Source organism: Pipistrellus kuhlii, unplaced genomic scaffold (genome assembly GCF_014108245.1).
Source record: "Pipistrellus kuhlii isolate mPipKuh1 unplaced genomic scaffold, mPipKuh1.p scaffold_m20_p_4, whole genome shotgun sequence".
NCBI classification, from domain to species: Eukaryota; Metazoa; Chordata; class Mammalia; order Chiroptera; family Vespertilionidae; genus Pipistrellus; species Pipistrellus kuhlii.
This window is the reverse complement of record NW_023425540.1, coordinates 43,420,996-43,709,353: the sequence shown is the minus strand read 5'-3', so window position 1 is coordinate 43,709,353 and position 288,358 is coordinate 43,420,996. Positions and strand designations below refer to the sequence as shown.

At 38.9% G+C, this 288,358-nt stretch overlaps 1 protein-coding gene and 2 pseudogenes across 26 annotated transcripts; 2 read left to right on the top strand and 1 right to left on the bottom strand.

Annotated features, from left to right (window-relative positions):
- The first annotated feature begins 54,813 nt into the window (after window positions 1-54,813).
- Window positions 54,814-214,646, top strand: MEF2C (myocyte enhancer factor 2C). Of its 25 annotated transcripts, XM_045571706.1 has the most exons (13): window positions 54,815-55,006; window positions 57,453-57,485; window positions 72,699-72,785; window positions 124,372-124,567; window positions 142,985-143,188; window positions 175,227-175,370; window positions 182,583-182,769; window positions 184,790-184,837; window positions 200,780-200,952; window positions 202,470-202,493; window positions 203,396-203,525; window positions 204,276-204,411; window positions 209,879-214,646. In XM_045571706.1, the coding sequence occupies exons 4-13, from the start codon at window positions 124,514-124,516 to the stop codon at window positions 210,198-210,200; spliced, it is 1,422 nt and encodes a 473-aa protein (XP_045427662.1). In that variant the 5' UTR covers window positions 54,815-55,006; window positions 57,453-57,485; window positions 72,699-72,785; window positions 124,372-124,513; the 3' UTR covers window positions 210,201-214,646. The 25 variants fall into 25 exon arrangements, with proteins under 25 accessions (XP_045427664.1, XP_045427662.1, XP_036265088.1 ...); XM_036409195.2 differs by lacking the exon at window positions 57,453-57,485 and having other exon boundaries at window positions 124,375-124,567; XM_036409193.2 differs by lacking the exon at window positions 57,453-57,485.
- A 35,625-nt stretch (window positions 214,647-250,271) lies between these two features.
- LOC123651222 lies at window positions 250,272-260,072 on the top strand (annotated as a pseudogene). Its single transcript, XR_006739777.1, has 4 exons — window positions 250,272-251,218; window positions 251,357-251,472; window positions 253,297-253,345; window positions 256,874-260,072. The product of XR_006739777.1 is annotated as an uncharacterized LOC123651222 (transcript).
- A 27,198-nt stretch (window positions 260,073-287,270) lies between these two features.
- LOC118703104 overlaps window positions 287,271-288,358 on the bottom strand; it is a 2,845-nt pseudogene continuing 1,757 nt past the window's right edge.

Here is a 288,358-nt window from a genome sequence, read left to right as displayed (position 1 = left end):
TTCAGACACTTTATAAATTCCAATTTCTAAATTAATTTTGAAAACTTTAAAATGTTTTAAATATAATTAACTCTAAAATTTGTGATTTCTTCCCACCCCCCAAAAGGGAATACTTCATTAAACTTTTATTTAACAGACAAATTTAAAGTAATATAATTTTATAAGTCTAAGATTCTACTCAGACTAATAAGAATTAAACTAATAAAACTATACTAACCACTAATTCATTAAAAGTGTTAATTTCTAAACATCTATTATGCATAAATTAAGGAATATTTGTTATTTCAATTGGTATACCAGGAAAATACTAAGTTAAGTATTGCTTTCTGTTCATAAAATTCTGAAATGTAAGTGCATTTTATATCTTCATAAAATCACCTTATATAAACGGCCTATAAGAAGTAACACAAGAAATCAGCACATTTTCTACCCCTTGATAGTAATGACTGGAAATAGAATTCTTGAAAAAAAAAATTAAATAACATAAAGCTGGCTTCTTATGTTAGCAAGTTTGGAGTTTTCTGGTCTGTTATGTGGTTGAACTATTGCTGGCTTGTCTGGGTTGGGTTGACCACCCATCTAGCACTCAGTCCACATGCTCAGTCTTGTGGGTATCTTTCTGTTCTCATGGTTTTAAATTCTTGTTTGATTTTTTACTGACCTCCTGTTATGGTGACCTTTGAAGGAAAAACATTACTACCCACCTCTTCTGCACACCACCCCTCCCCCCCCATCGGCTATGTATGATGTTGTAAACGCAAATTAGGTATTGCACAGACGAGGTGTTTTTTATTTTTAAGTGAAGCTAAAAATCCATGTAGGAGGCCAACCAAATTAGGGGAAAATGCAAAAATCTAAATTGCTAACTTCTGAGAATTTCCCAGGAGCTTCATAGCATTTCCACATTTTCAAAGGAATGTAATAAGAAATTTTACAAAACAGATGCTGATGCAAATAGTTGAAATATAATTCAACAGGGAAATATAATTCATTTGTTAGAAACCAAAAAAAGAATTAAAAATATGTAATGTTTTGAAAAGTACATTTTGTATACAGTTACAACAATGGCTAGATGTATTTCAGTGGTACTACATGGCTTCTAAGGCAACCTGGGTTTGGTCCCCACTCACAAAGGACACATGGAATGATAAAGCCAAAAAGAGGATGAGAGACAATCTCTTCCCATAATCTGATCTACCACTCCACATATCATTCAATTCAGGCAGTGCGTTCTCCACTACTTACAGGTACCATCCATTTGAACCAAGTGTTTCAGAGCTTTAAGAAAAATTTGAAAATTGCTAATTTAGTCTCAACTCAGAAAGATAAATTTCCTGAGGCGAGAAAGTAGAACCCTTTCTCCTAACTGCACATCCAGATTGTATTTATCTACCTCATGGTGGCTCAAATCAATTCAGTCAACAAATAAGAGAGAGATTGCCACAATACAGCACAGTTAGGCAATAAGCCTAAGTTTCCTCTGAGACACTCTATTCTTTTGCTCACTTAGACTTTTTGTATTTTGAAACTCTTAGCCAGGTTTCTTTTTACTTTATTTTATTTTATTTTGAGACTTGTAGCTGAGATAACTAGTTACCTAAACAATATTCATTTACTGTTTGATCCTTACTAAAAACGACGTAGTTGTGGGTTGCAACACATTCAGCTAAAAACTATATTTATCAACCTCCCTTGCAGGTGGGTGGCCCTATGACTCAGTTCCGCCAATAAAACATAAGCAGAAGCTGTTGGGTGTGGCAGGTTCAGCTGGTAACATGCCTTTCTTCTTTCCCTTTCCCTCTTCTTTCTGCCAAAAATGGTCACATTTTATACAGACCTTCCTCTGTCACAACGGTGGAGCAGAAAGTTAGAAGGATCCTAAGGCATGGGTGACAATAGATGGTCACACGCTGGCCCTAGAACCTAGCGCTTTCTTCCTTGTTGGTTCCTGTTCATCACAATTCTACACCTTTAAGTTAAAAACAAAACAAAACAAAACAAAAAAAACATAAGGTAATTTTTTAAAAATTTCTTCAACAGTTTAAAAGTAGCATAATAAAAATACCCCAAATGTGTGAAGCTTATTCAATAGAAATGTATCACTCATTGATAGTAGCATAGTTTGACTCTTCTCCCATTTTTAAAAGAATCTCAAATTCTGAATGCAGCAGTGGGACCTCAGCTTTTGCTTGAGATGTGGAAAAATTGCTCTCTTGGAAAAGTCCTGTGAAAATAAATCTCTGTGCAGTAAAATTTATTTTAATCAGATTCCATGAAGGGAAAGACCTGTACTAGTCCAATATTCTGATTTATAAGTTGTGTCTAAACGGAAACATAGTTTTGTTGTTTTCTGAACACAATATCCAAGTGTTAATAGCAAACACTATAAAGATTTTGTTCCGTTATCTTAATTAAATACATAAATCACATAATATCACAGTCCTAAAGAAATCTATGTTTATATTTAATTTTTTTCCAGTTTTATTAAGAAATAATGAACATTCATCACTATAGAAGTTTAAGTTTATATAGCGTGATTGTTTGACTTATATATGCTGTAAAATGATTAGCACAATAAGTTTAGTTAATATCCATCATCTCATATAAATACAATAAAAAGAGGAAAAAATGTTTTCTCCTTAGGATGAGAACTCTTAAGACCTACCCTCTTAACAACTTTTCTATATATCATATGGCAAGTATTGTCTATAGTCATCATGTTGTAAATTATATCCCTGGTACTTATTTATCGTATAACTGGAAGTTCATACCTTTTGATCACCTGCCTCTAATTCCCTGTCTCCCCCATTAACCACAAGTCTGTTCTTTTTATGAGTTTGGCAGAGGCAGAATGTTTTTGCTTGTTTGTTTATGTTTTAGATTAGACACATAAGTGAGATCATATCGTGTTTTTCTATTGCTGCCTGCCTGACTTATTTCACTTAGTTTTCTCACCTTTTTTGTACATTATATATATACATACATATGTGTGTGTTGTGTGTGTGTGTGTAATATATATATATATATATATATATATATATATATATATATATATATATTAGAGACCCAGTGCAAGAGTACGCCTTCCTTCCCCCAGCTTCAGGCACCCTTCCCCTGGCTGCTGGCACCAGCTTCCCTCTGGCACCCAGACCAGGGCTTCCCTCAAAGTCCTGGCTTCATCCTGGAGGTTGTCAGGAAGGATATCTTGTCTAATTACAGTAACTTCTTATGCTTTTATTATTATAGATAACAGAGGCCCAGTGCATGAAAATATATGCACTAGAGGGGGTCCCTCAGCTCAACCTGCCCCCTCTCACAGTGCAGGAGCCCTCAGGGGCAACCCAGTGATTAGAAGAAGGCAACACCCCATCACACCTCTGCTGCTGCCACTGCCAGCAGCGTAAGCCTCTGCCAGCCCTGATTACCTGAGCCTCAGGCAGCCCTGAGCAGGTGGTCAGCCACCATCTGAGACATGCCTGTGCCTCAGGCTGGCCTTAGGTGGCTGGGGGGCTGAGGGAACTGAGAGCCACCATCTTGTGGATGTGGGTGCCACCATCTTTGAGGGGGTGGCAGTCAATTAGCATACTCCCTCCTTATTGGCTGTGGACACGCCATCTTTGCGATGGCATGAAGGTCAAGTAGCATATTTCCTCTTTATTAGATAGGATATACTAGTAGCCCTGTGCACAAATCCATGTCCAGTAGCTAGCCAGTAGCTCACTGCCACCCTCCTGTAGCTCCCTCCACCCCTCCACCCCTCCTCATAGCTTGCTGCCCTGCCCCCTTCTGTAGCTCTCTGGCCAACTTGTAGCTTGCTGCCCCACCCTCCTGCTGATTCGTAATCTGGTTGTTATGTGGTCAGTTGTTATGCTTCATGGCATAATGACCATTTGCATATTATATCTTTATTATATAGGCTATGCATACCACAATCTGAAGAAATCTTGATGATACTCTAGGCCAGTGGTCGGCAAACTCTTTAGACAACAGAACCAAATATCAACAGTACCCAATTGAAATTTCTTTTGAGAGCCTATTTTTTAAAAAAATATATTTTATTGATTTTGTACAGAGAGGAAGGGAGAGAGATAGAGAGTTAGAAACATCGATGAGAGAGAGTCATCGATCAGCTGCCTCTTGCACACCCCCCACCGGGGATATGCCCCAACCAAGGTACATGCCCTTGACCGGAATCGAACCCGGGCCCTTCAGTCCCCAAGCCGACGCTCTATCCATTGAGCCAAACCGGTCTCGGCAAGAGAGCCAATTTTTTTAAACTTAAACTTCTAATGCCACTTCTTCAAAATATAATCGCCCAGGCTGTAGTATTTTGTGGAAGAGCTACACTCAAGGGCCAAAGAGCTGCATGTGGCTTGAGAGCCACAATTTGCCAACCATAGCACTAGGCCATCCTCTCATTTTTTCAATGGAAAAGAGAAAAGGACAACTATTCACTATGCATTGGGTTTTTTTCTCAACATCAACAAAAAATAACTTTATTCAGTAGTCAAAGAAGAAAGTAATTCTACTACTCCCTCTTTGCCTTTCCTCTTGCCCTCCTCCTTCACAGGATGCCCTTTCTTTCCCCACTTATAACCCCTCCCTCCTCTCAGCTAACTGCAATTCAGCCTTTAAGACCCAGGCTTGGTCTCATCCAGAAAGCTATCCCTGACTTTGCCCACCCATGCCCAGCCCCTGGCCTGGTGAGGTGCTTCCCCTCTTTGCTGGCAGAACATTGTGCACCTCACCATCACCACACTTCCTGCAGATCATAGTGATCTGGGGTTGTCTGCTCTTTCCCAGAAGCAAGTGAAGTCCCCAAGGGAAGGGGCCAAACTGTATGCACCCGCACACAGCACGGGGTCTTGCAGAAGACACTTTCTCTAATGTTTTTTCTCTTTAAAAAACATATGCTCATGAACCCTGAAGCACCGAGGACAAATGCTGAATCAGTGGATTCTTACTCAACTCTTTCATGTGTTTTGAAACCCTTTCTCCTATAGACTTCCATCCTACAGCCAAATAGATGTCCATAAGCTCAGGGGAAATGGCTCCAAAAGTCCACAGAGAAGTTTGGTGATACAGGAAAAGTTGTAAACAACCCATTTAAAAAAATACATTTTTAAAATATATTTTATTGATTTTTTACAGAGAGGAAGAGAGAGGAATAAAGAGTTAGAAACATTGATGAGAGAGAAACATCAAGCAGCCGCCTCTTGCACACTCCCTATTGGGGATGTGCCCGTAACCAAGGTACATGCCCTGGACCTGAATCGAACCTGGGACCTTTCAGTCCGCAAGCCAACGGTCTATCCACTGAGCCAAACCAGTTAGGGCAAAATACAGTTTTGCTTTTTAGGGGTAGAGACACATGAATTTTTTTTGAGGGGTTTGTGAACCTCTGTCTATTTTTTTTTATAAGGAGCATATAGAGGCAGTTAAATAAGCAAAACACATTCGATAAAATCGCTTATTGCACTGCAAGTCTCCGGTTGCACAGGCTTGGTTTCCTAGCACCTTGTGAAAGATATGGCTTTTTAAATTAATAGGTTAATCTAGGCTTAAGAAAGGAAGGCACAGCAATGGCAAAACCATTGATGCAAAATGTAGCAGGAAATAAACTCTTAGAGGAATTAAATTCCTAGAACAGAAATTAGGGAAACTAGAATGTTCCAAGTGATATTCTTTAGGTAACATAATAATTTGTTTTTAACCACATCAACTATAATTTGGTGATTTTAGTTGAAGAGATTTCTAAATGAGAGTTTTCTCAATTACCATCACCTCTTTTTTAATGAATGTTCTTTCCCATTCATCATATTTTTAAATGATTCTATAAATAGTTTTTTATGTTAAAAAATAGTTTTCTCTTTAAAATAGAGTATTAAATGAGGGGCCTCTATAAAATATCCTACAGAGTGAAATATTAGGAAATAACAACCAAATAATGGATACAGACATTTTAATCGCAATCTTATTATCTGTGACCTAGTTTGCTTAGTTGTTTTTATGGGGCCTGATTCTCTGATTTCTTTGATTTACTGGAGAATATTAGATCCAGAAAGGATGTGAGAATATTCAGATCTCTCTTGTAATTATATTGGATTGCCAGTATTTCTGTAAAAAACAAATGAGCCTAGTAAACAACATTTTTAGTATTTCTCCCCAAATAGCAAGTTTTTATTAAAATGGATTTAATAAAGAGGAAATGCAATTTTTATAATTATTATTACATATATAAATATAGCTGCCAAAGGAGAAAAGAATTTTATAAAGTCTCTTAGAACACTATTGCAAATAATCAAACAAAACCTGAAGACCACTTCTTTCTTTATAAACTAAAAGCAAGCCTGACCACTGTGAGAGCCAGCAGTCTCATCCCTTCGCTTTCTTCTCTCTGCAGCAACCTTTGGTCTGCGTCCTCTTCTTGGAAATGCTCATCTCTATGAGTTACCCCATCTAATCGAGATACCAAGTGACATTCTTTTGTGATCAATGAAAATGTTTCCAATGTGGGCACTTCATTCCCAGCATATGTGAAGGTCTAGATGAAAACTGTATAAAATTGTGAAATAATTGCAGGCTTGTGGATATGCTTTTTCATGAGTAACAGTGAAAATGATAATAATAAACAAATGGTGTCAGACAAAGTAAGAGAATGACATAGAACAGGGTGTAGTGAGATATACACATGAATAGGCACAATCTCACAGTTCATGGCATGACTGCAGTCAGTATAAGGATTCTCAACACAGTCTGTCAGATCAAGCCCTTAAGTCACAGGTAAGACAGCTTCTTACATTTCCCAAGATTTTGTTTCTTTGTGCCAAGGTGTGTGGGGGGATGGGGGGTTGTGGGGGAGAATGCCATGGATAAAACTATATATGAAGTTATAGGTGATAAAGTGAGAAATTAAGCCAGATCATCAGAGACTTATACCAAATCCAAAAACCAAAGGACATCATTAAAAACAAGTAATATAAACATAACTGTGATTTTGTTGGTTTGGGTGTTTCTGAATACAGAAAGTGCCCCATTCACCAAGTGCCAAAGAATTTCAAGGTGAGCAATTAAAAAACTCATTCTTCCTTCATCACAAATGCTGTTTTGCTTTTTGTTTAAAAAATGTTATCTCCAGAGGATATTGGAAGTCAAGCCTAGGAAACAAGCCATCCTGGTAAGGCAGAGTTTAGCTAATCTCTGTGTCAAATAGAAACCTAGTAGAAGCCCCTCCCCTCGCGTCCCCACCTGCCTGTCTGCTGCACCAGCCATCCCTCGGCACACAGCGCTCACCGCTGACCTACTGCAGACAGTTAATCAAGAGCAGGGAGAGCAGCTTTCACAGCACAAGGAGTTACTTGTTCTCAACTTTTTAAAGTTCATAATTCAGTCTTACTGTCATGCCTTTCCTCTCGGCGGTGCTTTTATGAAAGGTAGAGCTGAACAGAAAGAAAACCAGAGTCATTAACTGTTTGAAAGTTTAATGTGCTACCAAACCAGAATTAGATGTGATAATGAAATTTCCACTGCTGAAAGCAGACTTTGCTAACTGATGTATGTAGTGAGAAGGTGGTCACATAACCAATGAAAATTTTTACAAAAACATGCTCATTTTTTATATTTCTTATTCATTTTTTGTTTAAACTGGCCAAACACCAAATTAGACTTCAGTTAAGATACTTTAAAGAGAATTTAGTACTAGTAAAGTTCCACTTGTTTCTTTTAGAAAATATATATTCTACATTTATGGTATAGATGTTGATCAAGTAACCTTATACCTAGAGACATTCTGGAACAATGGGTCAAGATTTATGGCTTTCCATTTATTCAGCCATCTAATTGGTCAGAAACCCCATCAAGTCACCATAATCCAGAGGTATGGAATGGTTCACCATAGGCACACCCCTGCTCCGTCTAGCATTCAAGGCATGTCTAACTAGGTTTCTAATTCACCTTTTCTAACTACTTCAATCTCTGTCCTCTGTGCTCAATGCAATTCAAATGAATCATTAGTTGTTCCCCAAATACAGCACATTCTAGTCCATCCCTTGTCTTTGTAGGTTGTTCTGTCCTATGAGTTCAGCCCCTGCCTCTGCCCCTTCCCTTCCTCTAGGTATCCCCACCCCCTCCCTCACCACCCTTCTTCCCAATGCTTCCGTTCAGGCACTTCTTATAGACCACCATCTGTTGAAATGATACCCATTTAAAGTTTCATTAAACTGTCCTTTTTTCCAAGGAATTATTTCTTCCTGCCCATGCCAAACTAACCCAACCTCTTTCTCCTCTCCATCCAGAAATCACGTTGTTTGAACAGTTGTGCTTCTCTCTCCATAGTTTTTGGCACACAGGGGAAGCTCCTGTATTGTGTGCTCAGTGATTCAAACAACAGTAGATTGCATTGCACCTTTATCTACCTCCTAGCCTTCTCCTCCTCCTGAGGTTATAAGCTTCTTAATGGCAATGATGGAGCTGGTGGGAGGAGGCTGCTTATTAATCTCTATAACCTGTAAAATACCTAATAGGTTCACTGCCCATCGTGAAGGCTGGATAAATATTTCTTGAATCGCATGATGAAACTTGGTTGGCTGGTCTGGGCTGTGTTGGCAGTGCTGTGGGATCGCCCCCTGATTTATCAGGAGCGGGGTGAGTGATGCAAGAGGTGATTTTCTTTGCTGAATCATACCTGGGTGTATATCACACCAAGCTTTGGAACGTACCATTTTTCAAATTAGATATAAAAACTGCAACCTTCCTGTTTGTAACATTTTAAGTTCTCCTGGCTCCTGGCAGGCACGGGGGCACTTCTGTAAGGTGTTGACCTAAATTTCTTCTGACCTAATTTCCTTATTGCAAAAGGAATTCGGTACAGCCAGCCCCCACTGCAGAGAGGTTTTGTTCTATATCACTGCCACATTTCAACGACAAGGGGGATGAACTTTGTTGGTCCTTTTGAGATTTCAGAACAGCTCAGGATATTCCCTTCTCAAATCTAAGAGGAATTCCGAGGTTTGTCTTGCTGGCTACAGAGTGCGACGGGCTTTCCTTTGTCCCCTGCATCCCCCTCAGCAGTTGGGCTTCCCCTATGGGGGTACCAAGCACTGCTCACACACATTCTCACTGCGTGGCCACGGAAGAGAAGGTCGTGATAAAAAGGAGAAGCAGAGAAGTGGCAAAATGACCCAGTGGGCTCTTGAATTTAAAAAAATAAAAAAATGTTTCTCATCACTAATCAAGTACTTTGGTTCTAGTCCTAAGTATTGTGAAGGAAGCCCAAACTAACCTTTACTCCTTTGATAGGAAAAAAAAAAAATAGATTTTTTCTGAATGATACAAATAAACAGATAAACCTATTTTTCCACTATATTGTCAGCATGTGTACATATTTATGTGTATATGCTCGAGAAGGAGTTACTAGTGAAAGAATAGGATTTAGCTCAAATAATTCAGTCACTGTACAAGTCATAAAACCATAGACAGAAAGGAATTAATTCTTTGGAGTTAAAAGGCAACACAGTCTTCTACCAAGAATAGCTCCCTACAAGAAGAGTATACTGGGCTTCTTTCTGATGCTATTATAAACCAATGACTGTTGTCTAAGTCAGATATTCACATGCAGTTTCAATATGGGGTGGACTGATCTTAAGGTTCAGAATTTTGATCATCACTTCTGTAACCCAGGGAATGTGTTTTAAAATGCTTAAGATTACTAGGATTCTCTCGTGTCAGTCCCAAATTATAACTCAAAAATGTCACTCCATTATTTCCACTTGGAAGCAAACCTCCTGGAAGACCTTATGGCACCACACCCTGCCAGTTGGTGATGTGGTCAGCAAAGTCCACAGCGGGTCACAGAGAGCAGCTGTCCCAGCAATTTAGCCTCAACCTAAATGGCAACATGAAAGAGAGCAAAGGGAGGGGAAAAATCTGACAAAGGAGAACTAAAAGATTGTTCCAAAAGAGAAAAGATGTAAGGAAAGCAATAGAAAATATAGAAGCACATGAGGGGAAAAGAAAGTTATCACTAACAAAAGGCCACAAAGAACGAAAGTCTGAAGAAGAAAGGGAATTTTCATCACTTAGAAAAAGACTTACATCTATGGAGGAACTCCCCTCAAAGAGTCAAAAATCAGCCGTACCAGCGAGGTTAGAGTGTTGGCCCATGCACTGAATTCCCAGTCAAAGGCAGTACCTGGGCTGCAGGTTCGATCCTTGGCCTGGTTGGTATGCATGCAGGAGGCAACTAATCGCTGTGTCTCTCTCCCCATTCCTCCCTCCCTTCCTCTGTCTCTAAAAATAAAAGGAAAATTATCCTCGGGTTAGAATTAACAACAACAAAGAAAAAAAGAGTTAAAAATAACAGAGTGCAAGATTCACCCAAATAATAAGTGATGTAAAAAGAAAGCCAGCCAGCAAATGAAAACCTCAGCCAGCAAATAGTCACTAAGAACCTACTGGAAACGCTGACCTGGGTGCCAGGGAGGCAGGCCGTGAAAGCCGTAACAGGCAAGCCCATTCCCAATGTGCTGTCCCACCAGGAGTTCCCAATGGCCAGGAACAAAAAGAATCTTATTTAAATTATAAGATTATTGCGTTTCTTAAATTATAGCCTAATGCATAGTACTAAATCAAGAGCAAAGAGACGAGAGAGAGGGTACATACAGATAATGGGACTGTCTGGTGGGCTCTTGAGCAGAGAAGGCAATATAATATCAAGCTCAAACAGAATAGGTTCTCCCCTCACAGCACGACTCTGAATCCCTAGATAGATCATCTACTAAAGGGGGAAAAAATGTTTTATGAAATTATTATTCCAGGAAGTTGGTCTTGGCAGAGTTTCTTGGCATATTTCTGTGAATTATAAAGGATTTTCTAGTCTGAAGTAAAATTTGAAAAGTGAAGTTTCCCAGTAGGAAATGATCTCAGCAGATGCCTTACAAAGTTGTACAGTATCAGTTCTGTGTAAATTAGAGACCTTACCTAGATCTTCTGAATTTCTTTCATACCTTCTCTTTCTTGTTAAGGACTTGGCATGACCCCTCCACCTTGATCCGTGTGGGATGCAATAAAGCTTTTAATAACCAAGTAAATTGGTAGCCTGAAAATACATGGCAACCCATTGGTAAGCTCTGTGGTGAACTCTCAGGTCATGTCTTCCTGAGGACACTAACTTTCCATGCCTGTCTATGACAGGATCCATTCAAGGAGCAAAGGTCCTAAGGCTGTTGGGATTCATTCAGCTAGTATGGCACCGGGCCTCATTACCTATTGCTCCTGCTGCTACACTCACCTATTACTCCAGGACCTTTTTTCTACCAAACACATGGAAAGGCAAACAACTTATGACATCCAGGTCCACGTCACCAAGAACAGAGTGACAATTTGATGCAAAAGATGGGTGGAATTTAGCTCTTCGTAAAATTGGCCGGCCAGCCTCTGCGCAGGGAAAAGCCTGGCTGGATCTCCATTTTAGAGGCCACACTAGATTGAACAATCAAGACTATTTGAAAAGACCCCATTATCCCACAAGCATTTGTCAAGTGTTGAGCGTCTGGCACACGGGTGTTTTGGATAACAGGATTTTGCTGGGAGTTTTGAGATCGGGGATCCGTGATTAATTCTGACTGCCTGGATCAATAAAGAGTGTTTTCCTTTGAAACAGAGCACCTATAAAATTATGTAATTTGAGGTATAAGAAAATCATTGCCGAACAAGCAGAAAGTACTTTGCTGCCCACAGAATCCATTTGGTAATCATTTCAGCATGGAAAGTAAGACCATTATTTTGATAGGACAAATGCATTTGAAAGTCACAAAAGACTGTATCCGTTAAAAATTGTATTTGCATAAAATATGTTTTCAGCACGAACTCACTCAGGTGTAGCACTATTCACACCAGAAATGCAATTCAGTGTGAGCGATTTCCTAAAGGAAAAGTGCATGTGAGAATTCAGATTATTTTGTCTAGCACAGCTGCTGCTTGTACTACAAAAGCAGAGATGCAGCTGATGACAAGGTAGAATGGAACTTGGCACCTCCGCTGGCATCCAGCCAAGAACACAGAATATTTTAGCCAGTCTGTGGCATGTGATCCATTCCTTAATTGTTGATAACATATAATTAGGACAATCTAAGCCTAGTTTAATGAATGTAATAAGTTAAACTGTAGCGCTCGACTACACTTGGATAGACTTTGTTAGTCTTGGAGCTTGGAACTGCAAAGTAACATTTTATAAACAGTACAAAATGGAATCTTCCCTTTACAAACTATCAGCCTAGAATTATGGCCGACATCCTAACCCACAGTATAAATTCTGTGCACTGTATAAATGTCAACTGATATTCATGGCCAGTGTGCCCAAAATAAATTTTCCCCTTGAAGATTTTTAAAGGTAAGATTTATGGGAAGAAATTGGGCACGTATTTAAAAATGACAGACTACACGTTCTGCTAATCAGTTATCAACCTGATTTATTTTGACAGACTTCTTTCTAAGATGATCAGAGCTCAGTCTAGTGTACTACACCTTTTTTTTTAATGCAACGATTTTCTTGAAAATAATGAATTATTAACTTGTTAAAAAATAGATTCATTGCATTCATCTTTTCACACCCCATATTACTTACCTGTAGGTTTTAACAAAAATGTTGTGGTAAAGCATGAAAAAGAACTTTATCTCTGCCATAAATATTCAGCTAATTTTTTTCATATCTCTGGTAAAAGATTTATTTTTTTCCAAAGGAGGAAAAAGAATCCCAAATAAATAAAAAATAATACAATAAATAAATTTTTTTGAAAAAAATGCATTTTAGCTTATCAGCAAAAACTAAAATAAAATAAAATAAAAAATAAAAATAAGGGAAGCTGTTTATCCACAGCATGCATGCTTTCTCTGGCTGTTTTTCCTCTCCATCTTTAAATTTGTTCTAATGTTATCAGAATTGATTTTTAGTCTCAGTCATCCCAGAGGAACTGTCTTGAGTGAAGCACTTCTCCGGGAACTGTAATGAAGAACCAACTTGCAAAGCTGTTACTATGGTGCTCACATATCTGAAGAAATTTTTAGTAGAAATAAAATTCCAAACACTAAATTTAGAGGTATTTAGTTTCCTAGTAAGAGGTATAAAAATAGTACTACTAGATACAATTTAAATTCCAAGGGGGGAGATGTTTATTTCTGTGTGACGCTCAACCTAGTACATTCTAGAAAGCCAGTGTCTTTCCACAGCCCTTGAGAAAAATTAAAAAGCATGTTAACCAATTCCCTCAAAAGTCACCAAAGAGACAGTAATTTTTAAGAAAAGATCTTCATTTTTACATTAGTGTTGCTTTGAAGATAAAACCTGATGAAGTGAAAGCATACATATTTGAAAATGTATTCTTGTTCATGTGTTTACAATGATACATAACCGTAGTGTTAGGTGCTAAATTGTATTATCTCCTTGAGGGCAGGGAGAGACAAAGAATGGCATCAATGCCCAGGCTTGGTTGCTAGAAAACTCAGGTTTAAGACACATCATCCATTGAAAGCAATAATAATGCTGTAGTGTGCAGTCAATACGATCCTTTTCCAAAAATATAAAAGAAAATTTTTCAGAAATCATGGCAAATTACAGACTTGAAATTAACTATAAGCATCGTTCGTAAATATGCTTCTTCCTCTACCCACTATTAAATTATGTATTGAATTCCTCAAACTGAATTTCATTCCAGAGGTGTTACCTAAGGTACCACATGCAGAGGAAGAACTTTTTAAAAATCATCTTTAACGTTTTATTTTTTATGGTGAAGTCACCAAAAACAACAGGGTGAGGGGAGCCTATAATAATGTCACATGAGTGAGGACATTACATTATATCCAAGTTCTTAAGAAAGAAACAGGCGTCTCTCAAGCAATGAGACTAACACAGCTGCAGGTCTACACTTCTCTGTGAGTGATAGATGAGCATGCAATTATTGAAGAGGAGGAAATAAAAAACACTGCCTTAATTCTTCCACCCAGTATGTAGAGTGTTTATATGTATATTGGGATGAAAAAAATTTAAACATTAAGATTTGACAAGTACAAGAAAGAAAAAGGTTCTAGACTTATGCCTTTCCATGCACCCAGGAGAGAGAAAAAAAGGTTCCCGTTATAATAGCCTTTAGTTTTGTCTGTTCTTGCAAACTGTCCTTACATGCAATTACTCAGAAAAGCAATCCACAGCGCCGTCACCTAAATTCAAATGCAAACCTCCTATTAACACGAATAAAGGTGTCTGTAATTTCAGAGATTATTTTAGAAAGTCTTTTGATGACGAATTTGGAATTTGGGGGAAATGTTGGCTCATAATCAGAACCGAATACCAAGACTAAGAGATAGAATGCATGCAATAGGGTAATTCGTGCTATTCTTTTACAAATATCCAATTCAATACTTTTAATTACTAGTTTGCACTGAAAAGAAATGTTTCTTTGAGTAAAGCAAATGGGCAGCCTTCGTTAAAGATTTCACCCAATTTTCTAGGTACACATTTCATGTTACCATTATTTACTTTTCACCTCTATGTGACAGGGCCTGCTACAAATGGTGAAATCTAATGGGGGGAAATTATTTAAAAACATGAGTTTATTTTGCTATCACATAAAACAGAACTCAAAACTGTAGCATTCATAAAATAAAATGTACTAAAGCTTTTTTTTTTTTTTTCCCTGACAGAACACTTAGAAAACAATTTCTTAAAATGCCAGTTTAAAAACGGCTCAGGAACAAAACATGGAAAAGTCACCTTTTTATTAATTCGTTATTTATTGATAAAAGGAGTGTTTGCCCATGTTTTTGTCATGATTGCTATAATTATTCCTTTTTTATAGGCTGCATTCTAAATATACTAGTCGTTTTTATCCACTTTTAGTGCACAGTAAAATCAGCTCTCCACCTTTCTTACTTGCTAGGCACAATGGATTAGAAAGTGATTCTCACGTTAATTTCACCAGAAGCTAGACAAAGAAAGCTGAGCATTTAGTTGCACAGATTTATAGAGTCCCTGACTGCTGTGTCTATGTAACTGTACCATAGCGCTGGTATTTTGCAAATATTAAACCAATGTATTTCACAACATTCTCTAAATTTCTCTCTCTCTCTCTCTCTCTCTCTCTCTCAGTCTGCCACCTTCAAGGCAGAACCAGAAAATATATTGTCCTAGGTCACAAAAAGATAAGAATTTAGCTTGAGAGCAAGGCTTTGTGGAGAGTAAATGGGTTTGCTAAATTCTTTTAGTTCTTAACATTTCAAGGTCTAAACCTGGAGGACTCAATCTAGAATTCTCATAATTGAGAGGATGCCGTCCACCTATGAAGCTTCCAGGCCATGTGGCCAGCCGCTTTATGACAGAAGAATTTAAGATGAAGAGGAAGGGGAACAAAACGCACCTCTTCCGCTTCTGGGGAATGAGAATGGTAGAGAGTGAAAGCAATTTGAGACTGCCTCCCAATTTCCCTCCTTGTTTTCACTCTTCTGAGTGGCGAGGGGCAGGAAGCCCAAGGGAAGAACAATGTCAAAGTCCCTCTCTGACTACATTGCAAACTCCCCCATACTCTGGGGCTGTCTGCATCAACTACTTGGGAGCTCACCTATTAGCTTTGAGGAATGGCTTTCCTAAACTCCACTTCATTTCAGTGTAACCTGGTCAGAAACCAGGTGTCCCCACAGCATCCCACCCGCGTCCTATGGGAATTGACAACTGAATTGGGAGCTAGCAAGGCGCTGCCACCTGAGGAATAAAGCAGAGAAAGTCAAAGTGAGGGCAGGTCTTCAAGCTAAGATGAAAGGTGTTTACATCTTGCCCTAACTCAGTGGTCGGCAAACTTCGGCTCATGAGCCACATGCGGCTCTTTGGCCCCTTGAGTGTGGCTCTTCCACAAAATACCACGTGCAGGCCTGCAGTTACAGTGTGATTGGAAGTTCATGGCCCATGCGCAGAAGTCGGTTTTCGGCTCTCAAAAGAAATTTCAATCCTACTGTTGATATTTGGCTCTGTTGACTAATGAGTTTGCTTACCACTGTCCTAACTAGTTTGACTCAGTGGACAGAGTGTCAGCCTGTGGACTATAAGGTCCCAGGTTCAATTTCAGTAAAGGCCATGTACCTTGGTTGTGGGCATATCCCCAGTAGGAGGAGTGCAGGAGGCAGCTGGTCCGATGTTTCTCTCTCATTGATGTTTCCAACTCTCTATCCCTCTCCCTTCTTCTCTATAAAAAAAAAAATCAATAAAATATATTTTTAAAATCAAAAGGTGCTTACATCAGACAAGGGACATCATCCTGAAAACAAGAGGATCAGGAGGGCTCCACACCCAAAGATGCCAGCTCTTCCCCACCATTCCTAGAATGGGAAAGCCTCACTCTCCACCACACACCCAGACACCAACTGGAGTGGGTGCTGAGGAGTAGGCGGAAGGTTGAGACATCTGTGAGAGTAAGCGTGTTTCTCTAAAAGAGCAGCAATACCTAAAGGGATGGTTGTAATTATTGAAATGGGCCAAATTTTAAATCACATAGGATTTTAAATTCATAAGAAAACCAGAGTAGTTATAGACAAAATAATGGAGTTACATTTTCCAGGCATATCCAAGTTGTGAGTGAAGTTAGTATTATATAGCCAACACAAAGAAGAAATTTTCTATAGTAAAAATAATTTCTCTCCAAACTCTCATTCTTACACACATGCAGGATCTCAACATGGCATTTGGTGAGGAATGTGGGAAGGCCTTTTTTGACCAGTACTGTCCACACTGAATGACCATGTTAATCAAACTGACCAAATAGCCACCTGGATTTCTTTTTGGATTTTCCTGTGTATACATTAGTCAGAATCACCAGTTTAAGAAATAAAACAAAACAAAAAGCCTTTTCTTTCTTAGTTTACTCATCTGTAAAAAGTAATACTAATACCCAGCATGGTTATATGGGGAATTAAATGTTTTATGTTAAGTTAAGGGCTTTCTGTATATTGGCTAGCACAGTTCCTTGGCACCATTATCTCTGTCACCACCCACACCACATATTCATAACTTTTCTAAGATCAGTCAGGTTCAAACCTTCAGCATTACTGATGTTTTACTTCCATCACCATCCTTTCAAAACCATCATCCCTGAATTGGCAAGTCTTCCATATTCTTCACCTGAAATCGTTCTTACACTTGCCACTCCTCTTCTCTCTATATGACCATCTATCTGGATCTCATTTCTTCTCTCTGATAATTGTACTTTCTAACCAACTACCAGTCTCCCATGACATTCCCTATTGTTTGCAAACTATTGCTCACCTCTGAGCTGATCATTCCTTTCCCCGTGTCCCTCTCTATTTTTTTTCCCCTTCTTGCTTTCTCCTGCCCTTCATATCTTCCTTTTTCTTTTTTTGTAAATTCCCTAGAGAATATTATAACATTTAAAATGTTGAAATATATAACATAAATCAATTAAAAATAAATTGGATAAAGATGACTCAAAAAGGAACAGAGATAGATATTAGAAGACCTGAAACAGGCCATTTCTCAGCTAAGGTCTAAATTTAACTGTGAGTTTTATGCCAGTTCACATGGAAAAGGAGGTTTTCTTTTTGGTGGTCATAAACTCCAAACTTTAACACAATGAACTTGCCGAAACAGGTTTGGCTCAGTAGATAGAGCTTCGGCCTGTGGACTGAAGGGTCCCGGGTTCGATTCCAGTCAAGGACATGTACCTTGGTTGCGCGCACATTCCCAGTAGCGGGTGGGCAAGAGGCGGCTGATCAATGATTCTCTCTCATCGATGTTTCTAACTCTCTATCCCTCTCTTTTCCTCTCTGTAAAAAAATCAACAAAATATATTTTTTTTTAAAAACAAAACAATTACCTTTATCTTTCAAAAATTTGAAATTACAGAATAAGAAATTTTTCTAAAGAAGTACTGAAAACTTAATTTTTTAAAAAATTTGATGTATTAGTAATATATATTGCAACATTATCTATAAATCAAAAAATACTGAACATACAAGTATCTTAACAATGCTTATGTATCAGAAACATTTATTGAAATCTAATTTACTTAAATTCTTAGCTAACTAAATTTCCTTTTCTTCACTCAAATGAGGAAAAATAAAATAAGGAGGAGGGGGAGTCAAACAAATATAAGTTGGTTACTCAAGGATTAAAAAGTGAATTTTCTAGGGATGCCCTGGAAGATTCAACTCAATTTTTTATATCATGTTATATTAATTTCCTCTATAGATATAACTAATATCCATATTTTTATACACACTAGGTTTCTTGTGCCCATTTCAAACTACCCATGAACTTTTAATTTTTAATAAGTTAGAACTGATATACTACAAAACCTTTCAATGTAGATCTCTCATAATGAAGACTAGTCTGCCTATTTTAAAAAGACAGTATAATAATAATAATAATAATAATAATAATAATAATTGGCATTTGGAGAATGTAGTCATTATCAGTGTTCTTTTACAAGCATCTTTTTTGAATCTCACAAGACACTGGGTTTCTGAGAGGTGGAACAAATTGACTGGGACAACCCACCTAGTTAGTAAAAGCAATGCCGGAGCTTGAGCACAGCTTCATAAAACTCTTTTCACAACCCCAACCAGTTTCAGTGGATTGACTAATTAAGTGAGAGTGATTAATTGCAAGCAGCTGGAGCTTGTGTCACTGAGAATGTGTTCCACATTGCAGTCTCATCCGGGCCCATTTTGATATGTTATGGTGTCCTCATTCCCTTTTATCTACTTTGACCAAATGGATGGTAGAGGTGATAAATGAAGGAGGAGGAGGAAAGTGACATGTTGCATGCATATGATGTGTATTTCAAAATTGTGCAGATGCGATGTAAGGATACATTTGTTGAGGATTTCTGGAAAAGGAAGTTCCTTGGTGGCTTCCACGGTATTGGAAGATGTGAGCAGGAAAACAGGTAGCACTAGTGTTATCAAGTGACCACGAGGAAGGCTCTGAAGGGCAGAGTAGGAAGGTAGAAATAGTCAAGTTTTCTTGACAAAATAAAGCCGCCTACGCCACACCACCTTTCAGTTAAGAGGCCCTTACATTCCAGTCAAACCAGCTTGAACTGGGTGTTTTGCTCCTTATAACCAAAAATACACACTGATGTAGGAAAGAAGTAGGAGTGGGGGGAGGGGCAGTTTACACCTCCTTGCATATTTCTGAATTGGGTTTAAAGTCACCAAAGTGACATTGGTACATAATGTATTAAACTTAAAAATGCTTGAGGACACTTCGGATGTCATAAATGTGATTTAGAAGACGTGGATACTGCCGAAGCCGGTTTGGCTCAGTGGTAGAGCGTCAGTCTGCGGACTGAAGGGTCCCAGGTTCGATTCCGGTCAAGGGCATGTACATGGGTTGCGGCCACATCCCCGATAGGGGTTGTGCAGGAGGCAGCTGGTCGATGTTTCTCTCTCATCGACGTTTCTAGCTCTCTATCTCTCTCCCTTCCTCTCTGTAAAAAATCAATAAAATATATTTTAAAAAAAAAAAGAAGAAGACGTGGATACTGAGGTCTACACAGAGCATGAGGGAAACAGCAGACGCCTTTGCAGGAGCTGAAGGGGAAACAGAAAGCCCTCATCCTCCGCAGCTCAGTGTGTCAATGGATGCCCCATCTGGTTTACAGGTGCCAGGAACGAAAGTTGTGTAAAACTTAGACTAGAAGGGAATGTGTAAGTGGGATGTCCTCTCAATGGATCTCCTCTGCTTCAGGGAGAGGGGACATTTCACATCCACACTGGGGCATGCTGTTTCCATTCTCCAGGCTCTGCCCTGCTTCAGGCCCCTCTCCCCACTGAAAGGCCATGCAGAAAACAGACCTTACCAAAGCATGAGCCAGAATGACCCACCGTGCAGTCCTGGAAGACAGCCAGTTCCCCGGCATTGATGTGGTCCCACTTAACTCCTCTGGGGTGGATGCACGTAGAGGCTCAGTGACAGGGAGCTATCTCAGCAGCTGGCGTTCAAGGAAATGAAGTAGAGTCACTGCAAGTGGGGTGGGCAGCAGAAACGCTCCAGAAAGCACTGAAGTGTAATTGCAGGCAAGGCTGCATTGTTTTGGAATTCGGGAAACCACGGGAGTAAACAAGCCAAGCTGGCATGCGGCGAGCAAAAATAAGGCCAGACTTTTTTCTTCTCTGACCCAACAGAGAAGCCAGATCAAAGATATGCCATACAACTCTTGCTCTACAATATTGATTCATTCTGTTACCTTCCGTTTATTGTGTGCCTACTATGTGTCTTACACTATCCTACACAGGAGTCTAACAATGAGGAAGGCATGGTTCTTTCTTTTGATGTATATACAAACCTAGAGCCACCAAACTCAGATGTGCAAAACCTGTTTCATTCCCCACCCCTATAACAATTTATGTTTTATTTGAAGCCTGCACTCACACAGTGACAGACATTTGGCATCCTCTTACTCCCTCTTTCCTGGGCTGTCTCTAAATTCCAAGGGATTAAAAAGTGCCAGAGAGTCTGGAGAGCCGGATTGGAAGAGGAATCCAATCCTCACGGCATCATCTCCTCTTCCCTATACTCTTTGGGAAAGCCCTCATCTCTGTGCTAATGTTGGGGACATCCTCCTCACGCCAGCACTCCGCTGCTAGTTCACCATTCCAGGCACTGTCTGTGCCACTTCTTAGGGGATCCCACCGCCCCACATCTAGCTCCCTTAGTCTCTTCTCAAGTCTCTTACTTTCCCAAGGACGCATGACATTTTACCTACCCTGGGCTGAGGGGAATGCAACAGAAGCTGGCCCCTTATTCTTTCAAATCTATTTTCTAAGTTGAGACCTTAATTTTGAGATACAAAAAAAAAAAAAAAAAAAAAAAAAAAAAGTCAGTTCCTTTATTGTCACTTGTTTTATTTTTTGGTCTCTTCCCTGATGTAATCTAGTTTCCTGAATGCAAATAACTTATTGGGAATTCTAGGAGGACAGAAGCATTGGTTAGTATCTCAAAATGCTATCTCACTCTAAGAGAGCTTTATTCTTCTTTGACAAGATGAGACATTTTTCACTGAAGAGACAATACATAATCCAGGTCTGAAAAAATTAATAGGTGTTCATCAAAAGAAGAAGGTAAAAGGATATCAAACATGCAAATAAGACTTTACTTATATTGTTATATAATGAAACTAGTGGTCTGGTGAACAAAATCCATGCAAGGGGGAGGGGGAGGTGTCCCTCAGCCCGGCCTACATTCTCTCCAATCTGGAACCCCTCTGGGGATGTCTGACTGCTGGTTGGGCCTAAACCAGCAGTCAGACATCCCTCTCAAAATCCCTGACAGCTGGCTTCTAACCGCTCTCCTGTCTACTACCCTGATTGCCCCCTAACTGCTCCCTAGCCAGCCTGATTAACACCTAACTGCTCCCCTGCCAGTCTGATAGCCCCCAATTGCCCTCCCTGCTGGCCCGGTCACCTCCAATTGCCTTCCCCAGCTGTGACCCACCTCCTCTGCCAGGCTCCACCTCCGCTGTGTGTGTGGCTATCTTGCAGCATCCATCTTGCAGTGGACATCTTATGAAGATGTCATGTGCGAGGGTCACCTAGACTTTTATTAGTATAGATAGTATAGGATTTTAGAACAACATGCCAACCTTCATTAAAAAAATAAAGGTTCAATATTATAAACAGTGTGAAATGTCCATTATAAGCTAAAAAATTGATTAGATGCTACTTTATGTTATGGGGTTGAAAGTCAATTTGAAATGTATTCCCCTTCCGTCAATTTAAAAGTTAAAAAAATAAATTTTAAAACTTTATTTAAGAGAAATATAACTTGGGTAAGGCCCCAAAACAAAGGTCACATACAAAATTTATTTTCTTTTCCTTTATGGTAAGTGCCTAGATGACCAGAGACTTCCATCAGAATAATTGTGCAATAGAATATTGCATTGTCTATAAAAAGAGATCCCTAATGACACTGCCTCTTCTGAATTAGGGATTTTAAGACGCATGTTACATGACTACACTTTCAAAGAAATATGGAGACAAAATAAGTGAAGGAGGTTATTTTTTTTTAATCACCCATCAACATAAAATTCCCTATCAGCAATTTGTGTCACCCATTTTTTCAACACGTGTGTGACCTCCCTTTACTTCTCTGAGAGTCGAGTGGGTGCCCATGCATGGAGAGACACATCCCACAAACACACAGCCCTCTTCCCGATTTATACTTTCAGGATCCTGAATTGAAGCATGCTCAATGAATCTGACAGGGAGTGCTACCGAAGTCCCAACTCTAAATAAATAGTTTAAAATAAAAAGTTGTATAAATAGCGGTCTGTGCCAACGATGCGGTTTGAGAGGGAGTGCTATAAACACAAAGTAAATTAAATGGGATCTACTTTTGCGGGGTAAAAGGCTACTTAGACTGGTTATTATAGAGAAAATTGTGTTGTGTGGTGCGACAGCACGTACCCATGTGGCTAACCTACCACTGGTAGCAGAAACAAACCCCACCCACACCTAGGGGCGGGGCCAGAGCCAGACCACAATTCCTCTGAGGGCCGGACTCAATGTGCTGAAATGAAGGCCAGGCTCCGCTGCAGCTCATTAGCTGGTTGCAGACACACTGCGAGAGAAGAAAGTGGAATTTAGTCGACGTTCCAACTTCTACATGTGCTGTGAATAAAACAGACTATTGTTTTTTTGATAAAGAAGTATTGTTTTGAATGTGCAGAGTGGCTAAGTAAAGCCAGCAGAATTTTTTGGCCAAATATAGTCTCTTGCTCACTCCTAAAAATCCTAGCTTTCAAATTAGGAGCTGAAGTCATTGAAAAAAAAAAAAAAGTTTACATTCCTTCAGCCTGCTGCAGCAAAGCCAAACAAATGTTTGGCTTAAAGCTCACTTACATCTCTTTCATGAGCCTTTTCTTTAACATGGAAGTCTGAAAAATAGCATTTCTTTTATCGAGTCATTTAATGCCAAGTGTTTGTGTGTGTGTGGGTGTGTGTGTGTGTGTGTGTGTGTGTGCTTCTGTGAGGACACGCACACTCAGCTACAGTACTGTAGGGTCAGTGTAGTGGTTTTAAAGCATGTGGGTCATATTTGAATTTAAAGAAACCATGGTTTTACAGCTTCTGGCATAATTTAGGTCACAGTCACAAACTGTGATTTTTTTTATTTTTTACTTTTTTTAAGCATCATTAACCACTGAATGGACAAGGAATGTGTTATTTTCAAGGAGTTTCTTTGGTGCCAGTTCAGGCAATAAAAACCTAAGGACAGGGGTCAATCTGGGAGGGTAGCCTAGTATGTAGTTGCCCTCCTGATGCACTTTTTACCATAAAAATCCAACATGCTTTTTCGCTGCAGTCTCTCAGCCCAAGCTGGGTAACAGAATGACAGCATGGGCTTGTCAGAGGCAGGCATCTTGATGGCACATTTCCACGGAGTCAGTCGCATTGGGGATTTGGCACGCTGAAGAGCCCATTAAGATTGCAAAAGTGTGGAGCTGAAGCAATGGTCTAGTAGTTTTCAGGATCATCAGTAGATTCTCCTTATACTGTTCTTCATGGATCAAAGTTTCATTATAATGATGACCTTCATAGAAAACAAATTTCCAAATTTCTGAAGAGCAGATAATAAAATTGTTTAAGTTGAGCCTCTTTATAAATAGTTGGCAACTAACAATCCAAGGCCAGACATGAGGAAAGGGAAATGGAGGAAGCTATGAGTGCATCACTCTTATCCCTGACCTCCTGGCTGTCTACTGGCTCTGCGTGTCGGTGGCATTGTTTTGTTTCCAGGAGTAACTTGGTGTTGAAGGTAAAATTCCCAAGAGCAAGTGATTGGTGCATCAGAGTGAGGACAGCAGAAATTAAGCAAGCCTTCGTGGTCAAACAACAGCATGGTGAGCAGCTGAGGGTCTCCTTAGACCAATCTGGTTCCCTTCTCAAATGTGAAACACGAAATAAGTACCCCCATTACTCAGGGCAGTTTGTTATGTGGGAGGAACGAAATGAAGCATTTACTAAAAAACATTAGTAACATACTGAATTCTTTTTCCAATATAGTATCAAAAATCTGGGGCTTTAGTCGCATCCACAGTATCCCCAAGATTGCTTTTCAGGCACCATGTTTTGTTGTAGCATTGCCTTTAGTAGAATTTTACCTGCACTGATTTACCTGCAGAGTTTACATTATCAGTAAAAAAGGGACTACATCAGCATCAAAGGAAAGTATACATTTTATCATATATTTTTCCAAATACCCTAATATCAACTCCTGTGCTTGTAATGAGTATTTTAAGATATTACAGTTTACCAAAGAATGTCTTTTTTTATTATTATTTATTTATTTATTTTTTATCCACAGTACTTTTATTTTCTCATTTAACAAGCAGTTGTGGATATATTGATATGGTGAGATTTGAGCTTATTTTCTCTGTCTTAACATAAAAAAAATTTTTTTAATATATTTTATTGATTTTTTTTTTGCCCCCCTCCCTCCCTCCCACACATCCCCTCCCTCCCCAGAGTTTTGTGTCCATTGGTTGTACTTATATGCATGTCTTTTTAAAAGAATCTTCTAGGTGTGTGTTTTTAATTTGATTTTAGAGAGGAAGTGAAAGAGACAGACAGAGACAAAGACAGTCAGAGATGGAGAGACAGAGATAAACACTGATGTGAGTGAGAAACACTCAATTGATTACCTCCCACATGGGAGGGGATTGAAACTTGTGTAGGTATCTTGACTGGGAATCAAACCTGCCACCTTTTGCTGTACGGAAAGACACTCCAACCAACTGAGCCACACCAGCTAGGACACCCAAAGAATGTTTTTTATTTCTGTCATAACCTCTGAGAATTAGGTCTGAAGGGGCTGTAAGAGAAACAAAAAAAGTCACATGTCTAACAAATGGGTGGGAATTGCCTTCAGTTCTAAACACAATACCCATCACATTTATGAGATGGCCGAGACATGCATTTGCCAAATAAATGTTTACTGTGTATATAAACTAATTAAAAACTTTCATTTTAACCATTTTATTTAAATGGCTTATGAAATATTTTATACATTCCCTTTCCCCAATAATAATAATAATAATAATAATAATAATAAAAACAGTTTGGGAATAAAATTTTAAAATTTGTATCTTATATCATCATTGTGGATCTCCACAGTTATGTATCTGTGTGTCCTGTTTGTTCCTAAAATCAACTTCTTCCTTCTTCAGTTCCAGGTTTTACAGTTAAGACATTTCTACTGCTGTGCCTGTGCCTAATATTATTTCACCTTCTCCCTTCCAATCTGTTCTGAAATAGAAAAAGAGGTCTAAATATGTTAACAATTTATACTAAATAATAACCAATAGGATTCTGGATAAAGACTTTGTATACAAATTTCCTAGAAGTTTTGCAACTATGTTTTCTGCCAAAAAAGCTTAAGTGGCCAAAAGATCAGTAGTCAAGTAAAAAGTTGTTGTCATATTAAGAGGCTTGGTGCATGAAATTTGGGCATGGGGGTTGTGTGTCCCTCAGCCTACCCCGAACCCTCTCCAATCTGTGACTCCTAGAGGGATGTCTGACTGCCTGTTTGGGGTTTAGGCCCAATCCCAGTAGGGTTGGGCCTAATTGAACAGTCAGACATCCTTTTCACAATCCAGGACAACTGGCTCCCAACTCCTCACCTGCCTGCCTTCCTGATTGCCCCTAACTGCTTCTGCCTGCCAGCCTGATCACCCCTAACCACTCCCCTGCCAGCCTGATTAATAACTAACTGCCCCCCTGCCAGTCTGTTTGTCCCTAACTTCTCTCCCCTACTGGCCTGGTCACCCCTAACTGCCCTCCCCTGCAGGCCTGGTCCCTCCCAATTGCCCTCCACTGCTGGCCATCTTGTGGCAGCCATCTTGTGTCCACATGGGGGCAGCCATTTTTGATCACATGGTGGCAACCATATTGTGGTTGGAGTGATGGTCAATTTGCATATTATTCTTTTATTAGATAGGATAGAGGCCTGGTGCCTGAGTGGGGGACAGCTAGTTTGTGCTGAAAGGTGTCATCTTGGGCTGGGGGGTAGGCCCTGGAATCTGAGATCTATTTATCTTCTATAATTTAAATTTTGTAGCTTTGAACAGAGCCAAGCCTCCTGCTCACTCTGTGGCCCCAGCTGTTTTTGTTGGAATTTATTTACCTTCTTTAATTAAAACTTTGTAGCCTTCAGCAGAGGCCTGAGCCAGCCAGGGTGTGCGGAAAGCTTGGCTTCTTCCATTACCAGGGAAACCCAAGCCTCCTGCTTGCTCTGTGGCTGCAGCCATCTTGGTTGGATTAATTTGCATACTCACTCTTGATTGGCTGGTAGGTGTGGCTTGTGGGTGTAGTGAAGTGATAGTTGATTAGCATATTACTCTTTTATTAGATAGGATATAAGTCCTAATTACCCCTCAATGCTTCACAAAGTCAAGGAATACATATACAACTATAATGCGAGTTGGCCACCAAATGAATTTTTCCTTAATAAGCATTAAAGTTTTTACATGAATTTATATCCTAAGCATCTCCAATCCCACCACATATTTTAACACTAGCTTAGAGTTAACACATAATTTACCAATAACTTCTATGTATTGTACTATTCCATTTTTGTGTTTGGCTTTGTCAGGTAAACAGGAATAGGAATATATTCAAGCTACCTTACATTAGTATAAGGTGTTACAGGAAAGTAATATTACTCAAGTGGAATATTACTCAAGGACAGGAAGATTCAGAGTTTGGTGAATCCACACAATCTGGTTATTACATTGTCACCTCAGCAGAGGAGCACATTTCTCTCTTTGCTGTGACTTCCCCAGTATTCTCACCTATTTCCTATTTTAGTAAATTCTTAGTAATAGTTGAGACAACTTAATAAAGAATTTAAAACATATTTCAGTGTTTAAAAATAGTTTTATTTAATAAATATATTGTATTAAATTTAAGTATTTAAAAACTATAAAGATACTATAATAAAATACTTTCAATGCTATATGAAGGATTAAGTGTTTCATAGTCTTACTAACCTAAAATAAAGATGGCATCTACTGCTCACACACATACATAGTGATTCACTAGTGAAATAAAAAATATTGAGCCTTTAGGTGTGAAACATTTCTAGTGAACCACAAATAGCTTTACCAATTCTACCTGAGTTTCTTCATATGGTTGGTGTTCAAAGATATAGACTTCAGATATTATCACTTTTATTTGGTCGAGGAAAATGAATTATTTAGTTATTGAACCTGAACTCTTGGAATGTCAGAGTTTCTAGTCTTTCTATCAAAGTATAGAAATGTGTCAGGGACATAAAGTCAGCCCAGAAGCATTAATGCAACAATCTCCTGGGGGTGTGGGTGGGGAAGAGAAGACAAAGGAATGCATAGCCATTTGCCATCTTTTCACCAGCTTCCCTGACCCAGTCTACAGTGTTGGTATCTTGAGAAAAGAAGCAACTCAAAAGGAAGTGTGGTGGAAATTTCCAAAATACAGAGTGTCTGTTTGGATAAAAACAGTGAAGACAGGCTTCTATATTTAATGATGGGGCCTGGGTTGCCGTCTTCTGTGATCACTGGCTCTGTGTGGTACGCTTTGGTGAGTTTATGATGGTGTAATCCTCCGATGAATGAAGCACTCCCTTCCCTTCGGTGCTGTTTATTCTTAGCTTATGCACACAAAGAGCAAAGAGACTTGTCAACAACACGTCCAGTTTATACAGTGGATACTGCTGAGAGCCAGCTGACTCAAGTGAACCAAGAAGCTCTGTGTCCTGAACGTCCTTCATTCATTCACACACACACAAATATTTGCTCTGCACCTACTATGTGCCAGGCACAACAACAGAAAAGGTTAATTGGGGAAAAGTGAAGAACAGGGACATGGCAGGGGTAGTGAGGGAGGAAAGGGGGGAAAACATACTTTGGGTTTGGATTAATGAAAAGGGAGCTTCTTTTCCTGACATCCTACAAAACTCTGTGTCTAATGTGTCAGTCATGTTAATGAAGTGCCCATTTCTGATCTGAACCATAGGATTCCAGTGAAAGGGTCCCAGGTTGATGCAGCCTTTATTTATTTTTTTACTCACATTCTCATAGTAGTTGATAAGTATTCCTACACTAGTTTTCTAAAATAATTCAAATCTAAAGAGCACACAACTGCACATATTTCAGGGTAGACAATAATGAAGATAAAATGATTTCTTGCCTTTCATGAAAAAACATAAAGTGGGTACTTATAAACACCACTGATGTGTCTAATATAGAAATAAACAGATTCAAGTGAATATTGTCACAGCACCTAAATTCTAATACTTTGGATATAACTATTTGAAAGAATAAGATTGTGTGTGTGTTTTTTTAAGCTGGAATTTGGAGGAGTTGTAGATCACTTTATTTTTTTTTAAAATAAAGCCCTTCCCCTAGGGGAAAAAATTAGTACTTTTGGCCAATGACAGGCTGTTTTGATGTCATTCTGTGAATTGGGACAACAAAAATATCGCTTGTTCAGAAAATATTTTGAAGTCATGATTTCTAGAAGTCATCCCACTTATGGCTATGTCAGAATATTTTTTCTTCAGTCCATTAGGAGCAGGTTTTGCCTTTATGCTGCTTTCAAGGATTCCAAAGGTTCACTCACAATGTCAGACTCCAGTAAAATTCAGCGTAATGTGAACCACTAGGTGATATTGCCTTTCCTCATTGCCTCTCAGTTACACTGATCTAAATACAGTAAAGGGGGAGTTGTTCTGAATGGGACAGAGAGAGAAATGAGTGTCATTCCCTGAGTTGAAAAGTCACAGACTATAATACGCCAAGAGCTAAGACTGATGACTGGTTATGCGGGTTTGAATATCAGAGTAACCTGGAAAGCCATATAAGATTGCCTGTCACACACCATGGTGCTTTTATTGCTATGCGTTCCACAGTGGGCAATAAAGCAGTGCCCCCGCCAGCTGCACATATATCGATGCATATTTTTCTGGAAAACAAACCCAAGCAGCGTTAGCATCCAAGGGAAGGAGAGCTTGCCACTTGCTCTGCAGCGCGGCTCCTGAGAAACTGAGGTGCTCCTTTTTACATAGAGATTTAACTCTTAGTAACAGGTCAGAGCCCAGGATATTCTGGAGGTTGTAAAACCAGGAATGCTTTGAGGGCTGCCAGGAGGGCCCCAAATGATCCTGAGCAGCATGCATACAACCCTGGCACAGGACAGCCCTGCTCTCTGCAGTCACTAGCCTGAGGTGAGCTTCTCAATGGGAAGGCAGGAGCACATGAGCAAGCTTCCTTTTCTATAACTTCTGGGGACATTGAAGCCAAGCAGAAACTTGGGGAGAGTAGCACTGAACCTTTTAGGTGATGTCAGGAGCCTCCCAAACAGGAACGCCATTTAGAACATTCACGGTATAGGATGGCTGTTTTGCATATGGTCATCTGTTTATTTGAAGATGAAATGAGGGACTTCCAGACAATCCTGGCCTATAAATACCAGTAGCCCCAGTCATTATTTTAAGTGTTTCCTTCACCCTCTAAGAAAAAAAGGGGGGGGGGGCAGTTTATAAAAACAAAAAAACAAAAAAAAAACACTCAGAAGTAACATTTCAAGGGTATTTATACTCATATTTTGAAGTAACGTATCTTAAGAATATGAATGATTCCTGTCCAGCTCACATCTTGGGCAGTTTTGTGCAGACCTCCCACTAACGATCCCTTTGCCCAGCACTTAAAATAAACCCATCTATTCTTTCTCCCAGAAAGAAAACAAAAATCTCGATGGTCGCAGGGAAATTATCCCCTGTGACAGAGTGAGTCATCCAGGCCACTGCAGGCCAATGCTCACTTCTCTGAGAGCTTGCTCCCTGTCTTCCTTCCAGGGAATGGGCACCCCTGGCCTGTGGCTGGAGGCCGGGAGGCCTGGCTTCGCTTATGCAGCAGGTACAGTCTGAGAAAGTTTTGTTTAAGGTTAGTGCTTTATATAAAGGTATACTTTCCTGTGGGCTTTCACTTTAGAGTTAAGAGGGGCGCACAGAAAGGAGTTTGTGCCACTACGCTTTTAATTTCAGTTCAGTTGCCACGTTTGCCTCAATGAAAATTTCTTGTGCCTTATTTTCATACATAACCTTTACTTCTGCAAAATAGCGACGCTGATTCTGTACACTTAGTCCACGCATACTTATTATAAAAAAATAAAATATCTAGGATTTCTCATTCCTTTAGTAGTTAAGAAGTCATGCTGATGGTACCAATTTACAGTTGTTTAGTAAATGCTCGTTTGTTGGGAAATTATTGTGAAGATTTTGATTAGAATCCACCCATCTGACCAGTAACTTTAAACATAATATATTCATTTACTAACCTCAAATCTGGTGGGTTTATTTCTTAGTCTATATCCTTTTCATTTGAATTAATAAAAATCATAACAGAATACCTACTATTTTATTTCATGTCAATAAAAACAATAACTTTAAAGTCAACTCGTTTTCTCCAGAATTTTTTCAAAAATTTTCCCCAAAAAATTTCATGTTCAATATTGAATTTTCATTGTCCTAAGTTATTGGAAGTTTACAGGGGCATTAGAAAAATTCTGAGTTACTCTAACACGAAAAGAAAAAGACATCAATATTCACAAAGTTCATTAAAATTAAGGTTCTGCACATTTTGGTTCTAGGGAATGTATTTTCTGACAGGTTTTAAGAAATATAAGAGGAGACATTAGTGAGCGTTTTATGAGCCTCTCTTAAAGATATCAGTGCTTCCCTTTATCTGCAAAAATTTAGAAACACAACAGAGGGAAAGGCAAAAAAAAAATCTATGTACAATACCATATGTTGCGCCAAATATAATTAAGAAACCTTAGATTCATGCCAAAGGGGAAAAAAATTACTGAATGGTTATCGTGGTGAGATCAGCTCTCTTCAAGACTGTGCCCACACTGATGACTTCAGCGAGATAAACCACTGCCTTGGCACGAAAATGCAAATGAGAACCAGAACCAAACATCCTGAGAAATCTCCTCAGGGGGAAAAAAACAAACCCATAGGAATTAAGGCTGAAAGGAACATTAGAGGTCATTAATGATGAAATCACCTATTTTCAGGAAATAAAACAAGAGTTGTTGAAACCATAACAAGTACTCTGAAAATATAGGTCTTTTAGAAATAAATTAGAAAGCTTCACCATGATTCAATAAATTAATTACATAACTAGGCTGTAAGGATTTTTTTTATAATGTATACAAAATAATAGGCAAATTCAGAGCTTCCAGCTCACATTTTGAACTCCTTTCTCCACCTTCTGTTGACTCTTCCAGTTGACACGTCTGTAACCTGCTTCCTCAGGCCTACCTTCACCACACTGCCCAACAATTCCAATTAATGTTTTAGCTGTGGCAGCTTAGCATGTTAGCCCTGCAATAGATATTTCCACTAAAGGCTACCAGCTCTCAGGACCCCAAGGAATGAACAGAAGAACTTAAAGCACTTGAGAAATAATGAGAAAAAATGGTTAGCTCCCAAAGAGCTTCAAATTTGTCCTCAGGGGTTGACAACAAGTCACACACCTATGATAGCCCTGATGGGGGAAGTGACTGAGTTATGGAAATAACATCTGCAACCAAGATAAAATGCACAGTTTTGTTATTGGTCAATTATTAATCAATAAACTGCTAAACAATACTAAGTGCCACTCATTTATTACTTCTCCAAATTTTCATGATGCCATTTGCCGGGAATGGAAGAAATCGGTGGGAAGTCTGTCTTCCTTTGTGAACATACACATCTTACTAATTAAGCCATGTGTTGTAATTTTATCTAACCAAGCAGGAATGCACATAAAAGCGCCTAAATTGTACCATAAGAACTTGATCTAAAACATAAGCGTAGAATAGAATAGTAAATTATCACTAAGTGGAAGGTGGTAACACTAGTAGCTCAAAATTCATAGTCAGCAAAGCTGTGCTACACAAATGAAAGCCCCAGGCATACTCTTCACGTGGGTGGCATAGCGGTACAGAACCACACACTCCACACTAAAGAATTCTGTCTGTGGAGATTTATGACAGCCAGTGAGACAAGCAAATGAACTCACAACTGGGCACTTTTTTAACAGAGAGTCATTCTTTAGAGAGAGGAGATTGTCTCCATTGTAGGCCACGCACTAAAGGACAATACTGCCGTGAAAATTCCACAGTTTCTGTGACAAGCTTTACTACTTCCCTGAACTTCTAAAGTCACCATCTTTACAGGGCCCTTGAACTTCTGCATATTTCACTGGAGTTTTCCAGTGCGTTGGCTACAAAATCCAGAGGTGCTTAAAAGTCATCATCTCAAATGTTCATATAGTGACCACATTTGGGTTTTGGGAAATTGGATAGTGTTTGTTTAAGAGAACAAAGGCAGAGCAAAATTGTAAGAAGAGAAATGGGTAGGCATATGAGAGGAGGCAAGGAATGCCTAAGAAAATCGGCTCTTAACTCAGAGTTGAGACTAGATTAGCTAGAACTATATCAAAGTACCCCGTGATTAAGTTTTTTTATCTTCCACTTTTTTAATATTGCTTTTTTCTGACATTCCAGAATCCAGTTATCAACTGGCATATGTTTCTTTCATTTGCCTGCATCTAAGTCTTACAATCCCAAACCTGAGTAATACACCCCTTCTAATCTTCTAAAAGTATGAAAACAAACAAAAGTTTGTTAAAACTATAAAATAAGAATGAGTAGGCTCTGTCTGAGTAGAAGAAGGACGTGCTCTTCTATTAATACTGACATTGTGGACTTCTTTCCTTTCCATTTCTATGCCCTTTTGATTGTTTTAAATTCCTAGCTATGGTCTGAATGTTTCAAATATTGACCAGTTGTTATGTGAGGTATTAGTAGCATACTATTTTGGGGTTTATAGTGAATTATCCCTACACACTTTAGCTCTGAACTGCAATGAATTCTTTTAAATACAAATAGTGGGCACATGGTTCTGCTACTTCCTTATAAGCAGCTAAAATGTATCCAAATTAGTTCATCCATATGAAGTGTGATGCTATGACGCTACCTCCACAAAATGAACTGCAAATGAATATAAACATTATTTAAGGTAAGAGAACCTGGAAGTGCTCTTGAATGCCAATGATATGCATGGAGACTGTTTCTTTTGTAGATCTATTTCCCAACGTGTCTAGAGATTCTTATGACAAGTGAATTCTCATTAATGATCAGAGACTGGGGCGCATATGTTGTACAAAGCTACATCTCCTTCAACAGATCTTTAGACAACACATATTTATACCTATCATAGCCCAGGTACTATGCAAAAGCCAAGGAATATAAAAATGGATATGAGAAAATTCCTCCACTCCACTCAAAAAGCTTACAATCTTTTAGTTTGGGAGATAAGTATATCTCTGAATACTATACAGAATGATACAGTGTGAATAAATGCAAAAAGACCTGCTGACTCCTCTGGATGGTCAGGGGTGTTTCACCAAGATGTAATTTTGAACTCTACCCGGAAAGAGTGACTGTATGTTCAGATAAAACTGCAGAAGACATTCCAGTCAGAACATGGTTGCTATTTGGCAATTCACAGGCTGGGGTAGCTATGGAGAAGTAATGTATCCCTGGCCAGGTGGCTCAGTTGGTTGGAGCATCGTCCTGTACACCAAATGTTTGCAGGTTTGATTTCTGGTCAGGGCACATACCTAGGTTCTGAGTTCAATCCCCAGTTACGTGTGTACAGGAGGCAACCAATCAATGTTTTTTGCTCACACTAATGTCACTCTCCCTCTGTCCTCACCCCTGTCTTTGCATACTACCACACCCCAGAAATACAGCCAGAATAGAGTGGCCCTGGGCCTTTCACAGAGAAAGTGGGCTCTAGAGGAAAAAAAAAAAAAAAAAAGATTCTTCAGTCCTTAGTAGGCTCTTTATTTTAAACATCCTTTCATTCCCAAATGCTAGCTATATTTTGCAGCTACATAAATGACATAGAACCCAACCCACCAGGAAAATATTTTCTAACACTAGAAATGTTCAATAGAAAGGGTTACATCTCATACACCCAGAAAAAAAAAAGCACACAATAAAACTTTCATGTGTTTATAAAATGACTGATAATATTAACTTTTGTCTCGAAATTCTCAGTATCATGAGAAAGTTCAAATGCAAATGAGAAGCTACCACAGCCTCCTTCACCCACTAGTAAAATTCCTTCACCTTGCAATCTGGAGTTTTATGGGAAGGTAATGGGAAGTGCAAATGTTTGATCCACTCACATGACATATTTCTAATATCTTGCAAAAGTCTGTGAAGAACGACTTATCCTCACTTCTCTCCAGACAGCTACTGTCCCAAAAGGTGAACTCAAATGTGTATCAAAGAATATGATAATGTGTTTATTTAGAGAAAGGAATTTCTTGTAAAATGTGTGTCTACACAAATAATGATTTAATTTCCTTGTATTCTTTGTTTTTGTCTGCCAATGACATATCTATAAATGAATTGAACCAAACAAAGCCTTGACAGTAAGAAGAGCTGAGGTCCTGACAGATTTTGTACTTCTGGAATTAAAAACAAAATAACAATTAAGGAAGAAGCTAAGGCTGGAACTTCATAAATCTCACAATGAGACCTTATCTTATTTCCATTTTATAAGATACAATTCAATATAAAAAGCCATCATCAATATCGTTCTAATGAAAGTTTACAAAATAAAAATTAGCAGGGGGAAAAAAGAGCATTTTCATGTTTCCTGCCTGCATGCTCTTCTCTATTGATACACATTCTGCTTTTCTGTATTTGCTCCAAATCCTTTTTTTTTTTTTTTGTAAACCACTCTTGCTTTTTTAAAAAATATTTTAATTGATTTTTTTACAGAGAAGAAGGGAGAGGGATAGAGAGTTAGAAACATCAATGAGAAAGAAACATCGATCAGCTGCCTCCTGCACACTTCCTACTGGGGATGTGCCCACAATCAAGGTACATGCCCTTGACCGGAATCGAATGAACTTTCAGTCCACAGGCTGATGCTCTATCCACTGAGCCAAACCAGTTAGGACCACTCATGCTTTTTTAATCAGTTGCTTAATCAGAGGATCTAAACACTCCATGAGAATTTACTTCTTTCTTTTCCCTTGACTATATGAAAATGAAGATGCTAGCTGTGGCAAATATTTCAAAGATTTCTGCTTCCTAAAATGTTTAATTGACAATGGAAATAGGACAGGCATTATAAGTCATCACAATTATATTGATGTTTATTTAATTTCCATTAGCTTTGTTACCTTGACCCATTATTTAAATGCCTCCATGGATCTGAAGGCAGTAATCTGAGGCTTAAAATTTGAATTTTCAATTGCCATATTTTTAGTACAACCTAAAAGTGCTCAGGAAAATGTGGATCTATTAGAAAATATAGAGTAGTTTTATGAAAGTCACTATCCTTTCTACTTCAAATGTCTTTTCATTCTTAGTTTCCCCTAAAATAATTTTACACTAATATCTTTAGCTAATTACTTACTTGTGGCCATTGGATTAATTTTATCTTACTAGTGAGTATTCAAATTGTGTCTCTCTGCTAGGTACAAGAAGGAAAATGTTTTTAAATGATGTGTGCTAATTCAGTATAAGTGTATACTCATTATAACTTATAGCACAAAGGTTTCAGACTCTGTACATGGTATTGTAATTCCTACAAGAAATTGTTGAGATTCAGGAATCATGAACCATGCCTAAGTTCTTGGAAACTATGTGTCTGCTATGGTGGCTGTTGGCTCCTATGAATGGAAAAAAGTGCCACAGAGAATTTCAACCAACATGAAGCAACTGTTCCAAAGAATGTGGCTTAAGATTTTCAAAGACAAGTCAGACAGTTAAAGCATGCAGCTGTACTAGAAGGTGACCAAGAATAAGAATAGATGAATCAAATAACAAATGCAATTACAAGACAGGTTTGAATTGCCAGGACTAATTTCAGTTTTGTATTCTTATCTGAAAAACACTCATATTTTAAAAGAAACAGAATTAAAATAATAATATAAACATGAGAGAGCAAATTTCAAAAATGAGCAGTAATAAATAAAAATGTTAATGATGTCTGAAATCAAAAGAATTCGAGGTTATCAAAGTTACCTAGACAACAGAAAGTACCTAAATCCTATATGTTCTTTTGAGGATAGCACATATGACAATTTTAAATCACACTAAAATTCAACTGCAAAATTCTAACAGAATAAATTAGCTTCCAAAAATCAAACATTTTCAGAGAGCCTATAAAAAAAAAAAAAAAAGATAAGTGTGAAGTGTAGCCCTTCTGTGGAATCACCAAAATCTCTTAGCTCTTTATTCTTCTTTCTAAAAAGTTTCTCTGCTGAAATATAATTTAGAGAACATGCAGAAAATAAATGTAAGATGGGCCAAAAAAAAAAAAAAAAAAAAAAAAAGTATGAGGCCTGCAGCTCCCATGACAATTTAGTGAATATAAATGTTATTAAACTTCAATCCATCTCTTCTTGGTAAACACAACTCATTATTGCCTAAGGAAATCAGGCTTGACCAATACCATTATAAATTACTTATATAAATTAAATATGCCACTTCTATAGAAAACTTTAGGTCAGCAGCAGATGTTGGTAAATTTCTACAGAAATGCATGCCCAGAGATTTTTTTTTTAAATGGCAGAAATCTGCTAGCTATTCCTGCCTTATCTGCAACAGCTGAGCAATCTTTCAGTGCCACGCGGAGACGGAAAACTTGGCTCAGATATAGCGTGGACAAGCTTGCCTTAATCACATTGCTCTTTTACATGTGCACAAGGACATCAACATTGACAGTACAGAGTAAAGCAGCCATTTGCTGAAAACAACTGTCAACGTTGTCAAGTTTTTGGAACCTCTTATAATGTGATTTGTATGACAAATCTTGTGGCATTTTGTTTGTCAGCAACAGTAGTGAATTTCCATGTATCTGGAAAGGCAGGAGAACTGTTCTAAAATGGATTGGGTTGTGGTTTTCATTTTATTTTTTATTTTTTTACACAGACTATGTTAAAGGGAAACAGTTATTATTTTTTTTAAATGACAGGTATCAAGTAGATCTAGAATTTTAAAAATAGAATTTCATTTAAAATGTCCTACAAGAATAATTCCCCCTTCCACTCAAACCTTGGAAAACTATAATAGTTGCTTGATTTTACTTTGTCAACACTCCAGATTTTGAAAACAGTTTCTGTAAAAATATTAATATTTTCTGAGACAGGAATCTGTAGCAGTAATTATTAGGGTGAGCTCTAAGTGACAATAGTAAGGTTAAGTCCTTTCCGCAAGAACTATAGAGTTCATGAAATCAGATGCAACAAGGTATAACGAACCTAGCAGCACACAAGTGTTATTCAACAATGTACCCGTAAAGAGACAATTACAGCGATCTTATGGTTCATCAGTTTTTCAACAATTACCTTAGTCCTTCTCTGAGCTGCGGTTTTCATACAGCTATGCCTTAATGTGCTTCACTCATTTGTCCTAAGCCGAGGTCCTCCACTGTGTGGGTGGAGTCCACCTGGACTCGATGTACGATAGACCACATATCCTCCACCCTGTGCACCTGCCAAAATGCCCTTGGGTATGTTAGGCCAGCATGCTCACGCAGGCAAGGAAGTCCCTGGTTCTTCACATCTACACTAGTTATGGTTCCTTTAGGACAGATATGACAGAGTCTAATGAAAGAATATTTTGTATTTCCCTGTCCTGTGGATCTGGTTAGAGAATTCCAGAAAAGATAGTCTCTCCCTTTTTCCCATCTCCTCAAAACGTACTGCACATAATACTTGGAACCACCCTTATAAACACTTGGTTCTCTTTTTATTTGTTGATTGAGTCGAGTTGAAATGGTAAATGCACTGAGACAGCACATCTCACACAGAACTGGGCACACTTCAAGTGCTCAGTAGCCCCCTGTAGCTAGTGGCTGCTATGCTGAACAGCAGAATTCTAAAGACCTCAGGTCTGGTACTTCTTTGTCTATCTGCTTATGTGTCTTCATGTAAGTCCCTTTTCTGTTGAATCTCATTGTCTCCAACTATTAAAAGGGTTTTAATAATCCCTGTACTATTTTATTTGCAGGTAGTTTGTGTTGACACATGAAAAAATATGTATTTAAAAGTAGTTTGAAAACTAAGAATTTTTCTCAGTTTTAACTTTTTTATTCTATTTCTGCTTTCATTTCCCAGAATTCCCTCACTTTCCTTTTTTATATTTATTTATTTGTTTGTTTGTTTGTTTGTTTGTTTTAGGTTACTGGCTGCTAGTTAAAATCATATATGGGAAAGCTCAATGTGTTTTATGGTTTAAAAAAACTACTGTCCAATGCTAAATGCCAGGCTTGCTTTTTCTTCTCAATAGCTGTTCTCCTTCATAAAATCCTAAACTAGGAATCATATCAATAGCTTGCCTTTTCTATGATAGGCACTATTTCTAAAAGACACCACATTCAATAGTTTTGGAACACTTCTGTCTTCTAGTTGGGCTTTCATACTTCTAAATAGAGCTTAATAATGTCAAAAATAATGTAGACACACAATGCAATATACCAATAGCGTGTTATAGAATTGTACACTTCAAACCTACATAATTTTATTAACCAATGTCACACAATAAACTTAATTTAAAATGTTTAAAAGACAATGTAGAGGAAAAAAAGACAGGACTTCTGTACCTATATTTATTGTATTGTAGATATCCAGCTTATTCTCTATTTACAAAAATACTTAAAATTGAAAATTATGATTGCACTTTCAATGGCTATAATTTTAGGACAACTTAAAGGTGCTCATAGGAAAATGTGGTTCTACATTAGAAAATGAAGAGTTTTATGAAAGCAACTGTCCTATTTCAAATCTCTTTTCATCCTTAAGTTTTCCTAAAAAGAACTTTTTTTTGCTAATACTTTTAGCTACTTTATCACAGGTAGGAAATGCCTAGCAAGGAAACCCTGCCTTCTGTTTTTATTGTTCCATCTCTTTAAATTCTGCAAACCTCCTATGTCGTATCATGATTCTTATTGACTCTGTACTGTACCCCTGTACATTTATTCCCATCCCCTCCCTCTTCCTTTCTTGCTTCCCTCCTTCCCTCATTCTCTGTTCTGTCTCTTGCTCTTCCCCTGCCCTCTCAGCCTCCCCACTTAATGTATTTTCAGACTAAAGCTAAACTGCAATCACACCTCTTCCTTTCTCTCCCCTTTCCCTAGAGCAGCTTGTATTTAGTAGCTGGCAGGCAGTAAGTTAGCTATGGAGAAGGAACTTTGAACTTTCTGTTTCTTTGTCTACCAACAACCACTGCCCTATATCCTAGAATTATGTATTTTTAAATAAATTATAAGACTTAACATATAAAATGCAATGTTATAAAACACCTTAAGCATTAATCTGGCAGAATCTAGAAGTATCACTGGCTGCCCAAACTCCTCTAGTATCACAGTAAAACAGCAATCTATCTGAACAGTGATCTAAATGTTGTGAGGCTTTTTTAATGCGTTTGAATGCGATCTTAATCACCATTTCCAGTGATGTGTCTACATACCAGCTGCAGCCCTGCTGATTAGAACATCAATACCAATTGATTTTCTAACACACATTTGCAATGTCTATTGTATCTCATTGTACACTGTACACTATTGGTATTTAGCCAAAGCCAACAGGAGGGGGAAAGATTTTTGTGTACAGAAACACATGGCCCTCAGAGAGTTCCATAATTCCCAGGAGAACAGAAAAAGCAGGTACTCAATGTCAGGCTACATAGTCTCTTACAGTTAATGTGTTTGGTGGCTACAGGCTCAAATCATTCGCTTGTCCAGAGCCAGGGTTACTCAGCTGTATAATAAGCTCTAAAGTCTCTCCTTCGTAAAGGGCCCAAGATTCATGGCTTTAATTTTGCCACCAATGATATGAAAAAGTGTGCTCCATACAGTACTGAGCAAGCATTCACTCTCAGCTTCCACTATAATGAAATTCTAATTGTTTCTAAAGTTTAGGGAGGATAAAATGCTTCATCTCCATGATGACAAAAGGAAGCCAGGAAAATAAAGTGACACACTTGAATGAACTGTGAGGAAATAAAGTGCACAACATGCGATAATGCCATGACTCCGTGTTATTGCGCATTTCTGGGCTGAAAAGATATGGCTTGATGGGTAATTTGTCATGCTGTGCAATAGAGAACAACAGTAAAGAGACTTCAGACAGAAGAAAATTACACAAATAGTAGGGTGGAAAGGTATAATTGAAGATGGCAAAAGATTGAAAGAAAGACATTTAAAATTACTGTACTGACCTACTAAATGCACTTGGGCGTGGAATCCTGGCCTCACAAGAAGAGGCATTAAACGACTGCGGGCTGTGACACTGCTGTGGAGTAATGCCAATCTCCGAGCTCCCAGAGAAGAAAGACACAATGCACAGCCTAACCGAACCGCCTCACCCTGCTTTCTTTCTGAGAGCAGTCTGGGCTTCTGTTGAACTTAGGAAAATCTTTTCTAAGTTTTGCTTTTTAAAATCATGAGTAGATTTCATTTGGTATTTGGGAGGCTTAACTCCTTAATTTTCCAAAGACAATAAATCTCCATTCTGTAAAACTACAAAACCAGCATTATATGCACTGAGTGGCCAGGTTATTATGATCTCTGAACGCATAATAATCTGGCCACGCACTGTATAACCTGTATAATAAAAGGCTAATGTGCAAATTGTCCCCTCAACCAGGAGTTCAATCAGCAGGCAGGCAGGCCAACTGCCCATGTGCCCTCCCCCTGGCCAGGCTGGATGGACCCCACCCATGCACAAATTCATGCACTGGGCCTCATATATATATATATATATATATATATATATATATATATTGAGTGGCCAGGTTATTATGTGTTCAGAGATCATAATAATCTGGCCACTCAGTATATAGTTCATGAATTCATACAAAAGTCTTTTGATTCTCACATCCAGTTAAGTTTCTTCAAGATCCAGTCCAAGAGAGCAGCATGACATTATTCAAAGCACAACCGTAAGTCTGAGAAGCATGAGACGTGAGCACAAGCCCCATCTCTTCTGCAGGATCATTAATCATGCACAGCTCTGGGGACCTCTCTTAACCTCGCTAAGCCCAAGCCTCCTTCTCTGTGGAAGGAGAATCATGAACCAGACGCTTTCCAAAGAATTCTTCCAGTCCCGCGATTCTACTCCAAAGATCAGAACCTCCAGAAAGCTTCTCAATAAAGGTTATTTCCTTCTCCTTCCCAGGCTCAGAAACAGGGGCTATCTCCACCACCCATACTTTATAATGGCTCATGACACTCGTCCTCTTTGTTCCCTTAAATTAGAGAAATATGCTTTCTACCTATCATGTGAGATAATTACATGAAAAAGATATCACTTGCAGTATTCATTAACTATAAAGATCTTTTTAGTTCTCACATACAAGTGCATGAATCACAGCCTATCTTTAAAAAGATGATTTGTATTGATAATACAGTAGGGCCCCCTTGGGAATACTCCAAGACCCCCCGCTTAGGGATGTCTGAAACAGCAGTAGTATCAACCCCTATATATATATACTAAGTTTTTTCCTATGCATACATACTTATGATAAAATTTATAATTTACACATATTAAGAGATGAACAACAATAATAATAAAATACTGAAAGTCCTCACTTGATGTTTTTGATAGGATTTCAGAAACTGCAACTTTAACCAATTTTACCACAGGTTAATTGATATAAACAAAAGTTACGTTCCCACAGCATGTTTCTGGTTACAAAATCATCACCAAATTTCTAAATAAAGAGCCAAAACACTTTTAATATTAAATAAACAAATATGAACTATTTATTAAATGTATTCACATACATTTAAGAGAGATGAATAAAAACAAATAGGTAATGATTTCCCAGCCCACTTATTCCAGCTTAGGGTTGCAGCCTGTGCGGGCAGCTCAGAGAGAAGGTCAGAACCCAACCCTGCACAGGCCTTGTTTCCATCAGCAGATCCACTCTCACACATTCCCAGGAGCTCACAGTGGGACAACTGAGTCACACCAATTCATATCACACACACACCTCTGGTATGTGGGAGAAAACCAGAGTATCTGTAGAGAACCCACACAGATAAGGGGGTGGAGAGTGTGCAAACTCCACATGGATAGTAGTCCTGGCTAGAAATTTCTTTTTCCCTCCCTCATCAACATTATAACAAAATGGCTTTAAACAAAAGCCATTGATGTCACTCTTTGAGCACCTGCTATAGTACAATATAACAATATACTATAATATAACAATATACTATAATAAAAGTTATGTAAATTTGATCTCTCTCTCAAAATATCTTATTGTTCTATACCCATCCTTCTTCTAGTGATGATGCATGCTAATACAATGCTTCTGTGATGTGTATGACATAGGCATTGTGACATAGCATTAGAAGGCTATACGGGCTACCTGACACAGCACTGTGACACCTAGTCAGTCTAGTAACCAAGATGGTAGCTAAGTGACTAACAGGAAGGACATATACAGGGTGGAGATGCTGGACAAAGGGGTGATTCATCCCACGTGGAATGAAATAGATGAGTGAGGGATTTCATCACACTACTCAGAATGATAAGCAGTTTAAAACTTATGAGTTATTTGTTTCTGAAATTTTCCATATAATAATTTCAGGCCATGGTTGATCATGGGTAACTAAAACCACAGAAAGTGAACCTGCAGGTAAGGGGTATTGCATACTATAAAAAACTTATTATAGGAAAATGACATTGCCTCACATATAAGAAAGGGTGGTCTTTGAGAATGATACTCAAGTCTAAATTTAAAATGAAGTCTTACTATTTCTGCAGTTCTTATTATTAGTCTCATGTCTACTTTATCCCATAATTTCTTCCAGGAAGCATAAATCTTAAGGTATAATTTGTGTAATGCTCCACGAACTCCTCAAAAACATCTTGCAGTTGGAAGTCCCAAATATATTATAGGGGTAGGGTAAAAAATGTGAAAAAAAATATTTATAATTAATGAAACAATTACTTTCATTTGTAAAATAATTTTTACAACTTGGAATAATCTAAGTAAACATAAAAATGAGACCTTAATAAAACAATCCTGTCTGGATTACATCATAAAAAATACATTATAATAAGAGATTTGAAACTTGTAAGGGTTAAATATATTTTTTAAGTATTTACCAACACCAAATAAAATACAGTTGTGACATACTTCAGAAAAACATCAAACTTGAGTTAAAGATCTTTAGAGAGCCACTAGACAATGGTACTGCTCCACAAAAGGTCCTTACCATCACAAATAGGCTTTTGGGAGAAGTCCACCATGAGATATCATTATATTTTTTCCATTTTTATATTCTTTTTCTTCAAGGTAAACATTTCAAACTTTCAATAGTTGATATGTTTTGTATATGCAAGTTATAATACTGGCGATAATGAACAGCAGTCATGATAGACAACTCATTCAAAATCAGCATTTCATTAATTCATTTTGATATATGAGGCTTAAAACTTCAAGTGGAGCCGAAACTGGTTTGGCTCCATGGATAGAGCTTCAGCCTGCGGACTGAAAGGTCCCAGGTTCGATTCCGGTCAAGGGCATGGACCTTGGTTTCCGGCACATCCCCAGTAGGGGGTGTGCAAGAGGCAGCTGATCGATATTCTCTCTCATCGATGTTTCTAACTCTCTATCCCTCTCTCTTCCTCTCTGTAAAAAAATCAATAAAATATATTAAAAAAAAAAAAAACTTCAAGTGGAAATGCATTGTTGTTGAATCTAGAAAAATGTTTCCCAAATTATTGCACATAACGGAAAACAGGAGGGTGATTGCTGATTATTGTTATACATTAATAGAATAATGTATTAATTATTTCATTGGAAATTTCAAAAATCAAAAAACTAGGAAAAAAGTTAAAAAGTCACCTAAGCTGGAGCTTTATACATATGGGGTGAGCAAAGATTCAGTCTTATAATAAAAAAATATTTTAAAAGACTCATTCATCCAACAAATAAGTATCTTGATGACTTTTAAAGTCTCATTCTGCTTTGAGATTATACAATATGTAAAAAGATATAACTATGCTCAAGAAAATTCTATTCAAAATAGTCACACGAAGGTCATAAAAACTTCTCAGATTCCATTTTATTGTCCACATTTTATAATTATTAATAAGAAGTCTAATCAGGGTCATGAAACTTACCAATATGGTAATGAACAGGTCTAAATGCTATCATTTAACAAAATAATAATAAATAATTCATTTATGTGTACATTTATGAATACGTGTTAACTGTCTACCATGATTCAGGCACCATGTTAGGCACCAGGAATACAGAGGGCAATAGGCATGGGCCCTGCCCTCACAGATCTAGTGGAGAAGGGCAGGAAGTTGAGTAAATAACAATGAAGTTTGGTGAGTGCTAAAATGGGAAAAGTATAGGAAATTGTGAAACTACACAAGGGTCTGTTAAACCTGCCAAAGAAGACGAGGTGAAGCTGAGACCTGAAGGGTGAATAAGGGTAGCTGTTTTGGTGCAATGGGTCCTCCCACTTCTATGTCTGTGTACATTCCCTACATGCCTTTTTCACCTCCTCATTCCTTCTCATCCTCTTGGATTTGGTTTGGGCAGCATCCCTTTAATATAGTCTTCTCTGCATCCCCCACCTCCACTGGTCTAGAGTGGATGCCCCCACCCAATAATTTCACTGAACCCATACGTATCTACAAGCACCAGTCCTATAATTGCCTGCATAATTTTGGTCTCTTGGCTAATAAAATCTAAAAAGAGGTTTCTTTGATGCTTTGGGGAAAGCTTTTCTAGCTCTTCTAGGAAGTCTCTGAAATAGCCTGTTTCACTTGATAGTCACCTTGCTACTAACCACTGGTGAAGTGATCCATAGAGACAGACAGGGTGAATGGAAGGAAAACTAAGACAAAACTCCTGAGTCGAAATGTCCCTGAATTACACCCTATCTCTGGACTCTCAATAGTGTGAGCCAAGAACTTTCTTTATTACTAAAGCCAATTTGGTTTTATGTAGCCAGCAGCCAAAAGCATGGCGACTGATAAAATAGTATGGATGGGAATCATGTTCTTTTTCCTTAGCATCCAACGTACGATTTAGCCCAGAGTAGTTGGTCAATAAATGCTTCTGGAATAAATAAACTGGGTAATTCAAAGAAAATACCTGATAGCAACAAAATGATGAAGTTTCCACTGACTGAAGTAAAATTAAAAACAAATTCAGTTTTAAGCCAGAATTTTTAAAAGCTGTTTTTAAAAAACAGCATTTAAAAGGCCTATCATTTTTAGAGTTTTCCCTATATTGCAAAGAAAGTGAATCTTGTCCTCTGATCACTCAGGGCCTTCAGCTCACTCCTACGCTCCCCTTCATGACTACAATGCATTTCTTCTTATTCCCTCATTTCCCAGCATCCTCATATTTTTCTACCTGCCTCACCTTCAAGTCCTGCTCTCCAAGAAGAGCTAGATAACTCATTCACACCAAATGCTACAGATCTGATTTAAACAAAGTGCTATTATTTCTAGGAATATTGACAAAAATACAAAGATTTTTCATCTCTACTAGTAATTATGCAACTTCAGGTAATAGAAAGTAGGCATTTGTGGGGCCCAATAGATAAATCTGCGGCCATGAAACAGAAGGAAGAATGTCTTATTTCCTTGCACCTAAGGGCGACTCCAGACATTGTCATCAATGGCCAGCCCTACAGCTCAACAGAAACCCACTCCTGCTCCATTTTCTTAAGAGCAAATAAATCCAGTAACCAGTGAACCATGTTCACCAAGTGATATTCCTGCCTCTAAGTTCTGGCTGTGGACTTCATTCATGAGATGGGATTTAACACCATCTGGTCTATATCCCATTTGGAACTTAATAATGTCACAATTTTAAAAAGGATCTATATTAGAAATTTCTCTACCCCCAAATCCTATAAGCAATTATAAATAATTCTTGATTTGCTCTAATGATCAGGGAACTTGGCATTCTTTGTTATACACCTCAAACTCAGATGAAAACTAAATTCTTACAAACAAGTAGATGTCCCTACATAAATGTTCTAATCTAGAGCAATTACAAACTGCTTTAGCCCCCTTTTATTTTGCAAATCAGGTATTCCAGAGCCACCTTTATTGCCAAACATAAAAGCATTCTACTGCACACCTCAACACAACTGCCTGTACATCCTTAATGTCTTTCCAAGCAATTTTATGCAGTCAGCACCCTATACATTAGGGAAGGATTGGATGTGTGCTCTATGGGTTTCTTATAATAGCAATGAACCTTCATAATCAGCCCATTTCTTAATTTTGCTTACTTTTTATGCAGCTGCATTAATACTACATTGCCAGACAAAGACAAGAATGAACATGTGAATTAAGTTTAAAAACAACAACAATACAGCCATCCAAGGAGCAAGTGCTGAGCTTGTAAAAAAATAAAAATAAAAAAAAAATCCAGCTATTTTATTAAATAATAGTGTTCATGCAGGAATGTCTGGAGTACTCTGCAAGGCTAATTAGAACAGATCAATGTACACTTACCTCTCTAGAAGGCTGAAAGGTGTGTAGTGACTATGTGTCATTAAAAATTTACTTGACCATGGGCATCGGATGTCCATGAGAGTATAACCCTGGTGAGCACTCTAAGTTTCCATTTTACTCATGTCATCCTCAATGCATCAAAAATGCCATAGACACCATTACTATCACCCAGCCCCATAGCAGCTGATGTGCTATATATGTTTAAGAGGGTGGTATCAATTAACTATATAGCCATATTTGTGATTATTACCACTTCACAATATCATTAACACATTTGGCAGGTTTTCTTTCCAAAGTAACATTTATTTAAAGGTTAATCAAAATTCTTAGAACAGCATTTATTATAATGTGATTTTTGATAATTGACTAAATCAGTGGCTCTTAAGAAAACACCCTTGTCTGAGTCCTGCTCAGTATACACCACAGTTCCATTTGGGGAAAAGCAATACATATTAGAACTGTTCATTTCAGACCCCGTCATGGAGGATCATATATTAATGTAATCAGGTGGTACATTTACATGCTCATTAGTAATCCATCATTAGTCCAAATGCTCACTATTAGGAATAAATGTACGAGTTATTCAGAACACCCAGAAATAGTATGTCTTATTTAAACATGCAGAATGAGCCGACTGAAATAAGTGCACACCTTGAATTTGAACTTTCAAGACACATCACTAAAGTCAATCAGTCATGTCAGGACACTAATCTCTAATAATCTCAATTACAAAACTCCTGCCCCTCCCTAACAAGAGGAGTGGGGAGAGTTCCAATATCTGAATCCTTCTAATTCACTGTAACTGCAAAAAATCCTGATGAAGTGTGTGTTTAAATTTTATGCTTTAATACATACCATGCCACTAAAACCACATTAGTTATGCTTTATGCTGTTTAATCATATGTCAAAATCTGTAAAATCTGTTCTAGCATGCTAAGGTAATTTAACTTCAATTAATCAATCAAGGAAATAAATAAAATGTAATAATGCCAAATAATGTAACTTCTTTAAAAACAAACCACTCTCTACACACTTATCCTAAAAATACTTACAACACTATTGAAGGAAAAATAATGAAAATTACACTTATTGAATCTTTTTCCCATTCATAGCTAGCTTCCAACACTAAACTTATCAATGTCTTAAGGAGATCTTTGGCACAATCTGACTTTACAAATAAAATGTGAGCAACTTGAGGATCAAAATTATAGGTTTTTATCCATTAGGCCCAACATAATATCCTAAATCATAACAAGTGTTCAGTAGGTGTTTACTGAATGAAAGAGTGAATGATTCCACAAACTAGATTATTTCATTATAATGTTGAGACCTTACAAAAATAGTCATTCATTCTTTTTCTTCTGGCCAAAAAACAAAAAACAACCCACAAACCACACCCATATTTATTATATATTATTATATGTTACTGATATTTAACTAAAAGTAGTAGAGCTCTCTTTATTCATTCTCTCCTTTTTTTTCATAAAGTCGTTAGGAACCAGTAAGGAAGGTTAGCAAATGTGTTTTTACTTATTTTCCAAATGAAAACAGTGATTTTCTTTCAAAGGATTTAATTTAACAACTGGCGGATATAGTTTTGTACCAAGATTAGGAAGGTCAATGATAAATCCTGGGTCTAGTTAGCAAAAATTCATTAAGCACCAACTGAATACCCTGCACTATGCTAATAAATACAAATATATCAAAAATCTTAATATTGTACTTGTGCTGTGTTGGATTGTTGTTACTATTAAATAAGATTATAAGCATTTGGAGAAGAGCAATGGAGATTAACAAGAAGCAGTGGATTTTCCATAGATTTGGAAAACTGTTTTATCCTGAGCAACCTAAGTATCCCTGAAACATTCATTTTTCAATGACTTGAGAGTTGCATAGTTCCCAATGTAATCACTTCAGCTTGTAGACAGGCACTACCACCATCTCCCTTCTTTGCTCCCTGTCTATTGAAGCAAAATTGAGATGAATGTGCCAATGCCCCCACCTGCAGCCAGGCCCATCAGTCTCTGGACCAAACCCAACAATAATAGGAAGTGTATTCAGAGTCTTTGAGTTTCTCTTCCTCACTGAGCTCCCATGTTATTGCTCATCCTCAACTTGAATCTGTGTAGTCCACTAGATCTGGGAGGCCAGGACTGTGTGCCTTGTCCCAAGGGCTTGTGTAGCTCCCTTTTTGTCTTTGTGAGACTCTGCTTCCATGTCTTTATTCCACACTGTGGTATGTCACAGATATCATTGGATGTGATACTGTGCACCTGATTTTTAGGTATTCCAGATAGTCATTCTTTCCACGTCCTGAGTTCAGACTGTGTTACCTATAGCTGCTGCACTCTGCCCTTTGAATATTGTTCCTATCTATCACCATGCCCCTTAGGTGACAGCCATGGATGGGTCAGTTCTGTATTTATGATCCCAAATGTGAGTACTGGCCTGATATTGCTTTATGCATCAAGCCTCACATGTGTGACAGTGAGAAAGGTCACAGATATGACTCTCCCCATGTTTTGGAGAGTGACATCTCACAGATTATAAGTTCACATGATGGTACAAAGAAATGTACTATACTATGTAACCTTTCCCCAGTGTTAACATCTTGCATAACTACAACATCAAAACCAGGTAATTGATATTAGTACAGTCTATTAAGCTCATTCATATTTTATCAGTTATACATGTACTAACTTGTGTTTATATGTGTATAGATGTGTACAATTTTATCATATGGGTAGCTTTGCAAAAACATTACCACAATCAAGACACTTAACTTTACCATGATTACAAGATGCCCTAGTGCCACCCTTTTATGTCCACATCTACTCCCTCTCCTCCCCTCTCACCTTGGCAACCACTGACCTGTCCCCCATCTATACTAATAAAAGAGTAAGATGTAAATTGACTGTATCTTTGTGACACCCACCAGCCAATCAGGAGTTAGTATGCAAATCAACCCAAGAAAGATTGGCGGGTTAATTTGCATATGCAGACACCAAGTGGCCAGGGGCATTCTTCACTGCCCAGTGGCTCCAGGCCTCTGGGCAGTGTGCAAAGGCAGAAAGGTGGCTCCAGCCTGAGCAAAGGTGGTGCTGGCAGCCAGGGGAAGGCCCATTCTTGCACAAATATTCATGCATTGAGCCTCTAGTCTCTGTAATAATGTTATTTTATGAATGTTGTCTAAATGGATATAAGCAACAAGGTATCCTGTTAAGGCGAACTTTTTCCACTCAGCATAATTTTTTGAGGTTCATCCAAGTTGTTTCCCTTATCAGTAGTTCAGTACTCTTCATTGCTGAGTAGTATTCCATACTACGGAAATGTTAGAGTTTGTTTAACCATTCATCCATTGACAGACATTTGGGTTTTTCCAATTTGAGATTATTACTGACAAACTGGTATGAACATTCCTGTCAAGTTTCAGTGTGAAAATAAGTTGTAAGATTTTTAAAGGCATAATAGTGTCTTATTCATCAATCTACTGCCAACACTTTAAACAGCACATGGTAGATCTCCAAAAATATTTGTTGAAGAAAAGAATTAATAAACCACAAAATAATCTCTAAATGGCGGAAAATAAAATAGGACTCATCTTGAAGGGGAAAAATAATTCATTGGGAGGAAAAATGTCAGCAAAAGTTCCTGAAAGTTGTACTGGCAATGTTAAAACTATAGCAGTTTTCAAAACACACACACACACACACCCACATACACACTTTAATTCGAACACTTTCCAGTTTGTGTTAAATACTGAGCTTCATATTAAGATATTGTTTGGATTAACAAGTTACAACTGAACTATTATTTTAGAAAACGTTGGGGAGACTTCCTATTCTAGCCAAGATGGACTAAAGGGGCTGGATATATCCTCATTCCTAAAACAACAATAATAATAACAATAACAAAACTCTTTAAAAATACACGAAACAATGACTTTTAAAACATGGAACATCAGGAAACAAAAAGCAATAATCCCTGAGAAACTAAAAGCTAAGGAGGTGAATTTTCTGAATGCCTTGCTTACTGTTTTGAGGGTGCTTCAGCAGTGGCACAGGGAAGGTAACTCAAGAGGCAGGTAGCAAACTGCCTGAGTTAAGGAAACAGAACCAAAAATATGAAAGAATAAAGTGGCTACAGTTCACAGGAAAAAGCACCTGGCAGAGTGGTGCTGCACAGAGAAACATCAACCTAGAAAGCAGGAGGTCACTCTTTGATTCCCCACCAGTGTACGTGCCCAGGTTGCACAAAGAGATCCTCATTGGAAGGCATGCAGGAAACAGCCCATCAGTGATTCTCTCATCATTGATGTTTCTCTCTCTCTCTCCCTCTCACTTCCTCTCTAAAATCAGTAAAAAATATTGTAAAGAAAGAACTCTCTTCTCCTTAATTTATATGAATTCTACCTATCCAAAAGGATATGCTTAAATCCAATAAGTGGAGTACCTAAGTGAGTGTTACATCTTCCTTTAAAAAGAAAAATCCCTCATTGTCCCTAATTCATTATCCTACAAATATCCAATAAACTTTCTGTATAGTTTAGGTAATTATTCTGTCTATAATATTGATGTACTAGTAAAATAATCATCCTGCATCACTAAATGCTTGGAAAAGGTCATAGGAACAGATTTAAAACCTGATGTGTGTTTTGAGAGCAGAGTTAGCTTTGGGAAATCAGAACTAGTGAAGATTTTTGTATGCCGGTTAAATCTGGGGAATTATTTGCAAGGACATATTGTAGAAGTTGTAAGTGAACTTTCCAAAATATATATCACCATTAGTTAGAACTTTCATTAGAGTGTTTTTCTTTTTAGACACAGCCTTGTTTATAATGGTCATTGAAAAGTTGCTACCCCAGGTTTATAAAACAATGTTATAATGTCTTCTCATCAACAGTATTAGAAACATTCATCTCTGGGAAAATGTTATAAAAAAATTCCATTGCAATGATAACTCAAATATTAAAGCAAATATAAAAATGTTACTGTATAATAAAATACCAACAGATTAGAAAGTCTATACATGAGAGTATTTTTGAATTCTGATGAAAGCAGAATACCAGTACAGTGCATACTAGCCAAGTATGGCCTACGTAAATTTAAATAAAATTCGTAATTTAGTTTCTCCATTGCACTACCCACATTTCAAGTGCTCAATAGCCACATGTGGCTAATGGTTATTATATTGGACAAAGTAGATATACAACGTGTTCATCCTCACAGAAAATTCTTTTAAATAATGATGGTCTTTGTTTAAGATACCACTACTGATAAATGGACATGCATATATTTATTTCTAGCAAGTCATTTTTCTTTTGTTGTAGGAGGTTAAATGAATGATATCAAATTTAAGTAATTTTTCTAAAATATCTATAATCTAATGTGAATAGTTTAAAATATGCCTCACTCATTACAGTATAGATTTTCTTTTTTCTCTCCCTACGGGAGAATGAAATTTCAAAGATTCCATTTCCTCAAGAGTGGGAATTATAACATTAGCCAATCCTCCCCTTCAATTTGCATTTTCTTTCTTTATAAAAACCTTGCTCTGCATCCAAGTTTACCCAGCCATGGCCCAACCTTTATTTTGTGGCAAGGAATTCCTATTTTAGAGAACAGTATTTCAGACCTTAAACTTGTGGAATTTGTAACCAGCATAAAAACTCACTTTCTACCCAGGTCCTCCTACCAGGTAAGGAGGTTTTTACATCCTTCAAAAGTCCCAGCAAATTCCTTGGTCTTACAACTTCTTACCTCTCAATCCAGAAAGATGCATCTGGTAATATATATAGCAACACAGAAATGCATAAACAATGCAATTTGACCTCCTTCTCTGAGAAAGTGAAATGCTCCTGTAGTTAGAATTTGAATATGAGGGCCTGTCTGACTCAATAGAGAAACTATGAGTGAGATTCTCTCTATCATTTATGCTTAGCAAGGAACCATGTTGCAGAGGAGAAACAGAAATACAAGAGTAACTAAAGTAAATGAAAATGAATAGGAAAAACTCCCAAACCACAGGGCTAACCAGGTTGCATTTATGGAATTTCTGAAAACCTTGATGAAAAGTAAAATGTCTGTATTTGAAAGACTAGATAAACCATATAGCTGATCCAGATTGTTAAAAAAGAGAGTTCTATAATTACATGAATATAGAGAGAATTTTAAGTGTTTCCATGAGAAAGTAAATAATAACGAATGATCATTTATTATTGGAAATTTTTATTTTAAAAGTAGATAGTGCAACTATAAAAAATAATAAAGTCTGGGTAAATAAATACTTAAAAGAATATTCCAAATATTTTAGAAATTTATCATTTTCCAGAATAGCATGGTATTTGGAAGCTAAACTTCCACAGCAGATTCCATAGTTCTTAAAATTAGGACCTTGAAATTAGCTACAAAAATGTACATTAGTTTGGGGACAGACAAAAAAGAAAACATAATATGCCAACTTCCCAATGTTTTCTGCTAACAGCTTATTGCATCTTGGAAATTACACTTGCTTTCAGGATTCTTTACATTGTATAAATTCATTAAGTTCATCTCTTTATTCACTTGTTCGCTCCCTAAGACAATTTAAACCCAATAAATTGCTATAAATGTTTACCAATAAAATAGTTTCCAGGCAATTTTTTTTCTTATTTTTAAAATTTAAGGAGTTTTATTATAATTAGGTAACTATACACTCCTGGCACATGGCCTCTGAAATGTTGTTTCTCAAACACTAATGGGTCTTGGGAAAGTTTGGAGCTCTCAATTCATCAGGACTTGAGTAGTTGTTTTGTACCTAAGAATGAGTATTGATAGAGATGTTGGGACCAAGCGCATACTTTCATGAAATATGATTAAAAAAAAAAAAAACACGTAAGGGTTTTGTTATGACGCATGTAGCGATCAAGAACCTGTTTCTTTTTAGCTGGCTCCTAAAAAGTACCTCCGTATAATTAGTAAACAAATGCACTCACTTATTCAGTACTCAGCTAGCTTTTAAACTCTGAATAAGAGAAGTACACAGTGAGAGAGGTACTTACATGGTTTCCTTGGATACTGGATGATGCCATTCAGGTCTATGTTTTTATCTGAAAGTGGTGCCCTGTGGAGAAATGAGGTTTGGTGAGTGGCTGTTTATACATAGTAAGTAAATAGGAACTTTGTTTATTTTACAAAGCTTTTTTTTTTTTTTTTTGACCCAGATTTCTTTTTCTCATCACACCCAACCCTTACAAACAGCAATAATATGATAGAACTGGTGCTTTGTACAACTCTTTTTAACACCACTTAAGAAATGGTAATTATTAAGAAGAAGCTCAGCATCCTTTGGCTCAGAACATTACTCCTTGTGCTGCTTAAATATCTTGACTACTATTATTGATGTCAGACGTATTAATCAACACTGCCTGCCCCTTCTACTTTCCTTTAAAAGGAATTGTCCTCAAACTATCAGGAAAGAAATTGGTCCTTTAAAAATTCACATAAGTGATAAACGTCCTTACCTTAATTAAAGAGTAAGAGAACACTAGCTTTAGCCATCTCCCAACCCACCCCCACCCCCAGACACTAGCTGCCATTTTAAATGTTGTAGTGGGACGCTAGGTTCCCAATAGCTTAAATGCTATGAGCATACGGTTTTGACATTCGGTCTCTCTGAACTGCACGCTTTCTAATTTTGGTAGCATGATTAATCCTCCTATGTGATAAGTTTTAACCTTCTAATATTTCTTTGGATCGAAACGAACAAATGGCAACTCACTTTAATGCTTAACACAATTTAATAACCTGAAATGAAGGAAGTGTGGGGTATGTTTCCATTAAAAAGTTTCCAGCCACAATTAATTGAACAAAAACGTGTCTTGTTCCAAGATTATTCTTGGAAATGTAATTTCGAAGTCTGTATGAAATAAGAAAACTTACTTTTTTTTTTTTTTTTTGACCATATGAAAGCAATCTCATTTCTTTTAGGGCTGATTTTTGGATAGACTTCCGATTTGATGTTTTCCATTTGAACTAGCAGCCCAGGGGCCTGGCGGGGGAGGGGAGGGGAGCGGTTCTGTGTTCTTCTGCCAGCACTGACAAAGGTCTGGTTGTCAGTGATACCTTTACAGCTAAATTTACTCCGGAGTGACAGGAGCAGGTGCACCGCGGCCTGCCAGACACTTGTGCACAGGGATCACGCATCTTACGGGTTGACGATCAAGGGGGGAAAGCCTGGGTCTTCATAGAAAAGGAGCGGAGGCAAACGCAGCCCAAACTGGGGGGTTTCTCTTCAAAGCCAGCTGGTCTGGCTTTATTCTACGGGAATTTTTTTACCTGTCAGAGTTTGGACAACAAAGCCCTCAGCAGGTGCTGACGGGTACAACTTCCTGGAGAAGCAGAAAGGCGCTGGTGAGTTTCAATTGCCAAAATATATATATATTTTTAATATCGAAAAGTTGGTTTTAGAAGAGGCACTGCTGTGGTACCTACATTCAGAAAGCTGATGAGACCATTGGAATCAGAGCCAACTAACTCAACAGTGGGTTTGCCCAGTGTAGAAAGTGGAGCTGTTACCATTTGACAATTTGTTAGATTTTTTTAAAAAAGTCTTTTAAAGGGAATACTTCATATTTTTAGTGTTGGTCTCTTTCATTACTATCTTCAACATCTGAAAGATGAAGAATTAATTACATATATATTATAATATTTAAATAAACACAAATGCCAGTACATCTTTTTTCCTAATTCTGTCATCATCTATTATGAATAAAGTACTATATTTTTAAATAAATCTCCAAATGAAAATGTGAATGGTGCATGCTCTTTTTAGACTCTTCATGTGCTAGTACTTTTTGTGTGTGCATGTGATAGAAATATGATTAGGGAGAACAATAAATTAATTTTATTTTTAATACACTGTTTAAAAACATATATTGCACAGAATATTTATTAATTAAAAGTGGCAACATTTTCTCATTACTTTACAAAGTTTCTTTAGAGAAAATTCTTTGAAATAACAACCAAGACAGTTCTAAAGCATGTTTTTGCGTCATTGATTTCCAAAATTAGTACGTTTATATATTTGGTATTTTTATTGTGTGAATTCAAAAGTTTAGGCAAAAATATTTTTATTTTCAGAATAGGATTTTAATTAATGCAAAAGATGGAAAAATGAGACCACATGTTAGACACATTTCTAAAAAGTGATTTTATTTCAAGTACTCATGCTTTTAACTATGCTTCAAGCATTTCTCTACAAATTGTTGCATTTTAGCAAATTGAAAAAACATTTATTTAAGCTAGTAAGGAGCTCAAAGCTAGGGACTATACATAGTAAACATATGAAACCATTTTAATAACCAAATTCCATATTCACAAGCAGCATGGGCTAATGAATGTAAAAGACACACAGCATACATTGATCAAGAATGCTATAAATTATTATGCATAAAATCAATTTTCTGGGCTGTAGGGGATAGAATTGGTGCTAAAGAAGAGAAATGCTCACCAACATAAATTACTAATACTATGAGGCAATTCTTTTATTCTTATAATCCCATAAATAACTTTCAATCTATGTGCTTAACATATAGATATGTACTGGGAAAGTAACAAGATCTGACTTTTTATAAAATAACCATATAACTATATCTAAAGCAATTTTCAATGATGACACAGATATTCCACAACTTTATAAGTAATATACTCTTTTAGAATGAAATTACTGTTTAAAATTATGAAATATGTGTAGTTAAAATATTACCAAAAACGCTCCACCTAACAAAAAAACTTAATATTTTAAAAGCATAATCTTATCTACACTTAATGAACCCATATTTTTAAAATTAAAACCCAAATATTATTTTAATTATAAATTATTTTAGGTAGAATATGGTTCAAAAGATTAAAGCATATTTTATTTTTAATAAAGAACATATTGTAGTTTTCAAGTGCTATTTTTTTGTGTATTTTTTTGTGTATTTTTCTTTATTATATTCATTCTGGCACCTGAGTAATCACGGTTGCTAAATATTTCATATAACTTCATTAGTCCTTTAAAGAGTGAGTATGTGCTGCATGCACTTGATGATTTCAATCATCTGGTCAGTTAAATACTATATTCCTAAAGGATCAGAGCACTCACTTTTAGATATAACTAAATACAACACAACTGAACTGAACATACACTCTTAAATCAACTTCTGAATTATATTTGTTACGTTTTATGTGCATAGTACTATTGGCTATAATTATTATACTATTTTTAATCTACCCCAAGTATAAGCAATAAAAAACTTCTTCCAAACTATTTTTATGACACTTGTGAATTATTAAAGCATGACTGAATCTATTAGGAATAATGGTAGGTTTAGCCCCAAAACTTCTAAATAATTAAAATTTATTATTTTAACTACACCTTGAGTTGTGGTCTTAATCTAAAATTCCATATTATTTTTCTTTTAATTTTGAGAAGAAGTTTTACTCCCTAATTTAACATGCAGCTACATGTTTGTCCTCTTCTGATAAACTTTCAACTTTCATGTCATGAAAATACCTATGCCAACTTCTTCAATATATTGGAATGCTTTATTTTAATAAGTCCTAGTCAGAAATTGTGGCTTAAAGTTTCAATGACTCATATGTGCCCTCAAAGGTTAATTTGAAAACATATGCATTTTAAACATTTGCAATACATCTTCATATCTTAAGCCCAGCATTTTAAGTGGATAAAAAGTAATTATTCCCATTTTTGAAAAGCATTTTGTTTACCTTATATATTCATAAAGATGATCTAGATTCTCCAGCAACTAACTTCAATAAATTATATTCTGAGTATCAATCTATTTAATTTCAGGACAATGAAGTTTCCAGCTAAAATGATTTGCTTGTAAGTATTTAAAGAAACAAAAATATCTTGGCAGCTTTATATGTATCTCCTCATTGACCAGCCACCTGACTGACAGCTGTCAACTGTCCTCGGGCCAAATGTAACCCAGTAAAGATAAAAATTACATATTACTCATCCCTGTTGATAATACCTGGTGCCAGTAGGCTTTCAAATAGGAATAACTAGACTGTGGATATAACGAAGTAAAAGAGGAATCATTTCAATCACCTAACATTCTTCCTTTGTAATTAACTTACTCCCCCTTCCTGTTCTTATTTATTCTACTTCTGTTGATATCTACATCTCCCTCCTACAAAGACTTAATTTCCTCACATAAAATTCACATGTATGTAACAACAGTGTGTCCATGAAAATACTGGACAGCCAGTAATATTGCCCATATATTTCTTTCAACCAAATCTTCTTTAGGGCTCATGAAATCTTAGAGTTGTGGGAAGGCATCTTTAAAGCTTTCAAATACTCATTTCAAAGAAAATGAAACAGAATGAAGCTCTGTTTGAAATCTGTCCTAGTCACCAACATGAGGATGTAGATGCAGACTTGGGTCTGTCTCCCAACTTCATATCCAGTGATTTTTTTTTTCTATTAGACTTTAAACGTATGAACTATCAAACTATAAATAAAAATATAACATGGAAAATTAAAGTGAGTTACATTCCTTTAGAGAACTGTTTTCAGACACTAAATTTAATAGCTTCTTGGAGAATTACACAATTTTATCAGAGCATCTTAAAATTATTTAAATGTAGTGGTTTTTTTTTTAAAAAAAAAGAGCATAAACACATTAAAATATGATATGTTCTTTTTTTAAATTCTCTTTACCATTTAAATTGATTTCTAAACTGAAAATATTGATGGTGAAGGTAAAAATAGCAGAAATAAAAAAATCAGTGGCAATATATGTTTAGAAGATGAATGTAGGGATCAAAAGTTGAGGTTGAATTTTTTTTTAAATATTAGTGCACAATTAAAAATACCAAATATACCAAAGCACAAGCTTATGTATAGTAGTCAAGTGCAGAATATATCAAATAGTGCATATAATTGACACAACTAACTTGTGTGTATGTGTGTGCATGTGTGTGTGTGTGTGTGTGTGTGTAACTACCAGCCTCTCTGCAAAGGCCTTGTCAGCAAGTGTTTCCTAACAGCTCAGAATTCTGACTCAATAATCCTGTATTCATATAAGTATCTTATATTTATTCAAATAACTATTAGTGATATTAATAAACACTTTATATTGCTATAATAGAATTTGTTGATAATGCTCTACAACATACTGATTCAGTCCAGGTCATGAAAATATATTCACAGTAAATATTTCATTCTTTTCTGACCCTCCAGGAAAGAAACTGTGTAGGAGACATCTACCTGGTTCTGAATTCAAAACTATTTACCTTAACCCTGGGCTTTGCAGCAATATTTGCTTTAAAACTCAGACATGCAAATGAGTTTAAAGGGGGGAAAGGTGGCTTAAAACATTGATATAGATTTGGAAGACAGTTTTGGATAGGTTTTCCCTGAAAGAGATTGGTTTAAAATAATTTCCAACAGGTTAGCAACTAAATTATATATCTAAATTTACAAATATGTTTGCTTATTCCACTACATTTCAAACAAATCATCATTAGTTATTAATCAGCAAATAATTTAACAATATGCAATAACAGTATGTAAATCAATTGCAAGCAAAATATTGAGTAAATAATATCCATTTCTAGCAACTGTGAAAGACAGGAGTGTCATAAAAAAAATTGGCAAAAATCACAAGACTTTCAAAAAATTCAGTTATCTCCCTACGTCTCCAAAGGGTGTCGATGAAAGTGGACAAGTTGTCCCTCGTTGGCCTTGGAAAGATCATAAACATTTTCTCTTGAGAGTTGAAGAATGCTGTCCAAAGAGCACCGGAGCAGAAGCAGGCAGCTTGGAGGCATAGAATCAGTTTCACTGCTTCATAGCTTTGTGATTGGAAACAAGTCATGTCACCTCTGTCTGTGAGGCTACCGAATGGACGAGACTCTGCTGGGCTCTGTGTAAGTCATAGGGAAGGAAGCTTTAGTTATCCAATAAAAGGTATTCCTCTGCTACATGTGAAGTCCCGGAAGAATCCTAGACTGTATCGGTGGCTTTCAGTCTGCCATGGCATGCCTCACCCTCTCCCTAGTGCTATAAGCAGCCCACCATGTCAGCCTTTCGAATCATTAAAACTAACAACAGTATTTAGCCTGTGAAATCAGTGGGCAAAACAAAATCACTCTGTAATACACTACCAACCAGCTGGCCATATTTTTCCCATTTGGGTACCCTGGTAACAAAACATGAGCGGTCTCACCTTCAGAATTATATTACCATGCATAGCTCTGTGGGGCTACACTGATACAAAGGATTTGATAGTCACTTAATTTTTTCATTTTATAAAATGAGAGAGAAAAAATTTAACAAATATATATATTTAACCACACTCACTGTAAGCCAGTAAGATAATGTGTTCTTGTAAGAAAAAAACAAATGTTGTACTAAGAAACAGAAGCATCAGAGAACTCCTAAACTGAAGTGTTGAAAATATCTGAATCTAAGAAAGGTTAATGACACCACCTGGGTATGGAGAGAGGTTCAAAGGCTGGGAGCAAGGATCTCCATTTTATCTGGGATGGCCATGTTGTGAAGACTCTACATATTTGCTGGCAGACAGAGGGAATTACTGAGATCACTATGAACATTTATATTGATAGAAAGTCTCTTTACTGCAAAGCCAATGATCAATGGACAGTGCTACTCCTGGATGCAAAGAATCTAGGCACACAAGTAGCTGGCAGTCACTGAAGCATGAACATGTCTGTTGGTCACTAATGGTAGAGATACCTGGATCTGAAACCCACTCTACGGGTTTTCCTGTGATAGTGTGATTCAAGGAACATATTTCATCCAAGAAAAGAGCTACTCCTCAGATAAGTAAAGATAAAGAATTGTTCAGAAATTGGAGAGAATTAGGTCATCATATTGGTTAATCAGTTTTCTAATAACAGTGGACAGCATTCCGGGTGTGGCAAATGTAAGTATATGGCTATGAGTATACAAACCACAGAGTGTATTCTTGTATTATAATTTATTGCATTATGTCCCATACAAACAACTGTAAATCTACTTTTGCCACACCCTGTATATGTGGCATGTCTATTTGCTTGTTTATTATATGCAACAATTCAGGCAGTGGAAAGAGTCATTCATTTTGAGCTCTCATCCTTTCTATTTTGAAAGGTGGTAACTAATATAAAGTTCTATGAAACGTGTTAAGAATAGTTGAGAGAACAGAAACAAATAATGGGGAAAGTCAAAGTTACTAAATTAGAAGGCCTTTGCAGATCTTAGGCTTATTCTTACCCTAAGGCAGGGGCTTGTAAGCAAAATGTATATAAGAAACACCTGAAGAGCTAGTTAATGCAGACTCCCAGCTTGTAGCCCCTGGAATGGGGCCCTGCATTCTGAATGGGTTTTAGGAACTCTGATAAACTCTTCTCTGCATTACATTGTTCTGCCCTCACAAGGGCCTTTTCTTCAAGAGGGTCGATTCTCCCCTACAATAACAAGAAAACTAGCACTCAAGTCTTTCGTTTATTAAATTATTTTATGTGGATTAGGAAATAATAAAGTTCACCCAATAGTAGTTGTAAGCCAAAAATAATTCTCAAGTTCTACCTGAGTTTGGGGCACTAAATAATGCAGCTTGAAACGTGAAAAGTGGCTTGAACTGTCTCTTCAAGAAAACAACTTAGACAGTACTTATGAGAAGTTGGTATGCCAAGCACATTCAAGCTTTAGAATGCTCAATCATCACTGACCTAGAGAGCTTAAGAGGTTATAGACTAGAAATAATGTAAAGGAGACCACAAGCTTTATTCTGTTGTACAGGAGTTATTTTGTGGCCAGAGGCTGTACAAACTAGAATCTTGTAGCTACACTGGAGGCCCAGGGCATGAATTCACGCACAGATGGGGTCCAGCCCACCCACACCGATGGGGGCTATTGGGGACAGGCCAGCCAGGTAGAGGGGGTCCGTACAGGAGGTCAGCCAGCCCCGCCCCCTACGGGGGACCGATGAGGGCAGGGTGGCAGGGAGGAGGAGCCACAGGTGGTTGGCTGGCTGGTCCCACCCCTTGGCTGAACTCCTAGTCAAGGGGACAATTTGTATATTAGCCTTTTATTATATAGGATAAGACTGAGGTGAGAATGTGTGGACAGGTGACCATAAATCCTTCACAAACACTAGGTGAACAACATAAAACATGTTGTTCTTGACCCTATGATATCATCATTATTGTAATTAAAGAGTGATTATAATGATTAATAACAAAAATAGTCACAGAAACTCTTCTATAACTATATTGTCTATAGCATATATCAATTGTTTAGAAATACAATAAGTTCCTTTGTTAGCAATATTTTATTTGGGAGTGATTTATATAATCAGAAAAAAATATTGATAATGTGGTATGGTCTGAAACAGAAACTGTAACTTCCAAAGCAGTGAAAAACAATTTGAGTAATTATTAGTAAAAACCAGTCGTGTGTGTATATATGTGACTTTACTGAGTTTATAATTAAAAATAGAAAATTTACAACTGAATATGAAGAGATGGAGCAGAAAAGATGAAAGAAGAAAAGACAGAAGAAGGAACTGGAAAATATGGGAGTAAATCTGTTAATAAGATATTTAGCTATTATTAAAAGAGGCCAAAAGAAACAAGAAAATTATAGACTGTGTCTTACCCTCCCCCTTTAAGTAATATTCGAAATGTTTTACTTAGAAGCATATTTTATTTTCGAATCTCCTCAAAGCAATAATTTTTAATATAAAGTACATTCCATTTGGTATAGAATGGAATGTACTTTATATTACATGTTTAATGCTCTACTAACTTGAGAAATGATTCATTTATGTGCCCAGTCTTTGCAAACAGGAACAGGCTTTATCAATGATATCATAGAGGAGATAAAGGGCAAAATGCATTTGGTCCTCCAACCTTGAACCTCTATCAAACTCTTCCAAATTTTTCTCTTCATCCAGGAAGCAACAGATAGTGTCTTTACAAGGTTTTACATCTCCTTCAAGAGTTTCTGGAGAAATATCACTAATTATGCCTATAGTGGCAGAAGGCAGTGCACACAGGGTGAGACCCAGTGTCAACATGGTAGCTATGGTACAAGGAACATGCAGCAACTATGTGCCTCCTATGCAAAGTGGAAATCTAGAGTAGAACAAAAGGTACTAAAGTATACAATATTTTTTAAATAATAAGTAGACACATTTTCAAGGAGCATCATGACATTTTGCTGATAGAGAGCTCATCTTCCAATCCCAACCTTTTCAAAAACATTAAGATTTCTCCTTCAAATAAGAACCAGACTTCCCATGGACTTAAACCCAGGGTTTAGCTATATGTTGGCTAACGAAGTGGGGTTGGGTACCTGAGACATACTGAGAGTCTCCTCCTGAAAGCATCACCTGACCAACACAGGCTGGAACTTGTGGAATTTGTGTAGCCTGGACACTCCTTTGAATTATGAACACCTTTAAGAAAACTTGAAGAAAAGTTCGTTGAAATGAGTAACATGTTGCTCTGTATCATAAAGCAAGCTATTGCAGTGGCTGGCTCCTCTGCTCAAACAGAGCCCAGGCCAATTCTGAAACATAAAGATGCTGCTGAGGAATGAAAGGACCTTGTGAGTGAGGAGATAGGGCCACTCAATAAAGAGCTATTATTGATTTTTAAAATTGCTGCTGGGTAAATAGAGCATGCCAGAGAAAAAGCAGACAAATTGAAGGTGAATTTAGGGAAGTTGGAGACACAAAGACAAGCACCAGCAACCTTTCAATTTTGCCTACACCCTACAGATAATATTGATTTAAAAGGAATTAAAAACTAGATCTAATAGGAAGCCACTAATTCTATATTTTTGCTAAGATTCCTTGAATTTAAGCATAAGATTATATAATCAATAATCAATTTAGAAGATGTCTGATGAAAGCAAAAAAATAAAACTTTCAGCCTTATTCTGGGAAAATGGATATATAATCATTTTTATCAGTCTGATAAAATCAAATATAAATTCAAAAATTTCTCTAAAAAGGATGTTATATGGACAAGGGCATAACACTGATAAGGATAATATAAATTGGCAACCTCACTGTGAAAGACTTTTTTAATAATATTGGTTTAATCAACATGTTATCATAAATGTTTTTATTATACTTACTAGAGGCCCAGTGCAAGAAATTCATGCATGGATAGCGTCCCTAGGCCTGACGGGCGATTAGGGCCTATCAGGGCCTTCCGGCTGCCAGTAGAGGCCTTCCTTCCTTCATTCCAGGCTGCCCACTTGCACATCATAGTGAGTGGTCAAACTCCTGGTTGGTCAAACTCCCCAGGGGACAATTTGCATATTAGCCTTTTATTATATAGGATTTCAAATATAAAATGCTTTTTTATGAAATAAAAGCTACTTTGAAGCATGTAAGTTGATAGAAAAGAAAATATTTAAAATATTGTTAGATAACTGAGACATTGAGATGTTTTTCAGAAATATAGTCCTTGAAGTAAAATAGTACAAAAATAGCTAACATTTATTGAATGTTTTCTACATGCCAGGCACTAAGTGATTATGAAAATACAATTTTTTGTCTTCCTCTCAACTAAAATAATTATCCTGGTATTGCCACTTGACCCATCCTATATAATAGATAATATGCAAATTGACTATCACACCCTCACAAAATGGTTGCCTACAACCAGGCTGGCAGGGGGCTTAGTGAGGGACAACCAAAGGACTGAACAGTAGGGGGGTTGTGAGGGGTGACCAGGTCAGCAGGGGGAACAGTTGGGGGGCAACCAGGATGGCAGGGGGGCCAGTAAGAGGCAACCAGGCCAGCTGGATGGATGGGGGGGCAGTGAGGGGCAACTCGGCTGGTGGGGGGGGGGGGATTGGGGTAGCAACCAGGCCAGTGGGGGGGCAGTCAGGGGCAACCAGGCTGACAGAGAGGGGAATTTGGGGGTGACCAAACCAGCAGGTGGGGCAGTAAGAGGTGACCAGGCTGGTGGGGATGAGGGGCAGTTAGAAGCGACCAGGCCAGCAGGGAGGGAGCAGTTGGGGGCAACCCAGCTGGCAGCAGAGGACAGTTAGGGGCGATCAGGCAGGCACACAGAGGCAGTGAGAGACAATCAGGTTAGCAGGGGGGGGGGGGGGGGGGGGCAGTTAGCAGTGACCAGGTAGGCAGGCAGGTAAGTGATTAGGAGCCAGTGGTCCAGGATTGTGAGAGGGATGTCCAACTGCTGGTTTAGGTCCAATCAGGGTTCAGGATTAGAGAGGATGCAGGCTGGGCTGAGGTGACCTTCCTCAGCGCCCCCCCCCACACACACACACACAGACACACACACACATACACACCTTACACAAATTTTGTGCACCAGGCTTCCAGTTTTACAATAAGAACATTTAGAAAATTAGGGTCAAATTGTTATTAAGTGTCTGAGTCTGGATTCTAAGACAGGATCTCTGATTTATCCCTGCCTGTTGTACATTCTTTGAAAAAGTATTTCCCACAATATTCATAAATGATGTATAACTTTAATTTTTTAAACAGCAGACCTTTTATGAGTGTTACTCACCAAGATATCTCCTTAAAAGTTACACGTTCATATAAGAGATACCGTTGAAATTCCCCTTTTGTATCTACAATTAGTGTCCATTTACAAACCAGATAGCAAATAATCACCTGCTTTGTAATGAAGCCATAGTTGCTATCAAGAACCTTCTTCACTACATTTGTCTTGGATTTAGTTTCTGCCACAAATTCATCCTTAATGATAAAGACTTACCAACAATAAGACTGGTCTTAAGACTGTATGGAAAATCTCAAGAAGATTTGACTTATGCAAAGGCAACATAACTGAAATAAGCAAATAATTTTCTAAGTGTCTACCTTGAAAAAGATAACATAGGTTTAGATGGGTATTTCTAAAATATTTTCTGATGGGAAAAAAATATCAATTGTATCTTGTCCTGTTCTCATCATCGCTGTGAGCAAAGGTTACCTATAAAGGAAGAAGTATAGCATCCAGCTCAGGGCATCTATTGGAAATGAGCCTAGTGTCATGTCCTTTGTCTCCCAGTTACTAGCTATGTGATCCAGGACAGGTAATACCACCTCTCTAAGCTTTAGTTTTTAAAATATGTAAAATGGGAAGAATACTATTACCTGTCTGAAAAATTGTTGTTTCAATAAGAAGAAATAAAGTTTATAAATCAGTTAGCACAATACTATTAAATTAATTAAACCAATTAACACAACACTGATAAATACTGAGTGACCATTAAATGTTAGGCAATTTAAATTATTTCTTTCAATTCACATTCTAATATGAAAGTATTCGTTTTGCACATATACTACAAGTATCATTGCATTATAAATGGGAATATTATTGATATAGAACATTTACTAACCACAAATTTTGTTTTTAAAAATTGTCTATAGGCTGTGAGACCTTTTGGGTTTAGGATTTTGACTCAGTGAACTGCATGCACTGGCAAAAAATAAAATTTTAATCACTGACTTGACTTTAAGAGTCTTATTATATGTTACTTTTAATCCTCACCATAGTCTAAAATAACTTAGAGAATTCATCCTAAATAATAAAAATTAATTCTCTCTATTCCTAATAAATTAGAATATGGATATAATTATGTATCTCTTTATTTTTAAATCTAACATGTATTGGAATTTTATAAATTTATGCATGATCTTGCCTCCTTAATTAAAAATTTATTAAAATTAATTAAAATTTTATATTATTTTGCTCAATTTAAAATTTTAAGTTATAAATAAAATATTTAAAAATAATTTTGTAAATTCCTAGCTAAGTTAAATACCATTATTTGAAAAATAACCTAGAGCTAGAGGAAACAGGTACATTTTGCAGCATGATGGCTTTATATCTCCTTGCTAGACTCCTTTGTTGTAACTCAGTATTCTTAATGAGGAGCGTTAGCATGAATACCAGATAGAGGAATCCTACACATTCCAAGTAGGGTTTTATTTACACCAAAAAAGCAAAATATTTATGCCCTCTGTTTTTCAAAAAGTGGCAAACAGTCCCTTGACATAGCTGTAATGTTCATCATGTGTCCCACAGATAACACTTCCAGGTCCCTCTCACACAGAATGCTCTCGTAGACACTCCGTGGACTCTCCCTTACCAGCAGGCCACTGTCGCCTGTTGCCATAGATGGCCATCAGACATTTGGAATGACATCAGGAGATAATCTGAGCAGGCTCTGCCCTAAAGAATTCAAGTTAGCAGGAGACAGAAGATATCAATGTCTTCTTGGATGACAACAGCATTCCAAAGGTCAACCAGGGTGAAAAAGGGATGGACTTGGAGTTTCCAGTGCTTTTTCAAAAACCAAGCAGCTAACAAGGAGAGAGAGACAGACAGACAGACAGAGAGAGTGCTTGAAAGCATCCTGAAGACACCATGCCTGTGAAAGGGAAATGAGACAACCTCTACCCACTAAATCAGAGAGACCTTTAGGATTGAAGAGATCTCCACCTCTTAAAGGTGAAACAAACAGTTCTTCTGAACCAGTTCCCATACCTCTAACAACCTACTTCTCCAACTTTTTCTGTTCAGTATGGGTGCATATTGGACTTAATGATATAGAACTAGAATTTCTTTGCATGAGAATAGAATGACTAACTTTTACTGCAGTTTACCACTTCGCCTACATTGAGCAGCTGGTTTAAGTCTCATAACAATGGTTTGTGGGTAGTACTTTATGCTCCATATTATAGATGAGGAAATTGAGTCAAAGGAAGGATCAGTAACTTGTGTGTAATCATACAGCTACCACATGATAGAGCCAACTGGATTTTGGCCACATAGCCTCTTTCCAGGCAAAACCAGCTTTTTCAATAGTCAGTTCAGGGGAGATTGAGGCCTTCTAGCAAGTCTGCAAGCACTTGAAAAACTAAATGATTTTCTCTTAGATTGTTAGGTTTCAGGAAGAATGGAAAGAACCCTATCTATCTTAAACCACATGAAATGTTAATAATAGGAATAAAGACAATAATTCAAATATGCTTCAGTTCAGAGGAACTCCAAGCTTTAAAAAAATGTTTTACTGTTATTATTTTTAAACTAGAGGCCTGGTGCACAAAATTCGTGCTCAGAGCTGGTGGGGGAGAGGGGAGGGGAAAATGTATCCCTCAGCCCAGCCTGCACCCTCTCCAATCTGGGACCCATCAAGGGATGCCCAACTGCCCACCGGGATCAGGCCTAAATGGGCAGTTGAACATCCCTCTCACAATCCAGGACTGCTGGCTCCCAACTGCTCGCTTGCCTGCCTTCCTGATTGCCCCTAACTGCTTCTGCCTGCCAGCCTGATCACCCCCTAACCACTCTATGCCAGCCTGATTGATGTCTAACTGCCCCCCTGCCAGCCTGTTTGCCCCCAACTTCTCTCCTATGACTTCCTGGTCACCCCTAACTGCCCTCCCCTGCAGGGTTGATTGCCTCCAACTGCCCTTCCTTGCAGGCCTCATCCCTCTCAACTGCCCTCCCTTGCAGGCTGGTGCCTCCCAGCTGCCCTTCCCTGCTGGCCATCTTGTGGTGGCCATCTTGTGTCCACATGGGGGCAGCCATCTTTGACAACATGGGGGCAGCCATATTATGTGTTGGAGTGATGGACAATCTGCATATTATTCTTTTATTAGATAGGATAGAGGCCTGGTGCACAGGTAGGGGCCAGCTGGTTTGCCCTGAAGGGTGTCCCAAGATCAGGGTAGGAGTTCCCTTGGGGGGTGGGGTGACCTGGGCCAGGGGCCTGTGGTGGTTTGCAGGCCAGTCATGCTCTCTGGCAACCCAAGTGGAGACCCTGGTATCTGGAATTTATTTACATTCTATAATTGAAACTTAGTAGCCTTGAGTGGAGGCTTAGGCCAGCAAGGGCAGGCAGAAAGCTTGGCTTCCTACATTGCTTAGGAAACCCAAACCCCCCTCCTGCTCTCTGTGGCTATAGCCATCTTGGTTGGGTTTATTTGCATACTTGCTCTGATTGGCTGGTGGGCGTGGTTTGTGAGTGTAGCAGAGTGAGGGTTAATTTGCATATTACTCTTTTATTAGGTAGGATTATTTATTATTTATGAGTCTACTTATCCAAACACTTTAAGGGTTAACTTCAAAGATAATTGCCATAGCCAAACCTGGTTTGGCTCAGTGGATAGAGCGTAGGCCTGTGGACTCAAGGGTCCCAGATTAGATTCCTTTCAAGGGCATGTACATTGGTTGCGGGCACATCATTATTAGGGGGTGTGCAGGAGGCAGCTGGTCGATGTCTCTCTCTCATCTGTTTCTAACTCTCTATCTCCCTTCCTCTCTGTAAAAAATCAATAAAATATATTTTTTAAAAGATAATTGCCATAAATATCCAGAATTAGTGCCAAAATTCCACCCCCAAATAAGAAATATAGGGGAGCCCTAACTTGTTTGGCTCAGTGGCTAGAGTGTTGGCCTGTGGACTGAAGGGTCCCAGGTTCAATTCAGGTCAAGGGCATGTACCTTGATTGTGGACATATCTCCAGTAGGGGGTGTGCAGGAGGCAACTGATCAATTTTTCTCTCTCATTGATGTTTCTAACTTTCTATCCCTCTCCCTTCCTTTCTGAAAAAATTAAAACAACTTTTTTTTTTTAAATCTTCTACCAGGTCACTTTTCTTAGAGTTCATTTGCCTAGCCAACCCCAGCAATATGCCCTGGACTAGCACAAAGTATCACAAAGTATACTAGACTCTATCAGGTGACTTTATTGTATTTCCAAATGTATGGGCCCAACGTCTCTCAGCTGTGAAAAACTAGGTGTTTGTGTTAAGTGTTTCCTAGTATCTCTTTCAGCAGGAAGATTCTGAAATTCTGACTTTAAAGCTTTTCACATTACTGTCAAGAAATGCAAATACCAAAAGTGTCCTAAAATGTGACTGATATCATAAATCAGGTTGAGAGAGACAGAGAGAAAGACAGAGAGAAAGAGAGAGAGAGAGAGAGAGAGAGAGAGAGAGAGAGAGAGAGAGAGAGAGAGAGAGAGAGAGAGACACGGAGAGGATGCAATTAAAGGGCTGTAGCAGCACATTCCAATAGAACTTTATGCAAAGATGGGGAGGTCAACATTGCTGCCAGATAAGGTAGGCATTAGCCATCTGTAGCTATTGAGCACTTGATAGGTGGCTAATGTAACTCAGAAACTGAATTGTAAAATGTATTTAATTTTAATTATTTAAATTTTAAAAGCTACACGTGGCTCTAGGCTACAATTGGTAACAGCTCATAGCTTTAAGATGACGATTATAAACATTTTACTCCTTTGATTTATTCGGCAGAGTATGCCCCCCCGAGCATTGATCTTGCCACCATGCGTGGTGCCCCTGGTACCGCTCCACACACAGATCAAAGAACAGCACTGGCTGGGATGGCATTTTTGCAAGAGCTCCAGGCACAGTTCTTGCTGGAAGGGGAAATGAAGTTGGGGGTGAGGCTGGCTCTTCCCTAGCATCCCATTTCTCCTTGCGTTCATGGCCTTTCCCTAGCCAAGTGCGCACAAATCCACCCAGGCAACTTCACTGCTAGAGCCAGCAGTTGGCTGTGAGTTTTTTAAATAATCCTGGAGACCCTGAGAGTTTGGGCTATAAAATCTGGCTCCTATTGGTCAGTCTGGGGACAAACCAGGCTAGCTGGTGCCGGATGAGGTGGAAGGGGGAGGGCGGGCCGGCACCACCAAGGGACCTGCACGCCACTCGCTTGGTCCCCGTTCGGTCCGGTCCGGGTCCGGGCTTGCAAAGCGCTCGGAGCACCCGGGCAGCGGAGCACCCGGAGAGCCGGGCCGCCTGCGAGGACTGCCTTCGTGCCAGCGCTTTGTGCTGGGTGCGTGGGTGAGTTCGCTGTCTGCATAGTTCCGAGTTCATCCCAGGCCCTTTGGAGTCGCCTCTCGCCGACCTAGGGAAAAATACCCCCAAGCTCCCCAAACCAGACCAGTAGGGCAACTCCCCTGACACCATCACCGCCCGCTTCCAAAGCCCAAAGGCCACCATTGCGCCTTCCCCCCGCTTTCCCCAGAACCTACCACGGGGCCTCTCCACCAAACCGAGGCCGCGTTTCCCCAAACTGTGAACCCCGCCCTCCGGACACACCCGCTACCAAGACAGCAACCCCTGTAAAGTGCGCCTGGGCCCAGAGCACCCCCAGAGGGTCCCCAACCCGCCTGCTCCTGCCCCGAGCGCACGCACGTGGCGCGCTCACCCCTCCCAAGCTCTGCACACTCTCTCTGGAGGAGCCCCCACCCCTCAACTCCATCCGCCCGCCCGGAGGAAAGTGGGGAGAAGGGGCAAGGGAAGGGGAGCTGGGCAGAGGAAGGAGTACATAGGTGCTGAGGGCAGTATTGAGGGGAGGACCCGTAATCATTTGCGTAGTGTTGTGACTGTTGCGCTTCTGCTGACCACCCAGCCGGCGCGGATTCCCTTTCCACACAAATCATCCGGAGGAAGGATGGTTGTTGTCTGCAATCAATAACTTAGCGAAGTGAGCTGCTGAAACCAGAGGTGTCCCCCGTCTGGGTCTTGAAGAGGCCGTGGGGACTGAATCCCAGTCCTCTGCTTTCCAGACAAAGAAGTGGACACAAAACGCAAGAGGAGTTTTTTGACCTCCACCCTTCTCCCCCTCCACCCTTGCTGCCCCATCCCGGAGTAAGAGCTTTAAAAATGAAAAGGCACACACAGAGAGGTATCTAGAAGAAAGGGTTAAAAGAGGAAGTATGAAAATCCGTCCTTTGAATGGAAGGCTTCTGTGATATTTCAAGAAATAGAATTAATGTTCCGATGAACACTTAACCATTTTATTAGTAAAGGTAAAGTCCATTAAATGTAGCCATGCATATGGATAACTTTTTAATCGGCCACCCATTCTCAAGCAATTTACAGATCAAAAGCCTTATTTGGGCATACTGATCCAGGAAAAGGAAGAAATGCATCATAATTTGTGGTGGCATTTTTAAAAACCTTAACATGTCTTTCAGACATTGCTTCAGGAAGACTGCATTTCTATAAGGCAAGAAGGCCCAGGGAGATGTGCATAATGATCCCCACTTAATAGACTGTAACACCAAACAGGGCTGGGAAAAGAGAATTCACCCGTCACCAAGTTGAGACTCACTCACTGTGGGCCTCAGCCTAAATGATTTAAACTCAGCTATCACCCCTGAAATGAGAGTGTCCAAAATTCTTCATTTCTCCTTGACTCCAAAGCAACTTAAAAAATAAAAATAAATCTTAAGGATGTCAAACCAAATATAGAGACTTCATAAATCTTAATGACTTCACTGTGAAACGTCTTCTGGCAAATACAGATGAGAAGATGGATATTGACCATCATGGTCTGATATGTCTCAAGGTTGGGAGGACTAGACCCGTTCTGAAACCAAGGGGGGAAAAAGTTTGTTTGTGTCTTCAAAGTCAAAGATAGCTAGTTTCAAATAGGTTAGGTCATAGGGGTGTTTGTGCTCATGCAGTTAAACAGTGCCTGGGAGGAAAAGACATTCTTCCCAATAGAATTCATAAAGGGTACTGAATCTACATCACTAATCCCAAAGTATTTAAAATTGGCTTTTAGGCAAACATATAAACCAAGCCCTTTCAGCAACTTCAGATTTTATTAGCTTGGAATATTATGGATTTGACTGTCTTCCTTGTAATTCTTCATCAGTTATAAAATTAAAATAAATGCAGGATCTTTAGAGATGAGATAAAAGATACGATTAAACCTTGGCTTAGACTGACAAATCCTTGGTGTATTGCAGATTCTCAATCACAAGCAGTTTGTATGATGTATGCTGTGCACTCGAAAAAGCTGTACCGAAAGAATTTTTGAAATTTATATATTTGGCACTGCATATATGTCAGGTTATAAGTATTACCACAATTAATGACAATTTCCATCACTTTATGTTCAAACCACGTTCATTTGGTTTCGTGCTAGAATTAGCATTAATGTTCTACAGATTAGGCTTTAGAAATAAATTTATCCCAATGTACTTTAATATCACATTCTTAAATTATTTTTAACTATATACCTTGTTGTTCTTGCACACTTTAAGGTGCCAAAGAAGAGTTGCAAACTGTGAAGTAACTTCTATGAAGAGATGAAGTAAAGAATGGAAGGCAAATGACTGGATGTGTACGTGGTGAGTACTTAATATTTGTTATATCATCTCCCACAAAGTTAACTTATGCCAAACTCTTTGTCTTTAGGTATTTACGATATAGATGTATCTAAAAGTGATAAAGAGTTATATACCCATTATATGCTTTATATTATAAGCAATACCATGCCATTTTGCTTAAAGCTCATGTCCCCTTTTAGGCCTATCTTCACAAGTCTCTTTTACAATGAATCCATGACAGAGGAAGCCATGTGTGTCATCTCTAACTATAAAATAAAGAACATTTGAGTACTTTTGGAATTTGTAACTCACTAACTTTAATATTTTTCTGCACTTCTATATTAAATTATCATGTTTGTGTTGGAAATATTCTGCACAGTTAAATATTATATAGGATTCTATATAACTGAATAATCTTGAGGGGTAGGTTAATCTACAGCCTTTCTTCATTTTAGGGTGGGTTGCTGTGGCAACTGTCCAGCTTACTTTAAAATATGTTTTTAAGCTCACTTCAAGAGCTACGCCCAGCATGGGCCACGCTTAAAGGCAGGCAGACCCATGCATAAGGTGTTAGTAGACTGCTGATTTAATGCAGGGAAGTAGTAAAGAGCAGGGCGGGGTAAAATGGTTTGCAACCTGAACAGAAATTAGAAATTAGCTTTCTCTAGAGTTAAAATCCTGAGCATCATGTTCTCTCTAACTTCTGTCTGTGGCATTTTAATTAAATATATTGCTAAACAATTCTTTTGTGGGAAAAACAAGTTAATGTGTTTAATGTATAATAAAGCCCATGATAATTATTTAATGAAGAAAATATTTGGTGATGGGGGGTAGGGAGAGGAAAGCTGGTTTAAATAGTACATCAATTCCAGACACCATTTTTTTCTTCAAGGAAGTATCACCTTTTACTTAACAAGATAGGCCACAAGTTTCCAATTGGCTTTGAAGGATATATGAATTTCCTACTTTGCATTCATAGAACTGGGAGAGACTGGAAAATTCATTTAACACATAAGCAAACTGAACCCCAGAAAAGGCACACACATTAATTAGGCACCCATCTTGAACCAGAGAATCTAGGCTTCCTAATACCTAATACCAGCTTCTCCATACACCAGAAAAGATTCTGATCCTAGCCAAGTGCCCTTAGGTGGCAAAGGTAAGGATGATTTTGGTTTAAAAAAAAAAAAATCCTGAAGTATTTAAAGAATACAAAACACATTTTGGATTAATCACTTTATAGATTACCAATGAATAATTTTAAATCCCAGAACACTCTATTGTATATTTCTATACAGCCTCTTTTGTTCTGATTCAACTATAAAAGCTCATGGGGAAGAAACTAATGCTAATATTAAGTTAGGATCACACATAATTAAGATAAATCTGTTGAGGGGAATAGCTTATATTTTAAAAGGCCAATTGTAATACATTCCAGATCCAAATTAATTTCAAATTATCCACCATTTGAGGTTATATATATATATATATATATATATATATATATTTGGAATGTATGTACTATCGTTGATAATTATGGGTTTGTTAAAATGTTTATTATGAAATGATTCTTACAAATATTAAGGAGCAAGATATTTTCTCTTTGAAGGATAACAATATAAAACTGAAGTGTACTATGTTAAATATGTATATGATCCATCATAAATAGTATGGTTGAAAGTCATGAATTGCCTATGTCTGTTTGCTCATGTAAAATAGACTGTTAAGGATTCATTACATTAGTTTCAGGCATTATGGCAATAAACTTAGATGTTCCTGCAAATGGTTTGCTTTGTCAGAATGTTTGTGAATCTGGAAAACATGAAATTTCTTTTATAGATATATAGACATATCTTAGTATTCAAAATGTCTGTGCACCTTTACATTTTTGGATTTTTTAGAAGTTGTCCCTTAAATGAAAACCTAATACAGATTACCTCTGCCATATTATTAAAATAAATACAGAGTAGCAAACTCCCTAGATGAAAAACAAACAGGCAAACCAATATATTGTAGATACCAGTCAGCAAGAAATCATACTACCTCAGATGGTTGTTGCTTTGTGACAGTTTGCCATGCCTTCCTATAAAAAAGCAAGAGTTTCATTTTAGTTGTGCTGATGATAGTCACAATGGTGGCGAGCCAGAGGCCTGAGGATAGTTCAGATCCAGTCATACTTGCCTGCAAAATCAACCTTCCCCTTTCAAGTGAGGCCTCGAGGCAGACACCTAAATGTTGAGCCCACTCTTCTGAGAAAAGTTGCATCAAATACTTCAACAATGAAGCAGGAGGTTTTTAGGATCACACTGTCCTCCCCCATGGCATAGCGCAGAACTTAACCGGAAATGCAACTAGTCATTGGGCTAAACATAGTGCTGAGAGGATTTTTTCAAAGTGAGGAAAAACCTTTAGTTAGCTAGGTATTTCAGTATATTCCTATTGAATACTCTTGAATGTTCCATGTATTTATTTTCCCCATTCTATCTTCCCTTCTGCCTTTTAAAATGTTTTGATTGGAACATTTTGTAAAACCTATAGTTCTCCTGGCATGCAATCTTGTCTTTTCAAGGTGTGTGTGTACTAGTCAGTGTATTTTATCTTCGGCTTTACTGAGGTGGTGTAGTTTGGCTAGGGAAGGAAGGGGCCCTCCTAACCTTTCCTAAATCTTTAATATTACTTTTTAAAACTTCCACGTGAGCAGTATATTCCTCGTCAGCCTCTAGTTTTGCTTCCTGTGCAGCTGAAACTCTTCAGGATAAGTGAAGTCATCCGCTATCGGATAGGGGAAGCTTAATGCCTTTGGGAAGTTAGTTCGGTTTATGTGTGCAATGCCCTGGAGAAAATCCAGTAAGGTGTAGAAGAGAGAGCGTGGGAGAAGGGGGCGGAGGGGGGGAGGAATACCCGAGGAAGCTGCCTTGGTAAATATTTCCAAACTGATTAGAAAGTTCACGGCCCCCGGGATGAGGTCGAGATTTCAAACCCTGGTGATTCTTCCCTTATTTTCTACATGATTAACACGTGAGAAGCTTTTAGGCTAACCCTCGAGCCCTCCCACCGAACGCCGCGTCTGCTGGGCGCGCAGGAAAGGCGCTCTGGGATCGGGCACCGCGGGCATCCTGGACCGCGGCGGCCCCGGTGAGTAACGGGACGCGCGCTCCGACGCGGGAAGAAAGAAGCGGTTCACGCGTCCCCCAGCGGGAGAGAAAGTCACCAGACCCACCATGAGGGTCGCGCTCCTATTGGTCAGAGGGAAGATCCCGACTTTAGAAGGACTTTCCTGCTGGCTGGCTCGCCGCGTCCCCGGGGAGACTCGCTTCTCCGAGGGTCCCCGGCGGCGGCGCGGGCAGAAGCGCCGGGAGCCGCCGCTCGCGGTGTCGCCTCCATCTCGTGCCATAAAGGATTGTCATTAGGTTTGCGTTTGGCGCGTGCCGTGGCCCCACCGTAAGACTAAAATTAGCAAAATGTCAGGAATGGGAAGATTGATTCAACCCAGATGCAATTATCATTTAAAAGTGCTTGATTGAGGTACTGATGTTCAGTGATTTATTCTGCATACCATATACATAATTAAAGTAGCGCGGCGGAGTAATTTATCAATCTCGTGGAGACCGGAGGGGGGTGAGGAGCGAACTGCTGTATATGTTTGTTTTATTAAAAAAAAAAAAATGCTCCGAGGTCTTAGTCCCGCCCCCCTTTTGCAAGAGTGAAACTGATGATTTCTCCAGCTCCGCGAGGAGAGAGAGAGTCAACGGTCTGGGATTGCGAGGGGGAGAGAGAGGGAGAGAGAGAGAGAGGCTAAGAGGAAACGCGGCGCGAGGGGAAGGCAAAGGCAAGGACAAAATAAAAATTTTAAAAAAGGGGGGGCGGGGGGAAGAAGGCAAGAGGCACTGTGGTTCGTGCTGCTGAGAGCCCTGGGCCCGTGTGCACCCGTGTTCCCGGCCCCCACCCCCCCTCCCCATATCCTCCCACCACTCCCCCTGTGCCCGCCGCCTTTTTTACGCGACGTTTCAAAGGCAGTGAGCAAGCTCTCCTTTTCCCATTCGCCTTCTGTCACTTCCTTCCCGGACGCAGTTTTCTGGACGAGTCTGGTTACTTTTAATCCACCGGCCTCTGAGAGCCACTTTCCCCTCCTCCTCCTCCTCCTCCTCCCTCCTCTTTCTCCTCTTCCTCCTCTTCCTCCTCCACCACCTCCTCCCTTCTTCCGAGAGGCCTGGGCGCGCGCGCGCGCGCGCGAATGCGCGGCCCCGCGCGCGCCTCCCCCCCCCCCCGCGCGCCCCCTCTCCGCGCGCTCCCGCGCACCCCTCGCCTCCAGCTCTCAGCTCGCTCTGCTCGCAGTCACAGACACTTGAGCACACGCGGACACCCAGACATCATCTTCGGGCTGCTATTGGATTGACTTTGAAGATTCTGTGTGGGTCGCCGCCGTGGCTGCATGTTTGAATCAGGTGGAGAAGCACTTCAAGGCTGGACGAAGTAAAGATTATTGTTGTGTGCATTTTTTTTTTCTTTCCTTAAGAAAGGAGAAATATCCCAAGGACTAAATCTGATCTGGTCTTCCTTCATGTGAGTACCTCTGACATTTCTCGAGGAAAATAGAAATAGCTTGGGTATTGTTTCTGAAATCTGCATCAGTGTATTCCACGGCACCGGGTCTATCCCTGTGCCTTTTTTTTTTTTTTTTTTTTTTTTTTCCCTCTCTCTCTCTCTCTTTTTGGAGGCTGAAGTTGAGGATTGTTGTCCATTCTTTCCGTTAGATTCCATGATTTCCTTGTCTGTGGCTAAAAGTAACTTTTTGGATAGTCTTATCCGTCTGCCATCAGTTACTGAAATCACTCCTGACTCGTTCTTGTCACTTCATTGTGTTTAAAGTTTCATGAAGTTAGTTCGCGTCATTAGCATGTTTGATATGGTGGAGCATGTGGAGACGGGTAGGTTTTAATATTTCATAGAATGCTCTGTGACCTTGAAGGACGTGCCTTAAGATTTTGCCTTGAGTTCACTGGGGAGAGATGCTCCTCTGAGTCTCCCCGAGACTGATTTGCTCTGGGTTATGCTCTTGAGCTGCTAATTCTTGGGATTAGTTTAAACTAAAGCATGGCTGTCTGTCAGGGTATATACCTTTGTGCATCCCCTTCCCTTGCCCAAGTGCTGGCTTGATGCAGGGCTTCTTAATTGGTGTGGACAAAAAGTAACACCCTGGCTATGGTAATCTATACCTTTCACAATTTGTACTGGTATTTCAGCATATGCATTGCTACTTAGGTCAAGTCAAATAAATAGCTGTTTTAAAACAAACAATGTTAAGTCTCTTACGTTGCCTTCTGTTTGGACTTTGGATGAAAGTTAGCAAACTCATTGATAAAGTTTGACATAAAGGATATATATATATATATATATATATATATATATATATAGTTTAATACCATTGTTTATAGTATTAAATATTATGCTAGTATTTAAATTTAATACTAATGGTATCTCCTTCCCAGAATATGGCTATTAATTCTCAAAGGAAATGTTATATCTCATACATTTCTGACTACCCTAGCTCCAGTAGTTAATTTTTTTTTTGGGGGGGGGGCTCTTTTTCTTCACAATTTAGAAATGTGTGTCTTTTGTATAAAATACCTTTATATGTAAATGCTGACAGTATAATAATTGGAATCGGGCTCTCTGCCAGTTCTTTAACCGGTCCTCAGTGAAGAACTGCTTTGACACAAAGTGGGTTTTACTATTGTGAATCTGAAACTAACTCGAACAGTAACTGTCTTATGAAATGGCTAGTGACTGCATATATTTTTTAAGTGCTATAAAAGGAACTCCAGCCACCTCATTATACCAGTCAAAAAGAGTGACCAGCCTCTTTTTCACTGGCACCTTGCAATGGGATTGTGGTTGCAGAGTAAAGATGTTTATGCAGAGTATAATAAGTTGACTCCCTAGAGAATTGGTAAGACATGGAAATGTGACCACCTGTGAACCCCGTTTAACCTCTAAATTGAATATTAATTTTGCTCTAAATAGATTAACAATCTCCAATTTAAAACTCAAATATCTTATTTAATTTTTAAAATAATGTCAGTTTGGGTTTAGTCTTTGAAATGTTCTTTTTGTACCAATATGGTAGAACCCGTATTTTTATTTCTCCATCAGTTTTGGTTAAATAGAATGCAATTAGAAAACCATATTGCATTCTTCTAATATATGCATGAAATTATTAAGTTAAAAGAAGTAACTCTAAAGCAAGTGCTTCAGCACTTGACAGGTATAATGAAATGTACATATCTCATATCTTATCTCAAGGGGGCAAAATCTTTAAAATGCCTCCTTCTATTTGTAGGAAAGTACATTTGGCTGTATATTAGACTACTAACTCAATTCTAAAAGTTTTTTTTGGTCAAAGGTAACTTTAAATTCAATGTTTGATTAAAATATGATCTCCCAGTCAAGTTAAGAAGACAATAGTTGGCAGTTACCTTAACTTTAAATTTTGCTAAACTTTATGAAAATCTACTGTTTTTTAGTAATATGCTACACGCAACTTTGGAGTATCTATGGCATATTTTGCAGTCTTCTTACTAAAGACAGTATTTTACTTCTTCATTAATTATGCTATTTATATTCTGGTTGCTGTGTATGTGTGTAGGATATAGTGAAAGACAATATTAAATATGTAACTTTTATTAAATATTAATTTGTTACTTCAATTAAATAAAAACTGAGCACTGTATACTAAAAAGTCAATTTTCCATCTTTCCTAAGCTGTTCAGACTTTAAAAATATGCAATCACCTATATTAACTTTTCAGAATCCAAACACATTAACATTTAAATGCATGAAATACAAATAACAAGAACTTTACTTCATCTTGCCTCTTTTATTCTTTTCAACATATTCAGTTTTCAACATCTGAGGGAAATGGTTGATTCTAATAGGGAAAAGGACTAATGATTCAAAAACTGAAATTGAAAAAGCATCATGTTTTATATTGTTCAGATTTCTATGAATTTCTTCCTTAGTCCTCACTTTATCAAATCAAAAAATGCATAACATTATACCATATCTTCCTGATAAGTGATTTATTGTTTTTACATTTATTTTATTTAAAAAAAAAACAAGCTAAATAACTACACGGCATATGTTCACATTATATTTCAAAACTTTCTTCTGTTCATTGTATTATATTTTGTGGTTTTATTTCTCAACTTTATGTGCGGTATATTTTGAGTCTATGAAATCTCAGAAAGTGACAAAAATGGGGAAATATCTGTGCAGCAACACTTGTGCTACATAATAACAACAAAAAATAGTTATTAAACAGAGAACCCTGTCTTCAGGGGCATGATTCAAAACAACATGGAAGAAGTTCATATGCAATTAAGGGTCACAGAGTGGACTTTAAAGAGATTATTAATAAAGTTCTACTTATTTTCCAAAAGCACAGCCTTTGAGAAAACACCACACAAATTAATATGTAGAACTTATTTAAAAAATGCACATATTCATTTTATGAAAATAGTGATTGCCTGGACACAATGGGAAGATTTAATTACTGAGGTTGAGTCTGTGTGCTGCATGGGGAAGGCTAGGTGATTAAGACCCTCATCCTCAGCACTGTGCATTAATCTCACGGGCGCGTGGACTGCCTTGCACTCAGTAAAGCCTGACTGTTCACCGAGATCTGTCATCTCTAGGAAATCAAACCAGATTGCAGAGGCGATTCACAAAACCAGGAGCGACAACAGGGTCTGTGCACCTTACAAAAGGCGGATTACCCAGTTCACGTGCTATTTTGATAGGTCAGAGATAAAAGCTGATTGTAGGGGAATGACAAGACACTCCAATTTCAAATGATTGCCAGCTAAGTACATCACGACCCTGTTGCTTCATCATTATGAAGAACCGTTCAAACAGCGGAAAACTCAGTTTTCAAATGACAGGCTTTCGATAGTGAAATAAGAGAAAATGTATGTTTTATGTAAGTCTTTATTGCTTAAATTTTAAGTTCCATCACTTTTTTTATGAACAAAATCAAGTTCTCGCTGCTTATGAGAAGCAGTTATTGTAAGGCTTCATTGCAGTGGACATTTTCAGAGACATTGTAGAGAGCACAAAACAGAATTTGCCAGAAATAAAACATACACTGATGCTATTGAGTAACTGAGCAGAAAATGCATAGTAGTCAATAGCCATTATGTTATTCTGTTACTAAGTGTGTTCTTCATAAAAAATGTGTAATTACAGAGTTATGAATCCATACATTTGAAATATATCTTAATAGGTATGTATTGTTCAAATTATATGTATTTCATAAATGTTCTATAAAGACTAATCTGTGCAACAACAAAATATGATGTTTTCAGAGTTTATTTTAGAGAATAAAGTTTGGTTTACATAATAACATTTTGAAAACCCCAACTTCTTACACATCCAACTCTACAGTAATTTCTTGCTTCTTTAAAAATTGAAGTCCTTTTTTACCCAACTGATGCCTCCTAGTGTTTCACACAATAAAACACTAATGAGTCATCCATAAATGTAAACATTGCATTTTCATTGCCTACATCTTCTGTGATACATAAAATTAATATTTATGTGTTTAATTTTCTGTGCATTATAAGAAGATAGGAAATTCTAGTGAATGAGAAGTTTCATCTGAGTGGATTTATGGCACACACTTGCAGGTTTCCTTTGACCATAACAATATCTTACCAAGTTTTAATAAGTTTATTACCTTCACTTCCAGTTTACATATTCATGGTTTATGTTCTCTCTTTTTCCAAGTAAAAAAACATAGGCAGAATAGTATAGCTTCCATTTTGTAGGCCTGGAAATTATATAGTTGTATTCATTCAGAAATGCCTGATGAACAAATTCCAAAGGCACTAACCATTTAAACACTAAAATATCTTTAAAGATATAAAATTTTGCCCACTCTGCCTCTTGACCCTTGCATATTTCTTTGTAAAAGTGCAATAAAGAAAAATAGGGTTTAGAAAAAACAAAGGTAAAGATAAATGCACAGATTTCCACTTAATTATAAAGTAACAACAAAATAATACTTGCTTTGAGAGTACATTATTCTACATAATTAAAGGAAGACTTGTTAGAACATTCTCATGACCAGCAGATTGTATTAATGAGATTCAAGTTAATGGACACCAACTTGGCGTGAGTTTTCTGTCATCAGGATGATGAGCATAGACTTTCTATATTTTTGCTCTTCTGTGATTTCAGTTTTCTGACTCTATTTATGAAGATGGATACTTTAGTTTTTCAATATGTTTTCTTTAAAATACTTATGAAAAGAAGAAAGCATTCTTCTAATAGGTCTTAAATCTAAAGGATGCACCAAAAAACCTGTAACCTTTATGGGCCTCTTCCTGAGTTGTCATACAACACACATGTGCACAAAAACATTCACACATTTCTTCCATTAAGACAAGTGTTCTGAGCTTCCAAACTTAGACACTAAGACTAAATGAATGTAGCTCATTGCTTTTACCTATATACACAGGTGTCATTTAGTTATCCTGGTTCAAAACACACCACACTTCAACAGTATTTAACTCTCGTGTACGATTTTCTAATTTGGCTAATAATCCAGTGCTAATACAATTCAGCGCATGTTGGACACATTTCAAAGAATGTAAGGGGGTGTATTCCTTTCGTTCAAGGAAGAAAACATGTAGAAAGGGGTGGACCTTTCCCACAAGAGCCACATTTCTTCCCTTGGAGAATTGAAGCAAATATGCAGTATGTAAGTGAATAAGAACATGAGAAAAAATAATTTCTAATGGACTTCAGCAGCTAGTGAGCAAAGGAAACGGTTTTTTTTCTAAAAGAAGTTATTGATAACCCTTCTCACACTGAATGCGGAAAAGGTCTATGCAAGTTTTGTAATTTTATTATTTAACAAGAATTAATTTTGCTCAAAACAAGAATAGTAACTGTTTTACAAATGTATTGAAGGATAAAGAGATAAAGGATGTAGAGGCACCTATTCCCTCTCTTTGAAGAATGTGTAGATAGCATCAGTGTTCTTTTATGTTAGTTGTTTTTGTGTATGCAAATACAGAAAATTCTATAAAAGGGGTAACCATTGTAAAAAATAAATAAGATTATAAAAAGGATTACCCCAAATAGTAGTATTTTACATTTCTTTGTATTATTGTAATGTTAACTGCAGAAAGAAAAGCCACATTGCTGTTAAGTATAAATATTATGTGATACCTGTTATAAAAGTCCACATTTTGGTTTCAGGTGAATCTGAGTAACATTCATTTGTTGTCAACCACCATAATGCATTTGTTGTACATTGTCATTGTACTGCCTGAGTTAAATATCGGTAATTATTTTTAAATTATAGTAGCTAGTCCAAACAAAGTGCAAAATACACAGGAAGAGAATCTTTTGAGGACATTATAAAAGAAAATGGTGATATTACGAGCGATAGAAACAGTAAGCCTATCATAGGCAGATTTCTGCAGCAATCATTACTCTTTAATAATGCAGACATTATAGAGACTTTATTAATTCTTAATGCCGTAAATTTGAAATGAATGGAGCAACGTTGTTCATCCTGCAAGTGGTTGCTATTCATGTAGAATGACAATGCAAATCGTCTAGTAAAATGTATTGAAATAAAGTACTTTAAACTTGTTTTTTATAGATTGAAGAAACCAATCTCTGAAGCAGTCCCGGTGAGGACTTGCTTTTACCAAATAGCATTCTGAGCGTGGTCTGGTTTCCTTCTTGTATATTCTTGTCATAGATAAGATGCACATAAATTCATATCAATTGTTCTCAGATACTGTGGATCTCTAGCATATTGGTTTTAACAAGTGGTGGATATGGTCATTAGAACGCAAATTAGTGTGTGTGTGTTTTTAACAACTAACTACTATCTCTCTCTTTTTTTTTTATGTCTGTGATTCTTTCAGCAAGTTGGAATGTTAAGGAAGAGAATGCATCTTTCCCCGAACCCCAAAGATAGGCAGCTTTGGCTTAGATATGCTTACGCATTTGCAAAATTAGGAAATAGATTCACTGATGTAAATAAGTAAGGACAGACAAGGAAATTAGTCTACTACTTAACAGAGTAAACATGACTTTTTTAAACCTAATTAATTGTTGACCATGCATGAGGTGTACAACCCAGGCTTATTATGGAAAGCTGGTATTATTGCTTAATGTAACATGAGGGAATTGGGATTTCTTTAAAGTAATTTTGAAGATGTGATTATTTAGCAGAAATATTCACTGGAGCATTTTATTTTTAGAAATCATGGTCACACAAGGAAGCCTTTATAGGACCGACTACCTAATTGCAGTCAAAATCTCTTGAATGAACACACACACACACACACACACACACAGAACACACATTTTTAAAGAATATAATGCGCCTGTATTTTTGACTTTTCCCCCCCACATTCTTTACATCTGAACAGAACATAGGTGTCTAAGCAGATGTTTTAAGTTATAGCCTTCGTGTAGGTGAGTCTGTAAATGTCCCATTTAACTTAAATGGCTTTGTGGGAAGGCAGTTTGAGGAGTTTAAAAAGAGAAGGAAAAAGATTCATATAAATTGTTCAGTTACTATAGTTTCAGCTCTTTCTTTTTAAAAACAGTCATTACACTCAGGATAAAGAAAGTAAAATACTCTTTTAGTTCTTTGTAACATCCAGTTTTTAAGGTAGAGCTGTGGTAGTGGAGTTTTATTTCTGAATATTCAGGGCAGGTACTGGCAGCAGAGCTACAAAATGAAAACTTGCTGGCTGCAGACCAGAGACATGCACAATGCCACATCATCAATGTCCCCTCTGCTGTCTCCGAGTGCGCTCAGCCCCAAGTACTGTCCTCTTTTTCCCTGGCGTAGACGAAGGAGCAGAGGGCCTGCTTCCTGGGCAGCCACTTTGGTCAAGAGAAAGCAGAGTGTTTTCCTTCGTTAAATGGAAAATCCAGCCTCTTAAATCACTAAGACATTAACTGCAAGTGGATTCACTGTTTCCTTTTTCTTCCATATAGCAGTTTAGAATGCATAAAACAATAGGTGTGAGATAGAAAATGAGACCTCTCCTCCTCCTTCCTCCTCCCAGCAAGTGCAGGCCCAATCAGATGTCTGTACTTCTGTGTGTGTGTGTGTGTGTGTGTGTGTGTGTGTGTGTGTGTTTTGCAGGAAAAAAAAAATATAATGGTTTCTTTTCAATGAAGCCTGTGCATTATATTCCAGATATGTTAGGTTATTTTGTGATGCAAATTAACATTGAGTGTTTTTTGTACTTATCTCGAGAAATAGCAATAGTCCACTGCAGTCTGTGGCACTACAGTAATTTTTATGGATAAACACCCACACTTTGAATGATTGCTAGGTCAAAATATAGAATGAAAAAAAAAAAAAAAACCCACCATGGGCTTTAGTTTTCAGATTTGGTTTATGCCCTTCGTTTGAAAGGTACAATGTAAGCAGTGTGCTGATTGCCATGCAAAGTAAATCAATTTCCAACTACCTGCATTAATATTCTTTGCATTTGAAACTGTAGTCTGGAAGCTCATACTTCTCTTTGAAAAATAAGCTAAAAAATTGTTAAAACCAGTCTTTAATTACCAGTTACATTTCAGTCATTACCAATGTGATTTTTTAAAATCCTATTAAAAATAATTTCTAGCTGCCGCGGCTCCTTTCAGTCAATAGTAGAATTCTCATTTGTGTGAAGTGAAGTCAGATTATTGCCAGCACACCTTTCTCTGACTTTCCTTCTCTAATAAAAATGCATTAAGTGGGAGCCTTAAGTAGAAAGTGTGACTATATCATAAATATTTATTGAGACTTTATTTTTGTACTAATATACAAATAGTGTTTAAATGCTAGTTTAGTCATTAACCCACTAAGCCAGTTGTTCATTGCCTATATAAAATTTACCAAGTCAGATCAACAGTTTAATTTTCTCTTTAAAATAGATCAGAAAGATCATTTTAATTATGTTTAAGTATCAAGCAACTATTTTTCTGTGGATGCCAATGTTTCCTAATAGTGTCAAGAAAGTAATATCACATAGATCTTAAAATGTAAATGTAATCCTAAGAGTATGACCACAATGGCCTATTCTTGCCATAGGTATTATGAGCAAGGGCCCTACATCTGGCACCGTTTCAGGGCTCATTAGCAAGGGGAAAATGTTAAACTTTTCTGCATATATTAATATATATAGGAGTCGGTAATTGTGACATTTATTTTTTACAAAATTAGGCATTCTATTTAAAATTCAGATTCAACCTTTAAAACTGCTTTTTCCTTAGGATATGGTAGAAGACTTCTTTATCTTCTTGGAATTCTCCTGATCGGTAGGATACTTTGAATCATTACCACTCAATAAATATTGTTAGACACATTGTAAAGTTCCAGTTGTTTAATGTGTACTGGATTTTTAAAAACTTTAAATAGGAAATAGATTTTTTTATTTTTTTTATTTTTTTTCTATTTCAATATTATAAAACTATACCCGATTAAAACATGAATCTCTTGGAGGTTCCTGGAGTAGGTATTTCTCTGGGCAAGAATTTTAAAATATTTTAACAGTTAACCAATAAATTACCAAGTACTGTACTTTTTTAAGGTGCCTGATTTCCATTCACATTTGAGGAACCTTGTTAAGTTTGGGTGGTCTTTAAGGAAAGGTGTTGTGGTCCAGAAAGTAGATCTTTTCACCCTTCTTCTGTAACAGTTAATATGTTAAAAATGTATAAATCCAGATCTAATTCCATCAGGATTTTTTTTCCTTAACTCAATTAAGATGAACAAACCTGGCTATTAAAAAAGGGGGGTATCCATTTGTTCATTTCTCATATTTATCCAAAGACCACTTAAAAGTCTGTATAGGTTATAGGTTAAGGAAATAATTTTGACTACATCATTCTTTCCTTTCACGGTTGAGTTTTTCTCCCCTTACATAAACCAAAGAGAAATTCCCACGATAACATTAATAGATTTGCAAAGGGCTGGGTAAAATACTCAGTCCCATTGCTGTTTCCCAATGGCACTTTGGTTGAAATGAATGGGGAATGTCCCTTGTAGGACTCTTTGATCTTTCTTGACTTGAGTTAGAATGAACGCTATGTGACTTTTCCCCCTTCTCTCGTTTTATAAATTTAAACAATCAAAGAATTCTTAACCTCACCCTTTTTTCCTCAGTTTTTATTGTTTTTGGATTCTCTTCTGAGTTCCTTTCTTGCTTCGAAATATTTGGTATTGTGAGAAAGAAAATGCACTTTTAATTGTTTTGAGTACGTATGTGAGATCATTGGATTGTTTCAGGTGTTGACTTATTCTTGAGAGACACTTGAGAGATTGATGTGGTTCATCACAGCCCAATGCCATGTCATGAAAAAGCTCCAGACACAGATCTTGAAACAGTGGACTATAAGATGGTGTCTTTGTAAGGAGTCGCTGACGACTTTAGAGTCAGTGGATGGTACATTTACGGCAAAAATGCATAGCATTATGAAGTCTCAGGAGGGAGTAACAGTTATTGGACTAGTTGAACCAAGTAATGGCTTTCATGATGTTCTGTGAAAACATCATTTTGAGCCAAAAGTCCAAAGTATGTGTGCATGCGTGGTGTGTGTGTGTGTGTGCGTGTGTGTGTGTATGTGTTTGTGTTTGTGTGTGTGTGTGTGTGTGTGTGTGTGTGTAGTGGGAATAGAAGGGGGAGAGCAGAGAGTGTGAGACACAAAGAAGCATGAGAGAATAAGAATGAATACAAGAGAAAGAGAAAATCAATTCTTTTGATTTGCAAGCATAAAGAGTTGAAAGACATCATTGCCATACCCAATATTATTTCTTAAATTATACATATATGTGCTATTAGACCAAGTGGCCCCCACACAATAGAGAATAATATTTAAGAATGAAGACCAAACTGAGTAACTTCAAAATTATGCCTCTCATTTACTGATTAGTGGCTTTAGGCAAGTTATTTAAACACCAGAAAGCCTCAGTTTCAGCATCTGTAAAATGGGGATAATAATACCACCTACTTCCTAGAGTTTTAAAGATTAAACATTATGATACATATAAAAGCACAATGCTCAGTACCTAGAAAATTATTATCATAGACTACATTATATTTTGATCATTTTATCTTCCTGCTAATGATGATTACTTAGTGCTTGAAGGGATAATTATTTTAAAAATTTTAAGATAATACTTTAATTCTGTTAAAATTGGGTTACTTTCAGGGTAAGTCTCTAATTCTGATGCTATGTTAGGCCAGTGTTAATGATCACTAAGTACAATATAGTTCTTCAAGAATATCAAAACCTATCACAGAATCAGGTATTAAGTAAATATTATATTATTTTTAGAACCATAAACGGAAACCATAAATGGGATGAAACAAACAAAATTATTCCATCTATAAGTTTTAAAAGTCATTTATTGAAACCTATAAATTTCAGCTAGATTATTGCTGAATTTTAATAACAATTCAAGTTGGAGGAAGTGTTTGATATACATAGAATTATTAGAATTCTATTATTATATACATAGAATTAATAGTGAACACAGCCTCACTAAGAATTCTAAGGATTTTTATTTGCTTTAGCATGTGTATTTGCCACTTTTGAAGAATATATTAATACTTATTTCATAATTTTGGTTGTTTGTAATAAGATCAATAGAATAAATGTATGATGACCGGGTGTCATTTACTCATCTTTCTATTTCTTCACAATCATGCTTGCAAAAATTAATTTTTTAATATATATTTATTAAATAAATTAATGAATTGTATTTACTAGTAAAGATAAGACATGTTTTTATTTTAATAGTTAAAAAATAAGTAAATGGCACTCCCATGTTCTTTTTTAAATTTTCCAGATTTGAGGGATTGTTAGTTTTAATGATAGTTTATCAACTTGGAGATGATGAACAAGTGAACTTATCTTAATTTGGGTATTTTTCTTCATGTGAGAAGAAATCTGACATAGGACAGAAAATGCAGAATTTTGATAACACAAATAACACCTTTTGATAACACAAACTCGTTTAGGTAAGATGTGGTCTACTTCTGGTCCCAGAGTCTATTTACCACCTTTTTCTCAAGCTTTTATAGTCACTTCATTTCTCAAAGAAATTGGTATTTTGGATGACAGGTAATGTTGACGAGGCCTGCCCAGTTTAGACCACCTGTGGGGTTGAAACCTCTTGAAATTATTCTCATGCTCTTATATAAAACGCCCCTCTAGTGAGCACCTTGCATTCAACTTTCTGCCTTGCATTCAGCCTGGCTAAAGAGTGCTCAGTGCAAAGAATGTTTACACAGTGGACTTCCCTATGGTAAAACAGCATGGACAGCTCCCAACCCTGCAATCAAGGAAGCCTCTAAAAGCTCTAGTTCAAAAAATAATAATTAATAATAATAATAATGTCTGCATGAAGATGATGGAGCTCTCTAAGGCACATGAGCTTTGAGAATTATCCCATCTGCAATACCCTCCCCCTGCTCAGTAGCCCTTTCCAGGGTTATGATTACTGGAAAATGGCTGTTAATCACCAGATTTTTTTTTTCTACTGCAGCTGCTTCAGTCAGAGTAGTAATCTATTAAACAACTCGGTCTCCAGTTTAAAATTTGCATTGTATACTGTATAGAGTAAATTTTCATTGTAATCAGAGCATCCAAGAGAGCTTACTGGTATGATTTATAGAAGCACGTTTGTTTTTATGCATGGACCTCTCCAGTGCTATTGAGCCAACTGTTTAAACAACACTGTTGTTGATCAGCATAAAATAAAATGTTGTAGTACTATTGAGTGCACGCAGCATTGACAATAGTCACATTTGCAGAATATTTGAGTTGTGGCATCTCTAGCACATGGCAGTATAATACCCACATAATTCATAACTTAACACAGATATTTCAATTTTGACTTGAAGGGTTTTTAGAAGGTTAGCATTCTTGTACCAAACTGTGGTAGAGTAATTTGGCCTCTTTTTTTTTTTTTGACATTAATGCTTATTGCATTTGCCATAATTTGAAAAAATAATCCAAAACCTGAGTCAATATTTAGTGCGGAAGGAGGACAAAACGGCTCCATTTCACAAAGGACCCCTTTTAAACACGTTCTTATATGTAAAACTGACAGGCTACAAGAGGTGGTTGGATGAAGTTCATCATGTTGGAAAGAATGTTTCAATTAAAGTTGAACACTTTCTCTTCCAGGTCTTTTTTTCCTCATTTTTTTATTTGCTGTGCCAAGGTATCCATGTGCGTTTTTCCACTGTCATCTGGCTCACTCCCAGCAGATGCACACAATCTGTTCTGCTGTCACTAACAGGGTTCGGTTTATGAAAAGAATGTGTCAGAACATGCCACTATAGTCACTTTTACAGGTTTTTTTTTAAAGAGTAACTGAGAATATATGCATCGCCCTAGTTTTATTGTGCTCAGATTTTAAGAGATTTCTAAGAAACTTTTATAACATTCATCGACCAAAAGCTTTTTTCCATATTTTTGACCAAATATTTGCTTTCCATTAAAAAATTTTTTAAGTTCACAAACATCTTTAATGATTAGCGATGTGTATTGTAAATGTAAGAGTAGGTTTTTACAGTTCTGTCTGAAATCAACCACATATTTTTATGAAAATATCAAATTTCCAATTACAAAATTTACTTTATAATCACATAATCTCCTACTAAAATCAAACCTACTTTCCTACTCAAGTCAAAGCTTTATTTTAAAATATTGTGATATACAAGTTAGGGTATGGTTTATAAATATGTTATTTGAATTCATAGATAATGTAGGTTTCTTAAGTCTTTAACACCATTAAATTAAATCAAAAGCAGTTAAACTATCTTGTCCTATGGAGAAACTTGATCAACTGTACTCTGAGCATAAGGTGACATTTTTCTTTTGTAGCATAATAGGTCAATATTTCTGAACTGACTTTATTTATTAAAGTGTCTCTATTTCTATCAAGTATTCTAAATAAAAATTCAACTTTTATATTTTTCATAGAAAATTTCTTTAGTTTTACATAATTTTTTTAAAAAATGAGTACTGGAAACCTATATTCATTTCTGAAAATAATGAGCATAATAAGTTAGCAGAATTTTAAGTTTTAAGTATGTGTAGTAAGTACATACTGCATGTGTAGGCACATGCAGAGTAGACACATTAACATTTTGTATACAGATCATGGTCTGTAAGTATCTTCCAGAACTGAAGATTTTAAAATGTACTTACATGCTAATTTTAGATTTTTAAAATAATCTTTGACACGAAGAGCAACTCAAAAGTTCTGGAATATTAAGCATTTTTTTCAGTTATAATTCACATCAGCTAAAAATGAAATTATATTAATGAATAATCACAAATTAGGCATTAATTATATATTTTATAGGATAACTAGTTACTATGTTTCTTCATAAAGAGAATTTATGAAATACATTTTAAGGCATAATTTCTCTCATAACATGTATTGTCACATAGACAACTCAAGCAATGTACATTAAGAGACCTTTCTGAAACAACTTTGCACATTTTAGCAAGAAAATAATTGACTTGGACCTTATGGGCTCTGTTGTCATACCATGCAGGTTAACTGCTAAATTATCTTATCTAGAGTTGTATCAAATGATTGTTATAACAAGTTTCTTAATTCCTAAAGAAAGAAGAATTCTTTTTCATTATATTTTATTTTATTATTTATTTATTTATTTATTTCACTTGGTCCTTTTATTTTTATTTTTTTGTTTTTATTTTTTTAATCATTTTTATTAAATTATTATCTGTGTACATATTTTAACATTCCCCCCTCCCATACATACCCTCCCTCCCCAGAGTTTTGTGTCCATTGGTTGTACTTACTATATATGCATGTATAGGAGTCCTTTGGTTGATCTATTATCTCCCCCAGATCTCCCTACCCTCCCTGCTGTAATTTGACAGTATGCTTGTTCCTTTACTCTCTTTCATTATATTTTAAATATAAAAATATGTACATCTTTCATAAGTTGATTTTGTAATGCTTTTGATGATATGAACAGGGCACATATGTTTAAGATGAGTGATAAAGGACTTTTCTGAAATGACTTTGCCTTTTAACTAGTCTATAGGTACTTGAAATTGTTTAGTTTTGGCTAATCCTGAATATTTGTTCTTGGGATAAAAAGGATACTCTACACCAATAATCACAGGTGGTGAACTGAGAAAATGTTTGGTTGAATCCCAGAATGTCAGAGCCTTCTACTCTCCCTCTCAAAGTCTTCAGCGGTGGGGTGGGGGAGATTTGTTGTCATTCATTACAAGACGGTAGATTTAGCCTTGCTAAATTACGTACTGCTGCGGGAATTAGGGGAGCAGTTGGAGAACGAAGAGAATCTTTTCTTTTGCTACAATTTGAATATACGTAACACCATTTTGAGACAAAACTCCATAGGCAGACTTAAATGTACTTATCTTGAATGACTAATCCTCAATATTTTCTATTTATTACTCAAAGTGTTAATATAATCTTAAATTTCATTGGGAAAATTAAAAGCTTCCACCTCTTTAGTGAGATTCACCGAGCTTAAAGAATATTTGCAAATATGGTTTATCCTGTGAAATACTTTTAGATACCAGATCTCCTAAAAAGGTAGGCTCTTTTATTTATAATACTTTATAATGACATAATTAGATTTTTTTTTCTAATTTTATTTTTAAAAACTAAGGGAAAATTAGTTTTGAAACTTGAAATTTTCCTGGTTCTTTAGAGTATGAATGATGGGGCTAGTTTATCTCAAAAATACTTTTCTGAATTTTGCCAGTTGCCTCAATTGCCAACCTGGGTACCACCCTCCTTTGTGGTTGGGAGGTCGTTCTTTCTTTGCATTTGCTTAGTCATAGGTCTTTTTGGAGCAAAGACAGACTATTTTTGTGAAGCCGTCTCCAAAAAATGTATTATTCATAGCCTACGAAGCCATCAAAGAGTCTTAGTGCGCGGGTAATGATAGGTTGGACAGCAATGACCAGAAGGGCTTTCTTTAGGGGATTTAGACAGGCAGATCCTTTTTCCATCTGCATCAACATATGTTGACCAGTTGGTTTTCTGTTCTTGTTGGCTTGGTGGTTCGAAGTAAGACTGATCTTCTATAAATATGACTGATATTTTCAACTATGACTTGGAAATCCCACTTTTACTTTTATCCAGTGTCTCCATTCAAGATATCTCTAAAAATTCTAATATCTTTTGTGATATGTATAAAAATGTGTTATTAATTTGAAAGTATTATTAATTACAGCTATTTTGGTAAAATATCAATCACAGCTAACACTTTTTGAGCTCACTGTATATTGGGACACTGTTCTAAGGTCTTGCGTCATGACACACATGAACTCATTTATTCCTCAAAACCAAATGAGATAGGCACTATCCACATTTTACAGATGAAGAACTAAGGCAAAAAAAAAAAATGTTAACATCTTGCCTCAAGTTATCCACTTCACTAAGCTAGAACCTCAAACATAATCGGTCTCCAGTGTCTGCTCTCTTCCCTACTAAGCCAAAAATCTCACATACATTGTCTCAGCAGTTAGACAAGAAAAATAAAATGATTAAATTATAGAAACTTAATTTCTCATGGCATCTTGAAAAAAAAGAATTCAGTAACACCAGAAGGACATATTTAAAGCTATGTTTGACTATGTTTGTGTGATATGTTTGTATGGTTTTTAAAGAGAAGTGAACTAATTCTTGCTCTATGACACAGTTCTCTATTGTTAACCTGGAGAAAAATATTACATATATACATAACCTTTAATCAAAATGTAAATATCTAGTTGTATCTCATCTCTGTGTAGTGACCTGTATTTTTGCTTCTCACTTTTTGAGTTGTTTTAATTTTTAACCTTTACTTGTAGGAGTCATAGTAATTTATTTTGTTTTAATTTAAGAATATGAGCTGTATGACAGAATGTATAAATGGATAGTAAATGGGTTTCAGGAGTTTTTAGTTAATTTATTTAGTTTAGGTAAATTTTCCAGAGAATTTTAATTCAGCATGCCTTTTAACTTTCTCTCTGTAGTTGAAAAAGAAAATAAATAAAACCAGAGATAGATGTGAAATAAATACTGACAAGATAGAACAACTTGCATTATATTTGAAAACTAGAGAATGTTATATCAAGTTTATTCATCAAATGCATGGCTGTTAGTTTTTAATTTAATATTTCTTAAAAAACTTTTAAGAAAGGAAAAGGATCACTTTTAGAATTTTTACTATGAGAAATAATATGAACTTTCTTGTTCATAGTATATAGTTTTCTTGGTCTTTCATAAAAGAATTACCATGCCCTTGACTAGAAGTAAGGGCAGAGAGGCTGGTCAGAGATCAAACAAGACTCACATATTTATGAATTTCCAAATGTATACGCTTTGGACTTCAAAATTAATAGCTACCATATCTTTAAAGTAATGAATTCCTTGCCAAATTTCCACAGTGAATTTTAGTAACTACATTTGGTTCTGCTTTATTTTGCTGTTGAAGAGAAGCAAATGCTTATTTGGATTACCGTGCAAATACCAAAATAACCTGTGTTCTCTGTATTAAAAAATGTTTCTTATTAGAAATGTGACTTTAAGATTTGGGAATTAGATGTGTAATTTGGAATTACTTGGTTACAGTGATAAACGGCCTCCATGTCACATTGTGGTGCCCATTGCAAGGGGAGTTTAGTGTGCCTTATGCAACATTAAGTGCCCCTGCTACTGCTCAGTGTTCTTTTCTGTCTTCCTAATGAAGCTAGTTATGTCTACTTCCTAATGTGATTTTGACTATGGTTATATGAATTCCCTCTTTGGTACCTTCCAACTGTAAAGCACACTCTTAAGATTCCATAAAACACCAGATTTATATTTAGTATCCATTTGAGTTCTAAATATACAGGAAACAATAATGGCCTGGATTACCCAAACATTGAGGAGGAAGTCGTAGCTGCGGACTAATTCTATAAAGGATAATTACATAGCGTTATTAGTAATATTTCCAGAAGAAGATCCTGATATAGCTACTGTTGCATTTCAAAAACCTTTTCAAAAATTTTTATTTTTCCAAGGACTAAAATCAGCTAACAGTTTTCACAAACAGAATCCATTCATAAATTGAACTGTAACCAACTTTGGGTATATATTAAGTGACAGGGTTACAGATATAAAACAGTGCATGTCCTTCTTCTAGTTAGTTTAGAGCAGTGGTTTCAATCCCATCTATAGGGGGAGCCTTTAAAAATATCAATGTCCAGGTCCCACCTCCAGATCTGAATTCAAATGGACTGCCATCCAGCCATTTGCTGCTTCTCAGAGCTGCCTGGTCATTTTCAGGTGAAGCCTGTGTAACAACACATTCTGAAGATTAAAGAAACAAGCACTCTATCCATAAAAAAAAATATTTACTGCTATTCCCCAAAACTTCCCCTTTGGACATCCACTACAAATATATTAATCAGTCAGTTTATTCATTAAGTGTTGAAGAGGAGGTGGCAGTATATTGATCAGTCAGTCCATTCACTAAGTGTTTACCAGGAGGTGGCTTGCTAGATGTGAGGGATCCAAGAGTGAAAGGTGGAGTCTCTCCCCTGAAGGGTTCAGTCTGATGAGGGTGATGACCATGGCAGGTGTGGTTTTGAATGTAATGTGATAAAAGCTACACTGAGGAATGTGGTAGGTAAATGGAATGTTCATCTTTCTGGGAGATGACGGGTCAGGTCCATCTTCAGTAGCAGAAAGGACACCTAAAATGAGTCTTAAACAATGAGCTAAATCCTTTTGGAGAAGCTGCCAGGCCTTGCCCAGGACGTTAGGTTCTGTTGAAATTGGGGCAGCTAATGAAGTCATGAGGATGGCAGTAAAAGTAGGAAGTGTCTACTAGTAGTGAATCTCCTTTCCACTCTTTGGTAAGTCAGAAAACCTCACCAATACGGACCTCCAGGTGACCTCCAGGACTTGTTCCTCCTCACTCCCACTCCCACTCCACTTCCTAGACACAGCTGACAGGAAGGACCGCCTGGCCCACACCCTCCCCTGCAATTCACTGTTTTGACATGTAATGAATGAGGAGAAGAGCACCGTCAGGGAGATACCACCACAAGAGCAGTTCGTACAGTGGAGACTTTCTTCTCTTAGAGAAAGTAATTTTTAAAATCTTCAAGTAGTATTTCTTCTCTCTTTTTTTGTTTTAAAAAAGCAAAAGTACATAAGTAAATGTTCTGGGATATCATACCCTTTGGGGAAAATCTTGTGTACTTTAAGAATGAGGTATAATTTTGTAAGGGAATAAATCTATGAGGCACAACAAACCATTCTGTATGTTATAAAACATACAGAATCAAAGAAATTGGACTTGTTCTTTCTGTGTTGCCAAATATACATACAACACACATATGCACACACAGATACATACAACACATGCGCGCACACACACACACACACACACACACACACACTTCTGTGTGTATATCAGAGGATAGAAAAGGCAAGCCATGACCAGAAAATAAGAAGTAAGTTACAAAGTTACACAGAAATATGTTGCATTATTCCATAGGAAACCTTACTGTATAATGAGCCACATCTAGTTTTATGGGGGTGGGAAGGTGGGGTTAGATGGTCACTTAGTTACATAATGGAATCAAATTCCAAGTCTGTAAAGTAACTTTTCATTCCAGCTACTCGACCACATTATCTCCACAAGCCAAATGATTCTTTGTTAAGTAAGCCCAGTTTCATCTTGGGAAGAAGGAAGGCGAACTGGACTGCACTGCCTGATTATATATCATTTCCCAGTGACTGGAGTAGAGAATTCAATTTGTTATGAACGACTGAAAACTGTGTCCTAATGGGTTGCCTTCTTGGAAGTCATAAAATATGCTGAATTTGATCTCAAATAGGTTATACATTAGCATCCCACATGCAATTAGAAAATCATCACCTTGAGTAAATTAAGTATACAGCACTGAATTCAGTTAGAGTATTATCAGAGATCTGCAAGTCATAAGGGGAGTTTTATACTTTTAAGGCAACTGTAAACCCTCCGCACAGTCAATATAAAACTAGTGATTTTCAAGTCCTTGGAAGCCCTCTGTGCTAGTTTTGTAGGAAAGGGGCATATGGATTAGGACCATTCTATCTCTGAAAAGCAGAGCTTTCTGTGGTTGCAACTTATAAATTTATTGAGCGTCAGCGAGCTTTTCTCTCACATCATGCAATAGCTGAGAAGCTCTTTCATGGCAGTCAGCTCATACATGGATAGACTGATAACTTTCAAAAATGTGCTACAACCAAATAAGATAATGCTATAACATACCTGTATTAGGGTGCATACCTGTACATTTCTGAGAGAGTTTCATACACTGGATTTCAAGATCTGGCTTCGCATTTGAATTCTTGGAGAACTTTTAGAACATAACAATGCTGGGCAATCAGCTCCAGTGATTCTGATCTCATTGCGCTGGGATGGGTTTACATATCATTAATTTTTAAAAGTATTTCAAGTGATTCAAGTGTGCAGCCAGGGTTAAGAACCTCTGTTAGCATCCACCGTCTTTAGAACTTTGAATCGTATTTGAACATTGAGGTGAAGGGAATTAGCATTACTTCCCTTCTAACTATAAAATCGAGGAGAAAATGAATGGAATTCTTAAGTGATAGCAGGGAAATGAGCTCTTCCAGGGAATCTTCTTCATGGTTTATGAGACCAGCTGTATCATTCCAGTTTCTAAATTATTGGCATTTCTAAAGATGAAGTAACAGGGGAAGTGATGTACTTTATAAATAGACTGCCTGAAATATTTGGCATGAGGGGTCAAGATGTAGGCGAAGCTCGGAAAAGACTTTGGTTTGTGTATTAGCCAGAGGCCAGCAGTTGTTAAATTCTCTAAACATTCTTTAAAAAGGAAGAGTAAGAATCCCTTTAAGAACATGATTTTTTTTTTTCTTCTCTCCAATGTGTAGTCAGTAAAACCCAGAAGGGAAAAAATGTACCTTTCGAGCCAAAATTAGGTCATGCCAACCACAGCAAATTGGAAGCTCTACTTAAAATGTAGTCTTGCAGGATGGCTGTGGATCATCTTAATGTCACACACGTGGTGGGCTGACGCTTCCCGCTCAAGGCTGTGGGCTCTGCTGGCCGACTCTGACCGCCCCAGTCGGGCTGCAGTTGCCAGGCCAACGTGATCTAAGCTTGTGTCTGAAAGGTATGTTCTGGAATTTAGCATTTTTTAAGGCGAAAAAAAAAATCACAGTTTCTTTAAAAACAACCACCATCACAAAGCAAAATGTTGTTCATTTTGTTTTATGATTCTAGAAGGGGAAATGTTAAAGGAAACAGAGACTAGACAAATCCAGAAAAGTGGCCAGCAGGCATGACATCCTGCTGATCAGGAGGACGTTGCCAAAGAATTGACCTTGCCATTAGAAAAAGAAAGAAACCCACAAAGTGATCTTTGCAACCATTTGTTCACCTGCTCACACTAGAAGTAGCAGGATTGTTCTTTTCCAGCCCTGAGGGGTGTGGAGGAAAAGTAGAAGGCAATTCATTCATTTCATTGCCACTTATCAGTATTAGAAAGTTGCTACTGTAAAATGCAATGTATTTCCATTATGTAAAAGAAACTGCTGCTTTTTTCCTACCTCCAGAACCTACCATTTCATTGGTGTTTCTATTCATTATTTGAATGTGGAACTGGCCGTTAAAATGTAACAAATTTCCATTACATAAAGGAAACTTACACTCTTTCCTACTTGCAAAACGCATTTAATAAAATGATAAGGCCTGAAGGTTTTAAACACTTTATTTTGGAATGCACCAGAGAACTTTATCACATTGTGTAAGGAAAGTATTAATGCTTATTATAGTACGCAATGTGTTTGTTCTGTTCTCAAAAAAAAAAAAAAATCCTAAAGTATACTTTTGGTTGAACACTATGGAATTCAGTCTTACCAAAAAAAAAAAATGTTTATCAAATTTTTGGACTTGTTCCTCGATGAGCACATATATTTGCAGCTGGTGACTTTGTAGCCATTAGTGTCACAACTTTGTCATATTTGCAAAAAGAAGTCTTTATCCTCCAGAGCAGCTTTCCAACACGGACAGTTAATTATATCGTCTAGTTTCCAGGTTATTGCCATCTCTCAGGATGAGGTAGCACTAGATATTTAGTATTCTCTCAGCTATGAGTTGAACTGGAATATTCTGTAGGAGTACGGAAAAAAAGGAAATGTTTTGTTTTATTTCTATTATAGAATACTTCATTCTTTAATTACTTAACGTGGGAACATTTTGGTGGTCAACAATATTCTTTTTTATTTTTCTTTCATGCTGGTTCTACACTCTTTGATAACACAGGAAAGAAAAGACCTAATGGTACTGCATGAGCAATACGTAAATACTTCACAGAGAAGACACTTGAGCTGGACATTAAAGAAAGTGTTTGACTATTTCATGTCTTGTTGTTACAAGCCTTGCCTTTTGAGAAGGTTCTAGCATACCACTGTGTACCCAATAGCACAGTCACATCCCCGACACAAGTGATTTGTGTCCCCACAGTCTGTTTTAAAATCGGAAAACCCGGGATTTACTTTACATGGAAACAGTTTTTCACATGGTCAGCTACTCACATTGTGCCCACAACGACCCATTGTACAGGCACAATAAAATTTTTAAAAATAGTAGGAAGCCATGCGGGTGTTATAACACAAATAACTGAATTAGATTGTTCAAAGTTTCCTTAGCCAGCAATGCATGGCCAAAGCATTCTTTGACATGGCAGGTGGAATTTTTGTGGAAATAATGAAAACAGTTCCTAAGTTCCAAAATGTAGTCTGCCACATACAGACCTCAGGACCGTATGCAGTGATCCTTCAAAGTGCAGATATTTCAAAACCACCTTCCTGGGAGAACTTTAATGTTCACCATAATGTTTAGATGTATATTGGAGTTTGAAGGTTAGTGCTTAAAGATTGCAAGTATTCTTAGTTTATAATTTCTTCTTAAAATAGCTATTTTCTGTTTCTTACTGCAAATTTATCGTAAGCATCTAAGTATTTATTAGTTTTTGTTAGCTAACAAATGGAACATTTAAAGAAGTGTTTTCCCCAAGGGACGACTGAGTAAGAGCTACAGAAGAGGACAGAGGGGATTAACCAGGATGTGTGCGTGATGAGGGCCGCAGAAGGATTTGATTAAACTAGCATTGGGGTTCAAGCAGTTGGGTTCCAAACTTCATATCTTTGTTGGCAATAACTGCACTGCCTTTTTGGCCTCTAATACACTCTTCTGGGCTACCCTCCTCCAAAATGTCCGAGGCCAACTTTGAGTTTTGTTGCCTATATGTCCAAAATTTAGTCTCTCTCAGGCATATAGTTCATCGATATTTGTTAAATAAATGGGCAAATTAATGCTGCCCATTCCTTCTTTCTGAATTATAACCTCTGTGGAGTCTTGTCCATTTTAGGGTTCCCTGATGTGACTGGGAAAGTGCCTGGAACATATTGTAGGTATATAATATGCATAAATGGACTTGAATTGAGAAAAAAATATTTGGTAGGACTTGAATTAGGATATCTTCTAAGCCCTAGATGTGAGGTGATATGCATATCTACAGAAATAGAGATGTATGCATTGAGTTTATTTGAAGTAAACATTCACAAGATGGATTTTTATTATCAAGAAATGCCTAAACATATTAAAATGAGTTAATAAGAAGAGTGTTTTCTTGAATGGCTTTATGAGTCTAAAAACAATGATTCATGTTTTTAACTTGAAGGGTAATAATTGTGCCTAATTCAAATGAGAGAGACCTAGAAAAAACATTTAAATAAGTACTCCCACCATAGGGCCTTTCCTTTTAGAGTTATCATTTCTCATATCTGACTTTCAGAAGACTATTCATACCTATTTTATGTTTATTAATTTCTATCTTGGACTAAAGTCAATATTTAAAGTGTCTTTCTCAATTTGGTAAAGATTAATTTCTTTGGATGGCAAATACTAAGTTTTACTCATCTTTGTATTCAGGTTATACTGTCTGTTGAATTTATAATGTCTCAATTAACAAATTACTCTTTGAACCAGATCTACTATAACACCTGATTGGCTGAGCAATGTTGATCATAACCAAAAATTCCTGCTGTTGAAAGACACATTTATGAGTCATTAAAAGATAGTGTATCTAATTGGTGCCAGTTGGAATTCAAGTTTTATTCGATTGATTTGTGTAAGTTGGGATTTTATTGTTTTGTGAGAAGCATCTAACTAGATTGGTCTCTTATTCATGTAAATATATGAAGAACCAAGTACATTGGAAAGGGTTTATATCTTTGGTAAATCTATAATGTAGATATCTAACAAAAGCTAACTCTATTCCCCTTTTAGTTAGTATTTGTATATAAGGAAAACAAAATGATAGTCAAATCATAGCCTTTACTCTTCATTAGCAATGTCCATGGTATGTCTGTTGTAATAATACTGTTATCTAAATATAACACTAATTTTATTTAGCATAGATTTTATTTATTCAGGCCATTTCTAATTGCCTATACCATTTAAGTATAGTGACTTATTGCAGTTTTCTATTTATTGAATGTCTAGGACATTATGTAACTAATGGAACATTTCTTAGTCAGCTGTATACAATCCAGTCCAGAAGACCTCATCATCCATTAGGTAGTCACCTCAGTTAGAGCTGCGTTTTAACACTATGATCTTAAGAGCAGCACAGGTATCACTTTAGTTACCAATGGAAAATATAATACTTATGACAAAAATCCATGTTCAAAAATTTTGTTTGTCCTATAGTACACTCATTTCAAATGATGGTTAGTACAACCAAAAACCAATGCTTAAATAAATTGGCATTGCCTTGAATGTTCTTTTATGAGAATTTGTTTTAGAAAATGATTCAGAATACCTTTTTCCATTATGTTTCATGTATTTTCTTCATCTCAACTTTCATCTCTACTACTGGTATGTTTAAATGTATTTTTCCTTATATTTATTAATAGAAATAGCTTTAAATTAACTTTTAAAATTATTTAGAACAGATTTAAAATACATGGTAAAGGGGTGTGACTTTTAACTATAAATTTGACTATTTTTAATGAATTTGAACATACATTTTAACATACAGTTCTAAAAATTTTAATCTTGTTATAATATCTAAGAAGATACTAATCACTTTTTGTTTGCAATTATAGTGCTAAGAGATTTAGAAAATTTTGTGTAAATTATCTCCATATACAACCACTTTTTGTCATTTAAATTATCATTTGTTGTTATGGAAACATTGCAACCAAAAATACAAATACAGTTTGATAGTTTATTTAACAGATGATCCCTGACTTAGGATAGTTCAGCTTACAATTTTTTTGGCTTTACAGTGGTATGAAAGTGATACACATTCAGTGGAAACTATATTTAGAATATTGAATTTTGATCTTTTCATGGACTAGTGACAAGCTCAGCTCCTCCATTATGCTGTGCAGGGGTAGCCATCCACAGCTCCCAGTCAAACATGTGATCACAAAGGTAAACAATAGGTACTCTATAGTGTATTAATTGTGTTAGATGCTTTTGCCCAACATTTGGCTAATATAAGTGTTCTAAGCATGTTTAAGGTAGGTTAACCTATGATGTTCAGTAGGTTATGTTCTGAGCACATATTAAATCCATTTTGACCTTACATATTTTCAATTTCCAATGGGTTTATCATGATGTAACTCCATGGTAAGTCAAGGTGTGATATGACATCTAGCACTTATTGATTGAATTTGCTTGTATTGATTGCATTATAAAGTTTCAAGCAATAATTATCCCAGTACATTTTAGTTCAATTAGAATGCTTTAGTGTTGTTTTTGTGATATGCTGAAAAGATTTTAAGATTTCAAGTACTACGGTAAATATTATCATGTATTTGCATAATTACAAATACATAATTATTTTAATCTAAAAACATAAAGATAGAGAAGAGTACCCTAATAAATACTGAATTTTTACACCTTAAGATAGCTAGTTGGTCAACCAGAATATGAAATTATTAACATTTGGTGGCTTATAGAGTTAGCATGTAGAAGCTAAAAGCTAGTAGAAAAATTATCCAATTCTGAAAGTAGGTGTATTATTTTCTCCTAAATTGTTTTCAGCCTCTATAGCTTTGTACTTTCAAATACAAATTGTTATTAGGTTTTTAAATTACACAGATTCTCTCCATCACCTCCTTCTGCTACTTGCCTTTGGGGAAATTTTTTAAAATAGAAAATTATTCAATATCATCTTTGGGAAAGTTTTGGTAATAAGATTATAAATCTCAGGTAATATATTATACATGAATTATAGTTACTCACCAATTACTAATTATAATTAACATAAAGTTTGCAGAATGATTCACCCTCTGCCAATTTTTACTCATGTGCTTTATAAGTGCAATATATTTGAATCTGATTTTTGTAATCTAAATAGCATTTGTTTGTATTCAACATCAAGTTGGAGAAACTCTTTTGTAATGCATTTGTGATCAAAGTCATTACCAAAATCTGTGTAACTATAAATGAGATAAAATAGAAGTAGTGGTTTTATGTGAAAACTATGGATTGGTTTCTGATCTAGTGTCCTAATTATGCATTTAATAAGCCTATTAAAATTCTACCTAGAGGTCCCGGAATTATTATCTCTCTCTCTTTTTTTTAATGTCATTGTTTTATAGATGAGTTGCTAAATGAAAAAAAAAAGAGAGAAAAGTGCTAATAGAGGAAGTTGGAATAGAGAATTGTCACAGTACTAAGCTCTTTTTATCTTTTTCTATATACAGTGTTAAATTATTGTTCAGGTCAGCTGATATGTAAGCAATGGAGTGTTTTTTCATATCTTTCTTTCCCAATTATTTCAATAATGTTTTTGATGAATTATTACATATAAGGGAAACAAAGAAATCAGCACCAAGTTCTAGTGTCAAATTGAGAATTAAAATTGCTAATTTCCCAGATATTTTTAATATATTGATAATCTCAAGACGAGGTCTAAATTGGTATTCTAGGACTAAAGTGGTAAATTTTTAATAGAGATATCTCTTATGGGCAAATCTTATTATAACATAGTAGAATATCATTTATTCTTTGAGGGTGTGATTTATTCTATTTAAATATAAGCCCTGTAAAGGAGATGTGTTCATCTATTCTTACTCTACGTACATAAATATATCTGCTACATTCTAGTCAGTAAGATGTATATTCAGAAGCCAATTTGCCTAGACTCTCACCTTCTGTTAAGTGATGAATAATTTTGAAAAATGGCAATTAAAAATCTGCAATAGAGCTTAACTATTGAATACTAAACCATTCTATCACTAACTTTGTGTTCCAGTGACATTTTCTAGATGTAAGAAGAAACATTGTTTCTACATTTTAAAAAATATATATATTGTGCTTTTGCAGCAATGTAAGCAAATATGCACTTGAAAGAAAATTCACAGGGCAGCCACAAATAATTCCCTGTAAGATTCAAAGTGCCATTTTTCAAAACCAGTTCAATTTTCAGAATAGAATATTTAAAACTTATTCTCTGCCAGACTTTACATTCCTCATGTTTGGTACAATTAAAATAGAAGAGTGGTGGATTGGAACTCTTCCATCTATATTTTGGAAAAACATATTCACTCACCTCAATTTGTCAGTGTGCATTTGGAGGTAGGTCATTATGCAGTAGAAAAGGTAGAAGAAGGCAGCTCTAACTCGTGTGACTGACATCTCCCGAACATGGCCATTAATGCAATTTGGCAGTGACCTTGGCAGCATTACAGGTAATCTCCTTGCAGGGATAAACTATTTGAATGATATTTCTACCTTGTTAACCTCAAAGAGAATTCTCTTTGGAACTTTACCACCTAATTTTCTTTTATCCTAACAAAAATAGTTTTAAATCATCCCTTAATGATTTTCTGTTTCCTTTTGCTCTCTCAAATGACAGTCCACTCCCACGCATTGTTGCTGTCATTTTTCTGTCATTATGGGAGACTGCTATATATTTGGTAGCACATTCATACAGGGTTGAAGCCAATTTTATTTTTACTGTAGGCATAAATTTGTGGTCAAATTTCATTATACTACTCATAAAAAAGTTCTAAAAAGCAGAAAGTGTATAGAAATATGTAGCTTGAAAACTCGATGCTGGAGGAAAAATTTTTATTATGCTTTATCAATCTTTAGTTTCATAATTACTATTTAGAATTTAGGTTACACAAGATAAAACATGGATTTTTATCACAACTTATTAGATTTTGCAATAAAATATTCAGGTACATCATTGCTTCTTTTCTACTTCAGCTGAGTTAGTCAGATAAGAAGAGAGCTGAGGTACATAGAAAATTCAGGTAAATGAATAGAAAAGATCATGACACGTAGTAAAGTTATAGTCTTATAGAAACATTCTACTGCCATTGTATTTCATATTTAGTGATAATATGTACTGAAATTCTTGTAATAAAGACATTGCACATAATGGAGGTTGGGCTTAGTAAAAATCCTGTAAGAGTTAAAACTTTCTTACAGTTGCTTTTGCATCATCTTTCAATACAGGAAATGAACAATGACTATAAAGGAAGAGCATTTTCCCCCATTATATGGATTCATTTTTTAAAAAACTATTTCTTCCTGAACTGTTTCTGGAATCTTTTACAATTTGAACCAGCTGTTAATAACAGCATTTATAGGTACCATTGACACTGGAGGATATGATAATTCTGGTTCAGTGTTCATTATTGTAATGTACATTCTAGTTTAAACTGTATAAGCAGCCCAAGTTAGTTAATTTCTGGAATTAAAGCAAATTCACTGTTCATTGGTCATTAACATTTTTGCAAATCACATGTATGTGTGTTTATGTAGAGTATTAGAAAGCTGCTTCCAATTAATGGGTCATTATAAGTGCCTGAGGTGAATTATTTTCACACATAAAACCCTTAAGAAATATGTGATAAGAAGGGCATAGAAATTTATTAGGTAAGACATGTTCAGTAAATTAGAGCATACTGCATTTCTCATCAGTTCACCTATAAATGTAACCATTAGCAACATCAATTTTTAATTCATGGTCAAGCTGATTTACATAATAAAAATTCCTTATGTTTATATTACTAGGCTTACTCCAAATGAAAAATTAGAGGTATCTTACCCCTAGCTATAAATTATAAGTAGATGGTTGATGTAGCTTACAACACTCTTTAAAGTCGTAGTCATAGGGAAAAGAGTTGTCCTTGAGATAATTGTAAATAGTAGTACATTAAGAAATGAAATTTAAATCAGAGATGACAGTTACTAAGCATTTTTGGTGTATTATATGTAAGCTATAAGTAGAAACATATTTTAAGCCAATTTTCAAAAGATTTAGTGGGAAAAGCCAAACAAACAACATGAAACATTCTTTTCTAGTGAGAATAAAACTTTTATTTTTATGTAGAAGCTCAGATCATAGATCATAGATGTATTGAATTTGATATATTTTACTACCAGCTGACTTGGGACTTTGACATAAATTTAACAACTAGAAGATGAGGATGAACACGTTTCCTAGGCATTTTGTCAGGCCTCCTAACACATGCAGCCATGGAGCAGAGAAATGAGAGTTTGAAATATGGAGTCAAGTTCCCTTATCTCAAAACCTAGTTTTGCTGCTTATCTGCAGTGTAAAGTAGGGCATGTTCTGTATTTTTTTTCCTGTGTCTTGATTTTTTTATGAACAGAAATATAATATAAAGTATAATCATGAGAGCACAAATGTATCCAGGTATAAGATCCAATTGAAATAATAGAAATAATATTTCTAGGACATGTTCATTTAATGTTACCACTATCTCTAGAATTTTTTGAATAAAGACTAAAAGGTGGGCTTTCAGTATTAACATTTCTAAAGGAAATGAAGGATAATTCAGGGAACCATAATTATTAACTGTCTTATATATAGGTTTAAACATACCCAAGGAAAAAATCACATTAATATACAATGACACAACATCATTAAAACCTGATCCAATGAAAATACTTAAACCTTTACTGTGGAGTGTGATGGAGAAGAAGATATAATATCAACCTTTCAAGGCTTCAGACTTTGTGCTGTAAGATGTCCTATTCATAAATTGGGGAAATATCTTCTAAACCACACTGATTAGAATGGTAGCTGAAAGAATAGTGAAATGAATAATTTATTTATTAAATTTCAAAATGCCAACGAGTCTTGTGTAAAGAGAGTGTGGAATGTCTGGCCCTTGAAAGATAGTATCAGAACTCAGCATGACCTTGGCAAACTGGAGAAGTGGTCAGAAATCATGAAGCCAAGGAGGAACAAATACTTTTAATACAAAGCAGAAGAGTAGCTAGAAACAAATCTGACAAGGGGAAAATGCAAAACTGAAATAAATGAGAGTGTAAACATTTGTAAAATTTATACAATGTGTAGATAATTCAAAAATATATTTGATAGAAGTAGACAAAGGAGACATTTTTTTTAGTGTTATGTATATATTTTAAGACTCTAAAGCTAATGGCAGATATGACTTTAAGTGAAGAGCCACAAAGATGGGAGAAAAAGAGAAAGTAAAGCAAGTAAAAGATAACAAAAATAGGTATCGTTCAATACACAATCGTCAAGTGTATGAAATGAGGCCGCGATCACCAAATGTTGTTCTCTGCACAAGGCTAGAACAAGAGGACTGGACATAAAGTATTCCGTGAGGGATTAGCTATAAGTAAGAATTTCCTGAGAGTGAGAGTTGTGAAATATCAAAATAGGTTACTGAGGAAGGTTATGTTGCTCCTTTTCCGGAAGGCCTTAAAAATAGGAGAGGTGGAATCTTTATGAAATAATTTGTGTATGGCATTATCTGAAGGAGGGAAAAATGATCTGACCTTGGATGGCCTCTGCCAGTATTAATATCGGTATTTCTACTCTCACTGTGGCTGAATGGAAATATAGCAATGTATTTTTTTTTAATTTTTTGCTCTTTTCTGACATGGCAAAATTTAGATAAATTTTTAAAATGTATTTTATTGTTAAGAGTATTACAGATTTCCCCCATTTTCCCTCTTTGCTTCCCTTTATCCTAGATAAATATTTTCTTTCCTTTTTATTATTATTATTATTATTATTATTATTAATCCTTACCCAAGGGTATTTTTCTATTGTTTTTGTTTGTTTGTTTGTTTGTTTTTTTAGGGAGAGTGGAATAGAGAGGGAAAGACAGAGAGAAACATCAATGTGAGAGAAACACATCGACTGGGCCTGGGCCAGAGAGGAGTCTGCAACTGAGATACATGTCCTTGACTGGAATCAAACCCGGGACCCTTTGGTCTGCATGCCAACACTCTATCCACTGAGCCAAACCAGCTAGGGCTAGCCTAAATAAAAATTTTAATGGATCTCATAAAGATCTAGCTTAAGGCAAGTGAAATTTCTAAGCTTATCCTAAAATTTTCCATAATAAGTTTAGGGAGACATTTATTAAATATTTATCTTAACCAATTTAAAAAAAAAAACAAAAAACTAATAGTGGCTGTGCTACAGTAATTGTTTTCCAGTTCATAAAATAAAAAAGAACATTTTAATATAATTTTTAATTTTAGAATCTCAGGAATGTGGCTAAATAATGACTAGGTGTGTTGACTGTGTTGATGGTAATGCCCACTTTTCTAACATCTAAAAGTAATGTTAGCCTCTACATTTCTCAGAACTCTTTAATTACCAGATCCACGGACAGGCAAGAGTGACACTGATATAAAAATTGTTCCCGAGGTTTCTTCACTGAAAGGCAGTATTGCCAACAGGTACTTTCTTACTAAATTAGAAAATTTTAAAGATTTCCTGTTTGTCAAAAACCCTCTTAAAGTGCATAGACTACAGAAGCAGCCATTTTGAGGTTTCACTTTGTACAGTGAGCTGCCCGGCATTTCAAATTGAATTCAGGCTTGGATAGAATGTGCCATTGTTGATCATGGAATTGTTGGATGGCTCCAACCCACTGTGTGCTCCTCAACTGGCACAATACATATTACAAACACACAAGTGAGTATATATGTACCTACACTTGTTCCACACAGTGTTCTGCTATGGATGTAGGAGAAAAGTCTGACATTTGCTTAAAATATATCACCTATTACTTCCTCTCACTCTGTAGCTTCTGCAAGAGTGAGGCTGCACCATACATTGTGAAAGAGCTGGTGTGAACGTCTATACTACACCTAACAATGTGATTTTTTCTTCAACTATTATAACTATATTGACAATTATGTCAACTGTTTTTATATAATTAATTAGTGCATTTTATTAGGTATGTGTCCTATAAAGCTGATAGCCATAAAATTACTTCTAAAATAATATATTTAAAAAGCTTGAGTTGCACAATTATACCCAGAGGTCTCAAACACAAAGAATTCTAAAGAAGTAGGTAAATGTATTAAATTCTAAAGTGGAAACCCCACTGCATATCACTACATATAGAAGAATAGTGTAGAAGACCATAATTTGAGGAGATGAAGGAAAAGGAAGAGCAAGAGGAGGAATAGAAAGGGGGTGGGGAGTTAATGACCAGGGTAATGCCAGGGTGGAGGAGGTCTGGGTTAGAAACCTACCCAGGGCACTTGGAAAGAGAGCCAGAAGACTGCCTCAAACCTGGAAACAAGGTATCTGTGAATGCTGTGTAATCTCATCTTCATCAGAAATGAAGTTGAACCGCCGAAACCGGTTTAGCTCAGTGGATAGAGTGTCAGTCTGTGGACTAAACGGTCTCAGGTTTGATTCCGGTCAAGGGCATGTACATTGGTTATGGGCACATCCCTGGTAGGGAGTGTACAGGAGGCAGCTGGTTGATGTTTATCTCTCATCGATGTTTCTAGCTCTCTGTCCCTCTCCGTTCCTCTCTGTAAAAAAATCAATAAAATATATATTTTTTAAAAAGAAAGAAATGAAGTTGACTCTCCTGACTCATCCTCAGGAAGACACCTGTCTTGGTGGTATTTTTCCCAGGGGTTGTGATGTAGATGCATTGATTCGCATACATTCACCTGGTTTCCTTATGCACAACCACGTTCCTTTATAGAAGTCTGAAGGGCAGACTGCTGGTGCTGATCAGACAATGATATTTATGATATTCTGATATTCTGATGACTAATCTCTAACTCATGTTTCAATGCATTCCCCTATTAGTACAGAAAAGTAAACTTTTGCCCTCAAGAATAAGAGAATATTAGATGAGTTAAAGAATGCCAACTTTAAAAGTACTTCTTAGATCTCTCTAACTCCTTCTAAACACTACATTTTCCTGCATAGAATTTTAATGTCCTCTTTTGAATATTACCTTAAAGCATAGAGAAGCAGCAGAATATATGGTTCAAATATAAATCTGGGACTGGATTTATAAGGATTAAAATTATAGCTCTAACATTAGTTGTGATCTTGGGCATATAACTTAACCTCTCTGTCCTTTTCTGTAAAATGGAAATGGTATTAGTGCCTTCCTCATAGGATGATAATGAGGATTAGAGTTAATATATGTAAAGCTTTTAATGCCACCGTATTTTATAATTTTTAGCTATTATTCATTAAAATTCCAAATATGATTAGTGGCCCAAAGTTAACCTTGGTCTTACCTGCTTATATTGCTTGAAGCTGGAATGAAACAACTCTTCAATGCAAAAAAAATTTATTGTTATTCTAGGACTGTATCCTGGAGAAGCATGCTGATCTCATTTTGTCTTACACCTTTATTGAAGTTATATAGGAACTTGAAAAGGCCCTTTCAAAATTGAACCAAGCTCCCTTTAAAAATCTGAGGAAAATGAGACTCCAAGGAGTTGACTGGCACAAAAACATGCAGCCTGTGGGTGGCAGAACCCAACCAAGAGCCTGATTTCAAAGAGCTTCCTTTCCACTGCACTCCACCACTCTTCGGTGCCTTGGGCTTTGGAAACACATTGCACCAAATGCTAAATATTTTATTAATATTTTTACTTCAAAAGAGCAGCAACTTTCTGCACCTGATACCATGTTTGTGTTTCTTTGTAAAGCTAAAAGAATACTTTCTCATTGTTTGATCAATTATTCAACAATACTATTATGTTTTCCCGGAGCCAGGCGTTGAGCTTAAGTGTTGGTTTGGGCCACTTCAACAGAGGAAAGAAGCTTGTTCCTTTCTTTAAAGTTAGCATTTCCCAAAGGATATTCCAGATAAATTTGAAAATACTCCAGATTCTGGAAACGACTATATTGAAGATGATGAAAAGTCCCGTAGCAAAGAAACCCATTTTCCTAATTTTATTTATTTTATTTCCTGTCCCCCACCCTTTTTTATTATTTTTCTTTTTCTTTTTGAGGCATAGCTTGTTAGCGTACTTAGGAACTAGTGATCTTTGGTATCCACTTCCATATTTCTCAAGAGGGTCATGAGCTTGCTTCTACAGATGGGAGCTTTCGTTTTAGATAGTAGATTTCAGAGAATCAGGATTTTAAAAAACTGCCCATTTCAGCATCTTCTGATCCATAGTAGCACGATCTTTTTTCCAGGGGAAGTACTGTAATACTTTCCATGTAGTGGTATCTGCCAAGGGTGACTTGGGCAATAGCCTGGAGCAGAATGTGTAGACATGCTGAGATGAGGAGGCTTCCTGAAAGCCTTCAGTCCAGGCATCCCCACAGCCAGCATGCTCAAGCAGCCCTGCCTGGATGGAAAGGAGGAATCTTTCTGTTCCTCTGAGAACACCTCCATTCCTAGGTCTTTGACCATTTCACTTTCATATTCCCTCGGTTCTAAACATGTGAAGAAAGAGATAAAAAAAAAAAAAAAAAGGTGTTGAAATGAAAAAAGAAATGGAGTGTGGAATGCTACAAATAGAAGAAACCTGCATTTCCCTGCCTGCCTTGTTTGCAGTTATGTCTAGGGTCTTGCAGGGGAAAGGAAGTGTCTTCCTTAGGTCATTTTACAAGGTAGAGAGGGAGGAAAATGAGTATGCAGTGTCAAATATTGGTTAGCATTGAGAACAAAGCCAAACACTGTGTTGGTTTTTATTAGAAAAAGTATCTGTATCATCATTCATTTTGGAAAGGAGAGAAGATAGTTTTAATTTTTTTTTTTATTTTATTTCAAATGTGTGTTTCTTTTTCAAGGGCATTTGGTCAATTGCAAATGAAAGTAGATTTGTTAATTTAGGTTTTGTAAATTATAAAGATTATGTTAAAACTGATGAATTATGTTCACCAAATATGGAATAAAAAGAAAACAATGGAATAAAAGGTCAAGTTTATACCACTCCCCAAAAAATTGGTGGGGAAGGAAGAATTAAAAATGTATACCCATTATTTCTTAAGTTATATTGCATAGGAAATTTTGACCCTTCCCCTTACTTAAAATACTATAGCTTTTAATTGGATGTTTCTATTTCACATTTAAAATTAACGTGTCTATTGTCCTGTACTCTAATTTCCTCCATAAATACTCATAATTCTTAAATTTTGTTGTTGTTTTTTTCTTAAAAATGCCTTAATTTAAAAAATACTAGATGATTCAATTTGTCTATTCATTCTGAGTTGGAAATTAATCTATTTGGCTTGAGGCTATATAGCTTACTCTCATTAGATAGGTATGTCCAAAGATATGTGAATATTTCGCATATAGTGAGACACTGGGATTTTCAAATAATTCTGAGGTCTTAATCAAAACTGTGCTGATTACTTGGGAGTTGAGCCCTACGAGAGAGAAAATAAATCAACCTAATCCAATGACTCAGTTGCATTAATAATATTGTAAAATTATTTATTACTTCAAAAAGTATTCTATATTTTACATTTGTAGAAAATTTGTATTGTATTTGTCAGATTACTCAGAGTGCTATCTACATTTAACATTGCAAAATGAACTTATTTCATCTAGTGGGTATGGCTTTTATGAAACAGTCCACATTTTCAGGGAAGACACACCTTTGGATTGAATTAATATCAATTTAGAAACCTTTTGCATTACTATATACTCATATTATCAGTGCTTTAAAGTATTTATAACTTTTATAAAATTATATAACATTGAAGTAAAGGAAACAAGTTATCATAGTAAATTTATGAAATTGAATTGTGTCCAACTGAATTTTTACAAATGAACGTGGCTCTGTTTTTTATTTGTGCTCCACAACCCCATCACAGAATGCATGTATTATTATTCCCATTCTATAAATGAGGAAACTGAGGTTTAGGAAAATCATGAATTAGCCAAGTTTGTACCACCATTGACTTGAGTGCTGGAGCAGTTATCCTGCTAATACTGTCTGGCTCCATCCATGGTTTAGATCTCTCCTCACATGTCATCTTCTCAAAAAACCTCCTCTGACATCACTGTCCACCTCTGCCCTTGCTGGTCAGTTACTGCCTCGCCTATTCTACTGTGGCACTTGCCTTACAGCACTGCTCTAAAATCATCCTGTTAGTGTGCTTGTTTATTGCCTCTTTAAAATATGTTCTGTGCAGACCAGGACCTCTGTTTGGTTCACAGTGTTGTCCTTGGCACCTACTCTCAGGATTGACACTTTTATGTCCCTGTGACTAATGACCAAGCTTTTACATTGTTAGCTGTAATGTTAAGCATAGTGATTTTGGCTCATGGTTTCCAGTGAAGTCAACTTAGGACAGGATTTGCTTGCCTACATGGTCCAAGGTGAAGCTTACGTGTAAACCCTGGGATGCAAATACACCAAACACATACAGTTGCATGGAGCTCCTTGGTTCCAGAGCTGGGGCAGGGAGCCTGCATCGTGTCCTGTTAGAGGATCTGCACCTCCTAGGTGCACTTTAATCTCATTTCTGACATTTAAGTCTCACCCTCAGCACCAACACTGACAAAAGCTCTGAAGTATTAAAACCATGTGTGACACAGCCTTGGCGTGTTTTACAGTGACCAGGGCGGCGTGTGGAATCCTCTTGTCCTGAGTTAGGCACAGATAAAGGGAGGATATCGTTCTGAGAGGAATGTTACAACTACAAAGTGCATCCTGAAGGCCATTTCGCTCACAATGAAGGTCTGTGTCTTAAAATAGCACTATAACAAAGTAACTACAGAGTTTTGGCAAGGGCCTCGACTATTTATAGAACTCAGTAAGACACAGTAAATAGTGCCACGCTGCTACCCGGCTCTCCTGTGCCATAACCCCAAACGTATGAGAAGCACTGTAATTATATTTCTCTCCTTAAAAAAAAAATCATAGTAGGCATTATCAGTTTAACCATACGGAAGCTCAGGCTGAGATTTCTTTTTTAAATGCATAGTTTTGATTTCCAACAGCTGCACTAGGTCTTTAATCATATATTATCTTTATGAAGCCTTTTTCTAACATATGTTAATTGGCTGTTTTCTGTGACAAATTATGAGCTCTTACTTTGATGAGGTTCAATTGCAATCATGTTGGAGTCGAGTATGTAGAGTTTCCACCCCTTCTGGTTCCTCAAACCACTACAAACATCCGCACGTCACTGCCGTGCTGAGTAATGGCAGGATCTGGGCTGGCTGATTTCACTACAGATTTTTTTTTTTCCACAGGATATTTTCAGCTTCTTTGTACTAAATCTGTGGCAGGGTTTGCCCTTTTTAGGAGAAGCATGCTCTAAAATTAACATCAAATCTTATTGGAGATTACAATAATACAGTGAGAAATATTTCATCACACACAACACCCTGGCGTCTGTTTTGCTTTACTAAAATTTTAGCCCACTTCTTATACATTTGTAAAAGTCCGTTGTGAGGTTGGTAAATATTTTCTAAATCATCAGCCTTTTGTAATCACTACTTTGAATTTTCCTCTCTTGAGAACAATTACTTATTGAGATAATCACGTATGTATTTAGCTCTCATAACGAAAATGCAAATGCTGTCTTTTCTAGGTGTCCCAAATATCAGCATGTGAAAGATTCCACTGTATTTTTTTTTTCTTTGCCGTAACATCTATTGGTCAAATCATAAGAAGAATTGCATGTTCTAGCCAGGTTAATATCCTATAAGATGCATAGCTTCCATTCGAGCTCTCTATCCTTATGTCAGTTTTTAATGTAGGATTAAGATGAACAGATATGTTCTGATCCGTCTGCTCTAAGAACTGTGATAGATGGCCTGCATCAGATACCAGCAGATGATCAGTGATAGCTATAATTAGAATAGATATTAAAAAATGCAGTGCATTTGTTTTGATTCACAGGGAAGCAGTCAAGGTAATTGATTAAGGCCTTCAGAAAGGGTGTCAGACAGCAGTCCCCTTGGGATTTATTTAGCTGTGTTTCTGCCTGGACCTCTAAGGTGAAGGGTTCCAGGAACTGTGGTTCTCCAAAGCTAGAGCTAGATCTGGGAGGGGGGGGGGGGTCCAATTTCCATACAGGTGTGAGAGTTTAAAATAAGATGTGCCAGATGTGAACAGGAGCCACTCCTCCTCTTGAGGCGGTTTTTAATCAGCCATTTCCCTGGAGAAGCACACAATCAATGAGCTCTCAGTCCTGAGGCTACCTGCGCTCAGAGGAAGGCCTGGGAACATCATTACAGAACTTGTGACGGAGCATGTGTGAAAAAATTAGAGCAGAAATTAAGGGGAAGAAAGGTTAACTTCAGAAGTCTTACTGGGGTACCTCTCTTTTGGAGGGTCATAAAGAGATAATTTCAAATATTAAAAGGGATGTTAAACTGAACTGAAGGCCAATACTATATTAAAAAGTCATCAGACATAAGTTAGATAAAAGTTCTTACTGATTTATGTTAGCCAGAACGGTTTAAACACGTATATTATTTTGGCTCCATTTCAGCACCAGTAAATAATAGGAAGTTGTATGTGTGTCTGTCATGAATAGCATCACAGCCAGAGAGCAGGGCTTCGGGAGTCCTGTGTGGAGGTACCTCAGTGTGACTGTCAAGTCACTCAGTGCACTGTGTCCCGAGTTAGTGTACACAAGGAAACTTAGTTCCACTTGATAAGACGCATGCTTAATTGGCTCTAAGAAAATAAGCCAAGGTAAAGAATGATGTGTAAATGAAAGGGAGAACGGGGCACTTGCCTGTATGGAAGCCCACGAGCCATGTGGCTTAATTGGGGCCAGTTGGGATCACTTAATGATTGCTGTCAGAAGATCAGATTTAATTCTCCTTATAAGAAGACCACAGTGGGATAGAGTTAAACAAATTGCCGTCAGAGGTTTCAGATGAAAAAAGCCTTAATTAGGTTGATTAGGATGCTATAAAAGAGATGAAGAGAAATAGAAAAATTGATGAATCACTGTGTTTCATGTTGAGCCATATATAATAGCAATATCTGTATTTTGGTTATGGCATTTTGAACTATATATATATATATATAGAGAGGCATGGAAGGTTCTTATGTAAACTTTCTAAACTTCTGAAGTTTAACTAGAGACAAAAGTAAATGACATTCCATGTAAATAGCAGTTGACTTATCAAGCATATTATCCATAAGGTATAACAAAATATTGGCAGGATAATTGTGTTTCTTCTCATTTCAGGTCATCTTTAAATGTTAAATAAATTGGAAAGACAATAACAGGCAAATTATTTTCAAGTACATAAGTTTTTAATCATTTAACATAATATTTAATGAATCATAAACAAAGCCTTTACTTAGACTGTCCTTTTAACCATATCACAATTCACTGGTGATACTAAGGACTACTCAGGTGTCTTAAAATGTATTCTTATTGTTTTATCTACACATTATGAAAAACTAAAATGTATTTCTTTTTCCATCTGCTGTACTTTTGCAGGAAAATGCTCTCTGCACACACCCACCCACACCCACACAAATGTATCAGTAAGGCTGAGAGGGGGGTTCAATACATACAGAGTTTAGAGAGAGAAAAACTTGAACAGTATCTGCATTTTAATCATGAAATATGATATATTAAAGAAAGATTAGGAAAATAATGAACATAAGATTTTTTTTTTCCGACAAGTTCAAGAGATGCCTGGGAATTCAGATTTTTGTCATAATAATAAGAAAATGTATAATAGCAACGTCGCCCACTTAGAACCTAGCTTGCTTTGAAGGCTGGCAATTTCGTGTCACTGATATTGGTGTTGTACAGTGCTCCACTTGCTTTGTTCAATAGCAGCAGCAAAAAATCCAGCTGGGTGTGCTCATTGAGCGGCTACAGCTGGGGAGCAGAACGCATTTTGGGATGCTAACCAGTAGCTCTCGCTTTGTGATGAGGAGAGTGTTGAATTCAGCTTGGTGGTAAGCCCTGCCACATCACACAGTGGCCTTTGAAAGAAAACGTGGTGGCTGCCCCGTTGTGAAAAATTAGGAAATCAAAGACATGATAAAGCCCCAAATTAATTACATAAGATGATGTGGAAAAACTGAAAAACTGTGGTGTGATTGAATAGCACGAGGCTCTTGACATATTTTAAACCATTTGGGGTTTATTTTGGCTTGGAAAATGGAGATGCTATTTAAGCTGCAATGTGAGAAAAAAAAATACCCAGGACAAAAAATACCATGGATAACCATGGCAGGGCAGCTATGCCTCCCTCCTGTTTATTAAGTTGTTTACCATGCAGTGCAGTTGTTTAAAGGTATGTGTCTCCTACATTCTAGAGCTGTGTAAATAAAATGATTTATGTCAGTGTTAATGGCAGGTTAGGCCCGCTTATTAAATTAATTGCAGGGGTTTGCAAAATGAGTTCCTTTTTAGCCTTATTATATTTCTGACATACATTTCATCTCCTTTTGTCCTTGGGGAAAGATATTAAAGTAGGACTAGAAGCATTAATGTGGAGTTTTCAGCAGCCATGGTCATTGGGAAAATTGATATATTTCCCTAGTTATTTCCACTTTTGCAGCCTGAAGCTCTTCCATGACTGATACTGAAGAGAAACTTCTTAATTTTTGTAACCCTGTACGTTTTTTTTCTTCCCATAATGATTATTGTTAATGGATAGAGGAAGCATTACCTGGTAGCAGATTTTCATCGTTAGCCCTGCAGAGTGAGGTCTTCATGGCGTATGGAAAGATCACTTGGCAGCCTTACTGTACGAGGGGACTGAATTTATATTTCAGAATGGAAGCAGTCTTACAACCGTAGGCTAGGCTCCCAGTGCTACTCCGTACCCAGCACTCACCCTGCAAATGAAGAAGTGCATTCCCACCTTTTGTATTAATAGGATAAGGAAACAGGGGTTCCAAGGGATTAGTGGTCACTCAGCTTTTTTTTTTTTTAATAGAGTTGCTTTTTTAAAATATATATATTTTATTGATATTTTTACAGAGATGAAGGAAGATGAATAGAGAGTTAGAAACATTGATGAGAGAGAAACAAGGATCAGCTGACTCCCACACGCCCCCTACTGGGGATGTGCCTGCAACCCAGGTGCATGCCCTTGACTGGAATCAAACCTGGGACCCTTCAGTCCACAGGCTGACACTCTATCCACTGAGCCAAACCAGTTAGGGCATCTCTCAGCTTTTAAGTTCAAGCCTTGAGCTTTCTGATTTCAAAATTCATTCAGCTTCCACTTCTCTGTTAAAATTATTCTTATTTATTACATCAGATGCTATATAAACATGACAAAGGATTATCAGGTTATCAGTTATCAGTCTGCTTCTGTATAAGCAAAAATATGAAAATGTTCTTAGTAGTAATCATTAAAAATAGCAAGTGCAGCCATGGCTGGTTAGCTCAGTTGGTTGGAGAGTTGTCCTCTACATTAAAGGTTACGGGTTTGATTCCTGGTCAGGACGCGTACCTGGGTTCAATCCTGATTAGGGCATGGGGGGAGGGTGCAATCAATGTTTTTTCAATCAATGTTTCTCTCTCTAAAATTGATTAAAAAACACATCCTTGGGTGAGAATTAAAAAAAAAATAGTGACTGCAGAAAATACCTGAGAAATTAAAACCTTAAATTTATTAACCAACTAATAATATAATCCTACTGTATACCTGGCACTGGGGTAGTGACTGGGGATACAAAAGTGAGACAGAACGTACCTGGCCCACAAATGTTTAGAAAGAGATACAATTTCAGTTGTGACAAGTGCTACAAAGGAGGACATGGTGCTGTGAGTCCTTTTAAGGCAATTTGATGTGATCGGGAGAGCACAAGAGTACTTCGTGAGGAGGTGAGACAGAAAGGCAGAGAAAAGTTATGGAGACACAGAGGGGAAGGAGGAGCATCCCAGCAGAGGGAACTGTATATGCAAAAGCCCTGTGGTAGGAAGTAGTCGGCAGGTGGTAGGAAGGAGCACGGCAGGAAAAATTATCACATTATTTATTATTTGTATATGTGATATTACACTGGAACTTGAAGATGACTCAGAATTCATCATCTTGGCTCAAAAATGGGATAGAGAAAATAGCTATTTGGCACAATGGTATTTATCCAGCGGGAAGGAATGGCTGTTCTTTTATTACCCATTAGAGGATGTGTCTTGGCTATGTGTCTTTAAAATGAGCTCAACTAGGGCAATACAACATTCTGTATAATGCATGGTAAGCTTAGACAGATATGGAGTGACTTTCAAGACCAAGGAAATATTACCCAACTCATAAACCATCACACAGTCGAGTAACAATAAGAACAATAATAATTATATCTTTTGAAGTTCAGAATACCTCTTAAGGAAAAAAAAAAAAGTAAAAGTTCTACTTGTTCCTTTTAACCAAAATATAATTAGATGTCTCATATGTCTTTCAAGCATATCATAAAGTAGAAAGTTAAATGTATCTATTTGCACCAAAATGAGCCACATTTTCCACTTCAAGTAATAATGAATCATTTAATTGTTTGAATCAGTCATACCAGACTGGCAGCAACTGGGACTTAAGATCCTTTTTTGTCCCTTACTAAGTTTCCAGCCTGTATTTACTTAACAGTGCTAGTATAATTTCTTTTGTGGTACACTGTGCTTGGTTTTCAGCCCTGAGTTTTTACAGAAGAACATTATATGAAGATGCTAGTTGGTGTCAGTGAAAATGTGGGTGAATGAAAATTTTTTTTTTGCCAATATGCGTAGAAGAACACTAGTATACTTTTTCTGCAAATTGACATCACATATTTTAATGTTTTATCATTATTCATAGATTGTTTTATTTAAGTGCCTGCATTGTGCTTATTATAGCAAAATACACGCTTTTGCAAAGATAAGTTTAGCAGGAGAGAATTAATTCCTTCCCACACCTTTTAATGTGGCATGGCAGTTTCACTCTAAGATCAAAACACATAACTGAAGGTTATGTTTAATTTCTAAATCAAAGTGTTGTGGGAAGATGATTGAAATCTGAAGATGACTCAGATCACTTGATATGTGGTTTTCTTCCTACAGAAACCTTATGGTAGACTGCCATTTCCAGGTTAGAAAGAAATTAAGAGTGATGCGATTAAAATAAATAGTTTCACTATATACTGAAAGTTTGTGAGTTACTTTGGTAACTTAGAATTAAAAAAAAAAAAAAACTTCAAGAGCTTCAGTATCGTAAGAACCTATTCTACCACCCATTCTGTGCTCTTTTTAACCATGGGGACAAAGAAGTAATCCCTTTATTTTACCAACTTTTAATTTTTCGGGACAATTTTTGTGATTTGTAATTTTTACCCAAAATATGGCATATTTACATGTATTCTTATGATGGCTCTTTCATGGCATACAATTCTTCATGTGCCTCGAAGAAGAGTAAATTAAAATTATGCGGCCCCATCAACTCTGTCCGTTTTCCTGAGGCATGATAAATAGTGATCGCGGTATATCTCCACCAGAGTGTGAACTTGTTGGTTTTCTCATGGTCTGTTCATTAAAGCAATCAGGCAAAAATACTCACCTAGAGCTAAAATTGATTTTTTTGCAGGTATTTTAAAAATAGAAATTAAAAATTTCGTCCCCGAGTCTGGATCTCACTCACTGTCCCTTATCTGAACCTCTCTAAGGCAGCTCTGAGCGGGGCATGCAGCACAGCTCACTCAGACAGTTCAGCTCAGAGAAGGAAGTGAAGAGTTTTGGTTCCCATTTTACACTTCTGGAACAGTTTAGGGAAGGAAGCACCTTTACACCTTTTATTGTTCGTGGTTGCTGACATCACATCCTTCCCTGACCAGTCTGTGCGTGTTTCCTGCCATTCTGTCAAGACTCTTCTGTGTTACTGGGAGGGATTTGTAGGAGGCTGGGAGGGAGGGAGGAGGCGGGAGGGAGGGAGGGAGTAAGAAAAGAAGGAGGTAGAGAAGAGGGGGAAGGGAAGCGGGATGTGGGTATCACTCAAGGGAACTTGTTTATAACTGAGAGAGCCGGGGGAGAAGGATCTTTAGCACCTATCCACACGAAATTCTTCTCTACTTGGGTCTCACACCACTTTGCCTGCATATGCCTGCGTATGCCAAACAAAAAGTGAACAGAAGCCTTCCATACTGAAGTTCCCCTTTTTAGTAAGCAGCCTGATTTTATTTTTCTCATATTTAGATTGTCAAACAGAAAAAACAATGCAGAAGACAGGAACTCTATAGAGTGTAACTGTGGTAGAGAATTTTTTTCTTTCTTTTTTTTTTTTTTAATTACTGATTGTTTTTATGGGACTCTGTCATTTTCCAAGAATGCTTCTTTCATGTGGAAAGAAGTAACGGCAAGCCTGCAGAAATTATTTTAAGCTTATGGTTGATTGTACATAGTGGAAGTTTTCAGCATAACTTGAAATTCTACTACGTGTAGTTTAGCTATTATATTCTTTCCTTCATATGCATACAAGACAATTTTACAGATTAGCCAAGTTACATAATCTCTTTTTCATCCTCTCTGGGCTTCCTACAAATGAATGCTTAAAACCAACCTTACAATATAATTTTTGCATAAAAATTAGGTTAGAGAAGTTGTTATGCTAAGAAAACAGCTACTGAGCTGTTGTTGACCTTCCTCACTCTCTGAGTTTCTACTGACAGCCTTGAAGTGTTGTGACTCACAATCCAATGTTCTCAGCCATGTGTTCCATGACACATTTCTCCAGGAAAACAGTCATATCATCCCCACCTAGCATTCTGAATATATATACTTAAGAATGTAAAATTTGTCTTGTAGCAATGTTCAAAAGGCAACACCTGAAGAAATATTTATTTTTACAGGAAAAAAATTTAATTTTATTGAAATTTATACTTGCTTCTCTACATTGCATTTTTCAAATAGAAAAATATATTCAGTGGCATTTTTATCAAATATATATATATATATATATATATATATATATATATATATATATATTTGACTTGTACATATAAATGTTTTCTGGCAAAACATTCCCCATCATGTTTGAGAATTAAAAAAAAAAAAATCCTTGCTTTGCTCTTTTTGAAAAGTTCTCTCACTACAAAGTTGTGAAATAACTGGGTGGTGATAGGGAAGAACTCTTTTAAGTTTGGTTTGTCAGGAACTCTCTGTCTTTCTGAGGAGGCTCTTTTCTCCAGGGATGTCTCTCTGCTTGTCTAGTTATTTGTATTTTGAAATCGGGATCTGTGGAAGTTCTCGTCTTGTCCGCCTTGTCACCACACTAATCTGCTCACCCTGACCTTCCACCTTCAAGTGAATAAGCTCTTAGGCAGGCAGAGTCCTGTAAGCCGATAGTGCCACGGGCCTGAGCTAAATGAAAGAAAGGAAACTGTCCCATTTGCATTTGCTGTGGATTCATGGGTTGGCTTTTCTGTAACAGAGGAAGCCTGCGCATCTCTGTGGGGTCTTGCACATGCATGGGAAATACCATTCTAACGTGCTGCTTGCTTCTAAGGTAAGATGATAGGAAATGCAGAAAAGTTGCCCAGTTGAGTGATATTTAAGACCATTTCTAAAAATAGATAAATGGACAGTGGCAACAGTGAATATATGAGGCAATTGTGCTTTGTGGATTTTTTTTTGTATTTTAATGTGATTTAATATGTATTTGAATAGCTAATTTTCTCATGTACGTTTGTCAAATGTATGTTATTTATATAACTCTTTAAAACTTTTGAATTACTTCTAACATTTAAAATCACCACTGGGGTAATAACTAGTTTTTGATGAGCACTGTGTGGTCATGATGTTACTCAATACATGTCTTCTCAGAGGCAGGAGTGAGCTGCAGTTTAATAGAAAGGCATTGGGCAAAAGAGAATAGATGGTCTTAGTATTTAAGCAGCACTAATCCACCAGAACTAATTATATCATAATAGCTTCTCCAATTAGATCATCAGAAAACTTAAAATTAAAAAAAATTACTCAAGGTGATAAAGAATATAGAAATTAAGTTTTAAAAAATCAGAAGAGAGCTGATGATCAGAGCAAGTATATAACAGCTTTCCTGTTCCAATAACTTTGAATTGGAGCCAATTAATCTATTCAATAGCCAGGACACTGGGTTAACATTACATCATAAATGTGGGAATTTACCAGATTGCTCATCAGACACCAACTAAAATAAACAGGGAAATACTGAGCAATGCGCAAAGTAGTTGCATTCTTTGACATGAGATGGGAGAGAAGAACTGAAGCTGTTGCTTGCAAATGAAGAAGCCATTGTGGAATGCTTTCTTGTTAACTTCCACATTTCACGGCAATTCACTTTCATTACATTCAAACACTTCCAGATGTACTTTACAACAAAGTAAAATATATTCTTGTAATACTCTGGATTTCCTGGGCTTCCCTTATATTACTGATGTTCATTTCATTAATATTAATTTGTGACCTAAAGACATGCAGTATATAATAGCAAGTTTCTGTAATTTTGTGTCTTACTCCCCAAAGAGATATGATGTCTTTTTAAAATATTTAAATTTAGAGAACCGATGGCTTATTATAAAAAGTGTAGTTATAAATGAAATAATACTCTGATTTTTTTTCCTTTTATGAATGATTATCTTCTTGGATTCTTGTACTGAAGATGTAGCTTAAGGGCTTTCAAAAGGACGAGATCTCAATGCTGATAGCTGCTGGTTATGTAACATTAAATATCCCGTATGCTTTTTACAGTGTCTCATAGCAGTGGCTTTTAAAAAATAAGATTAAAGGATTTAGATTTAAATTAGTTGACATTTACATATATCAAATAGCACTTTCATAATAGTCCATCCTATTTGCATAACGAGGGACATTATCACCTCTGCTGTCAAAACATGAGATTGTTTTCCCTTCAGAAATGAATTAGCTGCCTACTTAGCATACACAGGTACATAAAGGTTCATTAACTCTCTGATTTAGGTAATTTTTCACAACAGAAGGGTGCAAATAGTCACCTAATTTTATTTTTAAAATATTAAGAAACTGCAAAAAGACACATTTCAACCATCGGCCTTTAAAGCATAGTTTTCATCATTTAAATGACTGTTAAATTACTTATGAGGTTACTGTCATTATAAAAACAAACGGTTCCTACTTTATGTGCTCCTGCATGTGACATACCATGAACTTTTAATAAGCACTTATTTTCATTCATTTGATAGGCTTCCTGCCATGTAGTTGTTTGTTTGTTTCTTAATAATTAGAATATGAGAGTTCTTCTGAAACTGACTTGCTGTTATAGGGGTACTGAATTTGTGTTGTTCTTCAGCAGGAACGAATGCAGGAATTTGGGAACTGAGCTGTGCAAGTGCTGAAGAAGGAGATTTGTTTGGAGGAAGCAGGAAAGAGAAAGAAAAGGAAGGAAAAAATACATAATTTCAGGGACGAGAGAGAGAAGAAAAACGGGGACTATGGGGAGAAAAAAGATTCAGATCACGAGGATTATGGATGAACGTAACAGACAGGTGAGTGGGGATAACTTTTTTTGTGTCATTACTTAACATGGACTATTTATTACATTTCCCCCAGATAGGTTAAGGATCCTGAATACATTATGAACTTAAAAACGTCCATTAAGAGAAGTGTCAGTGAATTGAACGTGGCCAGTTTAAATGTTAATGGTCTCTTATATATATAGGATGTCCCCCCAAAAGTGTATATGCACTTTGAATAATTATAAAGGCAGTATTTATTAAAATACATCTTCAAAATTGAGCCATCAGCTGTTTATGTGTGTATACATGTTAGGGACACTATATATACAAAATATATGTAGCCATATACATATATGTATGTACATATATCAATATATATATGTGTGTGTATATACATATATATGTAAAAAGAAAAAAAATCACCATATCTTTTAGAAATACAGTTTACATCTTCATGGTTATTCACTTTTTACTTCAGCCTGAATTCTAAGTGCAAGCTATACTTGTGTAATATAAATAGCTTGATAATCAAGAGTTAATAAGCATGACATTGCTACATTGCACGCATCATCAAACAAAGATGTTCTTCTATTCATGGGCACAAGGCCTTTTGTGGTCATCTATTTAAAAGGTTTATATAATAAGCTAAATATCTTGAAAAAAATAGCTTTCATTCTATTCACAGGTTTGAATTACATCCAAAATATTTAACATGACCTGACAACAACAACAAAGAAAACACCCACATAAAATATTAGTAATTTAAAGCATGTAGGCAAGAAATATTAATTCATACCATTTTCTTTAAACCCTGACTTTTATATACACAGAGGCAGATTATGTTATAATTTTTCCTAGATATCTGTGTGATACAATTGATCTGTACTAAGGACATTAATTATACATCCAAATGCTCTATTCAGCAAAGAGTTGTACATCATGAATATCTGTCATCTGACTGAAATTTCCTTTACACTTGGAGAGGTGGATGCTAGGCAATGTAAGGAGAGGTAGGTGGGTTGTATGTATGCTGATGTTAAATATCAAATAATGATTCCTTGGGCAACTACAATAAGTCAGATCACAACCACTGCAAATGGATAATGGGATCTATAATGGGACATTCCTTGTCCTTGGACAAGAAGAATCTTTTTGCTTTTGCCCCATTTACACTAGGGAAAGCTTAAGAGGACAGCTTTGGAGATACCCTACAAGACCGTAATTTTCCCCAAATAAAGACCCTCTCTCTCCTGTATTGTCCCTTTCTATCACTTTGAAACACTAAGTGAGACTAGGACTGATTCATGGTTTAAAATGATAAGTTGCTACCTGTGTGAATTAAAGCGAATAGAGGTTGTTATTTATGCTGTCAAGCCAGTATGCTATTAAGAAGTAAAGAAACTTTTTAGATTTTTATGTTTATAATTCCTTAAATTGTTATATTTAAGGAACATAGGACTTGAAATATTTCTGGCTGAAAATTAAGCTAAAGGATGACTAATGCTAATATTTCTAATGTATTTCTTCAGAGCTTTTCTTCCATATTGTTTATTCCTATGGGTCAAGCCAAAAAGCGATATTTTTTCAATATAAAACCAGAGTATTTTTACTTGATTTATAGATTAAAATTAAAACTGAAACATTGAACAGAATGTACCATTGACTGCTTAAACACAGCTATTTGGACTGGAATTTATTTGGTTGTAGTCAGAAGTTATATGAATTAGCACTTACACTTCATTAATAATACCAACTAACTTTTAGGCTCATGAAATCCATCATATCTTTTGCTTGCAAATAGAGAAGGAATTTTTTGCAGGTGGAATTCATGAGCTCTTATTATGCTTTATAAAGGAACATAAAACTCACACAGGGAAACATGAATTTTAACACCATACTTTTGAACTAATAATTGAACATCTCTTCTTAATTTAAATATAATGTGTCTACAGTTGCTATAACACTCACCTATGTTGGAGTCATAATAACTTTAAGAGAAGAAAAAATATTTAAATTCAGCTTAGTTTATTTTTTTATTTATCCTCAAGACAAATTTCTTATTTTATCCTATAGAATTTAAGATTTTTTTTCAGTCTTTAGGTACTAGTACAGTAGGCCCTTTAATTCAACACCCTTAAATGTAATTAGTAAAATTGAAAACTTGCATGTTTTAACATATGTTTCAGTGGCTATCTTAGATGGCCATTGGCAATCGTCAGCAGCCATCTTCCTTCCAAATGTTTGTCATGTGCGCCTCTCACCTACTGCAAGAGTGGTCATGAGAACCATTGGGAGAGAGCTTAAAAGAGGTAGGTCATCGCCCTAACTGGTTTGGCTCAATAGATAGAGCATTGGCTTGAGGACTCAAGGGTCCCAAGTTCGATTCTGGTCAAGGGCATGTACCTTGGTTGCAGGCACATCCCCAGTAGGAGGTGTGCAAGAGGCAGCTGATTGATGTTTCTCTCTCGTTGATGTTTCTAGCTCTCTTCCTTCTCCCTTCCTCTCTGTGAAAAATCAATAAAATATATTTTTAAAAAAGAGGTAGGTCACTTCTATTAATCAACCCCAGCAAATCTGAAAGAGCATGTCAGACGAACTGTGGAGGCTCCCCTAAACTGGGCTTCCTTTGAGCTATGTGTTCACAAGTTGAAAAGAAAAAGTTAACTGCTTTGCCCTTTTGAAGCTTCCCCCACCGTAGCCTCCTTGGTGGAGCCTCACACAATGGTTCACAGTCACCTCTTCCTTAAAGCCGTGAAAGCCTGCCCTGCCATTGCAGGCATTTATTTGGCAATACGGAGAACCGCGTGTTTATTTTGTTTGTTTGTTTTTTTGTTTTTTTGTGGGGTTTTTTTGTTTGTTTTTTTTTACAGAATAAGAAATACTGGCGTAAAGTGTGAAATGAAATATTGCAGAGCAGATGTGATAAATTCTATATCATTAAGAAATAAAACTGTTGTAAAACAGAGCAGCTTACTGTTTAAATTGAATTTTGCCCATATATTATCTCTCGTTATGGAAGTAGGGAACAGCTAAAATTCAGAAAGTCCAAATGATATATGTAATAGTTTAGGAGAGAAAAATTATTAACAGCTTTTTAATTTTTTTTTAATTTCCCAGAGTTTCTAAGTTTATGAAAACTACTTAATTTCTAGCTTAACCAAGATGGGTTTCTTAAGCAAGTATATAAAAATAAAATAAAATCCTGAATTCTCAATTTGCCTTGCAGAAATTTTCAGGTAACTTAATAAAAGCAGCTACAAGTTCTGAGAACTACATATATATTATTTCAGTTAATCCTTACCAACCCCATTTACAGCTGAATAATTTATTAATTTATTAAATCAACAAATATTACTAGCTTGTCATGTGCCCAGCATTAAGATGCAGTAGAAACAAGAAGAATCTCATCCAGCTTATCAACTGCTGCGGAAGTCATCAAACGTTTTCTGTCAAGGGCCAGATAGCAAATATTTCTGGCCTTGTGATCCATACACATACAGTGTCTGTCTCAACTACTTGTCTCTGCCCCAGTAATGAAAGCAGCCATGGACAAAATGCAGGTGAATGAATGCGCCTGTGTAGAATGAAACTTTACTGATAAAAAGGGGTGTGAGGGCAGGATGGATTTGGCCTGTGGATCGTAAGCTGTAGGCCTCTGGCCCAGGGAGATGAGTCAGCCATGAAATATGCAAATATATAACAAAGTTTTGTTCATAGGTGTTATGAATGAAACTGTGAAAGTGCTATGAATGAATAACAGGAGGTACTTTATTTAGATTGGGGGTCAGGGGAACACCTCTCTGAGGAAATGCTAAAGATGGGATCATTAAGATAGAGTCAGGCAGGTGACAACATTCCAGAGGAAACAAACGAGGAAGCTGAAGAAAAGCCGTGGAGCTTGACCTTGGCTCATATAACTTTACAGAAATGAGAGAAAAGATTGAATGTTAGGCAGAGGCCAGGTCATGCAAAGCTTTGAACTCAGTTAATACCAGGAGGTAGCCAAAATTTGAGCCCAAATCTTTCAGATTGAAACACAAAACATGATTTTCTCAATTAAATCTTGCATAATATAATAGCTAAGAACATAGTTGTAGGTCATAGCTTTTCCCAATTACATCCTGCTGCACCCAGTATAATATAATGGCAATGAGCACGGTTGGAGTAACACACATACCTAGATCTGGTCCCAGTTCTGCCATCTACCAGCTGTATTTCTTTTCATCAAGTGCCTTAACCTCTCTGAGCCTCATCCATTCCCTCATCAGTATAGATTGAGGATTTAAAAAAAAAAAAAAAAAAAAAAAAAAAAAAAAAAAAAAAAAAGTAGTACCCACCTTATTAGGTCATTGAGATAATCAAATTAGGGGATAAAGGTAAAGCATCTAACATATAATATGTACTCAATAAATTTCCTAATTAAGCTATTCCTATTAAGACACATGCTCTTTGAACCATGAGCTATTATGTTATAGTTTATGTGATTTCCATCCAAGCAACTCCTGCTCTATATAGTACACTAAAGAATGGTACCTGAACTTTCATTTCATGAGTGTTTTATCTTAAAAAGAGTATCAGGGAGATGGAAGGAACGTGGAACAGAGAAGTGCAGGAGCACAAAGGGGTCCTTAGGAAAAAAGGGGTGAGTCATTTCAGACCAAGAGCCGGATGATGGAGGAGGATGGCTGGTGGACACAAAGAAAAATGTCTTAAGTTCTTTTCTTTCATCAGATCTGGCACACTAATAGTTTTTGCCAGCAAACAAAGTTTTATATAATTGTCGGTGCAATAACTGGAGCACAAATTAAAGACAATTAGCAATATTCTCCTGTTAATAGAACAGCAGAATCCCCTTATGACTAAAAGGAATTCAGAGTTCATAGCTGTTAAATTTTTTAACTTTTTCTCTTGAAATGTATTTATTTACTCAAGTGACTCTCTTTTAAAAAGAAACAAAGTTTACTCCATTTTCCTGTTTCCCACTAGTTTAGATTATTCTTAGAATGTTAGCTAAATTTTCTATAGGATTTTTACTGTATCTATCACCTTGAAGGTGATAGATAATCCAGAATACATATTGGTAACTAAAAGAGCTAATTACAGTTCTAAATTTGAGAGTCACACCCCACTAACCTATAAATATTCAATAATATTTGTTGAAATTGAGATAGATTCACCCTTTAAGTATGAGGATTTGGGTAATTTAGAAATATAAATAAATTGCTTGTTTAAGAATATAACTCTGATGAATTGTGAACCATGTGTTAAAAGAGCAGAGTAATCTAGTCACACTGTTTTCTTCTGTCATCTCCACAAACAAAATGTCCAGACTTGTCAGTTGCTTTTATGCATATCAAGTAAGTGAATAGTATTTGAGAGGGAATTATATTTTAAATACTATAGAAGAATTATCCGCATAAGGCAATGAATATCTGGAACCTTGTTTCAGATCAAGTGAATAAAAGTTCAATCACTCTAAATCCAAAATAAACCTTCAAATACCTCATAATGAAGATTTTTTTTTTTTTTTGCATTTTCCCCCTCAGTATTATTTCTTAACAGCTGGCTGTCTCCCCTAAACTTGTATTAAAATTTTTATTAAATAAACTCATTTTATAGAAATAAAATTAGCATGCATCATAGTAATATATTAGGACATCTTAGAATTGAATTATAGAGTATATTGATGCATCCTGTGGATGCCTACTTAAAGATCCCCCATGCATATAAGTTAAACCATTCATTCATTAATCTTCAAATCACCCAAGGGAAAAGGTTTTGTTGGAATTCCTGATGATGGAAGAGACTTTTGAGAATTTTCAAATCAAAGAAAGCAGGGGTCAACGTGCTCAGATACCTAACAGCTATGATATCAAGCCGTTCATTTGTGTTGTACTTTTAGCAATATGGAAACAGTTCTCAAATGGTCTCCCCCACACAGTTGAACCATAGTGAACTGCACCAAACACTTCCTATACATCCCACAGGTGTGAGACAGTTTATATTTGTGTCAGCTAGATCTACTCCTCTACTGCCAGAAAAACCCAAGGAAGGCCAACATGTTCACAATGAAAAGGAAACTGTTCCTCTAGAATTCGATCACTAGATTTAAGAAACAAGCTCTGCTGAAACATGAGGTCTTTAAGATGTTCTGTTGTTCGCCTAATTTGTGTATCTCATATAATTTCCAGCCAGAACTGTAATTTATAAAAAATTCTGAGGTTTGGGCTTACTGTACCTCAGTCATTTTGTGTGCAGTTGATGTGTAGTGGCACCTTCCACTTCTGTGAATGCATGCACACACCTTGTCTGCTACAAGTCCCCTTTGGTTTTGCAAACGCACAGACTCTGTGTGACATCGTAGTACTGGCAAACCAACACTAAAAATATTAACATTATAAATAGACCACATAAACCAGAATGTTTTTTCCAAACTGTAGATTAAAGAACATGCTTGATCATATCAAGAGCCATGCCCTTTGCAGTCTAGACTTACTTGAACTTTGTAATTTATTCACTTAAAAGGAGCTCCTTCAAAAATTATTATGGTGAAAAATATTTTGAAAATTTATGTCCCAACACAATCTCATTGAAGATAATTTGGAACACCAACCTCCCCCTCCCCCTGCCCTCAAATAATGACTTTGGTGTAAAAAATTACATAATTTAATTGAACCAAAGGAAATCCCATAATATAGATATATATTTGCATTTCTTTGAAATATGTTGGACCACTAATAGGAATAAGAGAACCACTCTAAATGTTTGGAAATTTGACTTTTAATTTTAAGTTGGAACAGTTTAACTTAAGAAATCATTAACATTTAAATAACATTTCAACAAACGTAACTGTTTGGAAACTACAGCGAAGACAGCCTCCTGCCTTCTGTCTTGCAAGGATGTATTTGGAAGGCCCTGAGGGAGAAAATATTGGAGTTAGGAGGTAAATGTGAAGCCATTGTGGAAAGGAAGAAGTTACACTCTTCCTGTTATGACAGGAAACGTAGACAAATGTGCTTCCTGAGCATTTGCTCAGCAGGGAATGCAGCAGTCTTTGACCTTTACCTTAGGTACATTTTGGCTTTGTTAAACTAGTAAACATGTTTTGCCCCCAAAAATATAAACCTGGTTTATTTGATTCTTCTCAGATTCAAATTATGTATTTCATGTATATTAGGTATGGAGAAATAGAGGTATTTATTTCATGATGGCATCTACAGGTTGGATTTTGAATGTAAATCATCCCTTTATCAAACCAAGCAGACCTGAACAGCACATATAAAAATTTTAAAAATTTATCATGTTATAGTCTTCTCTTTTTAAAATCCAAAACATTCTTAGGCTTAAAAATGTACCACAATAAAATCTTATAAATTCTGGTAAGATTAATAATTGTAGATCATCCTTCTTCCTTTGCCTCATGTGGGCAAATATTTCAAAAATCAGCTATCACAAAGTTTAAAACCCAGACTCTATGAGTTTCTTAATAAACACTCAAGTTTATTAATATGCATTTAATTATTGGGATAGCCTAACCATTGTGTTGTTTTTGTTTCAAATTAGTGTGCAATGCTTAAGATTTAAAGTTTTATTTTTGGGTTTATGGTGTTGACTTAGGATGAGGGGTTGGTGGAGTTCTAAATTCCATACTCCATGCCCCTTATTTTAATCCTTTTATCATGTTCAGGGCTTTTGGAACTACTGCTCAAAACCCTTTTGGACATCCCTGCTTTGCAGGGAAACCCGCTCAAGTTGCTTGAGGCCAACGAGGACAATAGTTCTCTTTGCAGCCCGAATACACTGCCATCTCATCCTCGCAAGTTATGCTGGAGGGTTACAGGCACATGGTAGCAGTCTGCTTAAAAGAGTCCCTCACTGCTCTTTAAAGAGCCTTTCATTTACCGAGGCAGGCCCGTCATTGTATAAAGGAGCACTTGTCTGGAACACAAGTCTGCAGTGGCATTACTTCCTCCACCGAGAGTAATCATCAGGCCTAAAGCTCGCAAGCCTTTCTAATGACAGACTGAATTAAACAAAATAAAAATTGAAGAGGAATACTTTAGAACAGTTGTACCATTACTTACTGTCAGGAACAAGCCAAAGGGAGAAAAAAGAGCATTTAAGAGGGCATTTCCCTTTTTTCAATTAGAGATTGTCTTTGCAGACTCTTGACTCCATCCCTAACCCTTTAAACACATAGGAAGACCTAGTGGCTCTGAATTAGAGAGTGCATTGTGTCTCCCAACTGTCCGTCTTGTCACTCATTAGTCACTCCGTTTCCTTGACTGGGAGGAAACTGATTATCAAGATGGGGTGAGGAGGAGCAGATCTAAAATATTTTCATAGATGAGGGTTATATTCATCATTACTCTAGTTAGAAAAAAAAAAAGATAAAAACTCTAACCTTTGAAAATAGCATTAGCTGAGAGTATTAATAGTCCAAAACAGATTCTTTTTTTTTTTTTATCCCTTCGAATTTGCTTTTTTTAATTGGGAAAAAAAAAAACTCTTTAGGTTTATCTACACTTAGATTTTTATCATACAATTCTTTTACATTAAAAGGAAAATTTAAGGTAAATAACTGTTTTAAGACATCCTTAAAACTTCTTCACCCTGTATCCAATTGTTCGGAATCATTCTTCAACCCAGAGTCATCAATGCCTAAGTTAGGGTACCATCTTCTGTGCTAGCAAGTTAATTCGAAAATGAAATATTTTTTAATTTAATTTATTGGGGTGACATTGGTTAATAAAGCCATATAAGTTTCAAGTGTACAACTCTATAACACATCATCTGCACACTGCATCATGCACTCACCTCCCAAAGGCAAGTCTCTTTCTGCCACTGTCCCAAACATTCTAAAACAAATAAACTAATATTACTTTTTGAGTTTAAGAAATTAGTAAATCATTGTCCACTCCCTGAGCAGACTCACTGAGCAGTTGAATTACGGCCTGGGGCAGAAGGCAGGGGTAGGCTAGAAGGAAGGGGTGGGCTAAAAGGGGGGAAGGGGGACATATGTAATACTTTGCACCATAAAGATTTTTTTTAATTATGAGGACCATAAAAGGAAATTAAAAAATAAAGTAAATTTTAGCAAGATCAGGTCAAAAGTATCTTGCATAGTAGAAAGAAGTATTGGGGACCCGTAGATAAAATTATGGTTGCTTCCCTTAGTAATTATTGTGCCAGAAGTAGTTTGGTATCAGGCCTCAATGGTTCTCATAGATGTGTATAATCAATGTATCCAAAGTCCTTTTGCTTTCATTGATTCAGGACCTTTTTCTGTGAGGTGAAGAGACTCCCACAGTTAGCATGCAGGAAAGTTCTCCCGAGGTGGCTTTATGAATGGAGCTGGGATTCGTAGGGTGAATGGAGGAGGCATGTGTGTGGTGTGGAGTCTCATTATTAAATGTCCTTTCCACTACACAGGAGTCAAACTAGTTTACCTACTCCTGTAGGAAATGGTACAGGACTGGTCCTCTGTTTTTAGAACTTGTCATTTACACTGCCTGTGCATAAATCAAAGACCCACCTTTTTTATTCTAGCTAGTAAACAGAACTGTATTTGCTACCAACCAAAAATGTTTCTCACTTTGTGAAATTTAAATAAACAGCCATAAATATAGAACTAGTGTGCGCCCACTAGTGCTGCCTGTGGTTGTCACGGGCTTTAGTGGGAATGGCTGGAGGTCTCAGGGCAGCATTTCTGCAGAGTTCACACAAAACAAGCTTTGGTTTATTGTCAGAACCCAGAAACCAGCTTCTCAATGTTAGTATTATTGATATTATTTTTCACTTTAGCCTAGATAACTACCCTAATGTTAATGATGTCATGCACTACTTTGCTTGTACTCCTCAGAATTGCTGACACTTCTTAATGGACCTGTACACTGCTCAGTGAGTGGTTGCCCGGTCCATGCTGTGCTGAATTTAAGCCCCTGAAGTGCAATTATCTAAAAGAGGGGAGGAACCCTGAGGGAAAGAAAGAAAAACTTGGTGTGAAGAAGGTTCTATTTCTAGTTCATCCAGGGACTTGTTTTGTGACCTTGGTAAGGCAATTCGTGTCTTTGTCTACAGCCTCATCTGAGAAATGGGGATGACAAACTGTGCCAAATAATGACTTTAAAGAGATAACTGTCAAATGTAGTGAGATAACTTATAAAGTCTTTGAACTTCTTAGAAAACATTCACCAAATACAGTCAACACTGTTATCTAAATACAACTGTAAGAAATATGATATGCTCCAATTTCACTAACAAACCCGCACACAAAATTAGATCCAGTCCAATTTTTCTCTTACTTAGTTTCACCAAAGTACGTGTTATTGTAAGTCAATATGACAGCCACAAGAAAAGAAAAATATCTGACATTTTCCTCTCTCAGATGCAAACTTCCTATTAACATAGTTTTTAGCCATTTAGCTTGCAAAAAAAAAATCATAATTCTCCATCCATCTATCCATTCATCCATTCAACAACTATTTAGCAAAGTATTGTTCTGGGACTTTGGGTTATGAGATCAGACAGGAGATATTCTGGGATTTCAAGGGAAGCTCAAGGTCTACTTGAGAGAGAAAACTGACCTAGACATACTAATGGTAACACTGTCCTAGAAGGGCAGGATGTAACCAGAAGTGACTGACCCTGACACATCAGAGAAAAAGTACTGCATACCTTGGATAGTGTTTCACTGACAACAAGTCACTTACATATATATGTGTGTGTGTATATCTATATATCTATATATATCTATATATCTATTTATCGATAGATAGATAGATAGATAGATAGATAGATAGATAGATAGATACACACTAGTAGCCCTGAGCACAAATCCGTGTGCCAGTAGCTCTCTGTGGGGCCTGACCACTCCATGCCCGCTGCCCAGAAGCTCTCATCGGCCATGGCAACAAGGCAAGCATTCCACCAGGCTTCTCACACTGTGCACTCTCAGTGGGACTCTGGACAGGCTGAGAGGACTGGGTGCCACCATCTTGTAGCTCTGGGTGCCACCATCTTTGTGATGGAGTGATAGTTAATTTACATATTGCCCTTTTATTAGCTAGGATATATATAGATATAGATATAGATGTAGATATAGATGTAGATATAGATATATAGATAATCCCTTAATTTAAGTCTCATAACAACTTTGTAAGGTGCCTGCTATTAACTCCATTTTACAAGTGAGGAAACAGTGTTCAGGTAAGTCAAACAATTTACCCAATGGCTCACAGCTTATAAATGTCAGAGCTCAGACTTGATTTTAAATTCCCATATTTTTACCAAATCACCAGTAATGATGTATATAAGATACTTTATAAACAGTAAAAATGGTTTAGTAATGTAAATTTCCTATTTTATTAATATGGATAATGATAATTTTTCTATGCATTTTCTGCACTATGTATTATATATAACTTAATATTGTCTACTCAAATTTTTTACAATCTCTTCTAACTACAAAAAATGACCCCATTTATATCTTAGGATATGGAAATTAGAGATGATTATGATAATATATTGATGAGGTTGAATAGCCAAAACATAACACATTTTATAGAATGAAATTGCAGAAATATATTTTTGTTTTGAACTATAATCTCCCCCTTGACCCACAAGTCTATGCTACCTAGGCATAGAATCTGAGCATCTGAAATCTGGAATAAGATTTTACAGGTCTCTAGTCCAGCTTCCTGTTGAGTTCAGAAACCCCTTCTGCACCTTCCTTGATATGCAGCTTTACTTTACCATATTCAGGAAAGAACTACTTCTTAGTTCATGAAACTTGATCCACTCATGGACAATTTTCACCACTAGATTTTCTCCAATTTGAATCTTTTTTTGATTTTCAACCATACTTTCTAATTCTGCTCCATAAAATAAAACAGAATAACTCATCTGCCTCTCCACTTGGCCACAGGTCTTCGGATTTGGAAAATGTTTGGCATTTCACTTTTAACTCTATTCTCTGGGATAAACATTTCAAATAACCTTAAGATTTCTCAGATCCTACATTAACCTGTTTGCCATTCTCTAGCCTAATTTTGTCAGTGTCTTCTTAAAATGTAATTCTCAGAACTGAATAGGTTCCAATAATTAGTTGGTGCTGACTAACAAAAAAAGTCATTAGAATTATTAATTCCTATATTGGAACACTATAACTTTAGATCCTTTTCCCCAAAAACAGCTATTACATCAGTTTTCTTCCAACCTGAGCCCGTGTAATTGTTTTTTTTTAATGTGAACAAAGACTAAGATCGTTTCATCTTGTTGTTTGTGACCCATCTTGCCAGTCTGTAGAGGGAGCTTAGAGCCTCTACCACCTTTTGGGTTACCAAATTCAGATTTATGCTATATGCTTGCCATCGACAGTTTCATCTTAACCACTGATAAAAATGTTGCCTGAGACAGGAAAGTTACTAAACTCTGCCGCCCTTTCTAGAGACTCAACACTGATGAGTTAATTCATATTTAAATTATCAAAATTACTACCAGCCAGTCTCAAATCTAAAATGTTGTGATGAGGACTTAATCAAACACTTTGCCAAATACATGCTCTTTGAAAATCTAAACTCATTAGAAAGTTCAATAAATGTTTGCTTAACAAATGCAGTCAAATCCTAGATTCCTCCCCCCCCCCTTTATATCCCTATCCTGTGATTGTAAAGTTAAAATTTTATTTTCACACTTTTCCCTCCTTCCTGATAAATAATCTGGGAAAGGAATAAAGGCTTTTCTCTGAACTTTTTGAAATATGTTTTTCCTGAAATCTAGAGCATATACACATATGTATTTCTCTCTAGACATTCTCTGGTTTCTCTATTATATATATTCCCCGTGTAAGAGTTCCTTTCTCTCAAGATTCCTGTCTCTAACATGTTAAACTTTTTAGTAAAACACCTATACCCCAAATCTCTTGATTTTTAGAGATTGTCTAAAAGGCATTCAGACTTTAACATAGAGTCAATTTCCATTCCATAATCCACTCCTTCGGCAAACATTCATTGAATGTCCACCAGTAAGAGCCTGTGTGGGGCCAGAGTGGGGGTCTTCAGGGAATTCAAAAGCCAGCAGGAGAAATAGACTCATAAATACCCAACTCTGGAATATTAGAATAAGTCTCATAACAAAGGTTTGTAAAAGTTCTAGGGAACAATAATGAGAAGTGAGTTTTATCTCAATGTGACAATGAAAGCTGCATAGAAGTTGGCATTTAAACCAAGCCCTGCAGCATGATGGGAGCCTGCCAGGGCCAGATGGAAGGGGGGAGGGGTGCATAATACCACAATCAGTTTTCACTATGTACTACATAAGAAATGTCTGGAGGGGTCAATGGGCGAGGTGGAAGGGGGGCATCTGTAATACTTTCAACAATAAAGATAAATTTTAGAAAAAAGAAATAAGCAGAATCAAGAAAGGGTAGTTTTATGGAAACAGAGAGAGGCTAAAAAGAATTTTTGTAGGAAGGGAGTTGTCAAAAGTATGAAATAGCCCTAGCCGCTTTGGCTCAGTGGATCAAGTCTCAACCTACAGACTAAAGGGTCCCAGTTTGATTCGGGTCAACAGCCTGTACCTCAGCCAGTTGCAGGTTCAATCCCCTGTCCAGGTCAGGGCACACGTCTAGGTTAAGGCATGTGTGGAAGGCAACCAATCGATGTGTCTCTCCCCTTTCCTTTCACTCTCTCTATTAAAAAAAGAAAGAAAAGGAAGAAAGGAAGGAAGGAAGAAAGGAAGGAAGGAAGGAAGGAAGGAAGGAAGGAAGGAAGGAAGGAAAGAAGGAAGAAAGGAAATGGAAAAATATCCTAGGGTGAGGACTAATAAAAAAAATCATTAGAAGTATGAAATAAACCACATTATTCAATTTTTAAAAAATAACCAATATGGTAGGTTTTGTTTCATGTTCATCTCGATTAGAATAACATCTACTATTATTTTTCTTGCTCAGTATAGAGAAAAAGTTGTTCAGAAAACAAAAACTGAAATCACCCAACACTAGATAAAAGTACAATTTCAGATCACTTACCTGTGACCAAAAATATAACACTATTAGCCAATAATACATTTTGTTTAAAATAAAGAAAATTCTTTTTCAACGTTAAGGAATTAAATGACTTTTTCTCCAGCACTAAGAGACAATAATTAGGGAGATAACATGCAAAACAGAAGCCCCACAGTTCCTAGCACAAAAGTCTGGCGAAGAGAAGACTCAATCAATATTGCTTAGCATAAGGTTTGGCATGTAGAAAACTCTCAATAACAATTGCTTGGATTGATTTCTGTTTATGTAAATAGATTTTCTTTATTTCTTTATGACTGAATTATATAGAGTTGTATTGAATGAATGTGACTTTTCTCAATTTCAAAATCTAATTGCATTGCCTGAGTTATACTTAGTTAAGTTTTAGAGTAATTGTCGAGATTATGCTAGGCCTTATGCTAGGATTTAAACTTGAGGTTACTATAAAACTTAATGCTAAAACATCTTAATATATCATCGTTACAGTTGGGGCCATTTCAAGAGGTAAAGAAAAAGCATAAAATGGTCATTACGTATAGAGTCATTTTGCTTCCCCTGCATGTATTATGTCTCTCTAATTCAGAAAACTAAATTTCAAGTTCTAGTGCTAACGTAAATAATATTGGCTGTATCCTCCTCTCAGTGCACCTGGATTGTCAATATGTACTGGGATGTGTTAGTTACATTTCAACTTGGAAAAGAGCCTCTCTTTGCCTACTGGCCGTAAGAACAGCTTTCCATCTCACCTACAGCTCAGAATACAGTCCCGAAATAGAAATGGATTTGTCCCATCACAAACTATTGTCACGTTATGAAAAACATAACGATTGCAATACATTGTTGTATTTTAAGTATAAAAGTTCTGAATTGCAATCTGTCATTGAGTGGCATATTTTCAACAAAGAGAAATAGTCCAGGTCTCTTTAGAAAACGTCATGCTTAAGAATCATTTTATCTCATCTAACTATGAACAATGAGAAAAGGCATTATGAAATGCATTTTGGAGTATGCTATGAAGAATATGAACATAGTATGGAATTAAAATTTAGAGCAGTTAAGATTTTGAAGGTATTTTCTTAAATGCTTCAATATAGTCATCATCATTTCAGTTTGCAGTTTTGATGAAAAGAAACTACATGCGCCAACTCTTTTGGCATTATCCAGTGGCCTGCTTGGTTATACAAAAGTTAAGGAGCACCTAAAAGTAAAAACAAATAGTGGCTTTAATGATATTTCTGTGCTGAAATGTACTTTGATGGCGAGTGTTGTAACGTGCTAAATTCTGAGGTTTCAGTACAACAGAAACCATACTGTATTGAGACATTCCACCTACAGTTTGTGGTCATGAAAGTCTGATTAAAAGTGGTTTTAGATATACGAAAGTATTTTGGGTCAGTGCCTTCTATATTGAACCTACTCTGTAGCCTGTTTCACAGAACAAAATACCAATGTGCAGTTATATTTGCATAACTAAATTGCATCTAAAAGAAATATTAGAAGACATTTTGTATAAATCTATGATTAATGATTGTGCTTTTATTCATTCCAAAATGTCTGTCTTTATTTAGCTTATCCTTAATACTGATTATGGCTCATCTGAATGAACCAGAATAAAACATTTCTAAATTAATATGATAACCAAATATTAAAATAAAACGCTAGCTATATTTTGTTAGAAGCACTTTAGAAAGACAATCAATAAGATAAAATAGAAGATGCAACATTGGCAATTATTACAAGGAAAAATTGTCTAAATTGAAATGTAACTAACACATCCCAGTACATATTGACTAGCTACGTGGGCTGGTAAATACCTAAATACTGTATTTTCCAAAGAGTGACCAATGGGGATTCTATAGTTCACTTTATCATTCTATAAGAAATAATAAGATCCTCAAATAGCCTTAATCACTAGACTCTTCAAGCTACCACGACTGATATATTTTGTAAGTTTTTTTCTCTGTAAGTCAGCTCAGAAAGGAATAAGAACTGACTAACTTTTTTTTTTTGAGCTTCCAATTTAAGCACAATGCTTGATACTGTGCATACGTTATTTTATGTAATCCTCATAGAAATCCTGAGTAGGTGTTCTTTTCATTTTACAGATGAGAAATCAAACTCAAGAAATTAAGTGAATTACTCATGACTAGTAAATAGCAGATTCAGCCTGCAAATCCAGGATCCCGTGTTCTTCCCTTTCTATCAATATTATACCATGCTGCCTTCAATACAAATATGATTATATATATATATATATATATATATATATATATATATATATATAATGATTTTAAGTATAGCTTTATCTTTTTTAAAGTGCTAAGGAGTTCATGGGGAAAGCTATCACAAAATTTTATATAGCACACATCAATTTGATATTTCTAAAAAACTTCACATAATTATTTTTCCTGGTTAGTTTTGTTGTACTAGACATCTACCATGTGCCCATCGGTGTCTGCTGTCCTAGGGATACAGCAGTGAAAATGCTACAGGCCTTTGTAGAGCACTGCAGTGCAAGAGACAGACATTAAACAAATGACCACACAAAAAAATACACAAATTGTAAAATACAGTATGTGCTGCTGAGGAAACATAAAGGACGATGGGAAAACAATAAGTATTAACCAAAGTGTAGAGGAATGAGGAGACCTGGGGTGGGGGGGGGGTGGGGGGAGAGAAGGGATAGGTTGTCTGTCTGCTAGTCCACAGTCCCTCTCAACACATTTACTTAGGTGTGTGGGATGGCGGGAAGGGCAGGGATTCGGAGCTCAGCTGAGGTTTCTGGTTTGGGTGACTGAGTTTATGTTGAGATGGGGAATGCAGGAAGGAGAGCAGATGTGGGGGTGAAGATAAGGAGTTAGCACTCTGGGGGTTTTGAAATTCCTAGGACATTAAGATACACTTAGGACTGGAGGACATCGATTGGGTGTCTAAAGACGAAGAGAAAGCGAAGGGGTGAGAATCTAGATATAGGAATTACACACCGTTAGTAGATAAAACTGAGCTGACTTCTGCTAGATGAGTTGTATAGGAAGGTGAGCAATAAAAGTAAATACTAGCTGCCTTTGAAAACAATAACTAAATCAATGTAGTCACCATTACCCAGCATATATGCCTCAAAAAGATTAGTTCTGAAGGATGGTAGTAATTGCTCCTCAAAAATAAATAAAGAAACAAATGTCCTGTAGGTTTGGGAGGCAGGTTAAACCAAGTTTAAAAGGTTTCTCGGCCTTTTTATTCCCACGTGCCTCCTTTCCCAAATGTGTTGGGCCACTAAACTTTTTCTATTTAGGACTATTTTATGGAAATTATATTTGACAGAAGACCCGCTGGGAAACACCAGGTCGTGTAAGGGCTTATCATTAAGAATGTTCACAGTTTTCGGTAGGCAGACTGGAGTTTAATCAAGAGAGGACTGACACTGGGAATCGTGACATACATGTTTGCGTTCGGCAGCGCTGGCAGGTAGGAAGTATTGGAAGCCGGAGACGGAGTCTGGCGGAGGCCTGTCAGGAGGAAGGCAGTGCACCAGAGAGGAGGTCTGGAAGATTGGAATGAATTGAGGACAGAATGATTCCAGACAGGGAGACCGTCTCAGGCAGGAAGCTGATAAGGACCGGAATGATAGAGCCATGTGGGAAATAGACAAGAAAGTGTGAACCTGAGAAACATTTTGAGGGAAGGAATTATGGGGCTTGGTAATAGATTAGATTAAAAGAAGGAAAAGGCGAAGATAACAGTACAGTTTCTGGCCTGGGAGAGGAAGAAAGATACACAGAAGAATGAAACCAAAACCCTAATGGTGTGACGGCTGGAGTCCTCCTCAGTTCCCTGCCAGGTTTCTGGAAAACAGAACGCAACACTGTCCGAAAGCACCGTCAGCCACATCCCTTCACGTGTTTTCGATTAAGTGGCATGAGACTGCACAATTGTAAGAATTTTTTGGACCTAGATATAAGATGCTGCGTTCATCAGGCCATGTCCAGTTTTCAAGTGATGAAAAAAAAAAAAAGAGTCCCAACCTTAATTATAAGGGAAGGATGTCAACCATGCTGAAATTAATTTCTTTTCAAATCATCCATTGTTCAAAGAAACCATGAGCTGTACTCTGGTCACCTTCATTACTATTCCCTGCATTAAATCTGGCACTTACAGTTTCACATTCAGCAGCCAGCTAGAAGTCACACATTTTCAGATTCGGAGCAGAAATTAGTTTTAGATTTATTTGCTTCCTTTCCCAAATGTGTTAGTGCCCCAGGGCTCTGACAACAGCACACTTTGTTTTACAAAGAAAAAAAGTACTGTTGTTGTTTTTTTGGGTTTTGTGTGTGTGTGTGTGTGTGTGTGTGTGTGTGTGTGTGTGTGTTTAAAGGCCTGATTTCTTTTTTTCTTTACGAAAACCCTGCCTGCTTTCATTCTCCCAGGTGACATTTACGAAGAGGAAATTCGGGCTGATGAAGAAGGCGTATGAGCTGAGCGTGCTGTGTGACTGCGAGATCGCGCTGATCATCTTCAACAGCACCAACAAGCTGTTCCAGTACGCCAGCACCGACATGGACAAGGTGCTGCTCAAGTACACGGAGTACAACGAGCCCCATGAGAGCCGGACAAACTCGGACATCGTGGAGGTGAGAGAGCGTCGCGGTTGCAGAGCCCCAAACTTCGGAGGCAGAGGCATGAGCTGTGTTTGGACACCCCCTCTTCCCAACCTCCCCCAACATATACACACCCAAGTACACAACCTTCCTTTTCCTATGATTCATACTCTCTCTAGTGCACCCAAGGTTATCACCCCAACTAATACTCCACACTTTCTTCCCCCTCAAATTTCAAATTAGAATGACATGCTGATAAGGGAGCCCGGCAATCTGGTCCTCGCTATAGAAATCAGGCAGCAGTATCCAATTACCAGCCTTATCCTTCCTGAGTCATCATTGCCCACTGCTAAGTCAGGTCAGCAGATTGGGAACGGTGGCCAGGGGACGGCTCACCCGTATTTTGGATGACTTCTCATCATTTCTTTTAAATTTAGACTAGTTTCCCAGCATAGTAAAGGACAGGAGAGGGCTGATGGATGTCGCTCTCTCTCATTGATGTTTCTTTCTCTCGCATCCCTTCCTCTCTCTCTAAAATCAATAAAAACATATTTTAATAAGTAAATCTCAAAAAAGTTTTAGATTCATTAACATAAGTAACATTGCCATGCAATTTTAAGTGTTCTTGCATGTGTCCTATTTTAATGCTATTGCCTCACAGTATCCTTGATAAGCAATGAATGGTAAACCGAAAAGGAAGAGATGTAGGGAGAACCATCCTCCTCTGTTTATTTTTCTTAAATGTCTATTCACGGTTGCCTAGATTGTGACTGCTTTCCCAGAACTAAGAGAAAATTAATAAATGGTTCAAAAGTATGTAGTCAGGGTCAGATTGCCAGAGTTTAAGTCATTCTTGCTAGTGCTTAGACTGATTCCATGTTAAGAAAACCTCTAGTACTGACCCTGATCAAATTAATCTGCCTCTCACATAGATCTTCACTTAATTTGTTATAACTATCTAAGATTATTTGCTTTTTATTGTGAAATTTTGCAAAATTATTATACTGATCAATTTGTTAAAATTTTTGCCTAATAATACGAGCAAATAATTTCAGAGAAACAAAAGTGAGTGATAACTAGGCCTAATGTGGTATATGTTTAAAATACTTTCAGATTTGCATTATTGCAAATCGTTTTTTGTTTTTCATTGACGGATCATTTTCATTGTGTGTTTGCTTCAATCTTAAAATTTAAGATCATTTATAAAACTTACATACTGTGTATTTCAGATAATATTTTATTCATGTGCACATCTATGTGAAAATATAAAAAGAAACATGAATATGAACAGCACTAGTCAGTTGTCAAATCTCATAGGTGCTTTCGTGTGTGTGTGTGTGTGTGTGTGTATTTCGATCTGTCTGTCAGTCTATGCCTGCTCATATACATTTAACATAAGCTCCAAACATAAAACAACTCTGTACTCAAAACTTCATCTCATTTCCAAAATCATTACAATAAACATTTCAGGGCAACAATAGAATTTGATTTGGAATTTGTCTTAGACTTGAACTGTTCCAGTCCTTAACATGATGTGAAATGTGGAACCAGGAGGGGGGCTAGGTTAAACTAGTCCAAAATTTGTCAACTTTTAAAATTTACATTCTTAAAGGAGTTTAAAATCTAGAAAACTCATCTGCTGAGGAGTTCTCTCAACAATATCCTATGTGACTTTAAGACAACTAAAACTTCACCACTGTGTAGACTTTCATAATCTTCTCTGTAGGCCATGAGAAGAACACTGGGTGGAAAGTCAGAGGGCTTGCATTTGAATCTTTGTCTTACACAGTCTTTCAATGTGACAAGTTAGCTACTTCTCTGGCTGAATATCTGCTCAGGTACAATATATAAATATGCCAGATTTCATAAATGTGTTAAATTTTTAATCCACTGCGTAAAAAATACGGTTATTGTAGTAAAAGCATTTCCTTGAAGAAAATCCATTTTATTTAACTCTGCGACTGGATATTTACCCCAAATGCTAGTTTGTGAGGCTGTTGAAATTCAATAGGGATTCTGGTGATATTAAAGAAGCCTTTCTCCTGGTTCTCTTACCTGCCTTCCCACCCTCATCTAAAATATAAAGGCATTGAATTGAAAGTCCTTCATGACATAATTCTTTAAAAAGTGATATTTTTAATAGAGAGTAAAGAAGCAGCCTTATTACCTTACAGTTAATACATTAAAGCTCTGAATCTCTCCAAAAGACACTAGGGGTGAGGATTCCACGGCTTGATTCTTTGGATGAAATAACAGTTAAATCTAACACGTGTAACGTCTGTCCTGCTCAACTACACAAATCACACGTTCTTCACCTACTTGCCTTTTCCACACAGTAGCAATAACAGATGATGGAGGAAGTAGAGTGGGATGCCATAAACCCAAGACAATGTACGTCACCTCCACGTAGAGTCTTTTTCAAAGTGTGGTTCATTGAAACCAGTATGCCTGAGATTCATGGTGGAGCAGAGAGGGGGTCTGAGTAGGAATCTGCATTTATAACACGTTTCTTTCAACAATTCGTATACACAGTAAGTTTTAACACCGCCACAGCACGAGACATAAATAGTGTTGAAGGCCAAAGAGCCTGGGATACATCAGGGACCGAAGGAATCTGCTTTTAGAATGGAGCTAGCATCAAGTGGAGAGTTCAGGTATTACTCCTGGGTAAAATTTTAAATCCTATTTATTTTAATTTAATAGAATACATTTAACTGAGTAAATTTAATGAGGAACATAATATGTTTCATGAAGGGTCATTAGTTTTATATTTCCCATTTGGATCATTACCTCTCTCCCTTAACCCTCTGAAAACAGTTTACTCACAAGAAAAAAGGGATTGGCAGGGAGAGAGAAGGAAGACGATTCCTGGCATTTGGAATGAAATATAAATTTCTGGGCCATACCGGAGTAGTGTTGCAGGGTCACAGGAAATTGTACAGCGCGTGGGTGTTGAAAAAGATTCCTTCTTATAGAAAAAAAAAAAAAAAAAAGCTCTGCGTAATTATCATGTCTCTGCTTGATAATTAGCACTGCCGTTACAATGGCACAAAGACTTATAAAGACTTAACAGGCAGACTGAGAGCGTTTTTGTTTTTTTTTTATTATTATAATGCAGCTTGAATATCTGCTCAGATACAATATATAAATATGCCAGATTTTATAAATGTGTTAAATTTTTAATCCACTGAATTAAAAAAAAAAAACAGCTATTGTAGTAAAAGCATTTTCTTTGAAGAAAGTCCATTTTATTTACCTCTGTGACTGGATGTTTACCCCAAATGCTGGTTTGTGAGGCTGTTGAAACTCAATAGGGATTCAAGGAACTGATGGCGTTAAGGAACTGGCCCCTTTATGTCTTCCAGCTACCTAGCCCCCTTCTGGTTCTCTTACCTGCCTTCCAACCCTCCCAGCTGATGTTGGGCTGGATGGCTGAAAGAAGGTGTGGTGCCCTGCACTCCAGGATGAGCTGAAGAGTACAGGTCCCACAGGACATGCTTCCAGGACACTTCACTTAGCAACAATTTTAGCAAACACCAGCAAAAGGCAGGCATTCTTGTTAAAGACATAAAACATATATAAAAATCAGCTTAGGAGCAAGTAGAGGGCAAAGGAGCAATAACTTCATTGGAATAGTACAAGCGACTAAAAGGAAGGCATAAGCAAAACAATTTATCAAAACTTTTATTCAGACAGGTCGGGGATCACCAGATCACTCCAGGTCATTCTTGGAGTCCCAGAAGTCCCAGACAGGGACACACCCAGCACACGTTTGCAACCCACCTCTCAGGGGCTCAGTGACTGTGAGCTGCTTATCTAGTCTGGCCAGGAGTGGAGTGACAGAGTGTGGAAGGGAAGTAAATCATGAGGTCCTTGCTTCTCTCAGTCAATCAAAAAGAAAGATGGAACTCTGGTAGAAGGAACCTTGGATTCACAACTATCTCAGTAGAGAATTACTAGCTTTTTTAAAAAAAAATCCTCAACCAAAGATACATTTTTATTGATTTTAGAGAAGGAGAGAGAGAGAGAAACATTGATATGGGAGAGAAACATCTATCAACTGCCTTCCATTCTCATCCCGACCAAGATCATGCCTGAAACCTCGGTATGTGTCCTGACTGGGAATCAAATCAGAAACCTCTTGGTGTGTACAACAATGCTCCAACTAACTGAGCCCCTGGCCAGGGCATGGTGCGCTTTTTTGTTTTGTTTTTTTGGGGGGCTTTTGAGGGTTTGTTTTTTTTTTTAATGCAAGAATATTCAAGAAGAGTGTAGAGTGTGGAGGAGAGATTAAGAGATATTTATATGAAATTTTATTTTCTATCATCTGAATCCTATTTGAAATTAAATAATCCTATTTACATGAAAACAGTTGTTCCAACAAAATTTTTTTTTACTGAGTGATAATTAAGGCCTGAATTGGAATAGGCAAGGCCTTGACATAGCTTATAAATGTCATTGTTTCACAGTGCTACTGGAGGTTATCAGTAAGCTAACTATATAGTTTGATTTTTGTTGAAAAGCAAATGCAGCAAATTGTAGAATTGGATTTTTTTTTTTTTTACAAACTCTATATTACAAAACTCAGGAATAGGTGTAAAATATGAAAATGCACTAGTATCTACTTAACTTGAGTTTTCATATGTAAAATTATGCTTGTGCATGCCTAGTGGTTGGATATAACACACTTTTTTTAAAGAAAAGGCACATTGGCCTCTTTGATCATTTGTTGAGTTTTCATTCTTCCACACATTCACCCACTGGACAAAGATTGGCTGAATTCCTACCACGTGCTCTGTGCCAGGGAATGCCTGGAGATGTAGACATAAACACCAAACACAGCTCCTCAAGGACGCTCTGTCCTTAAGATTGCTCCCAAGGCCAGGCAGGGTCTGGGCCCTGTGTTTCTCTTCCCTGCCAGCCTCACCTTTAGCTGTTCCCCTGCAGATAGCTCCTCCCCCGACCCCCATCCCATACTTAAGCCACCTAAACATGTTTATACCCCTCTACTTCTCTAAGCCCTATTTGTTTTGTCTTCAGCTTTCCATACTAGGTCTTTCTTGGCTTTTTTTTTTTTTAATCCGGTCAAGTCAGGTCCCCGTTTATACTTTTACATAGCTGTCCTTGAATCACCCTCCAACTCGTGTGGGTCCTTTTCCTACATTGTAGTTATCATCTGTTCTATTTTCCCCATCAAACACTAATGAAGCTGCTACCCAACTGCCTATTTCATACTAGATTTTCAACTCCTTGAAGGCAGGGGCTGTGCACATTTTGTTTCCCGTCCTATCTCTATGGCTTAATGTGAGGTCTAGAAAGTGTTAGGCCCTCAGAATATAGTTGGAGAATAAACAGAAGGAAACAGATAATAGGGTCTACCCAAATGATGATCCTATGGCACAATGTTACTCATTTTAAAATATGAAAAAATGTTTTATAGTGCCAATGAAATAGTTCTTTAAATTTTGATACATTTTATCACAGCACGGTCAAAAAACTAAAATAATCTAGATCTGTACGATCTGATACAGAAGCCACTAACCACATGTGGCAATTCACGTTTAAATGAATTAAAAGGAGATAAAAAACCTAATTCGGTTTCTCAGTTGCACCAGCCATATTTCAAGTGCTCAATAGTCCCATGTGGCTGGTGACTATGCATGGGACCTAAGGTAGAGTGCATGGGTCGTCCCAGAAGGTTCTGTGGGATAGCACTGGTCTTGATTGAAATGTGAAAAGGGAGGCGTTTAAAGTGAGTGTGTTCTCCAGTTAACAGCAAGATTAATTCTTCAGTTTAAAATTTGAAGAGTGCATTTCACAGATGAAGAACTGTGCAGAATCCAGAGCATAAGCGTTCCCTTTGATGGACACCAATTTGGAACTAGGCACCTTTTACCCCGAAACCAATAACCACAGAGTCAATCAGTAAACTTGCCGCCTGGTCAGAAAACCCTTACAAGTCATCCAGGCTGACAGGGAGCCCTAACCACGTACACTAGGTGATGCGTGCTGTTTTTTTAAATGAAGCGTGGGAACAGAAAGATGGTAGGTCTTTCATGTTACTATTTTAAAATTCACTTGAAGTGATGTGGGCCAGACTTAATTTTATAATTAGTAAATTTATTTTTTTTTTTAAGTAGCTTTTTCTTTTTAAAGGAACTTAGAAAACTATCTCAAGAAATCCTTAAAATCCTCCTTTGGTTACCATGCAATATAATTAAAATAGTTCTTATTGTGAGTAGCTAAGTAACACTGCCCTACCCTCTAATAAAAAAAGTATGTAATTGTTTTTCAATAGTTAGTATTGAAAAATGAAAAAAGGATTAGCATATTCCATAAAGATGTAAACCTTCAGTGTTGAGACTACCCAGAAAAAAGGGGGAAAGTGGTTTTGTAAAAAAAAAGGTTTTGCATATTTCTTCTAAATTATAATGCTCATTTTTGTTTACATATATTTAAAAGCCTCTTACTAATAACTATAAATCATATTTATATTTCATTCCCTAAATTTAAAAGAAATGGGTCTAAAAATGTATTCATATTTCTCATAACTACCACAATGGTGTTTTTTTTATATATCAAATTTTTATATATCAGATTGGAAGATCCACTTTTTAAATAATGATTTTGCTTAATTTGCATATGCTTTGTAAACATGAAAACCTGCTTAACATCTCATTTATTTTTTTAAAAAAATCATTGTTAAACAAATACAGTGCATGTTAATTTTCTTAAATTATATGTACAAAGCAGTAAAACTGAATTTTCTCTCATCTCTGTTATTGCACATCTATAATGGTTTATAGGCATTAGTACTCACACAGTCAGCAGAAAATTGTTTAATAAAGTAGGAGCTGAAAAGACAATAGGTTTTAAAATACAGCTTTTTGTCAGGAATGTAACTTCCTTATAATTATTAATCATCACCCTTTTATCATCGTTACTATTTTACACAAACTTTCTTAACTGGAGCAAATCAAAGTCCTCATGTTCTTTCCCCCCTCAATCTCTGAAAGTGAAAGGGGGAGAATATGTATCCTGGTTCATAATCATCCATACTTAACGACATTTCCAGATTCTGAGGCACAAGGTACTTGATGTTGGACAACACGTTTGAACCAAAGGTTGCATTCTAGCCACTGACAGCACCTAAGTAACAGTTACATTGTTGGGCTTTAAAAGGCACAAATAAGATATCAAGGAGTAGGACAGCCTTACTTCCTCAGGAATTACTGAATATATCTATGTGAACAGCCCAAAGTGAAGTTTTAGGAATATTCCAAAGTCCTGCCTAGACTTAGAATTAAAGAGGTTGAGTTTTAAACAAAGGATGATGATTATTTCAATTATCTCACTGCATTTTTTAAACATTATTACTATAAATCTATTTCTCTTCTCTGAAGGACATGTTGATGTTTTACTTATCTCTATTAACTCCAACTGCCAGCTCAATATATGGAACGTTGTAGAAATTCAATCAATATTTTCTATAACATACATATACACACACTGATGATCATTATTAAAATTTACCACATTTTCTTCGTTGAAGTCAGGTATGTTCTAATATTAATAAAAGTGAGACTAGTTCAAGGGAACCAGCGATAAAGAGAGGTTGTTGCTATGTAAGGAAAAAGATAACAATATTCACAGGAGACAGCATAGAAATGTTGTTTGTAGTCCTAGTGGAAAGTAAAAGACTTTGGAATCAGCATGCATTAGTTGATTCCTGGGGAGGAAAGAAGCAACTTTGGCCAGGATCTGACAAGAGTGGTCCATGGGTCTCATATGAACACCTCTGGGCCTGTCTGAACCCCTGGGGGTCTCTAGCTGAATGGCTGATTCTGACCAGTGGGTCTGGGGCAGAGCCCATAAGCCTGTTTCTGACCGGCTCCCAGATGATGCTGAAGATGCTAGCCTGTGAATCAAACTTGAGCAGCAGGGACCTACTATAGACTTCCCTTCCCACACATCTGTTTTCTCCAGCACGGAGTTCCAAAGTACATTTTTGAACGTTTCTTTTTTTCTTGCTTTACTGAGGGTTAGAATCATACCATCGAATAGATCTAACAAACCAACTGGCCTCTGAGGAAACTAATTCGTGAAGGCAGGTGTGTGAGGTTTGAGGAAGTGCACTGTGAGGAGCCTGCCATCGCTCCAGGAAGTGAGTCACTTGGTCATGAGCACCATGTCTCCTGGCCTGTGAATGCCCACCAGTTGGTAGTGGCTGTATGGAGCACCTGTTGAAGATTTGGAGACCAGACTCAGAGGGCAAGGGGTAGGTGATTGGTTAGGGCAGTGGTCGGCAAACTCATAAGTCAATAAAGCCAAATATCAACAGTACAACAATTGAAATTTCCTTTGAGAGCCAAATTTTTTAAACTTGAACTTCTTCTAACGCCACTTCTTCAAAATAGACTCGCTCAGGCCGTGGTATTTTGTGGAAGAGCCACACTCAATGGGGCCAAAGAGCTGCATGTGGCTCTCAAGCCGCAGTTTGCCAACCACTGGATTAGGGGAGTGTGCCAGGGCTGTGGAGAACGGTGGCAGCTATGTTTTCCTCGCTATCCTCAGTCAGAGTATTTCATGGTACATTCTGGGAAAAGACTTCAGACTCTGTCTTCAATGGGACGGTAATTAGGCAAGTGCTGTGTATGTATACAACAGATTGGGTGGGTAGATTATGTTATTGGAAATACATCTCATTTTACTGAGAGCTATCTGGCATATTATCCAGTCATGTCTCAAAGGCCTTTAATGTAGTCTTTGTTACCCTGAAATTTAGCATTTGATGGAAGTTCTGAATAAGGAAAAAAAAAAAATCCCTGTCAATTATTTCTAAAGGTCATAGAGTTAATGACTAGCTGGGAGGTTAATTAGAATCTGAAAGCCTCTTCATATCAATTAAATCTCTTATCTTTATGTTTTAGTAAATAAACTCAGTAACTATTTAGACTTACTGTTTTAGGATAAGGAACACTATAAACAGTAAACTGTGCAATGGGTATTTGGGCTTTTATCTGGAATCTAAGAAAACACGGTTACAAAAAAACTGATATATGAATTAATAATAGTAATCCTATTTCAGAATTTCTGAATCAGATACTATATTTTTCAAAATAGTATGCAAGTTACTCCTTAGTCATAAACAAATGCCATCTCCGTGACCTTGAGAAAACCGTTTCAGAGAGAAAAACTAAGGTCAGCGTTACCCTGAGAGTGAGCTACTAATCTAAAGTCCACTCCGGTCTCAGTTCCCTTTTTAGTTCCAAGGTTACTGTGCACATGGTAAATAAGTGATATATTGAATGCCTGTGGCCTGAAAATTGCAAACCCAGTCTTCATGTCATGTGCATCCTCTTTGGGTAATACAACCAACTTCCAGATGAAAGGATACAGATCTGTTCTGATAAGTACGGTAGCCAATAGCTAAATGATGCAGCCATTAAAAATTGGAATTCATAAAAAAAACAACTAAAAGTTCCATTCCTTGGTCTCACCGTCCACATTCCAAGCGCTTGAATGGTCAGGACCGGCATAGAAATGTTCTTGACCCCAGAAGCCTCCTGCGGGGCAGCCTCTGGCAGAAGGGGTAAAAGTGGCAAATCTAGTGCTCCTGCTCACTGCGGAGACTAGAATGATGGATTCAGCCTAAAAGGCACATAAGCCGGAGAGGATGCTTGCAGCCAGGTCATCCTCCCCTCCTCTAGCAGGCACCTATCGCATGCCCACTGCGTATGAGGCCATGGGAACACTGACAGGAAGGCTGCCCCTCAGTCAGGGTTTACTCTCAGGAGCAGGCTCTTGTTAAATGGGATTTTGTGGCGCGAGGTGAGAAGACGGAGAGGACCCTGAAGGTGCAGTTCCCGTGAGGAAGAAGGAAAGACGGAGGCAGGGGCAGGCATGAGGAGTCCTCGGGGAACAGACACAACTTGATCATTTCTGGACTTTCCCAAGGAGAGGAGGAGAAGCAGGCAGGCACAGACTTTCTGTGACTTACCCTCGGCAGGCATGCAAGGAATGTTATCTCCACCTAGGTCTCAGAACCCAGTCCTCCTGCCGTGTGGGCTTCTGGGTTAAGTTCACGTGAGGGAAAGGCTGCAGGATGATTTTGCTAAAGAATGTTGTGGAAGCATTCATCATCTTGAGAGCCCACCTTGTGGATTTCAGGGTGAGGAAACAGAACCTTAAAAGCCCCACCCATTTGGAGGGAAATTAAATTCTAGTTCTAGCAACACCGCACACCAGCCCTCTATCCTGGGGCGAGTTGTTTAACCTTCCCGGGCCTCAGGTTCCTCCTCTGTGTTAGCACTGTCACCCCTGACCCTGTCTTCCTCACGGGCTGCCGTGATTATTACAGGCTATAAAAGATGCCAGAAGCCATTGTGAACTGTTACGCTGTATCAGGTGCTTTTACTTTCAGCATGGAGGAGAAAGTGCAGGCCATAAAAGCTCCAAAAGAGAGAGGAGCAACCATTTCTTCATTTGGGAGTAATCCTAGAAACGTTTTGTATTCATCAGTATTTTATTTAATACCGAAACATAGTGTTCTTACATACATAACGGATTACACGTTATGTCCACAAGGAGATCTATAGGCCGATGGGCTGGTTTTCTCTTCCATAAGCATGTATGTGTGCGAGGTATGGTGCTGAGTGCCTGCGAAATGCCACAGTGATGACGGCACATCCACTGGCCTCCAGGGTCAACGGCCCAGAGTGGACAGAGCACACACAGGATTTGTCCTGTCGTTCCGCAGAAATGGATGAACACGAGGACCATGTGCCAAGCAGTGTGCTAGTGCCTGGTGATGCATCCGTGACTGTCCGACCCAGCAGCCCAAACCACAGTGAGGCAGAGGGCAGGGGGACCAAAGGGGGGGAGTCATCACAGCTCTGAGGACCTGAAAATGCCTCATTGTGGATTATATTGGGAAGCATACCTTTGAGTGATAGGGAGAGTACGTTCATCGCTGAGTCAATCGGCAAGTCATTTGTTCCATTGAACGTGAAAGTGATAAAAGTAATGATATATGGCCATATAAATGCATATATAGGTACCCATGCATATAAATGTATGTGTAAACCTTTATGTGTTATATATATGCAGCAGCCTTTATTTTGATTTCCCGTGGGCACTGGGTTTTTAATATATGGTTCCGTAAACGTGATTATAATTTTTAGAGAAGTTTATAGAATATGAATGTTAGGGAAAAAAGGCAGTGCATAGAATTGCCTTTACGTCTGATAAAAGGTTCTCTCTTGCTGAGAATGGAAGCTTTACATCCTTGGTTTAACTTTACAGAAGAGGTTTTTGCCTCCCCTTTCCCCTAAATCCTAAGACATGATACATCTGGCTGAGAGGCTGGAAAATTGTTACATGGCTGTGTAACAGTCTTATAACCTAATCATTGTACAATTTTTCTCCCAGCTTAATCATGGGAGAATGTTCTTTGTTTTTGTAGTCACTGTTTCACATAGTAACAGCTTGTTGCATTTTGGTCTGGTTGCCAGAGGGTAGGTTTATTTTTAAAACCCTGAACTCTGAATTTTTCTTTATTTTTCCAAGATTGAAAGCAGCTGAAATGCCTGGAGTTACAGGTTGAAGGCTGCTTTACAATATGTGACGGGAAGCTTCCTTCCCTCCTCATGTGTGTGTGTGTGTGTGTGTGTGTGTGTGTGTGTGTGTTTAAATTTTTTCCTAACAAATGTCTTCTAACTGGTAGTTGTCTAAAAATAGAAAACTGCCTCACTAAAAATAGCCTGGCTCTCTGTCGTGCCAAGGAAAATGGAGAGGAATAGGCGTGGAATAGAAGGCTGAGTAATCCAGTTCTATTCATTCAGAGAAACCTTTGAGAATGCGGGCGATGATAAAGTGCCCTCAAAAAACCACAGGCCTGACTCTCTCTTCAGACTTCTAGGTGCCAATAAACATTTTTGCCCCGGGATACATTTTTTTTTCTCATAGGTTGTAAACATTTTCTGAAAGACAGGGCTTTGTTTCACAGAAGCTGACAAACTGCCATAACTAACTTTCCTGAGGTCTTAAAAATCCATAATTGTAAGATATTTTAAACGAGTATCTTCAATGAAAAGTTTTGTAAAATAATGTACATCGTGTAATAATTAAGAGGAAACTTATAATAAGAGCTGCTTACTGCTTGCAATTAAACTCAAAACTTTAAAGAGGTTTTTGCAGAAGGAAAATGATTCCTGTGAGTCACTGCAGTTACAGAGAGCAGCTGACTTACTTTCATTTATTTCGCTCCCTTGGATATAAAATTCTCTTGTTAAGAATATATTCCCTAGACAGACCAATATTTAGCCTCTTCCTTACCATTACAATTCTCTGCAACCAGATTTTCACCTTTAATTTTTTTAAATGGAGTCAGATCTACTTTGAAGAACTGCATTTCCGGAGTAGGATGGGTTTTGGTTTAAAGAAATTGAATTCTGAGTAAGCCATAAAAAAACAAAAACATAGGCTGGTTTTGAAATGGTAGCGCTTGCTTTTTTTTTTTTTTTTTTTTTTTTTTTCCATTTTGTTTTGCTTAAGTAATCTGAATAACCAGGTCAAACATAGCAACAGGGTGTGGAAATGTCAGCACAGTTCATGGGGTTACATGGGTTTGAGCATTGTTATGTTCAGTTCCTGTAATGCTGCTGGTGATAAGACTCTTGAGACAAAGGAGGATAATTGATGGAAAGAGACTTAAATCATTGCTAGAAGAATCAAGGCCCTTGTATCTGTGTACATCCACTCTTCTGGTCTCCTTCCGTCCTGCAAAGCATTTTGTCGTCTTGCATGGGGGCCCCCTACTGCTCTTTGTAATGGATGCAGACCACAAGTGATTCCTTCATGTGGCATACAGGGTGTAATTGTGCCTGTGTGGTGTATTAGTAATTACCAAGCTGAATTCCCATATTGTATCTTTACTGCAGGCATGGAAAAATAGGACATACAGCCCTGCATGGCCGTTTTCAACCTAGATAGTGAGCCACTGAGAGCAACGTTCCAGGGACAAAGCCTTTTATATGCACACATTTTGAACAGAATTTTCACTGTTGAGTCATTTATGCAGGATAAATCCAGCCTGGAGAATAATTATCTTTGATATATTCCCTTCTAACTCCTCAGCAAAACTTTTGTAACGTGGAAAATATTTGCTATTTTAAATTGCTAAAAATATTTTAATATTGCTAGATATACAGTGCTAGGAGAGCTGAAATAACTCTGATTGACTTCTATGAAGAGACTAGTGCACGAATTAACTACATAAAAAACTGATTATAAACATTAACTGATACCATTGTTTTAGTGGCGTTTTTACCTTAGATTGTGATGTTTTTACATATAAATTATTGATCTTGGCTCAAGCATTGTTAAACTTCACAAAAAGCTGACAGCAGATTTTTGTTACAGTAAACAGATATAAATTAATAATTAATTTCTTTGCTATAAAGTTTACATCCATCCTTTATGTATTATGTAGCTGATATCGATTTGACTACCTCCTAATCATTAGGGATTTTAAATGTCTGCAGGATTATTTATCTGCAGTTGAAGCCAAAATAATGCAACTTGGTTGGTTTAAACCAGAGAAGGTGTTTACTTTATGCATCAAAAGTTTATAATGACTTTTAAGAAGTATCAAATACAGAGTGGAATATATACAGTAGGTTTATAGTTGTTCATATGGAATACAACACAAAAATTAATAAACAGTAACACAAGAATCAACTCTGTTTTACGAGCTCTCAACTGTAAATCTACTTTTGCCCCACCCTGTATGGTAGCAAAGTAGATATGGCCATTTCTTTGGAGATAACAAATGACATTAGACTTATTTTGTGAATTAATTAAAGCATGCTAGATTTTAATTTCATTTTTACCTTCAAGTTTAAAAGTGGCCTTCCACGATGTACACTTCAGAAATTCACTTCCCTTTCATCTGTAGATATTCTTAGTCAAACAATAATGATAAGGAAGAACCGAACTTTATCATGAAGCTAGGAGAGATATCCGTTTGGAAGATATGGTCTGTGCCCTCACAAAACTTACAGTGTAGGTAAGGTAGAAAATACCCAAGCGGATCAACTGCATGAAGCAACAGGCACTGGGAGATATTTGTGGACACAGCACCGACGATGTGGTGTTTGGGAGCATCAGTTCTGCAGCTAGAATGCCCAAGTTCTAGTCCCATCGCCACCACTTACTAGTTATATGTCCCCAGGCAAGTAACTTAGGTTCTCGGAGTCTTCCTGGTTTGTAAATGGGAGTTAATGATCGGACCTCACACAGAGTTATTATGAGAAGTAAATGAGTGAACATCTGTAAAACGCTTGGAACAGAGTCTGTCTGTCGCATAGTAAAGTTTATGGTGATGAACAACGACATTGATGACAACACCTTATAATCAAGTAGTAATATCTGCTAGGAACTAGCCTATTTAAAAGTCAGGAAAGGTAGCCAGGAGGAGTAGTCACTTTTAGGCCCAACCAAGTCAAGCTTGAAAGATGGATGTAAATTGAAGAACAAGAGATGAACAAACCCATTCAAAGGACCAATTATGCAGAGATCCACATGAAGGAATGAGTAAGGGCATCGAAAATATGAGCTTGATGTTCATAGAGTGTTCAAATCCAGGAAATGCTGTAAGGAAGATGGCAAGGTGAGTGGGGAAGAAGACAGGCAAATCAGGTGCTCGTGGCGTTTGGTGCGGATTTAGAGGCAATGGAGGAGCTGTTGGAAAGATGCTGTCTGGTCTCAGGCACTAAAAGAGCATAGTGACAACCAATTCCTGAGGAAGATTCTACTGGAAAATGTAACTCTCTCTGGACAGAACAATTTATTTGTAAAAAGGGAAGTGCCAAACCACTTTAATTTTTATAAATAACACATGTAGATGTGAATGCCGAAAAAAAAAGTCTGAAACCTTTCATTATACTTATATATTTAAGCCACTTATAAGCATTTATGACTATAATATAAAACAAGTTTTTGAAATATGCATATAATTTTAATTTTCATTGAAAGTAGACATGAGCATTTCTCTAAGGACTATTTGTCATGCATAACGTTAAAGGAGCAAAAGACGGAGCCCTCAGGAGTTGTACTTAATCTGTGTAAGCTTCTCTAAATTGGAGAAGAAATCAAAATCTATAAACTTAAAAGTTTCTAATGAAGCATGTTCACTTTCAGTGACAACATACACAGGTCAGGAAGCTGGGTACAATACTGCCAAATATAAAAACTCTGCCTGTACACATTCACATCATAATCTACAAGCCCCATCTTTAATTGTAAGACAGTGTAGAGCTTAGATGGAGGAGTTTCACAAGTTTTATACAAACCTGGTTTCTACCACCTTCCTAAATCCTGTGCTCTTTGGCAAGTTTCTAAACCACCAAATTTCAGCTTCCTCAGCAGTCAAATAGGAGTAATAAATCTCACTTTGGGTCTTTCTGTAAGAGTTAATTTACATAATGTATGCATACATCCATTAGCATATTTGGGGCACAGGATGCTCATAAATGTGTTATTTTCTTTCCCGCTACTCCTTCCTGAATGTATAAATTTTGGCGAAATTTTAACGTTTTTACTCTTTAATACACAAACTTACACCTTAGACATTGAAATCTTCAGTATATGTTGTGATTTACATTCAAGCAAGATGTCACATTTTGTAAATTGTTACATGTAATACACATATAACTTTTTCTTGTATGATAAAGTTATCAATTTCTTTGGAAATATAATCTTCACTATCATATATTAAAACTAAGGAAAGTGTAGAGATAGTAGTCACAAAATAATTCTATTAAGTGAAGTCAAACAGAATTTAAAAAAATAAAAATAAAAGGTGGCACTTTGGCAGATAGGGTGGTCTGCCACATTCTATTGGTGAACCCTGGTACCCGTGTTTCCCCGAAAATAAGACATCCTCCGAAAATAAGACCTAGCGCAACTTTGGGAGAAAAAAAATTAATATAAGACACTGTCTTATTTACAGGGAAACAGGGTAGATAGAGTTAGGGTATAATTTATTCCCTTTGAACCACTGTGAATCCAGGGAAGAGCACAGTTAGACAATTTGTGAGTGGGAGAGTTTAAGAAAAGGGAGGCTAGGAGGAGGGGGAGGTTGATTGAGATTTTAAGGCAATGAAAGTAATTAGCAAAATTAAGACAAGAGTGTCTTTCTACTGCCAGCTTCTTTCCTGATGCAGATAACAATAATAATAATCTATACTAATAAGAGGGAAATATGCTAATTAGACCAGATAGACCAGACATCCTTCTGGACAAAGCTGCAATAGCTGCAAGGGCCAGCAGTGGCAGCAGCAGCGGGGTGATGGGGGTGGTCACCTCCCACAGAGGGGAGCAGGCCTGAACCATCAGTAGGACATCTCCTGAGGGCTCCCAGACTGTGAGAGGGAGCAGGCCGGGCTGAAGGACCCAACGCTCCAAATGCACGAATTTTTGTACACCAGGCCTCTAGTAGTAATAATAATAATAATAATAATAATAATAATAATAATAATTGATTTCATGAAAACACTAGCCAGCCAACACTTAGTGTGTAGATATTGTTAAGAATACCTCTACCTGCCATTGCTTCTAACTTGTATCTTTGCCGCAGCTAGCTCGCATTTTGATGGTAGTCACGATAGTCACGATACATGCTCTTGGAAGTGAGCCAAGCACACTCTAACACACTCTCACATATTTCACATTTGGCTCAGTGCCAAGCGAACAGGTGTTTTAAATATTCCAGTCGCATACCCACAATGTATACTGCTACTGGGGAAAGGATGTCACTGCTGAACTCCTGATGTCTGCTTTATGCTCTGTGCTGAACCACACCTCCTTTGCACTCTGAAGAGTTAGCAGAGAGAGAGGTTGTGATTTGAGAAAAGACAACCATCAGTGTCCTACTTTTTTTACTGGGAGGAAGTGCGGCAAATTTATAGCTCTGACCTCTGCACCTGATGTCTGGCTACTGAGATCAGAGTACTTGCGATCAACATTAGAAGGCATAGGGAAGCCCTTTCAACAATTGAGTTCCTAGAGATATAAGAGATCTGATTTATATTAGAGACAAAAGTAATAATACAATAGCAAATTTTTGTTATACTTGTATTATAATTAGGGGAAGATGTCTGTTTTCCATTAGAAACCATCGTTCAGTTTGCAGACATACTACAATAAACCAACCTAAATTTTCTGGTGTCTAAATTACAAAATTGAAATATTCCCCTCTGGAGCAGAAAAAAGAAAAGATTAAAAATAACTGTGCAGAAATACATCTACCCAGAAACAATTCCGAAGATCCTTTCAACACCCTTACCTTCATGCACTCACCCCTACACAGTGTAGACACATACACATGCAGTCAGTGTTATACTGCCAGTTTCCGGGAGATGAACTTGGATGTACATCTACCTGCCATCTCCCTGGGCGGAAGTTCCTGTGTCCGATCAGGAACATGTTCATTGATTTCTCTCTGCCTCTTTGGCTTCAGCATTAAAGCAATGCAATAAAGCCGGGGAAGGCATTGGGGAGGTTTCTAGCTTCTCCCCACCACCTGCTTTAACTCCATCCTTCATCTTTCTCTAGACCGGATTCCTCTGGCCATTAGTCAATAGTGTGCATTACCTCATGGAAACAGACTTTGAATCATGTTTGGCTTCCTCTTTTAGTGCTACTATTTCCCCTCCTCCTTTCACCGTGGTCTTTAAAAAGAGTGGGGTTCTAGTCAGAATGCTGGTGATGGCTCTTTGAGGCATTTGAACACTATTAGGTGGTTACTGTGTGGTTAATATTATTTATTCAACAGAAAACTGACTTTAGACCCGCGCAAAAAGCCAAGTATCATAATTGTAAACTTCTCTGAAATGTTACGCAACTTTGTTTAATTTCAGTTTTCAAATAATCCAGTTTCCCATCTGAGAAACTGGTGTTCTGGCCTGGCCGGGGAAACGTCCAGAGAAAATAGGGCAGCTCAGCCCTGAGGAAGCCGAGGCGGTGGCTGTGGGTGGCATTTCTCTGCTGAGTCAGGTCTGTGCCAGGCCTTCCCCAAGCTTTTACTAACAGTGCGGATTTTGGTGCAGAATCCCAAGGTTTGTGGTTCTTGAGGCTTTCCTGCAGTTTCCTCCCTTTTCCTTGGAACTTTGGGAAATTTTCACCTAAGGAGATCCCATTTGCTATATCTTCCTCCTAACTGTTAAAAAAAAAAAAAAATTGGGGGACTTTTATAGTTTTGTTTTTTGTTTTTTGTTTTTTTGGGGTTTTTTTACTTTTTCTCATCCAGGCTATAAAATAACAAGGTGTTGTTGGCATTATTCTAAAAACAAAAGAAAAGGAAGAGCTGTGTACCCATGACTTAAAAGATTTTTTAAAGTGCAGACAAGATGTCTCCATGATTCCATAGCTTTGCCCAGAAACAGTAGCTTCTCCATAGAAGCATGCATTTCTCTCTTTTACCCAACTTACCCCCTGTTCCCCAACAAAAAATGTAATCTTATAGTTACCAGCCTTGGCATCCCTTATCTACTCAAGCAAATTGAAGGGCTGAGTAGTTAGCATCTGAATCTAAAGAATATAGGCACTGAAATACATAAAGCAAAGTTTTTTGCTTAGTAATAGAGACGTATTCTTGCTAGTACTATTTTAATTTTAATAATTGCAACAAACCTACATGTCCTTTTACCCAGATAGATTTAGACTAAACGCTATGGCGAAGAATGACTTTCCTAGACTTAAATATGTAGAAGTCAAGCTCTAAATGGTTTTGCTCAGTGGCCTGAAGACTCTAGGGTCCCAGGTTTGATTCCAGTCAAGGGTATGTATCTTGGTTGCAGGAACATCCCCCGTAGGGAGTGTGCAGAAGGCAGCTGATCTATGTTTCTAACTCTCTATCCCTTTCCCTTCCTCTCTGTAAAAAATCAACAAAATATACTTTTTTTTTATATGTAGGAGTCGAAAAAATTAAGCAACCTTGCTTTGTCTGAGGTTTTCAACAACCTATGCTTCCCTGAACTGGGCAGCCACAACCTAACTGTTGTTGAGGGATCTCCCCTTCCCTTCAGTAGATATTATAATAAAACCATAGGAAAAACATTGTAGTTAAGATTGTTCACCAGAAAATGAGTTCTATTGCAAATATATCCCTTTGTGGAGGAGGCAGATAAGATGTTTCAAATATTTCACCAAGTTTAGCTGTAAGTGTTCAAAGAAAGCATTGGCATGATTTAGGGGGTCTTCTAATGGGTGAAACTGCAGAGGCAGAACAGTGAGATCGCTCAGCGAGGAGAACCTAGAGCTTGTATATGAGTTCATTAACCTGGTTCTGCCACTCGCTACCTTTGTGGACGTCAGCCACTGCCTGCACCACCTGCACCTCTTTTTCTTCATCTGTAGAATGGCAGTCATGGCGGCAGGGCGACTGTGAGAACTTAAACTAAAGCTCCACACAGAGCTGCCGGCTCAGTCCCTGGCACTTAGTAAATGCTCAATAAATGGTAGGTGTTATTGCTAAGGCACAGATTCAATTAAGGAGAAAATTAATATTTTGATAGTGTGTGGAGGCTGGTTTAATTTCCTCTCCATGCCACAAAGAGGAAATGTTGTTTTTATAACTACCTAATGAGTAATATGGAAGAAATTGTGTGAATGAAAAAAAAAACAAAAAAAAACTAAGCTCACCACTGCGCTAACATAATCACCGAGAATTCATAAGTTATGGAAATTGAAATACCAAGCTTAAAAATCAGGTTGCAATGCATTTCCAATGATAATGCCAGAAATTATTAAAACCTTCGTGACCACAAAAACAGGCAGCGAATGCCACAGCAGCCAGGCGCCCCAGGCCACAGACACTCCCCAGGGGAGGCCGTCTGGGGCCAGAGGACGGAGCAGGCTCCAGGCCGGCAGTCACCGCTTGGCCTCACACAGTCAGTGGGTGCTGAGCCACGTGCTGGGATGAGTATCAGGATGAGCCAAGTAGCTGACGGCCTGTGATAGAGCTTTTTATTAGATTGTAAAGCACTGAGTTCAGACAAGGCGAGGGGCCAAGTTACATAGCAAGGGGTCACATGAAGTGCTCACATGATTCCTTCTTCCCTCTCTCTTTCACACCACCAACCTCTCACCACTCGTTCTCATTTCTCCTCTCCTCTAATCCTCCCAGTATCTATCTAGTGTCTACCTACCTACCATTTGTTAAACCTCTCTCTCAATTTCTCTCGTTCTTGCCATTCCTTTTCTTAAACATTTACTCTCCATGCTTTTTCATTTTTCATTTCTTAATGCTCTCTCTAGCTTTTCTGACATTGTATGAAATCCTGTGTGACTGAACACAAAGCCTGAGAATGTGTGTAATACGTGAAGTTATGGGAAATGGGATTTTATGAACCACAAGTTGGCCCAAGCTTGTGGGACCACAAATTCATAGATGGATGACATTCATAGCACAAGGAAAAATGAATTGAAATTAGTTTAATTTTAATCATTAACTCACTTTGAAGCAAATTTATAAAAATTTAAACTTGCACAATAAAATAACGTGACAGCTCAGAGGGAAGGCAGGAGAGGGTGGGGGGAAGCGATCAACCAATGAACTTCTATGCATATATGCATAACCCATGGACACAGACAGTGGAGTGGTGAGGGCTTGGGGAATTGGGGGGAGGATGGGAGCAGGCTCTAAGAGGTTGGGGCGGGGGGGAGGGGGACCTATGTAATACTTTCAATAATAAAGACTTTAAAAATAAAAATAAAAAAATACTGTGACAGCCTATATAGATCTTGATCAGCACTGGATATTAATAATAGTAGACTTCCCAAAACCTTTCTCATAAATTATATTTTACTTATAAATATTTTAATCCAGAAGGGAAGATCCCAGTTTGCCATAAAAGAATGCATATCAGAGTTATCCTTAGAATCTGCCTTGCAGAATGGTTTGTGGCCTATTTACTTCCAATCATTACGCAGTTCGTAATTACCCACGCGGATGAGAAAAGGCCTGTCGTATCAATCCTATAACATAGCAGGAACTACAGTGTGAGCCCAGGAGACAGCAACTCCCCATAACAAATGAGCCAGGAAACCAGGGGGCACGTCCCCGCGGGGAGTTAAGCGCAGGGTCCTCGCTCGGAAATGCTACTGGCACTTTTGATGTGTGCCCTATCGATACTCTGCTTGGCTATTTTTCCGGTACCAGCTGGAAATAATTATATAGTTAGGAAGGCAAATGGAGGCCCTTAGATTAATGAGCTCAGCATTCACGTTACCTTATGAAACTCTAAAGGCCAGGTGCCCTTCCCGGTCCTAGGGAAATCCCACGAGAAGGCACGGCCCCTGCCCTCCGGGGCTCCGTCCTGTGTGGAGACCGAGGCGGCACACGGTGGCCCTGCCGAGGGCAGAGCTGTGATGGGACTGCGGGGCAGGGAGTTTGAGTGGAGACGGTGAAGAATGAAGTCACTGAGCCTTGTAAACACTGCAGAAGCCCTAGGTGGAGGGCTGAGGTGGAGCTGCTCGCCTGAGGATTTGGAAGCACTGTTCTTTGGAGGCACCTTTTATTTACCCGCCGCTCTCTCTCGTTGTTTTTAAGTACAATTCTAACAGACTTTCTTCCCTTGGACACCTACCCAAGGCGATGGAAGGTAAAAATCTACCGCGTATTACCAGTCCACGCGTGAGGGTTGTGGGAATGACATAACGGCTGTAGGGGATAAATAGATTAGACTCTGTTCTTCCCCCACAAGTAGTCCCTAATGTGGTGGGAGAGATTAGACATTAGACTTAGAAAACAATGGAACGTTACTTGCAGGGGGGGGGAAAAAAAAAAAAGGAAAAAGGGGGCATTGTAAGTGCACTGCTGTGTGTTTTGGAGATGGGGCTTCAGGGACTTTCTTAATGCCTGAGTGTGGGGAGAGATTTGTTCTCTGTCCAAAGTCCCAGGAGGATTTTACATCAAAAGAGGCAAGTAATCCGAGGAAGGCCAGACGCAAGGCTGCCAGCCTTCCACAGGCCTGGAAAACATCGCCAATGCTGAGCGGAGAGGGGGGACGGCTCAGCATTAAAGGGGGAAGGGTGGATCCCCACTAACTTTGGCTGACTCCTCCCGAGTGTCCTTCGTATGTGTTATCAGGCTCTCCTCCGCAGGGTTCAGAAGACTGAGCCTTTTACTGTCAGACCCTGCACCGGCAGCCGAGGACAGGAAGCTCCCGGGACACTTTTGCTGTCTATAGGGATCTCCTCACCTAGAAATGAGAAGAAGAAGAAAAAAAAAAAAAAAAAACGAGTAGAAATGAGGGGAGGGGGAAACGAGAATACAGAGAGCAACATCATGCTACAAATATTAATTGCAAGGTTCTGGGGAGGCACCAAGGAGAGGCACACTCATCCCATTAACTCTCTGACTGGCACGATGCTTTCGTTTTCTAGTTTAAGTTCCTGTGTTCGGGTGGAAGATGGCGGGGTCAGGGGGTGTAGCTGACAGGAGTGAGAGCAGCATAAGCTCCGAGTACAAATCCAGCCACCACCCCCTGCGTGTGTTCAGAGTCTATTGTCATTCCATTTTAAGTAAGAACCTCTGTCCCCCTGCCGTGGCCTCCACTGTTGTTTCATCACCAACAACAGCAGTTAGTGAGTGTCCCGCCCGTGCCAGCACATTCAAGTTGCTGTGGATACGGAGGTGAGAAGAGAGCATCTCTGCTCTGGGGGAGGCCGGTGCTGCTGCAGTGAGACTCTCCCTCCCTCCCGTGGCAGCCACACTAGCTGTAACTGACCTGTTGTTCTCACGCAATCCCAGCCATGCTCAGCAGCCCTGGGACCTCATTCTAACCTGTCAGAGCAACATTGCCATTGAGCAGCCCGGGCTAACACAGTTGTCAATACCAATGTCTCGGGTGGCATATCACAGGCTCAGGCAAAGCCCTTAGAAGTAGCATCGAGGCTGGTCTTCAAGGGCGGACTCACAGGGTGGACTGCATGGGGAGGCAGAGTATACGAGGCCCTCTCCCATCTTTCTTGTCCAATCTCAGTGGAATCATTAAAACCCAAACTTTTCTGTTGAGAAGTTTCAATAGAGAATGGCTTAGAGCCACTCTTTGGAGACAGGTTGGTTTATTGGGAAAAGAGATTAATTCTATTAGGGGAAAAAAAGCTTGGACGTCAGGTGTGATGGGGGAAGACATTGAGTATACTATAAATAAAGTATGTGTTCCCAACCCATAATTGGTCCTGGAAAATCTCTCTCCGTGCCTATTCCCAACTTCAGGAATAGAAAGGAAGATGGTGACATATTTTCAGTGACAACCCAGACTGAGATCTGTTATTGGTGCATGCTGGTTCTGGGACGATCAGGCCCAGTACTCTGAGCAATTCTAAACACAGAGAAGCCAGCCATCTGCACCCCGTGTACAGTACAGTCTGGCACCTCCCCCGCCCCCTCCACTTCTGTAGGGACATTCTGTGCCGCAGTCATGAAGTGATGATAGATGTGCCTCTAACCTACCAGAACCTGTGCTCCTTGCATTTAGACTAAGCAATCTTATTAAGACAAATAAAATAACGCTGTCACCTCGGGAGACCACCCACTCATTTCAATTAGTCTGTCACTGTTAGGAAGGCTGACGCTCAGGTTTGTTTGCTCATTCACTTATTCAAATGAGTAGTTCCTGAGAACTCCCATGGAGCCCACATATACTCACCAGGTCCTCTGTTAGGGAGCAGAGGTACCCATCCCTCATAGAACTCGCTATCTAGAGGTAAAGCAGGCATGGGAAAGATAAATGACCGTATAAGATACCACATGTTGTTTTTAAAAACACCAAAAGTCAAAGGTTGTTAAGAATACAGATAACGGAGTTCCTACATGTTGAAGGGAGTTCAAAAAAAAGCTTCCCAAATGGTACAAGTGATGATATTAGGTGGTACACATCCTAAGATGACTAAGTGTGTAGCAAAGAGGAGGAGTAAACAAGGATATTCCAGACAGGAATGGATGTCACATATCAAAACAGTGTTATTAAAGGGCCTGCCTGACTTGGGAAGTGGTGAGAAGTTCCCTCTTGCCAAAACCCACAGTGCCAGGAGAAGAAAGGCAATTACTTGGAGAGCAGGTAGGGAGTTTGGGGGGGGTGAAAACCAGTGGGTGTGGCTGTGGGGAGCACCAGGGTTCCTAAGGACAGTGATGCAACTAGATGTGCATTTCAAGGAGACCCAGCCCAAAGCAGGATGATTGGAAAGTGGTGTCAGAGGAGCAGCCAGCTAAGGAGGAGAGACCAAATAGAGAAGATAATGGTAGTTGAGTTAAGAGATAACTGGAGTGAAGGGTGACTTCTGGGTTTCCGGCCTGAACAACTAGGCTGTGTTGTTTTTCTAGAAAAGGAATGGATGAAGGGATGGGTTGGAACCAAAAGAACAAATGGGAAAATAAATGATGTACTAGGGCGAGATCACGAAAATCCCATAGAAATGTGGAAACATGGTGACTGAGAAAGGAGGTCCTGAGCTGACTGATAAGTAAGGCCGTGTAGGCTATTCCCATTTCAAAGGATTAACCGTGACTTGAATTAAAACGCATTTACAACCAGATAAGAGCCTAGCTGGAAACAAAAATAATGATTTGACTTTACAAGATAACGTGCATGTTTTCTTTTGTTCAAATAAGTCATTAATGGCCCTAAGTGTGGCTCCATTGGTTGGAATGTCGTCCTGTGTACCAGGTTCAGGTGACAGGTTCCATTTCAGTAAGGGCACATACCTAGGTTGTGGGTTTGGTCCCAAGTGAGGATACATGCAGAAGGCAACCTGCCCATGTTTCTCACAGCGATGTTTCTCTCTCTGTGTATCTCTCTCTCTCTCTCTCTCTCTCTCTCTCTCTCTCTCTCTCTCTCTCTCTCTCTCTTTCTGTGTGTGTGTGTGTGTGTGTGTGTGCCCACTGCTCTCTAAAATCCTCAGGTGAGGATTAAAAAAGAATAAGTTACTAATGGTTTATCAAACATGCTTCAATGTATTATTTTATAAAGAATTCTTGTTCCAAGATTCTGCTTTTTTGTCCCTGTAACCTACTTGCAAGTAAAATGCCACAGTCTGAAAAGGTTGGCAGGTGAAGTTACATTCATGTTTTATACTTTCAAAAATGCTGCTGCCTTGTCTTTGTTAACTTACTCCTCTCCTCTCTTTCCCAACCTTTGTTTAATGTAGAGTTTGGTCTTGTCTTTTCCTTCCTTATTTAAGTACTAACAGTGTCTGTTCTTCACACCCACCTGCAGTTTGATCCTTTCCATCCCAGCCTTTATAATCTGGACTTGCTTTATAGAGATTATTAGGATTAACTGTTTGTGGGAGCATGCATTTCAACCATTATATAGTAAAATGTTCCCTGTTTAGTACTTTTCTTGAGATCGCTCCTAGATTCAGAATGTCGGGGAACACTGCTTGGCTAAGAGTGCAGATCTTCTTCGTATCAGCTCCGATCTAGGCCAGCCTCATGAATGGTATGGTTCCAGAAGCGGTATGGTGGAAAAATCCTTAATAAAACACCAAACCACTGACCTATCCTGAGGAAGCCTGATTCACCTGAGTGGGCCCTACAATCGCCCTGATTTTTGATAAGTTCTCCAGGTTAGTATTGGTCCAGAATAAGGCCAATGTCAAAGCCCAGGAGAATAGTAGAACATCACACAGTGCAAAAGGTTGTGGGGTTCGATTCCTAGTCAGGGCACATACCCAGGTTGCAGGTTCGACCCCCGGTCAGGATGCTTACAGGAGGCAGCCAGCGTATGTTTGTCTCTCCTCTCTTTCTCTCTCAAATCAATGAAACATATCCTCAGGTGATGATGAGAGAGAGAGAGGGGGGGGGGGGTCTGGATCCCACTACCATCCCCACCCCCGGTCAGACAGAAGCCTTGGTCCAGTGGGGAAACCTCTGCGTACACTAACAGCGAAGTGGGAAGGTGCTCTGTTCACGCAGCAGGCGTTTAGGGAGCACGCACAGCATGGCAGCCTCTACTCTGAACTGAAACTCCAAAAGCGGATAGAGGGAGGTGATTTGTTCATTGCCCCATGAGCTAGCAGAGGAGACAAACACATGACTAACAATGTGTGTGAAAGCTCTAAAAGAGAAAGTAGAGGATAAGTGCATGCGTGAGTGGGGGAGGAATTAATTCAGCCTTGGCCACAAGGGAAGTCCACAGAGAGGAGATGAAGTGTTAGCTCTGCCCAAGGAGGGCTGAGTGCAGACCTTGGTGGGCTCCTCCCAGAAGCCAGCCTGAGCGCGGACATGAGGTGTGGAAGCCCAGTTTCCTTTGCACCGTTACTCCTCCCCTTCCGGAAGGCAGAGGACAGGCAGACCCGAGGGTCCTGGGTGGGTCTCGTCCAGAATTAAAGTACCAACAACTTCAGGAACTATCGCCTTCTGATGTTTATAGGAAATCATTTGTGGCTATGAGGAGACGGTGGGGGGTGGAAGTTTCTTTATGTTCCATACATTAGAAGTCTTCAAAGCTTTAATGCGTGCCTTTTATTTTTATTCTTTTAAGTTGAAAAATTAGTCAGTGGGGGAGAAAATTTCAAGTCCAATATTAAGATTATCTTTTGAGGAAAGGAATAAAAACAAAAACAATGAACATCTCCAGCTCTTCCCAGCTGGTGGGAGTTAATATCTAGTTATCATGAGCATTAATAACCTGCAGAAATACAATGTGAAGGTGTACATTTTGCTTTTTTATAAAATTTTCGTAACAAATGAATAATTTTTCATAAAATGTAATTTCAGACTCCGTACTAGGTCTGATTTGCTTGTCTAATGAAAGTCTACCTACTAACTGTACTTAACCTGCCGTATCTTAATGCCTTTTCACTTCTATATTAAGAACAAAGAACTCGTGCAGACAAAGCTAACAGCTTTGATGATTAAACCCTATGGAGAAATGCCTTGGCCCCTGACATTCCCCCAGCCTAGGTAAATAGGTGCTAGAAATCACAAAAATGCATACAGTAGCATAGGTCGGTTCAGAGCTTTTTAGTGTGAATGTGTAATGCCTGCTGCTTTAAAAAGTGTGTGCACACAACAGCATCTGGGGTTCAGGGGGTTTCTGGTCATTGTTTGCTGACTGAGTCTTAAATGAAGTAAGCCATTGGGCACAGTGCTCAGGGCAGCCACTCCCCAAACCCTGCAGGTCCCAGAGCAGCAGCGCCATGACTATCCTGGGTGTTCACTAAATACTCTCACCAACTTAGTACATAAGCAGTGTCCATTTCAGCCGGATCTCCTGCTCTCATGTGGACTTACTGCTGTGTAAAGAGTATCCCACGTAAGAGCAGATGCTGATCTCCATAAAGCTGCGAGGGACAAGCACAGAAATCATTTATTATCAGAGAAAAGGAACCTCGTTTTCTAAGTTGATGTCTTTCTTTTTTTTTCCCGTGGCTTTTGTGTGAACATGACATTTATGCAGCTTACAGAAATAATTCCTGCATGTGCTCTTGACACATCAGCCCACTGAAGGAAGGATAGTGCTGGCTGTGCAAGAAAGACTTATTATTTGGGGTTTTGTGTTTTTTTTTTTTAAAGGGATGCATGTTTGGGGGGTTTTCACAAAAGGATTTGAAATCTCTGCTATACAGTGGGCAGGGACGGAAAAAAAGAGAGGTGATGAAAATATTGAGGACTAAGACGGCAGACATGGAAAGAGATTGGTTGGAAGCTTTTAATCTGATGGTGGTCCTCTGGAAGGAGATGAATTTTACCCAAATAACAATTGTATAAATTTCATGGCTTCATATAACTGAAAAAGGGCCAGTAATCTAGTTGTTTTGTTTTTTGGGGGGGGTTTTTACTAACAAGAAATAATTAATGAGAGACCAGTTTTAACCATTGTACATATACATAAGGCACTTTCTAGTTGATAACATAATGCCTAAGAGCAGAAATGAGTGCTCCATGTGGCATTCTTGTTCATTTATATTCCTTCCTGTAATGAAATAGAATCTGTTCCCTACATCTATGTCATTAGAATTTTCGAAGCACCTGTCACCTATCATCCTCCGTTTATATGGATTTCGCGTTTTCCCGATGAACAAATGTAGTAGTGCAGGGTCCATATGGCCACATGTCTGGGAGGGGAGAATCCACGGGGTTTTTTGGATTACCTGCCTGGAATCCTTTTCCCTTTTATTGTTTGGAGTTTGTCACCTCCTGTCAATCTCGTTACTTCTCTAAGAAGCCACTGTTCTCAGCTCACTGCATGACAGTTGCTGCCTTGTGAAAACATCCCAGAAGCCTCTGCAGTCAATTGATCGACCCCAAAAGTGTCAGTCTCCCAGGGAAAGCTGTGTTGGGTCGGCGTACAAGCTCACTCAGGATTTACGGAGTTCTCTGAGGAAAGATACATAACAAGAAAGCCAGTGGTTTCCGCGGATCTCTTGGCTTCTCCTGACATAGAGAATAAATCTTTCTAAAACATAAGCAGCTGAGAGACACTTATGTAAATCCAAGACTTCTAGCCCCTGTAAAAGAATAATGATTTAAGTGCCTATATTACCTGACCAGTAACACTTGTAAAAAGATCAAAGAAGCTTTCAAAGGCCAGCAGCAGAGATTTTGATTTTACTAGAAAAAGGACTGAAGAAATAATGCTGATTTACCCATTTAGTAATCCCTTTAGTTTATATTGACTGTTTATTGCTCTGATAAAGAGAGGCCGAGCTGAATCTAACAGTAACTCCTTTGTCATTAAAAGGCTGTAGGTTTTTAATATGATAAAGATAAGATGGCTCTTGTAGTTCCACATTCACACAATGGTATTCAAGTTTGTGCCATCACTTCCATGTTCAGAGCTTTAGAACTCCACCGTAATCGTTTGCTCTTGGCAGAAGTGTGTTCTACACACTCCCAGCTGAGGATTATATTTCTGAACAAGTTTTTCAATGTTCTGGTGGTGTGATTATGTGAATTTGGAACTCAGTATTAATTTGCTTTTGGAGTTTGTGTTTGCATATCTCAAAATGCTGTTTTTAAAAATAACACAATTTAGCTTATAACAACTCTGTAATGTAAAGGGTAGAGATATTTCATTACTGAAGTACTGGTGATGCTCATTATAAGGAAATGTAGACAGATACAAGAATTACTTTGGATGAGAAAATGAGCCACTTCCCCCCCTTGTCCCATCACTACTTTTTTTTGTGGGACTTTGAACCACCTGATTTATTTGCCTAATAGTTTACATAATTCTTCAAGTTAGCTATTTATCAAATTGCTTTTTTTTTTTTTACTGGTAAACTGATGTGTTTTATTGACCCATAAGCATTCCCTCTCTGTCTAAACTTAGCATCTAATAAGCATTAATATTTTAACTTCATACTTAAAATATCTCCACAGCCTAATTTTTTAAATTTTCTACCTAATTTAATTTCAGCATTCAGTCTACTGCTGTGCATACATATGAATGGGAGAGCCCTATTCTGCATCTGACACCTCACATGTGTAGGAAAGCTGGGGTAAGAGGCCTGGGCCATCATGCTTGTCCAGGCTGGGTTGAGACCTGGCATAAGGTTTCCCTAAAGTCCTGAGGGAAGCCTTGTGAGAGACAATGAGTTAATATTTGTGGAGATTTTTCAATAACATGTAATTGGTGCTTGAATTTTTATAAGCCAAACGTAGCATCTACCCCCAAAAGCTTCGTAAGAACATTTAGCACACATGTATGTGCCAGATGGATTGTAATGACAGTCGATAGGCCTCTGCTAACCCTAGCGTTCTGCTGTCAAAAATCCGTACATCAAAACAATGATAATTTTTATGATCAGATGTATTGGATAAAAGATTCAGATGCACATTGGGAAATCTACTGTCTGAATAAGACTTTAAATTAAAAGTTTCTAGATGAATATTCTAATATACCTTATAAGAATATAGGTAAAGTTTGAAAAATAGCATTGATCTTACATATTTTCCTGTACAGAAGGGAATCTTTATGAGAAATATGTGGAGTATGACACAAGAAACTTGGGAATTATTGTTAAAAGCTCAAGAATATCTAGAGATAAAAGCAGAAACATGGGATAATACAGCAAATAGTTATCACTGGAAAAATGCTCTTGTGGTTGAGATAATAGTAGCTAAAGAGTTTAAAATGAAGAGAATTAAGTTAGCTAAGAAAATTATTATTCTAATGTATTGTGAACTCTCTAGGAATACTTATTCTGGCTGAAAATGATGGCTCTAGATTCATGATAGGGGGACAGGTGGCCCCACCAATTATAAATTCCCCAAGACTGTAAACGTATATTTTATCATCATGTGTCAAAATATTCATTTTAATACTCAAACATTTTACCACATAATAAGCTGTAACCATATGTTTATTTGTTATATTATACTACTATAACATTAATAAATATTTACAGAGCCACAGTGTATCATAGATGTATTAGAAATGGTAGCTTTCTTAGTATGATTTTAAATGAAAATCTTCATTGCCTCACAAACCAATTTTAAATAATGTCACATTAGTTACACATTGGTAAGAGCCAGGGAGTTTAAATTTTTGAGTCTGACACCCCCTTTAAAAGTCATGTTGTTTTATTTATTTCCCCCTATTGCATGAATTAAAGATGGAGTGTTATCTCAGTTTTGAATTCCTTAGCTTGATGTCGCAGTGTTTGCTTTATTTGTGTGTGAATTCTCTCTTTAATAAAGATGAACGCTGCTGAACTTCCCATTACCGTGAGCTGCTTAGGTACACAGCTCTTGTAACCATTTTGGCGGTACCAGGAAAATTCAGAAATGTTGCTTGTCTATTCATAACTAATGTGTCGAGCTGTGTGATTAATCAGAAATTTTATGATCTCTAAAAACATAGCATTAATCATGTACCATCAAGGTGACAACCATCAGGAGAGGAGAGAGGAGAGGAGAGGAGAGGAGAGGAGAGGAGAGGAGAGGAGAGGAGAGGAGAGGAGAGGAGAGGAGAGGAGAGGAGAGGAGAGGAGAGGAGAGGAGAGGAGAGGAGAGGAGAGGAGAGGAGAGGAGAGGAGAGGAGAGGAGAGAGAGGAGAGGAGAGGAGAGGAGAGGAGAGGAGAGGAGAGGAGAGGAGAGGAGATCTGGGATCCTTTTCTCTGTTACAGTGTTCATTAGTATGTATCCTCTGTGACAGCTGAGACCAGCCCAGGCCTACATTCTGGAGGCAGGCAGGAGGACCAAGATAAGGCACTGACTGACTTGCCACTTTCATGTGTCAGAGCGACCCGACCCAGCTGGAATGGGAGGAGCGTGTGCCAGTTTGGGAGTTATTGACTTGGTTACCTATTTTCAGTGCTCCCGGGCTTCCTGACTCAGGTCCTGATAATGAAGCCCTAACCCCAGCTGTGTTGACGTTTCTTTCAGCCTCTGTGTAGGCAGAAAACTTCTCAGTACTATCAGTTTCAATACAGATTTTCACAGCTATGGAACCTCAAGCTGACAGAACAGAGGTGATCCTCCTTCTGGTCACAGGGCCCAAACATGTTTAATGGGTGCTCCATCAGAAAGCCTGGTTCTCGTCCTCCTTCTGCTGCCAGGCGCACATCCGAAGGGAGGGGGGGGCAGGAGACTGTGGGTGCCAACCGTCCCGTTACACTGAGGATCTGTTTCCAGCATTTCTGCTATTGTCACGGTCGCAGATTCTGAAATCATTGTGTAATGTCCTGACTTCTAATTCTTCTGTGGGAAAATAGAGTGTTGTAATTTCCCACCTTCCTTGTACTCTTCCGTAATAGTCTCTCCCGGGATGTTTGGAGCATGTCTGAATTCTACATCACGAAACTTCGGCCCCCATAACTGTCTTTGTCCTCTGACTGCATCGAGTTGCCAAAGGAATCTTTACCTTTTATTTTTTTCAGCTAGTGATGAGTGTGTTATTGAAATGACTTTTCTCCCGGTGCTTTCTTTACCCTCACATCATACAGTGGAGGTGATAACAACCTGAGAATCTGGGCAGCGCGAGCTTCTGTAACCGCCCTAACTGTCTCTGACAGCCTTTGTCTAGGACTGAACTTTCCGCATTGTGTGTTTCAGACGTTGAGAAAGAAGGGCCTTAATGGCTGTGACAGCCCAGACCCCGATGCGGACGATTCCGTAGGTCACAGCCCTGAGTCTGAGGACAAGTACAGGAAAATTAACGAAGATATTGATCTAATGATCAGCAGACAAAGATTGTGTGTAAGTACTCCAGACGCCTTTCATTTTTTTTACTCTTGGTATTTCTCTGAACCTGGCAGGCCTTGAACAAGAAGGAAAACAAAGGCTGTGAAAGCCCCGATCCCGACTCCTCTTATGCACTCACCCCACGCACTGAAGAAAAATACAAAAAAATTAATGAAGAATTTGATAATATGATCAAGAGCCATAAAATTCCTGTAAGTACCCAAGGTAGATGGCTGGTCTGCTGATAACTGCTGCAGTAACTTACCTTAACCCTTTCAGTGATGGCTTTGTCTAAGACACATTGGAAAGTCAAGCCAATAAAATAGCCATCGCATCGCACGGCAGTTCGTATGCTATAGAAAGTAAACCCTAGCTAAACGGCTGCTTAAACTGTGGAATCTAAAAGCCTTGCCATCGAGTTCATTCAGAGATAGGAAATTCACAGGAGGAAGAGAAAGAAAGATCTATGCAACACACCCTGACTTTACACAATCTCTTAAACACACAGTGCACTCGGAAAACACCAGGACCTCCTTCTCAACACGTTTAATTCAGATACATATATACTTATGGCGATCATCACCCAAATAAAAGCTCATTTCTGAATAAAGCTTCCGCCCCTCTCCCCACACATGACACCCAGCAACAGCACTGAAGGGTTAAAGCTAATGCTCGCTGCAGGGAAACAGACTGCATGAAAACCTAATGGTAAGACTTCGACATGTGTGTGCGCTGGGGTGATGTTAAAGCTTCATCCAAATATCCGCTTTGCCGACCCCAACATTTCCCATGCTTTAACAATTGGCTAAGTTGTGTCTTAACCAAGTCAAAAATTTTCTAACAGTCCATCATGTGCCTTGCCAGATACTTGAGAGAAATAACTCTGCATGTATTATTTTGTTTGCCCACATAAAGAGGGGGAAGGTACGTACCTTTTATTATATTCTGTCATCAGCCAAGTGGTGTTAATGGTGTGACATAAAGTGATGCAACTCTGGGCTCACACAGTTTCTGAAATAACCAGTGTTAGTGTCTGAACCCTCCTTGTATGCTCCTCAGTAGGTAATTAATTCCTTTCTTTAAAAAAAACACACAGTTTTGTAAGTTAGCCAAACATCCTCAGCCTGAGCACTGAGGGAGACTGCAGTAAAAACATGCCTCTGTGACCACAAGTGCAGATATTTTGGGGATCAGCGCTCCGCCCCTGCACTCACCAGATGAGTTAATGCTTTACACATAGTAGGTGCACAGCTACCTTGTGTTGAATTAAATTAAACACTTTAAAACTTATTTTTAAAATGTATTCACCTTAAGCTTTCCCTGCCTTCATAAATACATGTCTGCTTCTTTTGTTAAGTGAAATAATGTCAGCAGTGGAGCTTTTGTTGAATTGCAATTATTAATACACTGTGCTAGGAAGGAAAGCTAAGTGCTGTAAATTCTTAAAGGTTTCATAAACCGAGCACTACATACCGAACATCCACCGTGGGCACTTTGTCAAATGAAATAGTTCCTATCAGAATGCTGCAATGCCTACGTGGTATGCCCAGAATTCTTACATGATAAAGTATCCATTGGGGTTTTTGTCTTGCCCAGAAGCAAGAAAGAAACAGCTCCTTTGGGCCAATCTTTTTTTTTTTTTTTTTTTTTTTTAAATTTCTTGTGGCCTGGTTTTCTCTGGCTCTACAACTGCTAGGCACAAAGGTTTTCGAATGTAAGATTTTATAAGGTGAAGCATGTCAGGTGTCTCAGATGAAGGAACCCCTTGCCCAGCTGTAAGACCACTGATCACTCTCCAGGGTGGTGATCTGTAGCTTTAACCCCAAGACTCCTGGGAGCATGCCCATATGGGCACAGTGGGTCGCTTTTCCCCATGCTTGAGAGGGAAAGAGGTGTGACACATTCCTAGGTTCCCTCGCCGTATTTTATCCTACCGTGTGAAGAGTTCAAAATCAGGATACATGATGTCTTAAGAGGGGCAGCGGTGTGTGGCGGGGAGGAAAAGCCACATTAGAGTGTCGGGGCCAGGCTGGGAGAGGGAGCCGCACAGCTCCGCCCGGCCTCCAAGTCTCCCTTTCTTCAGTAAGTGCTTCAGGCTCCGGGATGAAAAGCCCAGTTTTCGCACATCGCTTTCAGTTGCTGGAAGTAAATTTTGTTGAAAGTTTCCACAGCTGCTAAAACATTTACAGCAGGGCAAGGACACTCTGCCCTTTGTGCGGAGAGACTGTCTCCGCCTCTTTAAAAACATTACAGGACTGTTTTTCTGTTTCAAAGACCCGGCTCGAAGAGTTTCCCTTGTAAAACAGAAAAATTTAATATTGCAATCACCTGTGGGCTCCATGTAATTTATGCCCATATTCCTCAACGACGTGCAATAATAATTCACGGAGGACTGGGAATCTTGTTGAGCAGCATTTCCTCCTGCAGGGTTTGCCCCGGTTCACGCCTGCCTCCGGGGCAAGAAAAAAGAAGCTACGTTTGAGGAACCAGGAATTGGGAAATGGGCTGAAGGAAGGAGGGGCAGGTGCCAGATGGGTTGAGAGTGAACAGGAAGGAAGTGGGAATAGAGAGTTTCTATTTTCTTCAAATAAGGGACAGTGAAGAGAGAGAAATGGCACTGCCGCTAGGTCAAAGAAGGGGTTAAAAGGCAAAGCACTTGCGATTATTGACATGCGGAGGAGGGATACCCTAAGGAAGGGAAAGGTTGAACATACAGGTACAATGGCAGTAAAATGGCAAAGCTCCAGGAAGGGAAGAAGGTAAAAAGGATGGGGTTGGAACAGGACAGAGCTGCGGGTGGACCCACGTGGAGTTAGGTTGGGAGGAGAGTAGAGGAAGTTGAGTGGCTGACCATCTCCTGACCTGTGTTTTGTATGTTGAGTGTAGCTTCTACAGATATTGAGGGGTGGGGGAAAGAGCAGATGCTTGAAAGAGGACTGAGAATGAAGGTGTAGGCGCTGTGAGGAGTTGGGGGCCCGGAGGAAATGAGTGAGTACATGCTGGAGTTGTCAGGCAGCCTTGAGGAAATTTGGACACCGGCAATGGGTAGTCACTAGTCGTCTAAGTTCTGTGCTTCTTTTTCTCTGCTAGTCTTCAGCAGACTGGTAATGGTTGATCCAAAGTTAAGGGTGTCATCGGCGGCCCTGAAAAAGGGATTCGGTTCAGTCACTCGGATTGAATAAAAGAGGGCTTATTAACTAAAAATATTTTATTACAAATATTTGATTTGACTTTTTATTGGGCTTTTCCTTGTGGTGAGTTTGGGAAAACAGTGGCTTTTGGAGGAGAGTTCAGATACCTTTCTGACCACGATGACTCACGTCAGTGACCATGATCAATTTGTTCAGGGGTGGAAACTAAAAGCCTTTTAGCTGTCGCTCCTGTATCTCCTAAAGCCAGGGCCAGCGTCATTGGCGTGTGACCTGTGCAGTCACACAGGGCACTGCTCTGAGAGGGCCGCAGCTTGGTAAAACGCTGTGCCATCGCCACCTTGAAATTCTTAATACATTTTAACAAGGGTCCCCACATTTTCATCTTGCCCTGGCCCTGCAAATTATATAGCCAGTCCTGCCTACCACCTTTTTTTTTTTAATCACTCCAAAGTCCCTCTTCCTTCCTGCATTGAATGTTCTGAAATTTGGAGACTGGCCTGAGATCTCTGCAAATTTGGAGACTTTACTTTTTGGCTTTCACTTTTTAAACAATTTTTTTTTAATTTAGATGCTTTCAACTTCTCAAATTTAGAAAAGTCAAGAAGAAAAAGAATAGCGGTGCCGAGACCGGTTTGGCTCAATGGATAGAGCGTCGGCTTGGGGACTGAGGGGTCCCGGGTTCGATTCCGGTCAGGGGCATGTGCCTTGGTTGCGGGCATATCCCCGGTGGGGGGTGTGCAATAGGCAGTTGATCGATGACTCTCTCTCGTCGATGTTTCTAACTCTCTATCTCTCTCCCTTCCTCTCTGTACAAAATCAATAAAATATATTTTTTTAAAAAAAAGAATAGCGGCAAAATCTCATAAGCATGCATACCTTATTATAGCCTTTGCTTTCCCAAAATGTTTAGATCTGGTTGGTCGCTTGAGGGATGCAATCACTTCAGGCTAAAAGAGGCCTGGTTACATGTCTATTTATTGCACAACCTGGACTGCAACTGAGGTTTCTGATTGAAGGCTGATGTTCTTTCTGATTCTCTGAGATATCTTCTCAGTGTGGTCATTTTTAAGCATATCATTTTATTTCAAAATTATTTAAGCAGTTCCTGAAACAGATAAGAAAAATGCAAAGGCTGTTGGCATATTGTACAACTTTTGCTTTTTTTGAAGTATGCTCTGGTATCAGAATTATACCTGACTGCTACTTCATCAGTCACAGGAGAGTGTTTATAATAATCAACATCAAATTGTTTATGGTCCAGAATGCTAGAAATTGAGTAGAGAGAGAGACATGTAACAAGTCGTTTATTTGGGTGCTTCAGGATTTATTAGATAATTATTAATACTCCCCTTTCTATCGGATATGCATATTTTCACTGAAGGGGAAGAGAGAGACGTAAGCTCTGCTCTCTGCTCATACACAGCCAGCATTCTGTAAAATACTCGGGGGATAGCTGGCCTTTAGGTATTCAGTAATAAACGCTGTAATTAGTGATAGTAAACATAAATTTAACATTTTGAACCCAAATGATAGCTTAAAAATATCAAATCTGAGTAAATATGGGCAAGGGGAGTCTTGAAGGTTTCTCTTTCCCTAAGACCTCGGTCACAGATGGGCAGTGAGTGAGCACACCCTGTGCTCCCACGTGGCACTCACCACAGCCCGTAGCATCCATTTAGTTCACTGTTTCTGTGGTTCCAAATAATAAGCGACTAGCACCCAGCTCTTACTTCACAGTACGATTTCTGATTGCAGCATTCTCTTTCTATAAAAAAAAAAAATCACTTTTGTTGCACAATGATTTAGTAGCAAAAGCAACAGGCTCAGCCACTTACTAGCTTGATGACATCAAGCCACTTAAACATTACCGATCTTAAAAGGGGGGAATTCTAACGAGTGTTGAAAGGGTTATATCATAGCATGTCTGTGTATTCTACAGTACAGTGCCTGCTCAATAAGCAGCATACAGTAAATGCTAAGCTTATTCTTTGTAGGAGTACAGTGTATTCCTAAAAAAAAATCTCCTTGGAAGAGAAATATTCAATTCACATACTAAAAAGTAGACTGGGCTCTGCATTACTTAGAGCACAAGAGCTTTAACACCTTCATGAAATGAGACCTTGTTTAGCCAACATCAGCACTGATCTCATAAATAGAAGGGAAACACTAGCCAAGGAAAGTGATCAGGAGATGGCAACCTGGGCCGCCCTGGGGCCCAGGAAAGGGAAACGCGCTGCCCTCTCCACTCCCATTCTGTGCTTCTTGCTGGTATCACCAGTGGCCATGCAGAAGCCAGAGGCCAAGGTGAGCCTGGTGGACACAGCCCGGAGGGTCAGCGTCTGGCCCAGAGCAGTGAAGAGGGTGGGCAGTGAACCTGGGGGGTGGGGCAATGGAGAAGCCGTTGCTCAGTGACTTGCCTGTGCTTTCTCAGTCATACTAGAGTAATTCTTATTTGGCCTTTTAATACAGGGAGACAACATTTTACTTACTCTACAGATATTTGTTTCACAGCATTGTCGTTTAAAAAGTCTCTGGAAATTTGGGGATATACTCACTCTTGGGTATCTTATCAAACATTTATATTCCATTTTATCCTGGCGTCCATCTAAAATTATGTTTTGTACCTTGTTTACAACAGATAACACCTAATAAAGAATGACTGTGTTAATATAGCACTTGGACATTTTTATTTCCCTCTAAAATGATGAAGAAACAAAGACATGTGAAAGAAAAGAGTTGCATAACACTTACTCTGGTCAGTATCAGCATGTCCAGGTCATGGAGGAGAGAAACACAGGAAAAACAAAGAGTGAGAAATAAAAGGGGGACGAGCATAAATAGAGACCAGTGTTGCAGTCACAGCCGGGGTAAACATAGAACTACTGCCTCGTGAGGCGTGTGCGACAGGCCAGCCAGTCAGCCAGCAAAAGAAAACTGATGTTAGGATTACAGAGGAAAAAAATGCTTAAAAAAAAAAAAAAAAAAAAGAGGAAGGAGAAGAACAAAAAACTTGGAACTGCATGCGTATATGCATTTCAAGTTGCCCTATACCTTATTTGAAAACACCTGAGGGAAATGTTCTATTTAAACTCCGTCTCCAATATACATATTAGATACACACACACACATCCATTTTATGTTAAGAATGCCGTGTGCTCTGACTCCACGAGCCCTCTGGCAATATATTCAAACAGTATTTTCATTTGTAATGTTAAAAATGGGGAAGGGAGGAGGGGAAGTCGCAACTATGATTATCCAGTTAGGGCAAGCAAAAAAATAAGCATGGCTTTGCTTAAATTGCCAAAATAATATCAGAAGAATAAATAATTGGGACCCGATTACTCTAATTAAATAGCCACACAGCTTCAGTTCTCTAAATATTTGCCAACTATCTCATTTGAGATGCAGGCCTTGCCAGTTTTCAGTGTTAGTATATCAGTGCAACATATACTCCGAAGTACCGTTTTAAAATATGGATTATTAAATGATATATGCTCTGTTGAATCTAGTATCTTAAAATGTCTATTATCTTCACAGTTACTTTCAAAAGACAGACTTTTTAAAATAATAATTAAAGTCTATGTGCTGTTCACAAGCCGGGAGATGATTTTATATCATTAAGCTTTTGCATAAATATGCTTCAATAAGCAATTAAGCCGGAGGCTCTGGCTTGCATTTCAATCCTCCTTTTTCTCTGTGAAGTCATCACAATCATGTACCTTTGATTTTGCAGTCATTTCTGCCACCAGATTCAGATATCACAAATGAACACTTATTACCTAATAGAATGGAATTCAAAGACAATGGAATCTAATGAAATGGGGCTTTGTTTTAAACAAAAGTGAAACGTTTTCTAATAGTTGCATAGAAGGAGTCCTAAGCACATTAAAGAAATCAATTTATGATGTGAACATCTTGAGAGCTCTTCTTGATGGTCTTCTAGACACCGAGCAGTCTGGAATTCAAAATTTGCCTTGGAAAGTAAAGGCTGTCTGCATGTGAGAGCTTCTGTTTCTATTCTTTCCTTTTTTTTTTTTTTTTTTTTTTTTAACCCTTTTATTTTCTGCTCTTCTAGGCTGTTCCACCTCCCAACTTTGAGATGCCAGTCTCCATCCCGGTGTCCAGCCACAACAGTTTGGTGTACAGCAACCCTGTCAGCTCACTGGGAAACCCCAACCTTTTGCCACTGGCCCACCCTTCTCTGCAGAGGAATAGTATGTCTCCTGGCGTAACACATCGACCTCCGAGTGCAGGTAACGCAGGTATGTCCTCATAAGAACGCAATGTGGACAAGTCGTTGGAAGGAGCCACTCTGGGCAAAAAGGCCATTTTATTTACAAGTTTTCCATGTGTGGTACCCCTTCACTGCTAGGTCTTCAGCATGATAAAGCCTAACCCCACGAGCATATCTTTTGAAACCTTTATAACCTGCCCTTTAGCTATTCAGCCTCTCTATCAGCGATCTCCTTAGGGGGCTGTGTTTTGGCCACACGTTTTCTCACACAGAAGGTGCTCTTCTCATCTAAAATGCCCTTTTCTCTCCTCACTAGGTAGCACTTCTTCTGAGAAACCTTCCCCTCTGTTCTCTTATGGCATATCCCATGGCCAATTTTTATTTATTTATATAGTAATTTTCTCATAGCATAGCATATTTATGGCAAAAAGGAAATGTGGTAGGATAGCATAATTTATAAGAAGTTTTAAATAAAAACAAAGCTAAGTCAGAAATGAAGTTAAGAGCACGTCATAAGGACATTGCACCTGCCTGCACTTCCAGGAGATCCTTACTGTTGTACAATTCACGGTGTCCCATAGACAAGAACTTATTGCTCAGGAAAACTTCAGCTGCTTTTATACTCAGACCATACAGAATGCATTCTGTACTATAATGAGTATGCATCTATTATCCCGCTGGATTTAAAGAGTTTTGAAGGGAAGAATGTCCTCTTGATTTGCTAGACTCACAGTAGAAATTAAGTTAAATATGTATTGAATATAATTTAACAATTCCTTTATATTTTCAAAAGAAGCACCACATAAATAATTATATTTATAACCCGTGTGCAGCAACCATTATATATTTATATCTTGGGGTTTTTTAAAAGCACTCTATAGGGAAATATTAATACCTTAGGCACAGATAACTGTACTAAAAGCAATTTATTCACAAAAGAATACTTAAATATCTCTCATAATTAAAATTAAGGATATATTTAGTAAGTTTAGTACAGAAACTTTATATAGAAAATACAATCAAAATCAGCCCTATAAAAAAACCTTGATCTGAAAGATGTGGATAAAGGACTTTATTATACCATTCTCTCTGCTTAGAAAAATGATTGAAGCATTTTCAATAATCAATACTTTTCTTTCAGATATACTCAAATTCAGTTGAATTTCCTATTTGATAAACTAGTGCTCATTTATTTTTTAAAATATCATACTTTATTTATAAAATATCATTCAGTTAGAAATAATAAACATTTTCATAAAATGTAACAAATGTTTTCTTCTAATTCCAAAACCAGAACTAACTAATAATTGTAGAATGTCACTTAGAAGCAATTACAAAATAATCAGCTGTTATTCTGTGTATGTTTATGTTTTCATTTTGGCTAAATCTTATTCCTTAAAAACTAACAGTAATTATTATATTTAATATCTTATTGAAACTCTCCAACTCTTAATACAAACCTTGACAAATTTCTAATTACTTTCTTAAGTTAGCCATGAATAAGCCTAAGTTTCTAAATTTGTGGCCAGTGAAACCTATTTTACTGTGTCAATAAGTGAAATTCAGGTACTAAATAGGTCATTCACTGAAGGTAGATTCATGAAATGACCAAAATCCTGGACAATTAACACTATACAAAATTAATTTTATAAGATAGGTTTTTAAATAATTTAGCATCAAGTGTATGGTTATTTGAATATACAGTAAACCTTACTGTATTTTTTATTCTGTATTCTCTACAAAACATCCTTAGGAAAAACTAGACTTGGAAATTATAAGAAATTCAGAGAATAATTAAAGACTGGATCTTTTACATGTAATTTTTAAATGTAATTTTTCTTAGAAAAAAGATTCTGCAAAATGTCAGTGAGTGAATGTATTTTTGATGTTTGAGCACAGCATGTCGCAATAAAACAAATGTCAGCCATCTCACTTAGGTAACACTTTTCAAATGTAGGACTCTTGAGAGAGGACAGAATACTGGGGCAGCTAAAGGTAAAGTGTGCCGTTCTGCCTTGCTCCTTTTGATCCCCATCTGTTCTCCACAGGTGGTCTGATGGGTGGAGACCTCACCTCCGGTGCAGGCACCAGTGCAGGTGAGTGGAGACTTCCGTCCTGCTGTGTGTATCATTGTTCAGGGTTCCTTTACTGGGAGATCTGCAGGAAGTAAATTTTGAACCAGGTAAAGTTGAGAGATCTGTGAGAGGCATGGAAATATGACCCCAAGAATTTCTAATGCACTTTTCTGAGCAGGAGTGGCCAGATAGTCATTTAGAAGAAAAATGTTTATTAACTAGAACTGACCTTACTAAAACTTCAACTAGTCAATGTAGAGAACTGAGGGCTCCGATCAAATCAATTCAATTCTAAATACCATGTCTAGACTTCAGTGCCTATACCCATCCTTGCCATTTGAGGTCTCGGTTAATCATTTCACGTTCAATGTGACTCACTACCCAGAGAAGTACCAAACTCCTCTACATTTCTAAAAGAGAATACAAAAGGAAAAGGAGGGGTGGGATTACAATCATTTAATGGTAATTTCATAAACTAAAACCGTATTTGGTGTTAAAAAGAGGTCTTGGAGAATGTAAATATAGTGCAGACCCCCAAAAAGCACTTTAATATATTTAAGCTTAATAATACCATCTTTCAGCATGGCCTGTTGTGTCATAGTGACATCTCTCCAGAGTATCATGTTAATTCATATCACTGTGACTATTCAGATATTGATGGCATTATCAATTCAGAGGCAAAACAGCAAACAATATGTTTTAATGCTAACTTTATTGGCATAACAAGTAACCAGGTTAATTCCTGCAAGCTGGAGCATGCTATACATTTAAAATAGGAGGCAGGCATGAATGACACCAGGTTATGTTTGAAATGTCAAAAAAAATCAAGTTTATTAGAATATCCATGGACAGCCTAATTAAAATATTTTGCCAGGGTCCAATATAATAGCCTGCTAATTATAAGAAAGAAAAAGAAAATTGGCATATGAAAACATTTTTACAGATATGTCCATTAGAGGTAATGTGTCTCACTTCTAATGTTGGCTCTTCCCTAATTCACTGAGTAATGAAGAAAAAGTATTAGAAGTATACAGTGAATTAATGACACTCCTTCCTATTTTGTCTTTCTTTTAAAAATTAAAATCAAATCAATAAGTAGACTTCATGTACTATTTTGCTGGATATTGAAATATGTTCATTTTTCCCCTCAAAAATTATTTTTTTAATTTTATTTTTTATTTCTTTATTGATTAAGGTATCACCTATTTGTCCTCATCCCCCCATTCTTGATGCCTCAACATTGCAGAACCAGATCCAAGCCAGACCAATGTCTCTTGGATTTAAGTCTCTGGCAATCACTAAGGTTAGCAAGAATGGTGGGGACTAAGCATTGGCTTGTCACAAATACCAAGAAAAAATAATATCAGGAAAATGCTTTAGATGTTATGGCATTTTATCCGGTATCTTGCTGCATCCATTTGCTTGCTCTTATGGGAACAGGCAATAGTGGCAATGAAAGTTATTAGAAGTAGTAAAAAAAAAAAAAAAAAAAAAAAAAAAAAAAAAACACGTGGAGTGGGGGGAATGAGTTACTCAGCTTTGATGGAAGTGGCCTCTTATTACTGCTTAACAGCTAGAATGCATTAGAATCCTATATTGAAGATGAGAAGTGCTTGGTTGTTCAATTATGCTGTCATTGTCAATTGCCTGACAGTCCGCTAAGTTTAATGGCACTCCAGGGACGGAGAAGGTACTCAATCTTGTAAGCATAAAAGTTAGCCACATAGAGGTTGTACGTCACCGAACTAAAAAAGTCTCACAAGCTTAGCAAATTCATCCCTCCTATTTCAGGACGCCTCCTGTAGGCATGAGAATCTTCAGTTTCAAAAATAGTCTAAGAAAACAGAAAGGAGAAGGCTCAGTGGCTCCCCTTTCATGCTAATAAGTATTATATTTTGATGACCATATCCTGTAGCCATGAGTATACAATTTTCACAGTTTCTCTGTAGTTGTGAAAGAATTGCCTCCCCGCTTTCTTAAAAATAGAGGAAGGAGCCCTTTCTAACGCCGGTTCCAGGGAACACCTGTTGTAGATGCCAATTAGCCGTGAGCTTAGCTGTCATGTCCTGCTCACAGGCACAGCGGTCTTCCCTTCTTTCTCACGCTGGACAGTATCATATGTCAGAGCCGAATATATCTGTGCTGATGTCAGAGAATCACATAGCACCGGGGGAAACAAGGCCAGCCAGAATGTCTCTACATTTTCAGAAAAGAAAACTGAAACGAAATGGCCAAAAGATACCTTCCATGTGTGGAATACTGTCATTGAAATATAAGGCCTCAGATAAAGTGAGAAGCTCTGAGGCCAAGTAGCAAGGCTGCAATTAAGTTCAATAATTTTCCATCGTTTTAGTTTTTGTGTGTTTTTTTTCAAAATCAAATCATCTGAACTTGTAAAAAGTCTTGAGAGGGAAAGAAGTAAATTCAGCCGTGTGCTTATGAATACCAAAAGGCCCAAGAGGACAGCGTTCTCTTGTTCAGCTCAGCTCAGTCAGAAAGTATAGCATCTCTCTTCCTCATGCCATCATCCAGCAAGGCGCTCAGTCTTACAGTCTCTGCCACCAAGGCATTTCCTCCATCTGCACCTTTCACTTCATTGTTACCCCACACCCCTGGATCAGGTTTATATCAACAACCAGGCCCCCTAATTCATCTCCCTGCTTTGCTTTGCATCCCACACAATTCTCATCATAACTGATTAGTCTTTCTCGAAGCTTTAAACTAATTGTAGGTCATCATTCATAGGCCTAAGATCCGGCAATGGCTTCCCAGCTTTTTCAGAATTAACCAAGAACCTCTTATCTCTGGCCCAAGGTGCTTTCCAGTTTTACTCCTTACCTTCTGCCATCAAGAACCCTGCATTGCAAGTGTATGATAGCAAACATTTAAATTGCTCTTCCTGGGTGCTTTACAAAAAGAAACTCATTTATTCTCATCACAGTCCTTTAAAATAGATATTCTCGTGATGCCCTTCTATAAGACGGTGGGGCTGAGGCACAGAGAGGTTAACTAATTGGCCAAGGTGGAGCCCAGGCAGTCTGTCTTCAGAGTCCAGGCTCCTAGCCAGCTACGTTGTTTCCACTTTCCAGATTGTGCTGAAGCTGCTTGCCTTCACGTATGCATTCCTAGCACTCCTGCTTCAGGCTCCTGAGCATTCCTCAGAATTCAGTTCAGCCATTTAGGAAACCCTTTTCTGTCTCTCCCTGAAGGAATTATGCACCTCTCCTCTATTCTCCCATGGCAGTCTGTACCTACACTACTTATCTCATTGCATTGTAATTGCAGTCTGGGCATATTTCTCTCTCCTGCATACTCAACCCTCACGGCAAATTGTCTCTTATTCAGTTTGTAATCCCAGCTTGAAGCATAAAAGATAGCACGTGGCAGATACTCAGTAAACGTTTGTTAGCTGAATAAAGGAAATTTTGATCTTATAGACATACATTTTTAATAGTGTTGCCATAAAAAACAAAAATAATATTTCAAAGAAATTATGTAACTTTAAATAAAAAAGATATGCCCTCTATTTGTAATTCAATAAGTAATGTATTCTTCTGATACTGTATACACTGAATAATGAATTAATTACTTGATTAAATGGCTGAGCACCATTGGCCAATAAAAATTTACGAACTTCTCTAACATACTTAATAGAAAACCCATAGAGCTAATATATAGCAGTAAATGAAATGTGAGTTGGTATCTCAAACCATCGTAAATCACCTCTTAAAATAATGAACCTCTTATCACTTGAAGCAGTTTCAAAGATAAAGACAAGTGGAAATAAAGAAGGAACAGGATGGGGTTGTACTCTAGCTATAAGAGAAATATACAGCAAGTCATTATAATACATTAGTAATAGTGACATTTCTAGGTTTCAGTTGACAGTTATTCATCCACTACTTACTCCTTTTCTCTCAACAACCAAAATGAAAAGTCACTGCTTTTAAAATTACATTTTGTCATATCTCTGCACATTAAAGCTTTTAGCATGCTAATCTCAGTGGTTATTGATGATTGTAAGATCAAGCTCAGTTGAGTTTTCATCATCATTAGATTTAATACAAATAACTATTAGAACAGAAATGTCTTGTGTTGGATTATTCACTGTCCTATTAATACCCTTTGTTTTGACTTTGAAAACATGGTTTCTTTTTATGAGTAGAAAGTACAAGTATACTCAAGGATTTACTGATTGTGATTGAGACTGGAGAGAGAGAGAGAAAACCTTCAGGAATTGCTGAAGTTTTAAGAGAATTTTACAATCTACATAGCTATTCGACAATAAAGCAAAAGAGATTTATGTATATTGGTTAATAATTTTAATTGGCATTTATTGTAAATTAGATATAATTTTATATAAAAAGAAACTAACAGCTGTTATTTTGATTGTCAATTGTTTACTATTTTATGCATTTGGTTGTCAAGCATTGTCACTTCCAGAATGCTTAATTTATATCACTGACTACATGGAGACTTGGTGGCAGTGAATAAGGAGACCTGGCTTCCAGACTCTGAAAACACTCTATCTAGCAAGACCTTAGATTTAGAACCTTTGCATTTAGTACTCACATTGAGAATAATACACAAATATCTATAGTGTCCAATTATAAACAATGTGTTATGATTATATAATAAAACTTTAATTACATGACTTCTTTTGAAATTCATTTAGCATTGAAAAAGAAATGTTTATTGTGTTATAAAATGGAACTTAAGTGAGGAGGCAAAAAGGTCATACAATGTCTATTATTCTTTACCAGTACAATTCTTTTTTAAGTTTTTGTTTTTGAGAATACTTACCAAAAATTTCTCGGCTGACTCTCTTATTAGCCAAAAGACTTCTCTGAAATTCTTACTCAGTAATTTAAAATATCAGTGAAGTGGTTAAAAATTTAGTCTAGAAGGATTTGCTTTAACAAGTTTACATTTTTGTTGCCTAACAAAACACAAATTCAGGTTACAATATTCAAAAAAGGGAGAGGGATATCATTTAATTGCTCTCAAATAAAAAACTACTTTTGTTATGATGGAAATATATTTTATATTACTTTTTGAAATATTAAGCAGCATGTGAAAGAAATCTAAATTAATAGTTGCATTGTATTTGAAAGTATTCTATTAGTTTGATTTGTTCTGAAAAAAAAAATCAGAGTTCATTTGCAGTTTTACCTTGGGAGTTCACCCAAAACACAAATAAAGATTCAATGGCATTACTTTTAGTATCTGAAATTAAGTAACAAAGATATTTTTAACACAAACCAAGGTTATCTAGATATATTAAGGGCGAAAGAAAAAAAAATTTAGTCTTATGGTTGGATGATCATATTCTACAGCATGAGCCACTGCCAAGAAAATGTGTCCACCTTCCATATTCAAAACCTAAAAAATTACAAATAAAGAGTACTTTCACACCATTCTCTAGGGGCTGATGTTGAAGTAAGAGAGGCAGCTTAGAGAAAAGACAAATGAAAATGTTACAGGCTAAGTCAGGGTACCATAAAGTCTGCTTTCAAACATTTTGTTTTGACTTCATTATTAAGACATTTGATTTCCATAGGGGGGAAAATTTTTTATTTAATTATAACTTCCTAGAGTGCTTTAACAGATTTTAGAGTCCTTTGTAAAACATGATTTCTGATCTCACAAATTGTCATTGTTATCCCCTATCGTTCTGTTGCATTCAGTAAAGCAATGTGAAAATTGATCTCTTCACTCGTATTTCATTGCTTTCACTTAGGGATATGGCTGAAAATAAATTTTTGATGATTTTTAGTATCAATTTAGGCAGGTAATATTTTCTCCTAAATTATTAGTTTTTACTCAAATTTTCTTTTTTCTCTTAGTCTTGTTTTTTGTACGCTATTGGTTTCTCTCTTTCCTGTTTTTAAGATCACCTTAAGGCTTTATTTGGAGATAATATAGAAAGAAAAACTCTTCTCAGAATCATCAGTGATTTGAAATTGTGCATCAACAGACAGCAGATGCTGAAGGAGAGATGTGGTTAAAAAACCCCTCTTTTGGAAATCAATTTTTACCTACCAGGGACTTTTCAGGACTTCAAGGCTGTCAGCCAAGAGTATAATTTGCTGTTTTTAAATAAAACTTTGCCAGTCACTTAAATTTTACAGTTAGACTTACATAGAACGTTTCATTTGAATTTCAATTCAAAGCCTTATAGACATGATACAATCTTATATTTGAAAGATAAAATCAAATATATTTAGTTTAAAGTAAACTAAAGAAAAGTATTGTACCAAAACCTTGGATAAACAATTTCAATTTTTAAACTACAGTTGTGTCACTAGGTAGATTTATTAAGGGGGTGAGGGGAAACACCTAGTCTTCTGGTTGGTTATTATTGCTCCATTTTAATTATTTTAACCAAACTTAATATTAACTTGTTTTAACCTCCTTTAACAATTTTGTTTACCTTAGACTCCACTTACAACCTGCACTAACAGTAAAGGACTGATTATGTTCTATTTATAGTGTGTGGACAAGGGGAGCTCTGCTATATTAATAAAGTTTATCATGGTAATAATAGCAAATCCAAATCTATGTTCAATTTACATATTAAAATACATTCATTTACATCACAATCGTGAAAAAGGGAACCTTTAGTTCCATATTAAGCAACTCAAAGAAAACTGTGAAATCATGGGCTAAGAATTTTGCTCAAGCAGTAATGTGGGAAAATATTCCAGAAGCAGCTATCGAGAATAATAAGATAATCAAGGAAAATATGTGATATCTGGGTTATTTTAGGGATGACAGTATTGCCCTCAGGAAGGCTGTGAATTCCCATTTTGCAGGATTTTTGTGAAACTTAAATGAGGTAACCAGTGCATGGCACCTAGCAGTGTCTGCCCCAGAGCAAGTGCGTGTTAATATGTTAGCTACTGTTAGCATTACAGTTGTTTATATTTATGTTTCCTAAGCAAAAATAAATAAATAAAGCTTAGTGGAATGCAGTTCCAGTAACATTTACTTGTTGTGCAGGGCGCTAGCAGTTTCACAGCGATGGCTGCTAGGCCCCTGCCCTCAAGGGTGGGGGTGAAGGATGAAGGTTAATAAAGCCGAGGCAGAGTGGGAGCACCACGCCGTGCCAGGCAACACATTTCACTTTGCACGTTATGATCTTCTGATGAGTTCGCAGCAGAGTAACTGTTCAAACCACAAGTAATTATTCATTCTCTTCTGTCACGTTCTCTCTAATTTATACTGTCTCAATATTTTTGTTTATGAAAATGGCTGGAAGAATGAGCGATTGTGTCAATAATGGAGACACCCCCTCATTCTTAGCAAAGAGACAGCCCCAAAAATCACAAGAAGTGAACAATTAAGTGAGTCATCAATCTATCATTCATCGTTAAGTGGAATTTTCTGAAGATAGTGAGGCTCAATATCATTTTTTATGGTACAATTAAAAGCTATCCCTGCAGAAAATCAGTATCAAAGAAGCAGAACGATATTTTGAGTGCCCCCTTTGCACCGGAAACATCTGATTGTCAATTTTTCTTCCTTGTTTGCAAATGGAGCCTTTATTCAGAGAGAGAGGGAAAAATATCAGGATGCATTCTCAATCTGAAGCATCTGGCTTTTGTCATAAGGGGGTGGAAGGAGTCTGTGTTTGGGATTCAAACCAAAGCTCTCCTACTTACTGACAAGTCACAGAAGCTCCTGAACCTCAGTTTCCTCATCTGTCAAAAGTCTGGGTGATTCTGCTTAACCTGTATGACAGTTAGAACGCATGAATGAGCAAATGGCTTGCAGCAGAAACCTACTTTATAATGTGGGCTCTTGATCTTTGGAGAACAGCTCAGAAATAAGTAAAAACTCTCTACTTCTGCCTCCCAATCCAGAGCTTATTGTATGTGCTGAATATTTGAATTTCAGTATCTAGTTGGCAGAGAGACTTAATTTCACAAACGGTACTAAGCAAAAGCAAACCAAGGACAAGCGGGGTAGATATGGGATCCATGAAGGTCTGGTTCGGCTTCAGGGTGACATGGTCAAGCAGAAGAGATAAGTTTCTGTGTAGAATGTCTGCTGCCCTCTAACTGTTACAGCCAAAAATAGTCTTGGCTTTGGTGTATTCTTGGGGTATTTTTCTGAGAATACACCACAAAGGCTCTGAGGTTTCACAGGAGTCTCTTCATAGTCTAACATTATGCATTATTATATTATTTCCCTAAGAAACCCCCAGATAGAGTGGAGCAATTTTATGTTTAGGAATCTGCAATCAGCAGTCTTTGCCAGGATGAGAATCAGAGATCTGCTCTGCAAACCCCCGTTCTGCAGGAGGCACATTGAAATTTTCATCGTTCCCGGATTTCTGACCTCCAGATGTTTTGTGGCTGCCGTCTCCCTCAGAGCTATCCCATGAAAAGGGTCTCCTTGTCTCTAAAACAAAAAATAAGTAAAAATTAAGCAATAAACTCTGCTTCACAACAGCTGAATAACTTATTTCCTAGTGCTCTTTTCCCTCCTGAATCCTCACCCAAAGATATGTTTATTGATTTTTATTTTTGTTAGTTTGAGCCCTAACTGGGGATCAAACTTGAAAGCTAGCCGAAACCGGTTTGGCTCAGTGGTAGAGCGTAGGTCTGCAGACTGAAAGGTCCCAGGTTCGATTCCGGTCAAGGGCATGTACATTGGTTGCAAACACATCCCCAGTAGGGGGTGTGCAAGAGGGAGCTGGTCAATGTTTCTCTCTCATCGACGTTTCTAGCTCTCTATCTCTCTCCCTTCCTCTCTGTAAAAAAATCAATAAAATATATTTTTTTAAAAAAACCCACAAAACTTGAAACCAAGGTCTGTGCCCTTTGTACATGTGTTTGTGTACAGGGTGATGCTCCAACCCACTGAGCCACCAGCCAGGGCCTGGCTCCTTTCACAGGGTTTCACACATTCAGGGCAAAGTATAGGTATGACTGAAACTTAGACGTTTATAATATTTTTCCACTAAAACTGTTGTGTCACTTCCAGTAGAGTAGTGGGTTGTATGAACAAGTCTACTATATAATTTAAAAGAATTTTCTGTGAAAGTATGTACGTTTATTTGAGGTATAAAAGAATTTTTGTGTTGATTTTTTTAATCTTTATTGTTGAAAATATTACATATGCCCTCCTTTTCCCCCACTAACCTCTTCTAGCCCACCCCCACTCCCCACCCAGACCGTCACCACTCTATTGTCTGTCCTGATAATAGGAAGTAACTTACCTTAAAACCTTTAAAAAGTCAAATGTAAAATTAATTGGTGGTGGTGAGCATTACTAGGTATGTGGCATCTCAGGTTTAACAAGACAGTATACTGTGTAAATGTTTTCAAAATTGTTCTAATGGGAAAAAAAGCAAAACATTTAGTTTGGTAAAACATTTTGATGAAATACAAGCAGAAAATCAATACATTAGAGGTTCAACTATATGTTCAGTTTAATCTGACCAGTTTTCCTGTGACAGTTTGCTTCACATTCTAAAAACTGAGATACCATTAACAAATTCCTGAACAATTTAAATTTTATACCCCTATATATAATTAGAAATTGTTTTCTAGATAACAACTAATAGTGGATACTGTCAAATACTGGGCATTTCAGTATCATTTTAAGTGGTTTGAGTGAGGCTTATATCTTAAATTGGCAATAGGTAGGTAAACATCTTTACCCTATAATACAGGAGAGATGATTGACTATGATATTATAAAATTTACTTTTAAAAGCATATTTCATTATCCACTTGAATAGCACATCGAAAGTTCAACAGCTGCTTTTGACATTTTGTGTAACTAAACCCAATATTTCCTGTTTGTAAATATTTATTTATTCAGAGGGAGAGCAGAAATAACATCACCATCCTGTGCCTCTTTACATAGGGGTGGGCAAAAGTAGGTTTTCTGTGCCATTGTGACATTCTTTTGAGATAATAAATCTATTGTAATGATCATACCCTGCAGGTCTTTTTTTCATACGAGCAGCTCTAAACTTACTCTGCCCAGCCCGTGTAAGTCCAGCATCTTCCGAACCAGAACAGTTGGTTATGATGGCCAAGTTGACCGTGTAAGGTCTCTCTCGAGCTTCCACATCACCTCTGGCTCAGGAGAACCTTTGAGTCACAATGTCCCTGGGTCTCACACTTTATCTGTTCCCCCTGTCTCTTTGTATTCCTGAATTTTAGAATGAGATTTGATACAGGCGGGTTTTTAGAATGTCAGAGCGTGACTGATTCTCAAGGTGTGTACTCGGAACACACTGCTGGGTTCAAATCATAGTCCCACAGTTTGGTAGCTGCTTGGCATTGGGCAAGTTACTGGACCTCTCTGTTCCTTATTTTTCTTATTATGTAATCCAAGGAATCTATGAGTACTTCATAGGATTGTTGTTGTGAGGATTTAAAGGTGTTTTGTATCCACATATACTAGCAAACACGCATACAGCAGTTACTAGGTGCCTGGTGCTATCCTGGGTAATTAATGTGTATGTTTTATGTTGTTACTAGGATTGCTAGATAACACTATATGAAGAGTTTGCTGTTATTCATATTGCACAGTCAGGTTGGTGATGGCTGCCTCAGGCGAGTGTGTGGGAGTCTTTAATTCGGATTACTTTTATGCTTCTCTCTCACTAATGAAATCACTTAGCATTGAGAAAAGTAAGGCTCAGTGTGGTTAAAGGAGCTCTGATGGAGACCTCATGATTAGAACTTGGATTTATCTACTTTATCTTTTTTGTTGTTGTTGTTCTTGACTCCCCTCTGCCTGGTAAATCTTCCCATCTCTGCTGCCTCAGTCAGACCTCATTCCGCCTGTGTTCCATAGCAGGTGCGTCCTAACCGGTTTCCCTGCGGCACCCTGTCCCCCTTTAATCTATCCTGTCCACTGTCAGGATTGTTATTTTCCTCACATTCAGAGGTAAGGATGTCACTCATCACGCACAAATGAAGTTTGGCTGCTCATTTTCCATAGTATAAAATGTAGTAGAAAGTCTATGATTTGAGAGGCTCCTGTTAGCTAAGTCTGGCCAGGAAGGGAGGGGTGGGGGGGAACCTGATGATGTCCCGACTTTTTCATATTATATGGTGGCTAAGTAGTTTGTCTCATTGGTATACTTGGTCACTGGTATGTTATCATCTAAAGAAGAAAATTTGCTCAAGTAGCATAAAGAGAAGAGTCTCTCCGAGTTTGAAATCAGCAAGTTACTCTACATTTTCCGTTGCCTTCTCACAGTCCTTCAGTAACTTAACTTTTTGTGCCATTTCTGGATAATTCCTAACTTTTCAGCACATGCTGTGTATCATTTGTGAGCACTTGAAACACTTAAAGAGCTAATATTCTGCATGGTATTGCTGCCTCTGCAGCGGGGTTTTGGAAGGGAGAGAGTCCAAGGTGGACTGAAATTGTCTGAAAGGCATCATGAAAGAGGTGGGACATCAGTTGATCCTTTAAAAAACTGAATTTGCATCAAACAGAAGAGCACACACAGGTTATGAGACTGCAGGAACAAACACTGAGGCATTTTCAGAGGCCTTGTGCCTGGCCGTGGTCACCGGAAATTAGGTTAGATAGATAGAGTGGGTCAGGCCCAGGGCACGGTCCAGCAGTGTTACGTGTGATCTGAACAAGGAACGTGGTGGAAGCAGTACTTGACAAAGCCTTCTCTGGGTGAGCTGGCATTAGATTTAATATCGTCACACATATGCACATAAGCTTACATGGGGTTATTGAAAGACCTAGTCAAATGGCGTTAAGACCCTAAACCAGGAGAGAGGCATTTTTGAAGGAAAACTAACAAGATTTGGTATCTGATGGGTTGGAAGAGGAAGAAGGAATAGTCAAAATGACAGTTTGGGAGACTGAAAAGATGATTGTGCCAATGAAAAATATTAGAGAGGATCCATAAGGACTAGTTTCTGTTTTGTGTGGATTTATTTTATAAGCTTGTATTTGTAACTAAAAGTTCCAGAAAAGAAAAAGAAAAAGAAAAAAAAGTAAAAAGACTCATAATGTCTACATATCCAAATAAGAGAAAATTTCAGAACTTTGGGCTCAAAGAGAGCTACATGCTCAATTGAGCTCTGTGAGACAAGCAGAATGTCCTCCTCAGGACAGCTTATGCCAGGAATATGTTCTTTGAATTTACAACTTCTTAAAATAGGAGTCAATAAAAAAAAAAATTAAATAAAAAAAAGGCAGCAAGTGTTTTCAAGTTAACCAGAGAGAGAGAAAAAAATGTTTTTCTCCTAACACCACATTTCAAGTTCTGTATATTTATGCTAGTTTTAATGTGAGTGTTTAGAAACTTGTAAGCAATCGAGATAGGTTCTTTTATCCTTCATGCAAATTACATTGTGAATGCTTAAATTGTTTTATGTTATGTGGAACAATATTTTTAATCAAATGAACTATAAAACAAACTTACTCCAATGTTGGTCTGTTCTTCATTTTCTTATAATCTATAATCAGGAAATCCAGTCACTCATGCTTTATAATTTTTGTGCTTTTAAGTGGCTCAGGGAATGTGACATCTGCCTACAGTCACGTCTAAATTGGTAATTGTTCAGGCAGAGGGTCATTTTAAAACGTAGCATGAAGGAAGGTTGCATCTGCATATTAGGAGGTTATTGGGAGGTGGTGCTCCCCACCTCCCTGACCCCTAACTTTGAACTAGCCCATTCTCTTTAGTGAACGTACCTCATGGTAGGACAGCAGCCTCAACTCGGACCACAGCCCTCTGAGTGAGGAGGAGGCCGCGGTTTCCGAGCTGGTTTAAATGCAGGCTCCTCTTAGCAGCAAACCGCACGCATGTATTCATCACTGATTTTGAAATGATAGGTTTCTATATCACTGGTTTAGGATCCACAGTCTTGCATTCCTGAATCTATATTATGCCAGAATAACAACTTGGTGGCTGGAAACAGAAATGGTTATTATACGGCTCCAAAATGCTGGCTGGCACAATATGCTAAAAAGAGTAGAAATTCGCCAGGCAAAAGCCAAATTTATTTGTTCTTAAAAATAACTTTATGCTCTAAAAATATGAATTTAAGAAGTGTCATCGCGGTTCAAAATATTTTACATTCAATATGCGAATTAAAATAAGAGTAATCTTCTGAAATGGCATAATTTCTAAATAACAGGAAATATTCTAAGAGGAAAATAGAACGCTTTTCACATTTTTTTTTTAAGATCTGAGGCATTTATTGGATTAAAAAAACTAAAATGTATGTTTAGTTAAGGTGTTGTTTTTTTCCCTACTGCTGGCCCACATTTTGTTTAAAATGTGAGCAAAAAGATGTAGGCTTTGTTGGAATTTCTCAGCGTTTACTGTAGAAAATGTTTGTTTAAAAAAAAAAAAAAAAAACACACAACCTTTTCTCAGAGGCTCCGTGAAGCATTTCCATTTTCAAACACTGGCCCAGTGCTCATCATATCACAGGACAACACATTTCATGAAGTGGTTTTACTTCCTTTTAGCAAAATAACTCCTCCATGCAAACCAGTATCGCTGCCTACCAAGACGGGGTTTTAGTTTCTTCTGATCTAGTCAAGCTTCACTGCACTGCTTAACCGACTCCCCCCACCCCCCTTCTTTTGAAATTACCCAGCTAATTTTCCATTTGATTGTTTGTTTAAACCAGGTCTCACATAGACTTAATAGATAAGTGGCGTATATATTTGGTATCTCAGTGTGGACTTCAGCTGACAGGAAAGCAGTGTAGATTTTGTCTTGGTTTTCTCATTCTCTTTTTACCCAATAGAATCTATTAATTAAAATGAAAGTCCTAACATGTTCCCAATAACGATTCAGTAAAACACGTTAACTATAAAATTCCTCTGAGCATTCCATTTCATCAAGCATTTCTCCACGAACAGACTTTTTGTAATTCTCCTGGTGATGAAAGGTAAATGTATTTGTTTCATATAACAAGTTTTGCCATGGAAAGCTGTCCAAATTCACTGTAAAAGAAAATTTTGGCTTGGGACATATTTAGCAGGCTTTAGGAAATTTAGCTAAATTTCTTGAAGTTTATTATAGAAGAGTGATTTACATTCAAATTCAACCAATATTTTTTAAACAACTACTGTGTAACTCAGAGCAAGTTTAAAGGGTATTTTGTTTGTTTTGGGTTTTCTTTTTCTTCAGGGAGGATTTTATGCGTAATCCAATTGACAGATTTAATCTTGTAGCTATTTGTTATATATTCAGCCTGTTTGTTCATGCATAAAATGAGACAGGTAACTGAATGGATATGAAGAACAATTGTGCTCTACGCAGTGTGCCTCCAATAGAATCTAATTCACAATACGTTCCCATAAATGTCTTCTGAAATGTACCTGTGCTTTGCCTTCCCAGTTCTTGGTCACCTCCAGCTCAGACTATCACAGTAGTTTCCAGACAGGTCCACATTTCCAGGCCTTCCTGATCACAGGCTATCCCAATACCAGGACATCTTTCTGTCCACTGAGAGGTCTGAGTTCCCTCTGCTCCACAACCTTCATAGATCTGCATTTCCACCATCTAAACCCAAGACCTGTTAGCTTGGGATTTAAGGTCTCCACAGTCCAACCTTCAAGTCCCGCCAGAGACCCCAACATTCCTCTTCTTTCATGGTTTCCCTTCTAACCAGGTGTGACCCTGGCTTCTCTGGAAAGTCCCACCGTGGCCCTTGCCCAGGGCCCAATCACAAGCCCAGTGTATTTTACTATCTCGTCTCTTTACTCAAGACCCACATCAATTCCTGCCTCTTACATGAAACTTTATTGGTTAATCTCTTCCCTCAGTAACACTTAACCTGGATTGCTCTGCGGGCACCTCGCCCCAGGCTGTTTATAAGTTCTGCACGTGCATGTGCTAAATTAACACAGAGAAACAGCAGGGCCTTTGAGAACTGGGGCCTGGTCATTGCTTCCCCACTGGGTAGACACAGTGTCTAGCATTTGCCCTGGGGTCATAGATATTTGTGTTTTGCTGGAATGACAATGGTGACAATAGCAAAGAGGTTGACTGTCTCCTTTAGAGAGCTGCAGCAAACAAGAGTCTAGTTTCCAGAAAGGATTGTTCATCAGTTCATTGATTCTGTTCTTCTCTGACCAGAGGTGGTGGAGGAAGCCAGCAGATGACTTTCTGCCTCTGCTCAGGTGGTACCGACTCCCTCCCCAGCTCTTCCTGTCACAGGCCCGATATTTGAATTATGAGAAATGGATTCCTGAAGATATCCATGTTCTATTAGTAGAGGTTAACCATCAGACCTTTTGGTGTTTGCATTAGATGGCTGTCCCTATGCTTTGGTGAATCAGTGTTTTAGTGGAGACATCGTCCCTTCATTTTAGTTCCCGAGAAGAGTCCTGGTTTTGGAAATTCTATGTGAGCAGGAGAGACAGCCTCCAGGGTCGTACACTGCAGAAGAGACAGAAGAAAACCAAAGAGAAAAATTATTCAAAGAAAAGGGGAACTGAACAGCAAGCTGTGTGAGAGGCGGCGCCTCTGGCATGTCCTAGAAATTACAGTCTTGCTGTATGCCCTTTCTTCGTTTAAGGACACACAGACACACAAAATAAAACCCAAACCATTGAACTGAAAGAGTGAGTCACTCCAGCCAGACCTCTGCCCAGCCAGTCAATTAAAGTTCAGGACCAATTCTGGGCTCTTCTTAGACCTTGCATGACTGTCTGACTTTATTCCAGATTTTTTTTTTACTAGAAAAAAAAAGCACACGAATATATTGATTTCTCAGCTTTATGTATATTAGCTCTCTTCTCATTAAAAGTTTATACTCTTCCTTCAAAGGAATAGTAAATAACTGATTGGGTTACTCTCCATATGGAGGTTAAGTCAGTCATCCAATTCTAAATTTCCAGTGTATGTGACTGTATGTCTTAGTCTTTAACCTTTTATTCTTAATCTCGCCTAATATATTCTCTATATTTCTCCCTGAGTAGTTTCCTTGTTTTGTGTTAACAGGGAATGGGTATGGCAACCCCCGAAACTCACCAGGTCTGCTGGTCTCACCTGGGAACTTGAACAAGAATATGCAAGCCAAGTCTCCTCCCCCCATGAATTTAGGGATGAATAACCGTAAACCAGATCTCCGAGTTCTTATTCCACCAGGCAGCAAGAATACGATGCCATCCGTGGTAATGAAAAACTATATTTTAAATAAATATCAATAATGTTTTGCCTATGTGTTGCTATTTTTGCATTTGTCTAACTTTATGAATTACTTAAGTGCTTTCATAAAATGAATACATTAGTGCTATTGCTGGAGTCCTTTTTTGTATTTAGCTATTATTTCTGGTAACTGGTTCTCATTCCCTTTTCCACATAAAGAAAAAGAACCAACATCCTAGTGAACTTCACTATAGGAGTGGTGTTCTGGGACAAAGAAAACACTGCCTTTTAAAGCCTTCAGTTTATAATTAGAAGAAAATAATAATAATTGCCTATTCTGCTTTTGGGACATATGGTTTGACCAATGGTAGAATCAAACTCACAGAATGAGGCATTTCATAACAGATTTTTATAATGTTGAACTATTTTTGTCCTCAAGGTAATGGCAATGAAAAACCTTTTTTTATAATTTCTAAATGAACTTTCTCCTGTTAAATGGCAATTCTCCTCCTGGGTATATTGCAGCGATAATGCTCAGTGTTTCATATGCCTATGCACTGCCTCCATTCATCTTCCCATACCTCTGCTTCATGCAAAGAGTTACCCCTCAAAAGAAAATTGTTTTAAAATCCTCAGCATTCTGAACAAGGTTATATTTCACAAGATAAAATTTTTTTTTAAAGTTGTGGCACTTGTAAGAATAAAGAAGTGAATGAGAAACAGGAAATGTAAATAATATCCCAGACTCTGCCGTTTTTCTCTTTCCTGGGTCTGCAGGGCTAAGCTAAGATGAAGATAATATGGCGGGACCAAATTCAGCAACAAATAAACTTACATCAGTGTTCCCAAATGAGCTTTGCTTAAAAGTGAGAACAAGATTCAGTAGACAATTTTAGATCATTCTGCAAACACATTTTTTTTTCTTTCTGCGCTCTGTGGCAAGCTTCAGGGTAGAACAGTCCTGCAAGCTGATTAGTTTATTATGGCACAGTGCAGATTAATTTTGAATATCAACCAAAAAAAATCACATAATATGCAACGTTCCCTTAGGAAAAGACTGGGTCTAATAAATAAAATCTTCCACAGGGCCACAGCCAAGCAGTGTGGGCCTGCACGGCCGGCTGTCTCCGTGGGCAGATTGAGTCCAAGTCCCATAAACCTGATGCTTTCCCAGGACCCTGTGAGAGGTCGGGCAGGCCTCTCCCTGGCAGCCACATGCGGTCCTCCTCCTCTACCAAGCGGGGTTTCAAAGGACAATCCTTTTTATTTTTTTTAATTTTCAAAATTTGATAGTGAAATAATGAAGGTGGAGACATTGACCTATGCTGAAAACTGGACAGATTGTCTTCGCGTTTGAGACAAACAGCTCATTAAAGGGAAACAAAGAATGTCTTTGTGAGGCGTTATCTTTAGGGTCTGGGTTTTAGAACTCTCCAAACTGTTGGGTCTATCAGAAGATGCTTTTCCCAGTATGAAAAAGATTTTGCCCAGTTATAAATATTGGCAGACACTAATTTATAAAACTCCTTCCCCATGCTCTCAGTCTGAGGATGTCGACCTGCTTTTGGTAAGTGGTGAGAGGGCTTCCCTTACATGGCACGGGCAAGGAGAAATCCAAGGCGATGATTCTTAGATGGAGTGGTAGCTCTGTAAAATGGGGAAATTGTCTAAGTTACCATAGTGTGTGCACAGCGATTATATTTAGATACTGTTCATCTCAAGTATCACTCACAGGGGAAAGGGACGTCAAGTTATTCTTCTGTCTCAACTTCTGCAAGTGAAGGCCACGTTTTCAGTTTATTTTAGGGCTTCATTTATAGCAAAATTCTAACACGCACACACGCACAAACACAGACATTAGTTATTTTAAACCACAAAGATACTTCTTAATCTAAGAAATTGAAGTCTCATGATGTTTAAATGTATGTGAATCTTTAATCTCCTTGCAGCAAGGAGTTAAATATGCATGTAGGCTGCTTTGCCATCTAGTTTGAGGGAAGTTTAGAAGAATCTGAAAAAAGTGGTCAGAGCACCACCTTCTGGTCAGAATATAGCATGAAACTCTACCGGTCTGCTCGACTGTCTATAGAACTAAAGATAAAACCACTTTGGTTGATTTTAACTTTTTTTTAATTTGCATTTGAATAAAAGTGAAACAATGGAAGTACAGTATACATATTTCACCAGCTTTCAACATAGTCTGTTTTTACCCATAATAAAGCTATGCTACTTGTTACTAGTTCAGTTGCCTAGGAGATACTGATGTAATGGGTTTCTATGGCAACAACTGGTCTCTTGAAGGATTGTAAATGATAGGGTTGGCAGAGTTCATAGAGACACATGTTAAATGATTAATTTCATGAGATTTGTACCAAATTCTATCTTTATTTGCAAAACCAATACTGAAATCTAATATTTGTTACTTTTTTAAAAATTCCACCAGTAATGTCTTTTTATTTACTTTAAAAGAATCAAAGGATAAATAACTCCCAGTCTGCTCAGTCATTGGCTACCCCAGTGGTTTCCGTAGCAACTCCTACTTTACCAGGACAAGGGATGGGAGGATATCCATCAGCCATTTCAACAACATATGGTACCGGTGAGTAGCTTTGCCACATTCAAATAGTATATTAAATGCTTTTTTATTAAAAAGCAAGATGAAAAAGATACTACCTTTTAGTTCATTAGGAGGCTTTATTTATTACCTGTGGTGTTCAGAGCACTAAAACCACTACCTCTGACTTATTAAGACAACGTGAACATTTTTTTAAATGACTGAAAGGGTCACTAACCCAAACTGATGTCACTATAGTAGAACAGTTTCAAGGAAAATGAGCTGTTCTTCGAAGTAATAGCTCACTTTCTCATGATTGTTTTTAAAATGTGTCTAAATCATCAAATATGTATATGCTGAAATAGCACATTGTAGTTCTAATAAACTAGAATTGCAAGTTGTATTACTTTGAAGCTTTCATTGAATGCTTATTTTCTGGTATATAGTATATCTCTTATTTTTTATTTATTTTTATTTTTTTATTCAGGTATTATACGTGTACATATTTTACTATTGCCCCTCCAACCCACTCCCATACATGCCCTCACCCACCAGCATTTTGCATCCATTGGTTATGCCTATATGCATGCATACAAGTCTTTATAGCATATCTCTTTTAAATTAAAATTGTCCCTATGTTTTTCTCCTTCTCCCCCTCACCCCTAAAGTAAAATAATTTATAACAGTCATTAAACAATCCTAAGGGAATACTTTTTAAATTGAAGACGTTTATTCTCTTCACCGTGCGACGGTCTCTGGACTAACACCTTGCCTTGTTGTGTGTGTCTGATCCAGAGTACTCTCTGAGCAGCGCAGACCTGTCCTCTCTGTCTGGCTTCAACACCGCCAGTGCTCTTCACCTGGGCTCAGTCACTGGCTGGCAACAGCAACACCTGCACAACATGCCGCCGTCCGCCCTCAGCCAGCTGGGGTAAGCAACGCCATTTCTTTTGTAATGCCCTTGTGGATGCGTTTTTAAACGACAAGTAGCAATCTCTAAATAATGTGCTCTAATGTCCCATGAGAGGATGTAAAATTCTACTCTATCAAAATCTGGAAGTAATTATCAGATCAATACCTTTCAAGTAGCTTAAATATTGTCTTATTCTTTCAAAGGAGGGGGAGCTCTGGGATAAGGACCTAAATTATTTCCCTATTGGTTCAGCCTATATTTATTTCTATTTCTCCCAACAATACATTTTTACTTAGTTAAGCTTTCACCTAGCTCATGTGGGACATAAGACAACATTTACAGTTATAAGTTCTTGGAGTTTTTTGAGATACTTGAGAAACCTTAGTCAGTACTAATGTTCCAGTAATACTCTTAAGATCAACTCTTCTATTGAATAGTAATGTGCTCATATACATATAAATATATATGTAAATATCCATAGATATACTAATTATCTAAATTTTGAGTATAAGAGTCATTTTTATTGTTTTCTGGTCAGAAGATGTATATTTCTGCCCCCTTGTGGTAGTTTTGAGATATGTCTTTACCATAGAAATGATTCCCGTCATTAAACTATGGAATTGTCCAAACCTTTAAAAAGCCTCGACTTCACAATTACACTACATATAAAAAAGTTTTTATTTTAAAATTTAAAACCTGAATCAAAAATTAATAACTCCAAAACTGAAATTAATCTTCAAAAGAAAAGTGGGATGACATAATATATTTAAAGAAAACAAGCATTTATATTTTGGAAACATTCTATATGCCTACCTCACCTTAACTTTTCTGCTGAGCATTTGGTTAGAGTGGTTAACTAGTTCTACATTTCTGTTTCTAAGGAGATAATGAGCATAAGATACTGAGTAGAATAAAAATCACTGATTGATACCACAACTTTGTCTCTCTTACCCCTTCCCTGCCCCAGCAGCTTTCACTAAAATTGATGCCACATAGATTCGTGTTTTTGGAGTGGGGTTTTCACCCATTCACCATTTGCTTATGTGCTTTCTACTCAATAGTCATTATTGTAGCAAAGCTAAACTTTCATATAAATAATAAAATTCATTCACATGACAGTGTCACTCTGCTTTCTTGAAAAATTAACTAGCTAAGTTATTGCAAAAACTTTTTCAGGTAATTATCACTAGGTACATCATACCATCCAGGCAATCTTAAAATACATACACGTGGCATAACAGTACTGTGACTCAACTATGAATCCATGTACATGCTTCTTAGCAAAAATAAAGGTCACTGTTTACTTCTCATTTTTCACAAAATTCATCCATTAGAGGACTAGATTTCCTTAGGAATTATCAATGTCAAAAGCTATATAATTTTCTCTGAATATGGTAATATCTGACAATTTGCACTTTACATATAAAACACATATTTATGTATTTTAATTACAGTTTTAAAATTATCTTCTATTTCATGGGAAGAATCTAATTCTCTGTTGCTCTTGATAGAGGTTTCAGTAGATGAGAAGGGGAGGGGGGACGGGACTAGAGAGGAAGTGAATTACAACAGCCAATCATGAAGCATTTTGTTTAGTTCTGATTTCTTTCAGCACCAATTCTCATGGTGCATAATTGAGTCTGAATTTGGTCTATGAGTTTTTATTGCACTTAATCACTTCCTTTATCCCTCAGACAGGATACACTTCCAGTCCTTCTAATTTTGGCCCACTTACCTACTTACTCTTTCTTCTTTTCCTGTCTTCTTACACCCCTTGGGTATCTCTCTCTTTCAGTCTCTCTAAAACACACACACACACACACACATGCAGAGAAACTTTTCAAGAGTAGGGTCCTTCAAATGGACTAGCTCATGCTCACACGATTAAGTGTGACACTCTTTTTTGACCTTCCCCCAGGTTGTAATATTTATGCAAAATGAACTATATGAGCTGCCTTTATTTCTCAAAGTATAAATTAATTTTTAAAATTTGATTTTTTTTTCCTGGCTGAAATAGTTTCATATGCCTATGTGATGGGGTCACATTCTTTTGGTTAGATATAGCAGAGTAAAATATATTTCAGCCTGACAAAGATAGGCACCACAGTTTTCTCTCAAAATTAAAAAGTACTTTGTTCATGGAAATATCTTTAACTCTTCAAAACTATACTTTTAACATTGTCTAGTGCCTGGTTTAATCTAAGCACGTTAGATGAATGGCATAAATTGTTGTATGTGGGGAGTAGAGATCACTGGCAGGAGGAACTTGCCATCAAAGGCTAGTGAGAGTTGTTTGCATAGTGAGATGTGAGGAAAAGACCCTGGAATTTTTAGGGCTTTTTCTCTCTCCACCTGAAACCAGGGCAGCCTGTTTTCTGGAAGCATTTCTATAGATCATCTTTGTGGAGGTGGGTGTGCAAGACATATTGAGAAGAGATAACTTTGAATAAAGACGAATTTTAAAAAGGTCAATAAAATATAGTCTGCTGGTCTAATTTCCAGGAGAACACAGTAAGAAATTTGAATAAAACCATCCAATCATCTTTCATTTCTGAACAATGATGGGGAAGGGTAAGCGTCTTCCCAGTTGGAAGGCATTTGTAGAGGATGAAACCTAGCAGCAGCACTTGATATGTATGGGCAGTGGGGCTTCTGTCTTCCCCACCCACCTCGTCCTCACCCATACATACGGGGTAGTTCAAAGGATCTATCTGTCTGTGTCCACAAAAGTTTTGTTCTCAAGGACAAGTAAACCAACATCTGAACCCTCCCCCTCCCCACCCCCCATACAGCTAAGTGATCTTTAAGGTTCCTTTTCCTTTCCAAGAAAGCACTTCCTCGATAACAGTGGCCAGTCAATTACATTTCATTCTGTTTTGAATCCTCTACCACAGTGCAAAGAAGCTGATTCTCAGATATCACTGCCATGTTATGACTGTGCATTTAGTGCCCCTGGAACTACTCAAAATGCTTCATACATGCTTTCAGTGTAAAATGAAATGCCACCAAAAAAGGAACTTAGGCCTGTTTGTTTATAGGAAGGGATAAGCAGTAAGTGTTTTGTCTTTTTGGGGGAAGAAATACAGCAAAATGTGTACAAGTTAGTTGACACCGGGCGATAATGCAGCTTTCAAAAGTTGTGTTAAAGAAACAACATTTTGATTGTATCACTTTTTGCTTAACTTATTCATATTAACTGCTTTACTAGTCCAAATCATCAGATATTATTTTTCGAATTTTCCATGCTCCCAGCCTGTGAAGACACAATTTAAACGTCAAAAGGCAGACAAAAGTATTTATGGATATGCCACATATTTTCAGACTCCTAATTCGCATTCATTCTTATACAGCTGTGTGAGTCATTGTAAGAGGCATTTCATTAAATTTTAGTGAAATTATATTTTTTTATCTAGAGCCAGGAAAATTCTTTCTTCCAGAAATCAAACGATGATTTCCTCTGACATCAAAATGAAGGATTAAGTGACACTGAACCAAGATAAGATAGCCCACCATTATGGATCCTTTTGAAACACAGCCCAACCTCCATTTTAATATCTTATTGACTAAAACATTACTTAATTAAAACTCTTAGAAAATTAGTATAGAGACTAAAAAAAATGAGTGATCAAAAATTACATATTCTTGATATAAATGCTAAAACTGCTTTGATTCTATAAAATTATAAAAGGCCCTGACCAGCTTCAGGTTTGATCCCTGGTCAGGACACATACAAGAATCAACCAATGAATGTGTAAATAAATGGAACAACAACAACATCTCTCTCCCTCCCCCTCTCTCTCTCTCTCTGTCTATATCTATCTATCTCCCCTTTCCTCCCCCTCTCCCTCTCTCTAAAATCAATAAATAAAAAGTTTTAATAAAGAGATCATAAAAGCCAGAGAAGGAAGGGCTTATTAGGGAAACAAATAATTCTCCTTTATGTTATTCTCAACATTAGCTCATCTTTTAATAAGGGAAGGAAAGTAATTCTTTGCCAGTAGGTGGTGCTTTTGTATAAAACATCACTCAAAGATAAACTCATCTCTGACTAATTTTGTATCTCTATACATCTTGAGCTTTGATTGCATCTTTCCAAAAGCCAGCCCCAGTTATTCCACTTTTTCCTCTGATATATATATATATATATATATATATATATATATATATATATTCTCACTGCTCATAATTACATTTTTAACACCATCCAGTTCTCTCCATTTAAAAAGTACGATAATCACATATATGAGTTGGCAGCTTTGCTTTCCTTTGTTTCAAATGAGTGTGTCCGTATGGATTATTCTTTGCTGTAACTCTTCCTCAGAAAAAGAGGTTTCCGTATTCTCTTGACACTGTGGACTAGTAATATTGACTCTAGCTGTGGATGTCAGGGCAATCAGAACATGAGAACAGTGCAAGCCTCATAGCATGGACATCAGCAGTACTGCGGTTTATCCTGATGAAAGTCACTGTGGTTGCCAATCTACACTTAGAGCTTCCTGCTTCTCCCTCCAGAGTTTCAAGTCCCTAAGTTCCCCCACATTTTGTCATAAGGGCAAGTAATACTCTCCTGGAACAAATAAGGGCTAGGGGTTGTATAAACACAATAAAATTACACTAGATCCTTCCTGACAATAACCTTTTCTTAGGCAAATCCGGATTCACCAATTAATGGCAATTACAAATGAGAGGAGTGGTACCCTAGGTTCCCTAGCAGGGTGAGACTAATATTAGGAAAGTTGAGGTCATTGTGCAAAGCAAACAGCATTTTTATCCCGTGTAGCTGAGAATATGTGAAGAAAGTAAAATTATACCTGTTTTAGTGAAGTAGGAAATCTAAGTGTTTTTAAAATTTCTGCAGATAATTGCCAGCCTCCTCCCTCCATCCTTTCGCCTTTCCAGGCTATTCCCTAGACATGGTCGTGGGTAGCCTCTTAAGGATGCTACTCCCCTGAAATCCGAACTCTTTTCCCTTTCTCTGAAGCCTGTGCAGCTTACTGTGTAAGTGCTTACTAAATTGAGGGAACCATTCATATCCAAAATAAGCTCTTTACACTAATTTTCAAACACTGGCATTAGTAGATCAAGGACGTATAACTCCAAAGCTAAACCATGCGTCTTAAAACCTTAGATTCCATTTCGGAGCTAGTCTAGGGGGAAATCCCACCACATTGAGAATGCTCTCCTTCCAGCGTGTCTGGTTACCCCTTTTCAGCCCCGCAGGGCCAGGGTGAGGGAGCTTGTCAGACCAGCGGTGTCCTCCGTGAGCCAGGGCCAGCTACACCCTGTCATCCCCCAGGAGGGGGCGGGGGGGGGGGGGCAAACGGAGAAGGCGCTGCCCTCTCCCGTGCCTCTGAGCACCGCCTCCCGCTCCGGGCATGCTCTGGTGTCTAATGCGAGAGTCTTAAGCTGATGTTTGATGTACTTGTGAGTTCCTGGGGGCTCCAGGCCTCCTCCATCTGTAACTGGGTTTCCTTTCCTCCTACAGAGCTTGCACTAGCACTCATTTATCTCAGAGTTCAAATCTCTCCCTGCCTTCTACTCAAAGCCTCAACATCAAGTCAGAACCTGTTTCTCCTCCTAGAGACCGTACCACCACCCCTTCGAGATACCCACCACACACGCGCCACGAGGCGGGGAGGTCTCCTGTTGACAGCTTGAGCAGCTGTAGCAGTTCCTACGACGGGAGCGACCGAGAGGATCACCGGAACGAATTCCACTCCCCCATTGGACTCACCAGACCTTCGCCGGACGAAAGGGAAAGCCCCTCCGTCAAGCGCATGCGACTCTCTGAAGGATGGGCAACATGATCAGATTATTACTTACTAGTTTGTGTTTTTGTTTTTTTTTTCTTGCAGTGTGTGTGTGTGCTATACCTTAATGGGGAGAGGGGGGTCGATATGCATTATATGTGCTGTGTGTGGAACAAAAAACAAACAAAAAAAAGTCAGGTACTCTGTTTTGTAAAAGTACTTTTAAATTGCCTCAGTGACACAGTTATAAAGATAAACAGAAATTGCTGAGATAAGCTTAGCACTTGAGTTGTACAACAGAACACTTGTACAAAATAGATTTTAAGGCTAACTTCTTTTCACTGTTGTGCTCCTTTGCAAAATGTATGTTACCATAGATAGTGTCATGTTGCAGGTTCAACGTTATTTACATGTAAATAGACAAAAAAAGGAAACATTTGCCAAAAGCGGCAGATCTTTACTGAAAGAGAGAGCAGCTGTTATGCAACATATAGAGAGAAAAAAATGTATAGATGTTGTGGACAGACCCGGCAAAGGGTGGCCATTGGTAAGCGTTAGGAACACGCCAGGTCGCCTGCCACCCTGAGGACGCTCACAAACCTGCAGGCATATCATTGACGTATGGCACTCAATCAAAAGGATCGATGACCATTCAAAGAGGACCATACCTATTTAAAAAAAAAGTGGAGTTTGAGGGCTAACGTATTTAAGTAAAATAAAGGAATCTGGGTCTGCATCTCTTATTAAATAAAAGTATAAAAAATATGTACATTACATTTTGCTTATTTTCATATAAAAGGTAAGACAGAGTTTGCAAAGCATTTGTGGCTTTTTGTAGTTTACTTAAGCCAAAATGTGTTTTTTTCCCCCCTTGATAGCTTCGCTGATATTTTAAACAGTCCTGCTAAAAAAAAAAACAAAAAGGACTTTTTGTATAGAAAGCACTACCCTAAGCCATGAGGAACTCCATGCTTTGCTAACCAAGATAACTGTTTTCTCTTTGTAGAAGTTTTGTTTTTGAAATGTGTATTTCTAATTATATAAAATATTAAGAATCTTTTAAAAATCTGTGAAATTAACATGCTTGTGTATAGCTTTCTAATATATATAATATTATGGTAATAGCAGAAGTTTTGTTATCTTAACAGTGGGAGGGGGGATATTTGTGCGGTTGCACATTTGAGTAACTATTTTCTTTCTGTTTTCTTTTACTCTGCATACATTTTATAAGTTCAAGGTCAGCTGTCAAAAGGATAACCTGTGGGATCAGAACATATCACATGGCAACACCCTAAATTGTCTTTAATACAATTAGCAATCTATTGGGTCAACTGACATCCATTGTATATATATACTAATTAGCTTATTTTATGCTTTTTATTTTTGAATTTTCATCAAACGCAGGGCCCCTTTCTGATCTCACCATTTCACCATGCATCTTGGAATTCAGTAAGTGCACACCCTAACTTGCCCATATCCTAAATTATCTGGTTGGTTTTCAGGCCAGAATTTGTTATGCTTTTAGAAATATGCCCAGAATAGAGAAGCTGTGCTGGGGCCCGTGTCCTGCAAATAAGGCCCTAGAAACAAGTGATATGAAGTTTGCTCGATGTATAAGTTATAAATTCCCACAGAAGAAAAATGTGAAAGATTGGGTGCTAGACAAGAAGGAAACAGATAAAGAGATAGTTGCTTCACCATCCATTTTTAATTATCTTAACTGACCCTTAACAATCTTGTCTGCAATGTAGGACTGTTGAACAATCCCAGTGTGTCAGGACCCCCCAAATGTCAACTTCTGCATAAAGCATGTATGTCATCTATTTTTTTTCTTCAATAAAGAGATTTAATAGCCATGTCAAGAAATCCCATTAAAGAACCTCTCTATGTCCCTTTTTTTAATTTTCAAGAAATAATGACTCTTGTCTAATATTTGTCTATAAGGGCTTCATTTTCAGACCCTTTAAAAAGTGAGTGCCATTAAAAAAAATAATGTTGATATCTATTGTTTAAAAAAGATTTCAGTCTAGGAATGATTTTTCTTCTCTTGGAATGTGGAGGTCTGTCGATCCATCTCCAATCATCCCCAGGGACATACACAGCAAAGAAGATGCAGACAATAAGATCGACACTGCTACATCGTGTGTAGGACATTTCTTACCCATTTTTTTATTTTTCTCTTTTACTTATAAAGTTGCTAGGTGTTTCTCATTGAAAAAAGGCTGCCGCTGGGTGGCAAACGCCAAGAGACCTTACTAACGAGGCTATATTTTTCTTAACTTAATCTGAAATCTACAATTAGACCACAATGCACCTTTGGTGGTATCCATAGAGGATGCTAACCTGCCTTGTACTAATGTTTTATATACTAAAAACAAGCAAAAATAACTATTAATCATTTCATATATCCCACTACTCAAGGTATCCATGGAACATGAAAGAAAAAACATTTATGCAAAGGAAATACAGAAAACCATTGCTGAAAATAGACATACACGCATTCACACATAGGGATAAGAAAACTAAGAAGTCATTTTTCTCACCATAGATTTGATCCCATCCTTACAAACACATCTTTATGACTTGATGTGTATAAAATATGCAAACATATCACAAATGTTCTTTGTCATTTCAAAACACTTGATCAATATCAGTAAAAAAAAAATGTATCCGTGGGTGGGAAAGGGTCATTATGTGAAAATATGAAAAAATAGCCATATTAACTTTTTACCTGCACTTTGCCTCAGCAACAAAGAAACAGTGCATTTCTAATGCTGAAAATAAAGTAAGTTAAAGTGCCAGCAGAAGCCTTGGCTATTTGTAGCAATTCTGGCGATAGTTTTATAAGAACATGAAAAGAACAGAATCACTTGAAAATGGATGCCAGTCATCGCTTGTCCCCACTGCTGAATTCGCAGAAAGTGGTGGCAAGCTCCTGAAGGGATAATCTGAGGATTTTTTTAAAGATGATTTAATGAGAAGAAGCACAATGTTGATTGTGATGAGTCACTCTCTGTAAACGATCACTGTCTCTCTTTACCCTTATACCTTATCTGTAATTTACCTTTGATTGTATTTGCAAAGCTAGTATGGTTTGGATTTTTTATCACAGTAAACCCTTTGTATTCAGAAGTGTAGGGCAGAGCCCTAAGGGAGTGATGTTCCCGTAGTCATCGTAGAGGACATTTAGGCTATGTTCTTCATTGCAAATCCAAGAACCACAAGTGACATCTCACACAGCTCCAAGCATGTTATGCCTAACCCTGGTTTGAAAGATTGTTGGGTAACATGAAGCTTACATACTGGTAACACTGATGCCATATATGCAAGCTGCACAACCTGTATATTGTATGCATTGGTGCGTGGAAGGCTGTTCATTTTGACCTTTTTTAAAATTGTGCTTTTTTTTAGTAAAATGGCTTATTTTTTTCCCTAAGGTGGAACTTAGTATTTTGTAATGATGAATATGAAAATGCCTGTCATCTTCAGCTCACTTTCAGGTTAACTAAGGTGAGGACTTTCAAACAATTCAAATACATTTTTTTTTAAAGAAAATAGCTGCCCTCTCACAACGTTATGTATTTGTTTTTCTTACACACCCATCTTTTAACTTAGAAATAGCTTTTTTTTTTTGCTCCCTTTATTCTTCTGTTTGTTTTTCCAGAGAGTAATGCTTGTATTTCTTTCTTAAAAAAAAAAACAAAAAAAACTTTTTTTTTTCAAGAAGCAATAGCCATTTGAACTCTCAATAAAGGCTCTTGCTTAAGCGTGGCATACTTCATCTGTTCCCGTGGGTGCCATCTGCTGTCTGGCGTCACTTATACAGCGTGAATTTCTTGCCACTGCAGATCTTTTGAAAGATTGATGGGATACTGGTGTCTGTTAGAATGCTTCAGACTGCAGATGTAACGTAAAGGCTTTTCTTAAATATATTTTAACCAAAGATGTGGAGCAATCCAAGCCACATATCTTCTCCATTCAATTTGTCCGTTTGGGTTATTTTTCACAATCTGGTATTGCATTTGCCTTCCCTGTCCGTACCTCAAATTGATTCATACCTCAGTGTAATGTAGAGAGGTCAGCTAAGCGTGGGGTTCTGTTGTGGTCTGAATTCAGCACCCGTGTTCTCTCAGAGCAGTGTGGGCTGGGGGCGCCGCACGGTGGGACTTGGATTGCTTCCGATGGTTTGCTGTATCCCTTTCCTTCTTTTTCCTGGGGACTTGTTTCCATTAAACAGTCGTTCGAATCGCTTGTAAATGAGGGTATACAAGCATTTTGCAACAGATACTCAAGTAGAGGTTCACAGCGGCATAAGCTGGACTTTGTCGCCACTAGATGACAAGATGTTATAACTAAGTTAAACCCCATCTCTGTATCTCAAGGGACTTCATTCAGCTGTCTGTAGTGGAAAAGTGGGGAATTTTCCAAAGTTTCTCCTGCTGGAAATAAGGTATAATTTGTATTTTGCAGACAATTCAGTAAAGTTACTGGCTTTCTTAGTGATGCAGTGTCTGTGGTGCATTTTTTTAATTGATGTTTTGCCTTTTTAATGTATTCTGCTTCGTCGTATGTTTTTCAAAGTAGCTTCTCCCACAAGGGCACATGAGCTTTCTCAGTTTTTGGTTCAAAATACTCAAAAAGAGGGATATCTGGGTTTAGGAGGAAGGGTGGGTATGAATTGGGTCAGTGTTCCTGGGCTGATCATGTGTATCTAGCCAGTGTGGGAAGTTCAAGGTTCTAATTGACTTCAACTTCCTTATCAAAGCATTTCTGCCCTAGCCGGTTTGGGTCAGTGGATAGAGAAGGCCTTGGGACCAAAGAGTCCTGGGTTTGATTCTAGTCAAGGACATATACTTCATTTGCAAGCTCAGTCCCTGGTCCTGGTCAGGGTGTGTGTATAGGCAGCTAATCAATGTGTCTCTGTCAACTCTGTCTCTCCCTCTCCCCTCTACTATCTTTAAAAATCAATGGGAGAAATATCCTTGGGTGAGGATTAACAAAACTAAATAAATAACAGAATCTTATTGGAAACAAAACTGCACTTCCAGGGAAGTCTTTGATAACTTGCTTAAATACACAGAATTTTCCAGAAATGAAAGAAACTACAATTCGATAAGTTAAATTTTTTATAAATCAAAATGTGTATAAAGTGTTTCTAGACTTATTTCTGTTTTCTTCATCAAAATAGTTTCTTTAACCAAAAGCATTTGAAAATATGGGCTTACTAGTATATCTAAGTATTTGAGAAAGCTAATAAATGTGTACATTTTTAGAAATGTCCTTAGAAAGACCAGTGTAAAGACTGATCCAGGAAATGAAAAGGAAAATGAAAAGGCACTGGCCAGCCAACTGAAGAACTTGAACCTTGCTTTAGCAGCGATGAAGCGAGGGATGCGGCTGGGGGAAATGTTGCATGTGGCTTCAAAATCGCAGTGTTTTTCTCTTCTTTGTTCTCTTAATTCACTTTTAGGGAACATTTATTAAGCAACTGTGATGTGTAGTCATGTGGTGGATTCTAGGGTAAATGAAGAGATAGCCCTGGCTTTTAAGAAATTTATAAACTCATAGGAGATTACAAGACTAATAGCAAATAAAAATGTTCTCAGAGACTGCTGCCAAGTGTAGGAGGAAACCACTTTGCTCATCTTTGCAGTGGAGTGGGGCAGAGGCCCAGCATGCACACTTCACAATCTGCCCGGCAGAGGCAGCCTTTGACTTGTCTTCAGAGGGTAGGTGGGACAGGGAATCCCAGAGGGATGAGGACATGGATGATTTGGGGGCATGACCACCCCACTCCTCCACCCCCCTTCTCAGTTTTGCACTCTCTGCTATCATCAGCTTCGTATTCTTATTTTTATCTTTGATCTTGTGTTTTGTAAGTGAAGTCTGATAGAACAGGAAAGCATGAATGTGAGTAGAACAGATACACAGAAAAGGGTGAAAGGCTTTCATTTAGTATCTTTAATCTTTTTCCTGCTTTTTAAAAAGAACAGTTTCTTTAGCACTGAGCCCCACAAATGAGGACTCCAGTCCTGAGGGCATTCTACAAGGAGGAAATAAGAGGCATAAAGGCACAGAGGTGGGAACACAAGAGACAAATTTGCCAGACTGGAAGAGTTGTTTGGAGTCTGAAGTCTGGTATTTAAGCATTGCAGTGAAAGATTTAGAAGAAATGAAATTGTTAAAATTCAGTAAATGATTGTGTTAATGGTAGGGAAAATGATAGATAAGGGATTGTTAAAGTTTTTAGTATTAAGCTTAATACTAAAGATTCAGATCTTAGGCATGTCCAAACTGGAAATGGAGAGGTCGCTGCTTTGTGAGAAAGGTGATTGTGAGATGTTGTAAATATAGACTTGAACTCAGGACACCAGCTGATGTTGAATATAAAGTTGTGGGGGTTACTCGCGGGGAGGTCATAGGGAAAGCCTTGCACATGAATGAGCTTGTCAAGGGGAAGGTGATGGGAGAGGTAGGAAACAGGTCTAGAAGGAGGTGTGGAAGAGGGGGACAGTATAGTGGAGAAAGCGCCTGAGAAGGAATCAAGAAAGAGCAGTCAGACAGAAAACCAAAAAGTGCTGTCAAGGCAAGAAGGGGTTGGGAGCAGAACAGACAACAGTGTCCAATGCCTTGGCCTTAGGTAGTATCTGAGAATAATTTCAACAAAATGTGAGCAAGAGGTTGACAGCAGATATTGTGAAAGTTCAGGCAATAAGTATGAAGTACTATTTAATGATGTTTGTGATTAAAAGAAGAGAACTTGGTGTAAAGGGTTAGCACGGTCAAGGATGAAGGGCAAGGTGGTGAAAGATCAGGCAATTCCACACTGAACGGAAAGGAGTTAGGAAAACACTTCACCCAAACACTCCGGTGCCAGTCATGCAGAAACTCATGTTCCCGGCCCCTCCGTACAGAGCACTGGTGCCTGGGAGGTTCGAATGCACGGCAACCTGCAGAGATAGGAGCTGGAGCTGGGGTGCATGAGAGTAGGTAGACTGCTAGCATGTTGAGTATCTTCTCTGCAATGACCTTGACCTATAGGGTTTTATTTCACCTGCTCAGTAACCCTGGATGCAGTTTTTCCAGGGGTCATCTCGTCTCCTGGTTGACAATCGGACCAGCTTTGCCCCTCACAAGCTAAGAAGCATTTGTCAAGTTATTTGTTCCAAGTATCAATTTTCTCACTTAGCACTAACTCACAGGGTTGCTCTGAGGCCCAATTAAGACATTCATAGTTGCTAATCATTGAAAAGAGAACCTATTCCCCTACAAATTACTCAAAATAAACATGACCCTACTCTATAAAATACCAGAAAAAATAAATCAGTAAAGTCCTGATTTTTCCTTTGAGGACCACAACATGTGTTGTTGTTGTTGTTGTTTTAATTTCTTAACAATATCACATTCTTTCTCAAAGAACAGTTTGATCTCCCCCTGCTTTGCTAATGCCCAAAACACACATTCTACTTATGGATAAAGAAGTGCCCTGCACCACCCGTCCCACCAGTGGTGCTAAATATATCAACACAGACTTTCCTAGAAGTAATAGTTGTAAGAGGAAAATTACCTCCTTCAAGCATTTGTTTTATGAATATTCCATGTAATACACTTGTTTCTCTTCACAAATAAGAGCCCTGATGGGAAATGCAACCTTGTTTGTATGCAAGTTTATACGTGTAGGGTTTATGTTTAAAATATTGAGAAGGTGCCCACTGATAAAGGACTGTTAAAATAAATCATGTTTCACCATCACAGTGGAATATTATAAAACCGTTTAGGAAACAAAACAAAAATCCTTCTGTGTACTGATATGGACATTTTCCTGGGTATGTTGTTAGATTAAACGAGAGCAACAATGAAGTCATGTATATGCCATCTGTCAGGTAAAAGAACAGGATGCAAAAACAATGTGTCCTTATGTTTAGAAAAGAAAAAGGGAAGGATATGCAAAGAAACCAATAGTCTCTACCAAAGGTAAGAGGTGATAAGATTGGAGGCCAGTCTTAGCAACATAAACTTTTTCATATTGTTTTGATTTTTGAACTGTATGCATATGCTACTTATTCAAAAAGAGAAAGGTTTTAGTTTAGAAAAAAAAGCCTTTCAAACAAATGTAAATGCCACCACCCACAGTGGATTTATAGAAACCTCTCTTTGACTGATGAGGCCTTTGGAAAATGCCAGTGTGCAGAGCAGACCTCAGGGCAGAGGGTGTGCATTTAGGATGCTCCAGGGGCAGGAGCCTTCAGCTGGCATCTTCAGCTAAAGGGCAGGAATGAAACCTCAGGTTAGGGGGTTGCTTCTCTGTTGACTCCGCTAATAGGCAAAAAAAAAAAAAAAAAAAAAAAGCGCCTTACTAAAGCAAGCCATTTTCCCCAGTTCAATCACAAATATTATTTTCTAAGAATATCCACATTTTCCCAGCCACTTACCTACTTTTTCCCCCAGAATTCAGAATTTATTTTATAAAACTTAATTTATTCTGCCTAATCAGGAGTCTATCTTAGTAAGCCATGTAATTTTAAGACAATAAAATACAGGGTCTTGGATGAGTTTCTGTTGAATTTACAGCTGCCCTGCTCATTGTCACTGTAAGCTGCTCCCACATGTGCCCAAACCAGCTCTAATATTAAAACACAGAAAACATGTCTTCCTTACCAACTTCTGTGTTCATACAGTCAGCTGAAGTAGCATGGGCGGTATGTCATGTTTTGATAGGTTCTCATTCGTGAGCTAAATTTCCAAGTAAAATGTAGAAGGCTCAAAACATAATTTTTTAATGTTTTCCCACCTTCCTGTCCTCCACATTTACTATCCTGGTTTATATCTGCGTACACAAAGTTCTACTGTTTAAACATGTTAAAGTATTAGCCAAATTAAAAAAAAAAAAAAGAAAAAAAGAAAGAAAAGAAAATATTTTCTCTACTTCTGAGTTCTACTGACGATAAAGGATAATGCTTTTCACCATCTCTCCCCCTAAATTCTCAGTTCGTGATCATATTTTTCCTTTGAGTTCAATTAAGAAAGAACTGTGTCGGGGGAGGGGGGATTGGAGGTTCCTTCTACATAGCTCTTCCTCTCCAGAGTCCTGTATCGCCAGTATTTAAAGATACTGACAATAATATGAGAATATATACAACAGTCCTTGAAAGCTCACCTTGAGAGGAACAGCTTTGTTTCTGCCTTAACAATGCATTTTGTAAATTTTAAGGGAAAAAAAAGTAATCTCAAATATAAAATCAAAAGAATTGACACAGGACATTGAACTTCTGCATTTAGAAAATTACATATGACTAATTATTAGACAACCCAGAATGTAACCAATGCTAGTGCTAAATATGACAATAATTACCAACGCATCGCTCATTAAAATGTATGTGAGGACTACATTGAGTGGAAGAAGCTGAGCACTAGAGTGAGCATACTGTCTAACTCTATTTAGACAGCCTAGAATTCCATACTGTGTACTTCCATACTGGCCTTGCAACCCAAGAACAGATGGAACTCATCTCTGGTAATAGACATCGAAACAGTGGTTGACTGTGGGAGTGGGGATGGACTGGAAGAAGCAGAAAGGAACTCTCTGGGGGTGATAGAAATGCTCTATATCTTCAATGGGATACGTTGTCAAAATTCATCTAACCATACATTTAAAATCTGTGCACTTCACTCTGTAAAATTTACTTCCCCTGATTGTCGGGTCGCCTCCTGCACCTGAAGGTTCCTGGACTGTGAGAGGGGGCAGGCTGGGCTGAAGGACACACACACCCTCCCCCACCCCACCCCCCCCCCCCCCCGCCCCGTTCCAGTGCATGAATTTTCATGCACCAGGCCTCTGGAAGGAGGTACTACTTCAGGTGCTTCCTGTTGAGGTGAGTAGGACCTGCTTCAATGCAGATAACCCTCAAATTTTCATTGATTCTCAATTCAAATCAAGATCAATGGCTCAAAATTATTTGTTTTTTTAAATCCCTGGACACTTTTCCCCTACAATATTTGTTGACAACTATTCTCAACACTCATAGATAAAGGAAGGTAAACTTCAGTTCAATTCTGGCCAAATAATCATAATTGTGTGGTAGAGGTAAATTAACATGACTATATTCCGACTGATGATGTAATAATATGCATGAAATAATAAATTGACTACTTCAAGAATGAAGGTATTATGTGTTCCAGAATATTATATGACATGAATATTTTGCTATCAAGGGTTTTATGCCATATTTTTACCAAGCTTGCTCAATATAATGTTAAATATCAGAAGATCAAATAGAACAAGAAAGCTAGAATGTTGATCTTCCGTTCCTACACTGTCCCAAAAGAGGTTTCACTTGTCCCCCCCCCCCCCAGGGAAACTAATTTCCCAATGTGTACAGAACCAAAAACGATAGTCATACACAAGCAGTAAAACTGTTCCACTTGCCTTTAAAAGTGATCATTTATCTACCCACCCCTTGAGGGTAAAGGACAACACAAATAAAAATGTAAGTCCAAGTGCATTTTGAGGTGCACCTAGTGAAATCAAGTGCAAGGCCTTTCTGCTTAAGTACTCTGAATCTACCAGTGAGGGAACATTGCATTCTAGTTATTAAGAAAATAAATTCCAAAACATTAAAACACAAAATATTTTTCATAAAGTATTAGGTACTATTTGTTTTTATGCATGTAACCAAAAATATTTATTAACGCTGATTAACATTCAGCATTTACACACACAACTACATATATAAACAACTACATCAGTCATGAACATGAATCAAATTAATACAATAAACCATCAATAAATATCTGTGTTTTCCGATGGTCTTTCCAATGGTCGCGACCCACAGGTTGAGAACTGCTGGCAGGGTTGCCTAAGACCATCAGAAAACACAGATATTTACATTACGATTCATTAACAGTAGCAAAATTACAGTTACGAAGTAGCAACAAAAATAATTTTATGGTTGGGGGTCACCACAACATGAGGAACTGTATTAAAGGATCACAGCATTATAAAAGTTGAGAACCGCTGCCCTAGCTGCTCCCCTGCTGGCCTGATCATTTCCAACTGCCCTCCCCTGCTGACCATCTTGTGGTGGCCATCTTGTGTTTCTATCTTATGGCAGCATCTTGTGATGACGTGAGGGTGTCGCGTGATGGCGCAAGGGCACTAGGACCACCTAGGTTTTTATTAGCATAGACCATACAGGTTAAAGTAGTCTCTAGTCTCAGTCCTGTGCTATTTTAACTATGCAATAAGTAATATCTTAAGTCACTGCTTTTCAACCGTGTGCTGCAAGAATTTTTGAAACATGCAATACCTGCCTGGCTGGTGTGGCTCGGTGGTTGAGTGTCAGCCTATGAACCAGGAGGTCATGGTTCAACTCCCCGTCAGGGCACATGCCTGGCTGCAGGCTCAATCACTAATGTGTGCATGCAGGAGACAGCCGATCAATGATTTTCATCATTGATGTTTCTATTTCTCTCTTCCTCTCCCTTCTCTGAAATCAATAAAAATATCTTTTTTAAAAAGAGAGAGAGATTAAGCAAAAAGTAAAGTTTTCAAATGTGGATTATGATTATAAAGACTTCTTTTATTTTGTTTGCATTTTTCTGTGCATTTGAAGTATTTTAGACTCAAAAATGAAATGTCATTTTAAAAATCTGATATTTTCTGGCTTTAACAAGCTCCTAGGAACATAAGGGATAAGATAAAGCAAAGAAGAATGCACCAACATAATATTTTTATTTATGCTCAAAATAAATGATTTATAATACCATACCTCATAGAAAGTAAATCAAGTTGAATGTTTCAGGAGAAATACTGTCACATTTTTCCATTTTATTTGTAGTCCTACAATCTTATAAATATATCATGTTAGCATCATTTCTTATATTCATCATTTGAGAAGGTTAATAATGTCCTAATTCTAATTATTTTTTATAGAATTTCCAAATAAATGCAATTATACACAGGAACTTAAGGGTTACAGTTTCGTGAAGGATAGTCCCTCCACTCATAATAATGAAAAATTCTATAGGAGCCTATTTCTCCTTACCAACACTTTACATATAACCCAGATCATTTCGATATCAGGGGTTGTATTCTACTTACTCCGTTCTTTGGCATGTTGCATCTTATTTTACCCAGGCACCTGGGGGAACTTATCTCAGAGAATCCTAGCTAATGTAATAATGTAAGTCTGTTGTACCAGCAAGAACTCATGTCTACAAACAGAAATAAAGCCAGAGCTCTTTAAGTTCGCTAAAAAAGTTTAGTCAAAGAAAGTTAGAATTGTCAATGATCTTACATGGAAAGACCCGGTACTATCCAGATACATAATTTTGTACACTGTTACTATACATAATTATGAAGGTTAAATAAGAAAAGGAGGGAGGCCCTGGCCGATGTGCTCAGTGGTTGGAGCATCAGCCAGTGAACCAAAGGGTCGAGGGTTCCATTCCTGGTCAAGGGCATGTACCTGGGTTGCAGTACCTGCATTCTAGTGCCAGTCAGTACTGAGCCATTCATAGGCATTTGATATTGTAGACATGTATAATACCAAATAGCCACATACCTGGCCAGTCAGGGCGTGTGCTGGAGGCAACAAATCTATGTGCCTCTCACACAATGTCTCTCTCTCTCTCTCTCTCTCTCTCTCCTCTCTCTCTCTCTCTCTCTCTTTCTCTCCCCCTTTTTTCTCTTTCTCCTACTCTCTCTAGAAATCAATAGAAAATATATCCTCATGTAAGGATTAACACACACAAAAAAAAAAAGAAGAAGTAATTACATGTTGTTGTGTGTTTATTTACATTTTTTCCTTCAGATCAGCATTCTTTCTAATGGTGAACTTTAAGGATTTTTAAATACTGGGCAGATTAATTTCTTATTCTTCCATTACAAAATGCATATATTCAGGAAATAGGACCAACGTAATGGAAAGTTTGATATAACTTTTACAAAGTTCTTAGATAACTGAGTATGTAAGTTCAGACTTCGGCCATGTTTTTCTCTTGAGGAATGTGCTGACTGAGCAGGAGAGGGTGGTCTTTTCCGTCACAGCAGAGATGCCTGTGCTGCTCTTTGTTTTTCCCCTCAGGAAGCAAATAGTTACTAAATCCTGAGTGCAGAACACCAGTATTGTAGGTGCTTTAAGAAACAAAATGATTTTTCTAAAATACAGCCCCTATTGTCAAGACATTGTGAAACTAAGATGCCAGGAAGAGTTAGAAATATCATCTGTTGGTGTGGCAAAGAGCCAAGCCAACCAGTCCCTACTGGACTGGAATCCAACCAAACATCTTGGCTGGTTTAGTCCCATCCTCTGCCAACTGAACCAAGTGGTTTGTATGGTGTCAGTGGTAGCAACACATGGGTTACATCATCAGCAATATCAGCAAAGCAGATGTCTAGGTAAAGCTAAGGTTAAGCAAGAAAGGAAGCATAATAACTACAAAAATCAAGGCTCTTGAGTGTGCAGTACACTGCACGTTATTTTCTTTTACTTCAATTAAATGCATAACATTTTTCTAAAAACAGGCATCAGATTAAGGAAAATGTACCTGCTATATATTAATGACTGTACGTTATTATGTTTAGATTTTGTACTTGCAATATATACCTCTTCCAACTGGCTGTGTTTATTTTTTTCAATTCAGCATTCCAGAGTTGAATTTTAAGTTGTGATGGTGAAGATTTAGGGATCTGTGAGACACCGAATTTCTGAAAGACATGCTTCTTCATTGTGTTTTCTGTAATTTTCCAGGTAGCGACAGAGAAGTTATTTTAACCCATCTTGCAATGCAAACCTTGTGTGGTTCCTCTCATTCAATTGCCTAAGCAGCAGGGGCTCCTTTCTTCTCCAGAAATGTCAGGGGAGGAGGGGCAGGCTGGATGTTGTGACACTGTTCTATGTTGCTGTAACATTGAGTCCCTAGGTGTTGTGTTTCTGGAAGCTCCATGACAATGCGGAACATTATACCGTGCTTTCCTCCGCCTGGATTTCTAAGCCTCTGTGTGCACGCACGCATGGATCACTAATCTTGCAGCTGCTTCTCCTCCTTGTTTAAGAAAACTGTGTTTCATGTAAGACACCACCAGGACCATGTAGTAACATGCAGTTGCATCTTCTGACCAACTGGCAGGGCTCAACAATGAGCCAGGATATAGGCTTAATGCCTTAAAAATGTGGCAGGCAAGATCCTGGTATAATACAACCTTGAGGTAAAACTCAAAACTAAAACAGTAATTTTTTTGTAATGTAGAAAACCAATTGGTGATGTCCATACATAATGTGTAATCACATCATTGGTTCCAGAAAGGAGTAATAAAAAGCATAGTTCTATGAAAGCCACAATATATCTTCAGGTAAACATCACTCAGCCTTCCACTCCTTCGACTCTTTAATAGGCAACAGATGCTTCATGGGAGAGCTTTGCGGAAATACCTGTTCAAAACACTTGTGAAGGGCCAGGGCAGCCATGTATCATAGTGTTGGGGCCACTCAGTACTTTCTCTTGGAGATTCCTACCTAGGTCTGCTCTCTACAGGACACACCTGTGCTGAAGGGCACTCTACATCTGTGTTCGTCTTACCAAACCCCTACCCTCTAATGTTCCAAAAAACAAATCCGTGCCACAATCATCGTTTTACAACAAGGACAGCTGACACTGCCCACACACTTCCTCTATGCCAAACACTAAGTGCTTTACATGTATGAACTCCCTGAATCCCCACAACCATCATATGAGGTAGGCACAATCATTAAATCTTGTTTATAGGTGAGGAGCATTGAGACACAGAGTGGTTAAGGAACTTGCCACAAATGAGATGGTTTGACTCTCTAACCCTAATCCCATAAAGGCTGAGAATTAATGTGCTAATTCCTCCTATGGTGCCTTGTCCTCTCCTTGCCAGTGTAAGTAGTTCATTCTAAAGGTAAGAATGACAGGTGTTACATTGGATAGGGTGATGCTTTACAAGCCAGTGGAAAGGTAAGCACATCCCCAACATTCCCTCCTGAGCTAGTCAGGGACTCCTGCTGCCAGGAACTGCCTACTTTCAAGAACCCTTTCTGAAGTTCATTTTGAAATTGAATCTAGACAATATAAAATAAATGCTACAAGAAATGTTAGTTCTTTTCAAGTAGTGAAGCCCCGGAACCCATGTAAGTATAATAAAAGAGAAACGGGGAAGTGTGTAAAGATGTTCTAGAGGATGTGAAGGCAAAATCTATATGGCAAATGTACTTATTCAAGGCAACCATTCAGGCAAAGCCTGTGTCAGTTTCCGTCTTTGTGACAAGTCTTGAACAAATAGTAAAAGTAGTTAACGTGTCAAATATGGTGCACAATGAAAATCAAAAAGGGGGAAATGTGAGAGTCAATGTTTGGACAATTGATCTAAAAAAAATATGGGTACAATATGGCAGAAGGTAAAAGGAGGTGGCCTTCCCTACAAATGCAATATGCTCAGTGAAAGATGTTTTATCCGGGCATGTCAACAGTCAGCCTAATCTGAAAACCCAACCAATCAAGTGCCAGATGAGGAGTGCAAAAATGCCAAGAAACATAGAAAGAGGTAAAGGGAGCCAATAAAAGAACTCCCATCTTGTGGCAGTTTTATAAAAAGGATTTACATAGAAATCAAGGACTAATAATGAGAGCATACAAATTACTGTGGAAGATGATGATTAGTGATAATAATTGTTCGAGAAAACATGTGTGTCACCTGCCTCAAAATGGTAATTTACATTAGACTGATGAATAATTCACGTCCCTAAGCTTAGGACAGAGCCTGCCACTGTTACTAACTAGTTTCCTAGTCAGGCCAAGGAAAGAGGGTAATGAATGACACCTCCCAGAATGGCCTGTCCCTCCCTCCAAGCAATTCCTTCACTGCCGGTGATGTCTGGTCACCCTGACTGAGGCCCAAAGCTCTCTAGCTATTTCTCTCTCTCTCTCTCTCTCTCTCTCTCTCTCTCTCTCTCTCTATCTCTATCTCTATCTCTATCTCTATCTCTGTCTCTCTCTACCTTTCTCTCTCCTCTCTCTCTCCAACTTCTTTCTATTCTAATTTATCTTGGCTTGCCTTCAAAGTCTGAATAAAATAAATAGCTTATAATTCCCAAGTTTCCAAAAACATAAAAGGCTTAGTATATAAAATGTGTAAGGATTTGAAAGGAAGCATACAAAGGAATAATCTGCTTGGCAGATTAGAGGGAGAAACTGTCTGAATATTGATCTCAGGAAGTTGTTTCCTTCTGTTTGTCTGCAAACTCTATTCTGGTAAGTAAATTGCATCAGGGGTGCTGTTATAGATACTGTTTTAAGGTCAACAGAGACATTAATGGGACAGAGATGTATACACACTTTAACAGCTGATAGTTCAATTTTGAAAATAAAATGTACTCTAATAAACACTGCCTTTGTAATTATTCAAAGTGCATGTATATATATTTTTTAGAGACCCTATATTCTTGATGCTCTATATACCCTATAAGCAATATGATCACTCACCTCTTGGAAATTGACTTCTAGAGAATGGTGTATACAGCAAACATTGTCTCCAACTAACTACTCCTCTGCATTAACTTTTAAAGCATGTTCTGCTTTCTCCCACACCATTTTAGTATCTGGTAAGAAAGTGTATTGTGTTATGTAAAAAGAAAACCAGAACAGGCATTTTTATTGTGGATATTATAATGGAGGATGGCTAATGAGAGAGACATCCAAAAGCTGATCCACATTACAAACATATTTAATCATTTTTTCACAATATTTATTGAGCACCTGTAATGTGACAAGTAAGAGAGGCAAAGACTCTGACCTCTTGGAGTTTATATTCTAGTAAAGAAAAAATAAAGCAAAAGAAAGAAGTGTAAACAAATAAAGAAACAAAGTGCTTTTTGTATGTTATCGATTCTATTTTTAAAATATGAGTGTGACAGAAAGAGACTGATGAAGAGTAGGCTTGGCCTGGGAGTGCCTCCTGAGAATGCAGTGGGAAGGTGGTGGTCACATTCATTCCTGAGGAAAGGGTTCCAGTCAGAGGGAACGGCAATTGTAGGCGCTCTGAGGAACGCGTTCTGAGAACAGAAAAGTGAATGTGCTTTTAACACAGAGAACAATCTTTCTAACAACAAGCCCCATAGTTTAAATTGTCATTGAGTGCTCTTTTTGAATTAATGTCTAAAAGTTGGAAGCTGGTCTTTCAAACTGTCTAGATACTAATTCTGCCTCTGCCATTTTGTTTTGTTTTGTTTTGCTCAGCAATCTTATGTTCCTGAGTTGTATGTTCCAGTTCTTTCCCTAATGGGCTTTTTCCGTAATTGCACTGATGAGTTGAAGCATGAAAACAGACCAACCTTAGAAAAGTGAGCCTACATGTCCAGCACTTGAAGTTAGACAATGAAAGCAAGAGTGTTCCATGCAAACGCATTCATTAGACTCTATGTCTGAACTGGGAAGCTCGAAGGGACTGTGGCCTAGGATTTGAACATTTATAATCATTAATACATTATTATGGAGTCATTTTATCCCATGACCTAAGCATTGGTTTGGAAGGCAAAGGAAAGGAAAACTAGAAGAAAGAAGAGCTAAGTTTAGTTGATGTGAGAGCAAAGCAAGAAAGGATCAATAAATGATAAGTCACCAAGACAAAGTTATTTCATGCTCAAAATTTCAGCCATACTAAGTAGTGGTTGTACAGCAGTTTTACACTGAAAGTACAAATGTGTTCTTACTGCAATAGAATAAATGAGACGAAACAAATGAACATTTTTTTCTGTAATGCTACAATAAATTGCTTTTTCCTTGTACCTGTGTGGGCTATGATTGTGTCCACTGCTGATTGTGTCTCACAAAACTTTGTATTTTCCTTAATTAAAATAGTTTCAGTTGGTATCACAATTGTAGCTTTAAGATGGTATTTTTAATATTATTATATCTATTTTAATTAAATGTTAACCCAATAGTAAATCTATTATAATTGTAAAGCAACATCTTAAAAAATAGCTACCATAGAAGACATTTTTGGGGGATGTCACATATTGTCCCTGAATATCTGCAACAGTCTAAAATGATATTTAAATTGACATATGAGAAGATATTTCTTTTTTGTTTTCAAAAATACCATTGAAAAAATAATAAATTATTGAGGCTAATTTTCTTGTGTGTCCCAGAAATAGGTTTCAAGAACAAAAACAAAAAAATAAATAAATAAAAGAAAGAAGAGGGGGAAAAGTAGGAGAAAAAAAGAATGAGAAAGAACTAGAGAAGGAGAAGAAGAAAAAAAAGTGAAGAAAAATAATCCAAATGTTTGCAGAAACTGACTTTATTCAAATAAGTACATAACTTCTCCAGCTTAATACTTTGCATACATATTTTGACACATTTATTTTAAAAGTTTTAAATTTGCTTTATTACCACATACCATAATGTATATATAGAGGATGAATCTATAATTTTATCCTATTTGTCTTAAATGACATTTACAATATACAAAGCTACATTAAATACAAAAATATTTTAATACAAAGATTCTCCATATCAGAAATAATAAAATTAAAAGTAATTTGTTAAAGTATGAAATTTTATTAAAGTATTACTTAATTTTTTTCCTGTGTGGTGGCTTTATTATCAACAACCTTTGAAGGGCTAATTCCTTTAAAAAGTTTTTTTATTCTTGGTACTTGATTTCCCTTTTCTATCATTTCATTGTATCTTCCACAATTCTCAACTCAAATTTTGAAAATCAACCACCAAGGAGAATGACAAAATGAGTCTGAGGAAGGTCTGAGGGAGGGACCAAGAAGAGACCAAGGAGGGTGCCAGAATTAACATCACACAGGATTTGATTCTGCCCTGGGAAGAGCCTGAATGCAGCCCCCCCCCCCCCCCACACCTCCCCCCCCCCCCCCCCCCCACACACACACACACACACACGGCTTTTTGCCAGCTGTCTGTACAGGGAGTCAGCCCCATCCTGGCTACTCATAGCTTCCACTCCTGCTGCTCATCCACCCAGTCCCTGTTAATGGGCAACCTAGAGCCCCAGGTGGAGGGTATGGTAGACCTGAAGGAACATGGCCTCACCTGGAAAACCTGCTGACCTCCACTAAAAGCTAAATACTTTCCAGGTGGTTTTTTTAAATCACGTATAAAAAGTTTTCCCATCAACAGAAATCTATGAGCAGGTAAATTCTGTCTTGTGCGTGTTTCGTGGTTCTTTTAAATTCACCCAGGGGGAAAAAAGATCTACGATTTTTTTTTTTTTTTTTTTTGTGTGTGTGTGTGTGTGTGTGTGTGTGTGTGTGTGTGTAGGGGAGAAGATGAGATATATGGGGTGAAAGCATCACTATTAAAGGAATAAGATCCTTAAACTTCATCTAAAAACAGGAAACTGAGGCCAGGAGGAGCTCATCATTCGCTCACAGTGGGGGGGCAGGCCTTCCCGGGCTTTGCCTTCCCTGGAGGTCCGCATACTCTTCTCCGGACCCTCAGGCCCGTCCAGAGCCCTGTGCCCCCCTCTGGCCCGGTCCAGAGCCCTGGCCCCCCTCAGGCCCGTCCAGAGCCCTGGCCCCCCTCTGGCCCTCAGCCTCGAGGAGCGGGGGACAGAGCTGGAGGGTCAGGGGGTGCCAGCGGCCGGAGCGGGGATTGCTCTCGGGAAGTTCAGGGGCGGCTCGGTCCGAGGATGCCATTCCCCAAGTGTGAGCGAGGCACTAGGCAGCCTCTCATTTAAACGTCTCAGGACTCAGGACGGGAACCTCGGCTCCTGCGGTGGGATTCCCAAGATTTCCCCCAAAATGGACTTCTGCGGCTCAGATGGCCATGCTCGCCGGCATTTAAAGCGGAATGAGACGCAGGAGGTAAATTCACTTTCAGACCTTGGGGCCCCGCCTCGGTATCCCCGCCGGTCCTCCTCCCTCCTCCCTCCTCGTTCCCCTTCACCAGAGCTCATCTTTTACAATTTGAGAAAAAGATGAAAGAGAGAGAGGGAGGGAGACCTTTCGGGGTCTTTTGAAAATATATAGAGAGAATAGCTTAAATAGTCCAAATGTATTTTCTAAATTGCTCTAGACATAAAATCTATAACTCAAGCCAAGAAGGAAATGCAATAGCCTGGATGGGGGAGGATCCCGCACCATCTTGAGCATAGCTCCTGCCAGCCTCAGCCTGCAGGGCCCAGCCTCCCCCCAACCCCCTGCCACAGGGCTCCTGGGCAGGCCCTGGGCGGCCTGAGCCTGTGGCATCGTCTTTAGGGCCAAAGTCACTTATGGTGCCAGACTCTAGGTTCTTTATTAGTAGTATTGGTATGAGCATCAATATGAGCATTAGTGTGCGTATTAGTATTTTGCAAATTTTCCAAATAAACTGTTTGGGTGAGATTGTCCCTCCGTCCCCCAGCAGCGGGGATGGGACGGGTGAGAAGGGAGGGAGATGGTGGCCACTTGCTGACCAAGTCCTCAGCGATCCTAGGGGCCAGTCTTTTCTCCATCTCCGTGTGAAAAGACCCCGAACTTGAACCACCTGAGAAGAAACGACCCTGCGGGGCTCTGTGAACCCGGAAATAAGCCCTGGCGTCTGTCCCCTTGCGGAGCCGTCAGGGCCTGGGTCGGGGGCCCGGGCGGCCCGGACCTCGGGGCGCCCAAAGCTCCCGCCCTGGCTGTCCGGGCGCAGGGCACTGGCCGCTCCGCCACCAGCGCCCGGCTGAGGGGCAGTTCGGGCGATGCTGGCCCCGGGCCTGGGGCTCACAGGGAGGAGAGCCTTCACTCTGCCCCGATGGCAGAGCCAAAGCCTGCCCCCTGGCCACAGGTGAGTCCCCACTTTGCAAGGGCCCGGGCCAGGCGGGACTCCGGGGCCCAGCTCCCGCCCCCGGCCCAGGTGTGTGTGCCATCCCAGCCAAAGGGCGCCCCGCCTGTGCGCCCAGGTGGTGCCAGGAGGGATCCCGCCACTTCCTGGGGGCGCGGAGGGGAAGCAGGTGGCAGGGATGCGAGTTGATCGTGCCTTCAGGTGGTACAGGTTTTCTTTTCTTTTCTTTTTCTTGTTTTCTTTTTTTTTTCTTCTTCTTCTTATTTGATTCCAACGTCGGTGCTTTTTTCTGCCCCCGGGTTACAGGAATCCCCTGCGGCTGGGGGGGCCGGACGCCCACCCTCGTGCTGTGCGGGTCCGTCTGGGAGTTTTAAAGTTGACAATTTTGTTTCCGGTTTACTTTCCTGACGAGGTCATTGCTGAAGCCATTACAATTCGCGTGTATCTATTAAAATTTTTATTTTATTGTTGTATTTTTGTTGCAACACTTATTTTATATGTGGGACTCGTTTTTTTGTTTGTTTTTTTTTGTTTTGTTTTGTTTTCTTTTTTCTCTTAGGCAGCTCGCAATTCTTCCTCTGTGGTCTGCAATGAAATACAACTCTTTAACAGCTTCGGGCCCCATGGGTTCGTTTTTATTGCGCATTCCTGACCCCGCTGGGGTGCAGGCCCGGACCCCCATGCTCACCGCACCCCACCCCCCACTCCGGCTCTGCAAACCTGACCGCCCGCGCCCAGGGTGGCCACTGCTGTGCCCTGTGCGTGACTCCCACTCACAGGACCAACTCACAGGAGACCCTCCGCGTCTCTGGCCAAGAAAGGAGGGGACCAGAGCTCCTCTCTCGGCGGAGCTAAGCCCCCCATTCCCAGGCTCCACTTGGAACCCGGCTGCAGTCCTTGGGGCCAGGCCCGGCTCCAGGCGCAGCCTCCCAGCCTCTGCGCTTTGCCTCCAGGACCTCTCCGAAGGCGCAGAGGGAAGAGGGGGAATTCCGGAGAAATAGCACTGCCTGCTCCCAGCCCGGGTCCCAGCTCTGCTCTTCCTGCCCCGCGGTCCAGACTGTGTTTTGTCCCCCAGGGGTGGCTGTCCCTCTGACCCCACAGAAGCTCCAGGCGCTGGGTCCCAGACGTGCTCCCTATAAACCTGCACGCCCGGCGACCGCGCTCCAGGCGCCTGCCCTCAGCCCCGGGGAGTGTGAAGCCAATCCAAGCGGGTTGTGCTCATACATGGGCCGAGGCAATGCCTCACGTTCCCCCTCACCCTCCTCCCAGCCCTGAAGGACAGACTGGGGGACCCTCGGAACAGCCTGGCTCAGAGGGAGAGGGCCCGCAGCGGGCTGGATGGAAGCCGCCACGGGGGACGGGATCACACCCTCGTTCGTGCTCCGAGCGGCTGGTAACTCAGGCTTTGGCCCTCGGGGGAGAGGGCCTTTGAGGAGAGGAGATCCAGAAACCCTCCAAGGCCTCGAGGACGCGGTCCGGGAGGAAGGGTCCCGGCTCCACCGCAGGCAGCTCCTGAACTGGGGCCGCGGGTCTTGGGGTTTGACTGGGGCCTCGCCAGCCCCTGAGCTCGGCTCCTGTTCGCGGGGGGGGGGGGGGGGGGGGGGCAGGTAAAATGCAGAATCGTGTTTATTCAGAAAAGGGCCGTTCGGTCTTCATTACCCTTTGCTTTGCTTTGCTTTTGCCGCGCCGGGAGGATCTTTTCCCAAACAACCTCTACACAAGTTAGCGAACTAATCAAACACGTGGAGGAGGGGGAACCAGGTTATTTTATCCTCCCGGTCTTTTTCTCTATGCTTATGGAGTGAAAAGGCTCTTCTGTGCTATTGTTATTGGTATTTTTGTGGTGGTGTCTGCATAATTGCCTGGGGGTGCTGAGAACTCAGAGGCATCCCGAACACCATCTCTTCTCTGCCTTTCCTCTCCTTGAGCGAACCAAGCGTCTTCTTTATTTATATTAATAATTTAAAGCAAAAATAGAATCGTGGACTGCTGATGAACTTTGTGCACAGAAGCACATTCTGACTCCTTCCCTGTCTGGCTGAAGACCCCCCCCCCCAACCATCCCCAAACTTTGAAAGTCCCGCTTTCCTGTAGGTCCAGAAACCAAAGTTCTTGAAGCTCCCTTCTCAAACCATTTCCACTGGATCTCCCTCCCTCGCTGGAAAGAATAAAAAAGATTTGTTTGTTTGTGTTTTTAACCTTCTTGGGTTTAGATTTCATGTATATCTGAAGGGCAAAGGTCCTTGCTCGACCTCGCTTGCTGAGGGCTTTACCCCCTTAAATTGGGGACTCGGGTCCCTCCACGCCGCCGGGTTCAGGGAAGACGCCCGGCCGCCCGGCGCCGGCAGTGTGCTGGGCTGCGGAGCGGTGCGCAGACCCGCCCGCGCTGCAGATCCCCGCGTGTCCACTAGAGGTCACTGGCCCCTCGCGGCTCGCAGCGGGCCGGCCGCCCCGGCTCCTGCGGCTCAAATTAGCGGCGCGTTAATTAACACCGAGTCCATCAAAGCGCGCTGCTCCGGCGGCGGCGCTTAAATAGGCCACCCAAACCCGGCCCTGGCACTCCTCCCCAAACCCAACGCTTCCAGCATATCCAAAGCGGGAGCCGCCTGAGTTAACCCGGGCCAAGGTATAGTGCCGTCACGCTTTAACTTTGTTTGCGGGGCTTCGTGCTAAACTGCGGTGGAGATGAGGTTCTGCGGAGCTGTGCGCTCCGCTCTGGGGGGGGAGGGCGGCGCGCCTGCGGGGGCCTCCGGCAAACCGGCCCTGGGGGCGGGTTACTCCAACTTGGTAGCCACCGGGAAAAGAGCTCGGGTCCACACAGTCCTAGGTGCACACGAAAGTAAGAGAGTATTTGTTTATTTAGGCTTCCAAAAAAAAAAAAAAAAAAAAAAAAAAAAGCCCAGATGTCTTTGAAATTGGGGAAGGAAAGAACTAGAAGCCACGGTTTCTCCTGCCAATGGACGGGGGCTGGAGCAGGGAGGGGGCCGAGCAGGGGCCCAGGAGATGGGCTCTGGTGCATTTAACCCGCAAGTAAGGGGGTACCTGCAATGCCAGGGGAATGGGGCCTGCCTTGTGCTGAGTCGTAATTTCCTTTCTGTGTTATTCTGGTTTTAAAAGATCCACACGGAACTTGAGATATAGCTTGAAAGAAAGAAAGAAAGAAAGAAAGAAAGACCAAAACTTAAAACCAATGGCATGTCTCGGGGCCTTAATTCAATCATTCAATCCCTAAGAACTGCAGGAAACGAAGTCGGGGCTTGTTCCAATAGCAGGGGCCAAGTTCGTGATGTGTGTGAACCGCCAGGACCAGCTCCTTTGACCTGGTGTCCGGGTCGGTGGGCCAGTGCACCCGGGAGCTCATAATTCCTTTGGACAGGGCGGTACAGGTGCTGACAGAGGGGTTTTTCCGCAGTGCGAGTCCGAGGTCTTTCGCTTGACCCGGGAAGCAGGAGGCGGGGGTGTGAATATCCCAGCAGTGTGGGCACTGACCTTCACAGAGCCATTGGGGCAGCCTTTCTAAGAGCTGGACATGGGGTGCTTGGGAGACGGGGGGGTTCTGCGCGTTAACCACCGTTTGCCCAAACTGCTCTGTTGGTGGGCTCTGGGGATACCTGCGTTAGGGCAAAAGATACCTGATGCGCCCTCCCTGTGGGACTGGGCTTCTCTGGTGTTGGTTTAATGACGGCCAATGAATGAAGCTGCTGTCCGCCTTCCAGAAAAGGGGCATCCTGTCGGGCCACGCCCTGGAGAGTACCCAGGTGGTGGGCGCCCAACGGATGGACGTGAGGGTTCCGGGAGGCCCCTCTGCAGGTGCCTACCCTGCCCGCAGGGAGGCTGAGGGGGCCACAGGAAGCTCACCCCTTCCTGAAGCAGGGAGGGGCTCCCGATGTTTCCTGAGAAGACTCTGGGGGCTGCCAACCAGGGCTTTGATGTTCCCCATCCCCAAGGTACTGGAAGCCACCTGAAGCTCCCAGCCCCACCGTTCCCCCTCCTCCCAGACCGAGGCGCCGCCGCCAGCCCCAAATTCGTTCCTCTTCCCCGTGGCCGCGCCGCCGCCCGGGAGCAGTGCCAGCTGCACAGGTGTCAGCTCCAGCGGGCGTTATGTAATGGGCTTCACAGCCCGGCTCTTGCCAGACAGAAGTGAGGAGGGCGAGTGCTCTCTCTCTTTCTCCTTTTCTTTCCTTTTCCTTTCTTGTTGACTACACCTGGTGTCAGGTGTACTTGATCCGCAGCAGCAGGTGTTTTCTTTGGCCAGAAAAGACCGAGTGGAAAGGTGGCCCAGGTCCCGGGGGTCCCAGAGAGGGGCCTTCGCAGGCCTGGCCCTGGGGCGAGCCCCCAGCATCCGGTCCCAGAGCCGATGGGGTCGCCAGCAGCAGCTCACGTGGCCTGGAGTCCAGGCGCCAGTGGAGTGAGGGATTGCGCCACACACACACCCACACACACACACACACACTCTATTTTCTGACCAAAGTCCCTCTGGTAGACATTGTGGTTCCACCCATTTTATTTGCCTACCGATTCTCCTGTGAGTGTGGATGAGTGTGCGCCAGGGTGCAAATTCAGGGATTCTAGGTACAATACCTTCAGAAGCGGCAGGGAGCCCCGCCTTCATCTCTATGGCTTCACCTGAGAGCCTCCAAGGTGCCACCGATCTCTTAAAAATCAGCCAAAGAGAAGGCTAGTCAGCTAGTCGGGGACCCTTCCCAACTCTTGCCCAGTTAGAGTGAAAACCATTTTGCCAATTTTGGCAAGCTGGGTAACGGGGTTCCACGTGCTGTCCGCCTCCATTTTATTAGGCAAAAACGAAAAAGGAAGAAAGAAAAAGAAAACAAAGGAATGGTGCCATTTCCCTCTCCAAATCTTCGGTGTACCTGTGAGCACCTTTGTGGCATCTGATGCTAAGGGCTGGCTGGAGCCAGCAGAGGCCAGAGGAAAGGTGTGAGCCAAATGCTTCATTCTGGGGCGGGGGCCGAATTTTAAATGATAAAATAGGGAATCGTGTTTAAGTGACCAACTCGAAGGCTACATCTGAATCTCCGTCCCCAAAAGACGCATTGATCTCATTAAAGGGGATACAAAGGTTAAACACAACGTCTTAAAGAGTTATGACAGGAACTGGGACGACAATGGTCAGGGGCCGGGTGTCCAAGTGGTTATTGACAGGAGATTTGGGCATGTATCCAACTCCTGATTTCAGACGGATGAATTCAGCTGAAAACTCACACTTGTAAAAGGCTGGAGTTGCAGCTCAACCAATAAAAACAGCTCCCATGACAGGGGCCAGGTTGCCAGGTTGGATGACCCTTTACCCTGATAATCACCTGACCCCAGCGTGCTTCTGGAGTTCTGTGTTAATTGTAGCACATCCCTCGCAATGACTGCCTGTCAGTGAGGTTTTTTTTTAATCTTGTAAATGATAAGCAGGGAAAAGAGTAATATTTGCAGGGGACTTTTTAAACCAAATTTGAACTAGCTCCATTGAGTATGTCATGGTCAACATGGTTTAGTCGTGAATTCTTGCTCTCCTTGGTGCAGAAGCCACTAATGGTTACCACCGGAGCTTGGAGCTCACAACAAAAAGAACCAGGAAGCAGCACCTCTTACCAGGACCCCAGGAGCTTCCTCCTGAGTCCCCTTTGCTGGGTCTCCTCTGCCAGCTCAAGTCCGGGGGGTATCTGGGCAGGTGCCAGCCCTCCAGCCCTGACAGGCAGCCGTCTGTCCCTGGGTGGAACTTGGAGAGCATTTTGATGCCAAAAGGACAAAACGGTTTTGCCCAGAATCAGGTTGTGCTTTCAAGGGACCGGCCCTGCCTCGTTAGTCACGTGGTGCTTCAAGGACTAATAACCTTAAAGCAGACTCCTCTGTGTGGTCACCACCGAGTCAGGTTGGATTGGAGGGGTTTTTCTTGAGTCCCCCACAAAGGGTCCCCAAGCTGGGAGAGGGGCCGGCCAGGCAGTTGTCCTGAGGGCATCAGAGTCTAGTTACGTCTAATTAAAGCCTTTGGGAGCGTTTTTTTTGTTTTTGTTTTTGTTTTTGCTACGAAGGAAGATAATATTTCTGAGACTTAGACCTTGTAAAAGAAATGTAATTTACAAAGTTGGCTGTTTCAAGTACAAAGAAGAAAAATTTTACAAACCACCAAGCCCCACTTAAATACAACCTCGGGTTTCTTTAGTCCTCTTCTACCTTTCTTTTACCTTAACGTCCCCTCTTACAACTGTACCTTGTGGAGCCGCCTCCCCTCCCCCGGTGAGCCCAATTCTAAGTTTCCTCACTAGCTAACAATTTCAAAGGCAGAGGCAATTCTCTAAAATGGCATTCAATAAGCAAAAAAATTAATTATTAAGCAGTCATTCAATAATGAAAAAATGAGCTCTGTCTCCATCATGCTATTGTATGGTAAGCCTGACCGTTGCTCTTATCCAAACACCCGCTTCTAAGCGTGTGGCTGCCCCACAGAAGGTGTGGATGAGTCTCTCATCCTCAGAAAGGGAGCCTGGACCCCACCCCTGCTCCAGAACTGCGTAGGGGTGTGAGCAGCCACCGCGGTGCAGGCTGGGCTGGGGTTCCAAGTGCTTCCTGTGTCCTCTCCTCTCACTGCGCTCCAGAAGGAATTTCAAAACTCCACTCAAGATTAGTAAAATGTTGTCCTCATTTAATAGATTGCCCACCAGCTCATTTTTGCTGAAGGGAAGTATTTTTTCCTTTCCCCCCCCCTTTTTTTTTGCCTACAATAAACAATTTTTAAAGAACAACTTCTTTTGTTACACTTTTCTTCCAAACGATGGTGGGTACAAACTAGCAACATTTTATCATTCTTATTCTGGAACAAGTTTTGGCAGGTCATCAGGTTCTAAATCATGCCCATTGTTCTAACTTGAATGTTGAGATATTTTTTATATGCCACAGAATAGCTTAAAACTCTATGGCAATAATAATTCCTTAACTAAGTACACAGATGTGGTCTTCACTAAACTCTCCAGTGGTTTCCCTGGAGTTGGAGAAGGATGGCCATCGTGACATCATCAGTATTATTTAAATTAAACCGCTATGGGAGATATAATTGTTAATAAAAGCCTTCTCCTCACCCCTCTAGCCTGTTCCCCCCCCCCCCCAGCATTTAATGACCTGCCACCACCTAAAATGTAAGCAGAATTATGTTGATCCTGGTAGCCTATTGTATAACTAAAGGGTCAAATCTACAGGTTAGCATGGAAATGCAGAAGAAAATTACCAGATTTAAGGGACATAAGGGACAGTTGTTTGAAAAATATACATATTTATTAGTTTAGGGTGCTGGTGTTCAAACTTTTTCCCCCTTTAAGTGTGTGTGTGTATGTGTGTACACAGATAATTCTATAAACGCATGTGCACGCTTTCAGTGGTACATTAAAAGCTGCCACGTAAGCATTCCATGGGTCTGGCTTAATGGTACATTCAACAGAGAACAAACGGGCCATCGACGTGGAAAAGTATGCTCCTATTTTTAAAGTCTCATCACTGCAATGAATGGTTTTTGTGCCGGTCTGAGACTTCACCTATATACTTCGTAGATGCTCTTGTCCCAAGAAAACCATTTTAACCACATTTGGTTCCTGAACATTGCTTTCATTGCCCCCTTCCTTCTCTGTAAGGACTCTTCGTTTTTTAAGCCCATTTCTGTATTTAATAATAATAAACAATCCTTGATGTGTAGACACTCAGATGAAATGATCTGTGAGCTCCCGCCTTGGTCCTCACTAAGGACTGTATCTGAAATATTGGGTGTGCTCGGACTTGGTTATCAGTTTCAAGCTGCGGGAGACCCAAGCGACTTTTTCAGGATTTCACCTTTTATTCTAGCCTGGAGCATGCGCCACACACACACACACACACACACACACACACACTTCTATATTAAGGAAGGAAGAAAGAAAGGGAGGGAGGGAGGGAGGGAGGGAGGGAGGGAGGGAGGGAGGGAGGGAGGGAGAGAGAGAGAGAGAGAGAGAGAGAGAGAGAGAGAGAGAGAGAGAGAGAGAGAGAGAGAGAGAGAGAAAGAGAAGAGAGAAAGGCTGAGGGGTGCCCCAAATGAGAACACAGAGGGCTGGGCGGTGCCCGCACCAGGTCTCTGGCCAAGGTGGGCGCGGGCCTGGGGTGAGAATGCGGCCCGGGGTGAGGACACGCGGGAACGTGCGGCTGCCAGCCCGTCTGAGACTGGGCGAGGGTGGCCGGCGCTCCAGGAGGAAATCAAAGTTCCGCAGCTCGGAGCCCGGACAGCCGCCCTGTGCGGGGGAGAGGAGCGGAGCGATAGAGGCTCCTGGAGGGGTCCCGCCGCGCTTTTGTACGGCCCCGCCTCGGCCAGCCCGAGCTGACGCAAGGCTCCCCCGGGAGGCTGGGGGCGTCCACTGCCGCTGGGCAGGGAGCAATTTATTCCTCCTCGACCCAGCCCAGCTCATCTTTGGTTACTCCACCCTACCCCTCCCAGCCCTCCCCCTTCTCCTCCTCCTCCTTTTCCCCCTCCTCCTCCTCTTCCCCCTCTTTCCCCTCTTCCTCCTCCTCCCCTCTACCTAGCCTTCAGTACCTCAGATTCTCCACCTCCCCGTCATCCTCCATCCCCCGTCTACTTCTTCCCTTCCCTCTTCCTCTCCCCTCCCTCTTTCCCCTGAATAAGCAAGCTTTTGCTTCTAAAAGTCACAAGTAATCCGAGAGAGAGAGAGAGAGAGAGAGAGAGAGAGAGAGAGAGAGAGAGAGAGAGAGAGAGAGATACACGAGCCTGCCTAGAGGAGCGGCAGACAGGAGGGAAGTCTGGCACAACGGCTTCGAGACAAAACTTGACGCTGCTGGGCCACCATTTGCCAGGGCCTCGCCCGAGGTAAGTGCCAGGGGACGGTCGGGTTCATTCCCAGACCGCAGGCCCCGGAGGTGAGCACCGTTACCTGGGGCCACTAGAATGGTGATGGGGCAGAGGGGGGGCAGGCCCAGGACGGAGAGCCAGACCGAGGGGATGCTTTGCGCCCAGGAGGTTGGAGCCCACGCGCTTTCCTTGGGGTCCTCCGTGCGCCCCGCGAAGGTTCCCAGTGACCGCAGGGGTTTCCAGCTCCCCAGGCTCCCTCCGTTGCTCCTCACACCCACTGCTGTCCTATTTTATACACCCTCTTGCAAAGGAGGCCCTGCTCTATCTTGAAGTGACAATGTGCGCCCCGCTCCAAGCTTGGAAACGAAAAGTTGGGCAAGGCGAGGGCTCCGTAATTCTGGGAATCCGCAGGAAATGGACAGTTTTCCTTTTAAAAAGAAATGTACCTTTAATGAAAATGTGTATGTATTCAAAAAGATTATTGGATTGCTATGTCTGATCAGCTGCTGATGACCCACCAATAAGCGTTTTAAACACACACGGGGGTGTGCGCGCGCGCGTGCACACACACACACACACACACACACACACACACACACACACACACACACACACACACACACACACCCCAGAGGCTGTGTGCAGTGAGGAAGGCCGTCATAAGGAACCAAGAAATCAGAGTCGCGAGGGCTTTTAAACGTGTGAAGGCTTTGTATGTGTCCTCCGTGTGCACGGAGAGCAGAGGGAGGGGACAGAGGGCAGCGCGCAGTGGGCTCGGCCTTTTCTCTGTGCCTGTGTGTTCCCCGCCTTGTCAGCTGGCTCAGGTTTCTAAGCGCTGCCAGGGGCGGGGCGGCATCCAGCATCCACCATCCACCTCGGCAGGCACCCTAGTGGTGAAATAGGACTCATTTGTTTGGTGCAGAGTGGTGACGACCTAGAGGAGACTGGAGTGTGGTTAGGTCGGCCCCCTGCCATCCATTACACCTGCGGCAGATGGCTCCAGTGGTAGAATGGTTTTGTTTGTGGGAATCAGGAAGGGAGGAGGGGGGAGGGGACAAGAGCCTCGCCCCAATATTAGGAAGCTCCATAAAGAACCAAAGGCATGAAAGAAGCCATGTTCCTACTATCAAAAGCAATCATGTGTGCCAGTGTCCATGAGCGAACTTGGGACATGTTAGTGACCTTGGTGCTGACCCCAATTGATGACATAGCAGAATTTTAGGATACTATTTTTTTAAATGAATTTTTGATGAAGCTCCTACTCCTACGCACACCACACCACACACATAAACACACACACACACACACACACACACACACACACACACACCTGTCTCCAACAAGATGCACACAGGTGTCCTTGGAGCTCTGCTCTCTGAAACCAAACCTCTTTGAGCCCCTGTGCATTTCACCACAATTGAAAAGGGGGCCACTCCAGATGTAGGAACCCTCCCCTTTTCCCAAGCGATGTATGCAACCAGTCCGCCAGCTACCACACACACAAGCATGCCCTGCCCAGATACACATGTAGGTGGGGTTTATCGGGGTTTCGGATGCATCCATTTCATTTTCATAGGGAGGGATGTGCCTTTGCGGTCAATATTCCCATCCTTACAGCCCTTCTTTCATGCTCCTCGACCAGGAGGAAAGGAGGCCACACACACACTTACACAAACACACACCCTCCCAGGCATGCCCACAGGGAGGGCCGTGTAACAAAGGAACAGTCTAAGGACAGTTTAGCCTGTCTTCACTCCTTAATTTTCTTGCTAAACAAGAGGAATTAAAAGAGAACTGTATCTAGGGAGGCCTAAAAAGATGGAGAAGCCTTGTCTCCACCCTTACTTCACAAATACATCACAACAATGGATTATCCTCCTGGAATAAGAATCAATTTCACTGGCCCAACTTTTTGTTCTAAATTAAAAAAAAAAATCCTGTAATTAAGGTTTAATATGCTTATGTTTGGGGAGTGATTGGAAATGCAGAGAAATCCCATCATTTTGACACTTCAATTCTGTTTTTCTATTTATTTAATGCCAAATCAATAATTTTAGAGTCGATAAAATCAAAGAATATCAAGCAACAATGAGAACCCATTCTAGCTAAAAATTTCAAGCCACAATTAAGCTACATCCTACAAACCCCATGCTTTCCAAGAAAGGAAAACATTGCAACGCCTGCATTTTGCAAGGTGCTTTCGATACCCAAAGATACCACTGAAGTGGGTTTGGTTGATGGTTGCTTGCTGTGTGCCCAGTGCAATTATTTTTCTGTGAAAACTTCCATTTTGCAAGGAGAAAGTTGACTTTGATATGCATTAGGGTGCAGGATTCATTGAGAGATATGTCATTAGCATATACCACTGTTTATTCATTATTATAATACAGGTTTACCCACATATCATACAAACTGCTAAGGGCCTGCTCTGTGATGTGAATTCATATATTACCAGAACACATTTGTAAAGACATGCAGGAAAAAGGAAGAAAAAAAAAACAACTTGCAAAACTGAGTTGAGAAACAAGCTTCATGAGCCTTTTAAAGACAATACTTGATCCAAAACTCAAAGCTAGGGGATTCCACTTCCATTTAAACAAAACAAAATTAGCAAAACTTTTGCAACTGTAGAGAACGCTGGCAAAAATTTAGCCCTTACCAGACCCCCTCCCCCTTTTTTCCTCAATACACTTTAGATTCTTGTTCCAACCAATATCTAAAGTTAAAAAAATTTATTTCCAAGATGGACTGGAACTTTCAATGAAACATTTATTTTTTTAATTCTAGGTTTATAATGAGTAATGCTTTTAAAGAGGGGGGGATCTCAAGTTTTTCTGGGAAAAGAAATGTATTTTAATATTCAAGCCAGTTAGCACCCAATCACATTCTGTCACGTTTCTTAGGCCCAGGTGCGCCCCAGAACCTAGCACGGGAAACGGAGGCATCTGGGAGACCAGGGAAGGCTGAGACCCCTGCTTTCCCCGCCCATGCTGGGACCACCTACATCTCCTTTACGTATGAAATGGTTCTTTGCAAAAAAAATATTAATAGAGAAAATAAATGTATGATACGCGGATAGGTTATCCTCGTCCTTGCGAGATTTTCTTCGGGATCTCCATCCCTTGACACCTCCTTCCGTCTTTGCCAACCGAGAAGCATTTACAATCGCATTTATCGGGATCCAGATGTGCCCTTAGGTTTCAAACATGTCACCACCACCTAAAATGTGCCTCTACTTCCGGTGCAATCAAGGTCCAGATTCTTATAGAAAAGCTACCAAATTCTCAGTCCCTGGAGGAAGGGGGAGCGCGCTCCAGGTGCGGGTTCGGAACTGGAGGGCTTGGCCGGCGCTGCGCTGGCGTCTGCGTCCTTGGCTCGCAGAGTTCCCCCCTTAAGGGCGGATAATGAACTCTGCTCGGTTCCCAGTTTGCAAAAGTATGTCCTTAGTCGGAACGGAAGCAGGGGTGGTGGAGAAGAGGCCTGGGCCATGAGCCCGAATAGGTCAGGGCTCCAAAGCCCTCCTGGGCTTCTCATCAAACAGGAGGCGACGGCCGGTCTTGTCTGCGGGTCCCTCTGGTTCCCCGGGAGGGAGATCCCGGGCTGGAGGGCGTGTGTGCCCTCTCGAGCCGTCAGTTCCATCCCGCAGCCCCCCTGGGGTCTCCAGAAGCACAGGCTGTGCCCTCCCCGGGCCAGACGAGGCCTGGAGGGGAGAGCTGAGCCTGGGGCGCAGACTCCCAAACCCGCGCAGCGGGGCGCCCCCAGCCCAGGCCGCCTCGACGGCCCCGACAGCGCCGCGCGGCCAGTAGGTGTCGCTGTTCCCCTGCTGGCCGAGCGGGGAGCCACGCTGGCCCCGGGCCTCCCGTCTGCTTCCCCGGAGGGTTCGCAGACCCTCCAGGCTCCCGGGAGGGCCGCTCCCGCTCCCCGCACTGCCCCCCTCACCTGGCCAGGACCACTGCTGCTGGCCGGCCTCGGGGAGAGAAAGAAGAGAGGCGTCTGTTGGGGCGGAGCACGGAGCCCCGATGGAAGCAGTTGGAAGCCACCAACTCTCTCTTCTTTCTCTTCTCTTCAGGCGCTGTGGTCAGCGACCCCGGCACTGGGAGCATCCTAGTAACATCCCAGTGGGGGTTGCACCCGGACTCCACACCGTCTTTAAGTTATAAATAAGAGGTTGAAATCCCAGCTTCGTGGGAGCTAGCTACATAAAGAGTGGATTAATTTCGATTTCTTGCCGACAGAAAAGAGAGAGAGAGAGAGAGAGAGAGAGAGAGAGAGAGAGAGAGAGAGAAGGAAGGAAGGAAGGAAAGAAAGAAAGAAAAAGAAAGAAAGAAAGAAAGAAAGAAAGAAAGAAAGAAAGAAAGAAAGAAAGAAAGAAAGAAAGAAAGAAAGAGAAAGAAAGCAAGCCAGGGCCTGGCCACAAGCCTGAGCTACACGTACCATCTTGCACACTATTCTGCAGGCAGAAAAGCCAGCACAGGAAGGAGTCAGTATTTGGATGTGGATGTCTTCCCCCAAAACATTGCTTGCCAAGCACTATTCCCTTTCGAAAACCTAGCAGTGAGCAGGTCTCCGGGATTTGCACTGAGGTTCTTCGCCTTCCCTGGCACCCTGCGGCTCCCTGCCCTCGGCCTCGCGGAGCGGCGCAGGAGATTATTAATCAGAAGCGCTCTTTTTGTGCGAGCCTCAAAAGGAGGAGGTTTGGCTTACGAATGCCGAGAGGGACATTTACAATGGGTATGTCCCAGAGGTGGCTGGAGAGTGTGTTATGATTTTGATTGTTTTGTGCAAGGAAATCACTGCTGCGATTTGAAGATAGGGCGGTGGGGGAACCACATTGAAAGCGTTACATTCAGAACCCCGAGTTACTGAGCTAGCATGCAAAAATCGACTGGCTATGCATTCAAACTGACCTGTACATGTATATTTTCTGTTAAAATGTGGGGGCATTTTGCTGTAAATTCTTAAGACCCACGCTTTTGTCTACCATATTTGTTTTGTAAATATAACCAATTCATGAAGAGAATGTAACCATCAATTATAAAAGAGGAAGAAAGAAAAATCCTTAAAGTCCAAAAACACTTGGGATCACTTCTTCCCACCCCTGGGCCTGGCTCTCGGGTGTGGGAGGGCAGGGCTGGGTGGGAGCCCGGGTTGGCAGGGCAGGCCTTACATTGCTAATGGGAGGTGGCCGCAGCATCTTTAAATGTCATGCCTTTAGCTGTGCTTCCTGAAATGGGCTCCTTCCCGTTCAGTCCCATATCGGCTATGCAATTGTCAGTAATTATTTCTGATTGAGAGAGCAAATTAATCACTCTCTGACGTGGGTGGGGGGAGAACACACGTGCCTAATTGGAGGTTGTGAAGTTCAGTGAAGTGGTATTTTTAGCTTGTAAAGTCCAAATTCATGTATTTGGGTATCTCTCCCCCTCCCATCGTCTCCCCATTTTACTCTCTCTTTCGCACAATCTCCTGGGCTCCTTTCTCCCTCTTTCTTCCCATTCCTGGGCCTCTGTCTTCCTTTCCTCTCCCCTTCTCTGTCCACCCCCCCATGCCTCTCTTCTTTCTTCTCTCTCTCTCCCCCCCCAACCCTCCCTCCCCCCCGTCTTTCTCTGTGTATGCATCTCTCTGCACCCCCCCATTTATTGTCTGATCCTATCAATCAAGTTCATATAAAAGTAGCCAGTGGGAGACCCACCACCCTCTCTCCGGAGCGCCGGGGCACTTTGGGGAGGCGTCGGCCGCCGCTAGATCACCGGCGGGAGCGCTGGCCCTCGGTGCAGGTGCAGGGGCGTTGCTTGCGGAGGAGTTGGGGTCTGCGCGAGGCGTGCGGTGCTTATTCAAATGCCGCTGCCACCGCTGTGATTCGCAGGGACTCGGCCTCCTAGTGGTAATGCGGGGCGGGGGCGGGGTTGGGTGGGGTGGGGGTGGGAGGGGAGGTGCCGATGAGCGGGAGGGGAGGATGGGGGCCAGGGCGGGGTGGGAGGGGGCTCCGGCACCGCGCTCCGCTGCCAGGCTGGGACAGAGCACCCAGACCCGCGGTGGCGGCGGCGGCAGCAGCGGCACTACCCACCCTCCAGCCCGGCACCCTCTGAGCCAGCGAGCCACAGCGCCACCGGCCCCGGGGTAAGCCACGCGCGCGCCCGCAAGGACAGTGATGGTTCAGACGCTCCAGGTTACCACCACGCGCCAATGAGGGAGATTAGAAACAGGAAAGGAGATTACGGAGATCAGATATGTGGTGCACCCCCTCTGTGTCCCTTGTCACAGAGCGTGCGCATGCACACACGCACACACACACGCGCACACACGCGTCTGCACACACATGCATGTACAGACATCCGTACATGCACACGTTGCTTGCTGCTACCATCTCAATATAGGCGCCCGCCGCTCTGAGCCCTGCCAGTGGCCAGTGTGTTTGTCCCGATCCCTGCATAAAGGCGGGCAGGTGTGTGCCAGAATCCAGTTGGTTGAATTGCGGCCAAAGTCCAAGAGACATTTGACCTGCCGAATTGTTCCCATTGGGCAGGTGACCCCCAGACACTGGGCAGTTCTGCAACCAGTTGTGGAATCTGCAACTATCCATAAGATGTGCTGAAAAATGTTCTTTTAGAAAAAATCATCTTGCTATAAATGGCAAGGCAGGGGCACACCGAAAGGATGAGTGTGCCTCTGCTTTTTAATGTTTTACGTGCAGCCATCTGACCACTTCTTATTGGGTGACATAGCGTAGGAGCACTTGGGTGTATGCTTGGAAAAACTGCAGCCAGAGGTAAGGCTGCAAATGCCATGAGAATTAAGAGTGTTAAAAAATGGATGCTGGAGAGCCCAGCATGAGAGATGGGATTCAGCTGTAGCTTTAAAAACGGGGGAATACATGTGAATATTTATACAGGAAAACCATTGGGGAGGGCTGACTCTCGTCCTGGGTGTCTGTGCAGGTAAGTCATTCATAAGAAAAGCAATTACCTGTGCATGTACTTGGATTTGTTTAATTGAATAAGCTGCATGAGTGCGTATTTGCTGTTCTTTGTGGGTTCTGTCTTTAAAAAAATAATAATAATAGGTTGGGGGGAATTTTAAAAGTGGATTTGCACATATATTTTTTTCAAAAGCCATTGTGCTGAACTGATACATCACCAGGAAGGAAATCCTACTCTGTAAACAAGATTACCATTGCTTGAAATCTAACCAAAGGCCTGTATGTTTTAGGGCAGATCAATTGGCTTAGGATAGCCATCTGTTTTGTTTATTTGTTTTCATTTCACAGTCAGGAATTAAGGACACTTTTCAATCAAGGTAATGTGCCTTGTTCCCAGACATGGTAAGATAAAAGGAAACTCAGTAAATTTTGAATGCAGCAGATAAGGCACAACATACAACATGGTTGAAAATGTCTTCTTTGCAAAAAGGCTGTCCATTGCCATGTCTACACATTTTAAAGTAAATTTTTTTGTTGTTGTTGTTGTTTTGCAATAAGAAAGGCTAGAAAGCAATAGGGCAGTCGTGAATCCAGCACTTTTCAGCTAACTGACACAGAAATTCTTTAGAAATCTTTGGAGCCACTTCCCGTTATACATTATCTCAAATGCACTGGCCCAAACTGTGTTTTGGTTAATATGAAGTTAATTAGACAATCAAACTTTGAGTCCTGAGCAATGGACATTACATTACAATCCATCAAGGAGGTATGTCAGGAAAGAAAAAAAAAGTGTCTTTTCTTTTGTGACCAAACCAGGAGGTTGTACAGCTGGCATTACATACATGACAGATGTGCATATTTGGAGCCTAAGTAAACAGAAGCAGGCAGGCAACTGTGCATATTTATCTAGCAAGAGACAGCATCGTACACTCGCCAAAAAATAGACAGAAAGGAACAAGAGAAATAGATAGACATAATAAGATAGCAAAGCAGGAGAGGGTAGAATCAATAAAACGATACAATCTGAACTCTCCCCCCCCCCATTAAAAATGCAAATATATCTTTACATATGCATCAGTATTAAAAATAATACACGCTCGAACCAACAGGAGAGGGAGCAGGAGGAGGCGGTGGAGGAATAGGGGTGGAGGAGGAGGAGGAAAGGAGGAGGAGGAGGAGGAGGAGGAGGAGGAGGAGGAGGAGGAGGAGGAGGAAAGAATGGAGGCGCCGAGGAGCCCTGATTATGCATGGGCTGGAGCTGCCTCCTCTAACCTGTTCTCCGAGCCGGGCAGCCGGCGGTCCTCAGCCGCCCACAGAACAGGAACCGAAACAACCTTTTCCCGAAGGCTACAGCGTTTATTTTTCTCTTTGGGGGTTTTGGCGGTTGTTTCACGGGCTCGCCAACCGGCCCCTTTAATTAAAAGCTTCAATAAAAGGCCATCGCGCCAGGAATGCACCGGCTCCTCTTCGCGCAGGATTTGCATATTTTTTTAATGCCCTAATTTCCTTGATGTATGTAAATGTAGCCGGACGTAGAGGGAGACAGGGAGCTGACGTCAATGGACGTGACCTCGCAGCTAAACCTTGAACGTGAAGCCGGGATGGGGGAAAACACGGAGCGGCGGCCGAAGGAACCCGCCAGTGCGGGCGGCGGCCGCGGCGCCAGCCGAGCCCAGGCCCGAGGGGCCGAGGGGGTCCGTGCCAGCCCCGGGGGAGGACCAGCCCCCCTCCCTCCTCCCTGTCCCGCTGCCAGCCTCGCCAGCCCTCCGCCGCACACGCAGCGCTGGTCCTGAACCTCCAGCCCCTCCAAGTGCGAGTCATTCTGCTTCCCCCAGAAAAACAGCACACCCCAAAACAGCAACCAAAGACAGCAGATACACCAAATCGAATCCCAAAATGTTTTAGATGATGCTCGGGTAGCTTATCAGAAAGAAGACTGACAATGGAACATCGTTTTTTAATTTTTAATTTTTAATTTTGCTTTTTTTCCACAAGAAGAGGAGGGGGAAACCTCAGACAACAGCAAATCATTCCTAAAACACGATAAGCCACACGTGTTTCCAGTAGGGAGAGGTAAATGGCCCAGGCGACTGGCGGGGGGCTTCTCCTTTCGGTACCTGTTTACCTGCTCAACCAGTAAGCCGTTGGCTTCTTTAACAGCCACGGACTGCGTCTTAATGGGGTGGGAATGTTGTGTGTGTGTGTGAGTGTGTGTGAGAGAGAGAGAGTGTGTGTGATTATGTGTGTGTGTGTGTGTGTCTGTGTGAGTGTCTCTGTGTGTGTGATTATGTGTGTGTGTGATTATGTGTGTGACTGTGTGTGTGTGTCTGTGTGAGTGAGTGTCTCTATGTGTGAGTGTGATTATGTGTGCGTGAGAGTGTATGTGATTGTGTGATTGTGTGTGGCGCTGTGAGCCAGATGATGAGGGAGATCTGTGTCTCTCCGCAACCATCTCTGGGACTTCTCTGCAGGACACGTAGGCCAGACCGAGCTACGCGGCTGGCTTTGGAGTTTCTCCCGTTAGAAAGAAGGGAGGGGTGGTCGGAGGAGGAAGAGGGGGAGGAGGAGGAGGAGGAGGAGGAGGAAGGAGGAGGAGGAGGAGGAGGCGGCTATCTTTGAACAGCGAGGCCCTTCCGATTACATTGTCTGGGGATGGGTGTTGAGGTGCGAACCGTTCCGAGGTGGAGCCCCTGGCCAGATTTAGCCCCCTGTGCTTTCCGCCGAGCTCGGCAGCCTGGGCGAGGAGGTGGCGGCTCTGGCCCCGCGGCTGGAGGCCTTCGCGCCCACCCCCCCCCCCCCCCCCAGTCCTCCTCCAGCCCTGCTCCGGCGTGTGCGTGTCTGTGCCCGCACCGGGCAGGGCTGCCGCAGGCCTCTGCCCATCTGCTCCCGCCTCTGCCGCCGCCCTCCCCGGGCCGCTAGGAAATGCTCCCCGGCCTCCTCCGGCCGCGGCAGAGCTGGGCACGGAGGGCAAGGCCACGGCCGGCGAGGAAGGGGCGCCGGAGGGAGGCCGCGGTCTCGGTTTCTCCCAGACCTGCCCTTGGCTGCCAAGGCTGCCGATTCTTGGTCGCACCCGCAGCCATCGCTTTGTTTTTCTGCCGCGCCCGCGGTCACGGAGCCCCACGCCCGCGAGGGGAGTGTGTGCGGGGGCGGGGGCGGGGGCCTCCCGCCAAGGACGCGCCTGGCTCTGCGTCCTCCCGCTGCACTTGGCGGGAAAGCTGGGGCCGCCAGTGGGCCTGCCAGCCCGAGACTCCGATTGCTGCTGCCCAGCCCCCTCCCCCCATAGGCATCATTTACATACGGGCCACCGGTCTGAATTTTTGCAGCCCCCCTTCCACCTCCGGTGGCACGCGCGCAGACCCCCGTGCCCGGCTGCGGCTGGCCCGGGCGCTCACACAGGCCCAGAGGTACAGCCGCCCTTGCCAGGACAGATTCTTGCACCCTCCTGCTCGTGCTGACACCCCTCACAGTCTTCCCCATCATGCTCCAGGAAGCCCACCTTCCCCGCAAGATCCCCACCCTTCTCTCCCCGCACACTCCCACTCCCACCCTCCCACACCCCCCTGCCTCTGTCCCTGCAACACACAAACACACACACACCCTTTTTCTAGCCTCTCATATAGATAATCCCCCCTGGTGCGTCCCTGGTATCTTTTGAATAGCTCTGGAGTTTCAAGAGAAAAAATTCTTATAATGTATTGCTTGCCATTAGCAAAACACATTTCATGACCACCACAAAAAGGAGGGGAGGAGTGAGCAAAGGGGGCTTGAACCAAAAGACCTTTCTTTAAAAAAAAAAAAAAAAAAGTCTGCAAGTCAAAAGGTTATTCTCCAAGTTTGTAAATAAAATACCAAAAGGAAGAAGGTAGCAAAGACCCACAAGTTTCACAAAATGGTGCACTGGAAAAACAAGACAGGGCTATTCTGGAGAGAGAGAGAGAGAGAGAGAGAGAGAGAGAGAGAGAGAGAGAGAGAGAGAGAGAGAGACTGACTAAAGGAATCAAGAGAGAAAAACCGGAGGGGCGAAAAAAAAAAAAAGAAAAAGAGGGAGAAGAAAATAAAAGGTAGAAAAGGCGAGAGAAGTTTCCAAAGAAATGTGTGCTTTGCATTCTACAATAGGAAAATGTAGCCATTGCCCTCCTTCAGACGAGACATTTCTAATTTGTTCCGTCTGTCAGGAGGGGACTATGAGAGGTTTGGGTGCAAATTCATTATCTCTGGCGACGCAGGACGCAGTGTGGGGACTGAAAAAGACCGTGGCAATGGATGAACAATGGGGCTTCAGTTCATCAGTAACAAAAGCGGTGGGGAAATTGGTTGGGTTTCAGAGCACGTCCTCCTCGGCAGAGGGGGCTGGACTAGACCTTGGACGGCCCCCCCAAAAACTTGCCGAGCCTCGCACACACCACTTCACTCTCCACTCAGAAGCTCAGGGAGCAAGTGCCTGGCCTTGGGGGAGGAGGGGGAGTTGGCTTTTTTTTTTCTTCTTCATCTTTTGCGCCCTTCTCTCTCTTCCCCCCAGAAGGGAAGGTCCGTTGAAACTATTTTAGACCCAATCAAGCAAGAATCACCATGTGGAATTGAGCGGCAGTTTTAAACGTGCTAAGGAGAGGGGTGATCTGAATTTTCTTTTCTTTTTTTATTTTTATTTTTCCTTTTTCTTTTGAGATGTGGAAAAGAGCCTGTGTGTGGACTGCGGCCGCTCTGAGACTGGATCTTGTCTTCTGGACTCCTGTCCAGCAGCAGGACTTGGGGGGCAGCACTGCCCGGCGGAGGGAGAGCAGGTGAGTACCCGGCGGCCCGCAGGCGACAGCTCAGCCTCAGCGGCGGCTCGGGCCCAGCTCCGCCCGCAGCCCGGCCCGGTGCCCGCAGAATCCCGCCCCGGGTCGCCCCCGGGTCGCTTCAGCTAAGGATGGTGTGTCTCAGATCCTGAACCTGTTGATCTCACGAGTTCTCTTAAGTCAGGGCTGTTAATTATCCAGCAGCCTGACCCCGGCTCTTGCAGAGAGAAACCGGGAACATTTCGTGCTGGAAAAAAAGGGAATTTTGTATGTAATTTTGTGTTGGTGGAGGTAGGACTTTCTCCCCCTCTTAAACCTAGAGCCAAATGCGGTTATAGTTTTGCGTTCCTGGATTCGGCAGCATTCGCATTTTGAATAATTATGTTCACCCCCTCCAAGTGGCAATTACCTGGCCAGGAGGAGAGGGTTTGATTGGATTTCCGTGGAAACTTATCTTCCGTAGCTAACTAGACCTGGTGGATTTCTACTTCCTTCTTCTCTTTGCATTTTGGATTCTGGGAGGCAAGAAGCCGCTTTACCGGGTTATCCCAAGTTAGGTTCATCGATATGCAGTCATCTGGGTTAGTTATTGGAGCTTGGGATGCCAGCGGAGCCCGGTTTTTGCGGTTTGCATGGAACCCAGACTCCGCTGAAGGAGACGAGAGACCAGAGACCATAGTCCTTCTGTGGCCTGGAATTATCTGTAGGAACCCAGGGGCAGTGAGGACCCAGGCAATGTATTTGCCTTGGAGACTGTTTTTGCGTTTTCTCTGGCAAAGGTATCCGCAGGGCCTGAATGGAGGACGGTCTTGAGGGGTCGGAGCAGCGGTGAGATTGATCAGAAGTTAGACTGGGGGCCTGTCAAGTCATGGCCACTGCTGGGGGCTCTTTGGGACCAGTGGCTGGCTTGGGTCCACAGCAGTGGGGTCGGCTCTAGGCTCTAGTTTCTTCCCTCTTCTAATGCCCACCTCTGCCCGCCACCCTCCTTCTCCACCTTGGTACCAGTAATTAGGATGCTGTCTTGGGAAACGAGCTCCCAGAGTCAGGATTGTTGAACCAGTGCAGTACTTTCATTTTGCAAAACCCAATAGCCCCACCCCGCCACTCCAAAATAACAATAAGCATTTAAAAATCATAAAAGGAAAGCAAGCTATTTTCAGGAGTGTTAAGACTTCTTGAATATATTGAGTCTTGGGGGATGGGGGAAGGGAAAAAGAAAACCCACCACTTTACAGCAATCAGGTTTTACATTATTCATTGATTTACTGGAGGAAATAGCCAATCAGGAGCCGTAGATATGAATGCACATCTCACCGTGCTGTTGCCTTACAGTAAACTATTTGCATCTTTCTAATGGATTGGATATTTATCCAGGGATTCCCATTGTTTGAAAGGTTTGGAAATTTAGTTCCTTAAACATTTAGAAAATACGACTTTGTTCCAGTCTTAATATTCTTGCATGGAAGAACTCTCCCTCCTCTTTTGTATGGCAGGTAACAGTATTCAAATCCCTAGTATTTTTGAAGTCCCTCTTCCCTCCAAGCTAAAAATAGCATAAAAGAAGAAAGAAAAAAATTAATTTCCAAACACTTCCAGATTCTGCATATTTTGCATTCCCATTATCATGCATGTCTCCATTTAAATGTAAATTAGCATATTTAACTCTGTAGGTGCTGAAGCCCAGAATACATTGTATTGGGGTTTTCTGGAATCTCTTGTCATTGTAAGGAATCATTGTAATTGCAGTACTTTAAATGAAGCCAAATTTAGACATGCTTATGTATATATTAAAACTATGATAATTTTGTTTTCTTGACTGTTTTTCAGATGATGCTACAAAGAAGTATAAAGTGAATAGACATCCCACCAACCAAAGGTAATTTCAAAATTTATACTTGACAAAATTGCAAATTAAAGTGATGTATAAAATATTATTTACTGAGTAGCAAGCCTGCAGTGTATTGCACATCTCCCATTTCATGCAATAGATACAATTCCAGAAAAATCCAAGTTTCCATATATGCAATTGTCATCCCCCCCATAGCCTTTGTATATTACATATCAAAGATAATGTAAATATAACCTGTAAATACCTATTAAAAAAAAGGAATTTGGGACACAGAAGAAATAATAGGATACATTTATTAGAAAGCAAGCCAGTCAAGTACCTTGCCTGAAGTATACAAATAACTGCAAATTAAATGGCTTTTATGTAAAAAATGGTAGTCTTGGCTGTATTAGTGGACTGTGTTTTATATGCATGAGAATCATGCAAACTCAATATTAAAAAGGATTCTGGTGATAGGCCAATTTTTTATATATTCTACAGTAGTCTGAATAGGATTCATAGAGGTGCTCTAAATATTAGTGGCAAACCTGATGAATTTTCATTTATGGAACAGTATAATTCTGATCCAAATATGTGAAAAATCATAAATTTTCGCTTTTAACTTAAGCAGAGATTGTTTATTCCCTAGAAAACCAGGATGTTTCCATCCATGTTTCAGCCATCTGGAGACCTGTAAAAAGATTAGAAAACAAGCATGACAATCACGTCCTAATCTACTGGCCATTAATGGGAATTTATTAGAGAATGAGCATGCAAGCCATTTGAATTCAGTATATTCTTAAATATGCAGATTTCAAAATGGGTATTCTGTAGCTCAGCTAAATAGCTTTTGAAAAGCAAAAATATCTGGAATAAGAACATGTAAGTGTTAATAGCTGCTCCTAACAATGTGGGGTAGACATTGCTAGGAATCTTTAGAGCACAATTGTTTCAACTTGTCTCATATACATTTCAACATGTCCTTGAAATGTGTATGATAAACTATGATATGAACCTTGGCAATTATCAAAATAATAAGGTGCTCAGTGTTAAATCTTGCTATATATATTTTTTATTTCTTCATACTTAGAAAGATGATGGTTAAAGTAAAATATTTAATTGGCTGTTTGGTTAATGAACAGACTGGCCATAATCATTATGTTGACTATTTTCACTTTCCGGGCTCTCATAATGAATCTATGTTACATGTATTAGGCATGGAGGCCAGTCCTGGAGTCAGCTGATATTACTATGTGGTATTGCCTTTAAAGATGCTATTTTAAGACAGTATCTTTTGTAGCTTCTAATTGTAGAAGCATCTCAAATGTTTAGTGTCTTGGTTTTCATGATAGTTAATTGGGTTCTAAAATGCATTTAATTGTTAAATGTGGAACTATAGCAACATTAATTTGCAAATTCACACAAATATGGGGGTGATACACAGAGACATACATGCATTCATGCATCAGATCTCTTTATTTGCACCAACATCCTTCCCAGACATATATAAAGCAAAAAAGATATTCCAAAAATAACTGGCACTTTCTGGGGTTTTTACTTACGGAATTGAATTCATCTAATCATATGCTTGTTTTATGTAGTACATGCCCAAGTCACTAATGATTCTGTTTCTAGGTCTTGGAAAGCAAGGCCAAAATAATTTCAATATTCCAAGGCAGCAAAGCTCATTAGGATTTTACATACTGGCAGAAGTGACATGAACACATACCTCCGTGATATGTTCAATTCTTATCCAGTAGTTTATGTTGCGACCTCTCAGTTCAAGAAGAAACAGTAACTCTATAGAAGTATATTTCTCTCAATTAGTTTGTAGTTTGCCATATAGATAGATAGATAGATAGATAGATATTACAATACAGCCATTTCTTGTTGTACTTCCTGGACCAAAATTTGATAAGAAAAATAGATAAGTGATTTTTACAGTGCAGTATTTTTTTAATAATCAGGACAAAAAGGCTCACCAAAAAGTAAATTAATAAAAAATTAGGGAAAAATGACATTTGTGCTACTATAACATATATTTATCTGGTAGGATGTCGTTGTTTATACTCTTGATTGGGGGCTTTTCTTAGCAATTCTGATTTTCTTTACTTGCCAGTCATTTCTATAGAATTTACATATGTATGCTCTGTATGTAATTTGGTAAGCATATTTCACTCATGTCTTAAATGAATAAATTACTGAATCAATGAAAAATCATATTTTAATTCTGAAAGTATTTTAGTGATTGGGGGAAATAGTTAACCTATAGAAATGAGAGTATTGCGATAGACTAGTGATGTGTGAAATGAATATGGAGATTTATGACATTTGATTGTAGCGTCTAGGTTAAAGAATAGTAATACCCCCAAACATAACTCATCATTTTGGGAAACAGTCCATAAGACTTACCCATTGTGAATATACATCTTATATGGACTCTACCTTAGATATTCTGTTAAGGGGCATCTGACTGTTAGAACTGCACATATTATAGATGCATTAGACATAGAGTACTCATTATGAAGGAGAGAAAAGAAGAGAGCTCCCTTAAGTGATCATATTTACACTCTGGAAAGTCCTAAGAAAAGGTATGAGGCTAATTAATTAATACAATGTCCCCCTCTAGCTAGAAAAAGGGTGGGAGTGGGGAAGAGGAAGGGTTCTGCTCTTCACATGCAGGTATTTTTATGTCTTCTTCACTGAAGTGGCATTTCTTCTTTCATAATTTCTCAAAGGAGCCTAGTATATTTTGACCTTCTGTATGAAAGTTGATGTGTGAAACTATAGACAAAGGCTCAACATTTATTGCAGTAGAGTTGTGCACAACATTAGAAACTATTGCTGCAGTGTTTACCTGTTCTTCATTCTGAGTCACACACCCTGCAGAGAGTTATTTTATAAAAATTGGGATGAAGTCGGCTTGCTTAGAGCATTCGTTTTGAACTTACAGAGCAAACGCTGCCCTATTGCCATGGTACATAAATACAAAACATGCCTGAGCTGTGAAAGCCATTAAAAACACACCACCAGAACAAACTGTCAATGCATCGACTCGCTGCCTAATACAGAGCTGGTTCCTAGCCCCAGAAAGCAAGGCCCTGCTTTAAGCAATAGCAAAGTGCCTTCCATCTGTCTGCCCATGCAATCTGCCATAAGAGAAATTCAGGCAAATACGTTCCCCAGATCTGAAATGCTTTTATCTGTCCTCAGAGAGAGATTTCTTCCAGTCTTTGGATATTAGAGCGATCTACACTGGCACGGAGGAGGTAAAAGGCCGCGGGTTGCTTTTCCAGGAGCAGTCGGTAGTGCTAACGGAAGAGATGTTGATTGAGAAAATAGGGCTTGTTGCAATGCTGCCGCTGCTGCTGCTGCCTCTGCCACTGCTCCCGCAGCAAGCAGGCCTGGGGCAGTTGGCTGATCACTGATGCATATCAATAACCATGTACTTGAGATTTCTCATGACATCATCATTACCTTGGTCTCCAGCGGTCTCGAACCTTTGACCTTGCCGGGCTGGTCCACATTTTGGCAGTGAAAGCCCTTCCAATGATGGCCCTTTTCTCCTTCTTTCAGACCGGGGGCAGCAGCACACCAGCAAGACCGCATCTTCTCTTCCCCAGCCTAGAAGCTGAAGCTCCTGTGAAATTGAGGATCTTCCCCCTCAAACACACACACACACACAAGATATTGCAATCAAGCTGCCACCACTTGGTAAAAAGCTCATGGTGCTTACCCCAAAAGGATCAGGAGCAGATCTTTGAAATCAGCTGTCACTCCTATAGAATGGGATGTGTTTTTTTTTGTGTTTTTTTTTTCTTCCTTCCTTCTTAACCTGCGCTGGAAATTGCTGCTGGCTTCACACGTCTCTGTAGAGGGAGGCTGAGGAGTCTTTCGTGAGAACGAAGCAATTTACAATGCAAATAGAGGCCTCGGAAGGGACGGATGCTGCTGCTCACTCGTATCCGCTTGCTGCACCTTAATAGCTGGTTTTATTTTCTGATATCCATAGATGAATTGTTGACTGACGCTGCCGGAGATTACTCGCTGAAAGGGAGAGAAAAAAAAAAGTTTGGAATAAACTTTCACAGCCACAGATCTCGTTCGGATGTTTTAGCCGCACACACAAACAGAAACCAGGTCACATTTACATGCAAGGAGGAATCTTGAGCGGCGAGTGCCCCGGAGGACGACAACTCTTCTGTGCTGCCAGAAAGATCGGGATCTGGATTCTGGCCAGAGGAAGACAGAGGCGTGTGAGGGAAGCGAGTTGTTATCTTTGGTTATCTAGCTGTATGAGTGTATTGGTCTTCATAAAGCTAGATAACCGAAAGTAAAAACTCCTTCAAGATCGCCGGGGAGCGTGGGAGAATGAAAGACTACAGCCAAGAGACAGTAAAAACCAGAAAGGTCAGGAATATTTATTGAATCTAACTTTGTTTGCGGTTTTTTGTTTTCCTTCTGAGTAAAGGTGGGGTTTTAGAGGAAATTAAGTGGCACACACATGCAGAGATATGAAGGTGCCAGGTACTCTGAGGAGGGGTTGTTAAAAAGGAGAATTGTATAGTGCGAATGAGGTAAGAGGCATGTACAGTGTGTCCTACTTAAAGGCGAAAGTTTAAATATGAATTATTTTTTCTTTTCTTAGATAGCTGCTGTAGAGGTGCCTGGTACCCAGTTAAAAAAACGATGTCATATTATATAGACTTAGGCTGTTCTCTTGAATTCCCTCCTCTGAAAAATTTTAAGATTATGCTTGGAAACTACATGTATTTGGGGGTATATGTCAGATGATATGAAATTGGACTTTCAGAAAAGTTTATACTGGAAGGTTCATGAGTTATGTCTACTGAGGACTTAGAGCTAGTAGGGAAAATGCAAAAAAAAAAAAAAAAAAAAAAAAAAAAAAAAAAAAAAAAAAAAAAAAAAAGCCAAGGCTGATTTTTATTCTTCTATTCAAAATACAAGGACAGATGCTTCTCTGTTCCAAGAGGGTTTCCTTGAGGAAGCTACTGAAGCAGAAAGACATGATGGAGACGAGATCGCCTCCCCTCTTGTCAAAGTGTTAAAAAATGTTCTGTCTTACTCTGCGCCTAGCATTGGAAATGAAAGTGACATTTACGCCACAACCCACGTGTGCGCCTCCTCTCTTTTTGTTTAAGGATGATCAGGTCTATCCAGGAAACAGCTCTGGCATCCCAAACTGAAATAATTAGGACGTATATAGACCTGACAAAAATGGAAAGGGGGTGGGGAATCTGAGGGTCTGTCTTGCCTAATTGATTCGGCTAAACGGAATGCAGGAGATGTGAACGGCAGGACGCTCCGATTCCCACGCTCGGGGGCAAGTGGTAAAGCGGGCCTGGCAGCCTATGACAGACAGCCCTGTTGGGGGGGGGGGGGGAGGGGTATAAAGAAAAAAAAAAATCAAGTGCACACCATACTCATCTCCATCGCTTAAAAAAGTAGAGGCATTTCCCACCCACAGTCATCTGCAGCCTCCCAAATGGCAGCACCAACTGGCCTGTGGCTGCTGCATACTGTCTGTTTCTGTTACTTTTATAACCACTGTTCAAACTGGCCATCATGAAGTTTGCCTCCCTTCTTTGGCTGAGATTTCCAATATTTAAGGAAAGCTTGTAGAAGGCATTCCCAAGAAAGCTCCATTGCTGCCTGCCCTTCATGTCAGGTTCTCAGTCCATACTTTTGGTCTTGGGACCCCCTCGGGGCTTTTGCTTTGGGCGAGTTGTATTTGAAAATATATCTCTCTGTATAACAGACATAACCATCACTTGGTCAGATTGTTTACTTCTTGCATAATATATCTAGAAACTTGGCTGAATTATGCTGGTAGACACCTTGGAAGTGAAACTATAAAGTCACCAAGCTGTAGAAAGTTCATCACTTGACAATATGATAAAAGTTTGTTCTGGTATAGTCTCAGCTAGATACATTCTAAACAGCCATTTTTATTTAATCTAGACGTGACTATGCTTAGCAGACACTTTGGTTCTCTGAAGGTCCCTATGGTAATATTTTCAAAAATGTCCTCAATTTCCCCACATGTCACCAAGCAAACATTTGTATAGAAATGTACACATCAATACAAACATTGCAGTAAGAAAATGCCCACACTGGCCTGTTATCTCCCACATGGCCTACATGACTGACAATCCTAAATCCCAGCTCTGCCATATTTCTTCAAAAGCATTCCACTCGCCATTGTAGCGTCAGCTCCCTTTAAGACTTCAAACTCCACTGATTGTTTCCATTAGAAACTCTGGGAGACTTGAGTAAGGTACATTCTCCATTTGGCTCTGGAACACGTGCCAAAGTTTTATTACTGTGGTGACGGTTGAGAAGACCCTTGTTTATTTACCTTTGAAGCACTGTTTGTGCAAACAACCTTTCATTGTTAAGTGCCTGTATTCCTTTCATTTACTCCATGTCCAGGGGTGCTATTTACCTAGACCCATTGTCTACTACAATTAACATTTACATTACAAAGTGTGTGGTTTTCTTTCTCAAGGAGGTTCAATTAAGGCAATAAGATGTTTGCTGGGGGAAACCTATTGTTTACTGAAAGCACTCAATGGAGTCAAATTACTGACGCTTTTGCCTACATCTCGGTCTTTCATGTAAATATGTTAAATATAACATTTAAGTAAAATAAACAATATTATGATTCTGTGTTTGCCATTGTCATATCAAACTTGCTTTGTATCATACTAATGTTACATGACTTATCGATCAATAAAAATGCATTTCAATGTTATTATTTTCATTTTATTTTTTGCTGTTTCACTGCTCTCGCTGCAACATGTCCCAAGTTTTCTTTTTTCTATTTACACATCAAACTTTTGGCATTTTGTTTTATTTGTGTGTGTTTGGGAGAGGTACTGTATCTGAGCTTAGGTCTGCAGGCTGTCTGAGGTAGTCTCTATCATGACCTTATAATAAGGTGATATTTCTTTGAAATCTGAAATATTCCAAAGGCATGCACATTTAAGTCAAAAGAAGTGTAAATATCAGCTAAGTCGTTCTTTGAAAGCTAGTTTTAACATTGGCAGAAACTGGATCAAGTTTATTTAGCATACCACTGCATTGTAAAACAGTTGGAGTGAAGTTGCAGGTTGCGTGAGTATGCATGTTAACTAGTGGGAACCGAGCGCAGTCTTTGTGAAAGGGAAGCAGCAGATTGCTTGTGCAAGGCCAATGTTAAAAAGGCAGCTGAATTTAACACCATCTGGAAGAAAAGATCCCTTCACGACTTTCTCACACCGTCAGACAAAACTAGTGTCTCTTGTTCCGAGCCCTTGTCTATGCAACCATACAATACTGAGTCATTATACTTTTGCTGAGAGAAAATTTGAGAACACAATATGGGTAACCAGTGAATGACCAAGTTTCATTGTGCCCGCTTAAGTCGATTGAAATCTACGTCTAGAGCTATGAATGGTAGTATTGTTTTCCTCCCCAGGGCTGTACTAAATGTCAGCACAGTGTAAAGAAAAACTTGAAGTCTGCAAATAACTTACCAGATCTCAATTATAATATTTTCCCACACTAGAACTAATATCATTGCGAGGGGCTACCTTGCAGAAATACAAAAAAAGAACCAAAAAAAAAAAAAAAAAAAGAGTTCATTTAGAAGTTATTTTATCCAGACAAACATTTTAATTTTTTGATGGGAACTTCAGTTCAGGCTGCAAGCTGGGTTGAGAAGTGGAATTAATTACTGGGAAGTTCAAGTTACAAAAATGCTTCTTGGGCAATTAAAATAGAATAAAACAAAACAACTGGTCCCATCTTAAATCCTCCTTTCTTAAATCTAAAGGAACTCTGCTTGGGTTGTGTTGCTTTGGTGCTGCTTAGAATGTTTCATATAAATTTAGTTTAAATTTTGCTTTAAAGTTCGCCGGTATGATTGACATTGCAAAAGAACATCATACATGTACATTTAAAAAAATATTCTGGCACCTCCATAGCTGGATTCTGCTGCCCTCAGGAATACACCTCACTTTATAGTACACCCACTCCCCATGTTCTAACTTTTCCCCTTGATGTGTGTGAATCAGTTATTATACTTAGGTTTAACATTCATAGGATCTATTTGACTCTAAACAGTCAGAAAAGGGAAACAAAACAGGTCAAAAAGTGTAAAAGGAGTTGGTTGTGTATGTTTTATTAGGATGTCTATTTTAAGTATAATTGACTTTGCAATTTTGTTATGGTGTCACCAAGTGTCCCATAGTTCTTAACATGTAAGTGCAAAACAATGAGTAATTGCTGTTTTGCTGAATAATATATAAGAGTTCCAACGTCAAAGGTATTATTTTGTGTATTTCTAAATAGGAATGTTAACTGCAGGTTTTGACATCTAGAATCTTTTCATGAGATACTTAGAAATAGGCTGATAAAATGACACCTGTAAAAGTAAATATAAAGATATAACCAACTTATTTCCCTTGTTCTACTTTGTACAAGAAAAATAACAATGAAAATCCACTCAGTGATAGAAATTATAAAGGATCTAACATAAAAACACAGTCATACAGAAAAATCCAAATCAACAAAAATAAAAGTTGTATACAGTTAAAAAAAGATGTATAGGAAAACTTCTGCAATACCCTTACATGATATGAATGAATATATTCACCAGTATTAACCCCTTAGTGAAGTTAAAATTAATGTGCATAATAATGAAATAAATTTATTATTTACATTCAAAGTAATTTTTCCCCAGAAGTGGCTTTTCTTTAATACTTCTTAAACACTAAATTTCCACTACCAGTATTCTGTGCTTATTTTCAAAACTAAAACAATTTTCTTATTTGGAAGAATAGGAAATTTTAATTTGATTTTATGGAGTTTATTATGAAAATTAAGAAACCACTTAAGTAGTAAATAATATATAAGATGAGTACATTTCAGGTTCACAGATGGTCTTCCTCTCCATAGACTACATATAGACATTTCAAGCCAGTTTAGCATTTTAAGATTTTGACTTTTTTTTTTTAAATGGAGAGGTGAATCCAAAAATTTTATTTTCCAGTATGGCTAGAGAATAGATGAGATATAGGCAGTATAACTAATTTTTGTCCATGGATCTGTATCTCTGGAAGGCTGTTGTGGCTTGAGAATATTGATACCCCTTTCCCACTCTGTCTTTCTATGACTAAGCATTTCTTTAATTAGAGTAAGTAAAACCCACCATACTATGTTGCTTTTGGATGGGTGCTAGGGGGAGGTGGTGAAATGGGTAGCATGAGATAAGATATCTTTTAAAAAGTTACTAGGTAAAAAGACAGCTGTAATACTAGCCCATTGTTTTAATACTCATACTTTGGACGGTTAACCATGGCCCTCAGCGGAGGTACATGTAAGGTAGCTCTTCAGGGTCTCCACATTTTAATGGACGGCTTTGTTATCTTGTTTTTGTGTTCACTGGTGCCTCCACACAAGTTAACCTAGTACAGCAATCCGCAGAAATCTCCATTCCCTTTTTGGGAATTGTTTGGCCTAATTGTGGAATTCATTCTGAAGGTGGTGAATGGCATTGAGAAGTAGACAGTGATGATTGCTGCTGAGGAATATCTGCCTGCCTTCCATCAGGGCCATGAGAGTGAGTGCACTTCTCAGAAAGGTGACGACCTCTCTGAGGTGGGAGCTTGTGGCTTTCTGCTTTGCGGCCAGCTGTCAGACCACGGGGGTGGTGGTTAGGACTTTAAAAAGTGAAGATAATCGACTTTATTCGGGGGGGGGGGGGAGGATATGGAGTTCTGAGCCATCTTTGATCAAAGGGAGCCACATCCGTGTATTTTGGTGGTTTGAGCTGAGCCCTGGCACCATGTATTCTGGAGATCTAAAAATAGCCAGGCTTAGCAGCCGCGGTGCAAGGTGCCTGGCGCGGGCGGTGCGGAGGGGAGGGCGGCGCTGGGAGTGGCTGCGGGAGCCGCAGGGCCGGCAGCGGCCGGGGCGCGGGCGGCCGGCCGGCCGGCCGGTCAGCGGCGGGCCAGCACCACGCCTCCCCTGACCGCCCGCAGCCCGGTCCTCCGCTCGGGCCTCTCCTGGAAGCGGCGTCTGATTGGTGTTTCCCGGGAGACCGGCGGCCGGAGCTGCCCGGGCTGGTGCGCCGGCGCGCGCGCTCCCGAGGCTGGTGCACGGCGGCGGGGGCGTGCTTGCGGCTGCAGCGGGAGCCGGGGAGGCCTCCCAAGTTCGCTCGCTGGAGCTCGAATTCCGGAGCCCGCCCTCCAGCGCTTGCAGACCGCGGGGCTTGCAGACCCCACGGAGTGCCCCCCTCCCTCCTCCCCACGCTGAATTGCGTCGGCGAAGGCTGTTATGCGATTTTTGATTTGCCCGCCTTTCCTCTGCGTGCACCAGCTGAGACCTCGGTGCTGCCTCGGCGCCAGCGCCGGACCGCGGTTGCTTAGGAGTCAATGAGTTGGGGTGGTGGAGGTTGGGGGTGGCCTCGGAGTTGTCACGCCTGGGTGTCTGTCGGAGGCGAGGTACCCCCCTTCCCAGGGCCCCTTCCTTCTTCAGGCTGGCGGGGGCCTTGGGATTCAGGAAGGGGCTTTCTTGTGCTGGCACTCAGTGTCTCTAGTTCTGCATAGGCATCTTCGAGTATGACCCAATGTCACTGATAAAGATAATGTGCGTGCCCCTTTCCCCCCCCCCCCATCTTTTTCTTTTAACCCAGCACCCTGCACCCCTTACCCCCTCCCCTGCCCCACCTTTGCGAGGAAGCTCTAGGAGGGAGTTTTGTGAATGCCCAGCCTGGGCCCGTGAGCGCACTCAGCCCTGGGCCCTTCCCAGAACCAAGGAACACACCTCTACCCCACTGCCCCTTAGGGACTCCTTCTCCCTATCAGATGTGCAAGAAACATTCATCTCCTTGTTGGGTGGATACAGTAGAACTTGTTCAGAGATTACTTTAAAAAGAGATCTGGGTCTTAAGCGCGTACTAAAGCCCGTTAATAACATCATGCATGGACATTTAAACTTGTTGTAAGTTGCAGAAAGGATTAGGGAGAAGTCACGCTGTGCGCAGCTAATGATACCATCTTAACTCCACCGGCCTAAATCCACCTCGGCCCCGCGCAGGTCTGGCTCTGAGGCCCTCGGGGGAGGTTGGGAAAGTGGAGGATTTTGGAGGAGTTCAAGGAGTTAGGAAACTGGAGGATCCTCCCTTTGAGTGTTGGTCATTTGTCCTTGGAGGCTTGGGCGCTCCTGCGGCTGAGTGGCTACCAGCCCCTGTGAGGGCCCAGTAACTACATGGACCCGCCACAACTCCCGGGCTGTGCTTTAGTGACACTGAAGGGTACTTACCTACAGGTTAAAATAGGTTTAATTTCATTAACCAAAAAAGGGTGGTGCAAGATCTGTTGTGAACTCAGATGTAGTTTTGGGATTCCAAAAGTTTTGGCTTTCTGCTACTGATCGATTTGCATTACAAAGGCTGTTTACTTTCCATTCTTCTTTTTCACAATGTAGTCTAGCTTAGTATTTCACAGCTGAATACCTAAGCATATTCTTAATTACTTACTATTATAGGCTTGCTCACCTGGTTTCAAACTGATTACTGTTTTAAGAGAGTTTGCAACTACTTTATGACAGGGCCAATAAGAAATAATCTGGGGCTGGTGTGGCTCAGTGGTTGAGCATCAACCTATGAACAAGGAGGCCACAGTTCTATTCAGGGCATATGACAGGATTGCAGGCTCCATCCCCAGTGTGGGGTGTGCGGGAGGCAGCTGATCAGTGATGCTCTTTCATCATTGATGTTTTTCTCTCTCTCTCCCTCTCCCTTCCTCACTGAAATCAATCTATCTATCATCTATCTACCTATCTATCTATCTATCTATCATCTTGAGAAAATGCTTTGAAAATACTGTTATTAAAATACTCATTTTAACAATATCCATTTGGTTCTGTCACTAAGCAGTCATCTGAGGGATTTCTTGAGTTTTTTGTTTTGTTTTGTTTTGTTTTTAATAGGCAATGGCCCTGGGGGAAAAAAATTTTAACTGCACCTGGCTATTGCAGTTGTTTTTTTAAGTTTTAAATTCAAAACTGGCAAGGTTAAAATGTTTATGTCTTTTATCATTAATTGCTAGTGGGAGATTGGAAATAACCATAGATGCTGGTCACTAATAATTGGTGAAATCCTGTGAGCCACTTCAGAAAGGGGATTGTGTGTATAAAAAATAAACACACACTTTCTTTAAATCAGTCCAACAAAAATGATTTATAGATTACTATCCAGATGTCTCTTTGTCTTTTAGGGAAAACAAATTAGGTACATATGTAACCATAAACACACACACACACACATATATATATATTATATGTGAAATTTAATGGAATGGAAGAATGTCTAACAACTTTTAAATTAAGAAATATTTTTGCTGAATGAATATCTAAGATACAGTTCATTTATGTATTTATCAACCCTGTTCTCATGAAAAAATACTTCCTATAATTTAAATGGAAGTAATACCTTCATGGAGACAATAAAAGATTTAATATCATTGAAATTCAGAATCCATGGACTTACTCCCAGCCAGGGCTGGAACTCTTGTATAGTAATAATAAAAGTGTACTTAGTCCTTATTTTTAATTCAGTGAGAATTATGAATGTACCTGAAACTGTTGCATGAATTTAACTGTCTTTGAGAGGAACTCAAATAATAAATTTTAGTCTTTATTTTCAGAAAGCACATAGTTTATACATAGTAGCTGTTTAATATATATTATTTTATTATATTGACTTATCCTTAAAATATATGACCAGTATACAAAATTAAGTTGGCAATGGCTGACAGAAATCTGAAGTTGAGGATATTCTACAGTCTGTGGAATAGCTTGAAAACTATTCAGAAGTTTTTAATATGGAGCTATTACTATGACTAATTCATAGAAAGTGAGCTTTAAAAGAATGAAAAAAAATTTAATAGATCTTTATCTTTTGAGTTTGTAGCATATGCCTCTTGAGTGATTCCAGTATGAAAATAGCTAGACAGCAAGAAAATAGGAATAAGAATTAATTGACAAATTTATACTTGCCTGTTTTATAAAGCAACTCAGTATTTTGTGGATACTCAGATGAATAAGAAATAGAAAGTTTAGCAGTCCCCAAGTAAAGTTAGAAATTGCTGAATAACAGATTTTTACACTGAAGACTCATGGGACTCCAGTGATTCAAACAGCATAGTAAAATACGGTATATATTTCCGCCAAATTTGTCTCAGATGGACTAGCCGCTAAGGAGGAATCCATAGCATGACTGAGCTAACAGAAAGTGCGTTACCTTTTCAATAGGTAATCCCTCTATTTGCATGTTGTGCACAGGGGCAGGAAAGAAGCCTTGAATTTTTATTCTTTTTCTGGACTTTTGCCTTAAGATCTATATCTTTTCAACTCAAAATTCAGGAAGTGAATAATATTTTAAAAACTGATAATTATCATTAAGACAAAATTATCTTTTTAGTCATTGGAAATAAAAAGTTGGCTTTATTTAAGTTAAACTTAGCTAGTTCCATTATAATAGAAATTGTATCATTCAATTTTGATTTTTCAAATTGCATTTTATACTAGAAAGAGCCCTTCTGTATAAAAATGCAGTTTGAAAAGGAAAAATATTTATGCTTTTATCCTTTTAACTGATCAAATATTGCAGTGTTAGATAGTCAAATACCATGTGCATCAATACATTATGAACTCAATCTAATGTTCAGAGTCATTACCACATTCATGGGTATCTTCCTGATATCTCTCTAGTCCACTGGATTTTGAAGTGTGATTATGTAAATTTTCTACTAATAAATAAATGACTATTATTGTACTTGAAATACCACTCAAATTTTTAAGACCATGGCATCTAAATAATATATTATGCATTTCTTAATTATTTATCAAGACTAATTTAAAATAACTGTAGGGTAAAGCATACATTTATTTTTAAATAGACATCCCTTACCCAAATTTTTGTGTGTGTGTGTTAAAAAATATTTCAGATGATGAAAATATAGAGAGATGAGTTAAAGGTTGATGAGCAGAGTGAGTAAGCAGTAAGTTTACCCTTCAAAGAAACATCTCTGGTTTGCCCAATAATAAATACTATCACACTGATGTAATTTTTATGGTAACTGATCTTCATGCCAGTTCATAAGGGTATTTTGGTGATAGGGGAAACCATGTTTAAAGTTTAAACATTTGTGTAGAAAAATCCTCACCATTTCTTGACAAGGAAAACTTAGCAGCTAAAATATTGCACCCATGATTATTTTGAAAAGCCCTTCTATAAACACAGTAAAAAGTTATAATCTTGAGTTATCAAATTAGACAAGGGTTATACAATCTAGTGATACTGAATTTAAAGAATGGCTCCCACACACACACACACACACTTAATTATAGCTCTAGGAAATCACAATAATCGAAATGAGCCCTGTCATTGTTTAACATTGCAAGGCTGTGTTCAGAACTCTCCTTGCACTGTCTCTTTAACGGAGGCGCTCATGTGTATTTTACTTGCATAAATTCTAATTGCAGAATTCACTCTAATCACCATGCAGAAATCATCTGAAGCCTCCTAAGTTCATGAGCTACACACTTTTCTTTTTTATTCTGCAGACCACACCTTATCTGGTGCTAATGAAATACAGGAGATTGATTGCAGAAAATCTTCAAGGGAATATTTGCTGTACCACATATAGTAAGCTCCATTTGGTGCATTAGCATTTAGCCATTTTATGCAAATTTAGAGAAAATGACTCATGTATATGATTTAATATGCATCAGCGATAACTCATACCACCCTTATAAGAAAAAATAAATTAAAAATTCATTAGAAAACTAGACTAGTGTCACTACATGGTTAAAACATTATTAAAGCATATTTCAATGTTTTGCTTACACTGGTGTTCTCATCATGGTGCCACCATTTCATGACAAAGGCCGTAGAGGAGAAAACATTCAACTTAAAATGTCTGCTGGCACACATCGCTGGATTTGTGTGTCACTAAACAATGAGCGAGCATAGCCTTGAATACCAACTATTTAATTAGCACTTTTGGAAGCCATGCATAGAAAATAGCTCATTTACATGCATCTGCTTAGCGATTAGTCCCATAAAAAGCTACCATTTTTTGTTGTTGTTGTTGTTGTTTAATATCAGGAGCATTTTACCATTCGGCCATGAAAAAAATCAAAACATATGTTATTATTTTAAAATTCTGAAATTCAGAGATTTAATTAATGCAGGCAAAAGTCTTCATATTTCTCTTCAAGATATATTTAAATTATTTAATTTAACCTTAAGTGTAGCATAAAAGGCTGGATACAAGTAATAATTAAGAACTTCAAAGGGCAACAGAAACCCTCTAACAGTCCTTGGTTTAATTAAAGGCTATTATTAGAAAGCTCTCAAATATACAGTTACATTTAATGACAAGTGATGACTAGTAAAAGCAGTATTTGAAAGTTATGAGTATCTTATTCTAAATACAATTGATAGCAAGTATTGCTATAATTCCATTTTGAAAATAAAAGACATGTAGTTCTTAAAAAAATCAAATGGATAACATTAAAAACCTGTTCGTTTGAGATGCTTTACATTTCATTAATTCTCTAGTCTACACACACCTGTCATAATCACAAATTAATTGTATGTTTCTTAAAAAGCATTTCTGCCTATTTAAATGTCTTTAAGAGGGTATATATATATATTTCTAATGCAGAGGCCTCTTTATTAATCCATGTACACAAATGTGTAAGGATGCATTAACAATAAAAGTGGGCTCCACTAGTACATTTTGAAATATAACATTCTTTTTTGGACTATGAACTGATATTTAATCTGATAGTAATGAATTATTTTTAGATGTTTATATTATCTACCATATTTGTGTGAGTAGACAATTGGCTGAAAACCAGGTGATTCTAAATACACTTTAGAATGTGTATAAACCATACAGAAAATAGAAATGGGTCACTTATGTAAAATTTGCTACTTATTAGAAATAATTATACTCATTGGACTAGTTTGCTTTATATGTATTTATTTATATAGGGGATTTAGTAGGAATTTGCATAGTTAAAATTCAGGGCAGATGAGTGAGTAGCGTGTGTGTGTGTGTGTGTGTGTGTGTGTATATATATATATATATATATATATAGTCTTAAGTGAAATTGATGAACAAATATTTCAAAATTTTATTTAGAAATCTCACTGATTCTGATTGTTAATTATCTTTAGTAATTGGTTTAGAAGCCATCTATAATAAAAAAAATGCTTACTTATTAAGTATATTAAAATTTACTTTTATGAGTAATCTATTATTTTGAAACTAGAGGCCTGGTGCATGAAATTTGTGCACAGGGGTGAGGGGCAGTGTCCCTCAGCCAAGCCTGCACCGTCTCCAATCTGGGACCCCTCGAGGTATGTCCAATTGTCCATTTAGGATTGGGCCTAAACAGGCAGTCGGATATCCCTTTCACAATTCAGGACTGCTGGCTCCCAACTGTTCGCCTGCCTGCCTTCCTGATTGCTCCTAACTGCTTCTGCCTGCCAGCCTGATCACCCCCTAACAACTCCCATGCCAGCCTGATTGATGCCTAACTGCTCCCCTGCAGGCCCAGTTGCCCCCAACTTCCCTCCTCTGCTGCCTGGTCACCTCTAACTACACTCCCCTGCAGGCTTGATCACCCACAACTGCCCTCCTTTGCAGGCCTGATCCCTCTCAACTGCACTCCCCTACTGACCCAATCACCCACAACTGCCCTCCCTTGAAGACCTGGTCCCTCCCCTGCTGGCCATCTTGTGGCAGCCATCTTGTGTTCACATGGGTGTAGCCATCTTGTATGTTGCAGTGATGGTCAATTTGCATATTACTTTTTTTATTTGATAGGATGAAGGCCTGGTGCATGGGTTGGGGCTGGCTGGTTTGCCCTAACGATTGTCCCAGATCAGGGTGGGGGTTCCCTTGGGGCATGGGGTGGCTTGGGTAAGGGGTCTATGGTGGTTTGTAGGCTGGCCATGCCCTCCCGGTGACCCAAGTGGAGGCCTTGGTATATGTGATTTATTTATCTTCTATAATTGAAACTTTGTAGCCTTGAACAGAGGCTAGGGCAGGTCAGGGCAGGCAGAAAGCTTGGCTTCCTCCATCACCAGGGAAACCCAAGCCTCCTGCTCGCTCTGTGGCCACAGCCATCTTAGTTAGTTTAATTTGCATACTATCTCCTGATTGGCTAGTGGATGTGGCTTGTGTATGTATCGGAGGTATGGTCAATTTGCATATTACTCTTTTATTAGATAGGATATGATATACTCTCTCCTTTGTTCACTGTAGGCAAGGTAACACCATCAGGTGTTTGGCTTAGAAAGATTGTATGGATTAAACATGTAGATATGAATCTATATCTGTGTAGCTTATCAATTCATCTATCTATATAGGTAAATAATGTGATATATATAATAATAGGATATATATATCCCACTCTGTTAGAAAAGTGTGCTTCTCATATCTTTTGTATGACATATTCTTTAATTTGAACAATTTTAACTTCAATTTCTTATTTTATCCTCCTTGTAACCAATATTATTATTATTATTATTATTATAAATCTTTATTGTTCAGATTATTACAGGTGTTCCTCTTTTTTTCCCCAATAGCTCCCCTCCACTTGATTCCCACCCCACCCCATGCCCTTACCACCACCACTGTCTTCATCCATAGGTGTAAGATTTTTGTCCAATTTCTTCCTGCACTCCTTAGACCCCCTTCCCTCTGAGAATTGTTAGTCCACTCACTTTCTATGTCTCTGATTCTATTATATTCACCAGTTTATTTTGTTTTTCAGATTTTTTATTCACTTGTTGGGTAGGTATGTATTTGATGTCTTTTTGTTGTTCATACTTTTTACCTTTATCTTTTTCTTTTTCTTCCTCTTCTTAAAGAATATCCTTTAGCATTTCATGTAATCCTGGTTTGGTGGTGATGAACTCCTTTAAATTTTTCTTATCTGTGAAGTTCTTTATCTGACCTTCAATTCTGAATGATAGCTTTTGCTGGATAGAGTAATCTTGGTTGTAGGTTCTTGCTGTTCATCACTTTGAATATTTCTTGCCACTCCCTTCTGGCCTGCATAGTTTCTGTTGAGAAATCAGCTGACAGTCATATGGGTGCTCCCTTGTAGGTAACTAACTGTTTTTCTCTTGCTGCTTGTAAGATTCTTTCTTTGTCTTTTGCCCTTGGCATTTTAATTATGATGTGTCTTGGTGTGGTCCTTTTTCGGTTCCTTTTGTTTGGGGTTCTGCAGGCTTCCTGGACTAGTAAGTCTATTTCTTTCACCAGATAGGGAAAGTTTTCTGTCATTATTTCTTTCAATAGGCCTTCAATATTCTGCTCTCTCTCTCTTCTTCTGGCACCCCAAAAATCCAGATATTGGTATGCTTAAAGCCATCCTCAAGGCTCCTTACACTATCTTCACACTTTTGGATGCTTCTTTTTTTTCTGCCTCTCTGGTTGGGTGTTTTTTGCTTCCTCATATTCCAGATCTTTGGTTTGACTTTTGGGGTACGTTGATCTACAGTTGAGTTTCTGTATATTCTTTATTTTAGATAACTTAATTTCTAACTGGTCCTTTTCCATTTTTTTGCTATTCTCACTAAGGTTCTTGAAAGTCTTACTAAGCTTCTTGGAGGTCTCATCAAGTTTCTCAAAGGTTTTTAGAAGATTCTTGAATAACCTTATAAATGTGGTTCTGAACTCTGTATCATCCAGTAGTTTACTTTCTTCCATCTCTCCCATTCGTGACATGCTTCTGTGTCTCCTCATTTTGGCTGCCTCCCTGTTTTGATGGAGTGGCTTTGTGTGGTTGGTGACTTATAGGGGCCAGGATCTCAACTTCCCCAATCACCTGAGGTGGTCGCTCTTGGTACACCCCTTTGTGGGCTGAGTGCAAAGTTTTGGTGTAATTAAGCCTTGATTGCTGTTGGCACACTGGGAAGAATTGACGTCCAGGCCAATTGGCTGTGAGGATGCTATAAAGGAAGAACTGCTGTGCTGGAGATGTGTCTTGTTTCAGGGAGGCTTTGGTGCTCAATGAGTCTGTCTCCAAAATGTGTGACTTATGAGTGTGAGGAGTTGAAACTGATCACTAGGGCCAAAACCGGTTTGGCTCAATGGATAGAGCGTCGGCTTGGGGACTGAAGGGTCCTGGGTTCAATTCCGGTCAAGGGCATGTACCTTGGTTGCAGGCATATCCTCAGTAGGGGGTGTGCAAGAGGCAGCTGATCGATGACTCTCTCTCATCGATGTTTCTAACTATCTCTCTCCCTTCCTCTCTGTAAAAAATCAAATATATATATATATATATATATATATAAAAGAAACTGACCACTAGGAACACTGGGTTCTGGATCTCTAATGGGGTGCAGCTCAACTACTGTCTGAGGCCACCCTGAAGGAGCTACAGCGAGAACCACAGCCCTCTCCTCCCTGCTTGGAGTTTGAAGGCTTTGGAGCTATCTGCACCAGGTTTCAAGTTTACTAAGTTAAACTGCACTAGAGAAGGCCGTTCATATGCAAAAGCTGCTGCTTGGAGCTTGGGTTTGTTTGTAGATTGTGCGGGGCGGAGCCTCAAAGCAAAGTCTCAGTGCATCACGAGGCTAGGGCGTGGCTAACAGCGATGGCTGCCTGTCACTACCTCTCCCACTATGTCTCTGCATCTTCCCACGTCTGGCGCCACTGCACAGCAAACAATTATTCTGCAGCTCTGCAAGCAAGCCACCCTCACTTTCTGACCCGATGGCAGACAGTCTAGTTTCTCCCCAGAAACTGGATCTCAGAGATTGGGAGATTGTCTCTCTTAGGGTTGAAGAAAACAATGCCTGCCTCCAGCCAGGATCCACCTCGTGCGCCCCCATACCTCAGTTTTTCAGCGCTTGTGCCCTGAATGCTCCTTTCTCTTTCAGTCTAGTTGTAGAGGTTCCTTTAAGCCAGCTGGGTGATAGATGTTTTGTCTTTTAGTTGTAGTTTTGAAATTGTTGTGCACAGCAGCAGTTTAGGTGTGTTTATCTACACCGCCATCTTGGCCTCCTCCAAAATATTATTTTTTATTTGCTTATGCTATTTCCCCTACACAGACTCTCAGAATTAAGGTTGGTATATTAGGGAACTTACCTGTTTGAATATCCTGCATCTAGAACAGTGTTGGATACATAGTATATCCTCAATAATTATTTGTTGATGAAAGAATACATAAATTTAAATATGAGATTAATATTTCTGAGAGATTTTGCTCTGAGCACCTAAGGGATTGATTCACATAGATAGATTTGTTTCCCCAACATGGGATTCCTATTGAAGGTGCCAGCTATGTTGAGACTATTATGCTTACTAGATAGAGTAAGACTATTGTTTGCTTTGGGGGGTGAGTGATAACTGCATGCAAATTCTAAGCTATAGTTCAAAGTCCATTTGGAGGAAAATTGTGTATATATTTGAGATCCTATCCTTGATATGAAGAATTGTCAGTGGTTTATGAAACAGGGCTAAGTTAACTAGATGCTTGGGAACTGAATCACAAAACATAGAGTTATTAACAATATATTCCAAGCAAAATATTTTGCAAGTGATTTTAATATTTTATTGTACTCCAATTAAAATATCTATTATAATTAATAAAATCATGCTCTTGTAAGTGGCCTGAAATGCTTATAATTTTATTTTTATTGATTTTTTTGTTTGTTTTTTTAGAGATAGAGAAATATCAACTTGTTGTCCCACTTACTTATGCATCCATTGGTTGATTCTTGTATATGCACTGACCAGGGGATCAAACCTGCAACTTTGGTGTATTGGGAGGATGCTCTAACCAACTGGCTACCTGGCCAGGGCCTTGGAATTTTAACTAGTGATAGAAAAATAAATGTCAGTCAGAGTCTTTCTGGGGCCTAACCTTTTTTTTTTTATTTTATTAAATCAGGATCATTTTTAAAAGCTCCATTAATTTTTTTAGATAAGGGAATTATGAATAAAGATATAGTTTATGTTACTAGAAATTAACCTCTGCAATTCAAGAATTACAGAGATAATTTAAGTCATTGTTTATATTTTTTAGCAGAAATTGAAATATATGATTTGGTATAACAGTGAAATATTATCTTTTTATATTTTCACATAATATGGGTTCAAAATAACAAATGCAAGATGAGAAATTCAAATCAATGAAATACTTATTGGACTCTTATGTTTCCACCAATAATGTTCTAAACTCTTTAGAAATAACCAATATCAAGTTATTGAGTTCATAAGCAACAAGCAAATCTATTCCCAAGATCAGATAGTTAGAAAAGAGAGTCATCAAAAAGTGCAGCCCTTTCTTATTTATGATGTACCATTGAGAAAGAATGTTCTTGATTTGGGACCTGGGCTAAGTATTTGATAACTGTTTCAGATTATGAAGGTACTATTTTAGTCTAAGAATAGATTTTTTGGAAGCTGCAGTTGATTCTATCTTGGTGCAAAAAGGCACTAAAGAATAACCTGAAGATGTAGTAGGTTTCTCAAGTCATCTGCCTGACCTGAACGCCATGACTAACTTTGGAATCTGGTAAAATCTAAATTTAAACTGAAATTGTCAACTGGCCTTATCATAAAGCAAAACAGAGAATTCAGGTTATATATTTTATCTGGATCATTTTCATGCTTTCGCCTTTTAATTAAAAAAGAAGTCTCTACTCTATAAATGGCCATACTATTTACTACATTAAAGGTAGACCTAAATATGAGGAAATAAATTAAGAATTTCTGGGCCAATAGAAAATCTATTAATCAGCAAGTATCTATTGAATACCTTATAGGAGCATACCATACAAGGATATATTTGCTATATGTTTGGGAGTATAACCTTGAGAGATGTAGAGATGGGAAGCTTTGAAAGAGAACATACAAAAAGTATAAGAAATGATGCTAACTTTTAGAAACATAGATCTGGTTGAGATTAGCTTAATAACTATAAAAATTCATGAATAATGTAAGATAATATTGAATTGTGTGGTATCTATTAACAATATAGAAATACACAGTAAATATAAATCAATAAAGATAAACATGCAAGGGACTATTAGTAGGGAAAGTAATATTTGCAGCTTTGAATTTGAACACTGAAAGAGAAGAGGGATTAGAATTAAGACAGATAGAAGGAAGAGCATCAGAGCTAGAAAACAAAATGATTGATGATGACCTGGCTGCATGAATGAACAGAGCATATTTCTGAGAGTGAGAAGAGAGAATAGCTTCATATTCAGTAATGGTGATTAATATTTGTGGATAGGTGGATAAGGCCTGATTATTTATATTCTTGAAACTTCCATTAGAGATAGATATGATGATGAAAATTATGGATAGTTATTTTTTTCTCTCCTTTGATATATTCAATAAATATTTATTGAGCATCTACTATTGCAAAGTAATGTGCCAAGCTCTTGGGGAACAATACTGAATCAAATCCAATTTTTGCCCAACCTCATTAAATTGTATCCTAGCAATACAGGTTGACTTTAAACAACCAACTACCCAATCGCCTATGAATTATGATTAATTTTACAAAGGGGAAGTCCAGGGTATCATGAGAGAGTATAATTAGTCTGGGACAGGGACAGAGTTAGGGAAGCTTGCCTTAAGTAATGTTTGAATTGATCTAAAGGAGGAGTACAGATGACTAAGCAAAGCGAAAAGGGGATAGGTAGAAGTTTATAGTTAAAGGAGACAACACATATCAAGGTCCATAGACAGCATTTCCACATGTTTGAGAAACTTCAAGTTCAGTGTGACTAGTCCACAGAAATACAGGGAAAACAAGTTAGGATGGTCTAAGATGAGGTTAGAGAGGCTTTGTAGGGTCTTGGTCTTTGACATAAGCCTGGTGAGAATCCACTGAATTATTTCAAGCAAGGGAGTGGCACGTTTGGATTTACATTTTAAAAAGATGATTCTGACTGGAGTGTGGATTGGAAGAAGGCAAGAATGGGTGAGGGGAACCAGTTATGAAACAGAGAATGGTTGAGTTCAGAGATGACAGTAGTTTGGACAAGGGTGGGGGTTTGTAGTGAGAATGGAGAGAGGCAAATAGATGAGAGAGGTGTTTATGAGAGGTGTTTGACCAGTTAAACAAATTGAGGAAAGTAGTACTTAAAAAATTTTAAAAATATATCTTTTTATTGAATTTCAGAGAGGAAGTGGGAGATAAAAAACATCAATGATGAGAGAAAATCATTGATCAGCTGCCTCCTGCACTGGGGATCAGGAATCAAACTGAGACCTCCTGGTTCAGAGGTCAATGCTCAACCACTGAGCCATGCCATTCAGGCAAGGAAAATAGTATTTGAAAAAGAGTTTATTGTCAGCAATATTCAAGTGGGCCAAATGGGTCTAGTACAGAAATAGGGAAACCAGTTGGAGACTGTTATAATAATTTGTGAAAGTGATGGAACCTATAATTGGGAATGGAGAAGATGTTTATAGACACATAACATACAGATTTTAAAAAAATATATTTTATTGATTGTTTTACAGAGAGGAAGAGAGGGATAGAGAGTTAGAAACATCGATGAGAAAGAAACATCAATCAGCTGCCTACTGCACACCCCCCCCCCCCCCCACTGGGAATGTGCCCGTAACCAAGGTACTTACCCTTAACTGGAATCGAATCCAGGACCCTTCAGTCTGCAGGCCAATGCTCTATCCACTGAGCCAAACCGATTAGGGCTCCAATTTCTTATTAGTAACTAGAATTTATACTTATTTATAGAGATTTACTAAGATAATTCTTTTCCACATATATTGTTTCTATTTCAATGTATTATAATGTTTAAACTTGTTAAAATTATCAAGTATACTTTTCTTTTAAAACGATTTATCTTTTATTATTTTATTTTTATTGTTTTCCAAAATATTTCTTAATTGCCTACATCATAGCTTTGAGAGTATTGATGTTTTCTAATCATATGTGCTTAATTATTGTTTTGGAAATTCATGTTTAGACTTGAATCTACTATTTAATGATTTTAAATAATAAATTTTAAAAAATGGGCACAGGAATATATTATTAAAAGTAGGTTCTCAGGCTCCTGAATTTCACTCCCCAGAGGTAGCTAGCAGTTTCTTGAGGTTTGGAGACTTTTAAAATTGAAATTACTTTGTTTATGTGAAAGTACCTCTAATTATAATTATATTGGGCACTTAAAAATTATTTCACAATTTTCTCTAAAGCGCAATGTTAAGCAAAGATTGGCTTTAAACATAAGTTATTAAGTATCTCAAAACCATTGAGGTTATCTTTGGGAAAAGCTTCAGTAAATTCATATTGTTTGTTCTTTTTAAAATTCATATTTTAGAGACTTAAACGAAGTTCTGGGCAGTGTTCCTTCAAAGCTATTTATTTTGCCTCAAGAGATTTCGTCAACATTGATGTGAACACAAGAAGTTCATAATCATGGTTTAGTTTGTAAACTGTTACCCTCACAATCTCATGTACTTGACCAGCTTTCAAAGTTAGCTAATCTCTAAACTTCAAACATCATTATTAATCTTCTTGTCAACTTCCAATCAATGAAGATAAGTTACAAGTTTCAGGACATAGAGCTCTCAGAAGATTAGAGAAGATGCTGCTCTATCCCTAACCTCTGCCCAGTGGCCTCTTGTAACCACAACAAGAACAGCTAAGCAGTGGCCTAATATCTGTAAGTCCTCCTATTAGCAGGTTAGCAATTATTATGCTGAAATCCCCTTAATTCTTTTAAAAATATAATATAATTTCACAGAGGAAAGGAGAGGGAGAGAAAGATGAAACATCAATGATGAGAGAGAATCATAGACAGGCTGCCTCCTGCATGCCCCACACTGGAGAGAGAGCCCGCAACCTAGGCATGTGTCCTTCTGGGGAATCGAGCCATGACCTCCTGGTTCCTAGGTCTACGCTCTACCATTGAGCTATGCCGGCCCAGCATCCTCTTAATTATTACTGTTTGTCCTTCCATCAGCGTTTAAGTTAAATTCAGACATTCTGTCAAGTCCTTCTCTCTAGTTCCAAACCTAGCCCTTCAGTTCAGATCGTCCATCTTGGGAGCAACTGTGGCTGCTAAAGGGAAATTTCACAACAGTGCTACCAGGGAGGTCCACTGGTAGGACGGAGATGGAGCATTATGCAGCTAGGTAAGTGAGTAACTAATTTTTTTTGGTTTTCTTAATAGCATATTATAAAGGAAACTTTGAATATCAAGTATATTGTCAATCCAAGGATGTGAACAAGCATTTCTTTCTCACCCATTAATATCATTATTCTGCCTATTCTAGAACTGACAAGGAAAAGATAATTGAGAAGAAGAGAAACTGTATTGAATTAGACTCTCCTGGAGCTTTACATATATTGTCTCATTTAATCCTTCAGAGAACTTCATAGATTATGCTAGCCTCACTTTACAGAGCCAGAAGCTGAGGATTGGGGAGGTTATTTAAAGCAAGTAAAGAAAAGAAGGGACAAAAGGAGATATGCACAGATATCATAGGATCAGGTTCAGAATATGCTTATATTTAAACAAATAAGAATTAGAGGATATTATGATTTAGTTGTCTATCTCAATAGTTGAGAAAAGCCTCAAGTCAGTAAAACTTCAGGACGTTGAATGTATAAATTACTGTATCAGTTCATTTAAATGGGGGTGGGGGGAAAAGACTATTTGACAAGGGGGGATTTCCTAATATCTACAAAATGAATTAAATATTTCATTCTAATATTCAGATGCTATCATATCTTATAGGTATAATCTATAAACACATGCTTGTTGCTTCAAATTGCACATGTTTTGAAATTAAATCTACATTTGTGATTATTTTAGTACTTTAATTTTTAACAAAACATAACCTTTTTTGTGAAAAATTTTCCAGCTTTATTGAAATATAATTGACAAATGAAAATTGTGTATATTTAACATGTACAATGTAATGATTTAATATACATATGCCCTGTGAAATAATCACCACAAATTAATGAACACATCCATAACCTCACAGTTACCTTTTGTGTGTGTGTGTGTGGTGAGAACACTTAACTTTTACTCTGTTAGCAGGCTCCAAATATACAATACAGTGTTAACTATAGTTAACTAGTCATTGGGCTATATATTAAATTCTCTGAAAGTTTGTACAGTTTGATCAACATTCCCAAGTTTCCCCCATCCTCAAGCCCCAGACTATCAGTTCTACTCTCTGATTCTATGAGTTTGAATTTTATTGATAAAATTCCATATATAAGTGAGATCATACAATATTTGTATTTCTGTGCCTGGCTTATTTAACTTAGCATAATGCCCTTAAATTTCATCCCTATTACAATTGGCAGAATTTCTTCTTTTTTTTATGCTGAATAATATTACATTGAATATATACTAGTATACACCACATTTTCTTTATCAACAACCTGGTTTTATATTATGGCTATTGTGAAGAATGCTACAATTAACGAGGAAGCGCAGATATGTCTTTGAGATCCTGATTTCACTTCCTTTGGATACATACCCAGAGGTGGATTGCTGGATCATATGGTAGTTTTTTTGTGTGTGTTTTTTTAAATTTTTTGAAGAACTGCCATACTGTGTTCTATAGTAGCTGTACCGATTTACATTCCCATCAACTCTGCACAAGCATTCCAATTTCTGCAGTCTCATTGACACTTTCTATCTGTCTTCTTTATAATAGTCATCCTGATAGGAAGGAGGTGAATCTTGTTGTGGTTCTGGTTTGCATTTCCCTGATGATTAGTAATATTGAGCACCTTTTTCATGTACCTGTTGGCCATTTGTACATCTTCTTTGGAAAATGTCTATTCAGGTTCTTTGACCATTTTTAATCAGGTTATTTGCTTTTTTTTTTTTGCTTTTGAGTTGTATGAGTTCCTGATATAGGTTGAAAATAGCCCTTTATCAGATACACTGTTTGCAAATATTTTCTCCTACTCTATAGGTTGCCTTTCATTTTGTTGATTGTTACCTTTCCTGTACAGAAGTTTTTCTTAATTTAATGTAGTCCTTCTGATTTACTTCTGCTTTTGTTACCTGTGAATGAAACTTTATCTTTAATTTTATGGAAAGAAAATGTGCGTTGGGATTATGTTTACCTTATATGCGACTGTACAAATTTATCAATACTAGTGCTAAATAAGTGCTAAATGACAATTTTCTTTTGCCTTATGTCTAAGTGTGTGAGGAGAGGTGTCTTTGATGATCAAAAGAAAGTTAAAATTAATCCACATTTGGCACTCTAGTATTGCTTCAATCAAAGGTATACTAATCTTTCCCCCCCTTTAAGCCTCTGAATTTAAACACCCAGATGAATTTGTGGTTTTGCATGTTCTGCAGAAGGTCTGGGCAGGCTGTGTTGTGCAGTCTGACATTGCCTAACTGCATGGAAGGAAAGTTGACAGGGGGACACCTGTAATTGTATTTTAGTAATGGACCCTCTTTCTTTTTGGGGAGCCTTTTACCTTGACAGTTTTTCTTTCTCCCCACACTCTCATTCCTCCTCGAAGATATCCAGTTCTTTCTTGTCTTCTTTGATTTCTATTATTTTTGCTCTGGGGACAGGATTGGAAGAAACTAATTTCTGAGGTGGAAATGACTGATATGGTTTAATGTCTTATTTCTTAAAACACAGTGTAGGTCAAAGGAATGAAACTGTTTTATTTAACAAACATTCACTTGCTGTTCTGTGTGTTTTATAACTGTTAACTCATTCAATCCTCACAATAGCCTTTTAGGTAGGTTTTTAATTGTGGAATTTCAGATAATCAGTGGGGAAAGCTTGGGACTCAATCAATCCTTTTATATTAGAAAGCATTTCATAGCCGGTTTGGCTCAGTGGTAGAACATCGGTCTGCGGACTGAAGGGTCCCGGGTTCGATTCCGGTCAAGGGCATGTACATTGGTTGTGGGCTCATTCCCGGTAGGGGGTGTGCAAGAGGCAGCTGGTCGATGTTTCTCTCTCATCAACGTTTCTAGCTCTTTATCTCTCTCCCTTCCTCTCTGTAAAAAATCATTAAAAATAGGTTAAAAAAAAAAAAAAAAGAAAGAAAGAAAGCATTTCATGAAATGAAATTCTATTTGTACGGCCAACCTCAGTTTTTGCTCCCACAGTAGTAATCAGGAACCAAGACAAACTGCACACAACATCTTATGATCTATCTTGTCTGTGGGGCAGTGATGATAGCCAATGAGACCCTCACAATAGGGCTTTTATCGACTCATACTGCAAGTAGAAATGTTCACACTCAGAAATTTGCTAATTCTTGAATTTTTACTACTGCCATGATTGAAGTATAAGTTAATTTTTGTTATAAGTAAACTCACAAAACTTTAATATCTAATATTGTAGTATGTTAAAAAGTGGTTTTTTGAACTTTGTAGTATCTTAGTATGATTCCAATTTTATTTATGGAGTTATCCATAAACAATAGTTGCTTTCAGTTTTTAAACACACACTTCTTAGAGAAACTATCTCATATGAATAAGAATGAATTATATTTATTTTTGCTAACGGTGCTGTACAAAAGTATCAATGTTTTTAAGGCTATCATAAATTGTTTTTTATTTATCATTTAACCCTATAAAATGTGTAATAAAATATTTAAATGTAAAAATACATTGTCATTATAACTACTGAGCAATAATACTTTATCAAGAATCTCTAAAAACTCCTTCTAAATATAGGAAAGACTAAAAGGATTATAATTCACACAATACCTATTTTAATAGAATTTTTACCCATTTTTTAGAGTATATGGAAGAATTACTAAGAAGGATTATGTAAGCAGTGAAAACAATAAAGAGAAAACAAATACTAAAAAGACTACACTGATTTTAATTAGGAAGTATCAAATTTCAATTGTAATTGCAATCATTGCTTTAGTTCCTCAAATCTCACATAATGAATTGACAGGAAATCTGTTCACTCTAAAACTTATTATATAATAATTCCAATTGTATTTGATTTCTCAACTGATAATTTATCAAATAAATCTTTAAAGAAATATTACAACTTTTTGATTAAGGTTAATACAGACATGCCTATAATAGTAATTCTCAACTAATTCTATACTGATGATAGAATTAAGTCAGACCAAAAAAATGATTCAACTCAATTTATCATTATTCATTTAAATGGCTAAATCATATTCTATGAAACGTTTTGTTAGTACTATGACATTTATAACCCTTAGGCAATTGGATCTACCCAATATATAGGTCCCAGGACAAATTCTACATACACATTGGTAAGAATTCAACATTCCTTATGAATATCGTTTAGATTAGAAAGTGTTTATGTTGCAGCAACCTCACGTTGTGCTCAAGGGATGTAGTTCTAAAACTATTTTTTGCTATATTAATGCTTGCCAACTTACTATTTAATAAAAATTGAATTATGGATAATTTCCTTTCCTCCACCACCCACCACGAGGAGTTATAGAGAAGGAAAATAAAAATAAAAATGTACTGCTATAATGCTATAACTATAGGCCTTTTTGTTTTTTCCCCAAACAGCTATAAATTTAGGGTATTCAAAAAAAATGTAAAATCAAAGTTGAAATGAAAACATTCTCTTTTTGCTAGGGAATTTAGTTGTGTTTATAATGTGCCTCTAATATATCTAAATATTAGAAATGAGTCAATCTATAGCTTAGCTACATACAAATTCCTTGAGAGGCATCATAAGTTGGTCTAAAATAAGCATTAGATTTATTACCTAACTAATAGATTTAATAGATTTACTATAATATAAAGAAAACAATTTTTCAGTGATTTACATGAGTTTATCATATTTGAAAATATTTTTGCATTTTATTATGGATTATTTTTTCTACACAATTATTAGTGCTAATTATATTTTATAGATTATGAAATAATTTATGTATATTTTACATAAAGTCTAAATAAAGTAGAATAATTATCAGGATATTTTACAAAGATGGGATTTGGGGAATGGTTTACAAAGATGGGATTTGGGCATGTCCTTGGACTTGAATTAAATACTGAGGTCTGTGACAATAACATATGAAATACTAGTACCTTGTGGCATGAGGTGGCATCACAATTAATCAAATTATCACCAACAATTGATTTGATAAGATTCTTTGGAAAGAGTATCTTGGGAGCCAAAATGTTACCATGCTTGACCATGGCTGTATTAATGACTAAAAGAAGCTTGGTGTAGGATGGATTCTTCTGAATGAACTGGAATATTTATTTACAGGGGAAAAAATGAGAAGCACATGTTTTTAACTTAGTTCAAGGCATGGTCAGAAAACCTGAGAGCTTCAATGGAAACCTTAAAATAATCTCTTATTTCATAAAACAACAGTACCAATATTGCTGAAAATTAACATAGATTTAATTGTAAAGATTATAAAATTACAACATAAGTTGAATTGGCAGGCTCACCAAATGGAAGAAGCTTGTATATGAGAAGACTACCCCTCCCCTGCTTGCAGACCCTGTAATGACCTTACCCAGGGCATCCACTTTTTAAGGGGACATCCATTTTTCTCAAGACTAACCCCGACCATTCTTTTTAGAGCCATTACTAGGGTCATATCTCAGTGTGTTCCAAAGGACAGAGTCTCACAAAATAACTTATATGCCAAGAGAATGGCAAAATTCTGCTAATTTATATAGATAGAAATCTGGGGAATACATGCGGAAATGAATTCTAAGGATGTTAGACCAATACAGATGGAATAGAACATTATGTTGGATATAGATGCACTTAACTAAAGATTCTAAATTTAATGCATAGCTTGTGTAGCTGGAAGTGACTAACAGTTAACTTGGTTGTTGACTGAAGTTAGACTCTGGCGGCAAATATATAATATAAACATACTAGAAGCATGCACTGGAAAGGGGCAGTGTTTCTCAGCCTGGTCTCTCACGTCCAGAAGCCCTCAGGTCAGGAGGTGACCCGATAATCCAGGGAAGGTGATGCCTGATCACACCGCTGCTGCTGCCAATGCAGTGCAAGCCTTGGCCAGCTCTGGTTACCCAAGCCTCAGGCAGCCCTGGGTGGCTGGGGCGCTGAGGGGACTGGGTAACTCAGAGGTAGAAGTGCAGCCTGGCCTGGCCCACCTGGGGGTGGGCCTTGCCTTGCCATGTGCCTGCCACCCTGGTGGGGCTGAGGGGACTGGGCCCCACCATCTTTGAGGGTGTGACAGTCAATTAACATATTCCCTTCTTATTGACTTTGGGTGCTGCCATCTTTGAGGGCAAGGCAATCAATTAGCATATTCCCTCCTTATTGGCTGTGGGCGCCATCTTTGTGATGATGTGAGGGTCAATTAGCATATCCCTTCTTTATTAGGTAGGAGATATGCCAGGAATTCTTTGAAATAGAGAAAGTCTAAGGGTTATGGAGGCAGGAATGTTGAATGGATTTATTATGCATGTCATGCTTAGCCATTCCTAACTATGTGAGAGAAGCACCCGAATCCTTGAATAGCTCCACGGTGACTGTTCTCTATAGTCCAAACAGCAGCATTTAGTTTCCAAAAACAAGTTGAGCATATCTCCCATACTGGATAGCAGAGTGGTAATTAGAATGTCTGAACCCCCAGGGAAATATGACCAAGAGCAATTCTCTCAGTGGGCATAATCCCCAGCTGTCCATTTGCCTGGGTAAAAAGTACATTGTATTAGTTTGCTAGGGTTGTCATAACAAAGTATCAAAGATTGCCTACTTTCACAGTTCTTTTGCCTGCCTTCAACTAGGACCTCACGTGGTCAAAGTCCTTTACCTGGCTGGGTGACCCAAACTTTTATTTGTGATGGGTCTGAATCTTGCCCTTTTTAGTTATTGGAGTTTTCAATTAACTTTTACTATTGGACATAGAAATTCTAAATTCCAGACATGGTCTCCTTGTCCTGTTGGTAGTATCAGTGCAATCACAATCAAGAAAGAACATGTCCAATACCTCAGTTTCCCCATATCCTTTTATAATTTCTCCCTCCTAGCACTTTGTTCCCTCTACCCTCACATACCTAGGTGACCTCTAATTTTATATAATTTCATTACATAATATACACTGAGTAGCCAGATTATGATGACCACCTGACATTTGTAGGCAAATTAGCCTTACACTGCTTTATATGGGATATGGAAGCCGAAGGCCTGTTCGAACACCTTTGCTGTCTACAGTTACCAAAATAAAACATCTACAATGCACACAAGAACACAAGGATTGGACAGTCTAGCATTTGAAAAAAAGTCATGTGGTCCAATGAATCATGTTTCCAGTTGCATCATGCAGATGGCAGAGTGAGAATTTGGCGGAAACAGCATGAAAGTATGCACCCCACATGCATGAGTACAACCCTTCAAGCTGGTGGGAGTGGTGTTATGGTTTGGGGCATGCTTTCCCAGCATGATTTGGACCTTTTAATTCGTGTGGAACAACATCTGAATAGCACAACATACCTAAGTATTGTTGCTGATCATGTTCATCCTATCATGTGGATTGTGTATCCCAATCGAGTTGGCTTCTTCCAACAAGACAATGCACCATGCCATGGTACTCATATTGTGCAGGAGTAGTTTCAAGAACATGAGGGAGACTTTACCTTGCTTAGGTGGCCCCCACAATCACCAGATCTCAATCCAATTGAGCATTTGTGGGATAAAGGTAAAATAGCCATCAGGCACCTGGTTCCACAACCATCCAATCTTATAGAACTGGACAGTACTATTCATCAGGCATGGTGTCAGATTCCTCGTATCACCTTTCAACATCTCATGGAGTCAATGCCAAGAAGAATCGCTGCAGTACTGAAGGCAAGAGGTGGCCCAACAAAGTACTGATGGGCTGGTCATAATAATCTGGCCACTCAATGTATACTTTTTTTTTTTTTTTTTTTTTTTTGCAATTCATCTATGCTGTTGAGTGTAACTGCAGCCTGTGTATTCTCTTTTTCAACAATCCCAAGTTTAGGGCATGTTATGAATTAATGATTATATCATCATAATCAAGCCTATTATTTAATAAGAAAGACCATGCTTTTTAAGCTATTGGTTTGAGAATACACATACCGTAAATTTCAAATGTATATACAATTGTGCTATTGTTTCTGCAGCTTGACTAAGCACTTATTTGCTCTTGTACAATGAGGAAGAATAAAAGGCTAGTGATATTGAGAGACTTTCTAATGAGGCCCAAAAGACAGAATACATTTAAAATACTGAGAGAGAATCCCATACTAGTTTCTAGACCAAAGAATAAAGGAGGGGTTGGTTAGTTAACTATTCAGAAATAGAAACCATGTTAAAGGTGATGTTTTGGCTGTTAGGCTTTCTTCAGGCCTTGCTATAGAAAACTAACTTTTTTTCTAAATTTCTTTTTCTGCCCAAGGAAGGCCTCACTGACAGAATGCTGCCTTTAACCTTATTCTATATTCCACAGAACATTTTAAAGACTAGAAAAATATTGCTGGGGCAAAAATGATTGGGGCTCTGAAAGATCAGAAGAAATCTGTCATCATTATTACTTTTTAAAAATAAGCAGACACTGAGAACTTCATCCACAAAGTTATTCTGAAGTCAATGTTCTAACAGGGATTTTGCAGTAAATAAATAAGACTGACCTACAGTTCACTATATTTTTTGGATCTGAGTGTTACTTTCTTTTAGATTGGTTTGTCTGAAATTTTGCCTTTCTTTCTAGAGTAGTGTTATTTATATTTTAGTTTTTTTTTAACTGTTTAGTTTTTATTTCATAATCATAAACTTAACTCTGCAATCCAGTTAGACTGGGAAGGAGTAAGAAAATTATGGAATCCAATAAACTGGCAAGAGTACAAAGATTATAGAACATTCCAAGCAAATTGGGGTGAAGGGGTGCTCTCCTGAGCTACAGAAGGCATGGTCTGGTGGTAAAGATAAAACACAAGTCAAATTTATCAGAGTTGTCCACCGTCAGCAATGGTGATCTTCTTGCTGGTCTTGCCATTCCTGGACCCAAAGCACTCCATGGCTGTCACAATGTCCATGCCCTCCTCCACCTGGCCGAAGACCAGGTGCTTGCCATCCCACCACCCAGCCTTGGCAGTGAGGATGAAAATCTGGGAGCCGTTTGTGTTAGGTCCAGCATTTGCCATGGACAAGATGCCAGGACTTGTGTGTTGCAGGACGAAGTTCTCATCCTCAAATTTCTGCCCATAGATGACTTGCCGCCTGCCTGTGCCATTATGATGTGTGAAGTCACCACCCTGGCACATAAATCCCAGAATAATTCTGTGAAAGCAGGAAGCTTTACAACCAAATCCTCTCTCCCCAGTGCTCAGAGCATGCACGTTTTCTGCTGTCTTTGGAACTTTGTCTGCAAACAGCTCAAAGGAGAGGTGGTCCAAGGGTTCACCCTCAAGGCGATGTGGAAGAACATGGTGGGGTTCACTGTGGCTGGTCACGGGCAGGTTCTGGGTGACAGCGTCTGCAAAGCTATATTTTAGTTTTAAGTCAGATGTTGAATTCAAAAGTTATTTTAATTAAGACCACTGAATCGATTCATGAAATCACTTATGCACGTTTTTATAACAGCTTAAAATATTAGTAAATTATATTAAGAATATTCTAGAAATTATTGAAATCACTTTTTTTTTCTTTTCTCATTGAATTTTGTGTAAAGAATTTTTTTTTAACAAAATAAATGAGCTAACAGTTTGGAAAAAACAAAAATGACAGAAGTCAAAGCATTGATTCCAAAATTACCAGCAAGTTGGTCTTCATATATTTTTGTCTAGTGAGTAAGTACACATGCTCTGAAAAAAAGATGTTTTTGTCTTATAGATAGAGATGGCCAGGTATGTGCAGGGATTGTGACATCCACTGAGGACTACAGGACCATATTCTAAAAATCTAGGTAGCTGCTAAACTTACCAACTATGTTGGCTTATTGTGAATATTAAAAGAAAAAATATCTGCATAGCATAAGGAAAGAGAATTGCAGAAGGGAAAGGCACTATTG

Bases quoted from the DNA above. Each gene is read 5' to 3' on its own strand.
- MEF2C (XM_036409215.2), top strand. From the start codon at position 124,514: ATGGGGAGAAAAAAGATTCAGATCACGAGGATTATGGATGAACGTAAC. The intron at 124,568-142,984 runs GTGAGTGGGGAT...TCATTCTCCCAG, and splicing joins TGGATGAACGTAACAGACAG to GTGACATTTACGAAGAGGAA. The intron at 175,568-182,582 runs GTAAGTACCCAA...CTGCTCTTCTAG, and splicing joins TCAAGAGCCATAAAATTCCT to GCTGTTCCACCTCCCAACTT.